The sequence below is a fragment of the Drosophila elegans genome, unplaced genomic scaffold, assembly GCF_018152505.1.
Source record: "Drosophila elegans isolate 14027-0461.03 unplaced genomic scaffold, ASM1815250v1 contig_814, whole genome shotgun sequence".
Taxonomy (NCBI): domain Eukaryota; kingdom Metazoa; phylum Arthropoda; class Insecta; order Diptera; family Drosophilidae; genus Drosophila; species Drosophila elegans.
In genome coordinates, this window is record NW_024546167.1 from 2,171,290 (window position 1) to 2,454,547 (window position 283,258).

The 283,258-nt window shown below is 39.2% G+C and overlaps 29 protein-coding genes and 1 long non-coding RNA gene across 39 annotated transcripts; 19 read left to right on the forward strand and 11 right to left on the reverse strand.

The window, feature by feature from the left end:
* The first annotated feature begins 2,309 nt into the window (after positions 1-2,309).
* Positions 2,310-2,869, forward strand: LOC108141754. Its single transcript, XM_017265250.2, has one exon. The coding sequence runs from the start codon at positions 2,399-2,401 to the stop codon at positions 2,795-2,797; it is 399 nt and encodes a 132-aa protein (XP_017120739.1). The 5' UTR covers positions 2,310-2,398; the 3' UTR covers positions 2,798-2,869.
* A 1,132-nt stretch (positions 2,870-4,001) lies between these two features.
* LOC108141761 (isoinhibitor K) lies at positions 4,002-4,811 on the reverse strand. Of its 2 annotated transcripts, XM_017265257.2 has the most exons (3): positions 4,715-4,811; positions 4,327-4,657; positions 4,002-4,264 (listed from the first exon to the last, which is right to left on the reverse strand). In XM_017265257.2, exons 2-3 carry the CDS (start codon positions 4,394-4,396, stop codon positions 4,095-4,097), a joined length of 240 nt encoding a protein of 79 aa, XP_017120746.1. In that variant the 5' UTR covers positions 4,397-4,657; positions 4,715-4,811; the 3' UTR covers positions 4,002-4,094. The 2 variants fall into 2 exon arrangements, with proteins under 2 accessions (XP_017120746.1, XP_017120745.1); XM_017265256.1 differs by lacking the exon at positions 4,002-4,264 and having other exon boundaries at positions 4,417-4,657; positions 4,715-4,805.
* Positions 4,812-5,911: 1,100 nt separating this feature from the next.
* Positions 5,912-6,305, reverse strand: LOC108141771 (kunitz-type serine protease inhibitor HNTX-03141017-like). Its single transcript, XM_017265269.1, has 2 exons — positions 6,199-6,305; positions 5,912-6,143 (listed from the first exon to the last, which is right to left on the reverse strand). Exons 1-2 carry the CDS (start codon positions 6,269-6,271, stop codon positions 5,932-5,934), a joined length of 285 nt encoding a protein of 94 aa, XP_017120758.1. The 5' UTR covers positions 6,272-6,305; the 3' UTR covers positions 5,912-5,931.
* An 18,607-nt stretch (positions 6,306-24,912) lies between these two features.
* LOC108141745 lies at positions 24,913-25,696 on the forward strand. Its single transcript, XM_017265239.2, has one exon. It carries the CDS (start codon positions 25,010-25,012, stop codon positions 25,622-25,624), a length of 615 nt encoding a protein of 204 aa, XP_017120728.1. The 5' UTR covers positions 24,913-25,009; the 3' UTR covers positions 25,625-25,696.
* Positions 25,697-27,735: 2,039 nt separating this feature from the next.
* On the reverse strand, positions 27,736-30,084 carry LOC108141757. Its single transcript, XM_017265253.2, has 4 exons — positions 29,490-30,084; positions 28,691-28,812; positions 28,575-28,634; positions 27,736-28,497 (listed from the first exon to the last, which is right to left on the reverse strand). Exons 1-4 carry the CDS (start codon positions 29,566-29,568, stop codon positions 28,360-28,362), a joined length of 399 nt encoding a protein of 132 aa, XP_017120742.1. The 5' UTR covers positions 29,569-30,084; the 3' UTR covers positions 27,736-28,359.
* Positions 30,085-31,744: 1,660 nt separating this feature from the next.
* On the reverse strand, positions 31,745-77,376 carry LOC108141908. Its single transcript, XM_017265521.2, is given in 13 exon segments — positions 31,745-34,500; positions 35,655-35,759; positions 39,313-39,600; positions 41,325-41,571; positions 41,641-41,850; positions 42,251-42,547; positions 43,334-43,564; positions 43,566-43,844; positions 44,316-44,495; positions 44,569-44,701; positions 48,233-48,382; positions 67,258-67,701; positions 77,030-77,376. Coding segments are annotated over 12 exon segments (2,805 nt in total). The 5' UTR covers positions 67,302-67,701; positions 77,030-77,376; the 3' UTR covers positions 31,745-33,859.
* Positions 51,264-55,668, forward strand: LOC108141909 (aldehyde dehydrogenase, mitochondrial). The gene is made up of 4 exons (XM_017265527.2): positions 51,264-51,496; positions 53,347-53,495; positions 53,555-53,651; positions 54,242-55,668. The coding sequence occupies exons 1-4, from the start codon at positions 51,374-51,376 to the stop codon at positions 55,433-55,435; spliced, it is 1,563 nt and encodes a 520-aa protein (XP_017121016.1). The 5' UTR covers positions 51,264-51,373; the 3' UTR covers positions 55,436-55,668.
* A 1,636-nt stretch (positions 77,377-79,012) lies between the features above and the next one.
* On the forward strand, positions 79,013-89,584 carry LOC108141898 (L-ascorbate oxidase). Of its 2 annotated transcripts, none has more exons than XM_017265508.2 (5): positions 79,013-79,403; positions 83,305-83,652; positions 86,146-86,327; positions 86,394-88,481; positions 88,926-89,584. In XM_017265508.2, exons 2-5 carry the CDS (start codon positions 83,448-83,450, stop codon positions 89,328-89,330), a joined length of 2,880 nt encoding a protein of 959 aa, XP_017120997.1. In that variant the 5' UTR covers positions 79,013-79,403; positions 83,305-83,447; the 3' UTR covers positions 89,331-89,584. The 2 variants fall into 2 exon arrangements, with proteins under 2 accessions (XP_017120997.1, XP_017120998.1); XM_017265509.2 differs by having other exon boundaries at positions 79,013-79,151.
* A 703-nt stretch (positions 89,585-90,287) lies between these two features.
* On the forward strand, positions 90,288-91,262 carry LOC108141735 (fat body protein 2). Its single transcript, XM_017265228.2, has 2 exons — positions 90,288-90,693; positions 90,763-91,262. Exons 1-2 carry the CDS (start codon positions 90,370-90,372, stop codon positions 91,207-91,209), a joined length of 771 nt encoding a protein of 256 aa, XP_017120717.1. The 5' UTR covers positions 90,288-90,369; the 3' UTR covers positions 91,210-91,262.
* Positions 91,263-91,540: 278 nt separating this feature from the next.
* LOC108142094 lies at positions 91,541-92,637 on the forward strand. The gene is made up of 2 exons (XM_017265789.2): positions 91,541-92,119; positions 92,193-92,637. The coding sequence occupies exons 1-2, from the start codon at positions 91,672-91,674 to the stop codon at positions 92,228-92,230; spliced, it is 486 nt and encodes a 161-aa protein (XP_017121278.1). The 5' UTR covers positions 91,541-91,671; the 3' UTR covers positions 92,231-92,637.
* Positions 92,638-92,781: 144 nt separating this feature from the next.
* On the reverse strand, positions 92,782-95,759 carry LOC108142093 (alpha-(1,3)-fucosyltransferase B). Its single transcript, XM_017265788.2, has 4 exons — positions 95,408-95,759; positions 94,060-94,466; positions 93,423-93,600; positions 92,782-93,362 (listed from the first exon to the last, which is right to left on the reverse strand). Exons 1-4 carry the CDS (start codon positions 95,642-95,644, stop codon positions 92,862-92,864), a joined length of 1,323 nt encoding a protein of 440 aa, XP_017121277.1. The 5' UTR covers positions 95,645-95,759; the 3' UTR covers positions 92,782-92,861.
* Positions 95,760-96,519: 760 nt separating this feature from the next.
* LOC108141969 (vacuolar protein sorting-associated protein 54) lies at positions 96,520-100,952 on the forward strand. The gene is made up of 2 exons (XM_017265619.2): positions 96,520-96,996; positions 98,034-100,952. Exons 1-2 carry the CDS (start codon positions 96,806-96,808, stop codon positions 100,660-100,662), a joined length of 2,820 nt encoding a protein of 939 aa, XP_017121108.1. The 5' UTR covers positions 96,520-96,805; the 3' UTR covers positions 100,663-100,952.
* Positions 100,953-101,150: 198 nt separating this feature from the next.
* On the forward strand, positions 101,151-103,069 carry LOC108141709 (cytoplasmic dynein 2 light intermediate chain 1). The gene is made up of 2 exons (XM_017265192.2): positions 101,151-101,541; positions 102,074-103,069. The coding sequence occupies exons 1-2, from the start codon at positions 101,338-101,340 to the stop codon at positions 102,977-102,979; spliced, it is 1,110 nt and encodes a 369-aa protein (XP_017120681.1). The 5' UTR covers positions 101,151-101,337; the 3' UTR covers positions 102,980-103,069.
* Positions 103,070-103,075: 6 nt separating this feature from the next.
* LOC108141710 (40S ribosomal protein S28) lies at positions 103,076-103,560 on the forward strand. Its single transcript, XM_017265193.2, has one exon. The coding sequence runs from the start codon at positions 103,151-103,153 to the stop codon at positions 103,382-103,384; it is 234 nt and encodes a 77-aa protein (XP_017120682.1). The 5' UTR covers positions 103,076-103,150; the 3' UTR covers positions 103,385-103,560.
* A 264-nt stretch (positions 103,561-103,824) lies between these two features.
* Positions 103,825-133,642, forward strand: LOC108141839 (protein numb). Of its 2 annotated transcripts, none has more exons than XM_017265425.2 (4): positions 103,825-104,292; positions 115,361-115,390; positions 129,965-130,213; positions 131,209-133,642. In XM_017265425.2, exons 3-4 carry the CDS (start codon positions 130,007-130,009, stop codon positions 132,592-132,594), a joined length of 1,593 nt encoding a protein of 530 aa, XP_017120914.1. In that variant the 5' UTR covers positions 103,825-104,292; positions 115,361-115,390; positions 129,965-130,006; the 3' UTR covers positions 132,595-133,642. The 2 variants fall into 2 exon arrangements, with proteins under 2 accessions (XP_017120914.1, XP_017120913.1); XM_017265424.2 differs by lacking the exons at positions 103,825-104,292; positions 115,361-115,390 and adding exons at positions 118,591-119,173; positions 129,484-129,790.
* On the reverse strand, positions 107,103-107,813 carry LOC108141650. Its single transcript, XM_017265119.2, has 4 exons — positions 107,754-107,813; positions 107,542-107,697; positions 107,320-107,487; positions 107,103-107,258 (listed from the first exon to the last, which is right to left on the reverse strand). Exons 1-4 carry the CDS (start codon positions 107,805-107,807, stop codon positions 107,103-107,105), a joined length of 534 nt encoding a protein of 177 aa, XP_017120608.1. The 5' UTR covers positions 107,808-107,813.
* Positions 133,643-141,833: 8,191 nt separating the features above from the next.
* Positions 141,834-142,708, forward strand: LOC121467871. The gene is made up of 3 exons (XR_005977891.1): positions 141,834-142,224; positions 142,302-142,439; positions 142,507-142,708. It is a non-coding gene; the product is annotated as an uncharacterized LOC121467871 (long non-coding RNA).
* A 22,327-nt stretch (positions 142,709-165,035) lies between these two features.
* LOC108141957 (rab GDP dissociation inhibitor alpha) lies at positions 165,036-169,574 on the reverse strand. The gene is made up of 3 exons (XM_017265599.2): positions 168,946-169,574; positions 167,098-167,573; positions 165,036-165,659 (listed from the first exon to the last, which is right to left on the reverse strand). The coding sequence occupies exons 1-3, from the start codon at positions 169,337-169,339 to the stop codon at positions 165,198-165,200; spliced, it is 1,332 nt and encodes a 443-aa protein (XP_017121088.1). The 5' UTR covers positions 169,340-169,574; the 3' UTR covers positions 165,036-165,197.
* A 734-nt stretch (positions 169,575-170,308) lies between these two features.
* Positions 170,309-197,029, forward strand: LOC108141880 (phospholipid-transporting ATPase VB). The gene is given in 16 exon segments (XM_017265486.2): positions 170,309-170,850; positions 178,362-179,132; positions 179,135-179,606; positions 191,158-191,338; positions 191,415-191,594; positions 191,669-191,793; positions 191,932-193,005; positions 193,071-193,402; positions 193,467-193,839; positions 193,961-194,128; positions 194,192-194,531; positions 194,682-194,867; positions 195,030-195,230; positions 195,411-195,598; positions 195,661-195,801; positions 196,004-197,029. Coding segments are annotated over 15 exon segments (4,557 nt in total). The 5' UTR covers positions 170,309-170,850; positions 178,362-178,585; the 3' UTR covers positions 196,053-197,029.
* An 892-nt stretch (positions 197,030-197,921) lies between these two features.
* LOC108141831 (solute carrier organic anion transporter family member 5A1) lies at positions 197,922-223,750 on the forward strand. 3 transcript variants are annotated; one of them, XM_017265414.2, is made up of 9 exons: positions 197,922-198,153; positions 200,536-200,717; positions 215,240-215,491; positions 217,001-218,025; positions 219,051-219,899; positions 220,612-221,026; positions 221,092-221,243; positions 221,556-221,685; positions 221,749-223,750. In XM_017265414.2, the coding sequence occupies exons 3-9, from the start codon at positions 215,316-215,318 to the stop codon at positions 222,608-222,610; spliced, it is 3,609 nt and encodes a 1,202-aa protein (XP_017120903.2). In that variant the 5' UTR covers positions 197,922-198,153; positions 200,536-200,717; positions 215,240-215,315; the 3' UTR covers positions 222,611-223,750. The 3 variants fall into 3 exon arrangements, with proteins under 3 accessions (XP_017120903.2, XP_017120901.2, XP_017120902.2); XM_017265412.2 differs by having other exon boundaries at positions 197,922-198,125; XM_017265413.2 differs by having other exon boundaries at positions 197,922-198,120.
* On the forward strand, positions 205,214-209,765 carry LOC121467897 (uncharacterized transmembrane protein DDB_G0289901-like). 3 transcript variants are annotated; one of them, XM_041710660.1, is made up of 2 exons: positions 205,214-209,025; positions 209,254-209,765. In XM_041710660.1, the coding sequence occupies exons 1-2, from the start codon at positions 206,754-206,756 to the stop codon at positions 209,511-209,513; spliced, it is 2,532 nt and encodes an 843-aa protein (XP_041566594.1). In that variant the 5' UTR covers positions 205,214-206,753; the 3' UTR covers positions 209,514-209,765. The 3 variants fall into 3 exon arrangements, with proteins under 3 accessions (XP_041566594.1, XP_041566595.1, XP_041566592.1); XM_041710661.1 differs by having other exon boundaries at positions 205,215-208,503; positions 208,768-209,765; XM_041710658.1 differs by having other exon boundaries at positions 205,585-209,765.
* Positions 223,751-224,871: 1,121 nt separating the features above from the next.
* On the forward strand, positions 224,872-226,130 carry LOC108141712. Its single transcript, XM_017265197.2, has 5 exons — positions 224,872-225,010; positions 225,065-225,370; positions 225,427-225,572; positions 225,627-225,884; positions 225,943-226,130. The coding sequence occupies exons 1-5, from the start codon at positions 224,956-224,958 to the stop codon at positions 226,054-226,056; spliced, it is 879 nt and encodes a 292-aa protein (XP_017120686.1). The 5' UTR covers positions 224,872-224,955; the 3' UTR covers positions 226,057-226,130.
* A 1,158-nt stretch (positions 226,131-227,288) lies between these two features.
* LOC108141670 (cuticle protein 7) lies at positions 227,289-228,036 on the forward strand. The gene is made up of 2 exons (XM_017265143.2): positions 227,289-227,354; positions 227,424-228,036. The coding sequence occupies exons 1-2, from the start codon at positions 227,343-227,345 to the stop codon at positions 227,871-227,873; spliced, it is 462 nt and encodes a 153-aa protein (XP_017120632.1). The 5' UTR covers positions 227,289-227,342; the 3' UTR covers positions 227,874-228,036.
* Positions 228,037-228,796: 760 nt separating this feature from the next.
* On the forward strand, positions 228,797-229,820 carry LOC108141651. Its single transcript, XM_017265120.1, has 2 exons — positions 228,797-228,812; positions 228,996-229,820. The coding sequence occupies exons 1-2, from the start codon at positions 228,797-228,799 to the stop codon at positions 229,607-229,609; spliced, it is 630 nt and encodes a 209-aa protein (XP_017120609.1). The 3' UTR covers positions 229,610-229,820.
* Positions 229,821-231,069: 1,249 nt separating this feature from the next.
* Positions 231,070-232,576, forward strand: LOC108141669 (nascent polypeptide-associated complex subunit alpha, muscle-specific form). The gene is made up of 2 exons (XM_017265142.1): positions 231,070-231,182; positions 231,259-232,576. Exon 2 carries the CDS (start codon positions 231,259-231,261, stop codon positions 232,486-232,488), a length of 1,230 nt encoding a protein of 409 aa, XP_017120631.1. The 5' UTR covers positions 231,070-231,182; the 3' UTR covers positions 232,489-232,576.
* A 1,107-nt stretch (positions 232,577-233,683) lies between these two features.
* Positions 233,684-258,930, reverse strand: LOC108141842 (junctophilin-1). Of its 2 annotated transcripts, XM_041710151.1 has the most exons (10): positions 258,497-258,930; positions 247,046-247,820; positions 243,173-243,387; positions 241,906-242,174; positions 241,692-241,828; positions 240,927-241,067; positions 239,805-240,868; positions 238,352-239,154; positions 236,050-236,250; positions 233,684-235,064 (listed from the first exon to the last, which is right to left on the reverse strand). In XM_041710151.1, exons 2-10 carry the CDS (start codon positions 247,354-247,356, stop codon positions 234,978-234,980), a joined length of 3,228 nt encoding a protein of 1,075 aa, XP_041566085.1. In that variant the 5' UTR covers positions 247,357-247,820; positions 258,497-258,930; the 3' UTR covers positions 233,684-234,977. The 2 variants fall into 2 exon arrangements, with proteins under 2 accessions (XP_041566085.1, XP_041566086.1); XM_041710152.1 differs by lacking the exons at positions 238,352-239,154; positions 239,805-240,868; positions 240,927-241,067; ... (3 more) ...; positions 247,046-247,820; positions 258,497-258,930 and adding an exon at positions 236,331-236,873.
* A 4,150-nt stretch (positions 258,931-263,080) lies between these two features.
* LOC108141885 (putative uncharacterized protein DDB_G0287457) lies at positions 263,081-269,197 on the forward strand. 2 transcript variants are annotated; one of them, XM_017265494.2, is made up of 4 exons: positions 263,081-263,431; positions 266,047-266,351; positions 267,380-267,432; positions 267,500-269,197. In XM_017265494.2, the coding sequence occupies exons 2-4, from the start codon at positions 266,080-266,082 to the stop codon at positions 268,519-268,521; spliced, it is 1,347 nt and encodes a 448-aa protein (XP_017120983.1). In that variant the 5' UTR covers positions 263,081-263,431; positions 266,047-266,079; the 3' UTR covers positions 268,522-269,197. The 2 variants fall into 2 exon arrangements, with proteins under 2 accessions (XP_017120983.1, XP_017120984.1); XM_017265495.2 differs by lacking the exon at positions 263,081-263,431 and adding an exon at positions 265,755-265,956.
* On the reverse strand, positions 269,171-272,735 carry LOC108141884 (trifunctional enzyme subunit alpha, mitochondrial). The gene is made up of 5 exons (XM_017265493.2): positions 272,501-272,735; positions 271,464-272,191; positions 270,921-271,061; positions 270,091-270,860; positions 269,171-270,029 (listed from the first exon to the last, which is right to left on the reverse strand). The coding sequence occupies exons 1-5, from the start codon at positions 272,574-272,576 to the stop codon at positions 269,393-269,395; spliced, it is 2,352 nt and encodes a 783-aa protein (XP_017120982.1). The 5' UTR covers positions 272,577-272,735; the 3' UTR covers positions 269,171-269,392.
* A 2,983-nt stretch (positions 272,736-275,718) lies between these two features.
* LOC108141740 lies at positions 275,719-276,941 on the reverse strand. Its single transcript, XM_017265233.2, has 3 exons — positions 276,775-276,941; positions 276,360-276,714; positions 275,719-276,296 (listed from the first exon to the last, which is right to left on the reverse strand). Exons 1-3 carry the CDS (start codon positions 276,838-276,840, stop codon positions 276,055-276,057), a joined length of 663 nt encoding a protein of 220 aa, XP_017120722.1. The 5' UTR covers positions 276,841-276,941; the 3' UTR covers positions 275,719-276,054.
* A 95-nt stretch (positions 276,942-277,036) lies between these two features.
* On the reverse strand, positions 277,037-279,086 carry LOC108141696 (transcription factor glial cells missing). Its single transcript, XM_017265179.2, has 2 exons — positions 278,530-279,086; positions 277,037-278,459 (listed from the first exon to the last, which is right to left on the reverse strand). The coding sequence occupies exons 1-2, from the start codon at positions 279,084-279,086 to the stop codon at positions 277,322-277,324; spliced, it is 1,695 nt and encodes a 564-aa protein (XP_017120668.1). The 3' UTR covers positions 277,037-277,321.
* Between the last annotated feature and the right edge of the window lie 4,172 nt (positions 279,087-283,258).

Below are 283,258 nucleotides of genomic sequence, written 5' to 3' on the forward strand. Positions count from 1 at the left end.
TTACATGGAATATTAAACCCGTCTACAGGCCCGCAGGAACCAATGCTTTCGTTTTCTTATTTTTTGATGCAAATGTCAACAATTAATTTGGAGGCAAAATATGCGCAGTCTCAGAGAAAAATAAATAAACGAGAATAAACAGAGCTTCAGTATAAAAGTTGGCGAAGAAAATTCTTAGCGGCAAAGTAAACAACAGGGGAAAAGGTGGAAAAATGTAGGAGCAGTCTCGGCAATTAAAGTTGAGATTGCAGAGGCGGATCCCAATCCAGATGAGCAGGTGGCGACCGGGAGACGGCGGAATCTAAGGCCTCCACTCTGAGGGAGCAGGTGGCATAATGAAGTCGATTGGAAGTTGAGTTCACTTGAGCTGGAATAATTTGTTTTAATGTTTATGTTGGCGCCCCAGGCACTTGCAAAGTAGCTAGAAAATTAACGATGGCATTATTATGTTTGCTAGTAAATATGAAATTCAAAAGCTAAAATGCATGCCTCGTTACACATGGCGAATAAACATAATTTAAAATATTATTGTTCCGTATGAAAAGAGCTTTAAGAGCAGGGAGATAATGGAGAGTCCTTTGGGCCCCTTCATGTTTGGGGTTCGACTTAAGGTCCGGAGCTGAATAATTTATGAGTCCTTCATCTTTACAACTTTAAACTTTGATCGAAGCCTAAGTAATTGAACTGCATCATTGGCCGTCATGTCCGTTCATCGGTGTTGTCTGCTCCATTCAACAAGCCGCTTTAATGGCAGTCCGGAGCATTTCTTTTTCATCTCGCTTTCATTTACATGTCCTGTGAAGCATTCCGAACTTTTCCTCGACTCCTCTAGTATCTGTCAGATGTCTTTGATTGATTTGTTGGGCAATTTGCCACCGTCTGTTGTTCGTTGGATTGTGCACAAAGTTGTGTATGCTAGTGTCTTCGCTCCCAGTCCACTGAAATCACTTTTCTTCCACATTCATGCATGATTTATGTTTGAGCATATAAAGCTGCCACTGACGTAGTTGGGGGAATAAACTTGGGCAACAAGCTGGGGAAGCAATCTCGAACCTGCTTTTCCATTAAGACGCCCTTTTGAACTGGGTCTCTGGCTGGAGTGTCTGACGCGAATCTAGGGTTAAATCAATCAATGACTTAATGGCTTATTGTGAATATATTCTCACATTTCCATATATTTTTTCTTACGGCCAATTTATCAAGTGTCAGTCCTCGCGTTAATTAGATTAATAAATTACTCACTAACTATATAAATATGTAAAGGCCTGATAATTATTTAATTCTGACATAGGAAAACATAAAGAGAGAAATGATTTGCAAGGTAGGGAAAAAAAATGTAAAGACCATTTAGTACTTTACTTTGTAATATTGATTTAATAACCTCAATTTTTAAATGTTTTAAAGTTTGCCCTTTTTTTATAATCAGTAAAGACATGGAAAACCAAAAAGTTGTAAAAGTTTGATGATCAGTCCACCTGTTCCAAGGAAACAGGATATGTATCTGCAAATAGATGGTTCGTTATTATGGCCATCTGCACCATGAGTCGTATGCGCAATAAAAGTACTAATTAATTCTGGCTGGCAGTCTCGGCCTCTGCAGTTTATGGCAGACAATTGACTGAACACAGCCCAGCTAATTGATGGCAGGCGACATTTTCCCCTAACCCCTAAGCCTTCTTGCCTGGCTAGCATTGTTTTACTTTTCCCACTTTGCTTATGTGTGGACAAACAAAGTCAAGGCAACCGAGTACTGATTGATTGCGTTTCTGCTTCTGTGGCTAAAAGGCTTTCACTTAATGGATCAATAGGCTTCTCTTTAGTTGGCTGACATGCTCGTGTACACTCACTCATCGCATTTTTCTCCCATTTGTTATAAGGTAAATACGGTTAATAGAATTAAATTGGTTTCTCACATTGCATCTAATGCACTTCCCCTTTTCCGTTATGTGGTTGAGGCCCACGTCTAAATGCATTGGCTTGCATACAAGTCAATACGTAGTAAATTTAAATCAACTGTAGTGGCTTGCCATTTTTGGGGAAAGAAAGAAGAAACGCTTTATTCGAGTGCTCCTACTCTTAGATGCATCTTTACCATCTTTAGAATTGGATTAAGATAAACGATGTTTTTCCAAGCGACTGCAGCTATGCAGCTTTTTTCTTTTAAGTGATTAAAGACAGCGGAAGCGAAATAAAAATCGGAAATCACTACGTAGTATGAAGTAAAATTGTTAATTGCTGTTGGCTTAAGTAGGCTGTGGCTCAGGGGAAAATAACGTCATTTGACTTTTGCCAGCACAAAGCCCATTCAGCTACACGATAAAACACGATAAACATCAAATACAATTTCTTTAAAAAGTTCTCGTTTTTAAAGTGATATTCAGCCAGTCGGGGAATTAAGATGCTCATCCCAGAAGTGGACATGTGGAATGTGTCCAAGAGTAGTCGTATACACCGTCTGACAATCTTTAAATGCGACAAACCTGGTCTAAAAGTTCTGGACTACGCCTCAGTGCGGGGAGTTGATGCTTTTTACTTGGACTGCCAGGACTACAGGGATCACTTCAAAGACCCTTATAACAGGGTACACAAGCCAGCGAGATTCAGGTCGTTTGGCAATTGCGGCAAGAACTTGGATCCCGACGTTCATCTCCTTGCCATGCCGCCCTTGTGGGGTGTCGATCGCCAGCCCATCGTCTACCCGATCGACTACCAATCCGATATGGCACTAGGTAGAAGGGACTGCGATCACATCAAGGCATATTGCTCTCCAACCGAGAGCCTGAGCTTCAAGCGATAGTGTTTGTCCAACCTCTGAATTTTCACTGTTACTATATGGTTTAAATACAGTGTTCAGCATTGCAAAACGTAAGGTAAAGTTTTTCTAAAAATAAAGATGGGGTGTTTATATGTTTTTTTTATTTTTAATTGCATAAATGAGGGAATCTCCTCTGAAGTTAATTTTCAAAATACAATTTTAAATTTTATCGATGCTGCTGAGTCATAAAACTACCACAGAAATTATAAGGTTCGGGGCAACAAAATAGGAAAGTATACCATTGCAGTTTTCCTACTTTCTCTATAAAAAAAAACCTAATTTTATAAATGCTCAATTTGGAAAACGAATGTTAAGTATTTTACAGTGCCATCATTTTGTTGCATACGTATATAAAGACTGTGTATGGCGGCTATTCAAAATTGCTTTTATTGTTCTACGAACGCCTGCCAGTCTGAGCCTGTCAATCTGTCACCATCTCCCTGGCTTTGGCTCTGTTGTTTTCCGTCAGTTGGGATGCACTCTTCACCCGCTTGCTGGCGTGCAAATTGCTAATGAATTTTATTCCCCTGCACACACACACATTCGCACACAACGCCGGGCAAAACGGGAAACGGAAAGGAAAAGCGGGCAAAGCGGGAAAAAGGAAAACATGGCGACAGCTCTGGTAACATGTGATGTAAGCGACAAGTGAACTTTGTCTGTTGTCGGAAAATCTAATAACCGACAGCCAGCAAACACACAATAACACAGTTTGCAGCTTCTGTTTTGCCTGGTTTTAATTTGTGTTGGGCCCTGCATACTAAGTGGGGTCAACCGCAGCGGTATTGAAGGCTAGCAGCTTCGAACTGATTGAATTGCGAGGGCGGGTCTGGGCGTGGTGGTTTCAGTTGATCCGACACGACCATGGCGAAATGGCCGCCCATCCCGCTCATCTGATTAAGCATACGCCATGTGTGCGAGCCCATGAAAAATACACCGAATGCATTTTAGTGGCAAATCGCCGGGTGCCAGATTTGCAGCCTATTATCACACTCCCCTTCCAGTGGCAAGGCCAACTATATATAATGTTATTTTTGCCAACTCAATTTCCATCAGCATAAATCAAAACCCGTCTGCAGTTCATTTGCATAGCGCTCGTCTCCCCGAAAATAGCCACGAAAAATTGTTGAAAAATCTATTTCAACTTTGCAGACAAATAATATTTTCGGCCAGAGTGCAAAGCGTCAGAAACTTTACGGCAGCTGAAAACTTTTATTTTGTGAAATTCATCAGACGACCGACCCCAGTGGGCATTAAATGTTATTATTAAATTTGATCCCTAGCTCAGGCACTGCTCTCTGCAGTCCGACTCCAGTTCGAATATATTCTTTGTGCCCAGACAACCGCCGTAGGTAAAGGACTCGCACTCCTGCCGCTCCTTGATGAAGCGCCACATTTGGAACGAGGCCTTGCAGGGTCCAGTTTGACTTGGTTCATCATTGCATTTCTCTGGGAAATGGATGTGGATGTTAACCGACGTTAATCTGACTTTTTACCACACACCAACTTACGCGCATTGAAGGACCAGACCACTACCACACACAAAATCAGACCAATAATAGTCCCACACTTAAATTTCATTTTAGATTCTTTTCGAATTTTCCCTAAGTTTTTGATTATTTCGGCAGGGCAAAGGTGGGGATTCCGGTTAGACAGCACTCTTTACCTCACCTAGACCCATGCACTGAGCCTCGCAATCCTCCCCGTTATCAAAAATATTCTCCGTGTGGTTGCAGCCGCCCCAGTGGAACATAATGCACTCCTTAAGGCTGCTGGAGTAAAACCATTTAATTTTGTAGTTCTTACATGATCCAGTCACCGTAGGCCTCTTCTCACACTTTTCTTGGGTTATGCTTGTGAATTAGAAATGCATTTGAGTTGAGCTTAGATTTTTCTCACCCCTTTGAGCGCTCGAAAGTACCATATACAGCATTACGATCATAATGGAAAGCCAAACAACTTGTTGAACCATTTTGCTCTGACCAATGGGTATTGGATACTGGTTTGCCAAAATGTCATTACTGTAAAGTTGCCAAATACTCCCTATTTGGGCGAAACTAAATGCAAATAATCTGTAATTTCAAGGCTAATATTAAATTGAAGAGGCAGAAATAGGATGGAATACTCTTACGCCACTTTTAATGTATCGTTACAGGGGAAAAACACGAATAAGCTTATTACATTACTTTAGGAAGTTTTATATATTAGAATTGGATATTTTCTTTTTATCTTTAAGTATAACAAATTTTAAAATACGAATTTTGACAAGCCGTAAATAAAATTAAATAAATACAAACATCAGATACTTAAAGAGGAGGACTGCAAATATATAATTTCACTTGATGTGCCAGACTAATTTATTTTATTCCATGATAATAGTGCTAGATGTCACAAGAACGTAAAGAAATTAAATGTATTGAGAATGATATACCGTTTTTCAGAATTAATGCAGTGTTATTTAGGGTCTTATGTTAAACAATTAAATTAAAATCGTTTGAGAAACCCCTTAGATTTTATCATTTTCTTTATACGGAAATTGTTTTAATCAATGCATGCTGCCTCGCAGTCATGAATATTACGAAAATAGTTTTCTGTTGGAAAGCATCCACCGAAAATAATCTTTTCACATTGCTCGTTCCTAAAGACCCACCTGCGAAAACGGGCCGTACAAACGCCGCGTTTGGTTGGAGGAGCGTCACATTTCTCTAAAAAATAACAAACTTGATTTCAGCCCTAACACTAAAATGATGTATTCAATTTCATACCCTTCTCGTAGGCAATGGTAAGAGTGCAAAATAACACGAGCGCTAAAGGTGTAAGTGTTAATTTTAAATTCATGTTATATAGTCTTATTCTGAATGTTGCCAAGCACTGAGAATCACTACAGTTTTGTTCATGGTAAATAAACATTATTAATAAATCAGATGATCGAATCGAAGTGTGACTAAACTTATTGTCATTTCCATGCAGTATTGTAATTTTTCAGATCTTTGTGAATAAAAATTAAACATTAATCAAAAAATTAAAAATTAAATTAATCAGGTAGAAAAAAATTTGTGGTATCTGATGACGATTCTGTTACCATATGCAATTCCGTTTTAATGTCCTACAAGACTTTATGTTACATTTTTATTTTGATTAATGACTTTTGGTTTAACATTTTTTGGCTTTTTGCAAGCTGCTACGCATTCTTCTCTTGATTCAAATAAGTTGGCTGTGGCATCACACCCGCCATATAACAATCTCTGACATATTTTTCCTTTAAAGACCCACTTGCGAAACAAGGCCCTGCATCGTCCTGGCACGCTTGGAGGAGCATCGCACCTTACTGCAAATAACAAATATTACCGAAAAATATGATTTTTTTAAAGTTGTAAAAGTACCTTCATCGTAGGCCATGGTCGTGGTGGAAAGTGTCACGAGAGCCAAGAAAATTAAAACGATTTTGGGATCCATTTTTTACCGTCTATTTCTTATAATTAGTTTAGAGCTTCTGAGAACTTCAAATGTCTATTTAGGGCTTCAGTTTGAATAATCGAGTTGATATGGTACAATAAAAACATTAATGAACAATTCGAGGGATGATTTCGTAGAATTAAAGTATAACTAAACCAATGCTATGCCTTGATAGGGCATTATACAATTTGTATTAGATTATTGGGAATAATTGACTTTTAATTTAATGCATTTTTAAGAGTAACAGTCTAGGTAGATGATTAATAGTATAAAAAGATCAAAGCGCTGAACTATCGTCGAATTGAAATGACACGTAAACAATTTTTATGCCCTGGCAGGAGGCTATAAAATTTGCATCGTAAAGCATTAGCATTCTATTAAAATAATCAAATTGTAATATTGTCGCTTAAAAAGGCATTGTGGAATTTTATAGGGTTCTAGGGTATTAGTCAATCTACCAGTTTAACCAGCTCCTAAAACATCTATTGAATTTGTATGTATATGAACGCATAAATATATAAATGTCAATATTATAACGTCTTATTGAACTCTGAGCTTCTGAGTATCTATACTTATCTATTTCAGAAGTCACTTCAAGAATCAATACATTTTGTTTTCAATTTTAAACAAACGAAAAACTTGAAAGGCATTAAAGCTTGTGGGAAAAAGAACTTAGCTTACAATATAAATAAATATGACATATTGTATTGAGTACATCATTTTGGATTGGTACACAGGAATTATGTTTTTATAGAATGAAAATATATTTAAAATACCAAAAGCTGCAGGGACAGACGAAATTGCGCTTGGTCCTTTTGGCACTGGAAAATTCACTGGCATTTAACCACCAACACTCGGCACCTAACCACATTCACCGAAACGTTGACCCAACAGCAGGCCTACCCAATTCCACTTAACTGGGGCTTTATTGATTCGCTATTATGTTTTTTTCATTTCGGCGGCCGAAACTGATTTTTAATGCCCTCAAAAATCCATTTTGTTTGGCCTTAATGGCCAACCAGCGGGGCATATTCGCAATTTGTATGTCCATGTTCATTAGGCGCGACTCCATTTTCACTGGTCACTGCGGTCAGCTTGGATTGGACTGTACTTTGGCGGGGTAACACTGAGTTCGGTTGGCACATACTAAATTTAGCGTACTGAACATTTTTGTATATCTTTTTTCTGCTTTATAAAATCGACAGCATGTAATTAAAGAATATTTCCCAAGTTGCAGAATTGTGTTTTAGTCATTAGCTTACAAATAACTCCTTACTTGTATTTTGTTAATACAAAGTATACAAATTTCAAATGAATATGAAATGAATATTGTCAGTTAACAATTTATACTGGTATTGTTATTGATTTATTTCACAGGTTGACGGCTCCCGAATCACAACAGGCGCTGCAAAATTGGGGCTTCGATAAGCTTGCCAATGGCATTGGATTTCAATTCGAACACGTACTCAAACCCGAAAAAAACGAACGATGGGGACATTTTGGAGTGGGAGAGAGTTATTTATATGGGGATGTAGTCGAGTTGGCTGTTCTTCCAATAAGCCATTGATACGTTAATGTGTGTCCTGGCCCCTCGCCACTCCCTGCTTTATGTGTATGTGTGGTTTCGTGTGCATGTGCAAGTGTGTTTGTGTCAGCTTAAGTTGGCTTTTTGAAGGATTTGTAGGAGTGAGCGCTGCGCCATGTTTATTTCCCGGTGAGAGTAGCAGGATTGCATTTATGAGTGTATTACGTATACGCCCAGTTGGCTGGAGGGGTTTTTTCTTGTTTTATGGCAGTGACAAAGCCAAAAACAGTTATTTATTCATTTGTTATGGAAATCAATAGCAGTCCATATATCTTAACAATTAGCAGGACAAGAATGGGGTAGTCACTGGAGGCCATTAAATTAGGAATTTCCAAAATTAATGTTTAACATTATTTGTAATTATCTCAATACCGAAAGACCCCTTTCAATTCAATTTCACAACTACACTGAGCTCATTAATTAAACAGTCAGAGTTCATATAATTTCCAAATAATCAGAAACTATAAAGCGAAAACTTTAACCGCAAAAACCATTGTTGTGCCTTTTGTAATACGATATGCTTGTCAAGACCAAGACCAAGACCCCTATCAATAACCATACCCCTAGAAATACATTTAGTTCATTAAGTTGACAAAGACGTACGCATACATGTATGCGTCCCACCCAAATTCAAATCTATTGACAATGTAATTAATGGAACCCCAAAACATTTCGGGGCCAAAGTGCAAACATCAGCAACAGGAGCATCTATTTCGGCTGTCGATAAACAAGGCAATGTGTGTTGTGTACTCTCGGCCTGTTGTCTCTATGTAAATAGGCAATCGTGACACGCCCCCAGCTCCTCGATTCACCGTCGCAATTTCTACTTGCTTTCTAAGCGCAATGTTTATTAGGAATGCTAAAACGGAACACAAACAAGAACCAAACAAATATTTGTATTTGACATTTTAGACAAATGCGCGACACAGCTGGGGCAAACCTGCTACCCCCTCCCTTTTCGATTTTACCCCGAGCCAAATCCCCAGAGAGGTGTCACCAGTTGGATCAATCAAATCAGCCAATGAGCCATATGGAACCCGGCGCCCACATTTGTGCGGCATCGGATTTCAGCAAAACTGTCAGAGTAAAATCCACATGAAAAGGACCTTTGTTCCCTGTGGTGCCAGCATCCTGACGTGTTTCTGTGTGCATAATGAGTGAAGCCCCAGCCACATGCAAATGTGATTAATTACAGGTGCCGGCAATGAGAGAGGTAAACCCAACGGTATACCAGGAATATGATATTGGCACTGCTATTGGCGTAAATCAATATATTGCTATACATATTGAGCAAAACCCTACCACAACGTAAACAAGAAGCGACAGGGTAACCACAACAAATCGACATCAACTTTTTAGTCCAAAGAAAACTCTTCAAGTCTTATACTTTTCTGTCTTGCAGCCAGGCAAAATCAAAAGACAAAAGTTTTTCAAAAACCGCGGCGCTCGAAACTTCTTCAACTTTGGCCGCAGAATGAAAAACAGCAGCAACCACAACAAGGAGCCACATTAACGGCAGCCAAGCGAAATGACAACAGCAATCGACGCTCATAAAGTTCAGAAAGTTATGTTGTTATATTATACTGATATCGGTTGTTGGTTAAGGCTCCCCCTCCACTTTCGAACCACTTCGGCCATCCTCATTCATAGGAAAAAGTTTTATGTTTCGTTTCGAGAATTGATGTTGAGGGCTGTCAGCCGGGGGCGAAGGCCATTGACTGCGGTTTTTAAAGTCAAAGCCAGCGAAAGGGAAAATGCTTCCCAAGTTGACAATGGAAATGGGATAAGAATCGAAAAGGAACGCTGAGTTACACAGGTGTTTCCATTGTAAAATAATGTCATTACCGCTTCTTGGAAATTATTGCGGATAAAAAGTTAACAGGAAAAGGTGGAAAAGATAGGAGAAAGGGACAACAGGTGAAATATGCACAATTTATCTCTAAGTTATGCAGAAAGTTAAAATAATCTTCTCCGGAAGATAAGTAATTCAACATTACAAAATTGTATACAACAATTAATGCTCTCCGATTAAAATTGACTAATTGAACTTCAAACTCAAATGGTTTGTTAAAATGTCTGATTAATTGTAAGGATTTCCTTTATTCCTCTCATTTTTGGAATGTTTTCTCATTGCCAAGTTAAATAATTCTCAACTTATATTGTAAGCTATAAAAGTCTGAACGACAATAAGAAATGATAAATGGGAAATGTATTGAGCAGTTAATACCATAATACGGGCAACTCAAAAATATTTCAATATTGGGTAATACGAAAAGCTTGGATATTGCCATTCCTGTTCAGTTTTCATTAACCACAACTAACACTCGGAACTAGGGCCATAAATATTTCACATATCGTTGCTGTTCGCCAGCAATTATATTGCCGCACTGCAAATATCGAGGCAAGTGAAGCGTGAGCAAAAACGAAAGCGAAAACGAAAAATTGAACGGAACCCTGGAAGACGGGAAAATCATTTTCAATTTCATTTATGAAAGCAAATAAATTTTTCAATTGGTTTTATTTTGCCATTTTTACCCTAACCCTCTCGCTTTCAACCGCCCAATCTCCTTTCACTTTCGTTTTGAGCCTGGCAAACAAATAGAAATTCCGAAAGGCCGAAAGCAGACAAAATCAACTTCTTATAAAGCTGCTTTCGTCGAGGGAATCCTTTTTACTTTCCGTATGCTCCCCCCTCGCCATTGCCCCAAAATAAAAGCCTGCTCAGTGTTCGGCCCACGTAAAGGCCGTAAAACGGGGCGTGGCCAAGGTGTTTACTTGCCCGCCCACCTTATTCCTGCCAGAGACATTTAATAAGCAGCCTAAGCGAAGGCTCAACGCCGAGACTTTCGCTAGGAACATCGACTTGTGGCCTGTGCATATTTCATACCTCAACGCCCACTTATACCCGAAAACTACGGTTTAGGTCTGTCGTTTTTTGGGACAGAATTTAAAGACACGCACGACTTGGCCTGGTCGAAAGTAGCCACTGCTGTTCTGGCCGTGGTAAGAGAGAGCAACAAGCTAACAGCTTTCTGCACATAGCTTTCAAAGGTATGTTTCCGGTTCAATTCTTGCAGTACATTTTTTCAGACACTAAACTAAATAAATTCCTGAAATTATAGAAATTTTAAAGTTTATTTAAAATTATTTATTTTTTGTATTCACTTCATAAACATGCTTTATTCAACTTAATCACTTGTTCACAGGGTAAGAACAAAGTTATTTTTATTAATTTGTTTTCAATTCAGTGTTTGTTTTCATTGATTATATTAACAAGAAATATTTAGATATAATTAAATATCACAATGAAGAAAAATTGCTTAGAAGGGGTATCTTTTAGCCGCATATTGCTAATATAACTCTAACCGTGTGTGCTGAATTCGAAATTAGTTTCGCTCGGATGCGAAATTATGGCGCCTCACCATTCATTTTCCCCCACTAAGTTTTATCGACAAACGAATTTCCTTCTGCGAACTGCTTGGCTCAATCTTTCTTTCTGCCGTTCCTTTGCGTTTGATGCGCGCGGGCTTTCAATATAAAATAAAAATATTTCATTTTGTATTAGCTCGACAGAGTGAAGAAGACAATGAGTCAACGGAGAAAACGAAGAAAACGTAGAAAATCGAAGCCGAACTCCGGGCGCTTGCAGGTTAAATAAGGCACAAAGAATGTGTGCACAAATTGGCTGTCCATTTGCGTTTCCTTTGTTCATAATTAGATTTCCGTTTCTCTAACTCTAAACAATTTCCCATTTTCGCAACTTTTTCATTGCTGCCCAAGGCGATCCCCATTTAATTGGCTGTCTAATGCTCGTGTTGTTTCTCGTTCTGTTTGCTCGAAAGTTCGCCAATGGAATTTCGAGTAATAATTTACCAACAATTTAAATGCGTCCTAAGGGCGCCAGCAGGCAGGACCCTTGACTTTTGCCATTTTAAGGTGGACACGAAAATGTTGCTTGAGCTCTTCATTGTGTTTTACGTTAAAGGGATATATTTCAATCCGCTAAACCCGTGATGTGATCATTAAAACCAAATGAAATTCATGAGACGGCCTCAACATTGAAATTATTGCCCAAGATTAATTTTTTCTTGGGACTGCAGCCTGATGTCAAAACTTTTTCAGAAAGAAAAAGAAAGCAAATAGCAAAAGACCGCCAAACATTTTCTAATTGCCCTCCAAGGAGTCTCTGGTGTCCCCAAGGATCTGGTGATTAACATAAAAAATGATTTGCAACAAATTAAAAATTGCCCAGCCGGGAGGCGTTCACATCGAAAGTCGCTACAGACAAATGAAAAATGGTAGAAAATCTCTAAGCGTTTAATTAGGAACATTTTTCAGTGCATTGATAGAGGAAAAACAAATGGAGACACAGGATGCAACTGGAAACTGGCGCCAGCGGAAAACGGAATACAAATGCCCAGTTTATGTCCATTCCAAGTTGGCTTCACTGTAGCCAGAACTTTACAATCTTGGCAGGACTTTCCTAATTGTTCCTCCGAGCAGCTCGGCCACTTCACTTCACCCCTCCTCGACCACCTCCTGCTGCTGTCAATAATTAGAGCTGGGAATTTTCTCCGTTTCCTTGGGTTTTCCCAAATAGATTCCGGTCTCCAGGCTGGCACGCGGATTACTCGGAACGTGGCCGCTAAGCGCCTCTAATGCCACTCTGCCGTCTGGAATGGGCAAAAAGGAAGCAGGCTCACTTCCGGCTGGTTGGAGTGTTGGTTGGTCCTTTGTTCTGCAGTCCAGCCACTCCACCAGTTAGCAGTTGCTGGCCATTTCTTTTCATTATTTGCCGGCATTAGTGTTGACTTATGTTGCTGCCCATTGACTTCGCACACGCCAGCCATCTTTCCTCCTAGATAAATAATGGAAATCTCAAAACATATTTATTGAATTAAATTGTTTTCGCGTACCTTAACTATTTGGGCCATCAGAGTCATAGGTCATATTGATTGCTAACCATTTCGAATTTATTTATATTTTTATTTAATAAGCTTGAAATGAATTCATTGTTTTGCAAAAATCCAATTAGTGCCCATTTTCATTGAACTTTGTAAAGCAGGAAATACTAATGCCAAACCAGTTCGGTTGAAGTGAACTCCTTTTAATTATATGACCCATTATCATACTAATTGCATTTCCAACATCATAAATAATAATTAAATTCAAGGTATAATTTATTGAAAAATCTCTTGACTGTAAATCGCATAAATTAAAGCATAACAATTGACAGCCAGAGCAAAACGTGAAACAATAGCAAGATTCCATAAATTACCTTTCAGATGGCAATCTATTCCGGAACTCTCGATTCGAGTTAATTAAAATTAATGGAAAGGTAAAATCAAGGTTATGAATTAAGGATACAAAATCCTTTAATTTACAGTACAATTAATGAGACGTGTTGAAAAATAAATAAAGCCATTTTCATTAGAAGCCATTATATATAAGTGGAAAAAAATTAACTAATAATATGGTAATGTTTTCAAACAATAAGAACAAAAGAAGAAACCAAATTATGTGTGAGTAAAGAGCAATTCTAATAAGTTTATGTATGCCACACACTCGCTCACGCAATAATTGCGCCAACTTAAATGGATGTGGCAGAAAAATCTTGGAAATTGCCACACATAATTATGTAAATGAGTTTTCCACCCCAACTCCGTCCGATTGGCGGCACCGAATGGGGTTGGGTGCTGTAAAGACACATTTTAATTACCAAGAAAATGTAAATTAACCAACAAGAGACAGCAAACAGACAAACAGGAAGCAGCGACATGCCGCGGCTAACAGCAAAAGGCCATAAAACCCAAATCTCATACGCAGGATACGTGTGTGTGTGTGTGTGTGTGTGTCTGTTTTCGTGTCCCTGTGTGTGAAAGTTTGTCGCTCCCTGCAAATGGCTGCGCATCTGTGATAACTTTACCCCCAAAACCCCCTCCCCGTACCGAACTCCACCCACGGCATATCCCAACCATGAAAGGGACACAAAAAAAAGCATTTATGATAATAAAAATGAAATTTAAAGCGTATTTAGGGATGTACGGTCACGGCCCGAACTAAGCAGCTTTAATGCATCTGTTCCCCGTCACTCGACTGCCATAATTATGGAAAAATATATGGGTGTTTCATGGGAGTGTGTGGTGTGAGCTGGAAGCCGACACACTCACAGCTTTACACGCCCCATTAGAACTTTGACAGTTTGACAATTTCAGATATCCAAACTTTTTCCTTATATCTTTTTTGCCTACCCAATCGATTGACTTTCAACTTTTTTCATGTGTCATGTGAGAGTGAATTGAAGTTTAATTGAATGTTTTAATTGACATTAAGGTATGAGGTTTGCACATTCTATCTATTGCCTTATAGTAAAAATAACTTTAGGATGTTATGGTAAATTATTATATTAATAAAACAAAACATTTTAATATATTTTTTTAATTTGGTGGTATTTAAAATTATTGAAGCAATAAACTTAATCCTTAAATAAAATCAACTATAAAAGCAATTATAAAGTTATTACATTTAAAATTTAATAAAACATTTGGTGCCAAATTAACTTGTTAGACAAGCCACACGAATATTTTTCTGAACATATTTATTTCCAATTGCTGTAGTTTTATTTATCTGAAACCATTGTTTCCGATTCCAATTGCAAATAGTTAAGTGCTTCCTCTGTTCCGTTCGCCAAAGAATAAACCACTAGCCGCTAAATAATTGAATTCAATTCAATTAACAGTGCAACTTCGGTGGCAGAAGCGGAGCTTAACAGAAACAATTAAATAATATAAACTAAAACCGTTTAAGTCATTAAATCAGTTCACAGCAATGCAGGGTGAAAGGGGGCAACAACTACTGGCCAACGAACGAACAAAGTGGGCCAACGAAGCACTTTTATCAGCGTGAAAATTGTAAAAATATGCAAAATAGTCAGCTGAAAAAACTGCATCGTACTTAGGGGAAAAGTTTAGGGAAAAAGGAGAAAAAAGAACGCTTGCACTAGGGAAATTTGTTTTGCGTACAATATCATGGCAGCTGTATAGATATTTGTGTCACACCACGCTTGACTAATGAGTGGAAAATTAGTTAAACATAAAACTTAATTGGTCAGCTGGGTGGAGGGCAAAATGCCATCCAATTTGGCCGGCTCAAGGGTCAAGCTGTCAAGTGAAAAGCGAACCCAAATCCTTAGCCATACGTTTCGTTCGATGTCAAAGGACCGACCCCCAAACCCTTTCACCAGCCAGCCAACAGCTGTGGGAACATCCTGTGTGGGACTCGACATAACAATAACCATTTTCGGCTCACACAACCAAAAGCACAGAGAGTCGGGACTTTGTACGCTTATGCTGCATGCCGGGGCATAGATAATGTATACGCAGTGTGGTACGGAAGACAGAGGGATTGGGACTCGTACTCAGTACCACTGGTATGTCAATCAACAACTGTGCAACTTGTTCGGTTCTGTTGTCCTTGCGCTGCCCGAACTTCGAGGTGTGCTGAGCGGCAAACGGGAAATTGAGTTTGCAGTCAAAAAAAAAAAAAAAAATGGAGAAGGAAAGAAAAGCGTTATGCCTTGGGCGCCCTTAAAGTTGTATCACTGGGCAAGAGCACCATCCCAATTCGCTTTCCTCCGAATTATTTTGTTGTTTTATTTTTCCCCTGCGTCACGCATCTCTGGCAATTGGCAGGCACACAAAAATCAATTGATAACAGGTGGCGTTGGCACAGGAAACGACCTGGCTTTCCCCTTTTCCCTTTCCCCTTTGCAAGGAAAGAGTCAACGGCCAACCTGAGACAGGCATAAAAATCGTTATGAAAACACATAAAAATTTAAAAACTCTCCCGGTCCTTCAGCCCGTGCGTGTGTGTGTGTGTATATGTTGCTTTCGTATGGAAATGCTCGGCGCGGCGTCACTTGTGTGTTGATATTAAGCTAAAAGGGCCATTAGCTATAAAAATACTTAAGATGGAAATATGCGCAATGCCGCGGGGCATTCGAGTGGCAGAAAGAACATAACACGGAAAGCAAAAGTCGCATCCAGAAGAGGAAAAAAGGGAGAGAAGCGGAAGGGGAAAGGGAAGGGAAGCCAAACGACTCGGCAAACTGTCACCGAAGTTGTCAACAGCAGAGGCTGTGAGATTGGATTGCCAGTGTCTGCAACACCGCCAGGTAAATACAGCCAAAGGAAAGTGAAATATGCATATATCTTAGCTAAAGAACATGCCCATTTCTATCTGGAAATGGCGTTAAGATCCTGCTAACACTGCGTATGCGTAATATATGGGAAAAGGCTTATTAACGGCCCTGTCAAAGCAAGATGCAATGGGTCACAATTTACCAGTTAAGGACCGAGGTTTCCCATCACATCAATTAGATGTCAAAAGCATTTATTTTCCTCCCCATTACTTGAAAGTAGTGTCTGTGGTCAGGCCAAATACGTAATTGCAACTTCGTGGCAAACCAAACACTTATGAACGACTGGCAAGGACGAAAACAATTTAAATGTTAAATACATTTATGCTAATTTGAGCGCAGTCCAAAATCGCTAAATTGCCTTCAATTGCGCGTATTTAAGGACGTTCAATTTACTTTCCCAGCCCCGACTCTGTTTTGCCCAAAAATGGTATAGTCAGCCTTAGCGAATCCGCGGGTTCCGCGGCAGCGTTTTCATTTAAACTTTTCACATAGCCTTTAATAACTTCGCATAGTTTAAAAGCCGGGTCATTTCAACATTCTGGCTGTTGGTGCAGGTTCTGTTTGTGAGGGTCCCACATGTTTGCATTACCCCAGCCCAATTCAGTCTGTCCAGAACAAGGAAGCTTTTTCCGAATGCAGCTTCTGAGTGAAAAGTGACTTTTCCGAGGTGAGCATGCGCCTTGGGTAAAGGAAAAATAAATTTAAAGAGCTGCTGAGCAGCAGGAGTTGGACTAACTCCAATTTTTGTTTCCTGCTTACACTGCCAAACAAATTTGTATTTATTTTGACATAAATTCACATTTTATCTGATCGGTTGCAAGACAAGTTCGGTCATAACTTTGTATGTTTATGTTAACGATGAGACAAAATATTAAAACCGCACAAGCAGATATCCACTTTAAATCTTCTTCAAAATTTTAAATTTGTGGCCCACTCTTCTTGTCTAAAAATGTTATATTGTTTGTATTGAGAATAGCTAGTAACCAGTGATTATGTTTTATTGGTATTATATTTCCGAGTTAGATAAAAGTGGTTTATTACTTTACTTAAATGATCAAATAGCGATTTTACACATGGCTTAAGAGATAGTCTTATTAACTTCAAACGAATTAAATATTTTAGTTGCGTTTGTAATTACCTATTACCAATTACCTTAACAAATGACACTATCGACTCCCTTAACACAATTTGTTCTTCTAAATCACTTGATTGACCATTAGACCCATCAAACCAGCATTAAGGTAAAACTCACTGAAAGCGCCAGCAAACTGGCAATCAATTTGGAAATTCCGGGGCATTAAATGCTGGCTAGATAAGCTCCGATGCACTTCCCAAGTCTCCTCCTGACCACAAACACACTGTGATGTCCGCAATTAACAGAGTTTAATCAGGGTAAGCCCGTTTACCTGGGGCACAAATGATTCACTAATTGTCATTACCTGGCCAACGGCTCCCGAGACTGGATGCAGTGTGGTCCCGTCCGGACCAGTCATTTCTGTTTTGTTTTGTTTTGTTCAGTTCAGGTGAGTCATTAAAAGGAAAAGCAAACTTAATGCCTGACTAATGCCCGAGCAGGAAAGTCGGAGGAGAAACAGGAATAAGAGCAGTCACGGTGGCTGTGTCGAGCAAATAACCAACAAGCGGCGTCATAATGATAACAACGTGGAGTGCGTCCACAGCTGCAGGTGCTCTTTCAGTTACACTTAAAAAAAATACTATACTCACTGTGCTGAGGGAATAATATAAACCCAATGTGTTTATCTGCCAGCCAAGTATTCCTAAACCTAATCAGTTATTATCGGCTTGTTCACAATTTTAACAGCATGTTGTTATGCTAGTTTTTACTGAGGCAATAAGTAGCAGTCGAATAGGACTTAAGCAACTTATAAAACCATTAATAATGGCAGAAATTGCATCGCAGCCGGCATTTTAAGGGGGCAAATCGGATTTACGCACGCGATGCTGCAGGAAGCGAGTGTCCTGTCCGGCGATGTCCTGCCGGCACCTCTACTGCACGTCAGGTGCCCTCAAGCATGCGACTTGCTGCGTGCCGAAGTGTGCTCGTGTGTGGGGGGCTTGTTATCCTGGGCATTAAATTGTTTGTACATGCAACAGACAGGACAAGAAAACACGACACAAAGGAACAGGAGGCGGGATATAAGTCAGCCTATTTGCCTGATAACAATAACAAAAGCTCTAACAAGCCATGTGAATTCAGCAGGAGGAGGTGCTGCAAACTTGGTCTGGTGGATGATGGAGCTTCGATACTGAGTCTGGAGTTGCGCCAGAGCATTAAAGTAGCATTTGTGCATGGGGGATTATGAAGTTGTCGTATTTCCAAATCAATTCTTCTCTCACATTCAATACAAACTTTTGTTTTTCTTAGAAGCTAACAAATTTTAATCAGAGAATTAATATTAGTAGTCTTTAAGCTTCAGTGGATTTTTCCTTTCGTTCAGATTGTTCCAAGAAGGATTGGATTAATATCAACCAGAAGCTTTTAAAAGCATTTGTCAGCATTGTCAGTTCCCTAACACCTCAGCCAAACTTCTTCAATTAGCCACATCTAAAAGTGACACTTATAACACGCCCATTAACAATTTTTTCGTCTTATCCGGAGCTTTAAGTGTCCGCCACAGGAATTTGTATTGGCATGACAAATTATCTGCACTCCTTTGATGAAGCCACATCCCCGAGAACATTCCTCAAAAACGAAACAAGTTAGGGGGAGTTAACTCCGAAATCCAGGGTCTGCCAGGTACTAACACTACCATTTATGGAGGTGTGCTCTTAGTTGAGATTCGTCGGAGCGTGAAATATTTTATTGCCGATATAAATCTTGTTTATGCTCGGAAAGAATGAGAATAAAACTTGGCCAGAGGCAAGGATGCCAGACCATGCCTCGCCCATTTCTTCACCCATTGCGCTCACTCACTTGGCTGATGTTTTTATCGGCAAAACCGAAACCAAAAAATTCGATTTAACTTAATCGAATTTGAGGCCCCGTAGAGTGTGATTCAATTCTTGGCTTGCCTAGACACTTTTTCCCAATATGTCGCCATTGTCAGACAAGTAGGTCGGCGGACCAGGGAAAAGGGCAAAATGCGGGGACGAACTCAACTGGTAGGGAGCAGTATGGCAGAGGCAATAACAGTGCAAAATTGAAAAGTAAATGTGAAAATCGTGTTTTAAATGCTTTCAACGTCGGGCCACTGAGACGGCAAAACACTTTCGACACTTTGGCATTTATCAAGCTTGGATCCAGCTGACAAAACAATTTTAAATTTGTTGCCTCGGCAAAGTCAAACTAATTGAAATGTTTGCCTAGGTCAAAGTAACACATTGGGACAGGATATCTCAGAAGTCCGTAAGTGAAAGTTTTGTTTGTCATTAAGAACGGATAAGAGGACTCAAAAGCCGTAGAAAGTTGAAAATTCTCAAGAACTCTTTTTATTTACTTTATTGTGGAGTGCAATCAAGATATGATTCTTCTAAATTAAGAATAAAATAATAAGGAAAATAATGAAAAATATATTGAGCGTGGTTTGTGGTTTACATGTAGTTAAAAAGTGGTTACTAGAAATAAAAATGTAAACCTTTTTTTTAATTATAAAATAAATAATATCTTAGCTTTAAGTTAACAAAATCTTTGTTTAGTTGGACAAATAAACAGATAGTAAGGCGGATCGAGCTAAAAGTATACTTATCCTAATAAATTGGTGAAAATTACTAATCCTGAACATAAGCTACCCTGCATCTGTTGCGTGAATTAATTTCGCTAATGCTTTAAATTAAGTCAGCTAAAGACCGCGACTAGCCAGCTTGAGCTGCGCTCATTAGGAGTCGCTCGACCGCAGGACAGATGGAAATGAAGTCCTTTTCCCTTCGTTGCTTTTTCCTGCCCTTTCCGCGGTGTCATTTGCTGCTCATGAGCGTGTTGAAACTGCGTTGAAATGCAAATGTCGCAGGCCATGAGGCAGCCCGCTTTTTCCGCTTCTACGCTTTTCCTCCTCTAATCCAGTGCCAGTGCTTGCAGCAAATGGAAATGCTTATAAATTATGCAAGGTGTTTTTTGTTTGTGGGAGGGAGGACATCTGGCGGACAGCAGACACTGCCATTGTGTTCATCCTTCATTTGGCAGGACTTGCTGCACTTCTGGGGAAATTGGGGGCTTGGAGGGGGCTGGGCTTGTCGTGTTGATTCTGGCAGTGTTGTTGTTCTCCTAATAGCTGCGAGCATTGACTTTTGTTTGTGCTTGTGTTTGTGTTTGTGGCTCGTCACCAAACAGGACTAAGGCTGGCTTTGGCAGGGACTCAAAAGTCGGGAGGTGGCGGGGCAGCTGACAAAGAGTTGTCAGATTTGCATCACAAAGCAAGTATCCTGCGGCTGGGTTTTGGCAGCTGGCCGTTAACAGTGCTTAAAGCTATAGTGACCCATTTTAAAGCATATTGCATATTAAGTAAACCCTAGCGGGCGTTACTTTCCCAAATTCTTAAACCCCATTGACTTTCAGCATTTCAATTAATGCAAATGTCAGCGTCCTAAAAGATTGTTGTTCACTTGCGCGAACAGCTGCATTGCGCCTAAGTGCACTCCGAGAAAAGGTTTTTAATCTTCATGATTTTAAAGTGCGGTTGCATTTGTTAACGTCGGACAAATCGTAATAACTTTAATCTTTCACTCAAAAAGCTATGGTAATAACTTTTTAATATTTTATGTAAAACCACACCTTTAAAATCTACAGAATAATAAATCCATGCCTGTTTTAAATTCTTAAAAGCGGGTTACAAAAACAGGTGTGTTTTTCATCTCGAAATGTGTTTTTTCCCTGCGTGCAGTGCCTGCGACAATTAGCGTGATTTTCAACGGCTGATGGAGCCAGGATAGGGTTTCGTTGTGAAATGCAAATCAAGCGAGGCCTGCGCCAAAACGACATACAAACAAACCGCCAACTGCCGCAGTGCCAGTCGCAGTCTGTCCGCATTTCGAATGCCATAGAGTTTCAACGAATTCAATTTGCCTCCTGGGAGATGAAAAGGGGGGTGAAGGAGCGGAGATCACGGCGGTCTGGAAGCGGAACTGATGGCACTGCTCTTGACAAGTCGCTCCGCCAGCGTCACGTAAAAAGGCCCGGACTGAGCTCCTCTTCCTGGTTCCTTTTTGGCGCCTGACACGTGTGCAACATGCAACTTATGACAGATAACTTTGTTGCTGCCGCTGCGTATTTTCAAAGGGTATGTGGAGGATATAAGACCAAGGCAATAGGCCAAATTATACATCTTCAATAAGAGTCCAATACAAACAATCAACAAATATTTGAAGAATTTCAAATCAAGAATAGATTTCAATGGACCTTTTGTTCTTATAAGAGAGTTTCGTTAAGCATTTGTATAATTTCATATACAAAATTTGACTGTGATCTGATCGAACAATTAAAGTAGTTTGCATTTTTAAGCTAAATAAATCCTTTTAAAGGGCATCTACACTATTTTATTCGAACGCGTTGTCGGTAAAAACGGCGGGAATGCATGAAGTCTGAAAATGATACGTTTCAGGTAGCTGTAGAAAACTTTTCATGGCTAAAACTTTTACGCGCACGATTTGACAAGTCAAGCTAGTTGTTGCTGCTGGCTTCTTCATCCGAAGTTGGTTGCCACACGCTTTCCACCTCACGTGCACTTCCACACCCACTTCCCCTGTCAGGCTCACACAATGCATTTGGTTATCAAGGTAGACCTAAAAACCAATAGTTTCGGGGTTCGCCAAGCTTCCTATTTGCCACACATTAAACACTTTTAAGAGCTTTCGTGATTGTTCAGTGGCTAGGGTAAAATGATCAAAGGGTTTTAAACATAAGTTAAGCAATATATATATAAACGTATTATAACTTAAAAAAAAACTGTATTTTTATCCACAAAATAACCATTTAACATCTAATCTACCCCTGTTATTTACTATGCCAGGTTTTCGGTAATTTACACGTAAATCTGGATAAAAAGTTTTTATTTTAATTTTATCACTTAAATTTATCCGAAACTAACCTCTTTTGTTGACTCAGCTGATCTTCGAAAAGCTTAGAGACGTGAGAATTTGAAAAATTAAAAGTTTAAGCGTTAGCCAAACTTTTGTGCATCCACTTTGGATTAAGGAATCATGGCTAAAATGTATAGAATGCTTCTGTGCTTCCTATGCGGCATTTTAATGTCAGAGCCACGTTAAATCTGCTTGCCCCCTGTCTTAATTAGCCTGCGTGTGGGTAGTGAGTGTGAAAAGTGCATTAAAGATTCACGTGCGAAGTTGTATAAAATTTTAAGTGCATGACTTGGCCGCATGTCTGCTCCCAACTGCTCCTGGCTTCCTGCCGCAAACCAAGGGATAGATGGAGCGGACAGGGCGCGGAAGTGCAAATTATTTTCCGCAGACATTTTGCAGTTGCTCACGCTTAATTACCGCCACTGTTGCAGTCATTACATCTTCCTGAACTGATTTATAATTTAATTGAAAAATAAGTGCTTCCTTTGTGGCCATTTTTTTCGGGGATACACCAGCAATGCTGCTGGAATCGTTCAGAACGAATGCAAATTTTAATTAATTATTCATTTGCGTTAATCACCAGCAGGTACCCAGCCCATAGCTAAAATTGTTGGCATTTTGGAATGACTAGTGTAAATATTTATGCAAATACCACTCCGTGTGGGCGAATTAAAAACTGTTTGCTTTCCGAAGTCCCTGAGTCCCTGAGGAAGTGGCACCCAACCCGATCAAATGCCAAGCGCACAGTTCTGATTGATTTTTCTACACGACTGCTTTCAATTACTGTCCCCTATCTGCCCTTTTCACACTTCCATCTTCATCACTATCCCTCTAAATGAACATATCCTTGAATTTCAGCCCCAAATACAATAACCAAAGTCATGCTGTGACACCTACAGTCATGCTGGATCCTGACCCAGGCCAAACTTGTTGCATTTCAAATCAACTGTGATTCCAACACAAAAATTGCGAACAGCATCCGTCTCGCGCTTTCTCTCGATTTCTGTGCCCCAAAAACTGTCAGTGACACTTACAAATTGGATTTTCGACACCGATAACAAGACCTAAAGGACACATCATTACCGCGTGCTGGCATAAAATCGCTTAAAAAGATATCCCAAATAAATAATGTCGCATGTAAATAACAACAAATCAATTTTTAAATAGACAAGATGAACCCAAACACACACCAGCGAGCACAGGACCCAATTCCTGACAACAGCGAACCCTCTTCATTTGTGGGCTTAATGTGTGTGAATGCTTTCGAACAGTGGTATTACGACTACATAGATCTAATTTATTTTGACAATTTCAAAAATATTACTTGTAACAAATATGTTGAAAATAAATATATTTTCGGCAGATAGCGCCATTAATTTCATTTTTGAAAGAAACAATATAACATAGTTGAAAGCATAATCTATTGAGCCAAAAACATACATAAAGACATATCTGATCAAATATGTTTCACTTTATTTTTTTAATTTCCTTATAAGGTTTAGCAATAAAATGATTTGTAAAGTACGATCCAATGCCACAACATTTTTAAGGCATAGGTTATCTCCATGAAAAATAAATAGCCACAAATGTGACAAATATCATACCTAAAGCTTAATTATAGCCATCTAACTGCGGTTGCACCACTGTGCCTCAGTCTGCGGCCAAAAGGTCTTTGTCCCTGTCAGATCCAGGCACTTTCACTTAGCCGATGCCAATGGCTTTGATAGATTCAAGTTCACAGTGGGCCGCCAGGTAGCCATTCATCTGCCACCCGCCCCCGAAACCACTCCCCCAAAGTCGGAGACGGAGGATGCCAGCTGACTTCTGGGACGAAGGCGATGGGGAGCTGTGTAGCTGGGCTGTTCATGCGGTTCATTGACATCGGAGCCACGAGGGGAGCTGGGCGATGTTGCCTATTTAATTTTGATTAATTGCGGTAAATGTTATGTTAATTTGCTGGCACTTTTTTGGCTGACTGCCCGGGCTGTCTGTCGACCGATTTTAGATAAGCGGGTAACGTGAGACTATTAGTGGGCGGGTCGGTAAACTAATTTTCGACCTAAGCCTGTCACACATTGTGTTTGATTGGGCCTGCGTGCATGTGCGCCGATTTGTATGGGCTGACAAACACTAATTAATTGCAATGAGCTGCGCTGTGAAGGGGTTTCCCTTGTTGATTGAAGTATGCTAATTACCCAGAGACTGTCAATCATATTGGAGCAAGTGGGTAAATCTCCACATAAAAGTAATTAAACATTTCGTAAGCTTAACGTTTTGCACTTAAGTTGATTAAAAGTTTTTAATAAAAACTAGATAGAGTGGTTATCAATAGCAGGAGTTTTATATTGTTATGGTGGTACTATCCTGTACTCCACAGATCTATTTTAATGTTCTATAAATTTGTGTTGGACACATTAGAACAACTTTAAGAGTGAGAAATAAAAGTATATTACTTCAAAGATGTCAAAAACGAATAAATTGCTAACCAAACTAATACCAAGTCCAAAGTTAGTTTTTAGACAAGACCATTAGGTTTCTTACCTTAATATCTAAATATATTGTTTTTAAAGCATGTTAATATTGTATATACATAATACACACTATATAATATTTTGCATGGTTCTTATGTTGTTTAGAGAATATTATAATAAGGGTCTTGTATGGTAAAGTGAATGCTAATTTGAAAGGTCCGATATACCAATAAATTAAATTTATATGTGAAGTTCTTCTCTATACAGTAAGAAATAAAAAAAAAAGCATATAACAAATGTTCGTGTACTTTTCTGGTTGCCAAATCATTGGGGTTTCTATAAATTACTATAAAAAACACGTTGTAAACTGAAATGTAGGTCCAAGCCATAATAATATTTGACAAGTATACTTTTTTCTACAAATCACTGGATAAACTGTAAGCTGGAAAATGGAAAAACTGGCAGTGGGACTGGCGGGCTTTCTTCAACTAATGGGCTGCTTCTTGTTCTTGGCCCAGCCGGAGGATCGATGCTCGCCGGCTCCTGATCTGGCCAGCTACCTCTTCCTGGGGGCCACGTTGTGCTTCCTGTGGGATGTCTCCATCTACCCTCTCCGGTTCACGCACATGGCCCACTTTTGGCAGCTCCTGGTGGAGAGTGTGGCCGCCATTTTCCTGGCGGAAGTGGGCACCGTCATCATTTGGTGCAGCCTTGAAAGATTACTATTCAACCTTACGGATTTGCTCCTGACCTCCATTTACGCCAGCTGCGGTCCCTCGCCTCATCAATATTGGCTTTCGGGACTAATCACCAGCTTGGCCAGCGGCTCGGTGTTGTGGTACGTCCTTGAGGCCACCGACGGCAGATACTACTTGAAGACGTCTATCCGAAATCTGAGTAAATCCATACGGGGCTGCTGGCGAATGTTGCGCTGCTATTTCAGCATGAATCTAAGAGACCAACGTCGAGCATTGAAGGTATGCCAATTGGCTAGGAAAACGGCTTGTCGAAAGCAGCCAACTCGCAGATGTCGAGCGAAAGAAAATGAAGACTGCCTGACCTAGTAAACATTGCTAGTCCAGTTTTTTCCTTTGTCAATTTTGTCTGTCCAGTAAATATTCCTCATGTCCTCTTTAGGAAACATTTCTCTGCTGTGTGGTAATCTACAGCAATAACTCATTTTGTGGGCAAGGACACGAAAGCAAAAGAAATGGTATTTCTCTAGTTTTTGGCCATTTTAAATGTCAAAGTGGGTCACCAATGTGTCTGAGAGCTTAAGAATAGTAGACATCTGGTGAAGATCCAAAATATCCAAAATTTAAGAATGGGCTCATATACCTTTGTAGTTATAGGCCAACTTGGCTAGTGGTATTTTTCCAAAATAGTCAACTGTTTTTTATAAGATTAATTTTAAAAAATTTAAAAACAAAAAACCCAAATGGAACCAGTAATGCACAAACGAAATAAATGCATTATATTCTAAAAAGCTAACATTTATTTTCCTTTTATATTGAAATCGCAAAATTATACTTACATTTGCGGCAGGCGAAAGACCTATTAACAAGAATCTTTTGCCAAAATACTATCATACTTCACAAAAATGCCGTCTTTCAAAATCTTCATAATAATAAATGAAATCCATTAAATTTGAAGCTATAACACTTGTAATGCGAACATTGTGTTGATGAAAAGTTCAAGAACAAAAAAAAAAAAACAGAATAAGATGTCCCGATTACTCATCGAAAGAAACATTTCTCATACGCCCCGTCGGCCACACCCACTAGCCATAACAAACAGTCGCACAATTCGAAAACACACCCAAATACACACAAAAAGGCAGCTGAAAATGAATAAAAATGGGCGTGTCAGACGAGTTGCAGACAATCAGAGAACACATTTGAGGATTGCCATGCATTTCTAGGCAGCAATCGCCGCCATATGCTTGCTTTGATTACTTCTTCTGGCTTTTATCGCAGCTCTCCATCCTCCCCATCCTCAAATGTTCCTGCCATTTCCCCGAAAAAGAGGAAAAGCAGACAGGGTAGGCGAAGAAATTGTATTTCATTTCCAAGAGCCTGAGAGCAAAGACGGAACCGGATATGCGACATTTTATCAAGTCAGGCATAAATCAGCAGCTTATGCTGGATTCCAGCGCTGGAAGTTGTGAGTGGGTGAGCCCATATACTCGCTTTAACTCGTGGTTTCACTTACTTCTGTTGCTCCTGCATGTTTCAAACTGACAAATAATTTATTTTGCATAAATTTGCCAGCACTTAACGATGGGGATCTACGGCCACACCTATGAGAAGGGCCAAGGAACAAGCGCACGGAATGTGTTCCGTGTGCGGGTCACGCTGAATTATGCCATCTAATTTGTCTGCAGGCAGGTGGTGCTCATTAATCTTTCCTCGCTTATGAGCGGCTCTGCTGTCTCCGTCTGTTTTTCTTGCCCTGCCGCACCGCTGTAGCACACTCCTGGGATTCTGGGCTTCAGATAAGCTCATCGCCTTTGCAGTGGGCTCACGTAGCTGGTTTTGTGATTTCCTTTGGCCGTCGTGGGGTATAACATGATACCCTTCTTCTCGGACAAAGTATAGTAGTTTTAGTGGCAACAATAGAACACAAACTTTGAGGTAGTTCTGTGTTACAACATTTTCAAAAATGCTATTATTATTAATTTCTTATTAATTTCTTCAATCAATACTTTTGTAGGTAGTCCAACTTTTCCTCTTATAAGGGCCAATTTCACAATGTCATGTTAGATTTTAACATTAGGTTAAGTTGCTGCTTCGGAGAAATTTACTTTCTGTACACTCATAGAAAAAATCAAGAATTTCGATGTCAATTCAAGAACGAACGATGTCAAAAGTAGGGTAAATTCGAATTTTTTTGATTCAAGAACGAAAGACTATATTCAAGAACGAATTATTGAATCCCGAATTTCTACATTTAAGAACGAACGTCATCAGTCCAAGTACTCAAAAGTGCTTGAAGAAAGTGCGAAAGATATTGGTTTGAGAACGAAAAATTCTTTATTCAAGTATTAAAGTGTCTTAGTTTAAACTGTGCAAGTGAACAAATTAAGTATAAAAAACGTTCGTTTAAGCATGAACAGTTCTTAATTTAAGTACGAATAGTTTTAATTTAAGTCAGAAAAATTCGTAGTTAAAGAATGATACTCTTATATTCAAGAACGAAGTATTTTTCATGTAAGAAACAAATATTCTTATTTGGAGAGTAAACCATTCTTCTTTTAAGAACCAAACCCTCTTTAATAAAGAATGAATATTTTTAATTTAAGAACAAATCATGTTTTATTCAAGAAATAAATATTTATTTGAAGAATAAACAATTCTTTTCTTAAGTATAAAACGTTTTTAACTTAAGAATATAATTTCATAATGAAAAGTATTTGAGTATCTGATTCACTTCTTAATATTTTAAAGTACAACTTTTGTATTGTATATTTTGACATATATAAGAACAATTTGTCTTAAGAAGCTTATACATATTTAATACGAACAAGAGTTTTATTATTATTTACAGGATATAAATGCAAAGGAGCAGTATCGAATTCACTTAACTTTCTAATACAATATTCTTTAGCAGAGCCAATTACGTATGCGCGAAAATGTTTATCAATGTTTGTAATTTTAATTGGTTGGCATATAGAAATTAATTTTAAATAACTCAAAATCACTTAATATTACACCTAAGTAGTAATTGATTTTGTACCGAGTTCCTTTAAAAATTAATATATCATACAAATGGAATTCGTTGCAGTCCGAAAACTTTTCCTTTAACAAATTATTAAATTGTTGTTGATGGCTTCCTCAACTATTGCGCTGATCAGCCAGATTCTATCCACCTGAACAAGATTCCTTTTATTAATTAACGTTTTTCCATGCTCCTTCGCCTCTATAATCGAACGAATGCTCTGCAACAAAAATAAATTGTTCACTTTATATATAAAAAATTAAAAAAAAAAAATTATAATTTATAAAAAATAATTACCTTGTGGAGCACAAAAGTGGTCTCGTTTTCGTTTTGGCCTGCGCTGACCTTGGTAATTTTCTAAATAAAATATTGCGTTAAAAACTACTCTAAAAAATGTCTATTATTAAACTTACATTTTTTTCTCTCCAAATTGTAAGCTTCCGCTTGAATAGCATACGCAGTCCCAATTGGAGAACTGCTTCCTTTAGCTCCTCCTCTGTCACACTTTCTAATAGTGACAAAGTCACTCCAGCTTCTGTATGAAATTAATATAAAAACAATTAAAATGATTTTTCTAAGAAGCAAATACCAATACACGAACTAAAAAAACAGCAACAAGCAGCAAACGTATGCATGTACATGTGTGCACACGAATTTACTCCTTCTTTTTTTACTAAGAAAAAAAAAAGCAACTGTACCGCACTGAGTTCCGAAAAAGAGGAATAGAAAACAAAAAGGAACGGTAAAGCGCTCGTTCACATATGTATATACATACATATGTATGTAAATGTGCCCTTGTAAAAAATTCCGTCAGCCTTTTTATTTATTTTTTATAAACTCTGATTTAACACCAATTCTTATTTTTACTAGTTTTTATTGGAAAAAGTCGCGATAACTGGCACAAGAATGTTTTGCATTGTTATGTGTGCGTGCGAACGTTTTACCGTTGCTTTTTTCTTTCCATTTTACTTTGTCTTTTTCGGAATCAGGAAAGAGGCACATAAACACATTAACAAAAATGTAATTCGCGCGAAATTTAATTTTATTAACGACTACTCCGTTTTGTTATATTAAAGTATTAGTTTGTTTTACTTTAATTCGTAAGTTAACTTAATTCACGCGAATTTTAATTTTATTGACGACATCGCTTCTCTTTTATGTTACCACATTTGCTAATAGTTTACTGTTTCACATTAATGCACAATTACTTACCCTGCAGGTACGGCAGCACACCCTGCATTCCCATTTCTTCCAACGCGTCCTCTAGCTTTTTGGGCGATTCTCTTTCCATTTTTTTACGCTGCGACTCGGATCTCTTACTTGCGCACTTCTCGTTTTAAAGTAAGGCAGCTTTTCGATCGACTAGCCGAAAAGAAGATATCGATCGATACACATCGATATACACAAATGTGCTCGAATGTACAAAATTAACGTATAATCGTATGACTGCTAGTGAAAAAATGCTTAATTTATAGATTTAAATGCTTTTTTTATAATTCTGTTATTATTTATAGATATTATAATCAGAATTAAAGCTATAAAATATATTTTCTCTGTGTGTTAAAAAAAAAAATTGTAAATACTATTATCAAGTATGACCCGTACTTATTCTGTACACGTTCGTCCTAAAAATTTTAAGAATTATTCGGCCGATTTTCAAGAACGTTCGTGCTAAAATTATTCGTTCTACTTTTTTCTGGGTGTACTTCTATGTTGAAACTTCTGTGCCTAAAACTGTTAACTGCAAAAAAATTAGTAACAAGACATTGTAAAATCAGTCCCTGCTCTGTAAAAATTATACATATAAAATTGCACAATAATAAAATTGTTTTAATAAAATTGTAAAATAATTTAGATAGGATTTCTTAAAAGACAAATTGTTAAAAAATTTGGTTGATGACAAAATTAATTTATTTTAATGGTGCAAGTAAAACATATCGTTTAAAAGACGATTAAGAATTCTTAGACTTTTAAAAGCATGTGCCAAAACAATCATTATTTGATTTGCATTTAAAATAAATTAAAATTTAAAGAAGTCAAGAAATTAAAAAACACAGTGTTGATATTAAATAAACATTTATATTTCTATTACATACACATACAAAGTTTAAGTTAATTAAATATTATCATGAATAAAATGCAAATAAATATTAATATAAGATAGATTAATAAATTTTAGACAAATAGTTTATTTGTATTTTTGTTTAAGAAAACTTACTGTAACCTTACTGGTTACCAAATATTAACGCAGAGTATCCGGACATCCAATATAAATAGGATTTCTGTGGCTCCGCCCGCATAGTTCCGCACCTGACTCCCGTTTATTGCCTAATGGATTTGCGCTTTGATGTGCCAACTGCGTGTACGTGTATCAAAATCGTACTGCGGCGTGTGTGTTTTTCGGCCTGGTTGTAAGTGGTTAAGTGTCTATATTAGACGCCATCACTTGCAGTTTCCCATTTCTAAGGGACCGATGGTATTTTTTGGCCGTGTTTTTTGGTCCATTTTACTGCAGAGGTGGCAGGCATAAATTTCCCTCTAAATGGCCTTATGAGAACGGCCTCGAAGCTGATCCTCTGTTTATGGCCTGGCCAAATGAAATGTGAGTAGGAGCCAGAATCGCAGTTGGCTTGGTTGTGTGTATGTGCGGGTGGGAGTGCCTCGTGCTGGCCCTTTTAAATTAAAAATCCTATCCTGTGGCTTCTGGTTGGGCGGCCCTGAAATTGAATTCTCTTCCCGTCCCGGTTTGATTAGCATAAAATGCGGTACGTGTCTTGGTTTGGCCGAAAAACGTGTGGTTGGGATGATGATGTGTCTGTGTAGAAATCATGAAAATATTGAATGCTTTTCCAAAGAATTTTTATTTCTGTTAAAATTTAAATTTTTTGCACACCACATTTTGTTGTTTGTTTATTTTTTCCTTTTTGGGGACATTTTTTTTAACATTTAAAAATTCGCTTTGTTTGTAAACAGTTTTCGTATTTCTTCTGATCTTGTCACTTTACTTACAATAAATATTGTAGAAATGTTTTTTTTTACTGCTTTCCACATTTAACTAATGCAATTTAGGTTGTTTTTGAGATTATCTATGTACACAGAGATTATAGTTCCGAAAATCTTGTTATTTACGTTCAGCCGGGTTCTTGTTTCCTGTCTGTGGTGGGTGATTTCTTCAAAGGATTTATTTCTTGTATCGATTTCAGTATGCAATGAATGTTTCTGCATTTACCGGCCTAAACTTAGTTATTTGCTAGGCAAAAGTTTAATATTAGTTTAGTATCTCACTTGTGTTTTTTAAACTAACTATAATCCTATTGAAACAATATTTTTTCCATGAGCACTGGCTTGCTACAGCATGTCTTATATCAAAAGATTCATTTCCGTCTTCATTTAAGATTATGTAAAATTATTTATATGTCACCTTTAGTTAAAATTTGTTTTTACGAATTAACAATACATATTTATTTACTTTTTAATATTATTTATGGTTTCGAATTTTGGTTTTTTTTAATATGGGAAAACATGTGTTTTTTATAAATTGAACAGTATTTAAAGCAACATTTTCCTTACACATTTAAAAGTAAAGATTCCAATTTAAACGAGAAAAATCGTAGCAACCGGCAAGCCGATTTTAGGGTACCCTTACACAACAATTAGGCAATTATTTAACATTTTAATCAGATATTGGCAAAGTAATAAAGAGAAAATTTAGAACGACGCACATTCAGACCAACGGATTTGATTATACTGACTAATTGGAAACATTTCCCTCATGATATATATTTAAATCTATGCGCTCAACTATTTCTCAAAATCACTTACAACAAGCTTTTATTTAGAAAAGCCATTCATTTCTTAGACTTTTCTTACATATCTGAATCAAAATTGTTCGGCTTTTTGTTAATCATTTTTAGCACATCAAAAACTATAAATATTGGACCAAAAATTACCATTGAACCTTATTTAAAGTCAAATATGTCTTCTACTGTCTTTCTTTGTGTTCAGTTTTATTTCTTTTGGTTAGTCCTTGACCGTCATACTCAAATATTTACAGTTCCATGCTTTTTAGTTTTCTCTTTTTCAGCTGCTGTGAATAAATCAATTAACATTTATGGGAATAAATGTCGAAGAATGAAAACTTAACACAGCGACCCCAAAAGACTATTCACGAGGTCAACCACACAAGTCGCCGGAATGAAGAAAAGTGGGTGGAAGTGGGGGACTAGATGGCGAAGAAGGACTCCAGGACACCAAGGCCACGAATGTTGTCGCCGTTTTAGTTTTTGGCTGTCGTCGCCCTTTGTGTGCGTCTTGTCGACACAGTTTTTGCTCACAGCTCATTGAAATGGTGGCATTCAATGTGTCAGATAAACAAGCCCAGAGACACTTTTGGCCATGATTCGGGGTCTGATCCGAGAAACGGAGCGTGAGTGTCAAGTGTGGGAATTTATAGTTGTCCCCGCAATTTTTGTCCCAAGATTTGCACAATAAGCACCTTGGCGTGTCGGGAAGTGAGAGTTCTATGGTGCTAGAACTCTGGCTGGCTGCACACAAGTGGTCACATTTATATGGACGATATGTTTGCTCCCCTTTTGAAACCCGTCCCTCGGCGACTCTCTTTGTTTGTCCGGGCGACTTTGTCAGGACGTGCTCGCCTGCATGGAAACACCGCCACTCCACACGCTTCACACACTTCACACACTGGTAAGCAATCCTACATGCACGCTGCCAATGACAGTTGTCAACATGACAGTTATAGGGACACTGATACAAATGTTACGAATGTTTGACTTGGCCGGCCAAGAAATGTCGTTTGTCGTAGAGAGCAAAGATTGATTAAAACTTCTGATAAATGATTCCGGCATGTGGAAAAACCCCGTCTTAAAATTAATGGAAAACAACCGCAGTGCGTTCGAGCTCGAATTTGGAAAGTTTTCGGATGAAAAGGCAGTGATCTAGGGACTATAAATATTTGTAACCTTAATAATAGCCCATCTTGCCCTGGAAGCTTCCCCATTAATATGGGGAATGCATTAAATTCATTGTTTATGCTAAGCATTCGAGCACATGACAGTGATAATCGGTTTGGTTTACTGAAAGTTTAGGAACACTTAGCTTATTCCGTTTCTCTGCAGTTAGTTTTAAGTATTTACTTGGACTAAAACATTTAAACATCACTGCTAGTCCTTACATTTTATTTACACATTCATATGATTTGTATGCGAAAATTGGAAAATTAAAATTTAATAAAATTTTTCAACAATTTGGATTGACTTAAAGTAGTAGTAAAGCCTGTAAATTGAGTTATTTAAACGACAAAATGGTTGTAGAACTGAGCAAAAGTTTGAGTATGATTGACCTTGGTTTTAAAACTCCTTAGGATGCAATTCTCATTTAAGACTTCGCGTGGCACAGCTTGCTCTAGAGAAAGCATTTAGGTTGGTGTAGCACTTCATTCACCTGACACATGATCTTAAATTCTTAACACCTTTATCCATCTATTTACTTTCACCGCGTTGCAGTTTGGAGCTGTGATAGGCAGTAAAGTCAGAAGTGTGTAAGTCCGCTTTGATGTCTGACAATCAATGCCTGGGACCGATGTAGATTCCGCCAAGACTATCGCCACTGTCCCCACCCACACCGCTTCCCTCGCCGTCGTCCTCCTCCCCGTCCTCGTCGAGAAGGGCGTCATCCAGTCCAATGGCCTCCGCGCCGTTCGCCTGGCCACCCTGACCATTGTTGATGGTGGCACCCTCGTAGGTATCACTGTCCTCCACCAGACAGCAGTCCCCGCACTCGTCCGTCGAGGAGTTCACCTCGTCACTGAGATCGTCCAGCAGTGTGACCTTGGGGGCCCTAAACTCCTCCTGGCATCCCACGGGCACTGCGGCGGAGGCCACCGAGATCTTGATGTTGCAATTGGCGGATCCTTGGCAGGCATGGCCATGCGGAATGGGCTGCTGAATGGTGGCCACCTGCGAGTGAGAGGTTCCTCCGTGGGAGGCTCGGAAACTGAGATTGGGGGTTCGCTGACCCATGCTGGCCATTCCAGGCGGCATTTGTGTGTGCGACACACTCAGGGTGGGCGGCACACTCAGCACCGCTGCCCCAGCGCCAGCCGCCTTGTGGGCGTGGGGGTGGGCGTGGCCCGTGTACATCAGCTGGTGCGTGTCCGAGGCCAAATTGTGGGCGGTCAGCTGCAGCGGATGCTGATCCTTGCGTTCTATCGAGTAGAGAACAAAAAAAGGAGGTTAAAAAGCAGAAGAGATGGCTGCTATAAACACTTCAGTTTGCAAAGTTTCTGAAGGATGCGGACACGGACACGGAAGCGGAAGTGCATTCGAGGACATGTCGGCGATTGGTTTATCGCCTCCACATTGTGCAGTCATCTGTAAGGGCTTCAAGTGAATGAGCCATCACTTCGCGTATCCCAGCACTTCCGCCTCCCACTGGGTCCTGTGTACTGTGAATGGGAAAAATGGGGAGGTGAAAGCACTCAGTACCCTGTCCTCAATGGAAACTGTGCTTCTAGGGGCGCTATACGATCAGAACGTAAAATCAAAATATTTAAATTGAAAGGAATGCTATGTAAATCAAGTATCAAATGGTTTTTGTTTCGTCTACAGATCTTCTGTGTAAGTTAAACTGAACGGTAAGGTTGGTGCAATTTAACATTATAAGTTTGCAGTTGAATTTAATCCTTTGACCTATTTTATTATTTCTTAAGACAATACAAATAATAAACTATATAAAAAAATATATTTTAATCTAGAAGATTGTGGCTTAAAGTCGGTTTTGAATTTGTCAATAGCGTTTTTAAAAAGTGTTCCAATTTTAGAATATATACATATATGTTAAGTGAATGTCTCAACAAACTGTCATACACAATAGATTTAGTAATAACTATTGACCATTTATATGTAAACTTTTAGAATTATATTAATATATTCTGAGCTTCGATTTTGCTATCCAATTTTTGTGAATTTCCTTACGCAAGTTGTACTAAAAAGTGATACTTATAAAGGATTGATAGTTAATTGAAATAAATTACATAATAGAAAACCAACAAGTAAGGGGTGAAAGCTTCGCGTATTTTAAATTTGCAGTGCTCTGCAGGTGTGTGAAAACTTTCCGGGAGCATCCTGTCCTCGTCCTGACGGGAAATAAGGAACCATTGTCCTGACCGTAGAATGGCTATTAAACTATGTGTGTGGCTACAAGTGGGTTCAACTGCGTTGGCCTCACCTTTTCCCCCGCCCCCGCCCCTGGACGCAATTATCTGTCCATAAAACTTTCAACCGACGCGTCGGGGTCTGAAGGGGAAAAACGCCGGCTGGCGGAGGGGGGAAACGAAGGAAACCCGTCACATCAACTCACCCAGGGGGCCAAGAAGTTTCGGCTGGAGCGGCAGCATGAAGTCGTGGCCAGTCGTCGCCGCCCGCGGCTGAAGGCTCTGCACCGCCGGCACACTCAAGTAGTCCGCTGCAAAGTCAGAGGAGGCGTCCCGGAAGAGCCGGTGAAATGCGTTAGAGCCGTCGGAGCAAACAATGTAGCGGTGGCCGGGCCAAGGCAAAAGTTTCCCCCAAAACAACCGAAAAGAAAACAAACACGAAAGAGGGAGAAAACCAAGGAGGAGGAGGAAAACCCAAAGGGGGCATGGGATTCGTTTACAAAACTTTAAAAAGGCACGCAGCTAACATTTCTTCTACATAGCATTATGATAAAAAAGTTGGCGGCAAGACACACAAAAAAAGTGAAAAGTTGCGAAATCAATTTTAATATATCTTTACATAAATACACTCACATAAAATATATTTCTTTATCATTTCAATAAAAGGCCACTTCACGAGCGGATGTAAAGAACTTTTAACTGGAAATACTTGTCGAGATAAAATCTATTTGCAAAACGCTTTAAGCAAACGAAGTTGAAACGAGGCTTACAAAAAAGCAGCTAAAGAAATCAAAGTTTAGCCATTTACAACAGCCAGATTTAAAATAACATGGTTAAAGAAATTAAATAAATAGATGTTCATCAGGAAATAACTATTTTAAAAACATTAAAATAGAGGTATACAAAAAAAAATATAGATAAATATTTCAAAACGGCATAAATAAATCAAGTTTTAGAATGAAATAAAAAATGTATTTATAATGTATAATGTCTACCTATTATCTCTATGCTGTCAAGTGGCAACCTCAATTTGATGTAGTTATTAAGTAAACTAAAAAAAAGTTTTCAATGGGAACTCCTTCACTTAACAAGGCAATCCATCAAAGGTCCTTCTTTTTTAACTTTAACTTTTTAACTTAAATTGACAGTCGTTGAGAAGTTGTTTCCGTGAAAATTGGTTTACTTTAGCAGTTTGTATTTGAGCTAGAGCAACAACTTTAAATATTAAAATTAATTTTCGCGAACTCCCTGAGCTCTTGGCGGTGCAAAGAGCAAAATTTTAATTGCAGCCAGAAAAAACTCGTTGAGGAATGCGTTGGTTTTTTTTCCCAGATGCACATGCCTTTAGGTGGCTGAGCATCGGCACCCACTGCCGACCTTAATTGAAATTCCTGGCCGTTGGCAGGCAGTCTTGACCCACTGTGGCCATAAATTGTTCGGGGCCGTTTGGTTAATGACCACTACAAGAACCCAGAAGTAACCCTTTAGCGCCACTTGGCCTGCTAATGATTTAGTTGTTATTTTTATGCTCACAATTTGCATTCGAAAGTAGGTAGCAAAAGCATTTTCGCTCGACCTTCCACACCTTCACATAATGCAAAGCTGCTTAAAATGCGAAAAGGGGTGGTAAACAGGACCTGTGCCAAATGTCACCGCTCCTGCATTTCCGGCGAACAGAGAAATGTCATTTGCCCCAGCTCAGTAGCTCAGTACGTGCCAAAGTATGCAACACTTTTTCTTGTTGCCTCTTTTTTAGCCAGGAAATGGGGCCAGTTGTGACTTCTAAGCGGCTTATAAAAAGTTTCACTACGTGTGACCCGCTCTTAAAATAAAAACAACGCGACAAAAAAAAAGCATTTAATAATTACATTTCTCTGAGCCGCTTATGAAAATTTCAAAACTCTTGACTGGCACCAGAAATCTTTATAAATGAAGCAAAATGTCAAATTTAGACGTAATTATTGATAGTAGTCTTAACTCTTAGAAATTTCTCATTTTTGATATTTTTTTAATTTAACGCACGACTAAAGTGGCATTGAAGCTTTTTGGCAATCTTACCTGAATAAACGAAAAAACACCTTAGATGTATTATATTATATATTATGAATGATTGCCTCAAATAAATCTAATCCTTTTCGTTATCGAAAAATTAACAAAACAAAATTAATAAGAAAAGTAGTATCTTAACAACTTAATCGGCAATATTAAAACCTAAAACCCCTGGGAGTTTTCATGTAAAACTAGAGCTCAAAACTTTCATCAGCTTTTCGAATTAGCATTTATGGTTACTTTTCTTTTTACACTTTCTCTTCAAGACCCACAGTATAAAACAGCAGAGTAAGTTCAGCTGAGCAACTTTCAACTTCCGACCGGAATTTTTTTTGTACTTTTCACAAGCTCACAAGTGGCTCAAGAAATTAATCGCCTTGAGAGCCGCAAAATGCCTTCCGTTTTCCCCTTTTTTTCATTTTGCCTAGACAAAAGAAAAAACAAAAGTCGAGATTTGAGCTCGCACACTTGAGCTTTTGTGGCTTTAATTAAAATGCACATCATGCAGAAATTATTCTGACCAGGTTCTTCTCATTATACTTTTTTCGACAGGTTTTTCTTTCTCATATTTTTATACTATTCATTCAATTTTTTTTTTTGTGAGCTGGGCTATTTTCCAGCTCTTTGGTGGACGGGCGAGCAAATGGAAAAAGTTTTTCAATTTGTTTGACGATAAATGAACTTTATTTCTATATATGTTTGAGTGCTTCAGTGTAGGAGAGCGAAAGCGCATAGAACGTTTGCGCTCGTGTGGCCTTTGTGAAATATGACATAAAAAGGATTTTCGGATAGCATAATAAAATTGTAATTAAAGTTAAATGACGAAAATAAAAAGAAGTTGCAGAAAAGCTTTTAATATGCAAATAAACATAAAAAGTTTCCCATTTTTCGCTTTGTGTTTGTTGCAAGCTCTTTTATTGACTGACTCTCGGAGTGGCAAAGTTATATCATTCGGGGAGAATTTATAGCATGCGATAAATTTTAACAAGCTCAGAAGAATGACAACAGGGTTTGGGAAAGTATTGCCCCACCCGTTAGACTAATTGTTGCAAGGCCATAAGAAGATCTTACCCGGGCATTAAATATAAATCTACACAGAGAGCTAAGCTTAAAAGTTTACTTTGGAATATAAAAAAAAAAAACTATATTTTTCAATCAATGGCTTATTTCAATTTTGAAGTCTCATATCAATAAAATAGTAAAATAGTAACTTAAGAGTTTGATTAACTATAAGCAAATTTGTTTGCTATTTGTTGAGAGTTTTAGGCACAAAGAAATAAATATTTTTTAACATTTGTTGAGTCATTTAGTATAATTTTTTTTTTGAGCTCCAGTTAAAGTATAAGAACACCGTCTTGAGTGAATATAACTGAATTCAACTTGTTAATGAGAGTTTTTGAATAATCTATAATAAATTTATTTACTTGCTTGAAATAGTACCTCAAACAAGAGTTACAAAAACGCAAATGAATCTACATCTAAAAAATATTTCTTTAATGAATTCAATTTTTAAAGGCTTAAATAAACTTTATGGAATATATTTAGCGAATTTTAAAATTATAAAATTTAACAAGTTTATTTAATCATAAGTTAATATCTACATGAGGGAGGACACAAAATACAAGTGTTTATTTTCTCAGTACTTTCACAGGCATAAAAGAAATTCTCTGTAAATGGTTAGCAAACATTTGTACACGTGCAGCATGCCAAGATAGAGGCAGACGGCGAAGAGAAAGGGGTGGTGAAAGGAGAGAGTAGAGAGTAGAAAGTAGAAGGGCGGATAGACGGATAGACACAAGACAAGACAACACTTACAACTGATGAAGGAGGGACCGGCGGCTGTGGCAACGGCTGCCGAAGCAGCTGAGCCTGTAAGCGATACCGGTGACGTCATCGCCGTCGACGCGGGGCCAAGGCCGTGGGCGTGGGCGTGACCATGGGAGTGGCCATGACTGTGGGCGGGTGGGGCGTGGAGCATAGGCACTTGGTAGGTCATTGCCGACATCGGCGTCGGATCTGCCACATTCGTCGTCGTCGTCGACGTCGTCGTCCTTTGCGCAGGATGCAGGCCAATGACATTGACGCCGTTCACGTTCACGGTGCCTGGATTACCAACCGACGGACGGATACGGATGCATTTACATTCGGATACACATTTACAACACACGCATTCGTTTACATGTTGTCACACCAACAACACACACAAAGTAACAATTACAAATGCCATATACCAACATTAAGGAACAAAAAAACGTAATTCAATTTAAGAACAATATGAAGCAACATCAAATTTAGTGAATTATATGAATAATGGGCGGGAAAGATTGTTTTAATTTCAAATTCTGTAAAGCCTTAATAAAGGAATTCATTAAGTATTAACAAACAGGTCGCATGGGTTAATACATAAAAAAAGCTTTCAAAATTAAATAATTATAAGTAAAGTCAATTGGATTCCATTCAATAAACAGTAATAAATTCCTTAAAGTCAGCGGAAAAGTATCAGCATTGAAAGTTTAAATAATCATAAATACTTTTGCAGAAGTCTATGCTTATAAGCCCACAAACAATTGGAATGGTTGATTAAATTGGTCTTTCATTACATGTCAAATGTAAAACTATTATTTGCTACTTCCCAAGGCTTGCCTCTTTAAAGATCATAAACATTCAGGACTATATCCAGTCAACATTAATGGACACCGCAGCCCGGACAAGTCAATGTCGCAAGCCAGGATTGAGAGCATTAGGCAAAACCGAAACCGAAACGATTATAAATCCTCGTACGACATTGAATTTATAACCCTTGGTGACTCCGAAATTGCTTCGCAATTGCAGCTGCTGCGAGCTGGGGATAGTGGGAAATCTTGTCTACGGTTGAGTGCATATATCCACTTAAGCCCTGCTGCCCCCGGGGCATGCAGCCTCATCAGCATCCGAACCACTCACATGTGGTTAAAGTGCTGCCTTCAATGCTTCTGAATAATCAGTAAAATGGAAATTTACCACAAGCAACTCCCCGGTGGGCGGGGCAAATCTCTGTGGGGGGCGGCAGCACCTCGGGGAATACCAAATGCTAAATAACAGCTGACTCGCCCAGTGAAGGGTGCATAAATAATAAAATAATTAAACAAGAAATTGAATGAAATTAATTCAGCCCCAAGAGCGAACCAAAAAGCAAAAGCAACGGCGAGCATCTGTGTGTGTGTGTGAGTGTCTGTGTAATGTATGCTGCATGTGTCAGTGTATTAGTCTGTATCACTGAGACTGCTCTAAAAATATGCAGGCCGAAAATGCAACAAAAAAGACAATTTAAATTAAACACAATTTTCAAGTGACAGACAGTGAAGTAAGGTCGTAAAATTGTGTCCTTTTTGATACCTTGTACTCGAATTTTTAAAAATGCCCTAATTGTGCACAACACCTTGCCTATACGCAATAAGAAAATGATTATTGATTTTAAATATTGTTACTAAAAGAACATGATATATAATAATAATTTTAATAGACATTATTTAATTTCTGTACAATTATTTCTTTAAATTTGTTTCCAAAAACTAAATATTTGATACTTTGAATTTAATTTATCGATTAAACTTTTGTAATCAACTTACTAAACTGGAAATAGTGGTCATTTAAATTAAAAAAAAATTTTAAAATTGTATAAAAAGGAAGAATTGCTATTCCAAGTCCATTTCCATTTAACTAAAATTTGTTCAAGATGATTGTTAAAAAGCTAATTAAGTTGCCATAGTATCAACGTTTTTTTATTTTCTGACAGATTAGGGTGTTTTCGAGTACCGGGTATACCAAAAGCCAACCACAGGACTCACCAATCTTGGCACCGCCGAATGCATCCTTGAACATGGGCGCCCCTGCAGCGGGGTGGCCCGCACCGAGTCCTCCCCCTCCTGCTCCCGCCGGACCACCGACGCCCCCGGCCACCAATCCCGGCCCAGTGGGTGGCGTCTGCTTAATGGCATTCGTCCTTCCGCGGTGCGGAGCAGTCGGTTCCCTCTTGCGCCGCGGCTGCTCCACGGGCAGGACACGTCGTCGTTTCTTGGGCAGCTTGGAGCGAGCCTGGGAATACAGAAACGCAAAGCGGGTAAACAACGGGGACAAACAGGGACTTCCGAATGGCCCACCCACCTGAGTGTGGGAGTAGAACATGGAGAAGTTGCTAACGATGACCGGAACGGGCAGGGCAATGGTCAACACACCGGCCAGTGCACACAGGGCGCCAACGAACATGCCCGGATAGGTTTTGGGCGCCACATCGCCATATCCCACGGTGGTCATGGTCACAATGGCCCACCAGAGTCCCAAGGGGATACTCTTGAACTGGTTGTCCGGATTGTCCTGCGGAGAAAATAAATAGTTCATAAATATGTAATTCGAAATATACCCAAACTAAAATTTTTGTAAAGCCAAACCTTGTCTCAAAATTGGTGTATAGGGGCTAGCATATGGGTAACAACTTTACACATTCAAAATAAGTGTGAAAAATTAGGTTTTTTCATTTTATAATTTTTGTTTAGAATAACTCCTAATCATCATCAGCTAAATATATCCAGTAACTTGTTGGATTTAAAAGAAACACATGAACTTCAAACGCGACAAAAATGGAACAGCAATTTATACTCATGCTGAAAATGGTATCTTGCTAATAATGTTTAATTTTTTATCATAAGCAATATACCATTTTCTTACGCTTACAAGAAGATTTATTAGCAATAAAGATGCCTTAAAAAAACCTCACCTGCAACTTTTCCGCATAGTACGCAAGACTGGCGAAGAAGACGATGCCCAGGACGAGGAAGAATACCAGTAGAGTTAGTTCCTTGGCAGAGGCCTTGAACGTGTGGATGAGAATCCTCAATCCCGGGGAATGACGTGTCAGCTTAAACAGCCGCATTATCCTGACGATGGAGAAGGCCTCCAGGAGACCCGTATATTCCCCCATTCGTTGCATTACGTCCGTGTAGAAGCTCAGGGTGGCCGTAAAGTCAATGATATTTACGGGCGACTTGATGAACTGCCACAGATTGGGGGAGACCTAATAAAAAAGAGAACAGGCTTTTTGTGCATTCTATCCAAAAAAAAAATTTATACCCTTGGCTATTGTACTTTCGACGCATATATTCCAAGACTTGGAAATTAATAAAAGAATAAACTACTTTCGCTGTTTTTTTTACCAAAATGCATAAAACTCAAGACAAAGCTATTTATGCGATTCAAAAGTCCTTTTCAATTTTGTAAAAACCGAACGACTAAATTATTATGCTTTCAATAGGAACAAACGAATATATATATTGAAAAATCCACATATTTTAAACATATAAGCTCAATTGAGATGAATTTTTTAAACTATGTATCGTACATAGTGCTGATTATTTAATTTAATAGAACAATAAGACATTTTTTTATACCTGCATATTATTTGTAAAATTTGTCAATATAATACTGCATATAATAGATTTTAATAACAAACAGACAAACTTTATAACATTCTTTTGCTATTAATAAATCTAATTCAATATAAAACTACAAATAGTAAATTTATTGTTATTAATAAATCTAATGCCGTTGGTAATGACTTTCCAATATCCACAATTTTCAAACCAACAGATATAACAGAAATAAATTAAATTTAATGATGTAGAAGACCAGATATAATAGAAATAAATTAAACTTAATGTTGTTGAAATATAATTGTCATTGAATTTACCCATTAATTTTAATAGCAATAAATTAGGTTAAGTCTTCCGCAAACCATTGGTTGAACAAGTAAACTAACATTTCGTGTTTGACTTAAAACTCAATGTGATTTGTCGCTACTCACAATCAGCCTGATGATGACCTCGATGAAGAACCACACGTTGCACACCAGTTCCACGTAGAAGAAGGCCTCGTGGGGCTGGCCGTAGGTCTCGATCCAGCCGTGCTTTCTTTTCCCACTGTGGCCCAGTAGCTGCTCCTCGATGAACTCGTTCAGACTGCTTCCGTTGGTATTCCGTTTCAGTCGCTGCCGCTGGCCGCCCTTGATGGTGGCGATGGGCGTGGCCTGGCCGGGGGGCGGTGAAGTTGCCGCTGCCGTAGCTCGTGTAGTTCGTGACACGAAAGGTGGGTCCGATGCTGCCACTGGGCGGCGTGATGCTGTGCTGGTGATACTGATGATGGGTCTGCGGTGGTTCGCCCATGGGATCGTGCCCGTGGGGAGGTACGCCCGCCCCTGGACCGTGGGCGTGGTCATCGGGGCCGGAGGGCAGGTCCACGCGAAAGCCGGGGTGGGTTTTCAGGCAGAATGATATCACAGAAACAAATATAAAGAAAACCGACATGCCAGCAACGATCTGTGGAAAGAAAATTATCCAAGAAAATTCAATAAAGTAAGCGCAACTTGTTGAACAAAGGGTATTATGATATTCGATTTTTAGTTTGTTGTATGCAAAATTGACCATTGACTTTTGAGATATGAAATCAAAAGAAGTATGTCCAGAAATTAGCTGTAATTAAACACAAACAATATATAATCTTGGGTAAAGAACATTTTAAGCAGGTTCTTCCAAAGATGACAAGAAAAATTTAAAGCATAATCTTTCGAAAAATAATATACAACGTGATATTAAATAAAGCTTTATATACTGTAGAATAAATGTTTACTTAAATATCTGCCAAATGAATATCTATATCAATAGATATCAACTAGATTAAGAAATAACATAGTTATAATTGTTTTGTTACACATTGTGAAAATTTAATGACTAGGTTGTAAGTATAACATGCTGATAAAGAAAAAATAGAAAATAAAAATAACAACCCACCTTGGCACCCGTAGAGCTGGAGGGCTCATCGAACATGGCCCAGATCTTGGGTTTCAGACGCTGCCAGCAGTTAAGCTCGCCGTTGCTCAATGCCTCCTCAAAGCCAAATAGACGAGCTATCTGCTCCTCAGTGGGCTTCTCATTTTCAATATCTAGCTTATCTAATATGGCTAAGGTGTTCTATGGTATGGAAGATAAAGCGATTAATTTTGCAATATTATAAATCAAAGGATTGAAAAGTTGAATAACTTACTTGCGTATCGCGATGTATGCTATAGGTTGACCAACAGCAAGGTTCTACCTGGTTAGAGTCGAGTCCCCAGAATTCCAGCTCCTCCTCGAAAAGCGGGCCACACACATCAGTTGGATAGTGCAGTTTTCCAGTTCTACGAGAGATAGATAATCAGAATAACCAGGAAACATTTTGCTTCTTTTCCTTACAGAAAATATATTATTTACTGTTTAACCATTCATTATTGTGCTGTATTTCACCAAAGTGGAATTAGTCACATAATCTCTTTTGCCTTCCATCCATTGTGCATATTAGAGAAAGAGTCAAGTCAAGACATTCTCTCAGCCATACCCAACCAGTCTTTGTTTTCAAATTATTCAAACTCGAGGTGCCTTGCTTGCATAGAATGCCATTAAGACAGCAATTATGGCATAAGTAACCTTTGACTAAATGCCCTCTCTATCAAGCGTTCCCCTCTCTGACTCCATGAACCAATCTTAACAAATTCATGGACTTGACCAAGTGTGCAGAGGACTTAGACATCAGCAGACCGAATAATATTATGGTCAAAACGGCACGTCTGAAAATGTGGCTGCAAATTGCGCAACTGAAAGTGTGGGAGAATGGAAAGATATCACTTGCATATGCATGGCGGACAAATGTGTGGATATGCATGCACCTGGTAAAAAAAGAACAGATATGGTCATTCCACACCCACCTCTTGACCCCCATTCTCCAGCTCTTGGCATATTCATAATGCTGCCTTGGCCATTGTTCCACTCTCTTGGCCAACAACAATTTGTGATGCTTTCGCCTCTCTGTGTGTCAGTGTGTGAGCTCAAATTGCAGTAAATGGCTTCGGGGGAGTTCCAAAAACGGGATGGGGCGAGAGGGGCGGGATCGTCCTTGTCCACAGTTGTTGGCCAACTTGTAATGCCATATCAGCTGCCGGACAGTCACCGAGTGCGGGGGTGAGTCCCTTACACGCTTTTATTTTCCGATGGTATCTTCACTCTCCACCTTTTATACCCTTTGTACCCTTTTCACCCCCCAACACACACACACGCAAGTGTGTTTTTTTTGTGTGTGCACCACGTGTGCGCATGCTGCATGTCCGATTTTGTGCCGGTTTCCAACATACATATTTGGTGCAACTTTTTGGCTCTCTTGTGCTACCTGGGCTTTTGTGCTTGTTAAAAATCCATTCGTACCAAGAATTCTTTTAAAAAATATTATTATAAAAAATAAAATAAAAAGAATGAAAATGGCAGGGCGCATTCTCCTTGATTGTGGACTTGCAAATTGCCGCTTATATTTCGCGTTCCTGATCCAGCTCCATTGCTGACTTTAGCTGCCGTAACAGACTTTCACATGTCCGACAGACTGTTGCACTAATCGAGCTTTTTTTCATTCGAAACAACCTATTCGGGTTCTAAAGAATGTTTAGAAGCTAGTAAAAATAAAACTTTTAAACACTTATAGAAAAACCAAGAAAGGAAGCAAAGGAAGTTTATATACCCTTACAGCTATTGAAAACATTAAAATTATGATTTAATTGCGTATATATTTAAAAAAAATTGAAGCTATGATGATTTGCAGCTTAATTATTCGATAGTTATTATGTGATATATATGATATCGTTTTCCGATTTCAATCAAATAAAAAGCATAGTTCTAAACTGTCAAATTCTTAATAAGTCAAAAAGAATTAAAAAAAAAAACATAAAAATCATTCAACAACTAATTTTATTTTAATTGTCTTTAAAATTTTTGAATACTTTTAACATGAAATTATTCTAGGTGCTGTAATATTTGTTTTTCAACCAATACATACGGTATTATGCTTTCGGTAATATTTACTTTATAGCACTCCCCCTACTTTTAATCTTTGGTAGCACACTGCAGTCATTGTCATGGCTTTTTGATATAACTCTCGTCGCACAATCACGTGGATCGTTAATTGGTTTTCTCCATAAAACCCGCAATTCGGCCAACTTTTTATGCCGATTTTTTCACCATTTAAATATTTTCCGTGTGCTTAAATTACATTTCGGTGAAATCACTTCCATAATCCTCCACCTCTGCATTTTTTCGCCTTTTCCTTCATAAAGAGTGCATACCAAATATTACGCATACGCAGCGTGCAGCCGATGCAATCAATATTAATAGCTGACCTCAACGAGGACTCGAGTCGATCAGACGTATTAAGACTTTCCACGTTTAAATGTGCATAAATAATGGTATTGATTGGCTCTGACACACTCGGTTGGAGGAATGTGCATTAAAAAAAAAAAATGGCGACGTAAATGTCTTACGGATACTAAACGGTTTTCGTTGATGGATATAAATTATTAAAGTACATCCTTTAAAATAACACTTGATAACAATTTTATTGAGTTCAAATGGCACTTTTTTGGGTAATTAAAATAAATATGTTTTGCTGGATTTTCTAAGAAAAAATTGTAATACCCAAAGGCAATACTTTGTCACTTATTAATGATACATGTTCGATTTCATAAAAGTAAATTGAAATTAAGTTAATAAGACAGTCATAAGCAAATAAAGTTTGCGGGGGAGACAAGCTATTGCATTTACTTTCATAATTTATTATAATTTTAAAAATTGGTTAAAAATTTGTTTGGACAAAGTATATATGAAATATAAATGAATCAACGAAAATATCAAATAATTAACTAAACTCAAAATCTCTGCATAATCGATAACGAACAGAAGCACAGCATATTTTGCTTTGTTATTTTACTGCACTTTTGTATATGGAATCCTTTCAAACAAATTGTATGAAGCATGTGGTGCGTGCATAATTTGATTATATATCCCCTAGAGAGGGGATGGGTTTCCGAAGGACGCATAGCATCAGCTACACCCCCTGGCGAACTCGGTTTCATTTCCAATCAACGAGGGATGATGCAGTGTTTTTTTCTGCCGATGCCCTTCTTTGACACCATTTTCCTGGCCGTTGGTGCCTGGTTAATTGAGTTGGAAAACTGTTTGGCCAAAGCCCCTGGAGCCATGGGTGTTCAGGAAAATAGGGTTATGGACGCTCCTGTCTAATCAATGAAGATGAAGGACTATGCTGACAGCGTTGTTTCATCCGAAAACAACTCCATCTGCAGCTGCAGCTTCAGGTGCGGATGGAGACGCAAAAGGCTGATGGGCAAAACAAACTTTCATTAATTTTAAACAACTTAAGTCATCGCAACAGGGCGGACAACACCTCCACTCAGTTTACGCCAAAGATAAATGAGCCCGCTAATGACCCCGAAAAACGTTGGATAAACTTTTGCAGCTCAAAAACTTTAGATTAATGGCCGAGGCGAGTTCGTTCTGCTCCTGGGGCAGCAATTAAAATATTAGTTTGTTTATTCATCACGCAATCTATAACGAAAACTGACTCTTGATATGTTTGCCCCGACTGCCATTAATCAGAGCAATCATTTCACCGGGGAGAGCACAAATTGAAATGCCAAAAGGCATCTAAAATAAAATAAGCTCAAGGAAGAGAGCTCAGGTGGAATTTACCAAGTCTTTTCCCCCCGCCTTTGCTGTCTGAACTAAATGATGTAATTACCATGCTTAAGACCCCTCCAAGCCAACATTTACAGTCATTGCACGTATAAACAGCTTTCAGCAGCTTAATTAGCTCGGCTCAGCCGTTGGACACTCACCTGTAATAGTTGAGGATTTGGGTGAATACACCGGGGTGGCGATCAAAGAAGTATTCATTGAGTACCGGATCGTAGTTGGCCAGGGCTTCAGTCAGTCGGGAGAGACGTGTTGCGGGGATTTTCTTGAGCGTGGCCTTGTAGGTTTCATATCTGCAATGAAAACAAGCGAAGTATGGCCATAAATTAGGGGAATTTGCATTTCAACTACTAGTACGCATTGCGCATACGCCATGTGTGCCGGTTAATAACTTAACAAATTACTGGAGCCATAACATCCCGCCAACCGATTGACCCTTCTCCGGCAAGCGCCATTAAATCGAGCCATGAAACTCGAGTCTCTGAAAAAGTGAGCGATAAAAAAAGGTGGAGCCTTGCAAAGGAAGAAAATAATACGGGGAGGGTCAAGCAAATGTAAGCAAAACCAAACCGTAAGCCATTTGCATATATTTTGCTGTATTTTTTCCCATGGCTCCACGCGGCTTTTCCTTTTTCACTCTCCCTTTTCAATGTGCCAAAAGCATAAAGCATTAGGGTTTTTGGTTGTGGTTTCGGGCCAAGGTCCAAAGTGGGTCACGTAGATTTTGGTCTAGAATTTCTTTTGTTTGATTTGGCTTTGACAGAGATCATTACCGCACAAAATTGATGGAATTTCCATTCACTAAGTTTGGCGTTTGTTAATATATTTGCTGACCAAACAAAAGTCAATTTGGGACATTTCTGACATTCTCTCATGATTTGAATATGCAAATATGTAGTTCATTGTGAGTCATAGCGAATAAATATGATGCAATGGTGTTAGAGTCGAAATTTACTAAGCAGATATATAACAAATAACTGCTAACCAGTTTTAGTCTTATGAAACATATGTATATTCTCAAATCCAAATCAAATCCAGATTAAGCACATATTTGCAAATTATAACAGTATTGATTCTTGTTCCATTGGGAAGTTCAATTTCATTCCCAGGAAATACAAACAATACACATGTTAATTATATTCCAACCTTTACTTCACCTGGAATACTCTACACACACGAGTATCACGCCACCACACACAAACAAAACTTCATTTACGTAATCAGCCATAAAATTATACTAGCACCTTGGAATGACAACGACTCCCACCAGGCGTAATTAAATTCAATTGAAAGTAATTTCCAACAAATTGTTGTAAATTTCATTTTCGCATTTATAACCCACCCAGTCCCTGCCTGATCCAGCAATCAACGACATTTAAGTGCGTGTCCTGGCGAACGGAGCTGAGCTGGGCTGTCCATATGCAATTTATTTTTTACGCCAAACTGTTTGCTTTCGGTTATTAAATATTTCATGCAGCTGAGGACAGCAACCGCATCGACAGCAGAATCATCAATAACAGGGACCGCCGCATAACAATAGCCATTAAAGTTTATTCGGGCGGTTTGACGATGGTAATTGGCCCCGGCAGAGGACCCACTGGTAAGGCAATGAAGCCCAAAACAAGTGTTTACTCAGCCTCCGTTTCAATTGCATACGGATTTTGGTGGGGGTATTGTATTGAATTAGTTTTCCGTCTGTGATTGGTTTTGTGTGCTTTTTCTTTATGCCCTGATTTTGAGCAACGATGCGAATGCGTGACTCACTTGACAGCTGTGCCGAGCTTTCAATTTACGACTGAAATAAATTTTGACAAATTGGCCTAAATCGTATTTAATGAATTATGTTGAATAAATTTCTTCCTCTTTTCGCCCATCAATTTTTCGGTTGTAATATGGCTGACAGCCGAAAAGTATGCTAAAACAATTTGTTTTATGTGAGTTGTAAGAGAAGGGATGAAAATTGTTGAAGAGTCAGCCAAAATTATGGAGTGTAAAAGCGGCCAAATAAACATCCAAGTAACGATCAATAAAATACGCATAAGCTGAAACCTGACATTTCACTAATGTTTAATGATTTCATTCGATTGCTTTTATAAAGGCCTTTATTGAATTTTAAATGCCTCAGAATTAACAACAAACTAGAGAACTTAAACTTGTAATCAGTCAAGCCAGTTTATGGTAACATTATTTTTATCTGCTTGTACCTTTCAGCTAGTGTTTACTTGAAATAATTTGTTTGTTATTTGTTTTCATTAAATTTGTCCGTGTAACAGTAAACAGTCAGTGAAATCTTGTTACATAATTACAATTGTAAACAAAGACAAATGTACACATTCATTTATATTGATTGATTAGCCCGGAGTAAAGGTGATAACGCTTGTAGGTGTTTTTTTTAAAGAATACAAAGCAAATTTAAGAAAAGCAAGTCATCGTCCACGAAAAACATAAAAATTTCAAAAAGTTGTATCTGTTATGCGAAATCGTATTATAATTTATAGCGTTGTGGCTTGCCAAGTTCATACCATGGCGATTTGATAAGCAATATAAAAATAATCCCTCTCTCGCATAAAAAACAAGCGCCACATGCAAATGCAATTTATATTAAGTATTTTAGGTTTCAATTTTTAATACTGTTTTTTATTGTTTTCTCTCTTTTTCTGGTTCTGCTTAGTTAAGAGAATGTTCGGTAGCTATCTATATTTCCATCTCGCTCAGACATTTTTAGCGGCTATCAGTGTTGGAAACTTAGCCTTTTAAAAGTTCGACATGGCTACTATTATGCGATTCATGAATATTATTTATGGATATTGAGGCGACAAATAAGCAATGAAGTTTAAGAGAGTAGTTTAATAGGTTCAAAATATTTTCATGTGGCCGATATCAAAAAAATGGTTTATAATATTTTGTTGCTTAAAAGTGGTGATAACTATTAATTTATATTTATTTATTTATACTTACTCCTTTAATCATTTATTCTATTAGGTTTTGTCCGACCTTTCCATATACATTTTTTTGTTATATAAAAAAAATGTTTTCCTTGGATTTGTTGTCCCTTCAGGGAAATTCACTTGAACAGATCAATTTGGCTTTGCTGCTTTTTATGCCCCACATCCGACATCACTGTTGAGACTCTTGAAAAGTGCCTCCGTAGCTTTCGCGAGCGGCAACGCTACGACTTCTACTCAGTTGCCCGACGACCGCTGAGCAATTATCACGCAGTTCTAGTTTTGCGTTCTCTACATTTTGCTTCCCTTTTTTATCCGGAAAAGAAAGAACTGATCAAAATGCTGCGCGTTTTGAAGACCGGCGCTTTGCTGCGAACCCAAAGCAAGAACTTTGCGGCAGCTGTGGCGAACTATTCCGCTCTCCCACAACCCCAGACCTCGCCCGAAGTCCTCTACACCGGGGTAAGTCCAGTCCAAAATCGAAATCAAAAAACAAATGTGAAGACAATTAAAAATAATTGTTATCGCTAACGCAATCGGAAGAACAAAATCAACAAAAAAGAAAGCGTGAAACATGTTTTTGAGTTGACCTTGGGCGAGCGACTGCAGCTGTTATCGCTCAGCGCCCCTCCTCAAATGCCCTACATCCTGTACATACATACATATGCGAAATCAAGTTTTAAGGTTTTCCAGTTTAGGTTTCCCCATCTGTGCTTAACAAAAAAAAATGGGCAAATCAAAAATATGCGAACCTAACGACATTCAGATCACGTACACCAAATTTTTATCGGCAGCTGTAGGGGATTGCAGGGGATTAGGCTGCCTAAGCGAATCGAAAGACCGGCGACCAAAAAACTATATATATGGAGAGAGCAAAAACAACATGTTCGCCGGCTATATTTGTTTTTGCCGCACGCCTTTGTTGTTATTTTCTGCTTCTGATTTTTGCTGTTTGCCAATCTCCCATTTCTTTGTTACGTCAGTGCAGCTCGCACAAAACAAATTTGTTTGCCGCGAATTCTGGTTCTTTAATTCTTCTCTGCCTCTTCTTTTTGTTTTTCTTTTTGCCTCTAGGGAAATTTGCATATACTCTTCGAACTTGCTATCTTTATTTGTTATTTTTAGTGTCACAATTAGTGCTAGCGTTCGTTATATTTAATTGAGAGAGTTTTGCCGTTAGCCAGCGAGCCAAATGAGATTTTTTGGGTCCAGATGGGCCAGGGGATTCCATGAAATTGGAACTTTGGGGATTGAGTTCAATATGCTGAAGGAAATTTACTTAAAAGCTTTTAATGGTTATTATTAAGACAGCCATTTTTGCTATATCATGCTCAGATAGATACCAACCCTCAACAAAACAAATATTTTACTGTGAGCTGTTCATTAAAAATTTTTTTTTTTATTAAAAATGCTAATAAATTAATTTTTTTAAGCTTAGACAAAAATCAAAATAGTATAAAATCAATATATTTATTGATTTGCTTTTAAAGAAAATTATAACCTATTAGCAAATTGAAATAGAGTTCAAACTAGATATATATGTACATTAAAGTTAATTTATACCAAACTTAATTTGGTTGGGTATTACACACTTTGCAGGCTTTGAAAGATTTTAAAGTCAGCGTATAATCTTTTTTATACAAACAAAATCTTACGATCGATCTTATACTCTTAAAAACCTTTCTTATTTTTTGATTCATCTAATTGTATTTGTTGCTAAATTGACCGTTTCCACTCCTTATCGCCAGTAGCCTGATTATTTTTGTGGGTCTATGCTATGAAGATAACATGGCACACTTTAATAAGACGGGATTTTTTAGGGAACCAGTTTAATCGTGTAGCCAGACCCCCGAAATAATATACATATATAAAAATGTACACGTGCCTTAGTCGCTGTATTTATGTTTGGCCATGTCTGACGGAAAGTTTTAATTTGCAAGAACATTGTGAAATACTAAAGTGGATGTTTGCAAAATAAAATAAAAGAAATTAAACATAAGTATAAACAGAATCGACTTGGGGTGACGTGAGGGGTTGAGAGCTCACTTCATTTCAATTCTAATCAGTTAGCCGGTAAACGTTTCAAATTACTCGGGTTGGGGGATTGTCAGGTACACATACTAAACTGAACAATCAGCCAATTGCGATAGAGAAAAAAACACGCACTTGCGTAGCAAAAAAAAAAAAAACAGTCAAGGGCTTATCACATAAAGGAGCGGATGTTTTGACTCTTCAATAAAAACGATGTAAAATTAAACAAAATGCAATATGAAAGATATGGAAATGATATGGCAATAAACTCTTTATTGCAGCTGTTTATCAACAACGAATGGCACAAGAGCAAGTCGGGCCAAACGTTTGCCACCATTAACCCAACCACAGAGCAAACCATCGCTGAAATTCAGGCCGGCGATAAGGAGGATATCGATATTGCCGTGAAAGCTGCCCGCAGTGCATTCAAGTGAGTACCAAGCTGAGACTTAATTAACTTTTTATTTATGACTATTCCGCTATTTGTAGGTTGGGCTCTCCATGGCGTCGTATGGATGCTTCGGAACGTGGACGTTTAATCTACCGCCTGGCTGATCTCATGGAGCGCGATCAGGTCTACCTGGCCGTAAGTATCAAGTAATATAGTTTTATATATATTCAGATAGTCAGATATGAGACGGCACGCCATTAACCAATGGAAGAGTCTATATTAATTTAAATCTTTTGCGTGCTGACACGCCTAGTTGGCATATAGCGTGGCTTAAGACTCTTTGCTTACGTTTTTGAAATTATTTTTAAAACGATTGCAATTATTTAATTCTAAGTGCAAAGCCTAGCCTTTGAGTTTTGTTGTTCATATAAAAGTTGTACTTAAGTTTAAACTTTTTGCTTCCAGCATAAATAGTTTTAAAATATTTGAAATAGATGCTAGCTTAGTAATGAAAACTAGTTTTAAAATAAATATTGATAATAATATTTGAAAGGGTTGCAACTAAATTTTGAATAACCCTGCCATTTAAATTGTTATTCTGACTCATTTGAATTTGAAACCAAAGGTTACCCTATAATAGGAATAACGCTGCTTGAATACATCAACTCTTGGAATGCTATCTATATTTATTTAAATTTTGTAACGATTCCAGCTGTAGATAAATGGATTTCCTTTTTCTTACATTTTAGATATAGAAGCTCTTATTAATTCTATATTATTTGCAGAGTTTGGAGACCCTGGACAATGGCAAGCCCTACAGCATGTCCTATAACGTGGATCTGCCGTTTTCAATCAAGAACCTGCGCTACTTCGCTGGATGGGCGGATAAGAACCATGGCAAGACCATTCCCATGGACGGAGATTTCTTCACATACACCCGTCACGAGCCCGTGGGAGTGTGCGGTCAGATCATTCCCTGGAACTTCCCCATCCTAATGATGGCCTGGAAACTGGGTCCTGCCCTGGCCACTGGCAACACTATTGTGCTGAAGCCGGCCGAGCAGACCAGCTTGACTGCCCTGTACATTGCGCAGTTGGTGAAGGAGGCTGGCTTCCCGGAGGGCGTGGTCAATGTGGTTCCTGGATTCGGAGGAGCTGGCGCTGCTCTGGCCAACCACAGTGATGTGGACAAGGTGGCCTTCACCGGATCCACCGATGTGGGCAAGCTCATCCAACTGGCTTCGGGTAACACGAACTTGAAGCGGGTGACTCTGGAGCTGGGTGGCAAGTCGCCCAACATTATCCTGGCCGATTCCGACCTGGATTACGCCGTGGAGACGGCTCACTTTGGACTGTTCTTCAACATGGGCCAGTGCTGCTGTGCAGGATCTCGTACCTTTGTGGAGGACAAGATCTACGATGAGTTCGTGGAGCGCAGCGCGGAGCGGGCCAAGAAGCGCACCGTGGGCAATCCCTTTGACCTGAACACCGAGCAGGGTCCCCAGGTGAACGAGGAGCAGATGGAGAAGATCTTGGGCTTGATCCAGACCGGCAAACAGCAGGGAGCCAAGCTGGTCGCCGGTGGCAGCCGTCCCGAGGGTCTGCCCGGCTACTTTGTTCAGCCCACGGTGTTTGCCGATGTCCAGGACAACATGACCATTGCCAAGGAGGAGATCTTTGGACCCGTTCAGCAGCTGATCCGCTTTAAGAAGCTGGACGAGGTGATCGAGCGGGCCAACAACTCGGACTACGGCCTGGCCGCCGCCGTTTTCACCAAGGATCTGGACAAGGCCAACTACATTGTGGGTGGTCTGCGCGCCGGAACCGTTTGGGTGAACACCTACAATGCCCTCGCTGCTCAGGCTCCGTTCGGTGGATACAAGATGTCCGGACATGGACGCGAGAACGGCGAGTACGCATTGTCCAACTACACGGAGGTCAAGAGCGTCATCGTCAAGGTGCCCCAGAAGAACTCCTAAGAAGGATTCACGCTTTCCTCCAAGAGGAAAACCTAAAATGATTCGCCCCGTTTAGATGATCTAAACTCCGGTGGAATCGCTTGCTTTACGATCTACATCTCTATATACACGTATGTATAGGTTGGATATGCTTGTCTCCGGTCAGTTTCTGTATTCTTTCCACTCGGTTAGTTCTGTTTAAGTGTACATTTCTAGTTTGAAATAAAGTTTTTGAGAACATTTTAGTTTTTAAATAAAACGTTTTATATTTTGGATTCGCTGTCAAATTGATAGCTCGTTTTCCTTCCATTTGTTTTATGTTGCCTTTTGTACAAGAGTGTTCTTATGTGTGATCCCAATGTTTGCCGATAGATTTCTGGATTTGTTTATGGCACACTCTGAACTGAATGTCATTATTTTGCTTATCCGACAACACCAAGATAAAGCAAACACACTTCCTCACACAGCTTACACTGCACAAAACATTTATTTTTTTTAGCATGGAGCCAAAAGCAATGGGAAAAAGTGAGCAGCAAGCACACGGAGCTCGGGGAACTAGCTCGTCCATCTAGGAGAAATAAGCTTACATTTATTTGCATTTATTGGCATTTTCCATCGTTTTGTTTAAGCCCAGCATGCCTGTGTGTTGTTCTGTTTCCAAGTGTGCATAGCTGGGGGACTAGGACACACATCAGGACACACCAGCACTTTCACAGACACAGCAGGTCGTCTTTCATCCAACATCATCGCAAAAAGGAAAAGTTGTCCATTAGATTGGACAGCAGCTGAGCGTGTCAAGTGCTTTGCGGTTAGTGCAAACTTTTTCCCTTATTTTTCACTTTCTTGTTTTCGAAATTGAATAACCGCATTTGTATGCAATTTATTTAAAATTTGTATTTCAATTTTTACGTTGACCAAAGGCCAAAGTGCAAATGGTTTTATCTTTTGTTTACTGGGACTGAGGTTGGCAATCAATATTTAAATAGCTTTTTGCACTGAATCGATCGATATATTGAGAACAGTTCCATGAGTGTTGAACTTATGACCTTATTTACTTAACTATATTTTTCAAGTTTACTTTATTCCAATAAAAAATAAATGTTGTAGGCCATGTGCATGCCATTCACACTTAATTCGACTTCTGCTATGTATGAATGTTTGTTTTAAAGCAAAGTAAACGGTAGACATTACATAAAATTCAGCTGGCAGTTTGTAGGTATTTAGATTTAGAAACTATAGAACATTATTTATCGTGTCTGATTAATTATATCATATTCCCTTGTATTTATCTGAAATTAACCGCAACACATATAACACATTCGAATTGCATCCTTTTCCATACTAAGCCATTTTTTTGTACTTCCTGTATTCAGGAATTTAGAACCAATTTTTGGGACCAGTTATTTTAAATTGGTTTTTGCTTTATACATATTCAAGAACGAAAGCCAAAAAAATAAAAAAATCCAAGCGAGCAAAAAGCACAAGGGAAAGAGTCTGGAAAAACTGTTAAAATTGCAAATGATCCATGGGCAATTTTAATACCCCAAATGGCAGGTGGCCAACTCAAAAAAAGGCGACTAACAGGGCCAGCAAAGGACTTCAGCTAGGAGGGGTATTATGGGGGAATGGAATGATGATTGCCAAAAGCGCAGCCGTGCGCATTGAGGCGCGTGCACAGGTGCGCTCGAGCGTTGTAGTTCTTAGTTCAGGCTCGAATGCGAGGGCATAATTGAAAATCATTTTTCAACGGACTTAATGTTCAGCCACCAATGTTATAAACTGCCAACCGTACTTTAATTATCCTGCCAGACCAAAACTATAATTCAGCATTTGCACACCGTTGCGAAAGCCGCCAAAAGAGAGAGACCCAAAAAGCAAGTATACTCTACGTTGGCCAATTTGCAGTCACTTTTTTTCAGCCCGGCAATTTAAGTTTATCTCTGTGTCTACACTCGATTACATTGTTATGTTCAGCGACTAAAGGGACTGCCAAAAACGGAATCAAGGCGAGAAAATTCAGAAGAAAAGTAACTGTTCCCACTGGGACATCGCAGAGATGCCAGCACTTTGATCATTAGCCGGAAAATGGCCATGGACACGGTGCAGATAAGCCAATAGGGCAAATAAAAAATAAGGCAAGAGTAACAAAAAGAGGGTACACAATCAGTAGGCGGGTAAACAAAAGGCTTAACAAGTATCACCAGTGTAACCCAGATCAAGAATGCTTCCAGCCCAAAATTATGCAACGATGATTTCACCATACATAAATGAGTTAAAATCGCTCGGGAAACGCGAGAAAACCGCCAGTGAACCGCCATAAGTGAAAAATCAAATTGGGTTCAACACACTCACTCACGCAACTGCAACGCACTTAACCCAAATAAAGTGCCTACGATCCAGTTTCATACCAGATGTGTCAGCATATTGGCCCTCCCAATCTCCCTCAGCCAGTCCTTCAATTTCCCTTCGTCGTTGGCCTATTACCTCCGTTAAGCAGGCTAAATGCTCTCACAGACACATTTCCATTTTATGGCCGTAATGCGATTTTCTCACAGTGGTATAAATGGGATAAGAAGTGGAGAAATTGGTAAAGTGACCCCATTAATATAATAATAGTCGGACGAGCGATTTTTATCTTTTAGAATTTAAGACCAAGTATGGTTTATATAAATTATCACTAAAATAAATGATAATAATTTATTCATTTATCTCCCCTTTAATTCTAATTGACAGATATTTTGATTTAAAGGTCAAATGGATTGCCAAATTTTAAGAAATTAAAGAAATTAAAACTTTAGAGCAATAAAACAGGACGGTTTTTAAAAATAACCGATCCACGCCTGCAACAATATCGATTGATTATTCTATTTTAAACTCTTTAATTGACCTTACCTCTACCAAAATCAACCCAGTAATTAAAAATTCAACATATACCGCATTTGTTGGCTTTGGTCGCCGCAAATGCCATCGATTTTCACGCCATCAACGTCAATAGCATAAAAATGCGCAAAAATGCTGTTGCAGTCAATAAGGTGGAACTTTGCAGTCCTGCAACACCAGCCGCATTCTGTTGCAACGGGGACAGCAGCAACAACTGCTGCAGCAAAAGTGAAAACGATGATGGCTTTGATGCCACTTCAAATGGAAATGCCCCCATGCATCATCCTCCCGTTCGGCAACTGGTTCGTCTGGCTCTAAGAACCCGCCGACTATTGCGGGCCTTTTGTTGTTTGCCGAATGCAATGGCATTTCCGAGTCCGCCCCCGGCCACGCCTTCAGTTACACATGTCGCACACGAACGCGGCAACATCAGAGTACCCTGTATCCGCAAATTGACGATGCTCATTGACTCGATACGCTTATTGACAATATGTTTAAAAGTAAAATTTTCACAAAAATACAATTTTAGCAAGTTGTAATGACTTAAATTTTTAAATTATTAAACGCAAATCGTTGGAGACATTTAAGTTTACTAATAAAGCTTAAAGAAATCAGATGACTTAAAAAATCTAACTAAGTTAAGGAAATCGCTGGAACAAATTAAACTTTAATTAAATTCATTCATTCGAAAGAAATATATCCAATGCGCTAGCAGCATAAATTTAAAATAAACTAAGCTCTTATAGTAACAGACAAAAGTTCTTTATAACTGCAAAATAAATATTCATGTCAAATATTTATGTCAAAAGAAAAGTTTTTTTCCTCACTTTGTCCCATTTTAACCATCAAGCTATTTTTGTTTAAATGATTGCAATGATTTCAACGACAGATTTGCCTTATTTTGAACTATGTCAGGATAGTTCAAATGCTTATTATAAGGATAAGCAAATATCTTACTACCAGGTATCTGGTTGTCGGCAAAGGGATTAATGCCTTCTATCTTGTTCGCTCTGCCTGTGGCCCCCGTCAATCATTTTTTGTTTGCCGCGCTAGTTCGGAAATGTGCATAAAGTGGAAGTGTATGGCGCATTGGCGTGAGAAGAGTCATTGATGGGATGGTATACCTATACCCCTACCACTTCTGAACCCCCTCACAATCTTCTGGGCATGCCAGAGGCGCCACAAAAGCCAGACGCAGACGCTGGCGAGGTTGATGAGTTGCCTGGCATTGCATCGCCATCGCCATCGCTTTTGGCTATTAACTTGCTCAAATATTTGCTTTGGCAGCCGCGATGCACTAGACGCTAAAAACAGCAAACATGGCCAACACAAAGCAAACAACGGTCGGGCTTTTAGAGGAGGCAAAAATGAGCGATAACGTGGAAGGAAAATGTCCTTTTGTAGCAACAGTGGGCCAACAACATAGCCACATCACAGCTTCAAAGGAACACAACATTTTTGTTGCTGAGCACAAGCCGAAACCACTTAGAATCTGCAACAGTGTTTATGGCTTGCATTAAAGTTTAACAAAAATTACCCAGCACCATTTGCATTTTATTTTATGTAGTTTTATAATTTGGCTACAAAATTTGGCCATGATAAAGTACTTATGGCAGCCACTTGGGAAACTTTTGCTATAGAATGTTATATAAGCACAGTTCTTGTTCAATTTGTAGAGATTGCTTACTATACTCATACATTTAACACTTTATCAAGAAATCATTTTTGAGTAAGAATGTATATATACATAGGAATGCTGTACATATTATTTATTCGGTTCTTTTGTCAAGCCCCGTTTAAGTAAAGTAACAAAATAGCATTAAAATGTCTTATTTCACTCCAGTACATTAAAATATTTTTAAAAAGCTTAAAGAGGCTCTTACGCACAATTGAAAATAAAGCAACGCCCAAGTTTTCTTTATTAGGGACTGCCGACGAAACAAATTTAGTCATAACTCCTAATGCCTCCCATCACCTAGACGAAACAACATTGAAATATATGAAGACTTTCTCCTTTAGCAACAGGACGTCAGCCCCCGGGGAGACCTTTGTGCGCTGATTGTAAAACCCTTTTTAATTAACTCGCACAAACTCGCGAACAAAACGCGTTTGCGAGTCACAAAGTAACACCAGCGTCCCGAGCCAAAACGCGTTTGCCAACCATTTTTATTTGGCGTTACCATTTTCCAGAGGCTGGAAAAGTCCTGGCTCGAACAGATATTTCCTGCGCACCCCCCTCATCCACTATGCTGTACATTTCTGGGTTTGTTTTTCCTCCCCCCGCTTCGGCAAAACCCCGCGTCCACTTCCTTATCCACAGCCCCTCAGCTTTACAAATTGTATTTCAACGGTTTCGCGCTTCATTAAAATTGCTGTTAAAATAACACACGCACACGCGGCGCGGGAAAGGAAGCGGAAGTCCTTGCACAAGGACGCATAGAAATAGCAAGAGATACTCGTGTGTGTGCACAGAGAAAAAATGTTGCATTATCCGCTTTGTTTGGTTCTTAAAACCATTTTTTTTTCAATTTACGTCGTATTGGCACAACATTTTTAATCTACTTAAAAGTTTGAAAAATTGTATTTGCATATGTTATAAGCATTTTATTCAACAATTTAAATATGTACTTTGATATATTAAGCCTTTTTGGAATGTCAAAGTAAGCTCCGTTTTAAAGGAAACAATCTCATAATTTATGATATTGTTTTTTGTTTTTTTTTTTCTCTGCAGGACTGTGTTTGTAACATAAGCGTGTGCCAGCTGACAAGGCTTACAATATGATTTTGTGGTTCTGTTCATTTTTTGTGAGCTTGGTCTTGCTTGTTGCTGTTGTTCGGCTTTGAGTTAAAAAAAATTGTTCCTCGCATATAAACGAACCATTCAACGCACTCGAGCACACACACAGACACACGAGTACTCATGAGCGGCAAAGTTAACCCATGAGTTGAGATGGTTCCTTTTTTCTTTGTTAGTTTTTGAATTGAGGCACTGAATTCACTTTCATAAAGCTAGTTTATACAGTTTATTCAACTATGGAACGAGCATATGCCGCAACTTTTAGAAGTTCGAGATATCTGAATCTCTCAAAGAGAATTAGACAAATTAAATGGGAGCAGTTAGACTGAGCTCTATATATTTCGTCTGATGTTAAACTGTCGAATGGCAAGGATATTCCAAATTTATTAGTTAGATTCAACAGAGTCAATTTACTAAGAGTTATTGGTAAACAAAGTTATTAGTATATGTATTCAAAACTTTAACCTTATATTCAAACAAAGAGATGTGTGCAAGTGTTGATGAATAGGAAGTGTTAAAATATGTTTTTTACATAAAAACCAGTGCCCTTAAAGAATATTACCATTAAGACGTTTTTGAAAGGTTTCAAATAACATATTTTATGCAAATTTATTACAATTTGTGGCAACGTAAAAAAAGGAATATATCAACAACAGTTTCTGTCATAAATAAGTTATTAGCTGCGTAATTAAAAACTAATTTTAAAAACGTTTAATACATACTTTTTATTAACAAAAATAAAAGAGAAACAGAAAGAAATATTGATTTAAAAACTATATACAGTGGATTTAAAATTTTCCGGCATAAAAATATTAGCCAATTTAAGCATTTATGACCCAGCCAGCCTTAGCATTCTTTTAATGCGCCTGGGCGTCAAAAGATACCCGCCAGCCAAAGTGTCACTAAATCTCACACCTCGACACCCAGAAGGGTTAAAGAGGGCAATTTTTTAGCGGTTTTTTTAGGCCATAGGCGGTATTCGTTTTCGTTTCGTTTTCAGTGTTTATTTATTTTATGGCCCTTTTTTTTGCTGAAGTTTCAAAAAAGAAAGAACACCGAAACAAACAAAAAAAACTAAAAATGTTTTCCAATTTTGTGGCACCAGCAGACAGAGGAGACCTCGATGAACGCCTGACTGAGTGACAACAACAGTGGGGGAAAGTATTTGGGGCTTAAGGGGCGGCAGATGATTGGACGGAAGACGGAAATTCGGGTCTGACCGAGTATATTAAAAGCCAAAAAGTTAATGAAGCGTTAGGCGCTGCAGACGAAGCCGCAATAAAGCGGTCCAAACACATAAAACAGCAAAAGAGCAGGAAATTTATTTATTACTTTGCTATTTCCGCCCCGGCCACGTTCCTTAACTTGGCTATTTAAACAAAAACAAAACACAATCCGAGAAGCATTTCAAGTCGCTACTTCAACTTTTTTCGTGCTTCTGCTTCTGTTAAGACACGCGCAGCTGTTGATTTTAAATTGTGGTTGGCTCCTTGTTGGCTGTGGTTTTGTCAGCTTTTCCAGCGTTTCCCGCTTTTCTTGCACCGTCGCTGGCGAGTCCTTTGTTTCCCTGTGTGTGTATGCGACGCGAAAGGACTCGCTTTGGGCCATTGTCTTTGGCACTTGGCTCTAAGCGGCTACTTGAGCAGTGAAACCGGCACGAGCATTTGCATTTCACTTCTACTTTCATGTATTCTCTTTTTACTTTTTATTTTTGTTCGGGTGTTGGTTTTCTTTGTTTGTGCTGCAGCAAATGCCGCAGAATGCTTGTCAGCAATTTGTCATCCTCCAAAGCGTCCTCCCACTTATTTGTTCCGCTTTGCAGCAGCACGCCAGTAAGTCATTTTTATAGGTGTCCTGGGGTAAAGTTGAATTGCAATTAAAAAGCAGTTCATCCGATTCAATATCGAAGCTTATTTGCAAATTAAACGATGTGATTATAGGAAGCTAATTTGCCAATTAAAAGTAAAAGGATGTGCTTATAAGAACATTTTTGTGGGACTTATTGTAAAAAATCCCGGTATTATTCACTATTTATTTATTATTTAATTTTGTTATTATATATTCTTACAAAAAACACGACAAAATAATTCCTTCTTTCAATAGAAATACCCAATTAATAACTGTCAGTTACTCTGGACAACTAGCAATTGGTAGCTAGGAAATTTATTACATTTTTTAGGTGCCCGGAGATGAATAGTTTTACAAAGACAAACATATTTTTCAAAATATTTTACATAAAGAAGATTAATTAGTGCATTTCAAGTAATATTGATTGTAGTGTTTAAATTTTTTTACCAAAATACCATTACTGTAATAGAAAGCGAACAACCAAAAACACTTAGCTTAAGCCAATAAACAAATTAAAGCTTTGAAGATAAAATAAATGAGAGGAAATCAGCATTCATCTTCTATTGTGAGGACAAGAGCAAAACCCTGTGATGGTTGACGTTGCAGCCCGCTTTATTTATTGACTGTTAAACTTTTCATTAGCCATTTCGTTTAATTCGCACACAATGGCATGAGATTGAAGAGGGCACCAAGGGTAGAGAATGCTGGGCAAATCCCAACAATGGCGAGGAGAAAATGGCAGCGGAAATACGCAGCATCACAAACAAACAACCAGCGGCACTAAGTATAATGTATTTGTGTTGAAAGGCAACCACAGTGGCAGCTTTATTGCCTGTGTGTGTGTCTGTGTGTGTGCTTGCCAATGTGTGCGTGAATCAAAGATACAATCAGTGCGCAATTGTCTGCGTTGATGAGCAGCAGGATCCGGGAGTCGCCCATCCTTAAACCGACCAATTCCCAAGCCATTGCCCATACAATATTTGCTCTGCTCAGCTCCCTGCTCACTTTTTATGTCAAAAAATGCCGCGTAATCACAATGATAATCATCACACATCCAAATACCAAGGGGAACTTGACGAAATACATATAATTTATATTATTATTGTGCAAAATAAAAAGCTTTTCATGCTCGCCATGATTGAGAATTTAGTTGAAAGACTTTGAGGAAAGCGAGGAACCAAATTAAATAATAATCGAAATTTTTCCATTTTAAAAACAGTTTAAATTAATCCTTTAAAAAAGCGCTCGTCTGATTTAATTTAAATGTAATACACAACAAATTTATACATTTATTGTCGAAGTAAAATTGCAAAATAATTAATTTTGCATTTGAGGAAATGCAATTTATCAATCGGAATTTTTTCATTTTAAAAACAGTTTAAATTAATCCTTTAAAAAAGCGCTCGTCTGATTTAATTTAAATGTAATACACAATAAATTTATACATTTATTGTCGAAGTAAAATTGCAAAAAAATAATTAATTTTGCATTTTAGGTAATGCAATTTATCAACATTTTTATGCATAACACACCCATATATTAATACAATTTTAGAATTGTTTATATATGCGGTAAATAACAAATAAACATTGTTTGAAAGAGGATAAGGAGCTAGATTTGGCAAGCCGAAGTTTACATACCCTTGCAACTATTCCAAAAATTAAACATTAGTTAAAACATCTGTATTATTATTTGATCGTTCCTATGACAGCTATATAACATCGTTGTCCGATTTTAATAAAATTAAAGCCGCAATTCTGTAATGGAATGCTAGCCATTTTTAAGCCATAATTAACTATTCAATTGATGTGTAAAATTGGTAAAGCTATTGATTAGCAAGCTGAAGGAGAATCAGTCGAATATCTACGCTAATTGGATTTCGTATCCAATGTGTTTATTTATGTAAATTCTGCGCACATAGCATTCAATATGGACAGTACATAATAGGGGTCATACACTATTCTGGTTGCAAAATTCTGAATGATTTTTACTCGGATTTTCTTGTTTTGTACAACCTAATAGAACTTAACCTGCTTTCGTGGCCCTCAAGTATTTTAAGCGCATTTTCTTGGCGTTACGTTAAGGGCGACAACTTTTGGCTTGAAAGAGAAGCTTGGGAAAAAAAGCAAACAACTTACAGCAAAATACACTCGCACTGCAATGTATTCTATTTAACGCTAACACGAACAATGCTTGTATGTCTGTGCGTGTATTATTTGTGCTAAAAACGTCGGCGAACTGACAGCGTGATGCCAGTCAGCCAGCAATGGCCCGCATAAGTATGATACAGCAGTATCTGTAGTCTAGAAGGATACTAACGCATACACACAAACACACACCAACGGAGAGCAGACAGGACTTAAACAACCATTCGAGTAGTGTTACATATTACAGCACTCCCTCCCGACCCATTTTGGGTGCCTTTAAGCGAAACTGAGCCGAAGCTTTCATCCATTTAAATGCGAAATGTCGGTAAAACATTTATACGTACTTTTGTACAGGAATAGCGGTCGATTTTGGTAGCTAGCAACTGGAGCAAAAATTAAATCAAAACTTAGTTTTTAAAATACACTTCACTATGTATATATGAAAACACATAGCTTGACGTTGCTATAAATTTAACCTGCATTTTCCATTCTTGTTGTAATTTGTATCTTAGCATAAAGATAATATTGGTTTTGTTAAACATGCATACATGTACCATAGTCTTTCTCCCTTTTCGCTTTTACCAGAAATTTGCATATTTTTGAATTTTTTAGCTACATATTAATTGTTTACACAAGTACAATATTTCTTTTAACTGGTCTTCCCACAAACCGCCTGATGAAACCCCATACAAGCGATTCCTTGTATTCCATTTTTTAGGAATTGTGTCAAATTATTGTTCTTGCTTTATATGCGTGGTGGTTTTGAAACTGGTTGGCCCACCCACGCAAGAATGTATTTAGCCACAATTTTCTACTCTCTGCTGATATTTCATTCTCTTTTTTGTGGTCACTGCTGCGGTTTGTGGAAAAAAAAACAAACAGCAAGATAGAATTTATACCATAATGATGGAAGTGCAATTGCATTGTTAATTTAGCAAAGTGCGGTTAACCGAGCGTACAAAATATGTTGGCAGCAATAAAATTAACCCGTTTTGATCGGGTCAAAGTGGTTTCAAAAACATGGTTCAGCGACTGACAAAAAAATGGCTTAAAATTTTTTTCAATTGTAATTGAAAATTAAACGAAAGAAATCTTCCATTCTGGTAGACTTGTGTTTTTCACTTTTGTACACTATGACCAAAACAGAAATACCGAGAAGAGTAACCGAAAAATGTTGTGGGACTTTTTGCTTAATCGTCGCTCTCACATTGCCCATTAACGGAATCATAAATTATTAACTAGGCACGAAAATCTGCAGCTGGATAAATGCTCTCAGCCAGAAAAGTGCGCTCAAGCAAACAAGGACCCAAGCCGAGGGAGGTTTTCATGAATCCCCAAAAAAGCACAGCCACACACGACGATGAAGATGACGATGATGATGATGATTATGATGATGATGGGCCCGATGACGATGCTGATAATGGAGCTTACAACTCAAAGCCAGAGTACAGTTATTTACATTAAAGTACATACGGAAACACAAGCCGAAACTGAACCACACACACAGACGAGAGTCAACATTTCCGGTTGTAACGCAAATCGTGAACTATTTTACTTGTTCTATTCTGTTTTTCTTATTTTTTCCCTTTCATATTGTTGGCTAGGATAACAGACTCCGTATCGCTTCCATTGTTTTGCCAAGCGTAATCACAACAATGCTCAAATAATGACGGAAATACATGGAACTATCCTGGCCAAATATCCTGTCCAACAATAACACAGTGTCGATGGCCGAAATGAGCAAAATGGGATTGAAAGGGAGTGTGTTTCTATGGCCACACAAATATGGCGAATATATTAAATCAACAGGATGTGCTACGTGATTTGGCAAAAGCACAAACAAAGGCCCCGCAGAAGCATGAAAACTTAGCAAACTAGCTATAAATGAAATATAAATACATTTTAAGCACAAGAAAGATACAATTTTGGTTTATAATTAAATTTATTTTCAATGGGTTATTAATTTAAAACAACATTCCCGTTTTCAAATTTAACTGAAATGATTTGCACCTAAAGGCAAAGTCAAAAACAATATTCCGTTTTTTAAACGCACAAAAGCTTTATAAATAAACTCGTTCCAACTTTTCGTTTTTAATTGATGTCTTAAATTTAGTTTTACTTTTTCAACAGTTTTTTGTATAATCAGACTAACATTACTTTTAAAAACTTACCTTATTCCGCCCACATTGAGTATAATCCGATTTTCGCCATCCATGTTGCAGGCAACAGTTGTGGCAACAGCAGCCGCATGCCAAACTAATTCTTTGACGGCTCGCCAGAAAATCGAACAAAATCTCCGACTCCACTCGATTGACTTTCACGAGCTGTAAACTTTAGATTCGTACCAAAAGCTGGCACACACATATACGAACACCCGGGCACTCGCGCTCCACACGGCGTATGAGCAATCTGCAGCCTGAGGCGAGACTTTTTAATTAGACTTGGGCGCAGGTTGCACTTTCTCTTCCTTCCTTCTTGGTTCTTCAGCACTCGAAGCTGAGTTTGTTCTGCACTTGCATTTGGTGGCTTTGGGTTTGTGGATTTAGCTTTGCCTACCTTCCCCTTCCATCGTCCTTTTCCCACTTCTGGCCCTCGGCGCCTCGTTTGTCCTTTGGCTGAAAATAAAATGGAAACAAAATATATTCCAAGGACTTTAGAAGAGTAATATGCAAACCGAGATTGGGTTAATATCTGTGCAGTAATGCGTTGTATGTCCTTAAGATACATGTTAATGTATATGAACAGAAAAGACTGCACATGTGTATACAAATACTTGAAGAAATCCCAGTTGCGCAAAAGTTTCCTTTGACAAACTCAAATTTAATTAGATATTTTAAGTGGAACGCATTTCTCAAGTATTTCCTCAAGGCAAGTGCCATCATAGTTAAACTTTAATTGGGATTTCAGTTGCAAAGAAAATGTTGCTATCTTAATAAGTATATGTCGACAGAACTTGACTAAATAGTTGCAAGGGTCTTATCAGTCGTCAAGGATCTTATAAAATTAAACTTAATCAAAACGAAAATTAATTGCACTCAGGTTACTGAGGTAAATTTAAAATTACAATATAAATATTGTAAATAGCTCGAAAAAACAAAAAATACTATTACAAATCATAGGTCCCAAATAATTAAACAATACAAGAAACCTTTAGATTTTTAAAATGGTATAAGCAAAAATCCTTCTTATAATAAAAGTTACAACTCATTGTTTCACTTTGTAAAATCAAACAGGGAGTAGAGGCCCCTGAAAAGACTGGCGGAAATAACGCATACGCCACGTAAGCCCCAGCAGGCAAAAAACGGAATGAATTTGAGGAAATTTTCAAAAGTACGAATGAAGCGAAAACACAATACAAAGAGAAAAGCGAAAGTCTAGGTTCAAGGAAAGCGTTGTGCCTCATCACTGCGGCAGTTTTATGACCCAATGATGTGGCCAGATATGGAGACAGACCTGCATTGGGAATTCCTATATATATATACGCTTCTACGCTTCCCTTTTTGTCTCTCGGTCGCTTTGGCTGAGTATGCAAATTTTTTACTTGGCCGCACTTTAGCAGCATTTGGACCAGGACTCGGGAGGAGTAAGCCGGGGCCATGTGTTCGCTGTCAAAATGACAAAATGTTGGTTAAACGGAAGCGGGAGACGAGGCAACAGAGCAGAGGTAGCGACAAGACCACTCCACCGATCAACTGACTGAGTGACTGACTATATAAAAAGGACACTCGGCAGAAAAGGAAATACGGCTTGCAGTCAGAATGAGATTCCGAGTGAGCAGCTGGGCCAGCATCAAGTGCGTCATCAATCTCTGTGGCGTTTAGAGAGACTTTCCATTCATTAAGTGGCTGCCTCCGCCGAGGATTGACAGGAGCAGGTCCTCGTCGCTGAGTGCTTTCAGTTCGCGCTTTGTCTTTGGGCTTTTAGCCCCCTTCGCTCGTCCACTTCCACTTCACGGCTGCACCGCCTGCTAGTGGCACTTCTCAGTCTTCAGCCAACTCCCCCGAAATCAATCACTTGCTCAGTGAGGCTCAGCATGTTCGAGGATGGGCCCTATCAAGTCCTTCGGTCGATTCCCTTGGAGTCTCATGCGCCAATGTGTGCAAAAGTGAATAATAAGTTTTTGCCAATTTTGTGCTGTGATGGAAGCGATTTGTTTAAATGCCTCCGGGGATGTCAACTCTTGTTCAGTCGCGGCTTTGGCAAGCAAGCAGCAACTGAGAAATCTGAGCTTCATTTTAAAGACAACGTTTTAAGTTTATCTTCTTGAATTTTTCATTTTTAAAAATTGGTATATTTATACATATATTGTACTTAAATGTCTGATAATATGTTTATTACAAAGCGATTTTTACTCTAAACTATTGTTATTCTAATAGCAGAATAGATTTCGATAGATCTTAACAAAAACAAATTAAAATATTATATTAATTCAATTTATTAGCTAGTAATAAATGCTCTAAGTTATACATTTCATTACATAATTTACATATTACACATAAAAACACATTGAATAAATGCATATTTTTATTTAAAATCTTTTGCATTTTCAATTATCTGTGTGTAATTTAACTTCGCTCATGCAGACATTATTTATGAGGACAGTATAAATAAATGGCCGGAATAAATTGAAAGTTTGCAATACACGAAATACCCATTTTAATTGCATAAACGCAACGTCACTCATACGCCACATTAACCCAACTGGGAAAGGAACCGCCTTGAAAAAACACAATAAAAACACACTGAAAATGGACGCAGATAACGCTGACTTGGATTCGGAATTCGAATCAGATTCCTGGTGTGGGCTTGTGCCAGCGAAAAAAAAGGAAAATCCGAAACAATGCTGCCCACAGTCCAATAGAAAAATGCAGCAAAGTCACTTCGAAATGGGAAGGGGAAAAGGAAAACTTTTCTGAAAACAAAACTACGACGAAACTAAATAGAAAAAGTTTTGGGTCAAACAAAACGTTTCCCTTTCGCTGCAGCGAAATAATGTGCAAATGAAGAGTGCAGCAAATGGCAACACACAGACCCATAAATCGAGTTGCGTTTTCCTTGTAAATTAGAGATGCAAGCGGCCAACGATGCTGGTGATGATGGCGAAAATCAATGGCCAGGAAGCGAGCTCCTCCGGCGTCGCGGGAAAAGCACTGCGAACAAGGTCAGCCCGGCCATTGTCCAATTGTCCAGAGCGGAAACAACCAGAGCCAAGAGCCAACCAAGAGCTGAAGGCGAGATGGCGGGCACAAAGTTCTGCGAAAGACAGAGCACCTCCTTTTCCTGCCCGATATCGAAAAAAAAACTTAAAGACTTAAAGGATCATGTCTGGATTACCCTTACAATTGGAAAAGGTATGTTCCAATTACAAATCAGCATTCTAAAACTTTGAATATTATAAAGTAAATGTAAATATTATAATGTTCACATAAAATTTGAAATTAATAAGCCAATGTTGAATTAAATCGGGAAAAATATATGTTATTAAATTAAGAACCATGTTTTAAGCTTCACATTTCAGAAATATTGACAAGATTGTAACATTGTAAACATTTTTTTATAAAACTGTACAAATTCAAATAAATTATGGCGATTTTTCTAACATTTTTATATTTGAATACGAGTCTAAGATATTCAAACTCAATTTACATACTTTATTTACTTTTGTTGGTTAAAAAACACCTTGCAAAAAATGAGAAGGAAAACTCTATCTGACTTTTTTGCTTCCAGGCAAAATTTATCCAAATGACAAGCAATCTAGCTTCACTTTATTGTTTGTGTCTGTCTGCCGTGAAATGCATTATTTATCAGCATCAAAGAAAAGTTCTTGAAGTAAAAATCTTTTGTGAACTAAAATAGAAATGTTTGAAAATCAAACAAGACATTTAGGTCAATCAGGATAGGTGATTTCTATTTTATTCTTAAAGTTTATTTAAATTTGCAGAACATGTATATCTAAAACAGACAATATATCTATTTGGTTTTGGAACATTACTGTATGAAAATATCACAAATAATGCCATCTGCAACTGTAGAGGAAAAGTTTCTGGTATTTGGCATACTTCAGCTAATCTTCAGAAAGTCGTTTTTTTTATCTGATTTCGACCTGTTCAGAATAACAAAAGGGAGCCGCAATAATCCGACATCGGAGCAAAAAGAGCATTGGCCCATGATAATAGAAAGAAATCCATAATTCGTTTGTCTGACCAACTCCACAACATCCTGGAGAACAAAGGGAAGGACACACGTAATCGCAAAAACATTGGCCAGGGCAAAAAGCAACTCAGCAAATGGGGCGCCTAAGTAGATAAACAAGGGGCAACGGGGAAAATTGTGAAAAATCGAATTATGAATACGCCGAGATCAGGCGGAGAAAAGAGGATGGCGGCCACCCACCGTCATGCGGCGCATTTGAAATCATTGGCCTGGACCGAATGGGATTATCCGCAGCGTGCTTGTGGTACTGCCTGCTTTTAGCCCGAAAATATGATTACTATTTGGCAGCAGCTCCAACTTTATGGCTCTCAGGACGACGCCCCAAAACGGGAAAAGTAGCGGGGGCGTGGCGGCTTCCTGAAAGTCCTCCCCCTGTCAGGCATTAAATAATAGACCATAAGAAATTGAATTGTAATTTATGCCATTTATTATTCCACCCAGCCAAGCCGATTCTTATGCATATGAAGTATATGTTTGACAGATGCATAAATAATTAAGAAAGAAAAGCAGAGAGAAAAGCCTTTTGCAAAGTTAGGATCCGCAATTAATATATATAAATGTATTAAATTAATAGAAAACATTATGAACTTTATAAAGAGTGTTTATTTGTAATTTAATTTTATTGTTTATTGTTTGAAAGATATTTCCAGTACGCTATTCCACAATGTAAAGAAAATGTATGTTTATCAAATAAACTTAATTCTTTGATAAGCAAAAAATTATAGATAAAAGTGTTCGTTATAGAAACTAATTTAATAGCAAGAAAGGAAGCAAGCTTCAAGTTTGAACTTTGTATATCCTTGCAGCTATTGTAAAAATAAAATATTCCTTAAACCAACTAAATTGAGAGACTTCTTGAACTGATTAAACTAGTAAACTTTTGTTCCTTATCAAGAATATATATACATGATAGGGACAACACTTCTACCTGTTCCATACAACAAATAACAAAACAATTTATCTTTTTACTTATAAATACCTGAATCACTCTTTCAAATACCCGCAATGACAAATGTATCAATTGAAGAAAGCTTTTTGCAGCAATTTCTCTCCTGAAAATTCAGTTGTAAAACGTTTTCGTCTAGATCAGACATCGATAAACACTTTAAAAAGAAACTAGAAATGCGAAATCATAGCATAAAGATTTATTATCGACATCCGCAGCAGCTGTCATCACAGAGTGCAATTTATGTTTTCCTTTTGATTTCCCTCCCGTTCTCCAACGTTATTCGCTAGTTTTTGTGGAAAACCATCGCATCAGTCAACTCTCATTGGCAGTTATGGCCCGGCTCCACTTGGCAGTGTTTTCATTTTTGCGTAACTTTTGAAAATCTCTTCAACTGCCTCTGAGCTCTTCAACCGGATGGCCCACATTCATACATTCATACGTACATAACTTATTCTAGTGCTTGCTTTTCTCTGAAACCCCACCCCATTACTTTTACTCAGTGGTTCCTGGTTAAACGCAATTTTTTTTCCCTTTTTTGATGTTTGACATGTAAAAATATTTGAACTAAGCCAGACAAAGTAGAAGGGCGAGCGGCATTGGCAGGCTGTCTGAGGAACTATTTTCTTTTTATTCTCCATAGCCGACACAGCACTTATGACATATAATAGAACATGGATTTCACATAAATAATGTTAGTTGAAATAGTTGCACAGATGCGCGCCCTCATCGTCAGCCCGTTCGCACTGGAATATTGAAAAATATTTTATTTCATTCCCATCGGATATCGGAATTTGCTCGGCTGGCAAAAGCTTGCTTAGTTTCTGGTTCTGTTTCTGGTTCGGCAAATGTCCCTGCCGGCCTTTAATTAAAAGCAAACATATTTGCCTGCAAACCCAAGGCAAACACACCGACTCACCCTTGGCAGTACATTTTATTTGCCATAAAGTAAATGTTTTACAGACTTAAATTACATTTTGCCAGGCACTTTTCATGCCCATTCCCCCACCTGATTCAACGTGTGTTTGCATCACGTGTCGAGATTTTAGGTTAAATAATTTGTTTTCAGCCGAAACTCATGTATTGGATTTTGTCAAATTGTTAACGCAAGTGTTTGCTTTTATGTAAAACAGATTTTATGGGTTAGACAAACATATAAATCAAAAACAATCCACAATCGTTGATCGAAGGCTTTCAAGGTTCAATGGCTCATTATATCAAAAAAATAAGTTTAGCTATTAAAGTTTTTAGTTTAAACAAACGTAGTTCACAAAAATTCACCAGTTCTTGCTCACAATATTTTCACAATTGCATAACACGATTTTTACGAAAGTCCCCCAGAAATGATCTAAGAAATGATTGCTGCTTGTCAGTTGCTATCAACCGTATCATTTGCTAACATATTTTCTCTAACTACTCGTGCAAATAGCAGTCGAAACTGGGAAATTCTTATCGGGTCGACATTAAGTCACGCGGAATGGCAATCAGGCCACAAAAGACATCGATGAGATCACGAGAGCATTTGACAAATGGCGTTCAGTGGGATGCGTGGAAACGCATTCCTCCAGGCGACAAGGCATCCACATACTTAAGATGAACTCGGTTATGTGGTGACGTCAATGGCGGGCTGTTTAATTAAATTTTCAAAGTATTTTTCATGCTCTTAATTGTGTCAACGTCAGTGCCAGAGAATTCTAAGGGGGGGGTGTGGGGTATGGGGCGGAGAAATGCAGCAAGGCCGGCGCTGTCATTAAGCGCAGCTTCCGCAGGAGCGTGCAAGTGGAGTGGGTGGAGCGCCGGAAAGTAGGCTACACAAGTCAGTAGGTCACAGACATGAAAGCAGCAGCTGTTGTCGATGACAGGCCCCCGCTCCTTTTTCGATGCTCGAGGGGTCCGAGGTGACATTCCCAGCTACCGCCCACGACCACCCCCATTTGCCACCCATATTCGCACCCCCCTCCCCAAAGGGAAGTCCCCGTTGATGGCCGCCTGTCCCCGCGGGCAGCCAAAGGAAACATTTTTCTAGCCACTCTTCCTTAGCATTTTCTTGGAATTTCATTGCAAATGCTTTTGGGCGCATTTTGCGCTAACCACTTTCCATCAGGGAAACTTTACCTTTAGTGGCATTTTTCAAAACCTGTTGTCCAATATCTCGAGTTTATGCTGTCGGTAAAAAAGCAAGGCCCATGGAACTTTTTCATTTAGGTAACTTTATCCGGTTTTTATCAATAAAGGTCTTGAAAGTTTTTGCGGCTTTGACTTACTACTTTGCTTTTAGCATAAATTAATTGGACAAAACTTAAGCTTTTGAGACAAAGTTACTTTTCAAACTGCTAATATGTAAATAAATGTGTAACTTTCTTAAGGTAAGTATATTAGTATTAGTATTTGAATTTATAGTCTATTGCTAAATTCTTGTCAAAAATCATCAAACAAAAAGTTTGATTTATGAACGCAAAATTAAAATCGATGTGATCGAATTTTCAACAGTTTTCATTAAGGTACCGATTTATTTAGCAATTTTTCGGCTCAAAAAGGATAATTTATTACCTTCGCTTTATGCACAGAACTTAATGAATAAAATGAATGACATCGACGACGACGTGAGCGGAAAAGTAAATGGAGTTTGTCAATAACCATTAAATATAATCGCCATTGATTTCTGTACATTTTGAAATCGAATTATAAAAAAATAAACAGGAAACTTAAACGTATAGAATCAATTTGCTTAATTGGTTAAAAAAAACATATTTTAATTTAAAATTTTTTCTCTGCTCTTTTAAGGTCAAAAACCTCAGCTAACGACTTTACTTGAACTCAAAACCTATGCAACCCCTTTCAGCTAGTGCCTTCAGTGCAATTAGGATTTTATTTGTTTGCGGGCCATTTTCCAATTTAAACATAAATTATTCATATTGTGTATACGCCCCGTTTGCCGTAGACCACCACTTCAGCTGGCACACAAAAGGAGAAAAAGAGAGAGAGAAACAAAGGCAAACGGCAGTTCGATAAAGCAAAATTACATGCCAGTGACGACAATGACAATTGCGAAATTATAAAGCAGGCGAAAAGCCATTAAAGGACATCCCATTCCCAGTCCTTGCCGTTGGCGAAACGAGTCCTCAAATCCTCATTGTCCGCTGCATTAAGCTCACGACGTGCAATAATCTGAACAATTGTAGTTTATGCCTCAATTTTTGTTTGCGTACATGTTTTATGGCCAATCCGTCCTGCTTTCCTTGGTGCTCCTTCTGTCGCCTTAATTACATTTCTCGTGTCTGCTTCACTCTTTCATGGTTGCTCCTGCTTTGTTTTATATCCTTTTTCAGTAATATACTCTCCCGGTTTGAATGTCTGTGACGTCTGTCTTACACAGCAAAAAGTTGAGTTGTTTAATTGTTTTTTGGTAATTTTGAATTCTTTTGCCTTTTTTTCAGACAATTATTTCTCGGGCAAATACTCTTAATTGGACTTATTTATAAATTGCAAATATATGTTTATTTTATAAAATAGATAAAATAAATTATAAATAATAAAATAAATAAATTAAAGAATTTTACATTTGTTAAAATTCAAATATATCGAGGCAATCTTAAAGAGGTAACAATTTTGAATATTTATTTTATCACGAGTTGAAAATAAAATATTTAATTTGCCTTACGTATAGAATCATGTTTTTTTATTTCAATTTGCTATTGGCTAAATCACCTTCAATATAAATCTTTACTTTGCGATGTTCCTCTTAAGGAACATTACATTTTTTTTTGGGTGTGTAAGTACAACCTTTAGACAGCCTGTTAGATTATCCCCAAGTGTGAGTAGGTTGGTTGTTAAGTATTCCAGGCTATTTCATCCTTGTTCTTGGTAGCGCCTCATAACTCAATTACGAAGCATAAAGGATTTTCATTGCTCGCACGCAACGCGCATAAAGACGAAAACTTTGATGAATGTGAGGAAAGTTAACTGGCATTTCTTGGCGGCTTTTTACAGCTTCTTTGTTCGGCACTAGCGACTATTTTGTGTTTATGTTTATTGCACTTGGTGCCTGCCTGCGTGGTCCACATAAAATGTCACCAAAGTTGACAGTAAACAAAAAAGTTTTCGACACTGAAAAAGTGTCTCGCAAATGTATCGTGGGCATTGGGCCAATCTGAAAAGGCCATAAATAAAACCTTTTTGCCGCTGGCCAACACCAAAAACTACATTAAAATAAAAAGGAAAAAAAAGCGAAACAGAAAAAGGTAGAAAATGCCAACAGTGACGTTAAAATAAGCATTTTTAAGCCCACAAAATATATAAGAGTTTCTTAAATATTGTTTTAATATCCGCATACCATAGCTTTATATATTTTGCTTTAACTATTTTAAATTCTTTGTAAACCTTTTTTAATCTTTTTATCAATACCCTAATAAATTTATTTAATCGCTTAGTTCCCAGTAATAAAGGGGTTACGTATGTATTTTCATAAATATGCTGCTAATTTCATACTACACATAACTGGAACACCACACATGCCATTACTATAGATTATCTCCGCATGAAAATTTGGGCTCATCGGAGACCAAAATAAATTGAAGTCGGCACAAAAGGCCACCTACATTTTTGGCTGATTTATTTTATGGCTCCCAGGGTAGTGGGCAACAACAGAAACAGCCGCAACTAAAAGAATTCCAGGGGATGACATTAAAGGTCGGGACCGGAAAACAAAGGCGACAGTTCTAAAAAACAAAAAGGGCATCAAAGCCCTCTAAAAAAAAAAACCCAAAACAAACCAGACAACTTACCTATTAAAAGTCCAAGTGGCTGTTTTAATCCTTTAGGCAAACTTTCGACTTAAATCAGAGGCGGCACCAGATTTTTTTTACTTTTTGTCGTATTTTTGTTGAAAATACTTTTGGCCGCACTTTAACACTTGTTAAGACGGCGAACCTGTTAGTCCGCCCAAGGAAATTCACTCACACTAACACTGACATATTGACACAGTCTATCCGTTCGTCCATCCGGGCGATAGCCGTTCGATTTGAGCCACGCTAACCAGTAACCAGTGACCATTAACCAGGTCCGATCCGGTACGATTCTCTACCAGCAGGTTCTTGCCGCACGCACGTCCACAAGCGAACTGAAACCGAAACCAATGCGGAAAACTGAACGCAGCGCGCAGCCTGTGAAAAGGACATGCCATAGTACTATCCGTAGTATGCAGCGTGGGCTCCTTGCCTTCGGGCCTCGAGTCGCATGAGTTCGGGGAGCCTTCGCGAGGACCATTGACAGGATGCTGCCGGATGAAGTTGCCGAAAGACTGAGAGCGGAGCTTTTACCTCTCAATCTCTTTGAAATGTGTGGTGAATACGGCTTGGCGGTACACTGAGCATAAATATTTTATAAAGCTTAGTTTATAAAATTATGTTTCTGTATTTATTTATTATTTTTACCTAAAACATAACAACACAGAATGTAAAACCAAAAATAATAAGAATTTATTGTCTTTTCAAATAGTTATATTCCTTATTTTAAGAATGCTAGCTGTGTTACCCAAATTGTGCATTAAATTGTAGGGTCACAATAATCTTGACATCCCTAAATCATGTTAAACATAAAAAAGTGTATTAACCTTTAAAAATAGTTTATACAAACATTTACAGCATTACGCACCGAAGGTCTTTTAAAACAAATCCAATAATTTTCTTAATGAATAAGTCTTACTTTTTCAGGTTGACAAAGAAACCCCTTTAGTTGAAATTCGGTTGAAATTTGAGTGAACATCATAGGTAATTTCTAACCGAATTTAAATCGAAAAGAATTCTGTGTTTCAAGAGTTTTTAAAAAGTTATCTAAAAAAATTAAATAGTTAACAGCATTTAAGAGTTTAAAACTTTTTATTGCTTGAAAATATCTCTATTAAGTGGTTTTTTTTTTTTTAATTTAGGAAAAGAATTTATAAATGCGATTTTTATTAAAATTTAGATAATAAACTGTTGCCTTAAACGGTTGCGCTGATAAGCTTTAATTTCTTCTTGATATAAATCTGATTTTATCTTATTAATATCTTACTTACTAAACACAATAATTTAATCTATAAAATGATAAACAAGTTTTTTAAATCAATCAACAAATATTTTTATCGCATACCCGGTTTCTTAGAAATGTATACACCAAGATCAATATACTGTGCAAAATCATGATACCCATTCGGTTGACACCCACCAATTAATTAATATTCTATTTAATGGCGGTGGCAATATCAAGTAGCAATCAATTCGATTTCAAGAATCCAGTTTCCCCATCATGGCAACTACATTCCAATAATAGTTGGGACTCATATTGAAAAATAAAAAAAAGCAATCAAAACGAACAAGCGCAGAGCAGCGTAGACATTGGTTAAAATTAAAATATCAATGCAAATATGCTGGGACAATGTTTAATAAATGCAAAGATCGACAGAAGCTCAGTGACTGTGGAGTAGCACCGAGTGACACAGCTGTGAAAAGGTGAAGAATTCTAATCAAGACACGGAAACCAGACGCGTCGGCAGCTTCTGAGGGGAGCTCTTAACATTCGACCAATCAATGGAGATAACCACCCAAGATCTCTGTTAACCGCGTACCGTGTGTTAACATGGCCAACAAGTGCGGGTAAATTACGGTGGCAACAGGCCGCTCTCTTACGATCGCTGGCTCTCTTAGCCGATCGTTTCGGCCCCGTTATCAGCTGCCGAAGCGGTCGAAGCAGTCGAAGCAGGCGAAGCGAACGGGCCAAAAGGGTCGAGACTCCGTCATGAACTGGGCTGAAATCACACTCAGTTTTAGCGCGTTTTCTTTGGCGCGTCGTTGGCTATCTTCAAAAGCGCCCAAGTTGCATTCGGCGCGAGTTAGTTGCGGTTTAAGCGGCGAGCGGTGCGCATCTATGGTAGTTGATAAACGGCACGAAAGTATCCCTAATTTGTAAGGACTTTGCACCGCCAATCCTCGTGTGATTGAGTTTCGAACGAATTTAAAACCAGACCTTTATCTGAACGTAATAAAATTCGGTCGCGTCTGTGTTAAGCAAATAGTATTTGGTGATATCATAATGCCCAGAGTCGTGTGATAAGTGAATTAACTCGCTGGGATAAAGCCAACAGAGCGGGAACTTCAGCGCACACTGACTAACACAATTCACGTAGGCCATAAATGTTTTAATTGTGTTCCATAAACATTTCATAAACAGAAACTTTGATATAACACTTAAGTCACAGTAATGTCACTTGTGGCGAAATTTTGCTTAACAAATATGAAATAAAATCATTTTTGTACTGTTGTGCCTTCAAAATAAAGGCTTTTAAAAGAAATTTAGTTGACAAGTTAAAACAATCTGATTGAAACCAAATTTAACAAATATTTTATTGGACTCTTTTATTTATCGTGATATTCTAAAAAGTTAGTTATTCCATAGAAAAATACTTCCAATCAAATAATGGAAACCTAAATGTAAAAAATTAAATATTTTAAAAATTACACAATAAGTTATTTAATATCTTTGATGGGAACTTTCCATTCGACGCTTGGGCAGTTTATTCTCCCATCTCCTAATCATTTACAAACGGCCGTGACATTGAGAAAAATCCCATAAATTGTTTTTTGACTGGCCAAGAATAGCAGCACAAAAAATAATTGCTTCATTCATTTACCCGTAGAGATTATAATCAACAACAAGAAAAGGCCCTCAAGATTAATCTTTCAAATACATGATTCACAATTCATAAATTACAGCCGAATTTTTTAAATGAACATAAGCAAATACAAAAGGTTTTGGGTTTTTGTTCTTCACTTTGTTTCTTTTTCACGTCGGCACGTAACTCGGTTCGAGCATGACCCAAAGTTTGTTTTGATTTTGGTTTTTTTTGTTTTGGTCGCGGCTTGTAAGTAAAAATAGCTCAGAGAAGACTGGTTCGTTGAGAAAACCGGCTGACCATGGCTAGCAATAGGTGTATTGGTCAGAACCTTGCTTAAAATTCGTGGTGGGTGATGTGTCAGGGATTTCCCAGGGAGAAAACGGGAACCCCAATTGGCCATCGTAACGCCGGATCTGCGATAAGCCGCTTAAAAACCTTCCACTCCATCTCCGCTTTTGCCATGTTTTTATCGCATTTTTCTCTTTCGCTGCCTACCCCAACATATGGCCAACAAAGAGATCGGAAATGCGGTCAAGCAGCAGCCGCAGCAGCCACAGCATCGGCTAATTGTTGTCAAAATAAGTGGACAGCCAGGGAAGATACTCGTTAAAAAAGGTCTTAAGTAAATCAAATTATAATAAACAAGCCTAATATTTATATGTAAAAACGTGAAATGGAAAGCACTTTGGTCATTATGTAACCTTTTTACGAACGTGTGATTTGGTAGTACCTACCATACGGAAAAATACACAAAATTCCGAGGCAAAAAATTATAAAAGCAAACTTTGCATAACAACCTTTTCTGATTGATTGCCAGAGACATTTAGTGTTGGTAGAAAGAAATTGGCCGTTAAACAAACAAACAATTAAAGTAATCTGATTAAATTCAATCAATGACGGGTTAAAAGGCCCACCAGAATGCGCTTAAAATTGAAATGCTTGGTTAAATAACTTTGTGTTGGACAAGCTGTGAAAACTTGTCAAGTGCAAACGTTAAATCCTCTTAAATATGTGGTATTAAATTCGGTGTTTGATAAGTAAATGCCTTTATGTAACCCTTGCTGTTTAGTTATTAATTTACGTTAGTATAATATATATAAAATAATTATTAAAAAATTACCATTATTAAGTTAATTCGAATTAAGGCTCGATCATCTAAAACCTCCATTGTTCTAGTTTCTCAAGATTTAAAATGTAAATTGTATGGGTATCTCCAGTCACCGTACTCATTCAAGAGGAATCGAAAGCCTACCCAAGTTGAGATCAATTTTGAAGAAATAAAAAATAAATATTCATTAGGTCACCGCAAAAGAAAATCGTTAAAATACACTTCGCTCCAGGTGCTAATTTTCAGGGAATACCCTCGTGGGATTTTGATGACAGCTCACATCAAAACCCAGATCTTAGCCTCCACATACACAATGAATAAGCGGTCAATGTCCACGTGACTTTTCTAATTCAGAATCAATGAGGCATGTTAATTAAAGTGATTGTCTGTCAAAATGTATTACTACCAAACAGTTTACTCATGTCGGCAAAAAAGTACCGGTCCAAACCACTTAAGATATGTGAAAGATGATCAGACTTAATTGAGCTAAAAGTCACCTAAGGGAAACATCGAACATCAAACAAATATTTGAACTTTGATTGATTACTCATTTGTCCGTTAATTAATATTTTAGTTCCGGCTGGCAGCAAAGCTTATTCCAAATTTGTATATAGCTTATTAAGCGATTACAAATATCTTTTAATAGGTTTTAAATTTTTTGTGTTTTTATGTTGTTTTTTCAAGACTTAAATTGAGTGCCAGGCAGGCGGGTACTTAGGTCCCAATTAACGGAAGTGCGTTAGGTCCATTGGCCCTTAAGGTACTCACAGTACATAAATCTTTAAGATTCTTTAAGTGCTGCCAAGTAAAAGCGAAAGTCGTGAGGGAAGACAAAGAAAGCTGTTTGCTAAAAAATAAAAGCGAAGTCTGAATACTCTATGATATGTAGCAAAATGTTTCAAAATATTTAAAGTTATTTAAATGTTCCAATTTTATTTTAATTTTATGTTTTTCCTTTATAAAAAAATTAGATATATTTTAATGCCACATTTTAATGTAACTTGAGACCCATATTATTTTGCAGACTTTTTCAAACTTGTTGATTTTTGTTATCAATTTTATTTTTCAAAGGACGTATCTTATATTGAGTTCTCTGCCAAGAAAATTGAAGCATAAACACAGCTTGATGTGTATGAAAAATGTCTTGAGCCATTTGTTTCGAATTTTCCTTCCTTCTTTTCATAATTTATGCGCAGTTTTCTTCATGTGTGGGGCTCCAATGGACTTTGGCTTATGGACAGTGGACCCATTGGCGGACGTGAGCTTGTGCCGCTGTGTGCGTGTGTGTTTAAGGAACAGCGTGCTAATTAATTAAATTCGTACGTGCCTTGTATGTGTGAGTGTGTGTGTGTGTGTGTGTGAATGTGAATGTGCCACTGTCTTGAGTTAAACCGGCGATTCAACTTGCTGGCCATGTGCTGATAGGACCAAAAGCAAAAACAACGGCACTACGGAGCGTATGCGTGATATTTACAGTCAGGCCGTAAATCATACTTAACTTAATATACAATATATAGCCTCATATGTTTGCCCTTTTCGGCCATGTGCGTGCTCCTTTCTTTTGGGCGACGAGGTCAATACAGGATGCCAGGCTAATATGGTTATAGGGTTATAGGATATTTCCATTGATTGAGTTTGGCAATAACAAGAGAAAAACAATTTGGGTAATTGTTATTGTTTATTAGAAGAAAACTGATTAGGAAAAAGAGTTTTGGGTGGAGATAGGAAAAACAACAAGCAGCATAGAACAAAGAAAAGAATTAGAACATGAGCTAACTACTTGGAAAAACATGCAAGAATGAACAACTCATTAAATGAATGGTTAAGCTTTAAGGATGCACGCTATACTTTCATATCAAAAGAAGTATTTTTTTAAACTATTGCTTATCAAGAGTTAATATTAAGCCCAATAATAATTTGAACTTATTTTATTTTAAGCATTTTATAAAATCCAAACCAAATGTTTAAATTCGCGTACTAAGGTGTAAAATGGCCTTGAACGAGGGCAAAGAATTTCTTCTCGGCTCCGACACAAGTACATATATCAGAATTGACTTCAATTAAAAGTATTATAACATCTTTAATGCCAGAGCAACTCGTTTTATTAACAGTCAACAAGACCATCTGCCAAGCAAGTCAAATATAATTGGTACAACAAGAGAAATATTCCAATAAGCTTTGAAATTAAATGCCACAATCAGCAGCTGAATAAATACATATAATAACAATATTAAGTGTAATTGAAGCCCACAACTTGTACTAATAATAGTCGATGTTCATTTTATGTGTCTCATTTGCAGGCAGTTTGTGGCTAAAGTCAACAACAACTTCCGCATAACCATACACCATAGCTTCCAAAATATTCAATAAGAGACAATCATAGCCGAAAAAAAGCCAACCAGCAACAATTGGGATAAAAACCAAAACAATAACCTCAAATTGAATGAGCGTAAGCCATAATTATGACCAAATGAGCCAGCCTCCAGCAACAAAAACAAAAGAAACAAAGAGGCCAAGCGGAACCAACAACAAAATGAGGGTTGTCAACAGCAGACTAACAGAATTACCTCGCTTAACAGTCGTCCTAACAGCGCTGCTGCAGTTTGTGAGTCACGCCAGTGGCTTGCAAACTGTAAACGAATCAGCAGGTGAGTGCACAAAAAACCAATTATTAGCAAAAGGATTACACTTTATAATGTTTTAAAATTTAAATTACTATTTTTAAGAGCATTTTATTATTGTTATTTAAATTGTTTGTTAGAAACAAAAACATTTTTCTTAATTATTTTTTTTTTTACATATTTTTTAAGACAAAATGCTTGGGTTAAACATTTCATTCTACTCAAGATGAGGCTGATCATTTTAGTTTTTAACGTACAATAAATCTCTAATTATAATTATAAAAATTATTCAAAATAATATAATAATAATAAAAAATGTCAATTTATAACTTTTAATTTTTACGGAAAAAACATTTTATTTTCCTGTGCCGAAGAATCACACGTTAATCACACGTGGCAATTAACAGCAAACAACCTTGACCAATTTTAATGCCGTCATAAGCATTAGCGCCTTGTAAAATATACTCATTTATATTTTCTTTAGACAATGTTAACAGCGATTGCCACTGACATGCGAAAAATAAGTATCTGCCCACCTGGCATGTGAATTTGCGTAAGTCCGGCAAATAATCAAGCGAGTGCTTGATGGTTAAAACAAACGTCGGGTTGGCAAGCAATCATAATAATGGCCATAACGAGCCAATAAACGATGCAGCCCAGCGCTGAAATCCCCTCACACTCACACTCACACTCACCGAAAAACAGTCAATAAATGCGGCCTTAATGCTTAACTGACAGACATCCGCCTAACGGAGCTGGCGATATGTACGAGGTACGTGCATTACTCGCATACGGTATAATTTATATGCCAAACAGCTGCTGACATCGCCCAGTCTCCCTTAAAAAAGGAAAAAATAAAAGAAATCCCAACCAGGATGAGCCTGAGTCCCATATGTCTCAAGCCCATATTTCACTTCACAGCAAAACTGTTGATTCATTCATGAATAATGTGTTTTGCTATTGAAGAAGTTTTAAAAGCCTTTCTTGGCATAAAATGGGTTACCATCAAAAATCGAATAAACTTCTTTTCTGAGTTTAGCCTCGTCAAAAATAGGTCTATTATTTAAGACTATAAATCATTAAACAAAACATCTAAAATCGGGTAGTATAATAAAATTGTGTTAACTTCAGAAAGTAATAAATTACAAAAATGTAAAGGTGGGCTGTGAAACTGAACAAAAACCATAAAAGCTAAGCAAATATTTAAAAAATAATAAGATAACACTTTGTGTTGCAGTTGTATCTTAACAATAGTCCAATATATGCCACAAATATTACAGAAACCTGTTTCTTGGAAGCGTAACAAGAACTTCTTATCAGCTTATCTGATTCTTAAAGGTAATTGCTTTTTAATGTGTGAGTATTTTTAACAGTGATTTTCCGATTACCAATGGTTATTGTTTCCAATGGGTGTTGATTAGAACTGCGAAATATTAAATTTTCGTTCGGCCTGGCTAAGCCGTTTTCCTGATCAGAAATGTTTATGGGCCTATGGCGGGGCTTATGAAGATAAGTCGGGCACTTGAAATTTCCCATAGATCCGCCACCAATATCCGATTACAAGCAAAAACTTACTCATGCGACATTGACAAAGGGCAACTACTAAACTAGAACTACCCGCAAAAATTATAAATTTGTAACCAGCGCGTCAGCATACCTAACTTGATCCGGATCTTGATGACACTTTAATTTATATTCAAACTTCTTCTTGAATGTGTGTGCACTAATTTACATACGAGTGTCGACACTTGACGCAATCTATACAAGCAATCAAAGTGGCCATCCAGATAAAATGTCTAAAGAATGTGAATCCAATTACTGTTTCACTGTTGAAAAGAGATTTATGGGCGGCTTTGCGTCACTCTTAATTATTTTTTAAATATTACCTTTTATTTATAAACGAATAGAACTTTGGATATTGAATTGTATGACTTTCACAAAACATCAATTCATATTTAAATATAAGTATAGAACTGGTTTTCATTTTTATTGTGAGAACTAAGTCATTATACACATAGTAGTAATTCTCACTTTCATATAAATTCACACCTGTCTACTCGTCTGTGACTCAGAGTTCAAGGCACCTGAGGCCGAACAATTAGCACGTGTAATGAACATTTATGAACTAATAATAGCACTCGGGCATCCAAGACATATGTAGGAAATGCCCAAGTGTGAAACTAAGCCATGCATTCAATTAAATGAGCTATAAATTGCGAATCTCAGGCGCGTGATACTCCGACAAAAAGCCAACGAAAATTGTTTTGGTCTCAAATTGCTTATTTGACTTTTCTTTCCGGCTGTTTTTTTTTTATGATCCAGTGAATTATATTTACCAGAGGCTTAGTGTCACTAAACGATTGTTTGCCAGGCCAAACAAGAACAAAGCCGAATAATTGCACGATTAAAATTTTCCTTGAGATGTTTGTTTTTCTTTGCAACTCAAGAATATAGATTATATAGACATATTTACGAAGATTACCATAACTTACATGCTTAAGAAATAATTTTATTTTTTAGCTGAAAGTACTATATGTCTGTACCAAGAACACAACACGACTTATCGCAAGGAGATCGGAGCCGTGTGGTTTGCCTCTAGAGATCCCTGTGTGGTGTACTCTTGTGCTGCTGGTGTGGCCAAGGATCCACTGGCTCATATTGTGGTGACCCAAGTGGATTGCAATGAGTTCTACTGTGAAGTGGTAAGTGGGATAAATAATCATATTCGTAGAGGATTGTTTTCTCATCAATGTTTTCGCATATAACAGGGTTCGGAACTGCGCAGTGTCGAGGGCAGTTGTTGTGGCGAGTGCGTAAGGACCCACTGTCAGCACAATCACACCCTGTATGCAGTGGGTGAGTCCTGGCACAACGACGCTGATTGCACTCTTCTCGAATGCGGACGTCTGGATAATGGACAAATCGTCATGAACACGTATAGAAGAAGCTGTCCGGAATTGACCGAAGATTGTCCAGCCTCAAGGTTAGAGGAGCGGAATTGCTGTCCCTACTGCAGACCACTCCAAACGGCAAGGATGGAGGAGCTCCAGGATCCCGATGAAGAAACCACTGATGACATTTGGACAGCCGAATGGTATCGCAAGCATCCCTGTAACCGGGACTGTCAAGTCGGTGCTGAACCCATGACCTGTCGCTATACTTTTGTGGTCGAGTGGTATCAGACCTTTTCGAAAGCCTGCTACGATTGCCCTCGAAACTTAACGGATTGCTCTCGACCTCACTGTGTCATGGGTGATGGTCTCGAACGAAGCATCACTGTGGTAAATCGCATGATGCCGGGACCAGCGATTGAAGTTTGCGAGGGCGATGAGATAGTGGTGGACGTGAAGAATCATCTGCTGGGCGAGAGTACCTCTATACACTGGCATGGTCTGCACCAGAAGAAGACACCCTATATGGATGGTGTGCCCCACATCACCCAGTGCCCAATTACCCCGCATGCGACCTTCCGATACACCTTCCCCGCTGATCTCTCGGGCACACATTTCTGGCACTCGCACACTGGAATGCAGAGGGGCGATGGTGTCTTCGGTGCACTGATCATCCGGAAGCCCAAGACAGCCGAACCTCATGGAGGACTCTACGACTTTGACCTAAGCGAACACGTGATGGTTGTCCAGGATTGGATACACGATACGGGGGCCAGCATATTTTCCTATCATCATCATTCCAGGGGAGACAACAAACCGCACAACCTGCTTGTTAATGGAAGAGGACGTTACTACAACCGCATTTGGGCGGAGGCCAAGCAAACCCATCGCAGGTCGGGAGAGGAGAGGACCTCGCAACCACTGGATCCACTGCCCAAATCTCAGGTGGATTTCGTGCAAACTCTACCGCGACAGGCTCGTTTGGCCAAGACCAATACCACAAAACTCTTTCCTGTGAATTCCCGCCAAAAGAGGGGTAATCTCAACAAGATACCCTTGGAACTAGTACCCCACCAGGTGTATACGGTGAGAAGAGGTTTTCGCTACCGCTTCAGGATTATAAACGCCGAGTACCTTAACTGTCCGATCGTGGTTTCCATAGATGGTCATAATCTGACAGCAATTAACTCCGATGGCTTTGACATCGAGGCCATGGATGTGGGTTCCATCGTGACCTATTCCGGCGAGCGATTTGATTTTGTGCTAAATGCCAATCTTGAGGTGGGAAACTATTGGATTCGACTAAAAGGACTGATGGACTGCAGCGAAGTCTTCACCTCCGCATTTCAAGTGGCCATCCTGCGCTATGAAGGTGCTCCGGACGAGGAGCCCACCGCAGAATTAAGTTACGGCCACAAGGCAGAGGGCATTGAACTGAATGTGATGAACCGGGGTCCTGGATATCCGGACACCAAAACCGTGGCGGAGATGAGGGCCCTGCCCATTTACGATCATGTGTCTGGCATCGATCACGATACCCTTAAGCCGGAAGCGGACTACAAATTCTTCATCTACTACGACTTTTACACCAAAAACAATCCCGACTTCCACGACAAGGATCTCTATGCCATGGACATGGAGATGACACAGCAGAACCGACTTTATACCCCTCAACTGAATCACATTACGCTGAAGTTTCCCTCGCTGGCACTGCTTCCTTCAAGGAGTCAGCTGAAGGATTCTGATTTTTGTAACGAAACGAGTCTGGCGGATAAGGGCATCGATTGCCGCAAGGAGTTCTGCAAGTGCCATCACGTTCTCCAGGTGCCCTTGGGTGCAGTGGTCGAGCTGATCATCGTGGACGAGGGATTCCAGTACTACGCCAACCATCCCTTCCACTTGCACGGGAACGCCTTTAGAGTGATGGGATTGGAGCGATTGGGCGACAATGTCACAGTTGAAATGGTGAGTTACCAAAACTAACTAACTAACTAAACACTGGTAAAAGAAACGTAGTAGATCTTTTACGCTATAATTTCATCCTAAATGGCTAAGTTATTTTAAATATTGTTAAATATTTTTATTTAAATATTTTCGGAATAGATTTTAAAAGCTGAAAATGTATTTAAAATTTTAACCTTATTTAACTTAAAAATACTAATTTTAAAGCTAATTAAAAATCATATATTTTTCACGTTAAATCAATTATATTAACATATAATTTTGCAATATTATACAACCTGTTTTTGTCCTACTGATAAAGCCATCATTATATTTTATATATCATAAAAAAAAAATTGATTAGTAAAAATAATAACCTGATATTAACGTTAAATATGAAATCATAATATCAAATACAATGTATATTAATCTATATGATTTAATATTAAAAATTGAATTTTCTTTTAGATCAAACAACTCGACCAATTTAATTTACTCAAACGGAATCTTGACAATCCACCTGTTAAGGACACAGTCACCATTCCTGACGGAGGCTACACCATCATCAGATTCGAGGCCTCCAATCCCGGCTATTGGCTCTTCCACTGTCACATCGAGTTCCATGCGGAGATTGGCATGGCATTGGTCTTCAAAGTGGGTGACGATGATCAAATGGTCCCGGTGCCGGGGAACTTCCCCACCTGCGGCGATTATAATCCCGACTTAAAGTCTGATGGTGGCAGTGCAGAAGACTCGGAATCTAGCAAGCCAACAACAGTGAAACCACCAAATACTGGAGGCGGGGGATCACGATTGGCACCCACTTTGATTGCTCTGCTCAGTAGTTTTGTGCTGGCAAAACTCTATCAATAGGAAGAGGGCTTAGAAAAAGAGCAGCATTCCCAAACTTGCCAATCGAAATTCAGAGATTATTTATTGATGACGGAGGAGGAAATGATGAAATGAAATGATTTTGATTGATTAAAAAAAATAATTGTTCTCTAGCATTTGTATATATTCCATACCACGCATCGTTGTAGCCCAAACATCTGTGATTGTCTAAGAAAATGTTTAAATAAGTGTTTTAAAATTTAAATAAAAATATTTAAAAATGTTTTCATAAGAAATAATGGTGTTTTTAGTGCATTACGTTTTATATGAATGCTTATTGTTTTTTAAATAATATGTTTTATATTTAAATATTGCAAAGTATTACTTGCCACATATAATGATGAACCAGAATATACAAGGGAATACCATGTTTCCTAAAACAAGTATATATTTACTGAAGTTCAAGCCAAAGATGCAATACTTGCTATAAATAAAATATGTCTTAGATCACTTAGATTGGTTAAATATTGCAAATGAATCGTTGGCAGTTCAACGATGAATCAGAAAATGTTAATGATGCTTATCTGAAATGATGTACTGTATTTATAAAAGGGAATACCTTATATCCTAAATCAAATGTGATGCAACATTTCCTAATTATTGCAACATTGTCTTTATCAAACTCTATATTAGAATCAGTTATATTGATGTGTCGTCAGGTGGTGAAAGATCGGCTAAACCAGCCAACGCCCTCGACGTCGACGGCAGTCTTATCTGGTCCCCACCGGCAACAGCTGGCGAGAGACTTGTTGTCGTCTTTTCCAACTCAAAGTATCAACAAGTGCAGGGAGCTGATCTTCAACCCGCTGACCTCCCGGAAGATAGCCGAAATTATGGCGTTGTTATTGCATTGTGAGACAGCGATATCGGAGCAGATGCGCTGGACATCTGGGCTCGGTGCATCTGGGATATTATATAAGTGCAGTCACCTGCTGGAATCAAATCAGACGGAGACAGTCAGTCATCCCATCGCAAACCAGCCTTAGTCAGTCCAAATCCCAGCACCCAATCTCAAGCCAAAATGTTCGACTGGACCGGTAAGAATGTTGTCTACGTTGGCAGCTTCAGCGGAATTGGCTGGCAGATGATGATGCAGCTCATGGAAAAGGACATCAAGATGATGGGCATCATGCATCGCATGGAGAACGTCGAGATGATGAAGAAGCTGCAGGCCATCAATCCCGCCGTTAAGGTGGTTTTCATGCAAATGAACCTTATGGACAGGATGTCCATTGATCAGGCGATGAGGAAAATGGGCCAGATGATGGGCCACATCGATGTCATGATCCACGGCGAGGGTGTCCTGCTCGACAAGGATGTGGAGACGACGATGGGCATGAACCTGGTAAGGAAGCTTACACCTTTCATTGCATTACTTATTTTTCAACCCCTTTCTTGGAAATTTCTCTTTCAGACTGGCATGATCCATTCCACCATGATGGCCATGCCGTACATGGACAAGACCCAAATGGGCATGGGCGGCATGGTGGTCAACATGTCCTCCGTTTATGGCCTGGAGCCAGCACCCGCCTTTGCCGTCTATGCAGCCGCCATGCATGGCATCCTCGGCTTCACCCGCTCAATGGGTGACAAGACAATCTACCAGAAGACCGGCGTCATGTTCATGGCCATGTGCCCAGGACTGACCAACAGCGAGATGATGGCCAACCTGCGCGACAACGTCACCTGGCACCATTCCGAGTCCATGGTGGAGGCCATCGAGAGTGCCAAGCGCCAGATGCCCGCGGAGGCTGCCATCCAAATGATCCACGCGATGGAAATGATGAAGAACGGCAGCATGTGGATCGTCAATATGGGCCAGCTCAAGGAAGTCATGCCCACGATGCACTGGCAGATGTGAAAAGCGAGATGGTTAATAAAGAGTGCCAGGATTGAGAGATTATAATATCTAAATATAATTTTTTAGTAAATCCTTGGGTGGTTAACTGGTTATTTGATAGTTGCAACTAGATTATCAAACGATAAATCAAATAACAATACCTGTCTTATAAAACTCTATCTTACCTTACTCTAAACTTAAATCATACCTCACAAAAAATTTTGTTTTTACAGAAACTACTTAAGGAACACGATTAAGGCTTGCAATATTACTTTTATTTTACTTTAATTTAATCGCTGCACATTTTTATTAATCAGCTTTTGAATTTTTTTGAAACATAGAAACCAATTTCAAATACGTTTTTCTAATCAAAAAATTTCCTAAGCACTTACAGTCAAGAAAGTTAAACTAAAATCTCACAAAATTGTCGTAAAGATCAACAACTGCAAAAATTATTATTTACATAACTTTGGCTTAATACACATGTATCTAGCAATGTCGAATTATTCGAGTCCATTCCAAAGTAGCTGCATTCACTGTGGCGTTGCAGTGTCGGTATGCTCCTTCCTGGGTCGCCAGGTCAGAATTCCCGCGAGCAAGACAAGTGTCAGTCCAATTTTTGGTGATTTAGAAGAGAAAAGAACCAGTCCCCGTCAACGGGCACGTCAATTGGCCAAGAGCAAAACCGTTCCCCAAAAAAGGTCTTCGAAGAGAATCAAAAAACGTCCAAATCCAATAATGAAGGGCTTGGCACAGAAACTAAAGAGTGCTGGGAAACAACCACAGGGATCTTCAGTGCCTCTATTTAAGTCGGTTATTTTAAGAGAGATGATGAGATTGAGAAGACGACCAAATGCAAAGTTTATGAAGGCCGCAACGAGCGTTAACTATTGTGTTCCAAAACGCTGCCGTAGAATCCTTTTGGTCAGGCGTAAGTACAAGCTCAAGTTAATTAAAATATTTTATTGGAATATTTTCTTAAGCCAATCTTGAATAATTTTTAGACAAGAGCAGCCTGGAAGAGAATTCGAATCTGACATAATGGAGGTGAACGTGACGCCAAGGACCACTTCTTCTTCCTTCGAGACCGAAGTGCAACTTTGCGATTCGCATGAAATAGAGACATCGAAGGAATTTGAATCTGACATTATAGAGATGATTGAGGCGCCAAGAACAACTTCTTCCAAGCCCGAAATGGAAATTTATGATCAAAACCATGCGCATCAATTGGAAAACTTTGATTTTCCTGAAGTGGAGACAACTGAGACACCTCATCAAATTTTGGACAAAGTCGATTCATTTTCAAACGATGAGGCTGTAGAAACAGATTTATTATCAGTATAATGCAGATTATATGAAACCGTTTATAATTTTAGACTTGCTTTTGGAGACTCTAAAACAAAAAGTCATTGAAATCATTGACAAAATAAAAATACAAAATATATATAATAAGAAAACTACATATTTATTAGGTTGACTAATACAATACTTAGGCACTTGATTTGGTAAACTTCATTTATGAAGTGTTTATTATTATTATCTCAGGTTCAGATTCTGTAGCAAATATTTAAATGTTAAGGCATAAATGTAATATTTAATATCACATGGTAACCTGAGAGTAGATAAGGCACTCTTTAATCACTAATTATTGGAATGTTTAGGATGATATCAGTCTATTTGCATTGATTTCTCTCCATCCTCCGGGTGAGTTCAGCCTCGAAGTCAGCTTCATGGAAGCTGTAGTTTCGCTGAAAAAACTCGTCCAGTATCTTAGCTTGGCACTGGCCTACTTCCATCATAGATCGCCAGTCGGCGACATTCTGCGGCATCTCCTGATTCTCCAGATGGGCATACACCGGCTCCACGGGGCAGTTGTAATGGCGCGAGTTGGCCCTCACGTTCCTGGCGGTGTTGATCACATAGTTGCACACGGCACACTCAAACTTGTCAAACAGTGATCCTCCCGGAGACGAATCGCCTATGTGATATTGACGCGTGACCAGATTGTGGAGCAGTATCTTGTTGGAAATGGGGTTGCGCCAGTTGAGTTTGTGCTGGCGATAGGAGTCGTATTCCGTTTGGTTATCGGCCAACTCGACTAAATATTGTGCCAACGCCCGCGGGTGGGGAAAGTCGTTAACAAAAATCGCAGATTTCTTGTTCGGTTGCCAAGTCTAAAATGTTTATGTATCATAATTAACAGTGACACAATAAAGTGTAAAAAATCAACTTACTTTTATGGTGGGTGAACCAAAGTAAATTGGAATCACTCCCATTACCAATGGACGCCAGAACTTCTCTGTTATGTAATCGGGACAGGCCGCATTCTCAATGGCAATCATGAACTTGTAGTCGGATAGAAATCGCAGCAACTCCGGTGAATAGAGATTGTTCAGGTAATCGTTCTGCAGGCTGCAACAAAGCGAACGAGAATGTTGTTATATGATTGGTATTTAAGGCGTTTTTTTTTTCTTTGTAAACTAGTTTTAGTATTTCTATAGCTTTTTTTCGTGAAAGAAGTTTTTACACTTCTCGACTATCATTTGAGTCAATTGAAGTCGTATCAAAGTCTTGTTCTTCATCATGGTCGGTAAAAAAGGACTCTTGATTTTTGTGAGTTTCCTTTTGACAACAGCAGTTCTTAAATACATTTCTTTGACTATTAAACGTTTTTTCCATTTGAGGATTGCAATGAGGACATGGCAATGATCCGTACAATTGCACCCAGCACTCTACACAGCAGATCTTTGGAAGCTCTGTGGATCTAGGTGATGTCATGATTGTCTATGAATTTCTATCTAAGTTTATTGTGTGCTATGCTGAATTAAATGTGTTCACTTGAATGGGCCACAAAATGCGTAGCCTACTTGCCTTTGTGGAAGATCTTTGTTACGCAAACAGCTGCCATACGAATCGACATGGACATACTTCATCAGCTCCTTGACGTAATCCTCCCTTCCGGACATCGTGTCACAGTCGCTTTGCAGGAATGCCACCGAAACGGACGGACGGAATGCCCACTTCGACTTCCCGGCAAAAGAAACATGGTAATCCTTCGAGGTGAGTGCCTGGCCACTGGGCAAGTACTGCGTGGTCAGGGGCAAGTTGCTGAAGCGGCTGAACGTGGAGGTGAAGTGAAAGTGACGCAGGAACTCTTCATGGGCGACGAACGGAGTGTTCCTTGGTGACTCCTCGTGCAGCAGAGCCCACACATGATGCTCGGCTCGCGGCAGCGGAAAGTCGCCAGTCTTTATGTTGGAGCCGTAGAACAGAACGCCCTGCCAAATGTATAGCAATTGTAAATTATTTTTTAATTTTTTGATTACTTTACAATTACATAAGATGTAATTTTATCAATTGTGATAAGGGTCAAAGAAGGTTTATTCTTACTAAGAGTATTTTCAAACTTCTTAGCGTTGAAAAATATTGTATTCATTAATATTACTTTCTATCTGATAAAAGAAAACGCATTAAAATCGGTATTCAAGGCAGATTAGTAATATAAATTTAAATCTGATGTTTTTTTCCTCTATTTTATTTTTTTTCCTTAAAAAATTGTTATTATTTTTTATGTTAAATATTTAGAATTATTTGTACTTATACAGCTTTAGCAGCTGCAGCTGCGAAAACTATTTCTCGACGGTTTACGTTTTTAAAATTTAATTTCAGATTATTAAAGAAATCCCCATTTATCCCCAGGTTAAAAATTTAATGTTTTAAGCTTTGAATTAAGCGCAGTAAGCTCAGTTTTTAAAAGTATGTTTTAATTTTTTTTTTGAGAGTTTAATTCTAAATGTTTTTACTTTTCCCTTTTAAACAGACTTTAACTAAATCAATTTCTATAGAAAAACATAAACTAATATAGAAGACCAAACTACAATTAATAACTTAGGTCCCTTCTAGTGTAACTATCTAATAATTGAAATAACAAATGTAAATATAATTCTATAACCCATAACATTATTATTAATTTTTTTGTCTTGAAAGATATTAGTTTTATCTATGAAAGTATGATAGTAATTCAATCTTTAAATTTTATAGATTTAATGAAAGAAGGGTTTACAAAGCACCATCCTGATCAAGAGTTTGAGTACTACGTAAACAGCCTCCCAGATAATCTGAGCAACATTTGTACATATTATTATTATTCTTATCAAGAGCCCGGCCGGATGTGGGACATAGAAATTGAGACTTATGTATTTTGGCATTATTCACGAACCCGGGACATCGGAAGGCGGTGGCGCTGGTTGGTGATGCGGCATGTGTTGATGCCACAGTGGCGCACCTCGTCGTATTTCCAGGTTTCCATGTCCCTTGACCACCAGAGCACCTCGACGAGCTCGCTGGACTTGGCATTGCTGTCGTTTATGATTTTGTCCGAAAATTTAACCAGAACTACCAGACAAATGGCCACCAGCACAGTCAGTGCAATGCAGTAGCGCCATCCCAGCCGCATTGCTGTCCTGGGAGTCCTTACTTTCCGGATATTGTGTGTGCTTCCGGTGCCCACCGTTCGGATTCAAAAAGCCGGTGCGTCGCAATTTCGCTCAAACTGAATTTCGACTAACAGCAAACCAGCTGATTTTAGCCAATAGCCAGTGTTGGAAAACGTAAGTTCGTTTAAGTGACACTCTACACGATGCAATTAGGTAGACACACCTATTGCATGATGGCAGTTACTTAGTTTTTTTAATAATAACCTTTATTTGATCCAAAAAAATTGGTTTTAAAATTTAAAAAATATTTCACAGATCTTAGAATAACGCTACAAAATAGTATTGAAAGTATAAAAAACTTAAAGTTTGTAGGTCGTGAAACGCATTATCGGTTATTTAAAATAGTTTTATTAATAGCAAGAAACAGTCCACTGTATGGTAAAAAAATATTATTTGGTAAAATTTCACAGAACCAGACATTTATAAAATTTCCTTAAGACAAATTATACCTTATAGGCAAATGTGACTAATGGAGAAAATAATATATGAATTTTCATTTTAAAATTTTGGCTAGGGAAACTCTGGCTGTGATATTTGTACTGCAGTAACATACATTAATTGTAAGCTTAGGATCCATAATATGGGCACTATCGAATATTGATAAACCTTTTAATAATAATATTTTAAATTAAAAAATGTTATTTAAAAAATACTGAATAAATAAATCTTAATATATTTGCTTATTTTTAAATATACTTCTACTTATATTATAAATGTAAATTTTTGGAATTAAGCAAGACTGGTATTTAAATTTTTAAAATCATACGCTTTTAGCATCATGCACGCTTGACCGTGTACAACCGCCATCAGCTGTCATTCAGCCCGTTGGCGCTTCGCAACACTGCAGTTCGTCATAATATTGTTCCACTTACAATTGCTCAATTAAGCGACCGAAGCAACAGAAACACACAGAAATCGGACGAAATGCGACCATTCCAGCAACAATAAATAGCCAACGAGTGTGGAGTCATCGCAGGGCGACCAAAATGAAACATCTGCCGAAAACGGTCGTCGAGCGAAGGTAGAAAACAAACATTGACATAACACGTCAACGATTGGGAGCAGGCAAACCACCAAGGGGAAACCATACGGCGCGGGACTTTAGCCGCAGAGCATGTGTTATGGCCACGACAAGGTCCGCCGGAGATGCCGCCACGTCCGTTAGTTCGGCATTGGGATTGGGATCGGGATCGGGAAATCCCGGGCTCCGGAAGCTGTCCACGGCCAGTGGCGGTGGAGGAACGGCGCCCAGCTGGCAAAGCTGCTACTACTGCACCAGGGAGCATTTTAAGACCATCAGCGACTTTGTCAAGTGAGTGCCGTCTGCGAATCCCATCAGCATTATTCCATTTCTAGGCTGATTTGGCCAGGTTTTTATCTTACCCACATATGTACAAGTGTATGTGTTCAAGTGATAAATATTCAGGTAAAATTAAACAGGCAGCAGTTACAACCAATTTTCTTTTTAAAACTGCAGTCGACATCCATAAATCAAAGCCTTTTTTCTGGACTGTCTGAAATATATCTTCTAACCCAATTTTAACAGAATATAAACTACTCATTTATTAAGACAAACCAACAAGTGATCTTTTTTATCTTTTCCAAGTACGTATGTACGAGTTCAAGTGATAAATATTCAGGTAAAATTAAACAGGCAGCCGTTACAACCAATTTGCTTTTTATAACTGCAGTCGAACATCCATAAATCAAAGCCTTTATTTCGACTGTCTGAAATATATCTTCTAACAGAATATAACCTAATCAATTAGCAAGACAAACCAACAAGTGATCTTTTTTATCTTTTCCAAGTACGTATGAACGAGTTCAAGTGATAAATAAATCAGGTAAAATTAAACAGGCAGCAGGTACAAGCAATTAACTTTGTATGACTACAGTCGAGCATCCATAAACTTGAAGTCTTTATCTGTTCTGTCTCAGATGAATTTTCTGAATTTGTTCAGAAGGTAAAATAACGTTCAGTAAAATCAATGTCAAATTATAATAACAATTTTAAGATCAACGATCCGAAAGTTATTGAAGAACCCAAACTTTCCTAGAAAGCCTCGTAAAGGTACAATATCTATTAATTCTATAACATTAATTTGAATAATAAACTTTAATAATCAATAAATCGAAAATATTAATTTAATAAACTTTAATAAATTTGCTTACGTTTAATCATTTTGTAACATACTTTAGCGGAATGAACAAGTTCGATTTGTATTTAAATAACCAATAAATTAGGGAAAAACATAAATTGACCAATAAAATAAGTAATTAAAGGTAGCAACAGGGAAAGTACGTAGAATTGATAACAATTAAAACCAATTTGTTTGTTACCCATTTCAGTCACCTACGAAATCGCCACTGCACCCGGGAGGGCGGCTCCTTCGTCTGTCGCTATGGCTTCAACGGAGTATGTGCCTCTCTGCCACTGGACGGAGTCTCGGATCGCGACTATGACGCCCATGTGGCCAAGTACCATGTCAACCAGCACACGCGCGAGATGCCTCCCGAATGGGGAGTCTACTCGGCCGCCCAGAACCTGCCAGCCGTGCTCAACGATCCCTCGCGCGGCAAGCAGAGCAATCTCTTCACCAAGAAATGGGGCGAGCATTTTGTGGAGCGGAGTCATGTGCCGCCATCTCCCCGTTTGCCGGATATAACGCATGCCGACTTTGCCGTGTATTTGGGGAGCATTGGGAAGCGATATCGGTGGCATGAGCGCCGCCAGCAGCAACTGGAGCGAGACAAACCGCTGGAGAATGGAGCACAAGGGGCAACTGGACCGCAGACACCCAGCCACTTGAGTGCGGTGCCCGAGATCTTTCTGAAATCGCAGCTACAGCTGCATCATCCGGCCACCTTCAAGCAAGTGTTTCCCAATTACATGCAAACAACGGCTTCCAGTCCGGATGCACACCAGCAGACAGGCCGCCAGCTGCAGGAACAGCTGAGTCTCTACCTGGACATGGTGGAGGTGAAGATAGCGCAGCAGGTCTCACAGAAATCGGCTGCCTTCTTTCACGCCATGACCACGCAGCATGCCATTCTGGCCGAAATGGAACAGGCGGCGGACCAAGTGCGTCAGTTGCGGTCAGCACTGGCGCAACTCCACAGCCACTCGGTTGTGGACAGCTTTAGGGTGCTGCGTTTTGCCCAACGACGACAGCACTACAACCTCACGCTGGACAAACTCCGACTGATGGCCACCGTGCACAAGACCCAGCCGATGCTGCAACTTCTCCTGGGCACCCAGGATTATGTGGCTGCACTGGACTTGATAGGAACCACCCAGGAAATCCTTTCGGCCGAATTACTCGGCATTCACTGTTTCAAGCACCTGCCCATGCAGCTAAGCGAAATGGAGAAGCTAATCGATAAGATGCTCACCACAGAATTCGAACGCTATGCTGCCGCGGATCTCAATCGACCACTGTCGGATGTCCCCGGAGGGGAAACGGATAGCGTTTGCGCCGAGGAGGACAAACTGGTGGCCATTGTGATGGGTCTGCTGCGCAAGCAGAACTTCTCCTTCGTCCAGTGCTACCAGCAAGAGGCCATTGCCACCATACGGGCTATCATCAAACAGCTGCTGATCGAGGTGTTGGCGCGCAGTGACAGCGATCAGGAGATCAGTTTGACGGGTCACGGGGAGCAGGCCCTGGAGCTCACCCTGCCGGAATGGATTGCCCTGCTGCTGCGATCCAGTCAGGCTCTCGTTTCCATTCTCGAACGCATCAAAACCGTTGTGGGTATTATGCAACAAACAGCGGACGCTGCTGTGGGTGCCCAGGATGCAGTGAATCTGATCGATTCGGAAGCTTTTCTGAGTCCCGGACACCATGAGCAATTGCATTGCCAGTTGCAGCAGCTCCTGCAAGCCGTCTGCCATTACTGCCATGAGCGTTGTGCCAATATTGTGTCCCCTCAGAGCCTCGAAAAGAGTTCGGCGAGTGAGCCGGAGCTCTGCCAGCTCTCGGAGATTGTGGATCAGTTTGGCGAGACAACGCGCAGCATATGCGGAGTGGCCAGTGTGCCTCTCCAGCTGGCTTTGAAAGTCCAAGCCTCGCGTTACGCCCAAAGGTTCCATTCTGAACGGAAGCAAAAGTTGTCGCTGCTTTTGGACCAGGAGCGCTGGCGTCAGGTGGACATTCCGCACGAGTTTCAGAGGATCATCGAGCGCATGGCCGCTGGGGACTACGCCAAGCCAGAGATCTCAGGTAATCTCATAAGCAATGGCGCCGGCAATCCCGTGCTCCTGGTGGAAGGCAAACAGCCATACACTTTGGTCAGTGCTTCGCTCATGCTTATCCGTATGTTGTACGAATATGGAGGTAGTGCCCATCGGCTGCCATTGCTGGCCAGCTATCATGCGAGGAATGTGGTTGATCTGCTGCGATGTTTCAACTCACGAAGCTGCCAACTGATCATCGGAGCCGGAGCAATGCGAGTGGCTGGGCTAAAGACCATTACAAGCACCAATTTGGCGCTAGTTTCACGAGCACTGCAACTGGTTCTTTGGCTGCTGCCTAAACTGAAGGAGCACTTCCAGGCGATGAGTGGATACGAGGCCATCGAACGCGACTACCAGGGTCACATCAAGGAGATCGAAAACAAAATCCATGGCATAGTGTCGGAGAGGCTGGCAGCCCAACTGGACGCCTGGGAGGCACGACCGCCCATTCCTTCACAGACTTTCCGCCACATCTCCAGGCATCTGGTGAAACTGCACGAGGCAATCGCCGGAGTGCTGCCGGAGGCACAGATCCACGAGATCTATGGCGTAGTGCATCGAAACTTCAAGGACAAGCTGCGGGAACAGTTGCTCAAGTTGAATGTGAACAACAATGGGGGTCCGCAGCATGGTGTGGTCACATCGGAGCTGACCTTCTACATGGAGACGCTGCGCACACTGAAAGCCCTGCCCGCCGAGCAGCTGGACAACGGGATTCTGGAGGAGATCTGGCTCTACTGAGCATTCCCGAGTATTCCAATCTGGCCGAAGCGGTGCTCCTTCGCCGCCTCCCAGCCAAGTTCCTTGTCTTCATTGTTTGTTATCCTTGTTTTATTTTGTAGAATTTCAATTTTCGCGTCCATTCGGTCTGTGTTTTGTTGGCTCCACTGTACATTGCTTGTACTTTTATGTTCCGCCCCATAGAAACGAAAATCGAAAATGTGTTTCTTTGTTGCGCACTTTTTATAACACTTAAGCGTAAAGTCAACGGAAAGGCTTATGATAAAAGAATAGTTAATAAACAAAACATATTAAATGCGTTTCAATCAAAGGCGGTGGAATACGTTAAATAGTGGTTGTGATACAAAAGAAATATTTGAATTTTCAGTGCTTAAGTTTTTGAAATATTCGATTAGAGGTATTTTGTGATAAAAATTTGTTTACTATTATTCGTATTTTAATTTAAATGCCTATTTGCAAATTAACTTAAATAATAATAGCTGCAAGTTTTCTCTTCTCTCAAAAAGTTGCTAATTTTTATAAAAACTAAATTTTAAAATAGACACTCACTCTAAATGTAACGGTTTCTTTGCTATCCATAGGCATTGGCGTTGCCAGACTGTCTCAGTCGTCAATGGCAACCGTTAAAAATGACAAACACAACGCATTAGTTTAATTTTTTTCACTTTCTGTGCAATGCGCTTGCCGCAGATTTTTCACAGCCTGCACAAGCGTCTTCAAAAAATGTTTGAGAAAAGTAACGAGGGTGGCGAAAGTGCCACGCCCAGCATTCAGGACATTGCCGGTCGGCTGGCGGAGGAGCAACAGCGGCTCCGTCAACTGGAGGCCACCACGATGCCCAAGGAACGAACCCTTCTTTTCCTGGGCAGCAAATGTGTGGTGAGCAATCAAGAAGTTGATTAAATCAATTTTATATAGAGATCTCAATGATACCTGTCAAAAATTAAAGTAGCTGTGTAGTATCTCTACAGTTAGGTATTTTTTAGACTATTTAAAGTCGAAATTGTGTTTTTTATAATAGCTTAACTTGTATGTATAAATGTCTGTAATGGTAAATACTAGGTAAAAATTATATAACTTTATTGTTTTTAAATATTTTTACGTAGAAGTTTCACTTTATTAGCTTCAATTACTGACACGATATGTTAGCACGATAGATTTCTATAATGAAACTACCCATAAAAACCAAAATTTATTTCCTAAAGAAAAGAAAAAATCGTTTAGCTTTAAAAAAAAAAACCGTTGAGAGAAATCCCTACCCATAAAAAGCAAACAAGAAAAATATTTACAAAATTCTAGGACTTCAAATGATAATTTATTCTTATTAAAAAAACGTTATTTTGGGTGTTTTTAGTTTAAAAAACCTTCTTTTGGGTGAATTATATTTGTATCCAATGTTTCCTCCTTTCAGGGTAAGACGACGGCTATCAATAAGTTTTTCGATCGCGAGGAACACGCAACGCGTCCAACTCTTGCACTGGAATATAGTTTTGGTCGGCGAATTGGGAGTGGCAAGTCGCCTCAAGTGATGAATGTCTGGGAACTGGGATCCCTGGACAATGCCGAGCAATTGCTGGAGGTTCCCATGAGGACACATGGTCTGCAGCAACTAGCCGTCTTTATAATGCTGGATCTGTCGCAGCCACAGCGATTTTGGACTGACTTGGAGTGTGCCTACAAGGGATTGAGAGATACGGCGCAACAATTGATGCAGAACTCTACAGCGGATCTCAGAGAAATCCTTGAACAACGAGCCATGGAGCGAGTGGGTCAACATAACCAGGAGGATCTGGGAAACCTCGAACCGTTGCCCTTTCCAGTGGTAATTGTTGGTGGGAAGTACGATGTATTTGCTGGTCTTGATCCAACTATCAGAAAACACACCTGTCGCTGCCTGCGATCCATGGCCCATCTCATTGGTGGCGCCTTGCTGTTCTACTCCCAGCGGATGCCCAAACTGGCCAAGGTCCTAAGAGACACCATCAGCCACCTGGGTTTCGGCAGTCCAGCCCATCCATTCCGCTCCCATGTGACGGATTTCAATGAACCACTTTGCATTTGGTTCGGAACGGACAGTTGGTCGAAAATTGGAGAAACAGGAGCTCCAAGTGTGGAGCACATTGGAGCCACCTTCGGGGTGGAAGTGCCACAGCTGCAGTTGGAGAAACAGCAGCTACAGGAAACCCCAGATCCGTCCAAGGATCCCGGCTTCAAGGAGTCCCTCATCGATGAGATGCGTTCGCAAAAGAACGAGGAACTCGCTGGTATAATGAGGGACGTTCTTCTCCGCGGAAAGTTTGAGAGTATTAAAAATTAAGAAAATAATGGGATAAATATTGTGTACCTCAAAGTATTAAATAATATGAAAAATAAAACTAAAAGCAGTCATTGTTGAAGCAATATAAAACTGTGTCTTACAAGCATTGTGTAAATTGTCATTGGTAAAATTCAAGACCTTTTCAAATAGCTTTGTTGTCAGTTTCCAAAAATGTCGCAACCGGTCGCATCCAAGGCTCGTGTTATCAAGATCCTGAATCGCATTGGAGCCCATGGAATTTTAACCGAAGTACGGGTGCAGCTGGTGGATCAGCCCAGGATGCAATTTATGCGCACTGTCAAGGAACCCGTGCGTCTGGGAGATATAGTCGATTTTGAGGATACCGAATTGACATGGCAGTCCTCGAGCAGCAGCAACAGCAACTTTGGAGATAACAAACTATAACAAGTTATGAATAATTAATAACTTATTTGCTGTGCCTTGACTTAAATAAAGTATAATACAGGGGGAAATTTAATTTGCCCTATAGGTTATCCTGGCGAGCTTAATAAATTATATGTTGTGAATCAAAATAACAACTATAACTTTGATAAATAAAAATGTTTTAGTTATTAACCTAATAATTGAATTTTTATATTTTCTATCAATTACACAATACTGGCAACGCCAATCCAGGGTTGTAACAAAACGTCTTTGCCAGTCACAAGTTGCCTTTGAATCTACCGTTATAAAAAGCGAGACACAACTCTCAGCTGAGCGCAAAACGCACCCCACAGGCCTATATCGCTCTCGCTCGCTCTTTGGGGGAGCTCGAGCTCCACACGACGTCGACTGCGCTGCCGACGTTTCGGTTGGGATTCGGTTGGGATTCGCTTGGCGTTTCAGTTGGGTTTTCAGTTGGATTTCCAGCTCAGGTCGCATTGAACGGCTCTCGCGTGGCGGAGCTCTCTCTCTACATCGCGTTCGTGTGTGTGCGTGCACGCGCGGTTGTGTGTGGTGTGGGCCATTTGTTTGGTGCGAATTATTTGGCAAAAACTCCGGTGCGCGAATTGTACGGAAATTATGAATAGCTGAACCAACAGAAACATGAGAAGTGACGCGGCCCTGAAACATTGTAATTAAAACCAGCTCGATACGAGGCCCATGCCCCAATAAAGTCTCCAACTTCGCGAACGTAAAGTTTCTCGGCGTTGTGTAATCAGTCCGAAACGGAGTTTCTCGCTTTGTTTGTTTTTCTCGGCTTTATTTTCGGCACCAGCAAGAGTATTTTTAAATTGCTTTAAGCTTGCGTAGATTTGTGGAAAAAGCTCCCCCCCCAGAAACTTCAAAACCTGACAAATAAATCAACACAGGTGAGTTGTAATAATACATTTCTCAGGCAAATATACACATATAACACACGAGAGCCGAGCAAAATTACTCTGCTCCAATTTTTCGTGCTCCACAACTTTTTTTTTCGTTGGTCACAACAAAAACAACTAGCAAACCCCAAAACACCAAATTATCGATTTTCTTTTGGGCTCCTTCGTTTCTGGCGCTCTTTTTATATTGTACTTTCCTGCGATTTTATTTCTCCACGTGAGCGTGTGCAAATGTGCGTGTTTCTGTTGTAAACGTGTGTGTGTGTGTGTGTATTTAATCAAGAACAGAAACAGTTTTCCTGCAGCTTACCGTTAGCCGCATTTGCATTTTGTCACATTGCCAAGGCAACGCGACCCAAACGCCATATGGTCGCGATCTGTTACCCTATACCGATTTACTCGGGGCATAACCGCATTCCCGTGGTCTTTGCGACTTACTTAACAAAGCTTTTTTACTGCTAAGATTCTGTTACTTATGTGCGAGAAAATCTCTGAAGATTGAATATGTATATAAAAACGGCAATTAGCGATAAAAAAATCCGCATAACTCAGGTTTTCACCGGTTATGATGGTAATACATTCTGATTGCTCTTAAGTTGATTTTAAGTACTCCAGTTGTAATATCTTTTGCGAATTTTCCGATATCTGGTCGTTTCTTTGGCAGCTTTACTTGAGCACAAAGACACTATGGCAACATTATAAAACGCTTTGCAAGGGCCATAAACAAATATCTTTTGAAAAAAGTTAAATTTATAACAAAATTTAAGATGTAAAAAGATACAGAAGAATTTTTAAAAGGATTTTATTTAATAAGGGTGACCTTTTCTACAAACAAAACCCACGCTCTAAAAAAAACCTATACTGATGTTCCTTAAAAAGTTAACTTTTTCTATTTTTAAAACATCTGTTTTTTCCCTTATTCTTGTGCCTTTGAGCTAATAACTTTTGAATTAGAGACGAGGCTACTTTTTTTTTTTTTAATTTTACCTAACATGAGCAGGCTATTTTCTTTCATAAAAGATTTATGATTAAATTCATTTGCATTTTGAATAACGCAAATCGTTAGGGTATTCAATTGCTGCCATTTAATTTTGGTGTTTTGGTTTCGTATTTCCTTTTTTTTTGTTTTATTTTTGTATACGCTGGACTTGCGACGCTTGCATTATTGGAAATTCTTCGCTGGCAGCCTGTTTATTGTTGTTGTTTTATTTGGTGTTTTCATAACTGGCACGCTTTTCGGTTTCCTCGTTCTTTATTACATCCTTTGACCCCAATCGCAGTTTTGCTTTGTTTTGATCGCCAAAACAAACAAATAAGTGTATTGGATGTGAACACAAATATTTATCTTATCGCATTAGACTCGTTTGTTAATAAATTATTAAAGTTATGACTTCAAAAACTCGAGTTTACTTGCCTTACTTGGATATGCCTACGCTTAGAATTTGAATTCAAAGAATACGTCTATTAATTGCCCCGTAGCTCTTTTTTATTTCGGCTTGAAAAGAACAAAGCAAACAAAATGCTTGAACATTTAACATTTTTTTTTCACCTCAGCCCACGGTTTTGACCTGAGGGCGTGGAAACCAAAACGTATATATGTACGTAACTTAGTCGCTTGCCTGTATTCGTGTGTGATGATTAATCATAATAATTTGTATTAAGACCCCTTAAACCATGCTGTCGGCACTGGCGGTTGGTAACAGTAAAGCTCCTTTGACTCACTCAGTAACTTGGCTATGTTCATTTTGGCATTGGTTACTTTCGAAAAGCCTTTCGGAAAATACAACGACCTTACTTCATATAAATATACATATACATATTCATAAATACAGAAAAAGCATGGCCAATGACTTGCACTCGAAAATGTTAATTGAACCATGAAAGAGCGTGTAAATTAGAACTTTGCACATACATACACACGAAAAAAGACGATAAAAAGAAATCTGTTAATTAAAGCTCCGAAAAACTTGAATTTTAAACAAAAAGATATAATAAACAGAGAATGACAAATGGCCCCCCAAAAAAAAGTGTGAGGAGAAGATCAAGCAATCAAGTTTATGGAGCAGCCAAATATGAAATAACAAGTGGGGGTGCGATCAGTTCACAGCGCAATCAACATTTATTATTAAATGTCAAATATAATTTAAGATGGCAATTAGTCGCGAAACGAATTATTTCCCCTTTGACTGCCTGGCAACTGAGATGCGATTGCGGTTGGGAAGGGTACGAAGCGGAAAACATCCACAATGAGAAAGATACAATTTGCATAAAGGTTTATCTTATGATTTCAATTGAGGCAGTGGGAAGATAAGTGAATTTTTAGAGGGTATATAAAAGTGAAATGATCATTAATAGCTATTATGAAAGCAAAGCAAACTAATACACATTTAAAATAACATGTCTAAATAGAAGAAAATGGAAATATTGTTATCAAATCTAATAAAATGAGACCCGTAATGATTGTTATACAACATTTAATCTATATTGTAAGTGATACGGTTATCAAACGTATAAATTACCTTAGGGGCGGACAATAACTTACTAGTATGCTGATATTCAGAAATATCCGGCTAACTGGTCGCTTTATTTCTTAAACGATACATAATTATAGTTCGCATATTATTTTTAAATTAACTATAAATTTCAATTTAATTATTTATTAATGGCGGTCGTTTCTGGCTTTGGACACCGACTACATAATAATTTATACGCATTAACATATTTATTTGCTTAAAAATCCACAGAATAAAAACAGTATTTCATTTAACAAGTGTGGATATATATATATAGTTGATTGCCATTCAGAAAAGAGACAAGTATAATTGGACTACTGCAGAAGGAATCTCATTAAGAATCCAATGAGACTCCAACAGGTAGTCGCCTTCCGGGTAGGAAAGTGTTTTCGTGAGGTGGTAATTCATGGACTCCGTGGAAAGTTTGTCAACTATAATATCATGCTAAAAACATAATTCAATCATTGTAAAAATTTACTGTTGCAACAATTTGTTTGTTACATACATCATATGGACAGGAATGGTTTAAGTTCGAGACTCCCTTAACAAAATCGTAGAAGTACTTGGCGACAGGGTTGGACTTTTGATGTTTGAAAAAATAACATGCATCTACCGTTTTATTGTATAGAAAGGGCTTATATCCATTTAACCGTTTGTATAGTCCAAAATTAACCTGAAATGTTGATATTCATTGCGTTAAGTTTCAACAAATTGTAAATACTTTTACCTTGGCTTTTGTAATTGGAATTTTATACAGATTAACTTTTCCAGAGACGTATTTGTAGGTACGGTTAATCGACTTTAAAGTGCAATATTCAAATTCCAAAATGTCCTTATGCATGGTCTTACACTTCAAATTAGTAAACTCCACCCGAGAAATAATCTTTATTTTAAAAGCTTTAAAAAAATTATGGGACATTATGTTTTTTTTACACTGACCTCTTTTATTATTAACGACAGCACAAGTAAATGGAATACTGGCTTTGCGTACATCTTTGTGTTTCGACGGACCCGGGAAAACTGAAATCAATTAACTTATATTCATTATTTAATATTATTTTTGAAATTTTGAAATAATTATTGGTTGAGGAGATTATCACTTTCAACGACTGCCCACATGTTGTAATCGACTTATAATAATAACAATAATGGGACCCAAATTATTGAGAGTATTTAGCATTAGATTCTACAAAATTGTAAACAAACCTTATAATGGAGTTTTTTTTTAGCTTTGTGTCAAACAATCTGAAGTTGACTTTAATTTTTTTTTTACAATTTCTTTTTATAAAATTTTATACTTTAATTTACTTTTACACAGACATTTAATACACCATATACATTCAATAACACTTCTATGAAAACCGAGTTGAAACACTTAAGAATTAGAATTAAGGAAAAACTTGGGGAATGTAGTTTTCTCTTGGTTCGGTATTTGATTAATTATTGCCAAAGAATAAATCATATAGTGGGTGACCGAATGGCACGCTTGTGCCTCCTAAGCCGCGACTGTTTGTCTACAAATTTATCAAGATTTCGTCGACGTGGCTGCCATTGGAAGCACAAGCAAACAGCTAGACAGACAGACAGGAACAAGCTTCTTTGTCATGCGGCATGCTCGTAAATCTAATGGCATCTGCGATGCACAAAGATACATTTGCAGTGCGCGCATTATGTGCATAAATATTGCAGATGCGTCTTCGCACCACTAAGAAATGCCATCTGTCATTGGAAATGCAGAAAGACGCGATGGCATGATGGCAAATGTCAGCCAACGATAATGTTGCATAATCGATATGCAAATCTTGGCTTGTTAGCCCGCCGAAGTATCAAACTAACCAAGTAATACGTTGTTGAAATACGATAAGACCCTTAAGTTTATAAAATAAGTATAATTTATTAGTTTATTTTGTAATAAATCAATATTAACATTTTTTAGTTTAATTGGCATAGTTATTAAATATAATGAAAATAAAAATATTCAGCGGCCCAATCATTTCGGCTAACCTTTCATAATATTTAAAAACGATTTAACTCTATTAACCCTTAAAAAATTGGTTGCCCGCATAGTTTTACATGTAAACTGCAATAGCAAAACCAGGTGAGATTTAATATAACTTTAAACTTCTCAAAAACACATAAAATAGCGGAATAATACCCACCGTTTTACCCCAAAACTTTTCAAATGTACGATTGCATCAACTTTTAAAAGCGGAAACTTAAAGTTAGCTTTACATTAATTAACTTCTCCCCGAGCATGACCGGACTGACCCTTCCTTAACCATGTTCAGAGTACAGAACAGAATAAAATCAGTGCCCTGTCCCAGTGAAAAGGTAACCCAGTTGCATGGAGCATGGAGCACAATGAACTGCAATCCCCGCGAGCGAAGGAAATGGGTTGAAAAGGGAAGGGAAGGGAAGGGACTGCAGTCGCAGCTCACTGAAGCATCAAACGACCAGAAGGTGACTTAAAGCTGCTATCCGGAGCCTTGAATCAACAACTTCCGATACCACTCCATTCCGTACCGCAATTGCATTCTGTGTGCGTGCCGAGTACGAGTACGAGAACGTGTACGAGTACAAGTACGAGTGCGAGTATCTGGCAGATACGTTCTGGCAGTGCTCCATGGTCATAAATGAGCAACCAAGCACGACAGCAGCGCGGCATCGACTGACATCCCACTTAGAGACTGGATGTGGCTCCACCCGTAAATCGCGTCCATAGCGCTCCTCTCCTCCCTTAAAAATATCACCCACGAACACCGCCCAGCCAGCGTTGGTTGACAAACGCAAAGTGTGCATAACTTTTAGTAGAGCATGAAAAATTAACTTTAATTCGATTGTAGGCAGTTCCCAGATGGCTCTTCGTTCATTACATCCACCGGTGACTGGGAGTACTGGGTGCAGTTTCGTTCTTCAGCCAATTAATGTGTGATAATTAAATTGTGATATCAGCTGAACAATTTACCAATTAATGCTGCAAAGGGTGGCTGATGATGATGGGCTTGAAGAACTCGTGGGTTGTAGGTGGGGATGTGCCAGATAACTGGAGTAAAAACAGTTAAGAAGTTTACTTTGCAGAGGGTCTTCTTCGTTTTACAACATTTAGAAAGTCTACCAGTATTTTATTTAAATATAAAATTTTGTTTGTACAATTTTATCATAGAAAATGTTATATCATAAACTAATTTATTGAAATACTTTTTATATTTTTAAAGTGTTGTGGTAAGGATCTCTCCTTTAGTTAGTTATACGAATTTTGTACCATTTTACCGGGTTACTTTGTACCTGACCTAAGTCAAAACAATTTTCTTTGTTCCCACGACCTTCTCCCTCTCTAAAAGTAACTCGAACTCAAATAGCTATCCTATTTTCCCACTACTCTAGTTCATGATCCAGCTAATGAGCAATTTAGCAGGAGCGCTCACATCCTCGAGACACAATTCCTTCGCTCCAAAAAGGGCAGCGATGCGTTAAGGCAACTGTCTGGCGGGCGAAGGATAATGCCACAGACACTTGAGCCAGGATGTGCTTAGGTCAAAAGCCAGTTCATGCGGAGAAAATGTTCCCAGCCTATAAAATTTGCATGTTTTGCACAATTGTTAGCAACCCCCGGCGCCCAATCAGGGGGATTACATTTTTGGTGGTGACTGCCTTATGCCTTATGAGCAATTAATATGTCAGTTAGCGGCTTTGGCCAGATTGATGGGGTTGTTGCCTCGGACCGAGCCGAAAACGAAAGCAAACCAGAGAAATTAGATGGGGAACTGTCACTGCCAGGCACCAATTGCCAGTAACTTGGAAAGTTTTCCTTCATTTTCCTCAACGGCTCGTGCTCGGCACGTTTTTGCATGATTTCCGGCGCACCCTCGCGGATTTTCCCTGCCGGACTGCCGGGGTTAACAAGGACACTCCCTGGCATTTGTGGGCCGCACCGAGCGTGCGGCACATTATCCTTAAGCGTCGCCGCGGCAGGCGTTTGTCTTTATGTTTCAGCTACAAGTGTAAATGCTGAGAACAGCTTTTTCTCTGGCCCGGTTGTTTCTCTGGAGAAAGAGAAAAGGAGAAAAGGACTTGAAACTGGGTTGAGCAATGGCCGTGGCGCGTGTTCTGCCCACAGTTCCCGTGGGAATAACCAAGAATCTCATATCGTGGGCGTGCGAACAAATTTGTGGCATGACTCCTTAAGCTGGTGAAAATGTCAACCGTTCCTTACAGGGTTGATTTGCTTTAATCTGAAGGTATTTTCCGATTGTGAATTGCAATTTATTACAATAGAGACTTGCTTTGAAACCTTACTGTTTTAAGTCCCTACCTTTTTTTCACCACCTCATACAGTGTCCGAAAGTATGCACTAAAAAATTATCTTATCACTTAAAATTACAACAGACTTCTAGATTTTTGTATATATGTTTCTTACTTTTATATACCTTTTTAGCCAGTTGCAAACTAGTTGATTTCTGTGGCACACCCATTTAATTGTTTTTTTTCCAATATTCTCAGTTTTTAGGCCTAAATACCAAATGATTTAACAATAAACATTAAAATTACCAGAAAATCTCGTTCCTGATTTCCCCCTTTTAAAATAATTTCGCCCCAGGAATAAGAAAAATTTTCTCAACTTTATCCATGAAATCGATTTCAATCAATTTCACCTTACTCGTTACCTCCAGTCCTTGTGGCAAATTAGACTTCTCGGTCGAACCACAAGTTTTTCATTTCACGATAACCAATTCCAAAGATGAGAGGAAGCAAATTTAAAAGCAAACACCCACATACTATGTGGGTGCATGAAAGCATTATATGCTCCAGTCCAATCAACCCACAGGCAATAAGAAAAAATATAGAATTTCAGCAGAGAAAAACATTAATGGACATCCGGCTTTTATTATGCTTAGTCTTCTTGTTATTGTTTTCCACCTCGAAGGTGTGTGCTGATGACGAAGAGGAAGAAGCACCTCAAGTGCAATTGAAAAAGCTGAAACCACAACAACAACAACAACAGTAACAACAACGACAATAATAAAAGCAATAACCACAACAAAAGCAACTACGAAAGTACACGATGTTGATATTTGCGTTGGCAAATGGAAACGTCTTTGGCAGATGGAAAAACGAGAGGTAAACTCCAGAAGAAGACAGTAGATATGGCTTTAAGAATATATAGGATGGGGATACGGGGAGAGTGTGTCGAGCACTCTGCCTCATTAAGTGTCTGACGGCCTTTGGTTTATGGTCTCCGAACGACTAGATGGAGGATTAGCAGTTGCACAACTACACTATGTTGGTGTGTGGGGGTGCTGGCACTTTTGTGGGGGTGTCGATTTTGGCGTGGTCTTAAACAAGTTTAGGCGCCTTTGCGGCCATCATTAATCTTGTGGCATGCCCCAGCAGAACGGCGACCACGAAAACCTAGAACACCAATCAACTGAGCCACGCCTTAAGGTATCATTTCCTTTATTGATTCACGTGAGGGGGCTCGAAATTTACCACCATCCGTTTTACAACTGTCGAGTGTTAATCTAGCGAATACATGTTTCCTTCTTCAGCCGGATCAAGTGATAAGCTAATTATTTTTATTTTCAATTAAACAACATCGCCAATGCGGTTCAGGATATGTAATGAAACACTTAAAGAACAATTTAGTATAATAGGAACTCAGGTTATATAAAAAATACATAACTATTTATTTTTTGATATTAACAAAAATCTGTTTGCTTAAATTTGATCTTAATAATCTTAATTATTACTTTGTTCTGAATGCGCTCTTTAAAATGTCAGTATTTAAAAATTACTACTTTTATCTTTCAATTTTTAGATCATCATATCAATATTTAAAAAATTTGTTTGTTAAACGTTAAAACATTTAATATTGGGGAGCAAAAAAATGATTTTTTAATAGATATTTTTCAAATACAACACAGATCCCATAGACCTATGAAGTAAAAATCTTTTATAATGATAATTCTCAATCTTGTTTTAAACATATAAAAATGTAAAGTGTTTTTTAGGGATTGAAATTTAAATTTGGTAATACCTTTTGGGAAAAAAACATATTTAAAATTTGGTTGGTTTTCAAATTTAGTAAAATTAAATAAAGGAAATATTACCCCATTAACATTCATCTTATAATTTAAAATACAAATATATTTGTTAAGAAATTAAAGCATTAGTTTTTCTCAGAATTCAACTCTCCTGTCTTAAAATACACACACAATTCGACATTCGCTTGGCACTTTTCTCCCCCCCAAAGGAAATGAACAGAATGAAGGGAGTGTCAGCCAGAAAAACGAATTGCATTAATGCAATTTAAGCATCTGAAACTGTGCTGAGGAAAAACTAAACGAGCACGTTCCAATTGGTGTCCGCGGTCGTTGTCAGCACACTGTGTCTGCATCTGCATCTGGATCTGAATCTGCATCTACATCTAGTCAGCTCTGAGCCCTGAGCCCTGGACTAACTGACGTCGGACATGGGAGCCCAGAGTCCACTGGAACCGTTCCAAATTGCCGGCGCATGACTCCGGCTATTGCAGAAAATAAAAGGAAAAAAGAATCGGAGGAGAATCTGATGAAGAAATGCTGTAAAATGGAATTGCATTACACACACTTTAGGTGCCATTTGTATCTCGGCGGGAGTGGGCAAATGGTAGGAGAAGCCATGAAGTTGATGATGCGCCAACAAATTGGATGCGTAATGGTTAAGCGAGAGCTGAGCCACAATTGAGATATTTATAGTTATGGCCAATGGGGAACCCTAAGCTGGAATATCACTATCTACCAACCTAATGGGCGAAAGTTGGCTTGCTTAATATTTCTCAAAGTCATTAAACTAAGCTGCAAAATGTTTATTGGATTTCTTACCTTAATCTTTAACGTCCTAATGAGATGACATTGTTACCTGAGCGGCTTAGGGGAGTTGGTAAACAATGTATTGAGAAATGTAATTACTAGCTATGGAAATTTTCTAGAAAATTGATTAGAATTTATATCTGCACAGCAAAAGCTTGAAATATTTTCACTGGCATTTTCAACTGGTTTTGCCCTAGTTGCACAAGCTCTATTAAATTAAATTCCAATAAAATCGTGCTTGGTTCACACGCTGCTCACCCCTTCAAGGTTTCTGTGTCCTTTAATGCTGGTATTTATTTTTATTTTTTTCATTGCCCCTAATCCGTTAAATGCTTTTTAATTGCATCTGCAACCTTATCCCAGGGACACTTGAAAATTCTGTTTGCATCGTAAGGGAAGTGGGCGGGTTGGCAGGCAGAAAATGTAGTTGGAAAGAGGGTGGCAAGAGGGTTAGGTAGGCGTGAGCAATCCCAGGCTAATTTGTTGGGCGTGAAATGTGTGAGTTTAATTTAAAGAACTCGGGAAATTGTCAACCACTAAAAAAACGGACCCCTACATTTGAACCCCTGTGGGAGACGAAATTGATAAAGAATGGAGATGCAATCAGCCAAAGTAAACCACTTTTTATCGGATTACATAAATAGTGAAAAATCTGCTAAAATAACTAATGGAAAGCAAACCGCTTACTAAGACAAAACAGCCTAAAATAACGTAACGTTTGTAAGGATATAAAGAATATTAGTTATTCCGAAACCCTTAAGTCTTTAAGAAGTTTAAAATAAGTTAATTTTGCAGAAATGATTTATATGTCACAATGTTATTTAATTATTTTAAATTTTCTTAAGTACCAAATATGGAAGTAATACGGTAAAAATACAATATTGCTTATTGTGTTGTGAGTATGAAGAAGTTTCATAAAGTTACGTACTTAACAAAAACTAAATGTTAAAAACATCTGGTTTTCAGATTACCTTTATAAATCGTGTTGAAAATATTACAAACATTTTTGTTTATTTGTAAATTTATATTTTTATCTTGCACTTGATTTCCTCAGTGCAATATCTTTAAATCACTTTAAGCTTGAGTTCATTCAACCGCAAGCCAAGCTTAAACTTCAAAAAGCTCTTTCACCTGCCCGGCTAAGCTTTTAAGCCCTCCAGCCACTCAAGTTTTGCGGCTCAGCTCGGCGACGTCTCAAGAACCCACTCAAGAAATGCTCAAAGGCTCAAAGCTGAAACATACATGCTTACATTAACGCGACCATTTGCAACAGCTCGTAAATCTGAGGGTCATATGTATGCATATCCAAACATAGATATGTATATGCACATGCAGTTTTAATTTAAAAACAAATTGTGAGCACGAGACCAAATAGTTAGAGACATCATGACCCTAATGAGTGTGGGAACTTTTTTTTTGTAAACGTCAATGACATTGTCAGCTGAGTGTTCGTATAGACATTTGCGAGTGTGTGTGTTCTTTTGTGCGTATGAGCAGGCTCTTAAGTGCTTTTTAAGAGCGGCTTCAGTACAAGCATTGCCATGTTAAAAAAAAGTTTTAAAATTCTTTAACGGTAACTGAATCTAGAAGATGTTTTACAAGATGCTAAATTTGTATCTTATGTTATCTAAATTAAAAGACTGCCAACCGTTTAAAGATTATTTTTCTAATCCCATATTTTTCTGTTTTACATTTCAGCTTTCGGAAATAAACTCTTACAACTAAAAGGTAAGTTATTAAAAATAAATTAGACAGAGAAAGAGAGAACAAACAAGTGCAATAACATTTAAAAAAATATTATTTTTTTCTGGAAACTCTAGAGCAAAAATATATAAATCTTAAAATAAAATACTAAACCTTAAATTAAAATTCAAAAAACCAATCAAAAACAATAAGCAGTCCCTCTCTACATTCTATTATTTATCGTCGCCAAATTATTTCAATTATTGTCTAACAATTGATTTGCTTTTAATCTTCTTGTCTCGAAATGGAAATCCAAAACAATTGACCCAACAATTTGTAATAGTAATTGGCTTCTTAATCGTAATTACCGACCGGATTGAGTTCAAATCGAGTGATTTGGTTTGCATTACTCATGCTAACCCATTAGTGTGTGTTTGAGCGTATATTTGTTGCCTTTTGTGAGCCTTTCAGTGCAGCATTTTGCGCATTTTGATTGAAATTTTGATTGGGTTGCACATGTGGCTTTTGTCTGCCCCCTGAACTCCATTGACTGACATTGATTTCTTAGCTTGTGGCCATTTCCCTACATCCCCAAGCCTCTTTTCCGATTTACCTTTCCCATTGTCTGGCATTATCTTTTGTCTGTTCATTCCAGTTGGTGATGGAGTTGTTTGTTAGCGTTGGGCGGCGGGAGGTGGGTGGGCGTGTCCGGGATCCGGGGTACCCACATGAAGTGCTAGTTGTTTTCATTATGGTTTATCTAAAAGTGTCGAGCATTTGTTGTTATGGCTTTAACACACTTAACACATAGAGAAATTTGCGTATCATCAACGGTGGTCAACATTTCCTTAAATTTTCGAGTTAAAAGTGTTAGAGAATTAGAAATGAACCATTTTTTAATATTGAAATGGCTCCCAAAATACAAATTTGTAAATTTATTGGAGAATAACTATTACTTTTTGTAGTACTCACAAATATGTGAATTAATTTGTATTTGTTTGAAATTATAAATCTTAAGAAACTTCAATGAGAAATATGTAAAATCAATCTAAAAATGACACAGAATCATGTGGACTTTTCTTTTTTTAAATAATGAACAAATTCAACATGGAATAGTTAATATACTTTTTTTTCTTAAGTGCATTTCTGTTTTATTTTCTCTTTGCACCCATTGCACCAATTTGTTTTTTTCTGCATTTAAGCTGCGATAATGTTGTCGTGATTGGGGGCCATGTGTAGGTTGTAAAGGTTTGCTCCAAATAGTCTTGGTACCATTTTTATTACCACCTGATTTGTATGTGGCTACCTGGATTAAAGTCGCTGCTGCATTGCAATTTTTCGCACGTTTCAGTGCTGAAAATTATTTATTCTTTATTTACTTCTCTCTCTCACTTGGTAATTTATTTATCTTGGCTCGGCATTATCTTGTTTTCTCTTAGGCGTTGATTTTCTCTTAGTGAGCAAACAACGACCTTGCCTCTCGCTCTTTTTCTCCGGATTCCGCTCTCGCATTTTGATCGATCAGTTTGCCATTGTTGTCACGGAATTTAGGTTGGGCAACTAATTCAAATCGATAGGTTCAATACTTTGATTACCGAACCCTGATTACTGTTCAGTTAATCAGCTTTTATTCTTTTTGTTTGATTTCTTTGTCCGTTGACATTTCATAACCACTTGGCCAGAATAAGCGTTGAGTCACTCTCCGTTTAAGTAACTCTCTTTAATGACTCTCTTGAGTGCCATAATCACTTCCACTCGTTTACCATTCTCCACCGTCCATGTGAAAAAACTGGCAGCTGCAGAACCAACGACACCAACAACGGGTTTTGAGTGCCCTTCTACCGTTCCGTTAAGGTATTTGAAATATATATAAACCCTTGGCAAAAATATGTTTACCACGCATTATGCTTCATTTTGAAATTGAAATTCTGATCAAATGATAAAATTAAACTCGTAAAACTGGGATATCAAAATTTCAATTCTATCAAACGTTGTAACTGTAACAAGTTGCAATTTTATGAGTTTTTTATTTTGTTTATCTCCGCACCTAAAATATCTCTTCCCGAAATTCTTTTTTAGTCTTGGCAAAAATCTTTTTAACTTGGTTTACTTAAATTAAATTCAGAGTTTTCAAGGCATCACATCTGGACATTTCTTAAGGACTAATCTGATTTTTAAAGTTATTACAAAATAATTTTAAATACTTTCTAAGCAGTCGGCTTAGTAATTATCTCTTAGCCCTGCCTTTTTGGGAAATTCCCAGACTTATAGAATGTAAGTGAGCTCGTGTTTTCCCGGAATTTCCTCTCACTAAGCCTGACCGCAAATCTTTTAAGCCACGGTCAGCAAATCGCGATCTTCAAATGCAGCGCATTTGGGATTGTACCTAGCCTAGATAAAGACAAACCTCTTGCTGTCTCCCTTCCACTCTTTAAAACCTACAAGCTGCAGGAACGCTTCGCATTTTTATCATTATCACAACAAATACAAACACATCTGAGCGGAGGTGAGATGGAGGAACTTTCGTCGTCGTTGTTGGTAATAAATAAACACAATGAAACTTAGCAAATCCACAATCATACTGCCACACTGGAAAAAACCGAATGTGTTTAAAAACTTTTTTTTTAATGAAGTACGCCGCTTTAACTGGTCTAGAAATAAACAAAAGTTACGTAAATTATAGCTATTATTAATAAACCAGGTAAAAATATGAGACTCAAACACTAAATTATTTTAAATTAAAATTAGCTTAATAGATTGCTAAATTAAACAAAAAATGGTTTATTAAAGAATCTCAGCTATGTATGTACCATTAATACATCTTAATGCATATTTGTATAAATTAAAAAACCACAAAGTAATAAATGGTTTTTTATTTCATACCTGCAATGGAAGAAAGTCTTTTGATAACTATTCTTTAGTTTACGAAGGCAAACGGATATGGCTAAATCGATTTTCCTTGATGCTGATCGAGATTATATAGTTTTCTTTAAGGCTTAAACGTTTGACTGATATTATAATACCATTTGCTTAGGCTTCTAAGTTGCTAGAACCATCACATCTTAAATATTAATTTAAACTCTTAAAGATTTTTTCCCTGTGCATACACACACACACACCAACCAACACCAACATCCCTGTAACAGCTGTCGCTCTCTTCCGCTCTTGGCACGCTCACTCTTTCCACTCAAACAAGGTTGAGCGAATGAGCCGCGAGTCAATCCAGTACCCAGCACCAGTACCACAGTACAGTAGACCAATTTGAGCCGCCGTATCGAGCTAACCGCTTACCGCTTGCCGGACAAACGCGTTCCGTTTTCCCTCCGCTTCCATTCGATATTTGCCGCCGTCGTCGTCGGTTGTCCAGATGTCCGCGTGACGATAGACAAACCATTTCCGATACCGGGGGGGGTCATAGTAACGTTTATCTAAGTAGTCCTTTCGGCCAAATCAAACCGAAACGATCCGAACCGAGTTCAACCATCCAAACGTCCATCCATTTACTCCGGGGTCTTTTTGGGGATCGTTTCGCATTTTTATCGGTGTGTCGCGCTGTCGCTTTTTCGGTTTCTGCGCGATTTTCCCCACATTCCGTGTGCTGTGCTGTGAAGAGGTGTTCTTGGAATCAAGCAAATAGTTAAAATATCGAAACGTTGGCAAAAATCCACTGAATGAGCAAGAAAGTTATATTATATAAGGCCCGAACCGGATTTATTTATTAATTATACATACAAATGTGACCAAAACAAAAACAGACTGACATCAAAACTCGGCTTGGGATATACCGAAAACAACACTCAAATACCAACCGATCCCGATATATAAATGGTAAATGTTTAAACACAACAAAAAAAAAAACAGTAACAACAGCCGAAGTTGAGCTTGACTTAAGCTTTGGAGCTCAAGCCAAGTCAAACGAGTTTTGTGTTGTGCAAAATCTGATTTGCATATAATTCTTCCACGGCTATGTTGTTGTTGTTGCTGCTTTGACATTTGTAAAAACATGAAGTACATTTTTGTAAAACTTTCAGTTTTTGACGTCTTCAATATGCAAGAGAGTAAACAGAGTTTAAAGATTTACACAAAAACATTCAACAGCTGTATAAATTGACATAGATAAAGCAACTACTAATACAGTTTTCTTGTTTCTTTTGTTAATAGGAAATTTGTACGAAAAACCTTTCCTAGCAATTGATTATAATGTCCAAGGGGTATTTCAATTAACACTTGAGGTACAAGCATTTTGGAAAAAATTTATCAGCTAAATACTCAATAAATCTTTGCAGTTTGCACTCGAACATGGCAATTCAGAGGGGGTCTAACAAAGGAAATAAATAGACACAATTTGCAATTAGCTGGTTTTGGCTACAGTACATAAACTTATAGTATCTAAAAAGTTACGACTGACTGGACTTGACTCGTCTCCAGTCTCTCACGTCGGTGGCGATGAATCATTTTTCATGACTAAAGCTGTTTGAACATTTGGTAATGATCGTATTAACATATAAACGTATTGACGGTATTGAAACTTTTTGCAATATATACAATAACCTCTCACAGTTTAAAAAGAGATTTAAAAAACACTGAGTTTCTGTTTAAGTTATAATTTCGCCCACAAACGTTTTCACAGGCCTTTTGTCAAGTTAATTTATTTTAATGTATACTGTGTGCCAAATTATTTGACTGTCAACTGCATAAATTAGTACTATAACCACAACAAAAAAAAGAAGAATGGAAACGGAGAAATGCAAAATGGAAAATGGAAAAAGGGAAAAATTTCCCATTGAAATGGGTAATGAATTGGTTTGGGGCGGGTGAGAACGAAACCAACTGAGAGTGGGTGAAAATATATTATAATAACAATCTAATTAAGTGCCAACTTGGCCCCGGCGAAAGCCACAAACTTTGCCACAAACTATGGGATACTTTTGCTTTGCATAATAATGTCGATGTGTTTGCAATGTTCTTCAAGATCTTGAGGTTTTGGCTACCAAAGGGCTCCCGCTCCCTGATTTATGCTGCATTTTTTGCTACCTCAGCCTCAGCCTCAGCCTGGGCAGATTATAAATCTCAGCAGTTCATAAAAACTTCAGGCAAAAGCTCCAGCACAAAACCATTCAGAAACATTCCGAGAAAAGCCAGCAAAACGAACCAAAAAAAAAAACTGGTAACAAGCCAAGGCAAAAAGTAAGAACATAATGCTACCTGGGTGCAGTTGGACTCGAAGTTAAGCCAACTTGAGGACGGAGGAGCCGAGTCGAACGGAAGAACCGGTTTGGACTTGCTGCCAGCCGAGTTCAACTTTTCTCACATGCCTTTCGATTATGCCAAGCCGACTGCATTCTTCGAGACGCGGCTTTCGCTAAACGTTTGCCTAAGACCCGCAACTGAGACGAGCTCCATGCTCCCCATCCTTGTGCTTCAGCTTCAGCTCCATCTCCATCAAACCATCGCACAAGTTCAACACACACACACAGCCGAAGAAAGACCTCAACTTCAACTTCAACTTCAAGTTGATCGTCGCTGTGGCTGCATAAAACTTTAATTTCATGGAATTTCCTTTCTATTTTTATGCAGCAACGCAGCAGATGATTAACAACAGCCACAAAGAGAGACGTTGGAGAACGTCAAGAACACGGGAACAAGTCCAAGACCAAGTGGAAGTCATGGTTGCCAGCTAGTTGCAACTTCTGGGCCATTAACTTGGCACTGGGCACTCGGGACTCGGGATAAAACGACCATCTATCCCTCAACTGGGGGCCCTGGCATTCTGCATCTAAGGCAGGAAATTAAAAATGCAAAAAATTGGATAATTATGCATGTAAACGTTTTGTCATTAAGTTGATACTTAAATGCGGCTGCGATTACCGGGCATATTTTTAAAGAACATTTTGTAATTAATGCGCCTGAAAAGACGCGGGAGACTTTTTTTTTACGTCTCTCTCTCTCTCTCTCTCTTTTCATTTCTTCCTCTAGAAATCCATTTGCAATTGGCCCAACTGTTGGCAACAAATTACAATTATGAACTTCAAAAGGTCTGAGAGAGTTGTGTAACTTTGTATTTATTCTTGACATTTTCCTGGGCTGCCAATAGCTAACTAGCCGTGAACTGCACAGCAAAAATTTCGCACTAGTGCCAAAAAGTTTTCTCGCTTCTTGAGTGCCCTAGACTAAATCGACACGCAAACTTGGTAATAACTTGGCCTTGGCTAAGGCTTCTGTAAGTTGGCCAAAACCGCAGAGCCTTCAGAATGTCAAAGGGCATGACTGAATATGATTATGAGAAGTCGAATCCTTATTTTACCTTCAACGAATATGTTCAATTTGTGGTCTTTTAGTTGGTTAAGCTTTGATGGGGGATTAACCTAATATGGGAGACAATTTAATTTAATTCAATTAAATCAATTATGAACTGTAGGTGTTGTAAACTTCAATTAAAAAATAAACTTTTCAAAATAAGCTGCAAATTTACTTTGTAGAAGAATTTATAACATTTATATTTTATGCACTGCATTATTATTTATCATAATATTCGGTATTTGCAGATTTAAAGTCAATAGAAGTACTTATTGATTGTATTTTCATGAAAGCTATGTTGTTCTTCATTAGTTTAATTACTTTTGCTTTGATTTACTTAGCTGTCGTCATAGTACTACGTAAATAGAACGTTTATTTACCTATGCCAAATTCTTTGATGTCCCCAAACACAGTTGGCACACCTGTTCACCTGCCTTAATAGGAAAATAGGGGAACACTCGCCCCAAATGTGAGTTACTTCGCCCACGCAGCATTTGGATGGCTTCTTTTGACGAGTATATTGGGTTGTTTGTTTAGTTTCCTATCGATTATTTTCATGATGGGCTTGCACTGCCTACTTTTGGGCGCTGGCACCCGGAAATTGCCAAAGCAGTTGGCCAACAGCTGTTCGGATGTCTATTTGCCCCGAATCAACAGAAAAGCGTTGACAAATGGAACAGAGAAAACTAACGTGGTTACACTACTGTGCGCCATAAAATTGATTTGCCTCCGTCACTGCCAACCAGCTAACAACAATGACAATCAGAGCAGGGAAAGCCACTAGAAAATAGTCAGAAAGAGCCGTTTGGAAAATCGTCAGGCTTGGTTGACTTTCGGCGTTTCGAGTGTGTGGACCACGTAGCCTCCTCGGCGACCTTTACTGCCACAAATCTGTTGGATAATCACCTAAACTAAGCGATTATCTAAAAACATAGTTGCTGGTGATGTCACGTAGCTTTCCACGGAATTTGTAAGTCAACAAAGTCTCCTCTTTCTGGCCTGTCGCAAAGTCACATTTTATGAAATCCCTTTCCCGTTTTAAATCTGTCAGATAAAGTAGCACTTCAACTAGTGTTTCGTTTGCTTCTGTCTGGGAAAGAAAAATATTACATCTTGTGTACTTTGATTCCACGAAGTTTATTAGAAATCACTTCTAGAAATAGTGCTTCTAAACAAGGCTCCAAATCTGTTTGTTATATAATATTTTTCCATCACATTTAAACATCTATATTCGTTTAAAGTGTAGATGTTTTAAATTCAGTACCAGCAGTTGTTTTCAACGCATTACAAATTCTTGTGCATATGAAAGTGGTTCTTGGAATTTCCGAGTGATTTTCCTCTCTTGTTTTTCCTCGCTTTATAAGTTATGAATGCGTAATGATAAATGTGCTTTGGATAAATGATTGGTTGTTGAAAATTTCTTTTGATTTCTTTTTATCTTTGCCTTTGGCTATATTCAATTGCATATTTTAATGGCATTAACGTGCTGCTCGGCTCACAAACAGGTTCCTCTGAAAAATTTCGGATAACTTTTGTTAACTATGTCAAAGTGAGTTGAGTCATCGTTAAATTTATTTGCATAATGAATGTAAGCAAAACTCTTAAGAGTTGTTCGCAGAAAAATATCTTACGACAAAGATCGAATGTAATTTGGTTCGCATCTGCCAGCTGGCAAACATACAAAGGATAACAAGGATAACAATCTGTAAGATACGAACCAAAATGATCTCTCTACCTGAAAATCGTGGCAAATCGAAGTCAGAATGTCGAGAACAGAGACGGTCGCATATGTGAGACCGATTCCCCACTTAACTAGGCAGGACTCGGGAGAATCGAGAATTCTTCGAGAATCCTTAGCCACGTGCACTGAACATATGTCAGGATCCTGGGCAAAGAAAGAGACAGGAAACCGAATACAACAACTGCTGGTCTCAAACGACAGATGCAAACAATTTCGAAGTTTTTCGAACTGCTACCCGCTGGAAATGTTTTCACCGTTTGCATGTCTCGTGTTCACCAGGACGGTATACTTCTTATTAAGTATATTGGTATACCTCCACTCGAAATACGCACATGTGTATGGGTTGCAGGCGTGCCTATTGTTTTTATTTTTTTTTTGTGCCTGCATTTTTACTTCCGTTCGTCGGGTTTTTGAGGTTTCTCTCAAGTGTTTTCTGCTGGAAATACTCGCATTTTGAGTTTGTTTTGTTAAAGGATGTGGTGGGACAGTTGAAACTCTGTGAGTACTGGGGACATTTTACGTATTGATTGCTTGCATGTTTGCCTTTGGGATGCAATTGAAAACCTTTCTTGCGCATGATATAAACAATTTTGAAAATGTACTTTCAAAGCACTTTTTTATAGACTAATAATTTATAAATACAAATAATTATTAGAAAAACAAAACCTAAGGGATATTTAATTAAATAACTTAAATTTATTGTTTAGTAGAATCAAATTTAAGAAAAACAAAAAAATTTATTACATTAAAAAGCACATATTTTTAAATAGTCTGCTTAAAAAGATTTTACAATTAATCTTAGAATATGATAAACGAATTTTCTTAGACTTAACTTTTGGCGTCTGTTTCCCACATTTCTCCTTTTTAATTTTTTCAAAATCCCTAAAATAGTGCTATGTATCGAAAGACCCTTTCTAAACTGCATTTCATTTGATACATCTTTCAAATGCAATTTCCTTTTACTTTTTTTCTGCATCTTCCCAGCTTACCTAGTCATTTTTTTTCTCACACCTAGCTTTTCCCACATCCCCTTTCAATTCTTTGGGTATTCCCATATAGAACCAGGTATAGCTGGGCACATAATGGTCAGATCAACGCCCAATTGACAGCTAATAATTATGCGCACTTTCAACAATAAGCACTCGCATAATGCATTCGCTGAATGACAAAACCCCCTGTGAGCGGCGTCCCTGTGCAATTAGGACGCTGCCTGCATAGGACATCATGGGTGCGCAGGAATTCCCTCCCCCCAACCCTCGATTTTAGGCGGTTTAGGGGTGCATTTGGGTCAGCGTGTGAAATAGCTAAGCATCCGTGCATGAAGTAAACCAAGCAAGCGATTCAGGATTCTCAAGATCGAAGGATCCCTTACGCCAAATCCCATCGAGTTCGAGAACCTTAAGAATTATTTTCTACCCTTTCTTGGCTTCGATTCTTGTTGTCATTGTTTTGGATTTACTACCACAAAAAGTAGATGAGTTTGTACAGTTAAATTGCGTCATCGGAAAAAAAATCGCATACTTCCCTTAAAATTCCAAAAGTCTCTGCCAGATGCTGTGAGATTTTTTTTTTGCTGTCTCATTATTTACGTTAAACCTTTTTCGGTTGCGAATTCTTTGCGCACTTCCTTAAAAGTAATCAACCGAACCTGGGAAAAGCAAAGCGTAGCGGGAGTTAGTTGTTTTCTCTGAAGATTTATTACACATAGAACTTTTTGGCTTGCCCAGTTGCTTTTCTCTACAGTTGGTTAGCTTTGGGCCTTAGATACTATTTAGAAAAGCTCATCGGAATTAACTTATGTTACTCCAGGGGGGCTAAGCTGAAATTTATGGGCGTTGATGCGACAAACTGTATTGTTTAATGTTCAAAGGTCTATGCCGCTCTTTAAACTTGAAAAATCAAACATTCAAATAATTTAGATTTATATAACTTAAATAGAAATGTTTAAAAATAAACATTTGTATAGACAAAATATTGGTAAATTTAATTTTAAGCACCAACTTAATCACAATGGTTATAAATTAATTGCACAAATCGTAAATATTTTCAAAATCCTTTCAAAATCTCCCTTGACTCAAATTATGCATCACTTCCGCTTTCAAAATCCTTGGGGTCATGCTTCATTGCACCTTATTGTGGTGCCTAATTGAAGTCATTATCGTTGGGCTCCCACTAGCCATAAAAAAATGTAAAATACCCAAACTCACGCATACAACCTTTAATTGCTTCACTAAATTTTCACACAAAATGTACGCTGATATATTTCAAACTTAACACAGAAAAAAAACGAAAAGTTCCCACGACCACCGACACAAGGAAGAGCATTAAAAATTATAAATTCCAGCAGTAGAGGGCAACCCTCGCAGGACGAGGATGCGGAGAGAGGATCAGGAGGCAGAGGAACTCGATGTTGGTGGTGTGGTGGTTGATAAGACCCCTAGCCCAGTCAAAAAAAAAAAAAACGGAAGGACAGCAGACAGACAGTAGCGTATGGCGGGAATAATTATAATTTTATATCAAGTACTAGCAAAAAAAAAAAAAATAAAAATAAAAGAGGAAGCCATAAAATGTGTATCCTTTTCTGACCATCCATCGTGTGAAACTTTACGAAATGCATTTTGTAATGTTAGTTTTGACATTGGTGCTCTCAGTTGAGGGTAATCATTGAATGAATACCTAAAAGTGAGCATAACTAATGGGAATACATTGGGAACTTTAAAGAAATGGAAATTTTTGAAACGGAATGATAAAATAGTCTCAGAGAATGCCATTAACATGGTTAGTAAGTATTTATGTTACCGCAAAACTAGGAAATATTGACAGATTTGAATCGTTTTTGTATACCAGTTTTTGCCATTTGCGAGAGAAACGCCTGCTACGATGGAAAAAATCCAATTACAAGTCTAAGGCAAGCTTGTCCCTTTCCTCGCCCTGATTTCTATTCAATCCATCTGCATATTGCCTCCATCAACCATATCCAACATCTGTCTGCCTCTCGTCATATCCTGAAAGCTCAATCCATAACAGTGATGGAAATGCAAGTCTAGCCCACATTTCGGCATAGAAACCTGCAACTATGGGGATTGGGGGTTGTTGTTTCATCGGATGAAAGGATAAAAGTTTCGCAATGGGATTTCCGAGGTGTCACACACACACTGAAAGGCTGGCTTAGATTGTTGTAAAAGTCATCGGCTTTCTGCCCAGAATGCAACAAGTGTCGATGGCCTTTTGAGGGCAGAGTAAAACTTAATTACTGTGCTCACCCACTCTCCACATCGAAGCTTGATTGTGGTTATGCAATACAAATTACTATGTGCTCGCCTGTACAGATGTACAGCGATATATAAAAAAGTCATTGACTGCGCTTGTTTTGTCATTCCAGGGTTAATTGTTTAATGCTAAATTAAAACCGAACTGGAAAAAATCGCCATGTTCTAGCACGGCATTTATTTCATCACCATGTGAGAATGGTCAGCCATGTGGTGTATGATTTATAGTGGTCTCTGTGGTCCACTGGGCAGCTGTGAAAGAGTTTAATGAATTAATTATGGTGGGTGTCGCACCACCAGACCACCAGATGAGTGATCGGTCAGAGGTCAACGATGTGCCAGACGAAATTTAATTAACTGTTCGGATAATTATTTACCAGCCCATCCAACTAAGCCCTGTGCAAAGTCGGTTACTTTTCAAAAGCGTAATCTTTCATCGATTTGAGTACTCCCATGTTTGCCTTAGTCATGGAAAAAAACCCCGACTTAGCTCCCCATATTAATTACCATATCACAAAGAGAGAATAAATATGTTCGTATCTGGCAAACATTGATAAAGAGGTAATATATCTAGCCCCCCCTCCCCGCCCCCATATTTTATATTATTTTTTCCCCTTTATCAAAGCAAACTGCAGTCGGATCTGATTCTCTGGCGCAACCACGTACACAGATTTTACGGCTGGAACCTGTTTCGTGCCTCGGTTATTGGTTGAATGAACCCTTCCGGATGGAGCCAGCCCCACACCCCGGTTCCAAAACCCTTCTTTGATTTGCCATAACCAGTCAGTCGATTGTTGTCATTTCTGAAATCATGTTTACATTTAGTGCGTGATTTGGTGTTTATTTAGGTGATTTCTGATCTTCTCTCTATGACATGCGTAAGCCATGAATCATCTATATAAACCGTTGGAGCAAGTTTAGTTCTTTTTTATGAGGCTTAAAGTGGTTAGTAAGCGAATTTCAAGAGGCTAGTGGCGAAATTAATGGGCTAATATTTCCATTAATAGGCATTCCTTAGAACTAATGATATTTTGGACTTCGACTTCAACCTAAACCTGTTTATTGAAGGTCCATAAAATAAATCTTAACCATTGCCAATTTAAGTCCACTCAACCGGAAATTTCATAAAAAAAAAGTTTGAAAAAAAGATGTCCTTCAGTCCAGCAGCCAAGTTGACGGCTTTGGACTTTAGAATTTATTCCATTTTATTGTTATTATTATTGCCCTTTCAGTAAATGCAAGAACTCTGGAAACTTTTAAGCCAAATGCCAAGAGCTTTTGTAAATCATTTTTACCCCCACCACCATAAATTTTCCTAATAAACCTCTGACCCACTTTAAAAAATGCTTAGATGCTTTTCATGTTCACAATTCGATTAGCTTGGATGGGAAAAATGCAGTCAAACAGCATCCCAGCAGAGTTAACGCCCTTCTTTGAACGCCTTCTAATGAAGCCAGAAACCAAAAGCCCAAAAGCCCAAAATCCCACAAACCAAAACCAAAGCCAAAGCAAAGCAACAAATTGTGGGATGGTCGCCCTTGTCTGCTGCTGTGGTCACCAAGTAACCAAGAACCGAACTTCTGGCCTTCGGAGGTAAATCAAATGTTCAAACTGGTTTCGTAACATTTACGGTTAGCGGCTTAAGTGGCCAAGAAGAAAGTCAAGTTGCAACGGAATTCCGAATTGAACTTTAAGTTTTGTGTTCAACTCGTATATACCTATGTAACTCGACAACCGAATCACAAATAACTTGAACAAATAAGCCCAATTAGCTTAAGTCGCTTGACACTGTTTGAGTTGGTCAATTAACATGGCCAGGCTAATGGTTGAAGAACGTGAGATATTTGCTTGAAACGTGGAAAAGCCGTTGGAAAACGCAGTGGTGGGAACACAGCAACTCTGTTCGTTTTTATATGGCGACTTTGGCTTGCAGGTTCTGGGAAATCTTGACATGCAAACAGGCAACGGACAGCCCACAGATTACCCCTATTTAGAACGCTTAAATATTAGATAATATTTCAAAGAGTTAAAAGCAAAAAGTTGGGTCACGTTATTTGAGTGGGCTTATCTGGTGCCCACTTCGAGTACATTTATGAAAAATAAAATATAATATAACTGCTAGACACCCAAAAATATCGCCTGGACAATCTATATTTGCGGATCTTCGGCCAAGTCAAACGACTTTAAATTGGACACATTGTTTTCTGTGAAAGCCATAGGAAAATGTACAAAGTTTTTGTTATGATTTTGCGATTATTACGGACGTTTAGTTTATCAACAGTTTGCCGCAATACGCGAGGCATGTGATAAAGTCACAAAAATGTCAGCCTGTGTCGCCGCAGCGCTGGGAAAACAAAAGCCTCCGAGGCGAAGTCAAGGCAAATAAATGCTAAAAAAAAAAAAAAATGAAATATTAAATATGTGTGTAAACAATTACGTGAGACACCCGACTGGCCACGCCCCCACGCCCCCCTTTGCCGCCCACGAGGCGATAAGCGATTGGAGGCCGTTGGCATTAATTGTTCCTCTTGACTTCAGTTCTAGTTCGGGCCAAGCCGTGTAGGTTGGTTGTATCTTGTCGCAAAAAAAGCTTTTAACGGATCTTTGCTCGTAGGGGGGACCATTACCATCAGAGGGCATTTTTTTGATCTCTCTACTTAATGACAGTCGAGGGGGCGTTGAATCAAATTCGAAGCCGATAAACCAAAGTGCTTTCATATGTCGATAGCGATAAAGAATTGTGACTCATGCATATTGGAGACGTCAGAAAGTGATAACGAACAGCGTGTCCCCCCAAACTATAACCACAACACTCTTTAAACATTTTCCAGATTGCCCATCAATTTAATTTAATCAATAGCCGTAACTCAAATTCAATGAACAAATAAATTTGCGCAGTCCAACGAGCCAATAAACGGATCAATAAACCGAAATACGATCGAAATTTCGCTCGTTCAAAAACCAACAGCCATCTGGCAACGCTGTTTGGTGGCCGCTTGTAACGGTTATTCACGACAATTTACTCACGCCCTTGATCGAGTTTAGAAGTGCGGAAGCATGGGAAACTCCTCGTCACACACACACGAACCACTCGAGCGCGGCTTCACACGCGGAAAATTCGGTGACGTTAAAAATGGGGTAGGTTTCTTGTTGTACATAACTCCATTTCGATATGATCCCCAGTTCCACAGTATCGCAGAGGGTTGAAACTGCCACAACTCGCACTTGTTGTGATCTCTCGTTCTCAGCTTCTAATTAAATACTTTTAATTTAAGTAATGCTGATAATGTATCCTTATCCTGTGCTCCATAGAAATCCGCCTCCTTCCGGTTTAGCAAGAAATCGCCGAAGAAAATGGATCGTCTGCGTCGCTCCTTTCGCGACTCCTTTAGGCGTCGCAAGGATCGTGTTCCGGAGTCCTCGAAGCCGCACCAGTGGCAAGCGGATGAGGAGGCCGTGCGTTCGGCCACCTGCTCCTTCTCCGTAAAGTATTTGGGATGCGTCGAGGTCTTCGAGTCGCGCGGCATGCAGGTCTGCGAGGAGGCACTAAAGGTCTTGAGGGTAAGTAATCAGGACCTATAGAAGGACAAGGAGATGTACATATGTGATGGAAAACTATAAGGGTTAGGTTAAATTGGTAGAGCTAATGACCTTTCTCTGATTTTGTTTTGCAGTGACAAACATTTTAGTGAGGTGGATAACCAGAAACAGAAAATGCCAATCAATTAAGTTATATAAAACTATTAACAAGTCTTTTTCCGAGGGAATTATAGGGGTATGATTTTTGACAAAATGAATGACAACCAAAATGATGTATTAGATTTTTACTAGCAGAAAATCAACATTTTTTTAAAAACTTCTTTTTGATGTATGTATTTAGCCAATTTTTAGAATGATGGGTCCAATAGTTTTCAAGTTATTTTTGTAACCGCGTTTAAAATTGCCAATTAAAAAAAAACAATTATTTAAAAACTACAAAATTTTGTGAAATTTCAATGTTTTTATATCTGCAGTTCGATTTTCTTTGACTATTTAGTTGAATACTGTCTGAAGTGAAGAATATCTTTGACGTGTAATTTTCTTATTCTACTTATTTATTTATTCACGTTAGTAAAATTACTTTTTAAATAAAGATCAATGTAAAATAAAATCAATTGTCATTTAAAATAATTGAATCAATTGTTAATCAAATTAGCTTTATTTTCTTTTCAAATGATTTTCCTTAAGTGCAAAGTTGTGTATATTTTGTATAGCTTACTGCCATTTAAATTCAGATGTATTTATTGAGGACTTGATTTGTCTGATCACTGAATCAGAGATAAGATTGCGTGTAACTTTATCTAGACATTGAATAAATGGGCAAAACGTTGAGGACAATAATATAATCATAGCTAACATAAAGGAACTAACTGATGTTTAGTTCTTAACCACATAATAGTCTTTAGCTTATCAGTACATTTAAATCCCCTGTGTGTGTTTTCATTGCCTCCATGTCCTTCTGAAACTTATTCTTACTGAAATCAAATCATTTGCTAATCGATCTCTCCCACATTTAGCAATCCCGACGTCGTCCTGTCCGCGGACTACTCCATGTCAGTGGAGATGGCCTGCGTGTGGTGGACGACGAGACCAAGGGCCTGATTGTGGACCAGACCATCGAGAAGGTCAGCTTCTGTGCGCCGGATCGCAACCACGAGCGCGGCTTCAGCTACATCTGCCGCGATGGCACCACTCGGCGCTGGATGTGTCACGGCTTCCTGGCGTGCAAGGATTCCGGCGAACGGCTGTCACATGCGGTGGGCTGCGCCTTTGCCGTTTGTCTGGAGCGGAAGCAGCGACGCGACAAGGAGTGCGGCGTGACGATGACCTTCGACACGAAGAACTCGACCTTCACGCGGACCGGTTCGTTCCGCCAGCAGACGCTGACGGAGCGCCTGGCCATGGCCACCGTGGGCACAAACGAGCGGAGCGTGGATGGGCCGGGATCAGCAGCAATGCCGGGTCCGCCGGCGGCCACCGTCAAGCCTTACAATCCGTTCGCCATCGAGCGGCCCCATGCCACGCCCAACATGCTGGAGCGGCAGAGCTCCTTCCGTTTGAGCACGATCGGCAGCCAGTCGCCGTTCAAGCGCCAGATGTCACTGCGCGTCAACGATCTTCCGTCCAACGCCGATCGTCAGCGGGCCTTTCTGGCCGCCGCCGCCGGAAATCCTCTGCAGACACCGCTGCGTAGTGTTTCGCCCATTGCCGAGGTCTCGCCGGCCAAGTCTGCCGGAGCGGATCAGTCATCGGACGCCGCCAGTGCGGCCGCCGATTCCGTGAGCCAGCTGTGCCAGGAGCTCAGCCAGGGTCTCTCCCTGTTGACCCAGACGGACGCACTGCTGGCCGCCGGCGAGGATCTGAACTTTAACAACAATCGCAGCATTAATCAAAACATTATTGCCGCCGAGAAGGCGCAGGTGCAGCATGTAATCGCGTACAGCGCCACGCCCACGGCTCAGGTGACGCCCCGGGTGGCCAGCATCAGCACCACGCCCACCTATCAGACACTGCACTCGCAGTCGCCCACACGATCGGAGCATCAGAGCCATCTCGACACCTCGACGGAGCTGCCAAATGCCGACCAGTGGTTGGGTCATGTGGTGCGCAGTACTTCTCCGGCGGCACCGAAGCGGCCCACTTACCTGGCCAATGTTGGCCGAGCTCAAACTCTAGCCAGTGGATCGGGGTCAGCAGCTGGAACAGGAACAGGCACAGGAGGAGGAGGTGGCCCCGATGACCCATTCGATGCCGAGTGGGTGGCCAATGTGGCGGCGGCCAAGCAATTGTCACCGGATCTGCCGATTTCCAGCACATCGCGTTCACCGCTGGCCAGGCACAGCACCAATCCGTTCATCTCACCGCCCAAGGCGCCGGCGCAGACATTCCAGGTGCAGCTCTAGGCATCAAATCCAGGGTCACCAGGGGGACAAAGTGTGGTTCGCTTGAAAAAAACGTAACTTAGTTTAAACTTCAGGGGCAGGATCAGGCCAAACACAGAAGTTGCAAAGAAATGGATGGATGGATGGCTGGGTGGATGGCTGAATGGATGGATGGCTGGATGGCTGAATGGATGGATGGCTGGATGGAATGGATAGAGATACTTAACGCAAACATAAATAATGTTGAATTATGCATATAGAACATATAGAGAACCTAAAATACAGTTACTTACACGAGATATCAATCCATTAATGGCGCTTAGCACTAGGCCAAAACTTAAACTGCTTCAAGTGAAATGACATCATTAAATCGTAAGAGATCTTTTACCGAATCAGTCTTTGAGATGGTCTTAAATCTAAAACAAACTTTAAACTTGGTACTTTTATGAAACTTGAATAATATAAAGACCGTTTTTAGTGACTAGACTGATAAGGGTTAAGATCCCTTAGTCACCAAACAATTGACCAAGCTACCAAGTTACCCACGAAAGTCCACCACCATAAAGCAAACAAAAAACAAAACCAATGGCACTCTTTTTGTCTTGAATGCTAAAACTGTATTATACTTTGGTAATGCCCTTCCACTACTTGTTAATTGATCCCGCTAAGAATAATAATGATAAAATACAGTTTTATGTGTGTTGATATGTAGGAAACTCTATGTCCTAGGGCCAATTATTATTTTGTCTGTGTCAGTGTTCGGTACACCGTTTTATATCAAATCTTTTATTATTTAATTTAATTTTTAATTGTGTACAAAATGTATTATACTTAAATTATAAATATAATTTAAAAACAAGCAACAAACAAAAAAAAAATGAAACAAAAAACATAAACGAACTTCAAGTTAATTTAACGTATAAATAAAGCAGCTAAATACAATGCAACTAATGAAAAACGATATAGAAATATTGAAATAATTCAAGTTATATATAAACCTATTACATATATTGTGAAAGACAGAGCCTAATTCGGCAGAGAAGAGAAATACATTCGATTTGTGTGCTTATTTGATTTGTTTGTTTTATTTTAGTTTACCGTGATCTACATTCAGTTGGTTTGAAACGTTTGAAAAAAGCATATTACAAATTAAAGTTCATATTGGATAAATTAAACGCCAATGCACCAATTGTTGATAAAACCCTTCAATCGAAACCTAGCTAGAATCAACTACAAAAGTAAACAAAATCATTGTTCCTAAAACAAAATGTAGGAGTCAGTGAATCGCACTCATCAGCATTTACTTAACGCATACGGATTCAAATCGACTTTAAAAAGAAACACCCTCATTCAGAACTAGGAAAAGGTTTTTGTATATATAAAACACAAGTCGTTGAATGAAAATTAGTTTGATTTGCCTTGCAAAACAACACCTGGCTTTTTTCGGACATGTTACTGCTTTTAATATAGGGAACCAGAACTTTTCTACATATTTACACCGGCACTAATGTAACCTAAGGACTACTCTTTAAAAGTTATCAATTTGAAAGGATCTTCTGCAACATTGTTTTGTGACAAATTTAGTCTCTAAATTAAAATTAAAATCGGTATGCAACCATTAAGACGAAATATATATATATTTAATATTAGCTCATATACACGAAATACAACATTAAACAAAAAAAATCTAAATAAATATACATAACATATATGTTATCATACTTATAAAGAAAACGCATATCGTTTCGTTTGACGTTTAGTAAAATTGACATGCACACATATGCCTAACGAGTAAATGACATATTAATGATGCCACATATTATCTGAGATATTATGTTTATTCATTTTCTATGACAAAAGTATCGATCAAAGAGTGGATATTGGATATTCAAATATTGTGAAGTATTGATCATTTATTTGAGAGTTAAATAAACGGTATGAAAACAAACATAATAAGTCAATGCAAATTAGTGGTGTCTTACACTGTTTTTCTTGGTGTTTCTATTGATTTTCTTACATTTTTTAGTTCCAAAACTTGTAAGTGATTAAAAAATGGGCATTTTGTTTTGCTTTTAGGCTACTTTCTGCAGTCATTTTTTGAAATATGTCAATCCATTCAATATTACAAACCAACACTAAAAAGCAGATTTTTAAAAGTTCAATCCACAAACATTTAAAGTTATGTCCTTTTGAAATCGGATTTCTGTGGGAAATTATTTCTGTACTTTTTAGCACATATATGAATGCAAATTGGTTGACATTTAAGCGCAAACAAAAAAGTGGTATATCCTTTCATATTCGGATTTCTGGGAGGTATGTAATAGCCCTTGAAGTTCTCGTTTAAAGGCACTTTTCTGCAAGTAATTTTTTTTAAAGGAAACCAAAATTTGAATGCGTATTTGTTGGCATTTAAAAGACAAAAGTCCTTTCATAATCAAAATTTTAAAAGAAATGTTATAGCAATTCCATTTGTTTAGGTTTTTTTTTAGGTTTTTGGGGACTTGTCCAAAAAAAAATCCGGAAGAGTCCTTTCGGTGTAACTTGGACAAAATTAGACGTAAAGCCATAAGAGTGTTTTTTTTATAGTTGGCGACCTATACTACCCATCCACAATCGGTTTAGAAAAATTCATTTTGTTTTGATGTAAAAACAGATTTTTAAAAGTCGATTTTTTAAAGAAATTCATTGTATGACACATTTTTGCAACATTTAACTGATTGCCATTTGATTGGCAATTTAATGACGAATTCAGCAATGTATGACATTCCATCTTTTGACTATTACTTCTCATCGTTTTGATAGAAAAACTGATTTTTTAGGTGTTTTTTTAGGTTTTTGGAGACTTGGATGCCCAAAAGCCCAAAAACCAAAAAACGCAAAAGCATAAAAGCCCAAAAAGCGCAAAAGCCCAAAAGGTCAATAGCCCAAAAGCCTAAATGCGTAAGGGTAAAAAAGCACAGAAGCCGAAAATCTCAAAAACTTAACAGCGCAAAAGCCCAAAAGAGCAAAAGCCCAAAAACCGAAAAGCGTAAAAGCCCAACGTCGAAAAATAGCATTTTTTCGCAGACAATAAAATCCGTATAAAATCGGTTTATCGGCGGATTGTTGAAGCTAACAGCTTTTTAGATTCCTAAATGTCCCATCTTTAAGATAAAGTAATACAATTATTTTCGGTTTTCAGGAGTGTGCTTTTTAAGAATTAATTAATGCTGTCGAAACTATATATTCAAACTTTGTCGAGCCCTAGCATCTATAAAACCCGACACGCATGGGAAAAAATAATGATATATTTTTATTGAAATGGCCTACCGATGACCGAAATCGGCTAAGCAGAACTGGAGATAAAAAATAAAATTGCACTTAAAAAAATGGTACCATACAAAAATTAGAGAGTCCATCTGCACCGAAAAATCAAAGTTTTATCTCTGGTGAGTTTCATCATCATAGCTTCAATGTTTTTAAACATTTATCCATATATTTCGAAATTTAGATCTTTTAAATATTATTTAATTTTTTCGTTAAAGTGCTTTGATAACATATATTAATAAAAAGGGGTTACATCATTAAAAAACCAAAAACAATGGTAAGAAAATCCACTCAAAAAAAATCAACGTTTAAATGCAGATTTGTTTAAATGTAAGCGACAAACTTGAATCCACAATCGGAGTTCTGGAAGAAATTCTGATTAAAAGTTACTTTATTTCAGAGCCATTAAAACAAAAATGGAAATTACAAACTAACATGCAAGCACAGATTTTTAGAAACTTTTAAAGTCAAAATCCTTTAGTCTACTGGTTTTGGTCTTCTACAAATATTTTACATTTGCGACATCTATCGAGAAATTTATTATTTTTAATTTCTATGTTTTCATTTTTTCGATGTGGACAACGATTTTTCTACGTTTTATGCTATGTCTATTGGTTTTCTACGTTTTGTACTATGTGGATGGGTTTTCTACGTTTTGTGCTATGTTAACGAAATATCTACGTTTTGTGCTACATCTATGAAATTTCTACATTGCATGCCATGTCGATGAGTTCTCTACGTTCTCTGCGATGTCATTCAATTCCACATCGGCAGCGTGCATAAAATGTTTGCAATAATCTTGTTTATTTAGGGCTTTATACATTTGAGGTACCTATTTTGTCACGATTATTTTTTAAACGTTTAGGAGCAATATCGGATGTTTAGGAGCAATACATTTTTTTTTTCTTATTATCCTTTATTTATATTTATTCACGGCAGTACAGCAAATCATTTAATTGTTATTCAGCCAAAGCAGGTGGTTCTGTCGGCCAGCTATAATTTAATTTGTTCGAGTCATTATTAATATTTTTACACCAAACGATACATAACTGTATCCAAAAATAAGGAATTGAATATTTCAAAGCTTAAATATAACATAAAAAATAACAACAATTACATTGATCGTGTTTGGCAGTCTTAAATTTATTCCATTTTGACAATTTGGCTTTTTAAAATGTCAGTAAGTCATATCGTTTGCTAATAACAATTTTTGAAAAAAGCACTAAAAATATATTATGATAATAATTTTCTTAATTAACTATTAGCCCAAAAACTGGTTTTCTTTGTAAATAACTTGTAAAAAACCAATTTCACTAAAAAAAGGTTTGATTTACATCTTGTCCAAAAAATATATTAAGAACTCAAACGCTATGATTTATACAAAAAAGAAAAGAAAAATAAAAAATAAATGTAGTCTAATAAAACTGTTGGAAAGAGTATTGAAATCAAATTGTCTGCATTAACACTTCGGCTTACTTAAATAAATTTCAGTGTTGGTTGTATATTTTTTGAATAGCAATATGATTCAAAATCAAACTATTAACAAGAATAACGACTGCAGCTACTTACTGTTACCGCCTGCAGCTATTATAAAAATGAAATACTGTTTAAAACGACTAAATTTCGAATTTTAATAATGTTTAAAACAAAGTATAATTACATTTTTCGATCGGCATTATAACAGCCTTATAATATTGCCTCTATTTTGAAATAGTAAAAAATTACTATGCCTTGGAGATTACTCGTATGCGTGCAAGGAGAAAATAGTTATAGATTTTTTTTAAATTTATAATTGAACATAGTTAAAGAGATAATCAAACAACTCCCGTTGAGAATCTCAATTACAAATGCAATTATATGACAAATTAAACACAATTAACTTGATTCTGATAGCCAACGATAAGCCAACAAATTAAGCAATCCAAACTATCAACTGATTGCGAAGTTCGTCCTATAACTTTTGCCAAAATAGATGGCCAAGCCATTTAACATTTGCATTATAATCTTGGCGCTCCTCCTGCTGACTTTCTTTATGCTCCATCGCCTTATTGCCTTTTACCCAGATCCAGATAGAAAACGAAGGAGTGGATGAGTGGGCTGGGGGATAGATACAGACAGAGGGAGGAAGAGCAAGCAACCGTCAGGTCATCAAACATAATTACTTGCCCAAAAGGTATGCGCCAGTTGACATTTCAGTGGCGACCCGCGTTACTTCTGCCCCTCCCCCCACATTCCCCCTTAGACGTTTATTAGCCGAGGTTGGAAACTTTAAGGTGGGCATCAGCAACCTTTTTGCGCCCGCACCCACTTTAGCCATCGTTCCTGGCCAGCTGCCTCGAGCCATTTTTGATAATGAATTTCGTTTGGCTGGCGCGACCGGGGCCCTTTTAAGTAGACTACAGTTTTTAAACAAACTGGAAGCAAGGACAAAAATGGCATGTGGCTTCCAGCCATATGATCGAGACAAACATTACCACACAGAACAAAAAAAAATTATAGCAGAAAACTTTGTCATTTTTTTTGTTTTGCAACGATGAAGGCACCTTGAATGCTGATTGAAAAGAGCTCTCTAAAAAGTTTCAGAGGTGACTTTTCGCTAAAAGGTTTTCAAAGAGAAAAGTTAAATAATACAAAATTTAAAAGAGCTTAGAAGTTTTATATAATAAATGAGTATCAATGATGGAAGTCACCATTTATTATACACGATTTTCCATTTAGTCGTGGCCAATTGAAGCAACATTTTATCAGTGGAGTCCGGAAAACGGAAACTTGCACTTGCATCGCAATCAACTGTCAATGAACTCGGAGCAATTTTGTTAACAAGTTTCTGGTTTCCGCCCAAACGCTTCTCAGCTGGACCTCCTTGGTGTATTTGTTCTTCTCGCTTTTTAGCTGCTTTATAGTCTGCAGTTGAAATTTATGTTTATTTTTTTGTGCCATGCAATTTGCTTTTTGATTATGTGGACGCGGTCAGTCAGCGTTTCTTTGCCACGCGGCTGGCATAGCAGAGCAGTAAGGAATTTCAGTGTTTTTCTCTTCTTTATGCATTCAGGATGATGGATCTAACAAATAACTCATTTCTATGATAACTTGGCCAATTGCCCGGACCTGACCCCCTCCTCCGCCACCACTTGGCCACTTTCCCCGCTTTCACTGATGCTGCATTGTGCTTAAGTTACTTAGCTTTATGGCTCAAATGGAGATGATGGCCTCTACAGAGGCAAGTTTTAAAACGCTTGAGCCAGCATTGAGCTCTGCTTATTGACACACATCTGCCACGGAGCGTAAATAGTCGAACAAAGTGAAGACAAACTCGGGGGAAATGATTTTCCCGGATAAAGTTTAAGCTTGTTAACATCCCCTTAAAGAACGTAAACGGCATTCAGCAGGCCACACCCGATTATCATTTACGGTCTGTTCTTTTAATGGTATTTGCCTTGGATGTTAATCGGAGTTCTGGTCAATGATGTCAAAATTTAATTACAGTTTAAGCGCTTTCAAAATCATTTTGTGGCCACTCAAATTAAGCGCAGCAGGCCACAGCGCTCACACTCAGACGACGTCCCTGCAGACAGACAATTATAATTAGCCAGGAGAGCATTGAGTTTGAGCCCTTAATCCAAAAGGGTTCGGCTCCTTGCTCTGCTTCTCATCGCATCGCATCGCATCGCCTCGCCTCGCCTCAAATGCAAATTACATTTAAGATGCGTACCGGCAAAGAGCAACTACGATTGCTTGAGCCCAGATTTCTCTACCACCTGGACGATGACTATGTCCCAGGGATATTTTGAATTAATTTGTGTTGTCTTAGGAAGCTCGTTTGGGATGGCGTGTGTGCCAATGCAAATATTTATAAACCGAAATAGCATGTTTTTATTAGTTTCATCTATTTTTTAATGGTTGCTTAAGTAAGAGAAGTAAGAGTTAGAAAATTTCTTTTATAAAATCCAAATTACATTTACAGTTTGCACACAAATCTCAAAATACAAATATTTATATACTGAAAAAGCATATTTTAATTATTTTCTTCACTCCCAAAAACTAGTTTTTAAAATGTGAAAATATTTTCAAAGGGTTGCCTTTGAACTCTACACATTTCTTTCAAAGCTAAATAGCTTTCCGCGTTATTTAATTTTAATTAAAAATTCGAGCTACAGAGACTTTTAATTAAACGAAAAATATTTTTGTTTTTATTGATTGATATATAGTTTTTAATAAGTTTATCATTGTTTAAAACAGTTGCCTCATTGTCAATCAATTGAACATTAAGATGTCTTCACCAAAATTCAAACTGGAAAATTCTCAAGAAAAAATCGTTTCATTAAGCAAATCGATTTTTTCAAAAGTAAAAAATATTTTAAAATTCATAAAAAAGTAAAAATTAAACATTTTTGGCAGGCAAATCAAATTTTTGCCATGTTAGCCAGACTTATTTGAACACTTTCCCAAACATTTAAAACCCAAAAATTAATTTATTATGATTCGCAGCTCAAAACCAAAAACTAAGCCTTCCAGGGTTAAGTGCTTCCATAAATGTTTGCAACTTAATAACTATTCACTCTGGCTTGGGAGCATTAGTTGGTATTTGACTTTTTGAACTGAGCTTATTTCAATTATGATAATCAATGCCCTCTCATATGATTTCGAAACTTTCTCCCTCAAGACGGGCGCTTTTCACAGTGATTCTTTGCATTGGAAAAACTTTTAGCGCGACATGTCACGCCCGAGTGAGGCCAACTTGCTGCCTCGGCGAATGTTTGTGTTGATTTTGCAGCGCACATTTTTCAACACTGTCAGGACCCTTTCCGCCGCACTCCAAACTCCCTGTTTTCCTTTCCGGGAAACTATGCACGAGCGCTGACATCATTTGTCATGTCTACGCTATGCGGGAGAAACGCGTGAGGAAAAACAAATAAAAAAAAACAAAAACAAACAGAAAGAATGGTAGAAAAACAATAGCTCGTAGAAAAGTTGGCATGTGGAAAAAGTCAAAAATGGAAAAATTGCTGACAATGCAATCTGAATTGTGCATAAGCTAAAGTTTGTCAGCTCTGTGGTTTTCTGCCTTCTCTTTGGCTCCCAAATAAAAACACAGAGACGACTTCTTGGATAAACACTTGCGGTTCAAGATACGCCCAACATATAATGTGATATGGTGTGACATATCAGCGAGGTGTGATGATATGCGAGATAAGCCGGAAAGAGGAATATAAATCCCTAAGGTTGTGATTTCTGCTCAAGACGTGTTGCTGCTGTAGAAGCAATTTAAAAAATAAATGGTTATATTCCATATGCTAGTTATAATTTACTAATCTTGGAAATTGAATAACTTTAAACATGTAAGCATTCGGTTTAATAATAGGACTTTGAGCTATGTTTCACGTTAGGTATTTGTAAACCATTTTGACATCTTTAATTAAATTTAAAGATAGTATTGGAAAAATATTAAACATAGGAATTTGCTTAAATTTTAATTTTTAATTTTTCTCTTTAACTTTTAATTTAATTTAAAAAGTTTAATATTTCCATATGAGCATTTCCAGAAAAAAGTCAACTAAGCCCCAAAAACTAAACCTACACGCAGAAAAATGGTTAGAAAGAGCATCCAATTTTTATTGGGTGAGAAAAAATTGGATGTTGTACCTATTTAAAATGAAAGATCAAATAACGGTGATGGTTATTTTAGCAATTTAAAAATGATACCTCCGATTGGTTTTTATATGCTTTGAATTGGATAAGACTGCCAACTTTGTTGGAAATGATGACTTATACTGGAATTCGAATTTCGATTAATGAGTCAACTTTTTTGAAAGGCAGAAAAGAACTCGATTAATCTTAGTTGAAAATCGTATTCGACTGACTTTATTCAATCCTCGAAAATTCTTTTGAATTTATAGGTTAAGAGTTAAATTTTTATGAAAATAAATTTTTTCAATTCGAGAAAATTCATCATCAATACTTAAATATACCAAAATAATATCACAAAAGTACATACAAACGATTATTTAACACGTATACGTGAAAATAAAAACAAACGGCAATTAATCATTCAAATAAAGTGTTCAATTTTTGTCAATTTTTAAGCCTACAAAAATCGATAACATCGATTATTTTACAATAATCGACAATCAACTCTCGACTATCATTGGCTTTGCATTTTTCATCCCTACTCTTTTCTGTTCTTTTCGGCTGCTCGCCACGCTCGCTTCGCTCGTTCCGGTATTGCGCGTTTTTTTGTGTTTAGTTCCTAGAAAATTCTACAAAAAGAGATGGATGAAAAAAGTTTGGAGTTTTTGGAAAATGTGGATCCCGAGAACGCAGAATTTTTGATTGTTCTTTTTAAAGGTAAGTTCTCTCATGCTCATTAATTGATGCCTGAATTTATAAAACAACAATTTTCTAATAACTATTTTGTTTTCTAGGCAACGTACTACGTACCAAGGCAGCCGAAAACTTATTTGGTAGGCGCGAAGCAGCCCAGGGGTAAATTATATGATAAATATACCTGTATAATAAAAGATTTGCGTGCTTCAGGATTACGGTCGAAAGAGTCCGAACAGGTATGTCATGAGAAATGTCCCTTTCCATTTCTATAAAGTTTCTTTTTTAACTTTTTTCTCTTAACAGCCAACAACTGTTCATGACGATGGAGTAAAGAGAGATGAACAGGGTGAAGTGAAGGAAGACCTGGAGTGGTTAAGACGATACCTCGAACCCGAGGTTGATGCTACTGAGCGGTGGAGTAGGACTTCCGATTATCGCCTCCATTCCTTAAGAGTTACTCCTACTAGAAAAAAGGCTATTTGTCGTCAAATGCATTCAATTACAATTTATTTGAAAATAAAGAACTTATTGAAAATTTTTTTAAAGCAATTAAAATAGATATAATATCACTGGTAGATGGTTTTATGAACCAACTAAATAGCAACCATATACAAAAAAGTTGGATCAAGCAAACAAGCGCTTGTTTTGTCGAACTCTCTCAGTTGGTGAATATATCCAATTCCTGTGGATCCAAGAAAACTAGATAATCCAACCAACAAATTGGATCGCTCCCCAGCACCTATTTAAAATAGTTGTATTATCCAATTCACAGGTGTATATTTCCAACTATTTTTCTGCGTGTAGAGAAACAATTGCTTTTGTTAAATAAAATATTTAAGAATCACTCAAATTTTGATAAACGATTACATCAGAGTCCGTTTCTTACTGTTCCACTAAGATATACGACTTTGAAACAGAAGCAACACTAACTATTTGTCTTTGCAACGTTTTGTTATATATTCTAAGATAATTAATGTTTTGTATGCTCAGTATCAATGGAGTAGTATTTGACGGCAATCTTATATTTAGTATTTTTTATTATTCAATTTGTTTACTTTGAATTAGTTAGATTTTGGTATCACTTCATAGCTCCAGTTAACAGTTTTTTTTTTAATTTTGCAAGTTCTATCGGTGATGCGGTGTCTTCACTAATTATAATGTATTCGCTCACAAATATGTAAGAGACGGAAGAAAGCGATTGATTGATTCTTTATTACCATCTTTAAACTAGACCTATTCACAAGCTACAAGTGATTCTGACCAAGTTTATTTATTTAATTACTTTAATACAATTTTTATAATTTAACGAATCTTATAAATTGTATTAAAGTTCTAAGCTTATTTTTTTTTGCAAACAGGTTGTGTTGTTGGAGTAGCCGGCATACGTGAGTAGAGTGTTCCATCATCTTTAGAGTTTACTTTGACGGAATACATTATTTTTAAACGACCATTATATCTCAGCAGCTGAATACCGTCATTTAAATCCATTCTCGTCTCCGGTAAATCCCCTCATAAATCACTGTTTGACCTTGCCCTCACGTTAACAGCCTTGAACCATCCGCGGTCTTACGTGGTCTAAGCGTAACCCGCATGTCAGGACGGCCTCTCAAGGACCATGATTGATGGGTCCTCACGCTGTCGCTGTCACTGTCGCTGTCACAGTGACTTCCAGTAGGTGCCAAAAATTGTCAGGGCCAGGGCAAATACTGGTTAACACGTTGTTGCTCACACTGACACAGTTACCATCAGGAGCTTCATGGCTCCTTGGAGGAAATGTCAGCAGTAGTCAAGTAGTCAAGTTGCAGCTCAAGTTGTGTGCCTTCATTCGCCTCCACTGTCAAACTACGTAGTAGTTTGTGGAAATTATCGAAATTGTATTATGGTAATTTTATGCAAACCAAGTTTTTCCCTTCACAGATGCTTTTTGCTTTGATTTTGTTGTTGAAAATTAGTTTTTCAATTTTCCTTTGCGGAGGCGGCACAACAAAAAACCTGACAAAGTGCAAGGGCCGTGACCAAAACTTTCGCAGAGAGAAACGACAGGAACAGGCTGGGCAGGCTACTGCCTAAGTTATGTACATATTTATCGGTATTGGAGACGTAGACGTAGACGGAGATGGAGATGGAGATGGAGATGTGCACTTTTGTTAATATGCAGATTGATTTGGCAATAGGAATCGATTTTTGCGAATATGTATATCCGCCTATTTATTTTCCTTTTCAATTTGCCTTTTTTTTTTTGCCAGGGCAAAAAAATACTTGGCTGCATTTTTTAATTAAAAACTTTGTAGACCCGCAGACGCAGCAGGGTCGTAGATAACCGACACGTCTCCGGTGCTGTGGCTGTGGCTATGGCTCCTAGTTCCACCTGAATTTATGCCCAGTCAGAGAGTAGTCCAAGGTGGAAAACACGTAGTTAGGAGGTGCAGCCAGTGCTGACTAGGACCTCGATTCAACCCTTCCGGCGCCCAGACAATCAACATGTTGCGGCCCAGTAATGCTCTGGGGCAAGTGGCCGGCACGTAATTGCAATTTAACCCGTTTTGAGCTACACTTAGCCAGCGTTTTATGGCACCGAGATACCATGACCTCGTCCCCCTTTTTTTTTTTTTACCCTTCCGCCCCCCTCCTCAGCCAGCGGCATTCCCCTTCCCTCTTGTATCTTGGGCACTCTTATGACAACCGGCTTGTGAAATTTATACGCGCCAAGCTGGAACTGAAGCTGATGCTGCTGCTGCTGCTGCTGCTGCTGATGCTCCTAAGGCCAAAAATTCATAAGCCGTGAGTTGTGGATCCCAGCGTGTGGAGTGCGCAGTCCGGAGTCCGGAGTACGGAGTGGAGTGCGAACTTTAGCCGGCGGCGTGCAAATACGCAAGGAGCGAATCGGGAACAATGACAGGACTCCACAATGGCACGAATATTTTAGCCAGTTGACATCGCCATGAATTCACTCTTGATGTGATGTCGAAAAGTACTGTGGTAAATATTTAAGAGTCTTTTAAGGCAGAACACTTTGTCCATGGTTGAATATTTACGGTTGAGTGGAACACCATAAATTAGTTAATAAACATGCAAGCTTTTGAAATAGTTTGGACTAATATTGCCAAAGAATATTAAATACAAGCATGGTGGAATAGAGCCACAGAGTTCAAGTTCGGAACCACAAATTAAAAATGTGTTTTTTGTTTACTTAGACGATAAGTTTTCCCGATTTTATACCCCCAGTTTGGAATACCCGAGCTCTGACATAGTTTAGTTAAGCCAAAAACAGGAATAAGTTATACAATCAAGAGGTTTTAAGGCAGTTATAAAGCTTTAAATTAAATATTAATTTTATAAATAAAAATTTAAATTAACGTAGAGCTTTATAACACGCAAATGTAAAAGCAACACAAACTATAAATAGCAGTCTGAACTATTCCTTTCTAAAAGGCTTACATTTTGTATTTCCATACATGAGAAGAAGCGTGTGTGTTTTAAAACATGAAAATCTGTTAGAAACAAAAACTAAAAGTAACTGCCTAAACTGTCTGTCCCTTTGTATAGAGTTTATAGAGTTTAGATTTATATATATATTTCCATACATGCTGAGAAACATTGCAAAGTGCTTTTTACTCTTTGATCGATGATTGCCAAAGATTTCAGTTGATTACCCAGAAACCAAACAAGAATCAATTTATCCATGTATGTAGTTTATTGTGTTTGGAAAATTCGTGTGCCCGACGAACCGAGTTCAATAAATAATTTATTTTCCCCAGGCTCACGCAAGGCAAACGAAAGAGAGCAGCTAGCATCGTTCGGTTTCCTAGCTGCTAGCCGCAAACTGGAGAGCGGGGAAAACTCAAGGAAAAACTAGGAGACCACACACGCACATGCAATGCTACAAATGAGACAACACCTGTCCAGGAGTCGGAGATGATATGGAATGGGGATGGGGGTAAAAGCAAAGGCAAAAGCAAAGGGAAAGGCAACCAGAGACTCTGTTGGCAAGACTCAAGTGGTTGGAGGAGCTTGGCTCAGAGTTTGGCCCACATTGACGTGCCGACTGAGCCAACGAAGAAGCGACTGACTGACTGACTGACATTTGAATTACAAGCGGTGAAAGCTGTGGAAATGGGGATATGGCTTTCGGAATGGAATGGAAGGAGAGATCGGTGAGAGTCGGTAACTCAACGAACTCTCAACACAAACTCAACAAAATGACACGACTTGAATTGGCTGCCAAGCATGAACGCATACAAGTTAGTCGAGCAGGACTCGGCCAAGAAATGGCAAAAATTACCGGCTCAAAAAAAACAAAAAAAAAAGAATAGTGACAGAGGGAGAGGGGAAGCGGGGGGCGCAGAGTCCTGAAAGAAAACCAAGACGAAATAAAGAAAGCAAGTGGAGCAAAGGAGCCGCCCGAGAGGCCAGGGAAACTAGTCAACTTCAAGTTTCTTTTCAACTGTTTTGTTTATTTATTTTTCAGGCCGGGCCAAGCTAAACTAGCTGGGTAACTTTCCCGGAGGGGACCTGGCTTGATCTCCAATCAAATTGCAGGCAAACAGACGACTCTAAGCATAATTTAGATGTCACATTGGTGCCGCTTTAAGTTGCCGACTTAACTCGAAAATCATTCGACGGCAAAAAGCGATTCATCAAGCGAATTTTTCAACTTGCCCGGCAAGTTGGCGGCGGCCAGCAAAATGCGTCGACCAATGCACGACAATGCTGGACAGGATGGGGAACGATCCTGCCAGCATGACTGGTAATTGCAGATTTATGACCCCAAAACATGTGGACAGCTCCAGACTGGCGCACAAAAACAAATCTAAACCCAAAGAGATGATTGTCGTTGTTTTTTTTTTTTTTTAGCAGAAAACTTTGGCGGCAAATTTTTGAACGTTTCTGCATAATAAATTTTGAAAAGTGGATTAAAATGGCTAGGCAAAAAAAGTATTTTTCCACATTTTCCTTTTCTCTTTTGTTTGGCAAACGAACATATGTGTGCGTGTGTGGCACTTTTCCTTTTATTTTTTTTTTTTTATTTGGACAGCAGCAAACGTTTATGGTATAGCATATTTTTGGGAGCTCGCACGAATCGCTGAGAATGTGTGAAATGCAAATAAAACAAATTGTTTGCCTACACTTTTTTTTTACGTATATTCCCAGTGATTTGGCATTCTGACATTTGTCGCTGTCAGACATAACAATCGACCGACCCAATGCCAATGGCAACAGTATTGGCCCACATTCGCCGCCTCGCCAGCGTGACAATGAAATTAGCCTGGCAAATGTGGAAAATTTAAATAAATGACAAATGAATCAAATTCCCCAATTTGGCACTTGATTTTGTGTCTACAAATATACCAACTTGTCACATTTTATGGGCCCCAAATTGCCGGTTAAGGTCGTTGCAGGCCATTCCCTAGCGAGTTGTGTAATTGGCAAAATCATGCTTAAATCAAATTTGTTTCAGAAAGTTAAGTCTTTGCTGAATTTCAGTTTCCGATAACGGATCAAATTTCAATTTATGTTCCTTGCTGTTTTCCTTGCTGTGTGTTTATCAAGTTTAAAGATGTAACAGCACAAGTATTTGCCGTAATGAAAAACCTTTTCATTTCCTCAAGGGAGCCAAAACCAATTTTGTGAGTAAATATTAAATTAGTTACAAAGTCACAGGACTTAACAATGGAAAGGTATTAAATGACCGCAACAAATGCAGGTTAATATTGTACATACATATATATAACATTGTGTATAAAGTATATAATTGCTTCAATTTGCGCTTGTCGATATTAATGTTTGCAGCTGTATACTGAGACTCATTTAAAAAACGGCATTATAACGGATCGGTAACATTTCATAACATTCATAATTGTAGCGAAGAATTTTGTTAATTAATATTTACTTTAAAATTAATTTTATTGATATTTGCATCATGGCAGGTAGCGGACGTACACGAACACTATAAAACCGCAGTCGGCACACACACACACACACTTACAGGTGCAAACAACCCACTGCACTATGGGAAATTTGGCCTGTTTTATTGGCATAAATGTGCTTTTTACAAGTATGCAATTTTTCGATTTTTAAATTAATAATTTTCCGAAGAAACAACCTATCAATTTGGAATGGAAATTCAGCATACAGGTTTGTTCTAAATGTGGTTAACTATAGGTTTTTTAATTTGTGCGTGTATTTCTTATAATTTGTAAATTTAGCACGAAGTAATAAAAATTCAACTTTAAAATTAGTTTTAAAAAAATGTTGAGGTTTGTTCAGTAAGTGGGTATGTCCATGCTGTAGAACCATCAATTCCTGATTTAAAACACCAAATCTCAATGGTGTTAGTTTAGTTTGCGAAACTAATTTTTTAAGGAAGCAATCTCGATTTGCAATGTAGTTCTTCTGGATGTATGGCGTAAACAAACAAGCAGTCGCGACAAGCAAAATGCAGTCTATGCTTGTAAAGGTGAGCAAATTGATGCCAGCACTCGTGAAGTTAATGAAACGGTTTAAAGGAAGAAAGCACGAACGCAGTAGAAAAATGAAGAAGGATGAAAGAAAATCCGGGTTTATTTGAGACAAATGTTAGAGCAAACAGTTTCTTCAGTCTGCTATTTTAATAAAGAGGCAGCTGAGTTAAGAAATAAGATTTATAAATCCGACAGATTACACCACGGTCGACTTATTAACTTTACTGATATTTTTTCAGAGGGCAATCGACATTTTGGATGGCTCTAATTAGGAATGGAACCTCGGTTTTGAGTTTTGTTTAATATTGAAATCGAAAATAATGAATTTATAGATTAAAATTGAAAAAAAATGTCATTACAACTCTGGACCGGGGGTGAGGACACGCCCATTATTCCAAAATAATAGTAAGAGTATGTATAACACTAGAAAAAAAAATTCATCAAACTATCTTGCCTAGTCTGAGAGTTATTAATTTATGCCAAAAAATCCGGTCAACTTTCCCATAGCGCACTGTATGTAGTGTATTTTTATACTTCCGCTCAGCGTTCAGAAATACGGTTTAAATTGCATCAAAATCGGTTGAATTTATCATAAAGCTTCCATGGAAACAATAAAATTAAAAAAAAAAAATGTTGAAAAAATTTAACTTATCTATTTTGTAATTTTTTTTTTTTTAATTTTTTTGACTTATTAAGAATTTTATTAAAATCGGAAAACGATATCAAAAGTTGCCATAGAAACATCATCATCACAGCTTTAATGTTTTTAAACATATATGCAAGTAAATCATAATTTTAATGTTTTCAAGAATATTTAATTCTTGGAATAGCTGCTAGGGTATATGAACTTCAGCTTGCCGAAGTTAGCTTCCTTTCTTGTTATTTTTAATTTTAGCTCGGCTTAACTTTCTTCTTCAACGCATTCAACGCCTTCTCGATGGCAGCAAGGGTTATTGGATCAGGAGTGCCCACAGTGGCTGGTATTGCAACCACTGTCACTGCCACATTCTTTCCCTTGCCTTCCTTTCCCTTCTTGATCACCCAGTTCGGGCAATAAAGTCCGCCTTGGCGCCCTTTGAGTCCGGACATTCCTGGGGATGGAAAAGGCCAGGGGTTACGTAAGGGGAATCGGGTATTGTGAAACAGGAATCTGGTAATGTTGGAAAGGGCAGAAGGGTGTATATTAATAAGGGCCGGGATATTGGGGGTAAACGAGGGGAGGGTACTGTGAAGGTGCGTACTGGAGAGGTTATGGGAGTTTGTAGCTCCAGAATAATATGGATTCATCTAATAATACAAATTACCTAATAACTTAACAAAAATGCAAAAACTTTACTTACATTTCGTTTAAAGTGACCAGCTAACCATTTCCGACATTATAAAGTATATATATTCTTGATCAGCATCAATAGGAGAGTCGATCTAGCTATGTCCGTCTGCCCATCTGTCCGTCCGTCAGTTTTAAATCTATCTGCATGAAACTTTCCAAAAAGTTGTCTTTCTAAAACGGCACTCAAAAAAAACCGTCATATAATTCAGAATATCGCCAGTGATTTTAAAAAGCCATAGAATCAATTACTTTTTTTTAGTTTTTAGGAAAATTTGCCGTCAAAAGCATGATTTATTTCTAAGACTAAAGACGATTTTTTCTTGATTTTATTACCCTTGCAGTGGGTATTTTTCTTAAAATTTGTCGACTTTTTTTAATGCAAAGCATTTTTTTTAAAAGACCCGTTTTTAAATAGTTTTGAAAAAAGTGATCAAAATAAAATAATTCTAAAATTAGTGAAATAAAATTAGTAAAATTTAGACCAATGATGCCCACACAAGTACAATAACATGTTTAACAAGTCACACGATCATTCAATTAGACCAATTATGTTATGCTAGCATTTGACAATGGACTAAAATGAATTAATTAATGCGTAATGTATCATAAGCGTTCAGCAGAACAACATGATCACTGATCACAGATGGTTTATTAGATTAATTTTTTTTATGCACCATACATCCAAAATTTTGTTTTTGTCAAAAACCCTTTTTTAAAAGTGGTTATAATAAGGACAGTAATACTCAAGTAAATTAACTGTAACAATAACTTATTTCTTTTGATCAACTTTCTTTTTTTAATTTGGTCACAGATCAACCAGTTGAGTTTTTACTTATTAAACATAAAAATCCAGCTTTTCATCCCAAACCGCATCAATCTCCGTCCATGTTTAGGACTTGTTGTAGTTATCTTTCATTTTATTTCTATTCGGAATAACAAATTGCAATAATTTAGTTAATTCATTGTACGTGTCGTTTGGCCAAAAGGATTACCCAACTTCGGTCGCAAATTATAGGGGTTGTTGTTAAAGGTTGTGGACTCCGTCTGGGACCCAACCATGACCCCATCTACAACAAGTTATATTGTCCATTGATATACTATCTCCATTTGTCTTTGCATTAATTTAATCTGACAGCAATTAAAGGCGGTCGTGTCAGGTCTGTGTTCGCTTTGACTTTGGGGATTCAGATTCACGTACATATATATCAGCGGGAATATATCTGGCATAAATGTTGTTATAATTTGTGTGCGCCTAATTAGTTGAATTTCAGTGTTAGCCGACCCGATCCAATTAGTTAGATAATTTAATTCAAATAATAGAAAGCCAAACAAAGATGGACTGCCCTGGTCAAAAGTATTTGCTTTTCCACTGCATTCGACGGGTGGCTAACAAAAGTGAAGCGATGAGCCCTCTATACACTAAAAAGCTGTGTTGACAGAGGCACACAAAGTTGTCTAAATCACTTCACCTGTTTACTACAAAAAATTGATTTAAAAGAAGCTAAAACGAAAGGAATGACATGTGTCAATGCAAGCTGATGCCAATTTCTCTTGATCAAGATTTAGGAATGGTAGCAAGGAACGTAAACATTTATATATGATATATGCCTGACTGAATTCTCTGGTTTAAACTGTTTGCTTGAATGTTTTTATACCATCCAGCAGCTCTAAACTACTGGCTTACAATTACCAGTTTAACGCCTAAGGGTATCTGAGTTTCAGCCAGCCAAAGGGCAGAATTTCCTTTGGTTTTTATTGGTTTTTGTTTTTTTGACTTGGACTTTCGGGTTTTTGGTGCTTGTTAGCCAGATCTCCCCCATTTCTTTGGCAGCACCCTCTAGCCAAAAGCCAGGACCAACTAATTTACTGAACCGCCAGCAAGCAGCTCCTGTTTCCCTCTCCACAAAAGTCCTTTGGATCCATTCGCAGCCGGATGCAGATGCAGCTGGTGAAGGCGTTGGATGAGCGGTGAGAGGGTGAGAGGGTGGCACAAGTAACAAATCAAACGAGTGCTTTTGTAAATTACATTTGAATTATCCGCTCTGTGTGACCCCTTTGCAGCCCCCCCGTCCCCCTTCTCTGCTGCATTCATTCATTCACTCGCTGGCTCGTTCATTTGGTGCTTTTGTAGGACCATTTGTATGCAGCACTTTTTGTGTTTTGTGTATGGCTGCTGCCACCACATGGGCAACATCCTTGGAGCAGGCAACAGACAACAGACAACAGAGAACGGACAACGGATAGCAGAAAACAGCAACTGCCAGCCAAAGTGGATCAAACAGCCAAAGTTAATAAACACTTTGCTCGTTTGCCAGCCAGAATCTGCCGCCCCAGAATCCCGCTAGTCTTTGTCCATTTTTAGTGTCCATGGCAATTTGGAGTGTGTGTTAGTTGCAAAGTGAAATTGAATGCAAATAGAAAAACAAACATTGTTGCCAACACAGCATGGGCACATACACATATAAGCATTTCACTTAAATTTACGCGTTTTTCATTTCAATTAAAACAATTCGCACACCGCAACGGCGAACCATTTAACGAACATTTGGCGCCATTAAGTAGGCTACATGTTTGCCCCCATATATATTCTGAGTGAATGTATGTTCACTGTGTGTATGTGTGTGTGTGTGTGTGTGAGTATGTTTACTACGCCCCTTTTTTCGTTGCATGCAAATGGCCTGTTAAGTGTGCCACAGCCAAACGACTAATTATTTATGGCCAAAAGGTACAACCAGCCACCAAATTAAGGTCGCCGCTGCCAGCGCCGTTGTCTCTCAGTCATTTGTCTGATTAACAACAACAAATTCGCCTGCCGAATCGGGTCGCTGAATTTGTTGAAATTCATTTCTGGCATCGTCGCAGCACCAAACTAAGCACCGAATTTTTCCCAATTTTATGCCTTATCATGGCGAATGTCTTTAGGCAAAACTGCCACCGCAAGTGGATGAATGACTTGTGACCCACTTTGCGGTCGACATTTTTTAAGATTCTCCTGCTGCACAGAAATGTTCATACATTTAATATAATGTGTGGACACAAGAAGGTTTACAGAACATTAATTTATAAATCTAAGCTACTAAAATTCGGGATATTAAAAATTAATACATCTCACGCTCGGCATACATTTTAAAATTTCAGTTACTCCGCAGTAATGTTTTATTAAGAGGCGTAACCGCTCTTTACCAATTATAATTAACAATTTCTGGGGACTATAAAGTAAATATTTACTACATTACGCCTAATTTAATGAAACTGAAGACAGTTGGCTTTAAAACAGTCGTACATAAAAAAACACTCTGCATGTCTTTAAAAAGTGTTTTGTGCGTTTTTGAATAAAGTCGTTTGACAGTTAAAAGAAAGGGTTTGTACATCTCATAATATATAACCTTCTCATAAAAAAAAGTTACTACACATAAATTTTTGATAAGCAAGTCCTAAATGGGTTATAAGTTTCTAACTTTTGTATATAACAAAATTTTTTTTAACAAAACAATGCATAGACCTTTCTTTTCTCCCTAATTCGTTTACTAACCATTTAGTTATAAATTTAATATTTATTAAAACCTCTCGTTTTCCATTGTTACACAACTAGGCAGCCGTTTGGCACAATATGACCATTTTTGAACTCATGTTGTACCATGTTAAACACACATAAATCTCTGCTGGTTTAAACAAGGTTCTCAGCAGAGTAATTGCATAAATTCTGACTCCCATTCAAATCCTATGAAAATAGAAAATATTTACCTACTTTTATTTACCGACTTCCATTCATGGTGTGGCTGCTGCAGAAAAACAAACTTGTCATGTGTCAATGGCTAGAGGAAATCACTCGACCGAACCCAGAAAGTAGAAAGACCAAACCAGGAAAGAGTCTGCAACCCGAAGTCGAATAAAATGTCGCACTTTAAACGGAAATATTGAATTTTCGCCATACGATATGTGGGTGGGGTTGTTGTGATGTTGTGATGTTCTGATGTTCTGATGTTCTGATATTGTGATTGTAATGAAGTTGTGGTGAAAATCGGAGACCCAAAGAAAACCATCCATGACCCGGTCCAAACGTTTGGCTATGATTCAGGTTCAGGTTCAACTTCAGCTTCAACTTCAGGTCGGGTGACAAGTGAGCGACGTGGAAATGTGGCGGAAATGAATTTTATACTCAGTTGGGAGCCAGTGGAAAAACCAATAAAATCTATCTATGAGCAAATATGTATTGGTATACAAAGTTCGGGGATGCAATCAAATGTTGGGTATACAGTGGCCAAGGGGGGTTAGCAAAACGCTACCTAAACGTTACGAAAACAACAAAATGTTTGTGCATTATTTACGCGTTGCTGGCATTTTATGCTAATAAATTACCAATATGCAAGGCAAAACTTTTGTTGCCACACGCAGGTGGAACGATGGGACGGATGCAGCAACCATGTGCATATATATATATAAAGCCAAGAAGTTGTAGTAAAACTGACAAACTGCACTCACACACACCCAAACCGATTTCATATGGGGCAACGCATTTATTATTTTTGGATATTTTTTTTACCCTGCACCGCATCACACTAACCTGAAAAATCGAACTATAAAAAAAAGTTAGAGTCACAACGCGAAAAGTCAGCGCCACCAACTAAAACCCAGAGATTTCTCTTTTTTTTTTTTTGCTCCTTGTCCTTGCCACTGTCTGTGTGTGTGTGTGTGTGTGTGTGTAGGTGTGGGTGGGTGGGTGTGAGGTCCTGGGCACTGGTTGACGCCAAAGAAATTTGGCGTCAGTTTTATGCGAAGAGTAAGGCAAAAAAGAAGGTGAAGCTCTCGGCGGAACGGATAGGTCGGGCGGGGTTAGATCAGGATGGTAATGGGGCGGGGATGGAGCAGGGAATGGAGCAGGGAATGGAGGCAGCAACAATGGCAAACAAAAGTCCGGAAAAAATAGAAAATCGTATAAAAATAGCTGAAACAGACACGCAGACAAACGCTGGAAACTCCGAATGCTTCAGAAAAGTGAAGAAAGGGGCCAGATGAAAAGGGTACACCACAAAAAAGTTTTTGCCAGCAACCATACCAGCCCTGAAAAACTTGAACAGACAAGCTATATTCTCAAATAAAGAATTTTCACAATGATTCATAATAAAAGGTAATTTCTTAAATAAGATATTTAATAAACATGACAGGTTTTTAGTTGGGGTTTAATGTTTTGATACCTAATAATCACACATTTCTTAGGACTTAAATTTGAACAGGAACTTACACAGACTTAAGCTTTAAGTTTAGTCAATATTTTTGGGAAATCTTTTCTTCAGTGTAGCCAAAATGGAGTACGTTTAGGTTGAGTATGCCGACAGGGACAAGGATACGAATCGCAACAACGAAGGCATCAGCTAATGTGGCATTTCGGCAGGAAGCGGCAAATGCAGCCAAACAGCCAACAGGCTCAACTTATGGACCACCAAGGGAGGAGGGGGCTAAGGGAAAAAGGTGTCGCATTTGGGTGGCAAAACAGCAGCAAAACAGCACCAATCTGTAAGCAAAAGCCGATAATTGGAAGACCATTCAATTTGGCTTACAGACTAACCTCGGGACAGAGATCAAAGTTGCGTTTGTTAGATTTGGCAGACTGCTTTGAGAAGTCCTTTGGATTTTGGTTGGATAAGATCTCTCAAACATTGCATTAAATATTAAACCCAAATACATTACTTTCAATCTGTTGGGACCTAAAGTTTAGCAATCTGTAAACATTAAGTTTCCTGCCAAAAAAGAGAGAAAATAATAACAAATATTTTTTTGTTGGCAGTTGAAATAAGTGCTGTCATGGTCTGCTTGAGAAGCTAGAAAAACTTTCGTTGGAGCTGGAGCTGGAAATGAAGGTGAAGTTTTTGGTTGGTCGTTCTTAAATATATAATTAATGCTGAATACTAGATGAACTCTTAAAAATTTAAATTTCTTACAAAAAATCTTAGAATTTCAGCAATACTTTGAGATAATTTAAGTCTAGAGAAGTTGATTTTCCCAATTTCCCTAACAAAATAGAGCATTTTCCGTTCGCTTCCTTTTTTCGATTACCCCGCACTTTTGAAGTGGCATAAAGGTGAATTTTTGGTTGGAGACCCGCACACACGAACAATCTAAACACAGACAAACACAGACAAACAGAGCCAAAATAAATGCAAGAAATTTTCCCGTTGAACTCAAGTAGCTATCATACCCACATATATACATTTTTTTCAGGTTGGCAGGTAAATATGGCTGTCGCTGCACAGATAACGCTAACGCCGCTGAACTTTCACCTTTCCCCCCTATCCGCAGGGCCTCGATTTTCTTTTCCCTTCTCTGGCTTGCCTTTTCCCTTTTCCGCTGCGTAACCACATTTATGCATTTGCTATTTTTGCAAAAGACATGTAGACTAGTAGACACACGCGCACACACACACACACACACGCACACACACACTCACAAAAGCCGAAGCCAAATATTATTGAAAACCAAAATTTCAAGGTAAACACAGCTGCAGTTTGGCAACAGGAACGAGGAAAGCCAGGGGCGATTGAAGAGCTCTCACTAAACAATGGCTATCTATCTGCATGGCAAAAAATAGTTCCCTTTGTAGTCTCGATTTAGGAATTTAATTTCATAATTTAACAGGTATTGAACAAAATAATATTGTTGTGATTTTATTTACAAATATAATAAAACAAACACAATTATTAGGACAGTTCAGGCTGAAATCAAAAACCCACTTAGTACAAGAGAGTTGTGAGGCGACTTTTTTGACCCATGATCAAAACCCATTAATTTTATATCCTTTTTCTATGTCATTAAATGGTTACCAACAAAACATAAAAATGATTGATGATAACAGGTTCTCGAATTGACCATATTTTTTCTCAATGGAATGGGAGTAATACTATTTTGTAACGATATCTCAAGCTGAAGTTTGGAAAAAAAAAAAAAAACCTTTAAGCCATGTTCTTGGCCAACCTACTTGGCTTCGATTGCTTGCAGACAACGAAGTTTTTCCGGTCATTTTTGTGTCTTATCGGTGTAATGGCATCAGGACAGCAATTAAGCGGCCATTGACTCTGGTTCCGCTAGCAGGATAATTTACAGAGTGTCGCAGAGTCCGTCTGTCGCCGCAACATAACTCAACGCAAGGAGCAACAATTGCCAGGAGTCGCCTGCCTAAGCCAAGCGGAAATTATTGCATACTTATGGGGACGAACAGGAGGGCAGGATGCGTGTAAGCCCTCTTAAATGCATTCGCAGCGGAAATGCCAGAGAAACTGCATAAAAACTAGGTGAAAAGCTGCCTCTGTGTGTGGGGAAAATGAATTTATATGGCACTTAAATGGCAAGTCGAGTCCAAGGAGCTGAGGTGTGCGTTTTCTCTGAGTTTGTGTGACAGTTGTGCAAGGACAAAAGTGTAAACAAGCTCGGGGAACACGAATGAGAACAAACAATGAAAATTGGGTAAAGTAAGACAAATACTTCATAAAGTGTCAGTTGGTACACCAATCTGTTAGATGAAGAAATGCAAGCGGTCTAAGAATTCTTTATCAAAATTTAATTCACTTTACAAGTGTGACAAAAATCATTTATATGCTTTTATCCAGCTTTAAAGCAATATGTAAGGATTTTTATGAGTTGTTTTGCATGTTTGATATGCTGTTAGTTCTTTGGACTTGTAAGGTTTACTAAATGCTATTCCATATACAAATAGTTATTTTTGTACCACTTCTTACGAGTATGTAAATTTTAAATATTCTATAATTTGTTTTTCTGGCTGTAAGATTTGAAGTCAAATAACTTTTTTGGATATAAACGCTTAGTATTATTTTAAAAAAGTATCAGTTATATACTTAAAACCCTCTTCTTATTGTAATTCAAATTATTTCGGAATGCCAAGTTAATGCATATATTCGCCTTTCTTTTAATAAAACTTATACAACTTCAAGGCTTTAAAGTCTTGTTCTTTTGGAATTTTAACCATCTTTGCCATTGCCGCACCTTTTTTTTTACTTGAAGGCATTGTTGGTCATACGAAAAGTTGGCCAAGACTTTTTATTGTTAAAGGCAACCTTTGCAGGCACCGCCTTTTGGAAACTATGAATGGCAAATTGCTTCTTCAAGTGAATACATTTAATTGCTAAAATATGGCAAAGGGCGAAAAGAACGGGCGCCACTGGCTCTAGATTTACATGTGAGGGAATTGCACATGATAAGGCAATTTGCTTGACGATTTTATAGCCTATTATTATCCTGTTATAATTTAAAGTCATGCACTAATTGGCAGATAAAAATCATACGAAGTTTTGTCGTTAAAGCAAACTTTACCGTAAGCGCACAAAGTTGACGCAATAAAGTTAGCTTATGTTAAATGTACTCTTATTGGCTGTTATGCTTACAGCTAGCTGTTATCCTTGCTGTTGGTAGCATATGTTAAGATTTAACATTTAATTCTCTTAAACTGTAAGTGAAAATGCTCGGGAAATTTCCCCTTAGCAAACATTTATGTTACATTACAGAATTTCCTAGGGAAAACTCCCCTTTCTGTTTGATAGCATTAAAAGCTTGATTCTGTTATGAAGATTAAAATCTGTTGTTTGCATGTTAAATGTTAGCTTTAACATAGTTTTAACATTGACTTAAAAAAATGGCTTGGTAAAAGTTAAAGTTAATTGTTTTTCAGTTATAATTAAACAACGTATAAAATATAACGTTAAATAAAAAACAACATGTTAAACTAACAATTAAACAACATTTGTTGAGAAATCGTTCCAGATTTTGACATTAACCAAGAATATTTACACTCATCTTACTGTAAGATATATTCATTCTCGAAATAAAGCCAAAAGAACTTAGTACTAAAATTTAACTGTAGCACATAAAACTAAACAGTTATTTAACTATTTAAAGTTATTGGTTCTTATATCAAAATTTAAATTTGCTCCAAACTCTTTAAATGTTATATTGCATCTACTTCTTTGCAAACATACAAAGAAGGCTTTAACTTAAACAGTTTTTTAATATTTTATTACCTAATGAGCCACAATTACTTACAACCCTTTTCTGAGTTCATTCAAGACAAAACAAACTTCCTGCCATGCTTCTCTTTTTAACTAATTGCGGAAACTGAACTTTTCTTAAAATGTCAGAGGGGGCGGGGTAGGCAAAAGTGTTTGTTAGTTTTCTTCTGCATGAATTATTAAAAAAAAGAAACATTTAATAATGCACTTCAATCTCTGAGCACAGTTGCCGAAAGAGCTTCCTGTCCCCCCATCCCCCCGGCACTTATTTTCGCCCCTCGCCATCGTCTCTGGTTACCGGGCTTCATGCCAGCAATTTAATTAATCTGCACAAAATATGCAACACAGCAAAAGTTTGCCAGCCAGCAACAAACACAGACACAAACAGACACATAAACACACATAAAGCCAGACGTTCACGCATGTGAAGAAATGGCCACAGTTATAATGCTTGACATACAAAAAGTGGGGGCGTGTGTTAATGTTTTTGTCTGTCCATGCACATGAAAAAAATATATGTAAGTTATTCTTTTGTGCCCAACAGAAGCAGGATTTTTAAAGTTTTCGTGCAGCACGAATGGAAATCAGGATTTGAGCACAAACCTTTATATTCATTTGGTTGTAGCAGACAAATAACATTTGTGTATGACATAAATAGTAATTTCACTTTTTCTCTTTAAAATGCTTTTGTATATTTATATCAAGCGCTCTTTATAAACTAAATAAAATATATTTTTAATAAATGTACAATTTTCGGTGTACGTACAAGTAGTGCCTAAAAGCAGACAACGGCAAAGTGGCAAAAGGCAGAGCGCATCTTCAGAGGAGCAACACAGCATCACAGCAACACGAGGAGCAAAAGCAGCAGTGGCAATAAGATTACTTAATTGATTTAAATTTGCTTCTCGAGTAAAGAGATCGCGGGTGAGGGGCAAAGGGGGTTCGGTTGTGCTGCTGTGGGATGATGTTGCACAGTGTCGCAAGCGATAATGAAGTTGTTGACAAGCTCGTGGGCCAAAGGCAAAGGCAGCAAAATGCAAAGCAACAATAACAATGACAATGAGAATAGGAAATGCAAGTAATTGAAAAGCAGTCAAATAGAGCAATTCACTGGGAGAAATAAGCAGAGATTAAGTTGCAGGAAACACACAGATTTTAAGAGGATTAGTGGGAGCCATAATTATTATGCCCCAAAGCTATTAAAGTACGACATTCCAAATAGTTTTAAAGTTTTAGTAAGAAAAATGTTTTAAAAATGTAGAATTTAATTTATTGCACATTGAGCTACAATTCACCTATGTCTAGGATATCGAAATGGATTTAAATCTGTTTCGCCCAGTGTGGTCATGCCCTCTACTTTCTGATGTTGCCACGAGATTTTCAGGCAAGATGTCGTTGCGGATAATGATGAGACAGCTGACGATGATGGCTACGGAGGAGACAACGTGTCGGCTGCATTATAATCATAACGTGTGTAATTAATCACATTAAGTTGTAAGGAAAGCCCAAGAATTATATTCAATTTGACCTATCTGTGTGCGAGATTTGGCCTAACTATGTCTGTCCACTGCGTCAATTTAGCTCGATGCTCGATGCCCGATGCACGTTGCCAACGTCCTTAAGCCGCCAAATCATTGCTCCAACACCGTCAACTGACCCCAAAGGCATCATTTTGTTGCTTTGTTTTCGGGGCGTGTGTGTTTGTAACTGTGTGTGGCCTTTTGCGGTTGGCTATTATTACGAGCCCAACGCGGTGCCACTTTTGCCACCCATTTATAACCCACTGCACTGGCAGAAATGTTTGCAGCTATTTATATAACAGAATATTTTTCTAATTTTCCTTCGGAAATCATTGATTTGTTTTTTTTTTTTGTTTTTTAATTTGGAAAACAATTGCCAATTACAATAATAAATAATTTATATGATATTATTATATAGGGATTACTCCTAATAACATTTTTCTGTAATGGTAATAAAATGGTATTGTGTCATGCAGCTTTAGTTGAAATTTTAATTTTAATGCTTAATGTTAAAAAAACCATATTTAAATTCAAGTTTTTGTGTATCATAGAGTTTTAAATTGTATGTATTGTACAAACGTGCAAAATTATGTACATTATAAATAAAAAAACAGCGAGTTTAAATTAGTTTTAAATGTTAGTATGTTTAATAGTATTTTAGTCTTGACAAATATTAAAATGAAAGGTTACATTTTCTAAATATATTTCAAAGCAACGTATTGTTATTATTTAAAATATTTTTACATTCATAATAATTTTCAGGGCCCCATAACTCAGTCATACGACAGTTGCTTAGGTTATTACCATAAGATTTGATACACTTATTGTTAATATTCACAGAGGAAAGTATTAAAAAATAAAATAGCAAAGCAACTAAAAAAATATATATATATTAATGTGATGCAACAGCCTCATGTTCTATTTTAGGGTCCAATGTATCATATTTCTTTCTGTGTTAAAGCTGGGCTCGTTAGCCTGACCATGGCCGACGGAGCAGTAACAACAAGGACGCGAATATAGATGCAGACAGGGACAGGGGCTGGCAGCTTAGTCATGCCTGCCAGTGCTGCGTCGACATCATAGCTCCATCGCCTCATCCCTCCCCCTCCCACCCGCCACGCCCATTATCCTGGCAATCCCCATACCCGCCTCAGTCCTGCTGTTGTATGTGACTTGCATGCGGCGCTGAGCGCCAAAGTTTTGACTTCAATTTGCCCCGTTACAAATTTTGGTCTTCTCTGGCGGTTTTTCTTCGTTATTTTGTTTGTGTTTTTTTTTTTTTTTTTTTTGGTTCGACCCGTCTTGCAAAAAAAAAAAGAAAAATAAACCACATTCAAGACGGAAGGAAGAGGAGCAAAAATGTGGTGAAAGACTTGACCAGCATGGGGCGACGTGTTTTGGCCACATCAGCGGCATTGCCATCATCATCATCACCAGTGACAACAACCAAAATAGAGGGGGCTAAATGGGGGGGGGGAGGGGAAGGATGGTAGTTAAGCCCATTCCTCAGAGCCATGCCAAATCAGACGCAATGAGAGAGTTGCAGATGTTAAATGTGACAGGAATTCGGAGAACATACTGAGGTATTGCGAAGAAAATGTAATGTAAGATCTTGCTGATAAGATTCTAGATTACATATTATATACCTATGTATTTTTAGATAATTATTAATATTAATAATAAGATGATTTATTATAAAAAATTAATAAATTTGTTCACAAAATGGTTTAAAAATCTGCATAATTATTCAATGTTTTTATAAATAATAGTAAAATTCATTAATAAAAATCCAAATATTCTTGAGAACTGAAACTATTTATTGCCAAAAATTTAAAACTACTTCAAGAATGTAGGAACACTTGTGGCCCCAGACGAGTTCAATGCTCAGCCATTGGGCAAGAGCGAAATAATGCGAAACGTCTTTGCACTTTTGCCTTTTCTTGATAGCGGAAATTGGAAAAATACTGGCGGCATTTTGTTGGACAGGTCGCAAAGGCAATGAAAATAAAACCAAGGCAAAGTGGAGTGGAGTACGGAAAAAAAAACACAAACTGTCAGTGACAGCATTAAAACTAACAGCAGTCTAAAGCGGCATTCTCGGCATTCTCGGCATTTTGCACATTCCCGGGGCATCGACAGGATTCAGGATTCAGGATCCAGGACGAGGAACGCCCGAAAGTGAGCGAGCTAGTAGCCCCAGTCTCGTGTGGCATGCCACATGCAATTCAATAAGAATTTCCCACTTACCACTGATGTAAGGGGTGATTTGTGCGGGGGGTGGGGGATTGATGGGGGGAAGGGGGCAAGTATTTCAAATGCATGCCAAACACTTGCTGCGGAATTCGTAATTGTGTCACATAAAGGCAACGAGGAGTCCTGACCATAACTATAACCTTATGGTTACGTGATTCAAATCCGACGGCACAAGCTAACAAATGCAGCAACGACTAAAGTGATATTTATGAGGGGGGAAAGAATTGCTGGACTCTTTTTCATTTACAACTGATTTAAGGTTCATTAAGTCAACAAGAGTTAAGACCCTTTCGAAAAGCTACCAGCCAAAATAATTTGTGAAATATAAATAAATAAACAATTAAAGGAGTATTTGCCAGTCAAAAGATTAATAGAACAAATCGACCATGATCGATATTAGTTGGGTGTGATATAGAATGGATGCCGGCACTTAAGGGGGTATTCTAGTCTAGAGGCTCGAATTTCGAGTCATTTTTGACCATAAATAAAAAAACACAAAATATTTTAACTATCCGTTTTTTCAATTTTGTCGAATATTTTAAAAATATTTTTTTTTGGCTAATTTATAGAGAGATGTTATTTAAAGAATATTTATGCCTAATTTCAAGTAAATCGGCTGATTAAAACTTAAGATATTGTGGCTAGCGCATCAAAAACAAGTAGTTTTTTAAAGTTTTGCAATCACAAAATCGGCGTAGCTCTTAAAATAATTCGAATTTTGAAAAGGATCATATTTTCGTAAGTCTAAAATTTCAAAATATGAAAAAAATCAATTTTTTAAAATTTTCAGACTAGAATACTCCCTTAAATAAATACTTTTTGTATGGCTTACGTTAACTTTATTACCCTTTCCCGATAAAGTAATTAATTTTTAGTGATTTATACTCTGCACTAGGTGTATAAACGAGCTAATAGACAAATGAAAATGTCTAGGTCCACTTGCGTGGATATGCTTCCAAAATATGTTAATGCTAAAAATTATCTTCGAATTTCATTAAAACATACTGTGGACATACTGTGGTCTATGTTAAATTTTTCTTATCTCTGAAATAAAGGATATTTTTACTATTTTTTCACGTTTTGAGTTTTAAACCTTTTTTAAATATGCCGCCTTTGCTGTGTTGCAAAAGCTAATGACGTTAAAACTCGGTTCACATTTGACCGGAACCATGAACCTTAGAATTGAAATTAAATGAGCCAGTTTGGCAGGCTAAAAGCTCCAGGACTACGTTCCCAGTTCTTCATGACTGACTGACCAAACTGGTTGAGATATAAACGTATTTCCATTTTTTAAATGTGGCAAAGAAACCAACTCGATAGAAAATTACGTGGGCATCTGCATTTAGAAAAAAATTAATTAAACATGTAAATTCTAGATTTCGTATTCCCGATTTATAAAAGCTCTTAAGGCTGATTAATCAGGTGTTTAAAAATACAACTACCGCATTCTCTTTTGCACCTCCAAACAGAGAAAACATAAGATTCTTTTAAATTCGCCAAGTAAATAAAAATTTCGCAAATATTTTTTTTATTTTTATTAAAAATGTAAATTCTGAAAATGCGGAATACCATAGTTCTCTATACCATTGACAATCTATCTGTTTGGGTTTTGTTTAATTTTTGTTGTCTGCCGCGCTTCGATCAATTGCAATATATTGGGTAAGCTGCGATGAACTATTCGACTGTTTACATTTTCAATACCATCGATGTCTTCCTGTTTTTTTTTTTTGGATTACAATTACAATTATAATGCTGCATTATGCATGTGTGAGAGTGTGTCATGTTTATAGGTATGTATTATGCATGTCTGCGGCCTTGCGAGGCTCACAAATCGTGTTCGATCACAAAAGAAAAAAAAAACCAAGCAAAAGGGCAATATACATAGACAATATATATATACGATGTCATATATTATATATATACTTTATTATATACTCGTACAACTAAAGTCCAAGCATTATAGCGTGACCGTAGAGCCATTCACCCTTTCTCAAGTCACAACAAGCTGAAACTGTGTGATTGTGATTTGATTTAGTTGCCTAACACTCACTTAGTTATACATTTATATAGACGTACATATATATACGCGACTGCATGTTGTGTTATTTATGTATTTATATTGGTGTGTATATATATATATATATATATTTTCTAGGCATATCCAATATTGCGCGAAGCAAGCAATTCGTTTCACATCTAAAACTTCATCTCTCGATGGAAAAGCATTTTCGTAATACAATTTATGGTTTTTTCGTTTTTCTTTAGATTTTTTGGGCTTTTATTTTCTTGGGTTTTTTTTTTTTTATCTTGGGTATTTCTTAAAGGTTTGGCCACGACGCTGGGGCGATCTCCGATGTTTGTGGCTGATGTTGAGCTGTCCAAATGCACCATAACCAGATGAGGCCTCGCATTCCGCTTACTGCTCCTCGTCGCCCAGCTCGTGCTTGATCTTGGAAAAGTCGAACGTCTCGCCAGTGCCGCGCTTGAATATGTTCAACACATCCAGGCAAGTGGTCTCAAAGTGCGTGGTCGCATCATAAGACTCCGAAATGAAGATCTGCGACTCGGCTCCATCATCGATCGGCTCCAAGTAGTCCGAAATGGTCACGAACTTTTGTGCGATCGGTTCGAGCAAGTCCAGGCCAGGCTTGATCTCCACCTCCGGGTTCTCGGTCTCAACGGTGGTCGAGACCATGCCCACGAACCAGCCCTTGGCGGCCACCTGGTGGGTGGAGCTCACAAGCGACACGTAGATGTCCGACTTGCGGCCCACCTGCTTTTGTGGAATGATAATCTGCGTGGAGAGACCATCCTTGGTGCTGGCCACCGGATGATCTAGAATGCAAATGCAGCGAATAACCTTGCCACGCTTGCGCACCTGCAAGCCAAATCGAAAGAAAATTAGTTGTATTAATATTTGGTTGACAACTTTTAGTACGCTTATCGCAATAAGAAAGTGCCATGTCCAAAATGCAAAAGACTAAATCTAAAAACAGATTCTAAAAAATTTATTAAAACTATTTTATAAACTATTTATGGTATTGTATAACACAAATAGCTGGTATTTTATATCATAAGTGTAGTGACCAATTTTGAGAACGAATCAAATGCGATTAATTATGAGCTGGGTTATAATGTACGATAACGATGTCATAAATTAAAGACGCAAAAACAAATTGCCAAAAGATTAACATTTTGCCTAAATTCTTCCGATAAGTATTCAGTATAAAAGTCCAATCCTTCTCAATAACCTAAGCAGTCTAGCAAAAATGTTCTCGAAGCTCACTCTTTTGATTTTCCTGGGATTATTCACCCAATTTTTGACGTACGAAATAACGCCAATAATTACTGAGGGTAAGGCGTATCTCAAGGACAACGAATTTTCTTATACTAGTTCTTATATGCTTTAGGTGTGCCCGACTTTTTCAACATAAGCACAGAACCGTTTGTTAAGATCGGTGAAGGATACTATTACTTTGAAACGAATCTGACAAAAAATTGGTTTGATGCTTTTGAATCCTGTCGGCGAATGGACGCCCAATTAATTGCATTTGAGACCATGGAGGAATGGGATCTGGTCAATATTTATCTTAGGACCGCGAAAATTGAAGGCATATACTGGACCTCTGGAACAGATTTGGCTCATCATGGGATACACGATTGGTTTTCAACCGGCCAGCGATTGACCTTGGATATTTCGATGAAAGGGGAACCAAATAATTCGGGAGGAAATGAACACTGTGACATTTTGGGATACAGAAGGACGGAAACAAATTATAATGATCTAAATGATCTCGAGTGCGAGTTGGAAAAACTCTATATCTGTGAAGCGCCGCTACCGAGGACAGCCTCTTTTGTTATCTGGTAACTTTATTTTTTATCTTATTTTCGGAGGATATTTTCGAATTACTTCGAGCTCCAAAAAAAATCGTTTTATAAATTAATTAAAACTTATCTTCTGCTAATTAAATAAATATCTTAAGTCAATACACTCCATTTTTATAATTTTACAACAATTTGTTGTTGTTTGATGACATAAACGGGGAGCAGAAAGTAAAAACCTGACATTAAATGTCAATACAAAATATTTGTAATCAAATGTTGAGTTTTAGAAATCCCTATTTCTGTTTAAATTGATTATATTAAATTTACAGCATCATTAGAACATTTCTCATTTCGTTTACTTAAAAAACTACAAAAATAACATGGTAGTTAAGCTGTTCTGTTTTCTTCAGATATATGCTTTAGATTTTAAGTATTTTCAGGGAAACATGTATTTCCAGCCATGGTAATCTTTACAGAATATGTAGTCTTACCTTCTCGGGCACGTAGCTGGGATCGCAGTAGACCTGCTTGCATTTGGCGACCTCGTCGCCGGAGCGCACGCCCACCACCTTGCCGCCCTCGCCAAGGACGATCTCGTCGATGGGCTTGTCCAGCATGTAGGTGCCGCCGTAGATGGCCGACAGGCGGGCGAATCCCTGGGGGAGCTCGCCCAATCCGTACATGGGATAGAGGTAGGGCGACTTGCCGTACCGCGCCAGCGAATCGGAGTAGAGCTTAATGCGCCGGATAGTGTTCACGGCCGGCTCGTTCAGATACTCGTCGTCGCGGAACAGGGCCAGGGCGTGGCCGGTGAAGTCCTGCGTGTTCTTGTCCAGACCGAACTTGTCGTACAGGCCCTGCATGTTGGCCTTGGTGGGGTCAAAGTCCTTCCAGGTCTTGGGGTCATCTTCCCGGAAGTCCTGCACGTAGATGAGGAAGTTCCGGAAGCGACGCTTCTCGAACATACCTGCGAATGCATTTACATTTAGGTATCGCTTACCATATTGGCCAGTTCTGGGAACAGGATCTGTCTAAGGGAGTGCGCGAGTTCAGAGTTTTAAGTTTCCCATTTCTTTTCCATTTCATTTGCATGCAAACAAAAACACACACAAACACAAGCACGCAACTATAATTTGAAACCCAGAGTTTAAGGGGGCGGGAGAACCACCACCAACAATCAAAAAACACTTGGCCACCCTATGACGTCATTCTGAGCATACGTGTAATGCCGACAACAGTGGAGAATGGACAAGAAATTATGTTTTAATACCAAACTAGACTCTTAATAATCTTATTTTAAAAACGAGTACTTAAAGTATAAAATTAGTTAGGTTCGTTATTCGTTAGGTCTATGCCTATTTTTTTTATTATAACTTATTATAACTCCAAATTGTAAAAATAATTGATACTAAAGAATTTAAGTACTGATTTATAACAAATTGTCTGAAAACTACAATCTGCTTAGAATCAGACAGACTTTTTTTTTCAATGCAATTAAAAAGTATTTATTTATAACAAAATACAATTAACAATAAAATAGAAATGATAGAAATAGAAATTTTTTTTGGACCAATATTTATTTATTATTTACTTTTAAATTTGCTCAAGCATAGAGTAACCAACTAAAAATAAAACATTACGACTCGAAGAAATTCAGTTAATCTCAACTGAAAAACGATATTCGATTGAAAAGTGTAGTTCAAGGTTGAAATAACATTTAGTGTGCAGAGCCTTTGGCTGGCAAGCTTCACTGTGAAGTGAAGGGGTTCAATGCGCCTCACCGAAAAATTGGTTGCAAAAACACGTAAAAAAAAAAAATGGAAACAATTCAAGACCCAATCATAAATAAATAGAGCGTGAGTTGACTAATTGCATTCTGTTGCTGCCACGAAGAGAAAAACTAAAAAAGTTCCAGCCAAAGCGAATATCAGGTGTAAAATAGACGCGAGTAATTAGCGTCAGGTGTATGAATCAGCTTGGAGCAATTACATTCAAGCCACCCCAGTAGGAATTGAAATCTTAATAGGGTGATAATGGTTATACAAATAAACAAGCTTGGGAAATGTTCAAAGAAATTTTAGAATTTCTCTGCTAAGCCAAGAAACAACTGTTTTTTCGGCGCACACATACGTGTCAGTCAAAAACAACAACAACGAGCGAGTGAAAAAGCCGAGACAAAGAAGAACAGAGAAAGAGAGCGAGAGAGGGGGGCAGATAAGAGTCGAGTACATACATACACACACACACACATGCACAGCTGGTAATTTGCACAACTTTTGGGAAGGTAAAAAAAAAAGAAATCACACTATTACTAAAGTAAAAAAAAAAGGGAAACGAACCCATGAGATCAGATGCCAGGGCTTCCTTCTGGTCCACCGGCACCTTGGCAATCTTGCCGCCCTTGTAGACGTAGCTGCCCTCGATGGACTTGAATTCCAGATATCGGGTAACGCCCGTATGGATCAGCAGCTTAACCAGCTGGCCATTGGCCATCAGGAACTTTGGGATCAGGTCCACGTTCCAGTCGCGACCACGCCCGAACCGCTCACCGGGCGGCTCCAACCCATAGCGCTGGAAGAGCTCCTCCAGCGGCGTTATCGAGGCCGATTCGCCGCCGTAGTACTTGTTCCGATCAATATGCAGCACCTTTTTGCCGGATACGGACAGCATTCCGCTGAGGATGCACTCCTTGAGCCCCGTTCCGAGCACAATCGCGTCGTATTCCTCATTCATTTTGGCTGCTGCGGCTCGCTTGTATCTCAATCACAATAATCTCTGGTTATTATCCGGTTTTTATTTGCCTTTTTCACTTGCTGCGACGTTCGATTTGGTGGACTTTTCTGCGCTCAATATTTTTTCTCTACTCGTTCGGCTCTCGCTCGTCCGCTTTGCGTTGCCCCTTCGCCGTCACGTCACGTCATTTGCTGGTCACGTCACGTTACGTTCTTAGCGAGCGCAGGGCTGCATTGCTGCGAGTGGTTATCGCGGTGTTGTAATCGCCGGTTCTTTGAACATGGAACAAATAAAACGGCGGCACACAAACTAATTTTGACAGAAAACATGAATGGAACTGATAATCGGAAAATTTTATTTCTACAGATTAGACTTCCAAAAAATTTCTCAGTTAGTCCACCGTTAAAAGTTTACTGGCTTTGACGGACTAATTTATGCGATAGCTTACCGATGTTTTTTCGGTGCCACCCTCTGCATCCCTGAAAAACCGTCCAACAGCAATGCATTGTAATTCTGCGACCAGGATTTGCTGTGTGTTTGCTTTCAGCAATTTTTATGCAAAATAGATTTTATATTCGAAAAAAATTAAAAATTGCGCCATCTTTGTATATAGAAACCAAGTGCTGTAGTGGTGGCACTAACAAGGTCCGGCTATAGGGGTGGAAAAACAATAGTTCCTGCCGAACATCGATAAGACCGATGTTTTGAAAACATCGATAAGCCGATAGTTTGAAAACATCGATATTAACCATGCTTTGAAACATCGCTCTATCACCATCTCTATAGAGTTTTTTGTTGGTAAATTTTGGACGTTAAGGACGGACGCGAGTTTTGTATTGGGAATTTATTTTGGTTGTTACGTTTCCCCGCGGCCGATTCTTGTTTCTTTGTTTCGTCGGATTTTCGCGTGTGCAGCGAGGAGACGAAACTAATCATACATAATAATACGGCAATGTAAGTGTTTGATTATTTTCACTTAAAACGGAGCCAAGTGTTTGTGTGCTTATGTGTTGGCCTGCATGTTTATGTGGAAAAGTGAAAATGCTATTTGGGCCAAAATTGTATTGAAATTCTTAGCAACAACCAACGGCAAAAAAATAAAAGACAAGAAAAACCAAACAAAACAGAAAAACCAAACTAGGTTCAGGCAAAGAAGTGGAAAAAAGTGAGCGGTGCTGTTATGTGGCGGCCAAGTGAAAAAACCATAATTAAATAAATATTAATCTTAATCGGAATTCTGTTTCGCGGAATAATAAAAAATTCATTTATAAATTTGGCTTATTTTGCCTCGCTCGCACTTTCTGCCTGACCTCTCTTATCATATGTTTCTTCTTTATTCTTGTTATTGTTGCCATGCTGAAATTTTTTTTCATCCCCGCGTAAAAATAGTTTGAAATATATAAAAAAAAAACACCGGAAGGCAAACAAAAAGTTCACCAAACAAATCAATTGAACGAAAAAGGAGCAAATAAATCCACGTCTACGCTTTGATTGCTATTGTTTTTTATTGGGTAAGTTTTTCGTTTAAATCAAGTTACCATATTAAAAATTGCAAAGGCAGAAGTCAGGGGAAAAAACATAATAAACCACAGACGGCGGCAATCTACAGAAAAAACAAGTTGGTTGCCAAGAACCAGTTAAGCGTTGCAGACCAACAGCCCCGCCCCCCACCCTTTGCCACCAAAAAAAAACGTTGACGGGTTTTTACCTGCCCTCTGGCTCTCTCGCTCTCGCTCGCACACACAGCCTCCGATCGTTCTGTTTCTCCCTCCCTCTCTCTATCTTTGTCTCAGCAACATTTAATAAAAGCTAAACAGATTCTTCTTTTCTGCGGCTGCGGATTTGTTTGCACGAGTATTGCAGTTGGGTGCGTTGCTCCACGGTGCACAGTGGGGTGTGAATTTAATTGGTAACATTTGTAGATTTATCCCTAGTTTCCTTAACAAAGTCGTTGTTTGCTTTAGTTTTCGTATAAGTATGGCTGAATGGCTGAGCTACATAAATACAGATGAAAAACTTGAAAAAATATAAATTTCAGAAAAGAAATTTAAAAAAATTTAAAAAATTAAAAAATTATCAGTCGAAACAAATAGCAGCTGCCATAAAAGTCCGTTACCTCAGGTATATTTTACTTTCGAAGCGGGAAAACAAAGTGAAGTCCTATTACCTGTGACATGATTAAAATTCCAACGGTGCATACTTTTTATTGCTCTATTTTCAAAAATAGTAAAGGGCAAAGAGGGTAACTCAAGCATGGATATTTTGAGACCTTTTCTCGTTGTATTATCTTGCCAACCACTGTGCGATGTCTTTGAGTATTTTTCCATCTATCCCCCCCTAAATCCCCCTTTCATCTTTTACTCAATTGAGTTCAACGGTAGTTGACGTTACTCGTTTGCTAATTGCAGTTGAGTTAGAGGGAGAGAGAAAGAAAGAGAGCAAACAACAACTTTTAACTGTTACTTGATGCGTTGTTTGCTTGTTTGTCTCTGTTTCATGCAACCTATTAGTCGCTCTCCATCTCACGCCCCCACTCTCTCCCTCTTTTACTCGCTCTCGTTTGCTCCACGTACCGTTAAGACAGAGCTTGAGGCAATTGACTCCGATTCGCAATCCGCAAATTCGCGATGCAAAAGACAAATCAGAGGCAGAAAAAAAAGCAAAAGAAACGGAAGCAGCCGACTTATCTCAGTTTTTTACAGTTTAACGCCGCTGATTATGGTTGGCTTAGTGCTTATTTAATGTTTATAGCCAAAATATACCCACTGTTTGCGACGTGTCTCATAAACATTTGACACTAACCGTCAGTGTAATAGAACTACCCTTTTGAACAGATATTAACATTTATTTGATTTGCACAAACAGGACAGTTAGATTGCAACAAAAGACAAAATATAAGACTTTTTTTGTTCTTAAATCTGTAAATATAATTATCACCTAAAAATACTCATTTTTAAATTGTACTCATTTTAAATATCGTGAAATATCTAAGTTTTTAAATATTTTTTTTTTTGAAGTTTACTTATATATGCTGCGTTGAACTGCATATCCAGACTATTTCACAAACAGTATATATTATGGCTTTATCAACTAACTAATGGTTGTTTAAGCTGGTTACTATAAACTATCAAAGACATCAATTCATTTACTATTACCCAGATTATATTTTTGCTTAATCTTGATTTCAATATGTGTCTGATTATTCCGTTTACATGCAAATTGTACATATGTACATATACGAGTCTGGGAAATTTATTCTGTTTACTTTGATGTGGGTAGCTTATCACCCGATTCCCAGTTTCCCGGGTAATTCCACATGATTTTTCGGGAAAACTAAAAAAAAGTAATTTGAAAATTAGGCTGTCAAAACACGTAAAATCTTTTACGGTTTTTCCATACGCGTTTAATTTGATAAGCGAATACCCCCTTGTAGCTGAGCGTACAAGTACGTGGCTTTTAGCTACTTGATCTTATCACTACGTAAGCTCTCAGAATGCGAGCTGTATATGTGCAGCTAATCATTGTCTTCAGAATTCTATATACCACGCGTTCAAGTGGCGCTGTCACACATTTTGTTTATTTGTAGCAATCGCTGGCACTCCAGCGAAAATGATTTCCATTTATTCCTGGCCTAACTTAATTGATCTTATATTGCGTTCTCATGGTTGTACTGCTATTTGGGGGTTCGTTTTTTGTTTATGGTATGATAAAATATGCGATAATGGATAGGCGAATCGCATGGATAGGGCTCATAAAACTCCCTGCTGTCATTATGATTTGTGCTCTAAGTTTTGCTATCGCTCAATTTATAAGGGCTTTTCTTTATCTATTTTCTGTGACAAGTAAAGCTCGTTTATTTTTTCGGTTCTCTAGAAATGTTAAGGTATGTATATAATTGTACAAATAAGTTGCAATACTTTGTTATGTAAACATATAATACATTTGTGTTGGTTTTTTGCGCAACACCATATGCTGACAAGTTCTAAAAATACTAAAAGGGAAATCACATGTGTTTACAGAAGAAGATCAAAGTAAGATGCCACACACACATCTACGTCTATGCATTTCTGCTGACCACAAACAATGAATCTCTAGCAACTTTAATTTGATTCAATTTGGATTTTTTTTTTGTTTTTCAGCTTTGCTTGCCTTATCGCTTCCTGTGTGCAGTTTGTTGAGTTATTTTCTGGGTTTCTGATTTATGATCACTTGAGTACTTTTTTTGGTGCATTCTTGTGTTTTAATTTAAATTTATGGATTATAGCAACGTCAAGATAGTATAAATACTTTACTTTAAAATACAATCGTGATTGCTACGTTCTAATTTTGTGTGTTTTTGTTGTGCTGAACTTTCTGGTTCATAGAAAACGAAATACTTTTGCTTGTTTTCTTGTTACACTACCTTCCGTACCTCCCTTTTAACCCACCATTTGAGCCATTAACTTTAATCACTTGCGATTGAGCAGGTGTAAAGCGAAGGGCAAGTGGCAACAAGCAAAAGATGCCTATTGTTTTATTACTTACTTAGTTCGTATCGAAAGCCAATCGATCTCTGGCACCGTTGCAAATTAAGAAGGAATGCGAATAATTGAATACATTAGTATGTTAATTTAGGTTCGAGCGCTTTGCTTAGGTCAAAGCTTCAATCAGTCGTAAATTAAGTGTAGGTGCACCAGCTGTCGACTAGTTGGCGATGAGTGCGGGCTGCTTCGTGAGTCGTGAAGAGGTCTACTTAGCTAACATTTTTATAAGCAAAAATAAGCGTTAAAATGTTTAATATCAATTCTTTTTTTTGTAAGTCCGTATCTGATTGACTCAATATTGACAGCAATTTATTTTCACAATATAAATTTAAAACATTTATGAGAACTCTATTTTAGGTATTCGCTAGGGTGTGTGCTAATAAATTATTCCAAATAAAAAAAAAAATACTCAATACCAGTCATTAACTCCTCGACACGAGCCTAGCTCCATCACAAAATGGAGCTCTGCCAGTCAACTGTGGTGACGATGTAATTGAATAGATAGCAGCAGCAAGTGGAGGCGCCCCCGTCAACAGTTTCTAATTAGTTGCGAAACTCGGTTGCCCCTTCTCCGCCCATTGTGTTTTCTTTTTTGCCAGCCTGAAATTTGTCTTGTTGGCGCAAATATTCTCAGAGTGTCGGAAGTTTTCCCATGTCAAATGCCAAAGCATCGTAAATTTCGAACTCCATTGTTCGAGCTCACAGACATTCCTTAATTAAGCAGTCCACAGAATTTGCATAGAAGCGATTTTATGGCCAATATTGTATTTAGAGATTTGTATGCTATTTGTCGTGGTCGTTGACTTAATTTATAGATCTAGCGCAAGTTATCTCACAGAAGCTTACAATATAATTATTGGCCTAAAGTTTAAAGGGAAATTCCGAGTTTGAGGTGGGCAATTACATTAATTTGCTGCTATTTTTATTCGTATCGGCGAAAATAATTATTCATCGCTCAAAATGCAATATCAATTATACGCCCCGCTGTACGGACATTAATCTCTCGACTGGCAAAATAGCACAACAGCTGACACCGAAGTGCTTTTGAACCCGATAAATGACTTTTCAGCTCGAGTTATCACAGGAAGTAGCGAAAAATATGAAATTTGTACGAAAACGTACTATAATTTAAATAAATTTATTATTTGGAATCTTTTTGCAAAATTGTTTATCACTTAAGGCTCTCAAATAGATCAATCGTTCCTAAAACAAATACATTTTTGAAATTCTGCACATTCTATTTGTAAACAATTGGTACGAATTTACCTTTTGACCAAATGGCCGAATGCGAAACAAAGTTCAAGATTTGATTGATTTGGTAAACAAATCCATATTGCGCGTTAAAATTATATTTAAATTGCAACACAATTAAAAACAGGGTTGTAGTTAAAGTATTTTAATCATTAAACTTTTGATTACCAAAAATTAATTGTTTTGATTGGATTTTGTAATCTAAGATAGTCATCATTAAATATTTGAAAGGTTTTAAACATAAGCATTGTTTTCAAAAAAGATATGCGCTTCAAATTATAATAATTGCTAAACATATTGTTTGTGTTTATTTGCCTGCTTTATGTGTATATATAATTAATTTATAATTGGCCTGACCATAAATGCGTTTTCAATGCAAGGTCTAGCATTGGTGATTGAACTAAAGTGAGCAGCTCATAGCGATAAAATGCTGTCCAAGCCATTTGAAATATTAAAGCTAAGTGGTTTCTTATGTGAGTTTTTCACCTCGTCAATTGCGTTTTCAATCGCTTTTCTCCGAGTTCAATAACAATGACAAATGAGCATCTGATGAACGGGAACATTTAAGCCATCTGGCGTCTGTGTTTTGCTGCTATTGAAAATGCAATGAACTTTACAGCGCAATCGCCATTTATTTTTATCTTTGGTCCGCTCCCGTTTCTCTTTGGCTTTTCAACTTATTTCGATACTTATTCTGGTAATCGCACCCGGTTTTGGGCTTGGCCTGACGGAATTGTTTATCTCCTCGGTTTATTTCGCATGTGCGTGGCTAAAAATAATTTTTTTTAATTTTGTTTGCCGCTGCTGTTGTGTCGACAAAGTATCGAAGTATCGACAACCGCAAAAGCTAAAAGCCACTTTGAAGTTGGCCATGGAAGGGGCTACTACTAATTAGCCGGGGCAGAAGCGAACTTATCAGTCTGGCCGCCTTCTTGAGGTCGTTTAACCCATCGGGCAAGTAAATAAATCAAGTTTTGGCACTCGAAAGTTTTAGTCTTGGTAGAGCTCGTAAAACGGAAAGAAAGGAAAATTAAAAGTCGCAGACAGACTTGGTAAAAGTTTCGTTCTTTTCTCTATTGCAGTTTTCTTTTTTATTTCATTCTTGTCTGAGATGTCTGTTTATGGTTTTCAACCCTGGCAAAGTCAAGAATTCAATGAAAGCTTTATGACCAACAAATTTATTACTAAAAGAAATACGACAAACGCGAGCGAATTTAATCTAAAAATGTTTGCAAAAAAATCACTGATTTATGATTTGCCTAAAATGAATTTACTAATTTAAATCATATAAAAGAAAGGAAATGAGAAAGAAAATGTATAGCTAAACTCGGTCGTGTGCCAAATTCATTTTTAGCTTTCTTATGCCCACTGAAGATTCTTCGAGTATTCGTTAATATAACGCACATATAAAGAAACCGCAATCGGATGTACATATATGTATGCACATGTATATATTCGACAGTTGTATTACGCCATTGGCGTAAGTTTGCTCTTTGGAATGGCTTCCCAAATTAGTTCATCACTTATTGAAAAATTAGACTCAATACGAATTGAATGTTATTAATTTGTATTTCATTGAGAAAAAAGGCAAAATGTGCAAATTGGTTTAAATTAAAAGAATGGAATCCAGGGGAAAGAAACTTGTATTATAAAAATGTAAAGCCTTATAAGGTAAACTTTAAATTTATTCAAATGTGGCTTTCCATGCGAAGCATGAAAAATTGAAAACAAATAATTGATTGTTATGAATTTATTTTGCTCGACCATGAGAGCAGAAAAATATGCACATAACAATAAAATGTTTAAATGGAGAAAATGTGAAATATGATGTGTGGTCTTGTCTATAAAGTAAAGAAATTAGATGTAAACATTTTCCAAATCAAATTGGTGGATATATCCCAGCATATGCATTTAAATTTCTTATTGTATATTAGTTTCTGGAGTCTTCCTGCGATTTATATTGCATATGAATAATAGGAAACCTGTCTTTATGTGGCATCTGTTTAAAGAGTTGAACGTTCTGAGTAAACACAATAGTTTTAAATAGAACATCTACATTTTTTCCATAACATGCATTCTAAGTTGAGGAATTATTTTATTTTAATAGCTTTTTCAGGTTGGAAGTCATTTAAAATACAGGAAGTAACACGCAAAGTTCACAATCATTCGCAAATTTGAAAGACGGTTTCATTTATAGTTGGCCTTGCTTCTGACACTTTTGACAGCTCAAAAATCATAGTTTAAGCCCAATGTGAAAATGTTTTTTTTTTTTTACGACACCTTGAACTTTTTTCTGTCATTGTGGCAATCGATTGAGTTGAAAAATCTTGAAAAGCGGCTGTGCCAACAACTAAAACAAAGGGCAACCCACATGCAGGTTTTGGAGTAGCAAACGCCCCCATTACCTGCACCCGAGTTACGCTTGACCTTGTGGGTCTTTGTGTTCGCTACTGCTCTTTTCGTGATGATTTTGGGTCGACTCTTAGGCTTATCGGAAGCCCCAAGTCTCGAATCAAGGGCAAACTTAAAGTGTGCGTTTTTATTGTTATGATTATTATTATTTTTTTTTCGTTTTTTATATTTTTGGTGGTTGAGTGCCTCGGACGGGTTCGATAAACTTTTGGGCAGCAATTAACCAGCAGACTCTTCATATTTTTATTGCTCCGAAAGTAATTTGTAATTGGATTGCTCGCTCTCCATCTTCCAATATTTTTCTATTTAATCCTACCATAAATTATTAAATTGTTCAATCCGTAGAGTTTTTTAACTTGATATGCCTTTCGTAAAATATTTATGTTAATATCATTCTAAATAAGCAATAATCAAAAAAAAAAATTGCTCTGGTGATAATAACTTATACTTGAGTTGTGATTATTTTATGAAGGAAACGCAGTTCAATAGCTTAGTCACAGAATAAGCTTAGAAGATGATGTCATAAAAGAAAGGATTTTTTTGGGAATTATGACTTTTATTAAATTTTATTTTAAGGTTAACCTTGTGCTTTAAAATTCGGTCATATTTAAATAAATCTGTAAATACCCAGCAAAAACCCATAGGAATCAAACCAGAATGTGACACTGCCATGTATGTTAAATTTAAAGAAGCTTTTGAAGTAGCACCAATTCCTAATAGTTTTATTCATTTAATAATTTCGTTGGGAGGTACATGTTCAATATGAGGGTCGTTCTTTAATATATATATTTTTACTTCTTTTATTTAATTGCATTCTCCATTTGTTTCGCTTTCAGATGGTCATGACCTTTGCTTCTACGGTGTCAGTGATGGCACCCACAACTTTTGTGTCCAGGTGCTAGGATCAGTTTTTGGATAGCTTGGTAGATCGCAAGTGTAGCCATCTCAATCTGCATACAAACGTTACGGACACTGAGAAAAACTGCTGACAATCCACACATATCCGAGGTAGATCGTGGCCAGGCCGAAGAAGGTAATCTGATGGTTGTGGCTTGCGAAGATGCCTTCAGCGAACACGGAAGACTTGCGGCGAAAGTTTCTAGTAGTGCAGCAGCAGCGCTCCGCACCGCCCAATCTGGCTGGCGACACCCTGCCATCGGCGATCCCCAATGCCGGAGCCAGCTCTGCCACCACCAGCCTGATGATGACGACGTCCACGGGTCTGGGTGGAGTGGGTGCACTGGGAGCCGGAGAGCCCGAGCGAACCTATGTCTTTCCAGGCGGCAATCCGGTAGTAGGTAGCGCACCTGGTGGAGGACAGGGCATTCCCGGAGTGGCGATGGCGGCTCCCTCGCGCGGACATGCCCGCTCAATTAGCCATGGCGGAGGCGCGATCGTTGGCGCCAATGGACGACCCATTAAGTCGGCCATGAAAGGCCATCAGCGGGCATTTTCGCAGGGTCAAATCACAGACTCACCGCCCGGAAGTGCGGCGCCAGCGGGTAGAGGTCACAGTCGGGTGGGATCCAAAACGGATTTCATTCTGCCGCCGGGTCACAAGGAGGAACCGGCGAGGGAACCCTCGGCGCCCACTTCAGCGGTCGGGGGTGTGGCCATTCGCGACAAGCGTCGCGATCCGAATCGATATACACACTGCGGCGAACAGAAGCACCGCCCTGGTGGAAACGCCTCAGTCTGTGCAATTACAACACCAGCGATAAGTTCGAGGAGCGGAGCTACCGGATGGTGGTGCCCAATCACACAGTGCCACCGAAGACGCCCAAGCGGGATCACCCCAACGGACAGTTTGTGGGCAACAAGATACGGACGACAAAGTACACGCTGCTCTCGTTCATCCCGAAGAACCTGTTGGAGCAGTTCCATCGAGTGGCCAATTTGTACTTCATCTTCATCGTCCTGCTCAACTGGGTGCCCGAAATTAGCGCCTTTGGCAAGGAGGTGGCCATGATTCCAGTGCTTTTCGTCCTGGGAGTGACGGCAGTAAAGGATCTCTTCGAGGATCGGAGACGAAGGGCGTCCGATAAGAGGATAAACAATACCACCTGTCGGGTGTATGATGGGTAAGTAAAATGTAGTTTAACAAAAATTAAATACAATTAAATAATAAATTTAGCTTTTAAAATTAGACCGAATTAAGTCCTACAATTAAAAATTTGATTAATAGGAATGCAAAACCAAAATGTAAACAAATATCGATTCTGATTCATTGTGTTCATATGATTTTTCATAGATATAAACAAAGGCTCTACCACAATTTGATAAAAAGATAATGGAATATTAAAATCCCCAAGTTGATTAAAAATTGTTTTATGTACAATATTACCCAGAATGTATATAAAGTAGGAAAAGATAAAGAAACTCTTGTTATACTGGTACATAAACGGCCTTAATAAACAAATAATGCACTTTCCGCAGAAGACTTAATTCACACAACAAGTTTAAACCAACGTTAAATTTAAATAATTGAATTATGCGTCCAATTCGTACACCAAACCAGTTTAAACCCACAAATAATTGTGTCAATAATGGGGCAAGTGTCACACACAAACACACACACGACACTTGCCTATTATTATGCTCACAATCTCTTCGGCAATTTGTCAATTTCCCGTTAGGAAAACTTTCCAGAAGTTTTTGTCAAAAGTAAACCAAAGCAAAAACTCGTCTCCCCTGTTGCCAGATTTTGAACCCTCGGGCAAGACAGATTTTAACAAGCCACTTGGCTTTGGTTTTATGCCTGACTTCGGTGGCTCCTTTCCCACCCCATCGACCACTGGTTGCTGATGGAAATGGGTTGCCCCGTCTGCGATTTGTTTGTTGGTATACATATTTTAAAACGTGATCTAGAAATCGATAAACTGCCAGGAGAGCAGAAGCAACCACGACAACAATAACGCCGGGTAAACTTTCCCTCACTGTTTGAACTAAACTTTTCCCCGGTCCCCCTTTCTTTTTATTTAGCTTTGGCTGCCTTTTTCTGTTGTTTCTTGGGGTTTGGGCTTTTGTCCCACATTTGCGCGTGGTTGACGCATACTTTTTACCTGCCCTCACCTTTCGTTGGCCAGACTTTCCAACCGAGTGACAATTAACTTGCATTGCACGTGTACTCACAGAGAAGAAACATCAAATGTGTAGTTTGGTTTTACTAGAATGATAACAAAAAAGCATGCATTTTCTAGTGATAAATTCCAAATTCATATCTTAAAAAAACAAGCACAAAAAATAAATTGTATAAAATAGCTGTATTTGCTTATGGTAATGTTTATAATAGTTTTATGATATAATTTAAAATTTGGGGTAAAACAATGATAAATGTGGTACATCCAGGTATAGTACATTGTTGACTATGCAGTCCATTTTTAAAATGAATAATAACAAATTTATTTTTACAATTATTTGAGTAGGGCTTCATCCTCGATTGTTTTCTTTGACATTTCTTTCCGGGTTTCATCTTTATCTCAGCTTGCTATTCAATTTTTGAGTTGGCTTCCCTTTGTTCAAGTTGCTAGCCAAAACAAACCCAAAATAAACAAACTGTGTTTTTTTTTTTTCATTTTATGTAAAAATCTTTTTTCTTTCGTGTATGCTGACCAATGAACTTACACATTGTTGTTGCTAATTATATTTGCATTTCCCTATTCTCTCTTTGACGCTTTTTGCACAATTGTCATAAACCAAAGCGATTTTGTTGTTTGTCGCTGTTGTTCGCAAAACGTGTCTTGCACAGTGGTAAAAATCGGGTAGACAAATAGTTGTTGAATGTTGGGGAATGCACAAAAATGTATTTTAATAAAGGCTATATAGTGAAAATGATTAGAATCACTTTCATGGTAAGGCTGATCAGAATCAGGCTCACAATAAAAAATGTATTTCCTAAAATGTTTTCTATAATTTTTTCTCACTATAAGTGATGTATAAATTCGTTAACTGCTTTCCCAAATAATTTCAAAATATTGCAAGTCCGAAAACAAAACATAAACTACTTAAAGCTTAAAGTTTCCAATCACTCGAGCCCACCATCCGTCCTTTCCCCAGTTGCCGTTCACAAAAGCCGCACGTTACATGCAAACGACACGCATACGGGGCAAACTAAATATGGCAGTTGGAGCCAACCAACTGGACAACCAACTGACTCACAGCCACTCGGGGCTGAAGACCTCGGCACAGTAGTGAGGCAGTGGGGACTGAATAAAACAGGCCTACCAAGATCGCTTACCAGTGGGGGCAGCCTTTCCAGTTTAACGGCCCTGACCATCTCACGCTTGTCCGATTTTTGTCCACGAATCGAATTCAAGACCATGTGCAGTGCTCTCCGAATGAATCATAATTGCGAACTCGAATGGGAGTGTGAACTACTCGAGGTTTCTCTGCTACATCTTTCGCTATCATTGTGATTACGAATGAATAAAATATTGGATCAAGGTGAACTCAAAATACTTCACTTTGGGAAATGTATTTTTTGTTTGTTTGCAACAATTTCTCTTTAAATGGTGTGTTAATTGCAACCCAATCGAATCGTTTTTTGTATGCTAACCGGGTGATTAAACCCAAATTGAAGTGTGAAAAGTCTGCGAATTTAATTAAATCGAAAATCAATTCACACAAATAAATCCAAACTGAATCAGTCACAAAGACGCAATCAGGAAACGAAGGAAATAATTAAATGTATTGTTTAAAAAAAGAATTATTTTCTGTTTGCTAAAGAAAATATATACATATATGGGAGACACAGCAAGTCTTGGTCCGGTGAATCATGCATTACTATAAATGTATAAATCCTATGTATGTAAAAATATATCTTAAATGAGTCAAACAAAAATTAATCCGATCACTCTAGTCCCGGCTTTCAAGGGGCTTCACTTCATTGGGTTGACTTGATATGCTCAGCAAACAATCATCGCTGAAAGCAGTGCAATAAATTCGCAATCCAATGGCGTTCTGTCTGTTCTCTGCAATCGAAAGATTCAGCAAAAAATTTCTGAACGTTAATCAAAGTGAAGACGAGGTCACCTCATCACATTTTCTGCTATATGGTTGCTTTTCCGCTTACAGAACACAACAAAGTAAAGAGTTTCGCTGCGCTGTTACCTTATGTAAGGCATTATGCAACACATTATGCTGGCGCATCTGGCGATCCGAACGATACAAGATTTTTTCTGGAATTAAGCGGAAACAGTAAACAAGAATTCCCAATCGCTGCACTTAAACGTCAATATATGGAAAACATTTTTTCTCTGCATGGTTTATTTTCGCTCTTTGCAAAAACTGAAACCCAAGATTTGCGAAATTGCAATTGCATTTTGAGCAGTGGTATTTCAATGGAATTAGCAATAAAATCCAAAATTATTATTGAGAATCGGGCACTATATAGTAAGCGTTTTTATGATAATTGTAAAATTAACTGAATGCAATGTATTATATTATGCTAATTGATGCTATTGATATTCAAAGTCGTAGGAGATCTAGTTATATTAAATTTTTATACTTAGTGACTAAAAGATTTAAAGGTTAAGTGTTAGGTTTGAGCTCTTAGATTTTGGAATGAACGAACAAGTTTTAAACCAAGTATAAAAAAGATTTCTTTGACTTCTTGAACTTGAACTTGACTTTCCTTAACTAAGTAAGTCCTTAACTTAGTGACATAAATAATCGATACCCTCATTTAGAATTCCAGACCGATTCCGCACTATTGGTTAAGTTATTAAAAGTTGACTGCCTGCAATGTGGGAATAACCTTATTTAAGTGTCAATTCGAACTGGGCGTGAATCAGCTGCTAATTCTCCCAGGTGTCAAGTGTGCACTTTCACTGAAACTGCATTAATATATTCAAAGTGACGACGGGTCAACACCACAGTCGGTGGTATACGATTCTGGTTCAGGTTTTGAGGTCTCTGCATTAAATATAAAACACGGCCATCAAGGTTATGGGAAGAAATTGTGTGGGGCACGTTGCGGGTTCGAAAAAGAGAGAACGCTAACCTTGAAAAGCAATAGCGATATGACCGCAGAACTGTATAACCGAATGTATCTGGCGGATGTGGTTCTAAAGCCATTTAGATAGTGGCGAGATCATCGGAATGAAAATATGACAGACCCCTGATAGTTCGTATGCTCTACTGGGTCGTATCATCTGTTCTTGTGCCATTGCTATGATCTCCTCAGCGCTTAAATTGTTTTGTTTGGCCGCTGGTTTATTGTTTGCCCGTTTGGTAAAAGGCTTAAGCTTTTTTTTGCCTGCCACACGCAAACAAAATGTAAGCCCGAACTCATGACATTGAAAATGCTAAAATACAGCAACAGACAAACGGGTTTTTCATTCCCCATTCAAGCAAACCGGTTGGCAATCATCGCTTACTGCCTCAGACTCAGACTCGGTCTCAATCTCGAATCTCGAATCTTGAATCTCAGTCCCAGCCTGGGAGACTCATACTACACAGTTTCGTTTGTCTAGCAAGAACCACCGTCCCGGCATCTCGTCGGATTCCCAATCTCGGTGGCCGCCGATGGTGGAGGCTAAACCCGATGCCACTGCAAACCCGGCCATCTAATGGCCATGTTAACAAACCCCAGAGACCATTAACACCATGCTGCAATTGTCAGTGGTCTTTGTCGTTGCTGTTGGTCAAGTTTTCCGATTTGTTTTCTTCATATATCTGTTGCCTTTTCTGGTTTTCTTGCAGTGTCACTGATCCGGTGGCTTGTTTCCAACTGTGCTGGGTTCATATAAAGCCAAAGCTCAGGGCGGAGTTGAGCTCAGGGACAAGTTAAGGTGAAAATATGGTTAGCCAGGTAATGACTTTGGAGTTCAGACATATAGACAGGTGCAAAGAGATTTTGTTGCCAATTTTTTAAACAATATAAAATAAATGGCGATGCTGTCTGTATTTTTGTTTTACAATTCAGATATTAATATAATATAAAAGTATGAAATGGTAAATGTCAAACAAATACATTATTAGTTATTAGTTATAGTTATTTTGGTACTCAAATTTAATAAACAACTCAGAACAAGTCATATCTTTAATAAGTTTTTTTCTTTATACCACTTGTGCTTAACTGGAATTTTCGCCTTTCTTCTGCGTATGCTAACCTTCAATAGACCATTTCAAGCTCACTTTGTGCAGACATGTCGAAACACTTGAGATAATATTTGATCAGTTCTAGTGACATAAATACCTAGAGAGGAAATCAAATAAGCCTACGCTGAATTTAAGATATATCACGTAGAAGAACTAAAAAAGTGATGAAGAACTAGAAAAGTTATTTAGTTTTTGAAACACTAATATTTAAATAGCATTGCAAACAGTCTTTTGATTGGTGTGCAAATAGCAACACTGTATGTTTCCGGGAACGCCCTTGACAAACTCATATAAATGGAATGAGTTGTTCGTTAAGATCAAGCCGACAGAGAATGTGATTGTTTGAACCCAACTCGACTTTGTTTGCCTGGTGTTTTTTACACAATATGCAATCAGCAAGGGATAATGCCAATTACAGCTGTTTCCTCCACTTGATTTCAACCTTTTAACAATATCTTCCATGCTATAATTTCCGCATTTATTCTAGTGCTTCTTTGCCACACCATAAAGCAATTGCAAAGTGCAAAATGTTGTTGAGATACGAGGAATCTCAGAGATAAATTTGCCCGGCCAGATATCAAATAACTGTGTGAATAGTCCACTAGAAGTGGGGAAACATTAACATTTAGCAGCCAAGGGAACTCGACAAATGCCAATAGGTTGGATGAAATATGAGAATGAGACACTGGGCATTCATTTGCCGTCAGTTCAGTTGGCGGCTAGATTGCTGGACAAATAAACTGACTTTTGTTTGGCCTTTTCCAATAATTGACCTTACTTGCGCTGCACTGGCCGATAATTGTCATATGAGTTTTGCCCGCCTGCGTCAACATTCCATCGCCTGGGGAAAAAGAGCTTTATTAATAATTAATTTAGGCGGGCAATTGAGCGATGGCCACTCAAGGGGCAGACAGAGTACTCATGATGAGGTCCGTCGGTGGTTTGGTTAAGCCAAGCCAACTTCCCACAACCCCAAGTCCACTGTTGCGTGCAACGGGCTAATTACATGACCAAACTGTCTTTTCATTTCTTGGCAACGGTATGGGCCAAAGGTACGCTAAGTACACGCCCGTCTAGCGGCAGTTTTGGCTCCATTGGACCGCTTTACGTACCGCCCAATGACCAACGACCAACGACCACCACCCACCGCCTACCCACTTGTGCTTTAATAATGTTTACATGATTGATTCATGCGCGATGGCTCTTAGTCAATTTAATGAGGTACTGTTTTTTGTTTGATTGTCAGTGTGGGCAGTGGGTGGTGGGTGGTGGGCGGTGGGCGGTCGCCTGGTGGTTGTATCGCTCCTACCCCCCCTTGAACTTTAAAAATGTATTATAAAAATCACTTGCGTGCTCTGTTTACTTGGCTTTCATTTTTCGTTCTCAGTGGAGGAAATGGGTTCGTCGCGTCGTCTTTTTGGGTGCGCCTCAAATGCATTAGCTCAAACCAATAAAGCTCGGAAAAACCAAGCACAGCATGACGGACATTGCAAGGACGACCTTCAGCGTGGTCGGAATTTACGACCTGGGCAGTGGCAGTTGTGGCTAAAGTTTTCATTAATGAAAACAATTAAAACAAACTTTGTAGTGAGTAGTGTTGATGTCATTTAAAGGAAGAATAAGTTACTTAAAGAGTTATAAGTAAAAAATGTTCGAAAACAAATACAAAACTCTTACAACATTTTTTCTTGTTCGAATATCATAATTTCAAAAATATAATATATACTAAATTTTTTAAGGCTTTTTTTCTTTGCTTACCGAACTTTTCCCTATTGTACATAGAGTAGTTCAAATACAAGATATCGATCAGTCCAATATAATGAATGCAACAATGGGCCTATCAAATATGAGTAAATATGTGTTAATTTACCTAGTCCCAAGTTCACCTTCATCATCATCAGCTAGTAGGGTACATAGTCCGTTGTCGGGCCAACTTTATCTGCTGGGGGCACATTAGAATGGGATTGGGAAAGGGATTTCCGGGGGATATGGACTTATTAAATGCTGAATTATTTATGGCAGAACAGTCCGGGGGGATGTTCCCCCGGCCGGTGGAGTCCTTCAGGTTATGTTTACACAATCTGGCTTATGCTTCGTTGGCTTTCGCCTAATTTGCCTTTCTGTTCAGGTTGCTGGTCGGTGTTTTTGTTTCCCCGGCTTTAGCTGTCTAATCGGGCCAGTGTAAGTTGTCTAATCGTAGTCCCACGCATGTTTACTTTGGGTCTACGGAAAATGCCTTTTAAATAACAGCTTTATCGCTATATGAACTTACATATTAGCGGAAAGCAGTCTGCCCATTTCCCCTCCCCTCTTTCTCTTTCTGCTCAAGGCCTTTTATTGACTCCGCTTCGGCTGACCACGTTATGCGAAGTTAAGGAAAATTACGCTACTATTCCCAGGTCCATAACTACCTCAAACGAACATGCATGACCCACTTTTGCCACATAAATTTCCATGTATACGATGGCAAGGAGGAGCACAGTTGGGCCATTTGGTGGGGGGCACTAAATAAGCAAATGCATGGTTCAATACACTGAGCACAATTCTCTCAATGACCAAGATCTCCTCGCCTGCGTAATATCGCAACCCATGACGCAATTGGCCTACATAAAGTGAAGAACGTACATGTGTACTGATTCATTGTAGAAATATGATTGCATGAGATCGCTCTTGCACTATCTTATCTGTATTTTAGCATTGACTATTTATGTAAAGCAAATCTGTTAGTTATTACAAATATTCTTGGTAATTGTTGATTAAGGCTAACAGGCTATTTTCATAATAAATGGGTTATTAGAGGGGGAAATACCCCTAAAAACAAATGTCTCTTCCAATAAATTTAGCAAAGTAATAGTTTTTTTAATGCCTATTTGGAGTTTTGTGAGTGGTAGAGTACATAGTGTACATTACTTATTTAGAAACTATTAAAAATAATCATTTCTTTTAAGTCATAAATTCTATTCTTTTTGTTGTTGCGCTGTATGCTTCTTACGAAACTATATAGATTATAAGGTCCGAAAACATTAACTTTCCTCTTATATACTTTGTAGCGAGCTTGTTACATTCCACGATTACCGAGTATTAAAACTTTATTAATTAAATGAAACACAGAAAGGGTCGTGGATCAACAAACAAATATACGGGTACAATGGTGTTAAAATGACTCAGCTGAAATGAACATGCAATCTTCGTGGACATCATAGACTTCAATTTTGAAAAGACCCATGTAGTTGAAGTCGATTTAGAGTTAGATCGATACCATCACCATCACCAATTTAATTGACAGACTGGAGGAAGGGAGAAAACACGTGCTTATCAACTGTATAAAAGGGGCGTAAAATAAGTAAAAGGGGCGTGTTACCCACTCGACACACATTCTCGCCTTCCAAATCGAAATCGAAAACACCACTTGGATGTGGATTGCGAAGTTTCGTGAGTTTCACTTTTATTCCGAGTGGCATCTTTTTTTTTTGTCTGTTGGGCAAATAATTCAGCAATCAACGTGCTCATCGTCGAGTTAAGTTCGCATTAATTTTGCATTTCTCGAAAACGCCTAATAAATCGAGTCAGGCCCGGTAATTGCGCTTCGCCAAAACGCCATTAAAGATTCAGCAGCTCGAGACGCCCGCAGGGTAAATATGAATCCGCGACTAAAGTGAAAAGGGAGGGCCCCCAATTAGGTGACATGCGATAAAGCAAGACTGACACATAAAAAAGTTTTACCAAGTGAAACCGCCTTCCTTCTGGCTGCATGTCGTCCTCCCCAAAGGGATATAATATACCAACGCGGGTGCACTACTTGGTGGATTGGTGGATTGGTGGCTTGTTAATGGACTTGACACTTGGCCAACAGTTGGTCACGCGCCACAAGACGACGCCCATAATGATGATAATTACAAGACCAACAGCTGTCACCTTCTCGCAACAACTTGCACTTGTTGTTCTGCTCGATCCGGCTATTGAAGTTTTGTTGTTTTTTGTTTTGTATCCAAGGGAATATGATTAATGACGTGGGCTCTTCAGCGGTCAGCGGGTGAGTAACGCTTGACCTAAAAACATCGTCAGTGAAAGTGAACACATAAAAGTATGGCAAATTTGGAGTTGCAATGAAAGTGAGCGGGAAAGCACCACATAAACAAATAAATATGAGTATAAAAAGAACATAAAAAAAATTATAAATAACATATCAAGATCCGGTTGTAAAATTGGGTTGGTCCCGACCTAAATTTATTGTTTTCAAGTTGGGAATGAGGTGTTGCTAAAAGTAAAATATTTATGCGATAAAAGTGATGAATACTGTTTTGAAAAAACTGTTTGTAGCTGTCAATTACCACGTTAAATCCAAAAGAAGTTGTCGATTCAGAAGGGAAACGCTCCTTATCTCCCATTATTGATTATAACACGTAATTTAATTAACTCTAAATTGAAAATCCAAGAAATCAAAAGTAATTTCAGGGAATTCAAGGTTTGGTTGTTGGAAACAACTAATAAACTTAAGCAATAAAGGTTTATTTTACCATTGTCGTCATGTACTGGAATAAGCCACTCTATAGTGAGCAAATCAATATCTTATCAGAGAAAACGGTCAACAAAAAGGTGATTACATTCTAAGAACCATGTCGAAATGGTGTGTGGTGTGTGGTGTGCTCTTGAACGTGATATGGTAACGTTTAGCTTGCAGAACGCAGGCAGCTGTCAATTAGAGAATTGCATTTACCAGGCCACAAACAAAAGTTGTAGGGGGAAATATGGTAACAGAACACACAACGACCAAATATATATAAATATAATTATATGGTTAGAAAGGGTCGCAAATTGCGTTAGAGTGTGTGTGTGTGTGTATGTGTGCAATTTTGCTAATGACCCAATTAGAACGATGGCCAAGGCTTTCCACCGAACTGCGACCTGTTTTCCTTTATTTGATTTTGCTATAACTGTCGGACAGGCAGGCAGGCAGGCTGACAGGACATGTCACTAGCACAATCTGGATGCAAGCACTGCAAGGACACTGGCCACACAATGCCAGAAAGTTCAGGGCAAGAGACCAGGAGGTTTACTGTGGACGAGGGTCGTCGAGCACGCGACTGTTAAAAATTACATTCCCCACCAACCATAACAATTTCGCGTCGCAGCGAGTGAACTTGAATGAAATGGAATTGTCCATGTCCTTGCACTTCCTGCTCCCCCTTCGCACTGGCAAACTCTTTCATAAATATCTAAGCAGGGCAAAGATGACGCCATGCAACCCACGAAATTTTACAAAAACCATGAAAATAAAATGGGAATACTTTCACATGCTTACGCAGGGGAAACTTCAGCGCCCACTCACTTCCTCATCGTTATCGTCATCATCATCATCATCATCATCATCATCTTTTGGCCAAGGTCGAGGCCAAGTGGTGGTAAATTATTTTGCAATTTACTTGTTACTTTAATAACCGACCCACATGCGAGCCCTGACCGCCAACCCACAGCTCTACACTTGTCACATCCCCCTCCATTAACTCAGCACTTATCCCAATCCCAATCCCTGACCTTAGCCCGCCCTAAACAACCAAACCACTAACCAAATAACCCAGCCAAAGCAAACCCAGCCAAACCAAACCAAAACATTCCAACTTAACTCGCATGTAAATTGTCTTGCGTGGCGGACCATCAATGTGTTCATTTGACAATAATTGAGTTTCAGTTATGACGAGCATTTCATGAATACTGCATGGATTATATATCTGTATGGGCATGACGACTTGAGCGACATTTCGTGATCCAGGGGCTGACATTTTGGAAGCCACTAGAAGGTTTGGTTCCTTGGCATTTTCAGATATTATATTAAAAGAGATGCAGGGAAATGCAGAAACAGAGTTTCGATTAGATATAACCCATTTTTAGTTACAATCTTTATAAAATAAATACAACAATAAATAAATCCCAGATATCTATATAAAGGACAGTTGGCTTGAAAAACAAACGGATTTTCTTTTATTATCAAAGTAAACTCGCTGAATCTTTAGATTTACTTTTATGACTTTGTCTTTCAACTGGAATACCGTTAAAAATATTTATAGAGCGATTAGATCGTGGAATCAGATTCCCAATAACATCAAAAATATTAGCAATGTCACGCAAGAACAACTCTCACATCTTAAAGTAATTCACAAAGTAAGTACTTAAATTAAAAAGCAACTAAGGACTACGAAATAAACTGTCAACAGTTTGACTAAACAGTCAAATATGAGAAATAATGAAAATTGTTTAGGTTTAAATAATAAGTGATATAATATATTACCCACAGTGACCAGCGCAATAACTTATAAGTTTAAGGATAACTTTATAAGTTTAAGGGAATAAATTGTTCTATTTAGAAAGGATTCTTAGATTGTTAAGCTAAGGTATTATACATATATAATATTAGATTTCCTACCGCCAGCTGTCATTTCTCCCGAATGACTTGGATAAATTGCAAATTATTTAATTCAAAAATTATTACAGTTAAATTACAACAATTTGTGCGTTTTTTTTTTTTGGTTACAGAGAGACGGAGCGGTACAAGAAGGTGAAATGGCAGGAATTGCGTGTTGGGGACATTGTCCACCTGTCCAACAACGAGACGGTGCCGGCGGACATTCTGCTATTGCGGACAAGCGACACCCAAGGGGTCTGCTACATAGACACCTGCGATTTGGACGGGGAAACGAATCTGAAGCGTCGCGAAGTGAGTTCCCAACAATTAGCCAACCCAAACCAATCCAAGCTACGTGATACTACAAATATTTGGCATTTCTTTGCAGGTTGTACGTGGCTTTGAGGAGATGCAGAGCATTTTTGTGCCCAGCAAGTTTGTGAGTCGCGTGGAAGCGGATGCGCCGACAACGAAGCTATATAGATTCCATGGGGCCTTAATACATCCAACTGGGGAGCGTGTGCCCATATCGACCGAGTGCCTTTTGCTTAGAGAGAGCAGACTGAAGGTGGGTAAACTGTGTGATGTTCTTTGTGAAGTTTACACATCTGAACCTTATCATTCTCTTTGTTTTTCTTGCAGAATACGGACTATATCGAGGGTATCGTGGTCTATGCGGGACATGAAACGAAGTCAATGCTGAACAACAGCGGTCCAAGGTACAAGCGCTCCCAGGTGGAACAGCAAATGAATATTGATGTGATATGGTAAGTGTCTTGATTGATTTATTTTCAACTGATAAAAGTAAACAAAGGAGAGAAATTTGTTTCACAGAGTTAATTAATAGTGTTCTTAAGGGATATATATACAAATATATAATTAATATTTGCTTCGTTTACTTTTAGGTGTGTGATAATATTGTTGATACTGTGCGTGGTTGGCGCCATCGGCTGCAGAATGTGGCTGAGCTCGTTTACCAACTTCCCAGTGCCCTATCTGCCGGTGGATAAGCTTAATCCCAATCTCGATAGCTTGTGGATATTCTGGACGTATATCGTTATACTGCAGGTGATGATACCACTGTCGCTGTACGTGACCATCGAGCTGTGCAAGATCCTCCAGGTCTTTCACATCCACAACAATGTTGATCTGTACGATCAGGAGACCAATAAGCAGACGGAATGTCGGGCGATGAACATCACCGAGGAGTTGGGACAGATTCAGCATATATTTACGGATAAAACTGGTACTCTCACCGAGAACAAGATGATCTTTCGTCGCTGCGTTGTCAACGGCTCGGACTACAATCATCCGCCTTCGGAGCTGGAGAAGATGTACTCTAAGCCCGGAGCACCCGCTCCGCCGCTGATTCCGAACGACAACTTAAGCAATGACATGACACAACTCACACAAGCAGCGTATCTCACACCGCATGCGCAACGCATCCAGGAGTTCCTAGTGGTGCTGGCCATCTGCAATACGGTCATCGTGGGCGCCGCTCCGCATCGGGATCTTATGAATGCCAGTGGGATTATCGAGGTGCAGCAAATGGGCAGCAGTCCGGCGAATCTGAAGCACGGCAAGCAGCGACAAAAGCTGCTGCTGGCCACCAGCACTGCGACCACAACGACAAATGCTGCGATACAACAGCAGCAGCAGCAGCAGCAGCAGCCCGTGTCCATTCCAGCAGATCGTTACATCCGGTTGGCAGAGTCACGATCAGTGACCCCCTCTCCGCCGCCCAATCTGCTGTTTGCGCTGCCAGCCCAGAGCCACCAGCCCACTCTGTCGCCCATCAGCAGTTCGGCGGAATCTTCGCCGAATTCCGAGTCTGAATCACCATCGCCGCCGATGAAGAACAAGGCTCTGTCCAACAGTATTTCGCCCACGGGCAGGGCCAAGGCAGTGATCAACTCCAAGATAACCAGTATAGCAACCTTTCTGAACACCAAAACTCAGGGAAAGCGTTTAAAGTTGCCGTGAGTCATAGTCATCTTGAAATTTAAAATATATCTTACTAAATACTAACTTCTTCAATTGCCAGTTCATCGAAAACGGAGACCATTTACAGAACCGCCGATGGACGACCTCTTTACGAAGCCGAGAGTCCCGACGAGTTGGCCCTGGTGAATGCTGCCTACAGCTATGATTGTTGCCTGTTAAATCGTAGTGTCAATCAAATCTTGGTCAGCATGCCCATGGCGGGAGCCACGAAGGAGTATGAGATACTCAAAGTATTGCCCTTCGACTCCAGTCGCAAGTGCATGTCCATTGTGGTGCGGCAGATTGGCAGCCAGGAGATTGTGCTGTACACCAAGGGTGCGGATACTTCCATCATGCCTGTCCTAGTGCCCTGCTCGCACAACAGTCCCGAGGGTAAGTGGAAATATATATATTTGCCTAACACCAAAATTAACTTATTTGTTATTGATCCTGTCAGGGATCCTGCGAGAACAGACGCAGCAAGAGCTGGATCGCTATGCCCGCGAGGGTCTGCGCATCTTGGTGATGGCCAAGAGGACCCTCAACTCGGCCGACTATACGGATTGGTGGGCACGCCATCAGGAGATCGAGATGTCGCTAGAGAACCGCGAGCGAAGACTACGCGACTCTTTCGCCAAGCTGGAAAGCAATCTCACCCTGCTGGGGGCAACAGGAATCGAGGATCGCCTGCAGGAGGGAGTGCCAGAGACGATAGCATCGCTACTCTCTGCGGGCATCTCAGTTTGGGTTTTGACTGGCGATAAACCCGAAACGGCCATAAATATTGCCTACTCTGCAAAACTCTTTACTCAGCAAATGGAGCTCATCAGGCAAGTAAAACGGTCTTATTAACTTGAAACTTGGAACACAAATACATTATTTAAAATATGTTTTAAATTTTAACTAGTTTTTGAGTTGCTCTCTAACCAGATTTTCGCTTTTTTGATTTAGGTTGACTGCGCGATCCCGCGATGCAGCTGAAACAGCTATAAATTTCTATCTGACTGACATGGAGAACGATAAGACAACATCAACTTTGTGCTATGGCCAGACGTTGAGAAGGAAACAGCGTGCATTGGTAGTGGATGGCAAGACGCTAACCTTTATTCTAGATCCAAAGTGAGTTTAAAAATAGGCTTAGTGTTACGTCAACATTTTATAACTAACCTTACCTTCTATCAGATCCAAATTGATTTTGCCTTTTCTGCGATTGGCCAAGAGATGCGCTTCTGTGCTCTGTTGCCGCTCTACGCCCCTGCAGAAGGCTTACCTAGTCAAAGTGGTCAAGGAGGAGCTCAATCTGCGCACCCTGGCCATCGGGGATGGCGCCAACGATGTGTCCATGATCCAGATGGCCGACGTGGGCGTCGGAATCTCTGGTCAAGAGGGCATGCAGGCTGTGATGGCCGCCGATTTCACACTGCCCCGCTTTCGTTACCTGGAGCGGTTGCTCCTGGCGCATGGCTATTGGTGCTACGATCGATTGTCCCGCATGATTTTGTATTTTTTCTATAAGAATGCTGTAAGTCTTCAAGTTTTCAAGGATCTACATTTTATGTTTAACTTAAAATGGAGTTAATTTTTTATAGCGCTTAGTCAAACGCTACTTAAACTTACTAAAAAATTATAGTAAAGAGATACAAACCATATAAACAACCTCCCATTCTTCCAGGCCTTTGTCTTTCTGATATTCTGGTACCAGTTGTATTGCGGATTCTCCGGCTCCGTGATGATGGATCAGATGTACTTGATGCTGTATAATTTGATATTCACCTCGCTGCCGCCCTTGGCCATTGGAGTGTACGACAAGCGTGTGCCCGAAGATCTCCTCCTGAAAAACCCATATCTCTATAAAAATGTGAGTTCCCAAACAAGTTCTAATAATTGAATTCAGTCCAGAGTCATTATAGTTATGGTATTGAAACTTGTTCACTGCCTCATTGCATTCATTAAACCGGCTATATATTAACTATTTTAAATTTTAATTGATTAACTTTTGGCATCTCTCTACTTTCCACAGGGTCGACTAAGCGAAGCTTATAGACCGCACGACTTCTGGCTGATATTACTGGATGCCCTCTATCAAAGTCTGGTCATATTTTTCGTGGCGCTGTGCGCCTATGCGGAGAGCGATGTGGGGATCTGGGAGTTTGGCACAACGATAACGGCTTCCTGTCTGTTCGCCAATCTTGTGCACTGTGCCATAGAAATACGTTCCTGGGTGAGTTATTTAGATATTACTTCATCATTACTACAGTAAACTCCATCAGAAGGAGGATTTGTAAAGAATATTTTATATTTTAATGGCACATTTCAAAAGTAAAAACTGAATGCTGCATGTACAATACTAACTTTGTTTATATATTTATTTAATTTATATTTTCTGTTTTCCCGTTTTCAGACTGTACTGCATGTCTTGTCCATAGTGGTTAGCTTAGGTTCCTTCTACCTCTTCTCGATTGTGTACAATTCAGTGTGCGTGAATTGCTTCGGAGTGCTCTCCACGTACTGGGTGATCTTCGTATGCTTCAGCTCTGCTGTCCACTGGTTGGTGATACTTCTCTCCACAGTGGTGGCTGTTCTGCCACGGTAAGTTTGGGGATTGGGGAATTGTTTTTTTGAAGCTGATTAAACTTTTGTTATTGTTACAGCCTGCTCCTGACCACAGTGCGAATCTCGCTGTGTCCCGACGACAGCACCAAAGTTATTCTGCAGAGCAAGCGTGAGCGCAGCAGAGGTGAGGGTTTGTTAGTTACTTGGTCGCGCTCCACGTCAGCCTCATCAATTTATAGGTAAAAAGGCACAAAATTCTTGACTTGACAGCAAGCTGCAACTGTTTTCTTTGCACGATTTGAGTAAACACCGTTCTGTGCATGTGACTTTTCCAATATATGAGTTTTATTATGATTTTGTGTCTTTTTATTTGTACATTGCTTTGCCTATCCACACCTAAACTCCGCTGCCTTACCTAATTAAATGCATATCATTTTACAGAATCACCGATTATGGGTCTAAGAATCAGATTATAACAACGATTACCTGATCGAGCGCCAATATGCAATTCCTCGGCTATCTCAGCAGCAACTAGGATAAGGAAACACAACTAGCAACACCGCAAACATGTACGCATGTGCTTTCACTCTAATTAATGTGGCCTTCGACACCGATTATTATAATATTGCGTTAGCTTAGTTCATCCACTTTGTTTCGTGGTTCCGAGAGTAATTAGCCTAAATGTACTTAGTGACCAATTGAAATAATTTGTTTAGCGAATGATTTGTTAAAAACGCGCCTAGGGATCCGATTTAACTATCTGAGTTTAAGTTAAAATGTTTGCCCTAACGCTTAGATGGAAAGCAATTGAGGTTGCACAATTGCACTTATGTCAGTTAGTTTACATATTTATTTGTATATAAGTAGAGAGTTAGTGCACTAGAACCGAACCCAATCTAACCGACTATTGTTAAACAGAACCGAAAATACAATGCTAATTCATGTGGGTACAATACCTTGTACGAATATTAAAACTAGCGACTAATATATGTATCACCCTATCAGAAATACTTGACAATTCAAACACAACAGAACTCCAATGAGAGTTCTATGAAAAGGCTGTGATTCTACACTCATGAAGGATATACCTAAGCATAAGATATACACATAGCTATAGACCTAGACTTGTACGTTAGTTGCATTGATTCAAGTATTGACAGAATTGTTTCTCACCCTCTGTTTCTTAGTTTATTGTGTAAACAAGTGAATTTTTTACTTTTTTATTGAGACCATGCAATGACAAGTGGTAATAATCGATTGTTGTAATCCATTAGTTGTACTAAACCATTTACTCTACTTGTAGTCCTCTTCAAAAAGAATACATTAAGAAAAACTCTAAATGCAATTCGAAATTAATTTGGTACGTTAAAATGATAGATACCAGAGAGCAAAAATCGTTAGCTGAATATTTACATTGTTGAAAAGCAAGAAATCATTAAATGAAATAAATGTATATTTACCTAAAAAGTTCATTGTGTGTTTGGAAATCCGATTTGGATCTGGGAAAATGAAAGCGAGATACATGCAAAATCTTGAAAAATAATTAGTTTGTCTATATTGACTTGAAGAAGAATAAAAATACATTCACGAGTGGGAGAATTTTTTCTTTTTGCGTTTTAAACACCTGTTAAAAAATGTAATACCCTCTCAAATTTTTCAATTATCCTCAAGGATCACACTAAGCCGGAGCAGACATTTGTTACACAAAGGTTATTGTGATGCACATTAGCATAATAATCTTAAAATAATCTCCAGATAGCTGTAAACGAACATGATCGGCTATATTGTACACTACACTGTTTAATGAAATTATTTTTTTTCTAGAAAAAAACCAATGATTATATTTGTCTGTGCGCTGTGTGTACAAAGGAAAGGTCCTTTACAAAATGGAGCAGACTGACAGTCTATGCGTTTCGTTTGAGTCTCCCACTTCCGCGTTATCAAAATCAGAGTTATAAAAAGGGTTTTCAAATATGTTACAGTGGAATCCACCTATCATTCGGCATAGTTCGTGTACACGCTAAATACCCAGCACACTCACCCTGGTTTAAGTCTAAAATTACTTCCATTGGCTGAGATAGTGATGTAAGTTGAAGGGGTATGATATATTGTGTCGTGATAAACATCGAATATATTTGAATCGAAAAAATGTTTTGTTACTGATGAAAACTTTGTTATGATATTATTATAAACTAATTTTAAATACTTCTTTGTATTTCTAAAACAATGCGTTGCATTGCAAAACTATACATTGTTTAAATATGAATGTAAATATCGCAGTATGCTTCTACAGCCGATATATCGGTGTTTCTCCCATCCCTAGACTGAGAGCGAGTTCTCTCCGTCTGTTTAGCATTCGCTTTATCACGCATTCGTCTTTTGAAATCCCCATTCGACGGATGGTAAAAATTTGACGGATGGTCAAGATTTAGCTGAACGGATTCGCGTCGGAGTAATTGAGCCACCTTTTTGCTTTTTGAGGCGGCCAAACGAAGAAGTGTCGAATTGATTTTGTGCTATTTGCGTGAAAAGCATCGCTCCGTCGGGCCTGTGTGTGTGTATGGTAAAACATAAATAAAGTGCAATTACGGGTCAGTAACCCAAACAAAGAAGTGATAAGAGTGCAAAGGGTCCTTGAAAGCGAGTGTAAAGAGTGATAAGTCTGCTTGGAACAATGTGCTCGAAAATCTCTTATTTGCCTGTGTACGAATGTGTGGGTGTTTAACTCACCTGTGTGTGTGCGGACATCTGTTCTGTCTCGTCTTCTTATGCTTCCATCCGTCCGTCTCACTGTCCCCCACCGTCCACCCCTGTCCCTTACCGACCTCCTGCGGTCCAGTCTCCTCGTCTCGCTCTACATGCCCACCAGGTAAAGGTGTGTGAGTGGGGTCTTACAGGCTGGCTCTCTCTCGCTCTCTCTCTCTCTGTGTGTGGTAAACTATTTATTGTTCTTTCATAATGCAAAAAGCAAACTATTTCAAATGGATAACTTGATATAAAAACTATGTAAGCAGTTGTAATTATTTCGTATTGTTATTCATTTGCTCTGTTAGGAAATTTGACAAACCTCGACCTTAAAGGTGTTGATTTTGTTTTGAAGGAAGAAATATTTTTAAATGTTTTTTTTTTTCTCAGAGCTAATTTTGTGAGCTAATTGCTTTACCCTAATTGCTTGAAATTTTACAATTTTTTAATGAAACAAACGAATTTCTCAAATTAACAGAGAGCATTTCAATGGCAATAAACATGAGTGTGAAAATTTTCAAGGTGCGAGATTAGTTTCCTTGATGTTGAGCCACCCTGATTTTTCTTTGAAGGCACTTGTTACAGATTCCTTTTTTCCTCTTTCACTCTCTTTTCTCTCGCTCCCCCACTGAGTTTTTCTTTGTGACGTTTTATGGCGTTTTCTTCGTTGTTGCTTTCCAATTGATTTATTTTTGCATAATCGTTCAGTGCCAGACCAAAGCAACTCATAAGCAAAAGAAAAAATAAACGCATGCTAAGTACAATTGACATGTGTATATGTATGTAGTACTCTCACATGTTTACATGTCCACTATATCTAAAGGTTTTGTGATTTTTGACAAAAGGCGAATGATTTGCAGTCCCGTGCTAATGGCAAAATCATATTTCCGTTGCCGAGAAATGATCAATGGAATTCTATACGTTTTTGCACTTCGAGTTTTCGAGCAATGATTTTAGTCGCGTTCAAAATGTTCAAACTGTTCCACCACGAAAGATACATAAGTAAGAACTGGTTTTCCTATCCCAACTCACAGAATTTATCACAGCTATTCTAAAATGAGTGTGACAAATTTGAGATCAAAATTAGTTCAACAATGAAATTAAGCTTTCTATTGGAGGTGTATGTGATTTCAAAAGAAACACTATAAGGAAAAGGTATACAAATACACAACTGTTTTGATACGAATAACGTTTTGATTACGACAACTGTAAATATCGGTTTGCGGGAAAGGCACATTTTCAATCCATTAAAAAATAATGGTCAGTAGAAATAAAGATTCACTTCCTGTTAACTTGAAACTTAGCGGAATAACTAAATTCATTCAGAATTTATTACCTACATTACCACTATATGTACGCATATTGGTCGGTAAAGATTGATAGTACTTGGATTTATTGTGTTGGCTAATCAGTTTTGAAATCGAACTCTTAAAATTATACCTATAACGGCATTCAAATAAATGAATTTATTATTTTCTTACCATTAAAAAATTGTTTGTCCATTTTTTAGTTTTTCAACAAAACAACAACAAACAACAACAAAAAGTAAATTTTAATATTTCACGAAAAAAAAGCTTAGCATTAAATTTAAAAAAACACTTAAATGTACGTCTAATACGCAATTAATTCGGATGTATTTAAAGTAAACTTGATAATTTACCTGAGAAAAGTTTATTTATATAGAGAACAAACTTGTCTTGCCCACAATTTAAGAAAATTGGTTAGTTTTAACCAATTCAAGCAAAACAACCGTACTTTTTTATTTACGTTAACCATTGTTAACCGATTTTCCTGCATTTACACCTTGATGTGTAATTCCAATATTCGTATAGCTTGTTCCATTTCTTGCGCTTGACAGACGCTCTCTCTCGGCCCTGCTCCCCATACCCTCTCTTTCGTTTCCTTTTGGTGTTTGTAGCCCCAATTAGCTGGGTTTTCTTGCCAAATCTCGGCACGTAACAAAATGAGCGAGGTAAAAACACTAACAACATTAAGGCATAAACATAATCGCGCGATCGCGTTGTGCTCTCTTTCTAACGGTATTTGTGCTGGCGCTGTCCTCTCTCGCTCGGTTAACAAAACACAAAAACCGGTTTAACGCAGATCTTAGCTCTCCATTCGTCCCGCTCGACTTGCTCCGAAAAACTCACTCTCTCCCAGAAGAGAAAGACAAATATACGCGATTGTTATTGTTCAATAAATCAAATAATTCATTCAATTATTTTCAGCGAAACAAAAATGTGCAATTTGAATGCCAAGTAACTTGAGGAATCTCTTTTCTATTTTGTGTGTTTACAAATAAATTCCCCCAAATTAATGTGCGAAAGAATCTCACTGAACAATAAAATTGAATGAAAAGTCGCAGTGAAAATCGAAAGCAAGGAGGAAACGCAAGGAAAGCAAGTTGAAGGTAAGTCCTTACAATTTTATTTGCTTTTATTTATCGATTGGCGTCGTTTGAAAACTTGTCAACGGTTTTATCAGCTGCTCTGCAAACTTCCCACTCATGGCCCCAATATATCGAGTTGTTAACATTGCAACGGACCAGTTGGGATATTACGTGACTTCTTTTTTCACCGAAAACCCCTTGAACATAACAGCTATGGTGACGAAAATTGAAATCAAATCGCCGAGTGTGTCACACAATATCAATCAAAGTCGCAGAAACAATGCTTCAACAGCTGAAACTGCAATTCAATTTAACGGAACACGGTGGAGGGATAACTTTTCCGACTGGCGGAAAATCGATTGCAACGTCAGCAATTGGTACGACTTTAGGACTTCCTAGTAGTCAAACTTTGCCCACGAGGTTATTCAATCTTAGCCGAAAATCAGGACCCTCAATTTGTGACACGGATTATATGCCATTCCTTTGTGAGGTTCCTTTTTGGCAGTATGGTTTGCTGTGACTCTTAATGTAACATTGTTTTTAATAACATCAAGTGGATTGCGCAACGTTATAATAGCAAATAGAGCTTCAGAGAGCTAGTAGTAAATCAACAAAAAGATGTGTACTTTACGTTAGGAATAAAAACAACAACAAGATGTGTACTTCACGTTTAAAATAAAAACAACCTTAAAACTTTAAGTAAAACGCAGGCTGGTTAAAAAATGACCTGTCTAATTTATTAACTTTTAGGTGTCACATTAAATGATTATAGTTCAATCTTTTTTGCTTTAAAAAAATGTTAAACTAAATATACATTTTGTAGGACAAGTTGTTAAATTTACAGTTTAACGTAATAAATACAATTTGAACGATCTATGATCTATTTCATATTTTTGACGACATTTTTTCAGCTGCAGTCTTGTGTTTTGTTTTCCGCAGCAGTTAAAACTTTTCATTTAAATTCGAAATCCCTGTCTATATTTTTTTTCTTTTTCGCCTCTGATCAATTCGCCATGCAGTTGATTTTGTGTCTATATTTCTTTTATACTTCCCAAGTGAACTGTTTTCTCCTTTGGCTTTTGCTTTACCTTTTGTGCAATCGCTGAATAAGTTTTCACATATTGTCCAATTATGCCTTTAAACGATCATTGAATTTAATTTCATTTTAAAGTCATGGGCAGAAATGTTTTCATAATCTGGGAGTCGCGTTGTTACATCATTAACGTACTTGAAAAGTTATTAATTTTGTGTGGAATGGTACAGAAGAAGGGAATGCGAAGTTCTTTAATCAAAGGAAAAGATAATTTTAATTAAAATTTTTCCACAATGTCAGCGGAAAACTTGAAGAAGAAGTTTAAGTTTGCTAATAGCCACAACTATTTCATAAGTTGAGGGGGTATTTATGTTTATTTGGGCAGGCTTTGCAAGGCGTAAATTTTCCCCCGTTTGCTGGAAATACTTAAAATTTTCGCCTTAAAGTGGCAATTAAAAAAGCATAAAAACAAGCACAGAAAGTACTCAAGAAATAATATGGCATAATGTTTACTTTTTAGCTTGTTCGTTGGAAGGAACAAATTTGTTCAGATGTGTTAAATTACTATAAAATACAATTTTTATTTAGAAACTGTTCCAATTTAAAAAAAAAGAGTCACGGCAACTGATTCCAGCTTTAGGGTTACTAGTCAAAAATCGCACGAAATTTCTCAAATTCGTCATTGACTTTTGTTTTCGTTTCTCATTCTCAGGCGTAGAAAGCGTGGTTTTAAAACAAAGCCAACAACAACGGCGATCAGAAATTATACAAATTTCGGTTGTGTGGCAACGAGCACAATAACAACAATGATAACCATTTTAGTAAATTCACCAAATACCAGTAAGAGAAAAAATAGGCTTTTTTGTTTACATTCGTTTTTTCCTCCTCGACTGCACACGAATTGCGTTGAACAGAGATTTAGGGCCACACATTCATTCATTCATTCACTCACTCTTTCGTTCACTTGTTTCACGTTCACTCATTCACCTATTTATTTAATTTTTCGTGTATATTTTTCAACTTTTCCTGTTGTAATTTTTTGATTGCTCCGACTGTGTCGCATGTTGGCGTTTTTAGGTCAGTTCCAATCTGTGTTTTTGCCCTGCCTGCACACGCAAATTAAAGTTTACCCCAAAAAGCCGCCTCTAAACTTTTCCTGATTTTCATTTCTAAACAATGGTATTTTAAGTTTGGATTTTTGTTGGGCAGTTTTTTAGGGTTTCTCCCTATGCGAGTTGAATTTTAATTTCGGTTAAGCTCTGATTACTTTCTTTTTTATTTATTTATAAATTCAAAAACTGACTTGATGTCTTCTTAGCCCAAAATTAATATGCTACTCTTTGGATTCAAGCATATACCACAACAGTTTTACATATTTAAAGATCAAAAGCTATGCTGTTCCGAATTCTTTGTTGGACTTCTCTATAGAATTCCCTCTCCCCAGATTTTCGTGGGTCGGATGTTCGCCTCTAGCTAATCCCGCCCCCTAGATTAACTCCCGTCGAGAAGAACTTAAACAAACAAGCGGGAAACACAAACAAACTGAACGTAAAGCTCTTTTGGGGCAAGTGATGATGCTGGGAATGGGCATAATCCGATCTATCCAATCTGCATTTGGGTCCGATCTGAGGGGTGTATGCTCTGTTGATTTGTCTTCATTATCAGCTCGTTGACTGTTTGCTATTTGCCTCTGATTCTCGGGTAAACATAGAGCCAGACGACGTGGCCGTGATTGTTTGTAGTGTTTGCTTTTTGTGGTAAAACTTATTTTTAATCTTCGAGCACACAGCGCGTTGCCAAGTCGCTCCTCCCACGGCATTTTTTTTGGCCGCCCCTAAGTTTCACCCCCGGAAACCGCCATGGCGTATGAGTTATTTTCGTTTGTTCGATGGGTTCAAGTCGATCGGACGCTTTGCAAATTTTATGAATGCTTCTGACAGCCCCACAACCGCCTCCTTTCCAATAAACTATGGATACACCAACACGCTTTTATCATTTTTTGACAGCAATGCACAGTGGTTGCAGATTTTGTTGCTCAACTAAAGGAAGCAAATCAATATTTTGGTATCTGATTTTAATAGGATTACTTTTTCACACTTATATTATCCCTTAACTTTAATTACAAAACATTTATTTAGGCTTAGATTTATCAATGCGTCTTAAGATTACTGTATTTGTCCTTTGTTTAATATATACCATATTTTTAAAGTGCTTCAATTTGACATTCTTTCTTTTTTCTAACTCTCAGTAACTTTATTTAATCAACAAGTCTCAGCCAGCTAACTGCCGAAATATTTTAGCTTCCAATAGTTTTTTTCTCCAATACTTTTAACTTTGTGAATATTAAAATAAATATATCATAAATCACTGTAGCTAGTGCTACTTTCTGTCCGTCTAGGTATATATAGATGAGATGGGCATATTTTATTCAGGCAATGCAGCTTGTTTATCTCTGATATATTGACGCATGGCTCCTGTTGTGGCTTCCATTGTTTCTATTTTAATTATTCCGCATCTTTATAATTCCCAAACATGCGTCAAATGCCCCCGAGATGCAAACACAAGCAGATATACGGCTATAAAGGAATATGGCCAAGCTTTGGGAACTGGTACGTGAAATGATTTCAGCCAAATGTTGGCTTAATAACTGTTTTTGTTTGCTTCTGGCTTCCCAGAGCCATATATTCATTTCCTTTTTGCCTCCACCCCCTTTCCCCTTTCCCCATCACAGTTTCCCGTTTCCCAGGCAAGTGTCTTTTGTTTTATCAGCTGCAAAAAGTTTTGTTGAATAAACAAGTGAACCTTTTTCTGGCTCGTATATTGTGTTTTGTAGCGAATTTGAATTATTATCCAAGAGCCTGTGACGTCAAACTGCAGTGGAAAGCAATGGGATGAGGTAAAAAGCTTCTGTGTTTTTAACTGGCCTTTAAATTTCAAGGCGATTACCGTGATTGATCTTAAGTTAGACAGCAAGAAAATCGGATTCGATTTTATCTACCCCAAGGTTAAGGCATTTTGACTACTGTAATGTCAGCAAACGGTTACAAAACATTCTTATCTGCCTAAGTTAATTCTCAGGATTTATGTGTGTCACTCCGTTTGAGTTTGTGCCACTCTTGGCCTGGCCTTCGCAGCCGGTCAAACGAGTACCAATGACCAATGCGACATAGCTATAGATGCAGATCTATATGTACTCAAAGATTCAGATACCGGTTTGCAGAAACACACCCACTTGAAATGCTGTCATCCACATCTGCAATGTCCAAGACAAGAAGCAAACAGTAAAAAATCATTACCTTGTTGTTTGCATCTAGCAATAAATCATTTTAAGTATTTTAACATACTTGTTGAGAATTTTAAAGCGTTTTCAATAAAGCGGTTAACATTAAAGTTAACAAAATTAAAAACTATTTAAAAATTATATTGTTAAGGTGAAGCTGTAGGTAACGATCAGCATATCTTTTTTAGGATATGTTGTAAGTTTAGTCTATAAATAATTGATTTTTAATATATGCACAATGAAATAAACCTTTGGAAATATAATTGATCATAACTTATGCCCTCATTTTTTCTCAATGCAATAAATGGCCGGAACGTAATTATGAAATAAATTAATCGGTCTTTGTTGGAGTCTGAGTCTGGGTCTTGACCGGATCGTGAATCGATCAATTACTGTGAGAGAGGCCAAACTGTACTCTGGCTAATAATCGAGGTCAGCACTCTCCATATGGAGACAAAGCAGCAAGATCAGCGAACTTTCCGGGCTATGTGGTGGGGGAGGTGGAGGTGCTATGATTCAGCTGGGGGCCACCTTATGAGACACCCGCGATGGGATGAGATCTTGGGCAATGAATTAATGCACAGTTTCCCGCCACTCTTGGCACATCTCGCTCGGTGACATGTGACTTTTGGCGACTTGTGCAATTAAGAGCTGCAGCAACAAACACAAAAGTGTCGCAGTCGCAGCGGTAGTTACAGATACAAATACAGATACAGATACAGATCCAGTGCCCTGTTCCATTGAAACTCACTCTCCGTGCCAAAACTCAACTGAATGGAGCTGACGCTGACTAAGAGGATTATTTTCCACTCCGTTGCTGTTGAATCTTGGTGTTGCTGCACTGTAATCCGATCCACTTCATCTAACTCACACCGATTTGGGTGTTTTGTTGTGCACGGCGAGTCATCTGGGTGGGTGGTTTGAATACTTCACGGAAGCCCCTCTTTTTCGAACCAAACCTTACCCAAACAGCAGCAAACCGATCCAAGCCAAACCAAACCCAACCCAACCCAAAGTAATTTAAAACAAAAAGCTTAAAACGAGTTTTTGTCGAATTGCAATGGCCAAATAATTGCACGAAACGCATTCGAGTTGCACCACCGAGTGCACAAAAGGGGGGAATGGAAGCTAAGCCTGTGGGTCTTAGGAAACTTGAGAGCTGCAGTCGAGTTGGCCAAAAGAATGCCTTTATAGCGTTTGGGATAACAGTCGGGAACAAAGAAACATTTGGAAAAACGGTACGCTCTAAAGAAGACTTAGTAAAGATTAAGTATACCTTTACTAATACGATATATAATAACAGTGGGTAAAAACGACTTGACAACCAAAACTGGAAGCATATAAATCAAAATATATGGGAAAGAATTTGTGAATTTATGAATTTCAAAAATCATAAATAATATTTTTAAAGTCTTGTCAAGAAGCTTGTTTTACACAAATATGAATTAATTTCGGTGCATATTGCTGAAAAGCTAAGTCCTAAAATATTAAAATAAGTAAAAGTAATTCGAGTTAAATACCATTTATAGGTGTACTTAACGATTTTAGTTTTATACATAAATCGAAGTGAAAAGAAGTTGTATATAATTTGCGAACATCCAAGTATCACTTTTTGCATGACATTTAAATCTATAGCAAATTACTGTTCGGAACCGAAAACTAATGGAATTATTTCACTTAATATAGCATATAAAGTCTTGTAAATCCCAAAACAGCTCAGTCGTAATTAAAATCGAGTGATATCATGAATATCGTACCGTTAGATGCTTTTGAAACTCTTCCGATTTCCGCCAACCTTAGAACTCCTATGATTTGTCCGCCACTCTTTTCGTGGCACTCTGTGGCGAAGATGTGTATCCCTAATGGTGACATAGACATAGACAAATTGTATCCACCTGATGGAGGGTATGGAGAAATTCCTGGAGGAATCCCTGGAGGAATACCAGGAGGCATACCTGGAGGAAAAAATGATGGAAAACCTGGAGGAACTTCTGGGGGAAAACCTGGAGGACCTTCTGGGGGAAAACCTGGAGGAACTTCTGGGGGAAAACCTGGAGGATCTTCTGGGGGAAAACCTGGAGGAAATAGTGGAGGAATACCAGGAGGCATACCTGGAAGAAATAATGGAAGAATACCAGGAGGAAATAATGGAGGAATACCAGGAGGAATACCTGCAGGAAATAATGGAGGAATACCAGGAGGAAATAATGGAGGAATACCAGGAGGAATACCTGGAGGAAATAATGGAGGAACTTCTGGTGGAAAACCTGTAGGACCTTCTGGGGGAAAACCTGGAGGAACTTCTGGGGGAAAACCTGGAGGAAATAGTGGAGGAATACCAGGAGGCATACCTGGAAGAAATAATGGAAGAATACCAGGAGGAAATAATGGAGGAATACCAGGAGGAATACCTGCAGGAAATAATGGAGGAATACCAGGAGGAAATAATGGAGGAATACCAGGAGGAATACCTGGAGGAAATAGTGGAGGAACTTCTGGGGGAAAACCTGGAGGAAATAGTGGAGGAATACCAGGAGGCATACCTGGAGGAAATAGTGGAGGAACTTCTGGTGGAAAACCTGTAGGACCTTCTGGGGGAAAACCTGGAGAATCTTCTGGTGGAAAACCTGGAGGAATACCAGGAGGAAATAATGGAGGAATACCAGGAGGAATACCTGGAGGAAATAGTGGAGGAACTTCTGGGGGAAAACCTGGAGGAACTTCTGGGGGAAAACCTGGAGGAAATAGTGGAGGAATACCAGGAGGAATACCTGGAGGAAATAGTGGAGGAACTTCTGGGGGAAAACCTGGAGGAACTTCTGGGGGAAAACCTGGAGGAACTTCTGGTGGAAAACCTGGAGGAACTTCTGGTGGAAAACCTGGAGGAATACCTGGAGGAAATAATGGAGGAATACCAGGAGGAATACCTGGAGGAAATAGTGGAGGAATACCAGGAGGCATACCTGGAGGAAATAATGGAGGAACTTCTGGGGGAAAACCTGGAGGAAATAGTGGAGGAATACCAGGAGGAATACCTGGAGGAAATGATGGAGGAATACCAGGAGGCATACCTGGAGGAAATAATGGAGGAACTTCTGGGGGAAAACCTGGAGGAACTTCTGGGGGAAAACCTGGAGGAAATAATGGAGGAATACCAGGAGGAATACCTGGAGGAAATGATGGAGGAATACCAGGAGGAATACCTGGAGGAAATAGTGGAGGAACTTCTGGGGGAAAACCTGGAGGAAATAGTGGAGGAATACCAGGAGGCATACCTGGAGGAAATAATGGAGAAACTTCTGGTGGAAAACCTGTAGGACCTTCTGGGGGAAAACCTGGAGGAATACCTGGAGGAAATAATGGAGGAACTTCTGGTGGAAAACCTGGAGGAACTTCTGGTGGAAAACCTGGAGGAATACCTGGAGGAAATAATGGAGGAACTTCTGGTGGAAAACCTGGAGGAACTTCTGGGGGAAAACCTGGAGGAACTTCTGGTGGAAAACCTGGAGGAATACCTGGAGGAAATAATGGAGGAACTTCTGGGGGAAAACCTGTAGGACCTTCTGGCGGAAAACCTGGAGAATCTTCTGGTGGAAAACCTGGAGGAATACCTGGAGGAAATAATGGAGGAATACCAGGAGCCATACCTGGAGGAAATAGTGGAGGAGCTTCTGGGGGAAAACCTGGAGGAACTTCTGGTGGGAAACCTGGAGGTATACCTGGAGGACCTTCTGGGGGAAAACCTGGAGAATCTTCTGGTGGAAAACCTGGAGGAATACCTGGAGGAAATAATGGAGGAACTTCTGGGGGAAAACCTGGAGGAATTTCTGGGGGAAAACCTGGTGGAACTTCTGGGGGAAAACTTGGAGAATCTTCTGGTGGAAAACCTGGAGGAATACCTGGAGGAAATAATGGAGGAACTTCTGGGGGAAAACCTGTAGGACCTTCTGGCGGAAAACCTGGAGAATCTTCTGGTGGAAAACCTGGAGGAATACCTGGAGGAAATAATGGAGGAACTTCTGGGGGAAAACCTGTAGGACCTTCTGGCGGAAAACCTGGAGAATCTTCTGGTGGAAAACCTGGAGGAATACCTGGAGGAAATAATGGAGGAATACCAGGAGGCATACCTGGAGGAAATAGTGGAGGAACTTCTGGGGGAAAACCTGTAGGACCTTCTGGGGGAAAACTTGGAGAATCTTCTGGTGGAAAACCTGGAGGAATACCTGGAGGAAATAATGGAGAAATACCAGGAGGCATACCTGGAGGAAATAGTGGAGGAACTTCTGGGGGAAAACCTGTAGGACCTTCTGGGGGAAAACTTGGAGAATCTTCTGGTGGAAAACCTGGAGGAATACCTGGAGGAAATAATGGAGAAATACCAGGAGGCATACCTGGAGGAAATAATGGAGGAACTTTTGGGGGAAAACCTGGAGGAACTTCTGGGGGAAAACCTGAGGGAACTAAAAACATAAATATCAACGATATTAAATTGAAAACTGGCTGATTGAAGTTGTTCTTAACTTTAAATATTACGACCTCGGAATAAGAAAATTATTACTAAATTTGCCTTGAAATTAGTCAACCTTGCTAATTAAACCAATTTAAAATAAAAAGATGTAAAAAAAAATGTTTTTTTCTTAAAGAGCCTTATGTTTTCTTTATTTATTGAATACATTTTTTACTGATTTCATAATATGTTTGCTACAATATACATGTATATTAAAAAAGAAAAGGTATTAATAAAGGTATTAATATATTTAAGTGCGCAGTAGTTTTAAACTATTAACTCAATATTAGGTTCATGGAACGAAAATTAGAAAAGGGAATGGGAAATACCCAATTATTGGGAACCGAAATTTTCAATTTACAAATGACGTACTTATCAATAATAATAACAGAAAACAATAATATATTACATAATGTGTATGAATGTAGGTCGGAGGGTCAAGCCAATGCATAATCTCGGATTCACAACATTTGAATTCTATATTGCAAATGAAATACTCCTTATCTCTTTGAGCCCCTAGTCTAGGCACAGGGCATTAGTTACGTATTCGGAACTGTTATCTCCTCCACAGTGGACCCCTAATTAGTTATTTGAAAATTCAAATTGATTTCCAAAATGGGCATGGAAAGGAATCTAACATTTTTGTACAAAAATTAGCTGGAACCATTTGTTTGAACTTTTGTGTATACGAAACAATTTTTCAGATATGTATAAAAAAAAAGAATTAATCTTAAAAAAATCTTTAAAAAAAAAAGTTTATATTGTCTATGTCCTATTTAAATTATATAGTGTTTAACAACAAGATTCCATTAAATACGCGAATATTTTTAAGTTTAAAAATAATAATTATAGGAGGTTTTTTTTGTGTAGAAAGTGTGCTTATGAAAATATTCGGTTAAGTAGAAAATTTCATATTTCGGTTTTGATTTCAAACAAGAAAGAAAGCAAACTTCGGCAAGCCGAAGTTCATATACCCTTGCAGCTATTGCATGAATTAAATACTTTAGAAAATATTTAAATTATAATTTACTTGAGTATATGCTGAAAAACATTGAAACTATGATGATTTGCAGCTCAATTATAAGATAGTTATTTTATATATTTTTATTATTTCTATGGGAGCTATATGATATAGACGTCCGATTTTGATAAAATTTAAACCATAATTCTGAAATAATTAAACATTGCTATATGTCGAAGAACTAAACAAAAAATTATAAAACAGAAAAGTTATAATTTTTTTTCATTTATTTTTCCTATTGTTCCTATGGGAGCTATATGCTATAGTCGTCCGATTTTGATGAAAATTAAAACATAATTCTGAAATACTTAACCATTACTATATCTCGAAGAGCTAAACAAAAAATTAAAAAACAGCAAAATTATAATTTTTTTTCATTTATTTTTCCGATTGTTCCTATGGGAGCTATATGCTATAGTCGTCCGATTTTAATGAAATTTAAACCGTAAATCGGAAATATTTAACCATTACTAAATGTCGAAGAACTAAACAAAAAATTAAAAAACAGCAAAGTTATAATTTTTTTCATTTATTTTTCCGATTGTTCCTATGGGAGCTATATGCTATAGTCGTCCGATCCGGCTCGTTCCGACTTATATACTACCTGCAATAGAAAGACAACTTTTGGGAAAGTTTCATGCAGATAGCTTTAAAACTGAGAGACTAGTTTGCATATAAACGGACGGACAGACGGACAGACGGACAGACGGACAGACGGACAGACGGACATGGCTAGATCGACTCGCCTAGTGATGCTGATCAAGAATATATATACTTTATAGGGTCGGAGATGTCTCCTTCACTGCGTTGCAAACTTCTGACTGAAATTATAATACCCTCTGCAAGGGTATAAAAACGTTGAGTTGTCGGTTGAAATTCCATTGAGACTTAGTGAGCTCTAGAAGTGCTTCGCCTTGAAATTAATCTAAATTAAATTAGACCAGAAACGGCTGCGTAAATAAACTGAAGCCTTTATAAGATCACTATGCCATTTTTTTTTTATCAAGTTTAAGAAGTTTTTGTGGTGGTGAGCATGAGAACTTTAACTGTTTGTTCCGAGATAGATGTTTTCAGTCTTATCGCACTGTTGTTATAGTGTTTCTTCATAATTACTTCAACTGCTGTTGCCCTGAAACGAAAAAAGGGAAAATGCCCATTTGTGCTTCTCTTTTGCCTTTTGTCTTTGTTCCATTTCTGTACAAACACACTCTTATCGGGGAATATATAACAAGTCTGAACATCATCTGCCTGCTTTCGTATCAGCAAAGAAATAATTTTTCCGCAATTAGTTAGTAACGATTGTAGTATTTTTGTATCTTCTAAACTAAGGAGATGTTCACACTCCACCTGAAAGTGTCTTGGTATCTTATTTTTATCTACTAACACAGAAATCGGAGCGACAAAAAAACAGCAGAAAAACATAAAAACAAAGCAAAGCAAAACAAAACAAAACCAGAGAAGAAACCGCGCAGAAAAACTTGTTTTGTAAACTTAACTTCCTGTATGCGAATCGCATAAGATCGCTTATGTATCCGTATCTGTATCTGTGACTGGATTGTGGATATTGCGGCCTGACTTTGTTGCATACAGACATGCAGTTCGGGAATCGTATATGGCAATGCAATTGTATTCACTTTCCATTTACTTTTGATTGTTCTTCGAAAAATGCCATTAAGATTCTAAAAATGAACTCGACGGCCCGACAAATGAATGAACTGAACGAACAATAAAAGTGCAAAACAACGAGAAAGACGGCAGTGGATGACTCACACAGAGCCGAAATCTCCCCGGCTCGAACAAGTTTCTTTATTTGGCTATGACAGGCTTTCTGGCTAAAACTCGGCCCGACTGACCTTTACCATTTTGGCCAAGAATCGCACGAAATAAATCTTGTTTTCAATTTTGTTTGCACTTGCTCGATCTTTCACTTCCACGCACTTGTTTGAATGTCGTCGCACTTACTTATTGTCTTATTTAATTACATCAGCCATCTCACCGCAATCTTCGGGGGTTCAATGTCCCAATGTCCAGACACAAAGATATAGAAAAGACTGTGAGAGTGAGGGTGTACATAGAAACTTGTGCGTGATTCGCATCTTCATGGACGGCTGAATAGTCGGTGGAATAACCCGCAAAGGGCGTCAGCACGGAACTAATGCCAAATGATCAAGATCAGGCCACAAATGATTTAAAATCAGAGACGCACTCTGAATAAAAATGAGCTTGTTTGCCTTGTTTTATGAAAATTCAATTAGCTGCGAATTTCGTGAGGAAAGTTTTCCATTAAACGAGGTCTTAAAAGCTTCTTCCATAATCCAACTCTCCATTTATCCCTTTCCACTTGGTGTTACCTTATGCAACAATCCACCTGTCAGTCCTGCATTATTTTTAATATTCCAAAAATGCGAATTCAACTCAATTTGAAGGGTTTCGGTGGCCGCTTTCACCGTTCAGACTCTGGACAGCCCCTTCTGTCGCAGACGAGAAACATTTCATAAATAATGTACATTTTTGGGACAAACTCAATTTATGTTATACCCAGGGAGTTAACTTTGCCATGTCGCCCTTTAATTAACTCACATTGTGCAATTCATTCGAGAGTTGAGATAATCATACGCTTGTTCGCCACAAAGAGGAAATATTTTCCTAGCTGTTTTGTATTTCCCGTGATAGATCCGATTAATGAAAACATTTCCGATTGTGCCCCAATTAGATGTGCAATTCAGCAATGGAATTATTAAAGCATGTTTAGTTTGCTGATCTCCAGAGTAAACATTTCCTGCTACATTCGGAGACTACCTCAACTAGAACAGGGTAAAATTTGTGTTTTGGCAATTGGCCAGAGCAGGGAAATAAATTGAGGTAGACAAAAAATGTAGCTCTTTCATCATACTTTTATCCTGGGACAACTGCAGCAGCATCTGTGACACCGAAACCTCGCTGGTCAAAAGAAAAAAGAGATGAAGCTAAAAAGAAAAAACAAATTTGAAAATGTGGAACATGGAAGCAATACGAGGCGGCATTTGTGGGTCACTGGGAGGGAAATTCAATAGTGGGATGAGGATAATTGATTAACTGGTCAGTGGGCAAAGTGGTGGTGCAGCCAGAAGTGTGCACCACCTAGTACTAATGGAAGCCCCTAAATCACACTTAAGCGGTCATCCATCCGACCATAAGAGTAAGCTCCCAAGTAAATCCTCAATTAGTTGCCATTTGCATGGAATCTCAGCTTGGCGACTGGAGGAAAACCGGAAAGCAGAAGCGCACAATCACCAGCATTAGCTTTTTGCTGATTTTCATATTCCTTTTGAGCCTCGAGACAATCGATAAATGGGTCCTTCCTCCTCCTTCTCTGGATGCGTGCGAGGAGGAGGAGGCGTGTTCAAGTGGCGTCGCCCCTTTTGTTGTTATAGCTGCTGGTCTTTGCCAGCGTCGCATATTAATGAAAGCAAAATCGTTCGGCGAAGTGAGCAACTGTTGGCTCTCACCCTGATGGTTATTGCAATGACGATGCCGATGGCGATGCCATTGGAATCTGTTTTGTATCTAGAGGATGGCAAAGCAGTTTCATTAGTCCTTCCTTGAACGGGTGGATTGTATGGTCTTGTCACGCATTTATCTTAAAAAAACGATGGGTAATAAATTGTAAAAAAAAACTATACGGACATCTGTTGTTCTCAAAACACAGTATCGTGTCACGAACTGAATTTCGCTGATACACAGCCAAAAAATATAATCTTTTAATTATACAATAATTTGAATTTAAATAAATTCAACTAGAGTATACGAAATTTAAAACCAAACTTAATCGGTTTACATATTTTATATATTTTATAATTAATTTGATTATGTTGTGTTCCGATTTGAATAATAACACGATCAAATGATAATACGATGATGTCAAATGACGAACTACCTTTATTCTGCGTAGTGGGCATCTTTTTATACATACTTTGAGTGTGATTATTAAGAGATTATGCAATAATGGCATAGTTTGCATAGGAATACTGAATTCAGAAAAGAACTTTAAAGTAAGGATGTTGCAATAGATTTTACAATACATATCAGTTTATGTTAACAAAAATTATAGTATTTTATAAGTTTACATATGAAAATGTGTGTGATTCTTAGCCTGAGACCAATTTTCTTGAGATTTAAAGTGTGATCCTTTGAATAGAGCCAGTTTTCTTGAGCTTTAAAGTGTGAGGATTGTGACATGATTGCATTTCGAATAAGGACATCCCCCTAACTAAGCCATGCAGTCATCACGCTTACATGCACAAGTGGCTGAGTGTAGAGCAAGCTTTTAATAGAAGACGGCGTCAGAAAGCATCCTTCTCAGCTGGCGGATGTCTGGACGGGTGGCAGTCAAAGCGGGTGGGTAATGGAAATGGAGGTACTAGGTGGGTGGGCGGTTGGGTTACCGCCTCTCGTAATTATCTTTTTCGCCCTTTTTCGCTCCATCTCGGTCGCATGTTGCAGCGACTCTTCTGTTTGAGCTCAATTAATGTGGCAATGGGGCGAGCATTTCAGGAAGTAATTGTCGGCGTCATCAACTGGGGACTAGTGCTCCATGGGGGATGGTGTGTGTGTGTGTGTTTGTGTGTGTGTAAAAGTCCCTAATGACACTTCCGTGGAACTGAACTCTGAACTCTGAAAGTCAACTCCAATGCTAAGCCATTTCTCCCGCTTTTTATTCCAGGATATGCCTCAAAGCTGATCGATTGACCGAGTGAACGATTGCGCCGCCAGTTGGTTAAATGCTAACATAATACATAATGTCGGCGAAGCACATCGAGCAGTATACGAATCCCTCCTTCGAGCAGGAGTCCGACCCGCCGCCTCCCCCAGGGGGCGTGGCAGATGTGGGAACGAGTAACACCACGAACAGCAGCAGCAGCACCAGTGGCAACAAAGCCAACGATGCCGGCACCGAAAATCGCAAAGGTCACAGGTGAGGAAATCGCTGCAGTTGCTAGTTTCCAGTTGCCAATTGCCAGTTTCCATGTATATAGTTATAATTATATATGTATTATTTTGGAGACATATTAGGGACCACCCCCTCGGTGCAAAGAAAGTGAAATATGTACTATTTACCTAAATTGACACTTGCCTTGGGTAAACAAACACAAAATGTACTTCCCTATATACTCCGCCCCATATCAATAATTAGCTCTGGGAATGGGGGGCACGTTTAGCGGCACGTGGGTGAGCCGGATGGGGCACTAATAATTCATAAGACTGCAGCGCCTTCGCGCCCCGTCAAAACCAATCGATAGCAGTCGATTACGATGAGTCGGTCAAGTTTGAAATATTCAAAGGCAGGAAAAGGAAAGCGTGACAAACAAGTCCAGGGTGAGCACGTGAACTTAAAGGCTCGTCGACGAGCCCGAATCGCATCGATTCGATACGGCAGTCATCCGCGTGCACTGCCAGTCGAAGGAACTCCGGAAGAGTTGTCGAACGGAGAACGGGAAGTCCTGTAGTCCTGAAGTCCTGAGAAAAAGGCCAAAGGGAGAGTAGCCAGTAGAGCATTTGTGGTTGCAGCTGTGCCAAGTCAAGTAAGCGGTGTGGCAAGGAGAGATAGAATGTGGCCTAAAGGCAGAGGCATTGGCAGTGGCAGAGGCAGAGGCAGTGTGTTGGCCAACAGCCCAAAGAGCTTGACATTGAGTGGGCCTGGCGTCCTCGCCCTCGGGCGTCCTTGGACCGTCCATCGCCAAGTTCTAGGCCGTCTTTAGACAGGCTGACAAAAAAGACACAAAATGCTAGAGCAAGGCTGAAACATTGAATACCCTGGGCAAAGGCGAACTAGGTCCCAATTTTACATAACATTGAAAGAAAATTTCTACCAAAAACGAAAAAATTAACTACTTAAATAGTGTTTAAAACATAAGTTTAATTCGCCATATATTACCTAACTGGCTTGATTTAAAAGCTTTTTCTTAAATACAAATAATCCAAAAATATTTTAAAATTTAGTAGATTATAAACCTTTTAATTAAAAATAAAAAATTTTGCAGACATTTTACTTAGTTTTATTTCTAATCAATTTTTGTGACTCAGCTTTGAGAAACACATTTATAAAATACCTTTTTAGTTAATTCTTTTATAACTTGACATATGACAAAATGTTTTATCTTATACAACAAATAGTAAAAAGTTAAATAAAAGTTTAAATCTAGTTTTTGATACAAAGAGCGCACGTGTGGTGTTGAAAACGCAATCTACCAGCTTTATTTATAGTCGCTTGAGATAAAGATAAACGAGCTAATCGAATATTTCCATACAACAAAATTGCCATACAAAGCTTGTCACAAAATGTTTGGAAATTAGGCTAAAATTGAACGTTTCTTATAAGTTTTTGGCTTGGGGTATGGCATAAACCCAGAAAAAATGCAAAAAATCAGAGCTTATTGTCAAATTTTCCTTGTTGATCTGACCACGGAAATAATCTCACTTGCAGGCGGCAGGAATCGATGTACCAGATGACCGGCCTCTACTCGGAGACGAATAGCGGCGACGACAGCAGTATAGATGCGGCCCTTGACCTGGATAATCAGCCCCATGCCACATCCCACCTGGCCGGTGATCATATGCCGCCGGCAGGTGCGTCAGTGGGATTGGGAGTGGGAGTTGGAGTTGGAGTGGACAGCGTGACAGTGAAATGCCACAGTCGACAGGCGTCGGCGGGGGGCAAGTGTCCGGTGGATCAGGAGGAGGACTTCGACGAGGAGCAGTTCCGATCGGGCGATTGCGGCATCCTCAACTGTCGTCCGTACGGCATCCAGCGTTTCGCTCGCATCAAAATCTTTGTCCTGCTGCTCTCGCTGCTGGTGATGATGCAGCAGGCCCTGTGCTCGGGCTACTTCAACTCGGTGATCACCACGATCGAGAAGCGCTTCGAGATCCCCTCCAGCTACTCCGGCCTGATAGCCTCCAGCTACGAGATAGGCAACGTAATCACCGTGATCTTCGTCAGCTACCTGGGCAGCCGGCGGCACATCCCCGTCTGGATTGGAATCGGAGCGGTGATCATGGGCATCGGCTCGCTGGTGTTCATGGTGCCGCACTTTACGGGCGAGCCGAATCCTGGCATTGCGATTGTGAACAAAACCAGCGATAACATTTGCCGCAGTGCATTGGTGAGGGAACAGGACATGGACCTGGGTCGCCTATCCAGCGGACTATCCAACCAACCGCTGGCACCGCACACGCTGCGCGAGGACAACTGCCTGGAGGGCAAGGCCTCCACCACGGGACCCGTGCTGCTCTTCGTGCTCGCCCAGCTGCTCCTCGGCTGCGGTGGCAGTCCGCTCTTCACCCTGGGGACCACCTACGTGGACGATCACGTGCGCACGGAGAGCTCGTCGATGTATATCGGCTGCATGTACAGCATGGGCGCATTTGGACCCGTCGTCGGCTTCCTGCTCGGCGCCTACCTGCTCTCCTTTCACATGGACTCGCTCTCCTCCACCATCATATCAATAAGTGAGTAATGTAACCTTTTTCTTATTTGCATGATATGCTTTAAGTAGATTTTAAACTAAGAATCCATATGGAGTCTTACAATTTAAAACCTTTTTTTTAGTTTAGTATTAAGATTTGACCACTAAAAACAGACAAAAATCTAGATAACTGTAAAATGATAAATTTGTTGGTGCTTTTCACAAGTTTGTCACAGTTTGTGAAACGTCACTGGGAAATATATATATTATTATAAATTTATAAATCCAAAACAGCTTAGAGAATGGTGAGAAATGTCTCAAATGAACAAAACACAACTGTCCTAAAAAATCTATGGAAGTAAATATTTTTATTTAATTTAAGATTACAAATTAAGATTTTTAAATTTATATTAAAATGTGCATATATTCGATTCAGCTTTAGTTAAAAAGGCACATCAAAGACGACCTTATAAAAGACTAAAAAAAACTTATTCTCTAAAATCGTACTAAAATGTGTTTACCATAATATGTATAACCAAACAAACGAAACAAATTTTAAATTAAAGATAGCGCAAATACTATGCCCAGAAAAGCCTAATTTATTATAAATATATACGGTTGGGCCTGCAGAAAACTTCTGTAAAAGAGTAAACCATTTTATAGTGATTTTTATTCTAAATTAAGAATCCAACAAAATATAAATACAAAAACACATTATAAATGTATTGATGCCCCATCAGTTTGAATATATAAACTTATTTTAATAGTCCACGAAACAAAACTATTTTTTCTACATATTAACTACAAATATATTGAAAAATAAAAAACTAATTCATATAAATCAAAATTTATGTTTATAACTAAATAGTGAGTGAGTCAGAACAAATCTTTTTAAAAGAAATATAAAGGCAGGCACTTAAATCTTATTGACTATAGGTACTTAACCTTTAGTTTAGACAGCTTCTTAGGAACCGGAAACATTTCGGTTTCTTGAAGTGATTTTATTGCTACCATACTTGCAGGCTGCATAACAACTTGAACTTCATTGAACGTATTGATTTCTTGCAGGTCCCGGCGACAGACGTTGGGTGGGAATGTGGTGGGGCGGTTTCCTGCTGTGCGGAGTCATTCTGCTGGTGGTGGCCGTGCCCTTCTTCTCTTTCCCCAAGGTGCTGGCCCGCGAAAAGAAGAAGATCCGGAAGAGCAGCGTGGTGCAGCCGGCATTGCCAAACAACTCGGCGGCCACCGTGGCGACCGATGAAATGGGCAAGGTGAAGAAGCTCGAGATTGTGGCCGTGACCAGCAAGGAGGACGAATCGCAGCCGCCGCCCAAAGTGGACACTGGCTACGGCAAGGACATCAAGGACATACCGCAGTCGATGCTGCGCCTCGTGAAGAACCCCGTTTACATTGTGACCTGCCTGGGCGCCTGCATGGAGCTGATGATCGTCTCCGGCTTCGTGGTCTTCCTGCCCAAGTACCTGGAGACGCAGTTCAGCCTGGGCAAGAGTCAGGCCAACATCTTTACCGGTTCGATCGCCGTGCCTGGGGCGTGCATCGGCATCTTCCTCGGCGGCTGCATCCTGAAACGGTTCCAACTGAAGCCCAAGGGCGCCGTCCAATTCGTCCTGATCACCAACGTCATCTGCCTGGCCTGCTATGCGATGCTGTTCTTCCTCGGCTGCGACAACCTCAAGATGGCCGGCACCACAATCCCCTACTACACCAGCAACAAACAGGGCTCCACGCTGGAGCAGCCCTTCCAGGTCAACCTGACGGCCGCCTGCAACTTTGGCTGCGAGTGCCTCACCAGCGAGGTGGAGCCGGTGTGTGGCAACAACGGGCTCACCTACTTCAGTCCCTGCCACGCTGGCTGCACGGCCTTCTCATCCAGCTCCAACTACACCAACTGCGCATGTAAGTGAAGTCTTTGCTAGCTACAATTCCCAATATTTTAATTTCCAAAGTTTATTAGTGACAATTCATTTTAATTGCTATACTATTTTTTAGTTAATTGCTATACCATAATTTAGTGTAGCTGTACATAAAGTTGACTAAATACAGTTTTATTCTAGTTGTAAACAAATGAATTAGCAATAGCGTAATAATAGATTTTTTAATAGATTCTTTAATAGATTTTTTAATAGATTTTTCAATATATTTTTTAATAGATTTTTACGTTGATTATACAGTAACCGATTACTACAGTACACACTTGAATTAACCATAGCTTAAGAAAACATTTTTTAATATAATTTTACGTTGATTACTATCCATAATGTCAATTTATAAAATATTTATTAAACGGTATTTGCATTAAGCAAAACATCTTATAGTTAAAATTATAACAAATACAGTTCACACTTGAATTAACCATAGGTTAATAATACATTTTTTAATATAATTTTACTTTGAATACTTTCCATTATTGTTTGAATTACTTAATGTCAATGTTTAAAGTATTTATTAAACAGTTTTTGTTTTGAATAAAAACATTTTATAGCTGACGTAGTGACGTAATCGAAAAATTATCTAGACATAAATTTAATTTTATTTTCCTTTTTTAATTGTTGTCTACACTTAATTAGTATTTAAAAAATTTATATATTTTATTTATTATATTTTCCAGGTGTTCACGCCAACATCTCGAGCAGCATTTATCGGGGGGCTGGTGGCAGCCAGGCCCAGGCGCTTAGTGCCAACGAGAACTTCGCCGAGGTGACGGTGGTGCCGGTGGCCACCGCTGGACCATGTGCCACGCCCTGTCGCACCATCTACCCGTTCCTCATACTGCTGTTCTTCATGACCTTCTTGGTGGCCTCCACTCAGATGCCGCTGCTCATGATCGTGCTGCGATCGGTGTCCGAGGAGGAGCGCTCCTTTGCCCTGGGCATGCAGTTTGTGATCTTTCGACTCTTCGGTTACATTCCGGCGCCCATCCTCTTTGGTAATCTCATTGACTCCACCTGCTTGCTTTGGAAGTCGTCCTGCGGCGAGAAGGGAGGTCGCTGTCTCATCTACGACATTGAGAAGTTTCGATACAAGTATGAATAAATCATGTGGATGTGTAGCTTATTTATTATATCTCTCTTTTATAAATAATTTCCAGATATGTTGGTCTCTGTGCGTCTGTAAAGCTGGTTGCTTTGTTTATCTTTATGGTGGATTGGTGGTTGGTGCGAAGGCGCAAGCAGCTGGAAAAAATGAAGCCCCTTAACGCAAGCGATCCCATCATCGGTTCCATCATAAGTCTAGACAAGCGTAAGTTTAATATTCAATTAATGCTTTCAGGTTTGTTTGTAGGGTGATTTAACTGCATAATTGCATTCCAATTTAGTTAAGTTATATTCGAATTTGCTTAACACTAAAAAGCGATAATCAAAAAGAAAAGCAAGTCCAGAAATTATTGAACATTTATAATTTATTAAATAATTCAATTATTAAACCTAAAACAAGAGACAATCGGTTTTATGTTAAAAATATTTTCTAAAACGAATGGGGCTTTAACTTGTTGAATTTTGATTGACTCCGGATAAAATAATTTGTTTAATTAATTACTTTACCATTTTTCAGTATTTGAAGAAAAGCTTTCTGGCGCCGAGCCGCCCACTGCATTTGTTGGAGGCGGCGGAGAGCTGATCATACCCACAGAGATACTTCGTCATTCGCGCAACGATTCGCGCACCATGCAAATGGACTACTGGTAAGTATTTTTTAATATTTAAGTTTAAGAACTTTTTACTTAGATAAATTACATTTTCTGCAGCTACGACAAGTGCGGTCATGTGGTGACGCCGGCGAACACGTGCAACCAGCCACAGACCAAGTCAAAGAAGCACTTCCGAAGCGCCTCGTGTGATGTGAAGATGATCAAGAGCTTTGCACGGGACCACAACTCGTCCACAACGGGGCCGGCGGACGCGGCTGGTCAGGATGCAGGTGGTGCAAGCAGTAAATACAAGAATCTCAAGAAATTCCAGGCGCACACACGCAACCACTCGACGGATATGCACGATCCCAGTCAACCAATCCGATACATTCAGAACCAGCTCCGGCCGCAGGACTGTGCCGAGGAGGATGATGACGACGAGCTGACCACCGGCTGTGGTCACTTTGTCAAAAAGCACTCGCGGAACCACAGCTACGATCAGATCTACATGCCCAACAACATACGCTTTGATGCGGACTTCCTGCGTCATCCCCATGCACACCACAATCCGAAGAAAAATGTAAATGTACTGAAGAACGTGGTGACTGATATGGGCAAGCTGAAGAACTCAAATGAAATGGAGGCCGGTGGAGCTGGATCCCGTGGTCATTCCCGCAACAACTCCAAGGACTTGAACACCAAAATTCCCAGTGGAACACCAGTGAACAGTGGCTCTGGGCCGGGGGCATCCGAATCCAGCACAACGGGTCTGAGTGTGCTGCGGCATCGTCGCACCAACTCCAAGGATCTGAATTACCAAGTGCTGCCCGAAACTGCTCCCGCTAGCTCCTTGGCAGGGCATCCGCATCCACAGCACACGCGGAACACGTCGCACCACAAGATTCAGATCGATGACGATCGCAACGAGCTCATCAATGACATCGATGACGAGGAGGAGGAGCGCTCCAATTGTGCTTAGTCTGATGCCAAGTAGTTTAAGCTAGGATTATTATCGGTTTGTGGCAGCAGCATTCCTGGCGGCAAACGCCTCTTCGTGTTATCTGTGTGTGTTGCCCTACGTTTCCTCACGACTCAGTGACTCAACTCTCAGCTGCTCATTGTACTTACGACCGAGTGTTCAAATCTATTTTCCCCCTAAAAAGGCACCTGAAAATAGAAAACTTTTGATATATGCAACATTCAGCCAGAGTTCGAATCCGAATCCGAAACCGATACGAATACGAATACTTGCAGCTAATAGTGGTTACGTAACCAGGCGATAGAATAGAAATCCTAGCAGGCAACTAGCATATTTTAGAATAGGCGTAGATCGTTGTGATAGGAATATTTTGTATTGTATTTTTAGTGGAGCGTAGGATCCGTGAAAAGTCGATTAGGCGTTCAAACTGCAAACTCTATATGTTTCGCTTTACACCCACTATGTGCAATCTCGGTTTCGAAGTGAGACGATTGACTGAGAAACAGAGAAAGAGACAGAGAAGGGAACGAGAAACGAATAGCAAATTACAATGTTTTAATAATCCGAACATGTAAACAATTGTCAATGGAAATTGTGCTGTGAAACAATGTGTGAGTATAGAAAACAAAAAAATTAACAAAGTCGTTGGATAGGAAGGAATAAAGTGGAAACACGCTGAATGTAACTCTTATGCAATACATTATTTAGAGAATCTTTGTGGACAAACACGCCCACACATTGTGCATCCAATAGAAGGGTTCGAATGAGGAATAGATCTAGACTTGTTTTACTACAAAATCCTAAATCCTAAATCCTAAATTCCCTGTTTTAATCGTAGCGAGAAGTGCAAGCCTAACATAGATTTTAAAACCGAATGATGTACTTTAAATGCGATAATGCCTTAAAAATATCAATTAATTATACACGCAGATAGAATCAGTATCTCAACTGAAATGGAAATCGATTTCCTGCGCACTGTCCGAGTGCAAGACCCCAGTAGCCGTAAGTGATGCAATCTAGGTTAATTAGTACCAACTAATTCTATGTTTACACCAGCCAGCCACATACAGTAGGAACGGAGGCAGAGCGCTCGCCGAGCACTAAATAGATACATCCATATAAATAAATATATGTATACAATTCTACATTGATAAGTACCTACGCGTAGCTAAGAATTCGTATCGGGATATGTGTTTGTACAACATAACTTATACATTATGGAAGAGCGATTTTAATACAGACCACAAGAGAGAATGTGAGTCTTAGGTGCAAAAGATCATATATATCATATATGTGTATATGCGAAAAGTATGTTTAAGGAATACATATTTTTACTTAGAGAAAATATTGCAAATAAACTAAATAAGGACATGTATGAAATGAAAACAATGAGACTCCTGAAAACAAAAAAACAAAATAAACAATTATTGTAATAGACAAATGAAAAGTTGCTTTTATTTGAAATACGAATTATTTGTTTAAAATAAACTGAATTGGCGCCAATGCAAGTGAGTATTTGATTTCGGAACTACATTAATGGTGTGACCTTATCAGTTTCTCGTTTCTTGTAGCCATGACTCAAACCTAAAGTAGCTGCACTTAAAAAAAATGTTTGACTAAATATACTTATAAATATTTAATATACAAATTAAAATAGTAAATTAATAATATAAATCTAAAATTTAAAAATATTAATCAGTAAAATTCATTCTACCACCTACCAAAAAAAAAAAATGAAGTTTACTGACATGAGCTGGAAAAAATGTGTTACATTTGTTGTTTTTTTTAGCTTTTATACATTTAAAAAGTTGTACTTTTTCGGCAAAGAGTTTACATAGCTTCCTTAATTTATAGCACGATTTAAAAACAATTTCAAGATCAATTTTGACGATTTTAAGGAGTTACAAAATAATTGTTTAGAATTGTTCAACAGGTATATTTAAAACTGTGAAGGGAAAAAATGGTTAAGAGAAAACAAATTTTTATACAGGTTATTAACAATTAAAAACCATTAAATAAATTTAAATAAAATTTATTGCAAAGAAACTGCTGAAATTTACTCGTTAAAATATATACAAGTATATATTGATATTTTTCATGCTGGCGACAATTTGAGTAAACTAATTAACTAAACTATAATGTTATTTATTATTGCAAATATAAATGATCGAATTCGGTGTTAATAATTAATCGAATAATAAAGCATTTAACAAGGTAACTCTGACAGCCTTACCATTACAAACCTGCGCGCTGATAGCTTATCTTTACTGTTTTCAGCAACAAAAGGTTTCGCAGAAGCTGAGTAATTTGTCCACTTGAAAACTAAAGTTGTAGGAAAAGAACTAATGGAAAAGCGTTCCACGTCCACCATGCAGGTGCTCTATGCAGAGCTGGCAGCCGGTGCGTATAAGCAATATTATTGCGTATACGCAATGTACTGATTACCTTTTACAGCAAAGGCTAAAAGTGCCCAGTTGGAAGAGGAAATCATATTACTACGCCATCGTCTGAATCGTGCGTCCTCCAGCCACGGCACCAATGCGGCCATGCATGTGGAGGCCAAGATCATGGCCTTTCAACTGGAGGAGGAGCGCGATCGTCTGCTCGACACGTTGCAGCAGCACAAGAAGAAGTACAACAAACTACACGACGCCTATCTGGAGAAGGTGAAACGCTGCCGTGCCCTGGAGGAGATGTTCAAGCGGCAGAAGACACTCACAGGCTTGGTGATGAAATCCTCACTAGATCAGCGACATGCAGGTGGGTTGAAGATCAGCTTACTGCTTTAGAATTAAACAAAATGTAAACCTCTCTAGAGCAACAAATGATGTTAGAGAAGCGACAGTCAGCGCAAAGTGATCTCAATGAAGTGCAAGAACTGAAGGCCAAAGTGGAGAAGCTGCAAAGAGCCCTGGACGAGTCATATGATATAATCGATGAAATGGATTTCGAACTGGAAAGCGTAAGTGCACCAAAAAACTCAAGTTTGCTTAGATAATACTGTCCCGTTTTTAAGGTGGAGCTACTGGAAATGCAAAACCAAAGTTTGCGCGATGAGCTGTCTGCCTTAAAATCGAGTTCAGAGACAGGAGCCACCAGCTTTGCAGCTTCAGTTCCAAACGATGATGATCCTCCGCCCAAATACGATGACGATTATCCCGGGGCTCATCACAAAGCAATGCTTGCAAGTCGCAACTCTTCCAGCAGTGAATCCGGACCAAAGGATGACGATGCCGATGCAGAAACCATGGAGAGAGCAGCTCTAACCCATAGCGTATGTTGAAACTGGGATCTTAATGAGTTTATAAAGCCCTACGAATTCTGATTTTCAGTTAATCCAAACTGCTGAAACGGAGAGCAATGCCCTGAGACGAGAACTGTTGAGATCCCGCTGCCAAAGAACTATACGTAAAAAGTTGGAAGATGGAAGTGAAGATGCCGATTAGGCAAAGTTACAGGTCTCAAGCCACTCAATTAAATCCGAACTCAAGCACAAATAAAATTTCAACCAATAGATCATAATGAGCAGTACCCAAGCTTAGGCTGATGAAACCTATCACTAGTCATATGTCTGCTTATTCCGCTGAACTAACCCAGATTCGTAGCCAGCTACGCCTAACAAGTGCACATACCAGAGATTGCTTTTAAGGTTCGACAAACACGCTCTGCGGCTGCATTAAATCAAAACTTTTGAGATAGAGTAACCTGGTTTTTCGGGCTGCGCGCCAAAGGAAACTCGTCTAATGGCGGCGATTAATTAAAAAATATGCGTTAATGGCATCGAACGGGTTGTGGCCAGATGGTAAGCCAAAGGATTTGGCCTCTGAGCCATATGAAGGTTCCAACCCCCCAACACTTGCCCCTATTCCATCTGCCATCCGAGTGGCGCGTTATCCATTAAAACATGACAATTATTTTTATGACTTAATGCAATCCGGAGGCCTTGTTGCCCAATGCCTAATGTTGCAAATTATTGACAAAGTAAATTAATCTACACATTTGTTGGTCAGACCAGACAAACTAGCGCGACACCTCTATGATCACTAAGTTCTCTCACTTGAGGCACATTCATTTGGGTGCATATTGCAGTTGAGCAGTGAGAAAAAATGTATATCTTTATTGAGACCCCTATGAAGCTAAGCCTACATGTTTATTACATGAAAAAAATTAATAAAATAAATAAAATAAAATTTTTTATATAATATATATTCGAAGCTTTTTAATATCGAAAAAAGAAAGTATGTTGAATCTGCTTCATAACTTCGCAGTTTAAAGTTATATTAAAAGGTATTTATCCAGATTTAAGACATTGAAATTAAACTTTAAGCAATTTCGAATTCAATTTAAAGGCCTCTTGTTTATAAAACCCAGTTTCTTTCTATAATTAAGAACTAATTTATTTACATTTTTTGGTTTCTGTGTGGGCATATTGCTTGGACTAGTGCGAGCCACTATTTGCATATTTCTTGTTTAATTATAATTATTTCGGGGCTCACTTAATCAGCGCGCTCCACTTGGCGCTCCGGCAATCTTGTTTGGGAGGCGCGTGCCGAAGGCAACACGACACTTTGGGTGGATTGCCACATCTGAGTTGGATTGTGGTAATGAGTGGCCACTCCGCGGTCGTATATAAGCAGGCGAGGACTACCCAGATTAATTACTTCGATTCCCAGCTTCGTCGAGTGCATTTCAATACCCAAAGAGTTCTAAGAGACCCCAAAAAAAAAACAGAATGCTGCGAAAAGTGAGTGGATGAGTGAGGAGTTTGTTTATTGAGATTATTATCTATTCAAGTGGTGTCTCCTTTTTGTAGGCCACCTATCTGTTGTGTCTGTGCCTGGCCAGCGCCGTGTGGTCCATTGAATTGCATCCGGAGCCGGATTACGGCCCGGTGGCCTACGAGTTTCAGTGGGCGGTCAACGATCCACACACCGGCGATGTCAAGAGCCAGAAGGAGTCGCGCAAGGACGACAAGGTCGAGGGCGTCTACGAGCTAATCGACTCCGATGGCTATCGTCGCATTGTCCAATACAAGGCCGACGATCACAACGGCTTCGAGGCGATTGTCCACCGTGAGCCGACGGACATCAAGATTCCGCTGCCTGAGCCGCCCAAGAAACTGCTGGCTGCCAAGATCCTAGCTCCAGTGCTGCCGGTGGCTCCGCTCGTTCACTACGCTGCCCCCAAGGCGATCGTCAAGCATGAGTTGTCCTCCGGAAACTATGTCTCGGTTTCCGGACCCACAGCCCAGTACAAGTACTAAAAGGATCTAGACTTCAGCCTCACAAACCCATCAGGATCCCCGCCTCGACCTGGGAACGCTTCATTGCCATACATCATAATTAAATTATATTAAGGCCATTAATTGTACATACAGACAGCATACATACATTGATAACTAACTATAAAGATGCATCACATTCAATCTGTTCGCAGAGGAACACAAAATGGAAAGAGTTTTTTAAATGGAAATGTTGTAGATGGTGATAAATCGGTGGAGTTGCTAATAGAGTCCTGCTCAAGTGAACTTCTAAGTGAGAACTTTTAAGTTTACTTGAAATGTAAGTGCAAGTTGTATCATTTGCGAAGCCATTTTTCGAGATTAAAAGGGTTAAAACCTAAACACACCTTAACACAAAACCAATGTCATTATATTAATTGCTGAATGCACTTTTAATAATTATTTTAACAAGTAGGAGGCACTCACTTACTTGACTTGAAAACTCTATTGACTTTTTCTCATTTTAACTGTGTACTCTATTACTTGCTTTTTTAAAACAAGTTATTGAACAACAAAGTCAAGAAAAGAAACTTATATGCTTGTAAGGTAGTTGACTTGAACTCTATCACTTTATTTAAAAAAATATTCTTGTTTACTTATTATATTATATTGAAAGAATTTTCAAAGATAAAGCATAATATTTTTAAAAATTAACAATTGTTGTACTGTTTTGTAGAGCAAAATAAAGACGAAAGCGCTGTGCATAATAATTAATAATCGCAGCAGAGATAAGACACATTCTATCACCTCATAGACAGAGCACAAAAAAAGGTATAAAAATATAAAGATAAAAAATTTTGAATGAAAGCTAAATGTGAAATGCTTAATTCTACTTAAATTTTTTTTTAGAATGGCTTTCGGCAGTAGTTGCACATTAATTTCACCGATTGATGTCTCATAACAAGATGCGTCACGGCTCAGGTGGCTGCGAATTTTGGATAAGCAGAAACTAATGCTATCGCCGCCAGACGAGACCTGATCCCCAAGACTCTAGATGACTATAATCTCACGTACCTGCTGTCACTTGGGGGCGTCCAATTACCAGTCGCAGTCGACGTCGCCGATGGCGGTTCTATTGGATTTTGGCTAATGCTCGGACCAAAGATCAATGGAGCATCAGTGCGAAAATGGTCGGCTCACTGGAGACACGAAAACTTCTGGCCGTTTGGCTGGTGACCCTTGGCTTTTGCCTGGGAGGCTCGAAGGATGCTGATGCTGATACGGATGCCAAGTGGATGGCCCCGCTCAAACAGTATGGATACACGGCCAAGCATTTGAAGAACAAGGTGGAACACGGCGATTTCACCACCTTCGAGCTGGGCACGCCCAACTACCAGATCCTGAACCCCCAGGACGAACCGGAGTACATCACTGCGGATCAGCCGCACTACCAGGAAATGCTGAAACGACTGACCAGTGCCCAAAGTGGCACGGATACCATCGATGTGGAAATGGCAGGGCGTACGGACACCGTTCGAGTGGCTCCCGATCAGCCGCAATCGGAAAAGCCTTCTGGCATCCAAGAAGTTGAGAAATCACAGGATGAACTGGCACCTAATCGCAGTGATAAACTTAAGAAACGCAGCTCTATTCAAATCGGACTTAAGCGAAAGAAAATCATGGATTATCAAACAGCGGATCAACAAGTTTATTTCCCGGACATTCAGGTTTACTCCGGAGCCAGACCCTTCCAAAGTCGTGTGGCCAATCTTCATTAAACATGGGTTCGGGCAAGTGCTGAGACTCGCGTTGCTTGATTTGACCTTTATTTATTGTTTTGTTTTTAGTGAAAGCACACTTAAATGAATAAATAGCTGCCGGTAGTTTGAACGATTATAATTATATATGTTTTTGGGTTCAGAATAAGATTTGGGCTTAGTTTGTAGAATTTTAAGCTTAAAAAAAGCAATATATATCTTTTTGGCAAACAACTTTGAAAACTAATTTCCCATTTTTAGTTAACTAATTATTTGTAAATTCAAAATTTAAATTCAAACCAATTGTACTATTTTAAATATAGTAATTAAATATTTAATATTAAATTAATATTTAAATGTTTTTTTATTTCGCACCTTATTTGAATACCAATTATTTTCTAGCTGTTGATTACTTCTGAGCTTTCGTTTTCTTTTTTTTTAGTTATGTAAACAATTTTAAATTTTGTAAAAATAAGCCATTCTCTTTATTTTATCAAGCGAAATTTAATAATTATGAAAAATTATTATTTTAAAAAATGTATTTATCAATAAAAACCGGTAAGCGTTCAACTCTCGAGATGTATAATAATGATCTACATTGCATTATCGCATGTCAAAAATGTGCTTATCCGTAACGTACGTGTAGACCTACAGTGCCACGAAATTACAGCCAAAAATTGATAAGTTTATCGACCACAGACAATGATATCTGATCTAGGCCAAGACCCAGAAATTATAAATCCCCAAACTGTTGGCTAAGCTTGTGCAGAACCTAAAAAAAGCCCATCGAGTGCGGAATGGGCACAGCTTGATTTTTAATTCCGTTGTGGAATTTTGGCTAAAAGTACTGCAAGGATTTATAAAATGTAAAACCATTGCAGTAATGTAGATCCCAAATTTTGAATAAAGGTACTGCAAGGATTTCCATAATTAAAACCATTGCAATAATGTAGTTCCGGAAAATCTTATTGATATTTAAGAATATACTATTATTAAAGAATATATAATATAATAATATAATACAGAATTTATAATATTAAGCAGGTTGTCCTCTATTATTGTGGGTGAGCATGAGTTCTTCCGATTGAGACTCAAAGGTTAATGTCATGAAGCCATGAACCAGAGGTCATAAGAAGATATGTTTGTTAGCCATGTTCGCGACTCGATCGACTGTTGTCGAGCACTTGATGCTATCGACGAGTGCGGGCAGAAATGTCTGAATGTGTATTACGGAAGCACCGGAATCTGGTGATTGTGATTGTGTGGCAGTGGCCCATTTTCATTCCCATTCCCCGGGCCCATTCCGGAGCACCGCTCCGCACCGCACCGATCCATGGGGCTTTCCATTTGGAACGTGACGCGGTCAACGCTTCCGCGACCCATTTGTTCGGCGTTGTAAATAAGTGCCGCGGTGGATGAAGAAGCAGTTCTCGGCCAGCGCAGCGTATTTAAGAGCTATTCAGCGAATTGCATGAAAGAGTTTCGCACGCGACCGACCAACAGCCAACAAGTGCCATCCGACGGCGATCCGGGACAGAAATTCCAGTAATTGTGGGCAAATTGATAGCGATCGAGGGAGAAATTCAGTGGAAAGGTAAGAACTGGGTCAATTGATTGGTAGCGATTGCCAATAAATACAGTTCTGACCCATTTATTGTGCCCCCTTTCAGATGTTCGAACGCAGCAGTTTGTTGTTTGTGGCCGTGCTGATGTCTTCGACTCTGTTCACACAAGCCCATTTTCCGGAGTATTGTGCGGAATGTGAGCAGGAGGTGTGGGAGCAGGTGCCGTGCAGCGAAGTGTCCACCACTATCTCGCCGCCGATCACTGACCCCGCCAGCAGCAGCACTACAAGCACACCTCCCACCACCGTGGTGCCCACTACGGTGCCCATCTTTCCAACCACCACCACCCTGGCACCAGACACCCCCACCACCCAGCCATCCAGCTACAAGAAGTGCTACTGCGAGTGCAAACTGGGCTGCAAGGAGTTCTGCCGCAAGGTGATCTCGTCCGGGCCCAAGCAGCCGCTGACCCAAATCTCCGCCATCGGAGAGTTTGCACCCGGTGGCCAGGTGGAGTACACGCATGTGCATCAGCGCAAGTACTTCCCCAAGTACGGCGGCGAGGGCTACGGACCCGTGGGCGGACCCAAGGTCTATAAGCCATATCCCTTGGTCTACGAACAGGCAGCTGCTGCCTCATCGTCGTCCAATCCCGCGGTGGCCAACATAGCTGCGCCCAATTACACGCTGGAAGAGTTGGCCCAACTGCTGAGCTCTGCCTACGGCAGTAAGAAGGGCTATCCGGCCGGTGTGCCATCTCAGCCACGCCCCCAAATTCAACTGCAGCCAGCGCCCTACTACTCCCCAGTTCCAGTCTACACGAAGCAGTCGGTACCGCTCGTGAGCAAAGTGGCGCCGGCACCCAGCATTAGTTATGCCGCGTCGGCGGTTTCATCCTCGTCGGGTGGTTCGGTGGCCAAGATAAAAACTCCCTACGAGGAGAAGATTGTGGTGGCCACACCGTCTACAATTTACGACAGAACCACCTCGTATCCCATTATTGAGGAGCCCAAGGCCTATGCAGCGCCCCAAACGGAGAACTATCCCGTGGTGCAGAGCCAAACGGAGTTGCCCGTCTATCCGAGTCCCACGGAATCGTATCCCAGCCACAAGGAGTCGTACCCCAGCATCACGGAGGCATATCCCAGCCAAACGGAGGCCTATCAGCCCCGCACGGAGAACTATCCCGTGCCAGTGCCTCAGCCGGAGGTGAAGCCATATGGTGGCCCCGAATCCGGCCCTGACAAGCCATCCTCGACCTTTGACCTGGCCATCGATAACTACCTGAAGGACTTTGGTTATGGCAACCAGGGAAGGGGCTATGTGGACTACTGAGTTCCACTCGTTGTTGTTGTTAGGTTAAGACTTATTCCTAGGGATCCTTTTATTTATTTATATAAAGTAAAGCTGTTGACTTAATGATTATTAAAATATTTAAAAATGTTATATTTGGAAGTTTGACTGGTAAAAGATGCAATCAATAATGGCTAAAATCGTAGTTTATTGACATTGTAGGGTTTTAAAAAGCTAAGCATACTTTTGGGGCTTGGTAATGCAGAATTGTTAACCAATTGTAGTCAGCTGTGAAAACAAGTTAACAATCTAAACAAATATTTTGGATATCGTTATATTATGTTTCCCAATTATATGATTTTTAGATACGTTTTTATATTTACAAAAATCGGACAACTTTATCTTATAGCTGCCATACACCAAGCTTATACGGCCGTTTTATGTGCTATATTGCCTTATTTTGAATACGGAACCTGAGATCAAGATATAGATTTAACCACCATTAGCTCATTTGCTATAGAATTATATTCCCTTAAAGACTTCAAAGCTCCTACAAAGGTTTTAAAATATCTAAACTATCGGACTTTTAGACAAAAAAGCAACCTATTATTAATTAAGGAATTAAACTCCATGTATAATTCATATATAATGTTCCCAAGCTTATTTAAGTTCCATCTTACCGACCAATTAAATTCTATCAGTCAAAGATTTCATTGTTCGGCTTTGTCGCATTTTATTATTTGTATTTAAAAAGTTTTTTTTTCATTTGCATTCATTGTTGATATACTTTCTTGTTGTTGATAACATTGAATAAGATTTTATCTTACGTTTTTCGCCAGCTTGCTTCTTGGTTTTATGCTTGCCAATCTGATAAACATGGTATATACACAAATAAGATTTATGAAATTTCGTATGCAAATATATATTTGTATGCATTATGAAAATTTTCAAACAACGCGTATATATAAGCGTTGATCAAGGCGAATGCAAATCGTTTCTATTTCAAGTTTTCTTTCATTTCTCGCAGCAGCCAACGATTTTCAGTTTAAGTCTTTCATTTTGTAACGTTCTAAATATGTCCGATTTACGTTTTCCATATTTTGAATAATCGATAATGCCTCTTGCCCCAATCGGTACACACGAAATAGCCGAAAAAAGCAGTAAGTTTAATAGTTCACTATAATTGCACTTGATAGTATATATTTAACAAATGGAGTAATTAGAACAAATTGCAGAGTACACTTGCAAAGATGCGAATGTGCGGTTTTATTTCTTTTCAATAATGTATGCATATAAAATAACAAATAAAAAATTAAATAATAATATTTAGAACATATTCGTACATTGTATATGAAGTGAAACTAAAAACGATAAATTGCAACACGTTGAAATAATGACGTCGTCCCAGCTATGAATTTAAACGTAAATTATCGAGAAGAAAATAATTATAGTTATACGATATTTTAAAATGTATATATACAGCTTCATTCATTAACAATCTCGATCCGTTGTTTTAAAGTACAATATATAATTTCCAGATTCTGTAAATCCGCCCATACCTTCTCGAATTCAGTTTAGTTTCGAAAATGTTCAACTGGTAAACCAAAAACAGAGCTCAAGATATCTTGTAGCTATACTGCTGCTGCTCCTTTTGTTGTTGGTGCTGTTTTCGGTCCCACAAAATTTTGCTAATTTTACAAATATAGGTGTCGTCACATCGTTACACTTTTAATATATAAATATGAGTACTTGAATTATTCAGTTGCCTTTTGTTTTGATTAAGTTGCTGACTAATGCATTTTCAATTGCAAATAGGAAAAGTTTCTTTGTTTTTGTTTTTTGGTTGCCTTGCATTTGCCTAGGTTCGCTTTCGCTTTCGTATTATGTATTACATTGAGTAGCCAGAGTTTCAATAAATTACGCGTTTATTTATCATGATTAAACATTGATTTGGTTAAGGTATTGTTTGTTTGTTTTGTTGTTTTTTTTTTTTTTTTGTTGCCTTTATCTTTACATTAAATGTGTAGAAAAATTCGTTAAATTGATTTGCATAAAGTTATTCGATCTCCTCTCCAGCTCCCGGTTAGCCACAAATACAAAGTTTAATTGGCTCGACAAATTAAATGACTGGCTGCACAGCCACGCGGTTTAAGTATTAAGTTTGCTACGATTTGTGCATTGCAGTTCTGCGCTATGAGTTAATTTATTCATTAATTATCCATTATTTGGCTGCAGTCTAGAATTGTAATTCGATTTCTTTTTCCCATCTTTAGCGTGTTTCCTCATGTTATACATATGATATACATTTATGGTACGTTGGATACTTAAGTTGGTTTATAAACTGTTTGCTGCAAATGCTAAAAACTTATTAGCTCTCCCACCCGACGAGGGACGCCAAGTGTCCCCGAATCTCGGCCCATCCCGAACTATCGGTGGCTGCCAAAACCACAGTGGCTCAAAGCCAGCCGCTGCCCCGAGTCGCCCATCCCAAATCCGCCACTGTCCCGCGTCGTCCTGTGCATCCTCCGGCGCTAGGTGAGCATGTAGACAAACAGCAGCGCCAACGCGACATTGAAAATCAGGACGAGCAGCATCAGCTGCTGGCGCACAAACCAGTCCTGGATGAAAAGTAACCAAAAACAATATAAATTAAAGTGATTTAAAGAGGTTTTTCTTATAATATAATCGATTTTGTAAACCAATTGAAGTGATTTTAATAATTTATATTGACAAAAGTAGAGATAGTTTTAAAATTTTTTGTGGACAATTGTGTTAAATTATATTTTCAAAATCCTTGATGACATTTTGAAATATAAGCATCAACTAATTCTTATTTACAATCCTTAACTTTTAGTTTAGTAAGAAATTTGAAAATGTAAAACCTTTAAAGAAACAGTTAGTGCTCCTTTCGAACTCATCGCCTAATTAGAAAAGTAACGAATATCAAAAAAGATTTAAGTGATGCCGGTTTTTGGAAAAAAAACAAATATGACAACATTATTATTTTTCCTGATTTATGAGGTTTTTCATATAATATAATCATATATCTTTTCTAAAGATCTATTTTTATAAATTTTGTATAGCAATTTAGCTGACTTTTATGAATTTTATAAACCAAAGTAAAGATAGTTATATCGGAGAAAATTAAGTTAAATTTTATGTTCAAAATCACTGTTTCCTTTTTGAAATATATGCATAAACTAATTCTTGTTTACCATTATTTACGGTCCTTAATTTGTAATCAAGCAAATAATTAAAAAATGTAGAACCTTTAAATAAACTGTTATTGTTGAAATCGAACTCATTACCAATTTAGCTAAATTCTGTTGTGAAATAAATATAATTCATCTTCAAGAGCATAACGTGCATACTTATATCAACTTGAAAACAATATGCTTATTAGTTGTATTTAAAAAACTTGAAAACCTCATTAATTAGTGCTGAATGCGCCATTAGCGTTAACATTTTGAGCATACAATGCCAGCACAAAAGGTGGTTTATGTTAGGTGCACTAATAGTAAAACAATTTCAGCGAATTCAAGTCAACCGAGGCATTTGGCCAAGCGAACTATACTATGTAAGTGTCGGTGTTCTGTCACTCACCTTAACCTGTGGACTGACCAAATACAGCAAGGGATTCGCCTTGAGGCGCTCGTTGACCTCGATCTGGCGACGCACTGCCTCCCGACGGGCAGATCCCAGGGCGGACACCTCCTCCCGGCTCATCGCCTCCGTGGCTCGCGGCAGCTCCTGGAAATCGGGCATGGACTTCTTCCGCTGCAGCGTCACATTGATGGGCACCGACTGCAAAATGGTTAAGCAAGTGTTCCGCGAATTAGTTGAGCATCATGGTAGTAGTCGACGGTAAACAAGGGATGCTCCACCTCAACGGGCGGCTCAACGATCCAGCTCTCACTGGCTCGCCGCGCCAACAGTGCCGGCGAGAACATGAGATCCTCCTCATCCTCCTCCGGATACCAGTCCATTTCTCGTTCGGCCTCTTCACTTTTGTCTTGGGGCAATAAGTTCTACGGCAGCGGCAGCTAAATGGCTGCTTGCATAACGTTGGACAATCTGTGTAATCTTTCCTCTACAGGCGGTTCCAACTTGTAAACGAGTTGGACATGGCTGATCCGCCTTTACTGAGGGGGAGCCAAAAATAGTCGTCCCTACTACCACAACCCGCAACCCACAACGAACAACCCGCTAACGAAGACGGCAATGAGCCAAAACAACAACAACAACAACGGATATATTGTCGCTGACTCTTCGCACAAAAATTGCTTTTCGCTTTTTGCTTTCAGAATTCCTATGTATTTTTTTTTTGTTTTGAATGCCGCACATATAAATATATAATTATATTGCCACTCGTCGTTGTTCTCGGAATCGAATTGGTAGGTAATCCGTTGAGGCCGACGCGTCGTTTGCTACTACCCGAAAATCGTCGCCATTTGGGGGGGCCACAAAAACCAATGGCGAGCGACACTTCCCGAGAGGATTTATTTATTGCCATGTCGCCGGCCTTCCAACGGCCACTTGTGGAGCATTCATTTCGCCGGAGAGTCATTCCGAGATTCAGATTCAGAGACTCTGAGATTCAGAGACTGTGAGATTCAGCGGCACGCATGCATTCCAACTTGGCCGACGGCTGGCTGATCCGGCTAACGTGCATTCGTGAACCGCTATAAATAGTCCAGAATGGGCACATGTTCGCCCCGCGATGGCCGAGAAATATGTTTTTAAAATGAACACTAAGTCTCCGGCTCTCACTAGCTCCCACTGCCATCACCATCACTTTCTCCCCCGCACAGAAAACAAATGGCCGACGAATTAAGTTAATTGTGCGGATTAACTGTGTTATGAAATATTTCAGGCAGCCGGCCCGGGAATTCAAGTGATCTCACGAACTCTAGAGTCTCTCAAAACAAACTAACCGAAAATTGACAAGCATGCTTTTTGGGAAATGTATATTTTACCTTGACTTTACATTAATCGAATTTTCGATTATTTTTACTAATAGAGTGGAAATTTAATTTAATTTAAATTTCAGATCATTTTTTGAAAGGTCCCGACTAAAAAAGGTATCCAAACTTGTAGGTTTGAATTTGAAAAAAGCTAATGGAAATTAACTTATAGGCGCAATCCCAATCAATTCCTCTGTTTGGATTGATTCGGTTATTTAGCCGTTTAAAAAATACCTAATCTGTTTTTATTTTATAGATAGAAAACTAGTAATGGACAAAAGAAGAATTAAGTGCAGTTTTGAACATATTTGCTAAATTTTGATAGGAATAATCAAATATTAAGCTCATTTTTGGACTATATAGTAACGCATACAAAATTTTACTATTTACAAATACATTATCCCGTCAAACATGTGTAAAAATCATACCATTTACATTAATTGTAGAGATAAAAAACATGTATACATCAAATTAAAGTTTGCCTTGAATACTCGACGATGGAGTTCGTTAAATACACAAGAGTTCAGTTGCAATATCTTAAATCGCCTCTAAAAAAACATTAAAAATCAGTTTTGATTATTGGTAATAAAATATCGTGAAGCCTTGCGAACAAACCCCTTATTTATTAAACTCATTCGATCTCGGCCGTGGCATAAGCTAGAAACGCTATCTAACCCAATGTTGTAAATGTTATAAAGATTCAACATCGATCAACATAATTATGTGAAACTATCAAAACTAGCTCTACTGTTTAAGGCAAAATTCAAATCGACCTTTAGTCTAACTTCCAAACGTTTTCTTTTTAAAATAATAGTAATAGTAAATAATGGTGGTTGTCTTGTTTAAAAAAAATAATAACAAATTTGCTTTTATTTTTTTAAGCAAGATGATCACCATTACTTCCAATGCCAAGAGCTTGGGAGCACCCAATGCCGACTTACCTTCATTTTCTTGCCACCACCACCGCCTCCGCCGCCCCCCTTACCGCCCATGGCCATGCCCACCGGCGTGGCCGGTTTGGCCGGCAGATAGAGGCTCTCCGTGCGCTTCGGCTGCGAGGGCGACGGAATGATGTCCTGGCCGAGCGTCCGCTGGCGCAGCAGCACGTCCTCAAACGGCTGGTTGGGCGAGGAGAAGAGCGGCTCCACCTTGCCTTGGCTGGGCGCTCGTCCGCCCGATCCCGATCCCAGACTGGGAGTGCCGGCGCGCGACAATCGGCCGCCTGCCGTGCCCGAGGGCAGCGATCCGTTGCCAGTCATGGTCGATGTTCCGGCTCCAGGTTGCGGGGTGGATCCGCGGAATACTGAGCCCGCCCGTGGGCGTCCATCGGGAGTGCTGGTCCCGCCGCCGCCGCCGCCGTTGGTCAGCGGATCAGCCAGGCCGGAGCGGTCCAGCGACGTTTGCCGCGATCCGGAGAAGGCTCCGCTGGCCCGACTGGCCGCCCGGGCGTACCGATCGATGGAGGAGTCGCGACTCGGCGGCCGTTTGTAGTGGTCGAAGTGGTCGATGGACGACTGCTGGCCCATCTGGCCCAGCATGGGCGGTCGGCCGCTACGCTGTTGCTGCTGGGCGGCGGCCATGGCGGCAGCATTGGCGGCCATGGCGGCGGCACTGGCCGCCTCCTGGAGTTGCTGTTGCTGCATCTGGGAGGCGCGACGCAACAGATTCGAGGCATTGTGGGTGGGCGAGGCATGCAGCGAGGGTTGCTGTTGGAGGGGCTGATGTTGCTGCTGGTGACCCATTCCTACAAGTAAAATAATTGAAAATGATTAAATGAAATTCATTTGTGTTGATAGTATAACTTTGTAAACTGATCTGTTTCCCAGTTAAACAGGCTTTGAGGTTAATAAATATTTAATTAAATATTGAATATGGATGCCTTTCAACGGTCATTTAAAAAAAAACGTTCAAGCTATTGGGTCAGTCCTTTTCGAAAGATTATTCTCTGAAACTCAATACAAATTTTGGACCTTTTGAGGGAAGGAAAAAAAATTTTCTCTGTTGTCAAACAGCTGACCCGTAAACTGAATTATTTTAAAATTTAAAACGTATTTATACATACTGTTTTAATCTATGAGTACACTACAAACAAGTTAATTGATCTTCCCAAATTTAAAATAAAAGTAAATAAAGCGTGTTACCGGGGATACCTAAATTATGTTGCTCTATATTTTTTTTTACCAAAAACATCGACTTCGAAGGGGGTTGGTAACGTTTGCAAAGACCTTTAAAATATTTTGTTTCCTTTTTAACGAAAAGGCTTACAGATAAAAAAGTTTGAAAAAATAAACAAAACATTTTTCTTTTCTACAGGAACTCCAAAATCTTGGTAATGTCTTCATCAATAGATCAATAAATTTTACCGAGATGCAGTAAACTAATTTTTAAACCTACCCATTTGGTGTTCCAGACTATTCTGTTGCTGGGATAACTGCTGCTGTTGCTGCAGGAGCTGTTGCTGTTGCTGCTGCTGCTGCAGTAGTTGCTGTTGCTGTGGCGACACGCCCACTTGGTTGGTGCCGGCGCCAAAAGGCAGCTGGTTCTGATTCGATGCCTGGTTCTGCTTGAGATTGGCGTTCGCGTTCGCATTGAGATTGGGATTGATTTTGGCCTGACCGGGTGGCTGCTGTTGCTGGAACTGATATGCAGGATTCATTTGCGGGTTGCTCTGTTGCTGGTTGACCTGTTGCTGGTGCTGCTGCTGGTGCTGCTGCTGGTGGTACATCTGCTGGATGGCACTGATCACCTGGGCGTGGCTGGGCTGGCCCTGGCTCACCATGCCGGACAGATCCGTCTGTGGGGAGACGGGCAGCTGTTGCGAGTACATCGAAGGCGGTACGGGACATTCCGACTCATGTTTCTGCTGCGACATACGACGCTGCTGCTGCTGTTGCTGCTGCATATTCAGATATTGCTGCTGCCGCTGGGCCTGGGTAGCGTACGCATCCGATCCGCTGCTGCTCGCGGGTGAAAACTGACCCTGCTGCTGCTGCTGCTGCTGCTGGATTCCCGTTCCCATTTTCACGGCTGCATCGGAGGCAGCCGCTGGTCCCGGCCGGAAACGCTCCCGTTCCCGGAAGCGCAGCTTCTCGAATCGCTCCAGCACCGAGGGTTTGAAATCGGGTGCGAATTCGCGAGCCATCCGTACCGCATTCTCACAATCCATGCGAGCCTGCTCGGCGGCCGCGTCCGCATTCTGGGCCTTGGCCGCGGCCGTGGCCATCCGGGAGATGGCCATGTCGGAGCGCTGCATGGCCATTTTGAGGGCACGTTGGGCCGCATTTACCGCCGCCGTGATGCGGTCGCGGAACTTGCGTGAACGTGCCAGGAACAAATGCTTCTTCTTCTGGCTGGTGATCAGGATGTTGTTCTTGTACTTGCCCTCCTCGACGGTGCCATCGCGAAAGGTTGTCACGCCGTAGCCGTGCTTCCTGTTGTTGTACCACTCACCCTCGTATCTAGAGTGGACCATAATTGTTAATAATGTATTGGACATACTATGCCTGAACTACTCACTTGAGCCCATCGCTGCGCTCTGCCACGCCGTGACCACAGCGCTTGTCCTTCTTCCACTCGCCCATGTAGGTCTCCACCACCGTGGGGTCCAACTGCTCGTCCTCCATGGTGAAGCTGGCATTGGACTCTGTGTGGTTGGACCTGGGAGAAGATTCTTTGATTAGGTTGTGTTTTTTAACTCCTACTTGCGATACTAATGCTAGTTAGTTATTTAGTAAACTAGCTAAAAGCACCTGCGTAAAAATGCTATCTCATTCTGTGAATTTTAATTTCTATTTTTTTTTAGAGATTATATGTAAGAATTCTATAAAATATGTTTACTTTTATTTAAGAAAGCTTCAAACTACGCCCAGAGAAAAAAAGAAGGTAAATTAAAATAAATATTTGAATTAAATATTTTCAGTACAGATTTATCCCCAGGCGTGTTTTAGGTTTAAATTAAAAAAATGCAAATCTACAATTTTCTATTGGATAAACTCCTTAAATATGTTAACAATTGCATTATCATGTTTTTAGTTTATTTCAAGTAAGTTTATATTTAAAAAAAAAACAATGTTACATTTAAATAAACCATTATAATATTATTACCTATTTAAGACCTTAATAGTTTTTGACTTATTTTTATCAGTTTTTAGCAATTTTATATGAAGTTATTTTGGTCATCAAAAGAATAAAAAAAAGAAAACACACATAATAATGAAAACTAACTGCATCAGCCCAAAAATCTATATTTGATTAACCTTCTAACATTTTAGAGTCTCTTACTTTGTGGTCAGGTTGGACTGCTCGGATCCGGTGCTGATCCAGGAGGCCGAGGACATGGTGGATCGTATGCTGCCGGATGCAATGGTGCCCCTCTTCTCCAGATCGCCCGTGCTGCGCTGTTTTCGCATCTTGAGGCCCTGTTAGGGGATGATACCGATACATTTACAGGAATAGGAATTCGCCACTAAGAGATCAAAGCCCTGCCAAAACTCACCATTAGGAATCCCTTCTTTCCGGTCTTGTCCGTCAGACTGTTGCGCCGCACCGGCAGCTTATCGGACTTGGCCGTCAGGACGAATCCGCCGCGGATCTCCTCCGCTTTCTCCACCATCTTGGCCGCATTTCCATTCTCACCGCTCCGTAGGGAACTCAAGGAGGCGTGCAGATTCTTGCGCCGGTGGTGGGAGGCCAATCCGAAGGGCGCCGAGGTGCGGATGCCATATCCATGCCTCTTTCCCTCCTGCCACTGACCCTGGTACTTGCCTGCAACAAAAAAGTGTGCATCAAATGACTGCAGTCCACTTCCTAAACTTGTTATGCTAATGGAACTCCCCATTCCACTTTCTCCTACAACACGAGTTGGCCTAACTGTCAACTATTCGCCCTTTTCTTCGAGTTTCTATTAATGGCTCCACGTGCCATTTCCCTTTTGCCCAATGGCAAATGGTCTTAAGTAATACAGCGCATTTATAAACAGGAAAAAAATTAAATCAACTATTGATTTTAGCTGGTTTTATATGCATATATATATATGTATAAGAAACATGAAAGAAGTGATTTATTTTATACGATGGTCACAATGGTTACAAATTGTATGATAACATCATAACACTTATACGTTTCTTTTTTTCAGTGTTTCCTTCTATGGGACCCAGGTAAATGGTGGAATTAGAAGCTACGTTAGTTGATTAGGAAATGCTACTTAGCCGTCGGCTAATGCTAATTGATAGTTATGCGCCAATTTGTTTGCGTAAAGGTCGACATTTACATTTGCACTTTGGCCGCAGGAAAACAATTCCCTAATGGTGGCAATGTCGGATCTTGGCCAGCTCTCGCAGGCGGCACTTGGCCGTGTTTTGGCCATGTGTTTTTTTCCCTGACTGCGAATTTCCCCAGAAAAAGCCGCACTCATGCAGCAAATATGTACATACAAAGCGAAAATCGAGGCGGGAAAGCCAAATATCATTGAACCGCGCGAGCGGTGAAATAAAAGATGACGTCAGGCTGGGTTGTCGGTTGGTGGACGTAAACGTGGCTAAGGATGTGTGTGCGCGCGGTGGCACAGACACACACACACACACACATTAACACATCCGTGGGCTCCCAGAAATGATTACAGAAACGTCAAAAAGTAAAACAACGGCAAGAGACCGAACTCATGTTCGCCGTTTTGAAAGTGAGCCAAAAACCAAACGCAAAATGATCTCATGCATATTACGTATACGCAGCGTATGGCGCCCAGGGCCCCGCCCATCACTTACCGCCATCCGCGTAGGTCTCGCATCCGGACCCGTCCTGGTAGCCCTCGTTCCAGGTGCCCTCGTACTTGGCCGTCGACACAGTGCTCTCGCGGACTCCGTAGCGCCCCTTGTGCCCGTCCTTTGACCACTCTCCTCGGTAGATCTGCCGCCCGATCTGCTCCACGCCCAACCCATGGCGGCGTCCATTCTGCCACTGACCCTCGTAGTGTGAGCCGCTGTAAGTAAGAGGAAAGGAATTTAATATCCGGAAGCATTACCATCTTCCAACAACTTTTTAAATTAAAAACAATAAAGAAAGCAAACTTCGGCAAGCCGAAGTTCATATACCCTTGCAGCTATTGCATGAATTAAATACTTTTGAAAACATTTAAATTATGATTTACTTGAGTATATGCTGAAAAACATTGAAACTATGATGATTTGCAGCTCAATTATTAGATAGTTATTTTATATATTTTTATTATTTCTATGGGAGCTATATGCTATAGACGTCCGATTTTGATAAAATTTAAAACATAATTCTGAAATAATTAAACATTGCTATATGTCGAAGAACTAAACAAAAAATTAAAAAACATAAAAGTTATAATTTTTTTTCATTTATTTTTCCGATTGTTCCTATGGGAGCTATATGCTATAGTCGTCCGATTTTGATGAAATTTAAAACATAATTCTGAAATATTTAACCATTACTATATCTCGAAGAACGAAACAAAAAATTAAAAAACAGCAAAGTTATAATTTTTATACCCTTGCAGAGGGTATTATAATTTCAGTCAGAAGTTTGCAACGCAGTGAAGGAGACATCTCCGACCCTATAAAGTATATATATTCTTGATCAGCATCACTAGGCGAGTCGATCTAGCCATGTCCGTCTGTCCGTCCGTCTGTCCGTCCGTCTGTCCGTCTGTCCGTCCGTTTATATGCAAACTAGTCTCTCAGTTTTAAAGCTATCTGCATGAAACTTTCCCAAAAGTTGTCTTTCTATTGCAGGTAGTATATAAGTCGGAACGAGCCGGATCGGACGACTATAGCATATAGCTCCCATAGGAACAATCGGAAAAATAAATGAAAAAAAATTATAACTTTGCTGTTTTTTAATTTTTTGTTTAGTTCTTCCACATATAGCAATGGTTAAATATTTCAGAATTATGGTTTAAATTTCATCAAAATCGGACGACTATAGCATATAGCTCCCATAGGAACAATCGGAAAAATAATTGAAAAAAAATTATAACTTTGCTGTTTTTTAATTTTTTGTTTTGTTCTTCGGCATAAAGCAATGGTTAAATATTTCAGAATTATGGTAAAAATTTCATCAAAATCGGACGACTATAGCATATAGCTCCCATAGGAACAATCGGAAAAATAAATGAAAAAAAATTATAACTTTTCTGTTTTTTAATTTTTTGTTTAGTTCTTCGACATTTAGTAATGGTTAAATATTTTCGATTTACGGTTTAAATTTCATCAAAGTCGGACGACTATATCATATAGCTCCCATAGGAACAATAAAAATATATAAAATAACTATCAAATAATTGAGCTGCAAATCATCATAGCTTCAATGTTTTTAAACTTATACGCAAGTAAATTATAATTTTAATGTTTTCAAAAATGTTTAATTCTTGCAATAGCTGCAAGGGTATATGAACTTCGGCTTGCCGAAGTTTGCTTTCTTTCTTGTTTTCATTTATTTTTCCGATTGTTCCTATGGGAGCTATATGCTATAGTCGACCGATTTTGATGAAATTTAAATCGTAAATCGGAAATATTTAACCATTACTATATGTCGAAGAACTAAACAAAAAATTAAAAAACAGCAAAGTTATAATTTTTTTTCATTTATTTTTCCGGTTGTTCCTATGGGAGCTGTATGCTATAGTCGTCCGATCCGGCTCGTTCCGACTTATATACTACCTGCAATAGAAAGACAACTTTTGGGAAAGTTTCATGCAGATAGCTTTAAAACTGAGAGACTAGTTTGCATATAAACGGACGGACAGACGGACAGACGGACGGACAGACGGACGGACAGACGGACGGACAGACGGACATGGCTAGATCGACTCTACTAGTGATGCTGATCAAGAATATATATACTTTATAGGGTCGGAAACGTCTCCTTCACTGCGTTGCAAACTTCTGACTGAAATTATAATACCCTCTGCAAGGGTATAAAAATATAAGTGCAAAATAACAAATTCGTTCTATGCTAATATAGGCTAACATAAATGAAACATTTGTAAATCGTTTATTACTTTTCAAAACAAAGATTCAAATCTTACATCAAAGTTATTAGTTTATTAAAAAAAAATAAAATATTTTACAATTTAAATGTGGCTGAATTGTTTAATTTCGATGAGAAATGTTCAGTGTTCACTTCCTATTATTTATTATTTAGTAAATAAGTCAGATTCCATGATTTCTTCCTAAGAACCATTGTGTCCTATTCTTAATAAGTCAAGTTCAAGTTAATTTAAATTCTTAATGCAAAAATTTTTATGGCTACCATGTGCGTTTAAGAAAATTAATTTTTTTGCATATTCGTATAGATAAAATTTACTTTCGAAATTTTAACTCTAAGTCTGTCAAATCACAAAAGTTATCCCTTAACATTTTGACGGTATGAGCAATTGTCAGGAAATTTTGGACAGTTGTGTAGCATGCTTATGGCTGATACCAGAATTATCAAAAACTACTTACAACTTTTCACTTAACATAACAATTTGAAACAAATAAAGCTAACACATTGGGTTTTTGTTTAAAATTGGCTAAACTATTTAATTTTTGAATGTGTGGTCACAATTTTATTAGGCGCCATAGACAAAAGTACATTAAAGAGAAGTGCGTTTTAGTTTTATTTTTATACCCTTGCAGAGGGTATTATAATTTCAGTCAGAAGTTTGCAACGCAGTGAAGGAAACGTTTCCGACCCTATAAAGTATATATATTCTTGATCAGCATCACTAGTAGAGTCGATCTAGCCATGTCCGTCTGTCCGTCTGTCCGTCCGTCTGTCCGTCTGTCCGTCTGTCCGTCCGTTTATATGCAAACTAGTCTCTCAGTTTTAAAGCTATCTGCATGAAACTTTCCCAAAAATTGTCTTTCTATTGCAGGTAGTATATAAGTCGGAACGAGCCGGATCGGACGACTATAGCATATAGCTCCCATAGGAACAATCGGAAAAATAATTGAAAAAAAATTATAACTTTGCTGTTTTTTAATTTTTTGTTTTGTTCTTCGACATAAAGCAATGGTTAAATATTTCAGAATTATGGTTTAAATTTCATCAAAATCGGACGACTATATCATATAGCTCCCATACAAATAATAAAAATATATAAAAGAACAATCAAATAATTAAGCTGCAAATCGTCATAGCTTCAATGTTTTTAAACATATACGCAAGTAAATCATAATTTTAATGTTTTCAAAAATATTTAATTCTTGCGATAGCTGCAAGGGTATATGAACTTCGGTTTGCCGAAGTTTGCTTTCTTTCTTGTTGAATAATAATAATAATAATAATTTCCCTCTTTCCTCCTTTGCATTGGGAATGTACCTTATATCATATACTAATCAAATAAATTTATACACATTACTGAAAAAAATGTCAAGTCTTTACCTAAAATACTTAATCCAAAAAAAAAAAACAAATACTGAAAAAGCGCATATTCTGTTACACAAGGCAGAAACCCCTCCTAAGAAATCGCAGTTCTTCTTTAGCTAAAGAATTTAACCAAAAAAAAAGAGACTATTTCTGAAAAAAAAATACTTGCGATACATTTTAAAATTACTTCAAAGAATGGTGTCGTTTTTTTTCGATAATTTTCTGCTTCAACGTTTGGAACTAATGACTCCAGCACTCACCTGGGCCAAATGTACGATCCGGACACCTCGAAGCCGTAGTTCCAGGCTCCGGCGTAGGCGCCCTGGTGCTTGGGACCCGTACAGACGCCGTGGCCATGGGCTTTGCCCTCGTCCCAGCCGCCGCAGTAGGTGCCGCCGTCCTCGAAATCGAAGCGACCGCCGCTTATGGGGCCACGCCTACCGCCGGCCGCCTGGGAGGCGGCATAGGCGGCAAGGTCGCCGCCATTCTGCTGCTGTTGCTGCAGTAGCTGCTGCTGCTGCTGCTGCTGTTGCTGTTGCTGCTGCGGCGTCAGTTGGCCAGCCTGTTGCATGCTCGAGCCTCGAATTTTAAAGTTTAGGGCGGTTTAAAATTGTGAATGCTGCTGATTTTGCCTTGGGCTTTTTGTGCCGCCGCCTGCTGCTCATTGATTTTCCGCTCGATTGCTGCACTGGCTGCTGCCTCATCTGATCCCGGTTGTGAAATAGTGTCTATAGTTCGTTTCGCTTGGTTTCGTTTGCTCTGCTTAACCTAGTGGTGCTGGTGCTGTTTCTGGTGCTGATTCTGGTGCTTTAGGGCTAGTTAATATATGTTGCGTGGTTAAATTGTTGGGTTTTTTTTTCACTGAAACGCGAAAGTTGCAATTTGTTGTCCTCCTTCGTTTTGTCGGCTGGACTTTTAAAGTTGCATAAACCGAGTGTCGGATGTCAATGTCCTGTGACAGTTGCGTTTATGATTCTCTATGCTAATGTCGTAGGCCATCCTTGGTCATTTACCAAAAAAAAGTCGCCGAGTGATCTGCAAGAAGAGGGGAGATATATTGCTCATAAATTTGATTCGTATTTCTAGAGAAGCACAGGTTGTTTTCCAGGAAATAAAACGAATTATGCAATTGACTTTACGTAAAACTTAAGCGCATATTTGTGGGCCATTAAAATCTATCTCTGCTGCAAGCAAAATACATAAAGATTAACTGGATTTTTCTAAATAAATCAGCGGAACTATGCAAGTGGGGAAATTGCGCATATTGTGGTTGATTTATACGGCGCGTTTAATTGATTTTTATCTGCTTTAAAGACTTTCCTTTAAAGTTCCCCCAAGTTGCCACGCGCGAAACGCGATTTTTATGGTCTGAAATGGACGGGATGAATGCAGGGCGCTTTATTTCGAATGGGGGGATGGGGTTGGAAAATACCTTAGAGAAAAACGAGGGCGAGAGGATGACGATGTGAGGTGACGATGCATTATGGATTCGATGTAATTGCATTCGATTGCGGTTGCAACGGCCGCTTTCAGCGATTTTTTTTTCGACTTTTTCGTATTTATTTTGCCTGGCACTGGCAGCAACCGAATCTATCATCGCATGTATACTGTATCTAGGTATATCTATATCTGCCCGATGTGCATGTGTGTACTCGTACTCGAAAATGTGGATTTTGGTGTGTGCACGAGCCACGTCAAAGGCCGAAATTCTCAATGGCAGACCACCTCTCGAGTGGGTGGTGGTTTGCTCTGCTCTGCTCCGCTCAGCTGTTTCCCTGGCACATATATGTAGATATATACACGTATGCATATATCAGTTCAGAAGTATGCCCGATAGCAGTAGTAGAAAATTATGAAAAGTGCATAGTAGCAGGCGAACGCCACGAAAAGTACTTTTAGTGTCTTCATGGTTTTGCTTTCTTTCTTGTTCTTCTTGGGTTTTCCCAATTTCAGACAGGGCCATGTGTTTTTCAACTGGAGCCGAGGGAAATTTTTGATGAGTAATCTATGACTCTTTATTATTTTTCAACTGGAGGAATGGAAATAAAGAATTTTGCTTAAATTTTTCAGAATTGAATTTCACTTGCCAAGCTTTTTTTCAAGTTAATTTGAGCTTTTTGCTACAAAGTCTGACAAAAGCAACTGACGGAGTAAAACACGTATGCGCCATGTTGCCACTATGGATGCAGCATTTCTCAAAAACTGCCACATTGTTTGGGTTGTGGCAAAAAACTTGAAAATACCTTCCATCCAATCGGGAATTCAGACGAATTGCAATTCTCTGGAATGGCAAGTGCTCCATCACCGATGTTTGAACTATTGGACTCCCAGATCTTGTTTACTTTAATCATCTTGCAACACAACGTACTCCGCAAACATTCAGCTTCTTTTCGGCTTTAGTCTGTGTGTCGGCATTAGCTTCTGACTGCTGCTCGCTTTTATTGTTCTTTTGCGGTCGACGCCAAAACGATTTGGGTTTTTCGAAACGAGATAAGTCGAGACAAGACGCCAGGAGAGGCGAATTCTTCAGAAGCTTTGTTATTAATAGACAGCGTACACACACCGAGCGGAATCGAGAAAAGTTCGGGGAAAGGGGCAGAACAAAGAAGGGTGCTCCTTGTCTCTCTCTTTCTCCCTCCTCCCCGAGTAGTCTGACTATGTTGTTTTGTTTAAACATTAATGATGATGAAAACACACGCAACCAGGAGCAAGTTCTCCTCCTTCTTGGGCAACATTTTCCCCTTCTCCCGGGCCTTGTTTTAAACAAAATTGATGTTGAGCTGGAGAGATTTGGCCAAAGTATTGCAGCAACAGGCGAAGCGTGTTTATGGCCAAGTGAGATATGTTTGCACACCTGCTCGAAATGCACAGTGATGGGATAGCCTCAACTTTTCTTCCTTACACCATAATGTACAAAATAAACAAAATTCTTTCTCTTATTAGGTTACTTCGTAAATTAAAGTGTTCTTGATCAGAACTAATTGCTAAATAAATTCATATTTTTCAAATGCTTTTGTCGATATTAAGTTTGTTGCAGGTTAAAATCTTGACATTAAGGTCTGTACTTAAAGTTTTTATTGTAAATTGTGTATATGAAAAATACAGATTATTGTTTTTAATAATATTCGTATTATTACCATGTTTAAAAAAATATCAATTATATAAGTTAATAAAATATATACTTTTTTTTAAAGCATTAATAAGATTAAGCTAAAATTTCTGCATTAGTAACTTCAAAACTGTGACAGCGTTGAAACATTTATATGTTATTTCAATTAATATATATATCAATTCCTAGATAAATTCAAAGACTTAAACAATTTATTCTATGCCTCAAATGGTATGAAAAAGAAATCCAGTTTTTAAAAATTAAAATTTAATACCAAAGATATACGCAAAAACATTTAATGGATCACTGATGGAAGTTCAGGTGCTAGATTTTGATGGAAATGAGAAATCACAGGCGGTGGGAGACTGCGATGCTTGGCGTACCATAAATTAAAGCTTTATCGCTCAGACAACAAATAGAGCAATCGATCTCGAGCAGCCTTAGTAAATATTTCCCAGGCCACATTATCACTCTCTGATAAAGAACATTTACGTATGAGCATTTATTTATACCCAGGCCAGCGGCCAGAAAACACATTGCAAACGACGGGTCGGCATGTATCATTGTTATTTTAAAAGATTTTCGAACAAAGCTAAAGCGAAAGCAAAAGCAAAAGGCAAACAAAATGGGATACAGCCGAGAACAACTGAATTGAAATGAACTGAACTGAACTGAGCAACTGAAATTCGCTCGCCGAATTCGAGCAGCAAAAATATTCGTAATATTGTTCAACCGTATTTTAGTGCTTGCCAAAGTCTATTTCATTTTCACTCTGCCTGCCTGTTTTTCATTTCAATTTCTGGCAAAACTGTCCCCGCCCGCGTTTGCGTTTGCGTTTTCGTTTGAGTTTGAATTTTCCTTTGAGTTTTCATTTATTTCTGCCTTGGGCTAGATGGATAGAAAATTAAATAATAGCCCACACTGACTGACGTCGATGTTGTTGATGAGCGGCGGTGTTTGTTGGGTGCGTTTTGCATTTTGAATTTTGCATTTAGCATTTTGCATCTTGTATTGTACTTAGTTTAGACAGTCTGCACTTTAATCAATTCGCACTGCACTCTCTCTCGCACACTTTCGCATGCCCCACACACATACCCACACACACACACAACACAGTCACAAACAGTCACACACAGTGAAAGCGAACACGCAGCGTTCAGTTTTCGGTATTTTTAGCATATTTTTCGTACAACTCGCACTATATTATATAGAAGATGGCCGAGCCAGTCAACAGCAGCACATTCTCTAAATTGAAATTATTTATAGGTTCACATAAATTAAGTATTAACACCCAACAGGCCCGACTACTGTAGTTAGTCTGAAGTACCCATGCACTTTGGGGCTTTTCTCTTGACACGCTTTTGCTGGGCATTGCATTTTCCTTAAAAACGATGGCAAGTGGCAGTTGACATTCTGACTCCTTGGCCTATTGCTTTGGGTTTTGGCTCTGGTCTCTGGGCTTCTACAGAGTAATGACCGTATTCCCAGTGGATGCACAAACTTCAAAATGGCACAATTGTGTTAAACGTAATTTGATTTAAGCACTCTCACTGGTTTATTTGTTATTTGAACCGTAATTTGTGTATTTACTTGTTTTCCCAAACTGCTCTTTTCGTTCGTTAATCTATATTGTTTTATAACTTATTTAACGCAACGAAATTTTCCACTCACACACGCACAAAAGCAGCGAAACTCGGGCAAATTTGTTAAGAAAAAAATATGTGAAATGGGAAAAGTGTGTGTGTGTGTGTGTGTGTTGGTGTTTGTGTGTGCGTTTTGGCCGCACAAACACACACACGTTAAAAATAGCAGAAAGTCAAAGCGCGTTGAAAATGCTAAGGCTCGAGAGTTGGTTTTGAGTTGAAAATCCCGTGCCTTTGAAAATGTTGCTGTTAATTCCAAAAGAACGGTCATCCGGTCAGCTGTTTTTGGAGGAGCGGATTTCGCTCCAGACGCGGATGCGGAGGTGAATGCGGATATGTGCGAATATCAAGAGCGAGCGGAACGCACGAGCGGCGGGCAGCGACTGGCGGTCGGTCGAGATCGTTATCGGTTTTGGGGGATCGGGATCGGGATCGGAATCGCGTAGTAACGACGGCCACACGATGAGACGACGGGAGAAAGAATCTTCCCCGTACCACAGGGCGGATGCGAACCTCTGAATGGGGCCCCGTTGCGTATACGCCCAGTTAAGCTAACTTTCTTGTGCGGATCCGACGCGACATTCGAGCGACACGTCTAAACGCCAAACGCTTGCAAAGCGAAAAGAAATCGCCGCCACCATTGACGGCATATTCAAGCCAATTTACTCGCTCCCTCTCTCCGTTTCTCGCTGAGTTGGGGAATTCATTTCAGGGATCCCTCGCTGAATTCATTCGAGAGACTGGAAAGCGACAAACTAGCGAGAGGCAGAGTGAGAGCGAATATGGGCCACAGAATCTGAATCTGTCGCTTCTGCAGTTTCTCTCTCTCTCTCTCATCCCCAAAACAGCTGTTACATACCACACACACACACACACACACACACGGCTACTTATAGACCAAAATGAGCAATATTTGGGCATAAAGAAATATGAATGAATCTATAGATCGCCAATGTGCTTTGTTTGCCTTCGCTCAGGAAATGGGCTAAATGACTGGCTGACTCACGCCCCCTCCATAGCCATATTTATAGGTGATAATTGACAACGCATTGCGGATTATATCGGCCATGGTTATTCCAGATCGGCTTATAGCAGGGCATGCACTTTATGGCCAGAGTCCAACTAGCCACTAGCAACTAGCTGAAGTGCCCTGGCCAGTGGCCACTTAACATGCAGTCGACCGTCACATGTGCCCCACTTTGCTGTAAATGCAATTACCCCACATCTGGGAGTTTTCCCCTCGGAAAGGAGCTAAGGGAAATCCCCACTGAATCGGGGACATGGAAGTTGCCGAGAACGCAGCCACAAAAGTAGCTTTAGCTCCTCTTTAGCCCCTCACCACCCCATCCCACTCCCTCCACAATCCCTCTACAATCCATCCCCAATCCCGTTTGGAGTACACGTCACGGGCCATTAACTGGAGTACACAGGCACGCACCCTCCTTCGAAGGGAGTGGAGTGATGCCGCTCCAAAGCAAACAGGTTATACAATTTCTAAATTAAAAAACAAACAAGAGAATGGAACATCATGTCCCCTGCAGTTAGCATACTCTATGCAAGCCGGCAAACATACAAATTTAATTAGCTTTGGTCATATAAAGGACACAGAATAAGCCGAGCTCTACCAAATTTTCATCTTGCAAATTGTATATTTTTGTAGACAAGAAGACTAGATAGATAAAAAGCCCATAGTGTATATTTGCCTCGAATTTTGATTTGGCACAACTTTCTTGGCGCATCTTAATCTTTTCCCAACCGATTTTTCTTTACCAAAATAACTTTCTAAGTGTGCTTAGCACTTTTTTGCACTAACCATTGAAGATGACATTTGGAGAATATAACATTCACATTACATGACATTTCATTTTAGCTTTTACATTTATCTAGCTCTGAATGAACATTATGAAAACGTAATGGATCCAAAAAACTACTACCAAAACGATTTTTACACATATCCATACACTTTTCTTATTATATAGGTTTTCTTTCCCTTTTTTATTAGTCATTCGGTCGCCACCGTATACTAAGAATATCAAGTACCCTTCAATATCGCCAAAGGTAAAGATGTCTGACTAAAATAATTAATTTTTAAAGTTAAAAGCTAAAATAATTAATTTTTAAAGTGGCAGTAAAAACCGAGAAATCTGATTTATATGACTTAAGCGGTTGCCATTGAATCTCACTGAAATTTCCAACTAAAAGCAATTCAATTCTATCTTCTCCAACCTCCCGACAGAGCAATCTCAATTTCCTGGCTGGCAGATTATGAATTTAAAATTCTCTTTTTAATTTGATTTTGATTGCCAGGCATATTTGTTCTTTTGTTTTTGAATTCCATTATTTACGATATCTCATCCATTTCGTAGACATTTAATTTGTTTTCATTTTGCGTGTTTTACGAGAAGCCATTGCTCCTCCGTTCTGGATAGAGATCGGATATGGGAAGATGACGGAAATCAGCATCAGAAATACTTGTGTGAGTCACCCACTTTTCTTGACCTCCACTGGAAGTTTGACGAATGACGGAAATCGAAACATGAAAACATTTCCTCAAGCTGAAAACAATTCACAGGCAGTCCAAGTTCGAGACGAAGTCCTGTGGTCACAGAGGAGGTGGTGGCAAATTTTGGGGAAACTCGGACTCTGGTAGGCAAATGATGCACATCACGAGCGGCTTTGATTAATGATATACTCCCCCATGAAAGGAGATTTTAAATGGACCGGAAACTGGCAATGCTAATGGGAAATAAATGAAATAAATGAAAATAAATGAGTGCTTTGCTATCGTTTTACTTATGGTTAATTCGCCATATATTTCGATAAGTTATTATTTAGCATATATATATGATTACCTTAAATGTATCTTTTTTATTAGATTTATTTTAAGAAACCTCATAAAACTAACTACTTTTCTATTACTGCCGAAGGATTTCTTTTAAAATTTATATTTTTAATTCTTTCAGTAATGTTTTCGAGTTCTTACTAAATTCCAATGCAACAAAAGGAACTATCAGAGCCCGAGTTTTCGCATTTTATTGAATATAAATTGTTACGTTCCTCATTTAATTTGTAAGTCGAAAATCTTAAGCATTGCGTGCACAAATCCGATTATATTTTGATATTATTATTATATTTAAATTCTACTTGACTAATTACAGAAAATCGGTTGATGCGTTTCAATAGCAATAGCAATTCCACTTCAAATGAGGCCAAAGTACAGGCACTTCGTAAGGACTTGACGGTTTTTCACAGCTGGCTGACGGCGAAACCGGATCAGAAGAGGTAGGGGGCTTCTAGAAATCCGATATATTTAATGAAATATTCATACACATGTGGCAAGTGTCCCTTTCTCCTCTTTTCCATTCCCATTCCCCTTCTTAACTTTCATTGTTGTGCAAAATACAAAAGGATTGAGAGCCAACACTCATGCACTTGCACACCCATACACGACTATGCACTTACACTTACGCAAATGGCAGTTATGAGGGGGAGGGGGTGGGTGGCTGGCATAATAAGAATAACGAGTACAACGAGCGACAGCAACTTGAAGCTGCTTGAAGTCAACCAACACACGCACTCGAGGAAATTGCTCGCCCGCACTCACACTTGCAAAAATCTACAGCTTCGGTTAACCAAATAGTGGTGGGCTTTTAAAAAAGTGTAACTATTTACAACAAATTGGTGCGGAAAAACTTATCGGTGGGGTATAACCGATCAAGATTGATTGCTCCAAAATACATTTTAAATATTTTTTTGTTGTTTTTGTTTTTAAATACGGTGATGCCGTAATATGTGGACATCCCTTTAAACAACATTTTCGGCCCCGCTCTTTAAACTCAAAATATCGAAACAAAATGCCATTTTGGTCCTTCGCGCCGGATCAGAACATTTAACTTTAAATTTATGCCGTACATGGGTTTTGATTTTGTATGCCATAAATCGACAGACTCACATTTTAAGAGGTTATTGCCTCTTAATCTGATTCTTAAAACAAAACTGTTCTAAGTACATTATGTTTGTAAGTACTTCAATTTTATCCTCAGCTGTGCTGAGAAGGACACTGAGAAGGATATTTAGTGCGACTAGGGCTACCCAAGATCCCGGTGCTTCTGGATTGCCGCGATAAGCCACAAAGTCGTGGGAGACAGCAGCAATCGACATCAGCAGCATCGCATCGACGTTAAGTGTTTATGGGTGTAGCAGTCGCTATTACGCGTTTGTGTGTGCGTTTGAGGATGTAAGGGCCGAAGGATTACAACAGCAACTAGGCATAACAATAACACTAAAACTCGAAGGCATAGGTCGCACTACTGGATCCTGCCAGTTGGGCCCGCAAATTTGGCACAGATACGCGCACTCACGGAATCTTCTCTGGAATCTGGAATTTGAAATCCGGAATGCGGGGAGCGATGGAGTCCTGCTGTGAGACGACACCGATTGGAAAGCTCGCAAGGGGCCAGCGGATGTGCAATGAGAGGCTGAACTGAAATTTGTTTAACCAGCGACAACAACAACAACAACAACGGAAATTAGGTTGCTTCTGGGAGCTGTTACATAAGTGTGCGTGTGGCTGAAAGCAGACATAAATCTTGGCAAATATGCAAGTTGTGCCGCCCAGAAAGAGCAGCTAGGCTCAGCAGGGGAGGACACACGAGCCACCGAGTGGCAAGTTGAGCCGGCAGACAAGATATGCAACAGGAGTGGTCCAGCAACTGAAGGAACAATTCCCTCATTGCGTCCCCTTGATACATGCGGCGCCTAATCCCCCGACAGACTCCTTTGTCTCGATGTGCTGCTTTCTGAATAGAAAATCGGTAGGGTATGAACCCACATTTTAAATTTAGGTCTTAATTATTCTACCAGTTTTTCTTTAATTTGGTTATAAGTTCTTTTTATTGACTGCCACGCTTTTAAATATTTGAAGAGCAAAAAAACATCTCTTTGAAGAACGATGTTATCAATTTGTGACTAAAACTAATACATTCTTTGTGTTAAAAGTATTTTAACTTTATAAAAATGATGCCAGTAACTATGTGTATCTATTATATTTGTGAGGTATATTACACATCCCGAAAAGAAAAATGAATTAAATTATAAAACTACTTGAAGTTATCATAAAAGGCTGACATATCCGGAAAATAAAAACTATAAAATCAAAATTTGTCAAAAATAAAATAAAATTCATTATTCATTTTTAAGGAGTTATAAAACTTCAAAAGACTTTCTGGACTTGAGTAAAATATTTATTTTCAAGCACTTTGGATTGTTTTGGTACATACCTAATCACAATTTATGAATTTCCTCGTAAACAAGGACAAGTAAACAGGTCCTATCTCACTGTTATTATATTTTCTTTTCTATTTCGTCTCCTGTGACTTCTTTGAATCAACAAATCTGACCCAGTGGCAAACAGGATGGAAAATCAGAGGAAAAACAAAGCAAACAACAAGCAAAATCCAAAGAAGTAGCATACAGACAAACGGAGGGCGCACATTCAATTTAAAATTTCCTGTGCAGCAAATGCAAGGACACCAGAAGGAGAGCTGAAGGAGCAACGACGAGTCTGATGAAATGACAAACAGGATACGCGCTTGGCGGCGAAGGCGAACTAGGCAAAGAGCACACGGGATATCCGTTTCCGCCCTACAAGTGCTCCGCCTCTTTTCCCCCCTTTTCCCCCAAACCCAAAGTTGCAATGGAGCGCAGTTTGCGCTGACATCCGCTTCCCCCCGCTTTCCCCGTTTTCTCCGCTTTCTTCGCCAAGCCAAACCCCCGACCACTTAGGACGAAAACAACAATATCGGCACAAAGGACACATCAGCACATTCAAGTTTAGTGGCCGCATGCAAAATTCAAATTGACATAAACACCGAGACGAGCGCTTGATTGTGCGGCTTGTGTGACTGTTGCTGGCTATAAAAAGTGTGCACCACTCATCCATCCACTGGTCGCCATTCCCCATACGCCGTGTGGTACCAGTACCAGCAGTAACAACACGGCAAATGACAAACACAGTGGAACTTGCACTCAGCAAACATTGTCGGCCCATATGGAGAAATTGTTAAACTATTTTGTCTTCTATTATATGTTAATTTAGCCGCTATTGAGTAAATGTTAAATTACTAAAGACAACCCGCCTCACATTGCAAGAAATTATGTAACAACAAAAAATTAAGTGTATTTCTAGAACAAAAAAAAAAGTTATATTTTTACAGCTCTTCAATAAACCGATAAAGTTACTACAAAATTAACTGTCCTTTGCCCAAGTTTAATTGAAATTTGTTTGATATTAGCGCTTTCGTTTTATGGGCTTTTCATTTTGGTTGGGAATCGAAAAAGGTTCATCTTAAGCAGGATTTTTAGAATGTAATCTTAAAGGTCATTTTTAAGATAACAATTTTGAGGACATTAATTATTAATTTGCGGAATAAAAAGAATAATTAAAGAAGTATAAGTAGTCTGCATCAAACTGTTTTTTCATTATAAAGTGTAAATAGCTATTTACAATTCTGTTAGAAACATGAGTTGTCTATAAAAATGAACATTGCTCCCTAACATTATATCCAATTATTTTAAATATATTTTAACTTCTTTTCTTTTTTGATAGAACAATTAGGGATTAAAAATCTTAGTTAAATTTACGTTTTTAAATAAAAAAAAGAATAAATATATATAAGTATTTTAAGACAAAAACATTTTTATTTCGATTTTGGTTATAGGGACAGAGACTTGAGTTAGGGAAGCTTGACTGTAAGTGCGAGGATGGAGAAGGCAAGGGCACATCATGCCACACGACTCTCGTACCGCGGGTCTGGGCACCTGAGTACCTGAGTACCTGAGTATCTGAGTTTCTGAATATCCGAGTGTGTGACGCAGACTGCGATGAGGTGACTGAAGTTTGTTATTTCGATTTTGCAGTTAGGCGATCGGGAGTGGGACGGGGTGTTATTTCTACTCACAGATCCTCGGGGTTCGTCCACTGTGCACCGGTGCCCTGCAATTGTCTCCGCTTATATTTGCGGGTTATTTTTAGAGCCCAGTACCGAGGACTAGCAATTATCTGTGCAGTTATTTATCTTTCCGTATGCCAGCTACTTGTGGATTCTTTGTCAGATTCTCGGTCAGCTTGTGGCGCGGTCGTGCAGTCGGATTAATAAATCGCTCAGGTATTACTCATTCGCTATTAATTTAAATTTCGTTTATTCGATTATTGTTTATACTTGTAGTTAGGATGGTTTAGGGCCCCCCGTCCTCAGCGCTTCGGGTTGTTGTTGTTGTTGTTGTTGTCGTTGTTGTTCGAGGGGAGAGGTTAATTTGTTCTATTCTATTCTAGTTTTTTTATTTCTCGCGCGCGCTCGCGTTCGTTTCGTTTGAGTTGTTGGTTCGTTTCACACTGAGCAAGGGGAATCATTGAAATCGCTGCTCAGGCGAGAAATGAAAATGTTTTTCGGCGAAAGAACCGAAAAATATAAGACAGCCGCCGCTCTCCGCTGCATTTTGGGGCGGGATTTTTTTTTTCGAGAGGTGAGAGGATTATGATGCCACCGCCAGTGGTCAGCGGTGAAGAGCTTTTCCGGGCACCCCTCCACCCCCATTCGCACCTCGAAGTTGCCAGACTGCCGATGTGGCGTATGCGTAATGCGGGTTTTCCACTCTAGAGCGTCAAGTGTTTCAGCCAGAGGTTTATTGTTTAGTTAGCCCTAATTGCCGACGAGTCTCGGGAGAACTAGCAGGCAAATTAAATTACAGCTTGTGTGCGCTCAACTACAAGATGATCCCTGGTTAACTTTCCACTTTATCGGATTACACGAATTCCGAGTAGACCTATCTAACTTGTCCTAGCAACAAACTTGACTGCCGGCGATTCTTGGGAAAAGTTTTGTGCAGCTTCCGCGAAAGTGCCTCAATTACGGCTGCCAATTAAAAAAATCTCACACAAAAACCGCTCCAAAAATCGCCAGTTCGTCATGTTTAACCTTCAGTGGCAGCGCATTGGACCTTGAATTGTAAATTAATTAGAGTCGGAAGCGAGCAGTGAAAGCCAGAGGCAGAGGCATACCATGGACACGGGATACGGATGTGGAAGTGGATGAGGATGTGGAAGTGGATGAGGATGGGAGTGGGAGTGGGCAACCGAAAGCCCCGTTCAAGGACTTGCCAGCCACTCGCACACACAAGCCCAGTCAGTCGCGTATCCGTGTGTTTATGTGGCATCTACAGGTAGCCGCAGCAACGACACCCACAATCCTCGAGTCCTGCCCCGCTTTTATTTCGATTTTCTAACGAAATCGAAACGCTACACGCTCGCAGGGAAAACAATAGAGAGCGAGAGCTGGCAAAGAAGGTAGTGGGAAAATGGGAGGGGGTTTTGCGCTGAAAAGAGAGCGGAACAGAGTCACCTACTGCGCTTCGGAAAATGCATTCCACGTCACTGGTATAAGGAGGCTGCATCCTTGATGTCGCTGCAAATTGCCCGTCCAAAGGCGAAACTTTCCGTTGACTCCAAACCGTTGCTTTGCTTTTCGCACTGTTCAAAACTTTCCAGCTCTCGTTTTGAGTAAATAATTCATGGCGAATATATTTTTAAGCACACACCAACACACACACAGATGTTCACCAACACCGAGGCAGTCGCGTAACCAAAACAATCCTGTCACTCGGAGGCCGAAGGACCGCTTTTCCGGGAGTCCGTTGCGACCAAGGACGAGCACTCGCCTCGACTGTCCTGTGGCAACTGAGCTCGACTGCACTTGGAAGCTCTCTCCTTGCTCCGCGCTGCCTCCCACATTTTCCCACTTTCCCACTTTCCCACATTCCCACTTGCCCCCCGCTTCCCGCTTCCCATTTACCACTTTTCCACCCGGTGACCAACTTTTTGTCGGCTCGCACTCGGCTGTTGAACCGAATGCTCGGCTGGCATGTAGGCCACAACAGAAACGAGCCTCCTTTTTATTGAATTTTTGAGCACACGCAGGACACGACATCCTCTGGCCGCCGAGCAAAGCTTTTCCAGGCGGACGGAAAGGGGTGAAAAGCTGGGCTGGCAGCTCCGTATGCTAGCGGTAAATTGCAGGCCAACAAAGTTGTAAACAAATCATTAAAGGCTGGAAATATCTGGGGTGGTGAAGCTTTTTGGCCTCCCTACCAGAATACAGGGAATATAGGTCCTTTTGCTTTTCGCTAGGAGCTTTGAAGAGCTTGAATAATCCTATTTTAACAAAGATGACCGTTATTGAAAAATTTAATTTAATTCGAAACCGATTGTAAATGCTTATGGATTGTCTAACTTCTTAGTGTAATGCGTAATTGAGAATAATTCAGTTGCGGGCTTGTATTTCGGTAACGTTATATTTTTATTAAAAAAGTAAAATTCTTTAGTTTTACGAATTGCTTTAGATAGCAAAACTTTTGAAATAATCAGGAAATGAAGGTTTCGTTTAATAAACAATTCTATTTTACAGAAAAACGTTGGTTAATCTTTGATTTTAAGAGTAAACATTTAAATGTAACAACTTTAAACTTTTCTTAAGCTGATCCAACTAGTTTTTAAAATTAAAAAAAAAAACATTTTACAATGTACACCCTTAAAACCGTTATGAAGTATGCACCGGAAGTAGCTTGCGCCCTCTAGCGTTCAGCCATGGAATATTGTTTAAATGCTCGTTTTCACCATGTGGCCAAAGCTCCGCCATATGTATATATATATATAAAATCAGCATCGGAGAATTGTATTGAAACGACTGAGCTTTTGGTGCAACAACAAATTATTTTTGTTTGTTCGCTGCTTTGTTGGTTCTGAGAGCGACAGCTGTTGTTGTTACCGCGAGAGCGTGAGTGTGTGTCTGAGTAAGCAACTTTTGTTGTTTCAATGTTTCCTGAGAGTAAGAAGAAGAGCGACCTAGCGTACACTGGAACGAAGATCACCGGGATTTTGCAGGTATGTACATTTCCAGGTAAATCAGTTTGGGTTCATGGTTGTGTTTATTTTGCGTGGATTACAGGGTCAAAAATAATGTTAGAGGTTTGAAAAAGAATGAAGTAGCTAAATTTTAAATTAAGTAAACAATTCAAGTTGCGTTCTGTGGAAAATTAGTTATGCATTTCCTTCAAAAGTTATTCAAAAATGATTTGATCTTAACTGGCACTGTGGAAATTGCAGTAAAATTAAACAAATATTTTATTGGTTGTACAAATCACAATTCTTCTTACATTTTGTTAAATAAAATGGTGTGTATATTAAGTAAGTCCAGATTGTTTGATTGATTGTAAAATGATAGACTTTGATAGAAAGTAACAAACAATATTTAATATTTTTACGATTTTGTCTAAACTAGCTGTGGTTACAGTAAATATGTAACATATGTATGTATGTTTGTAAGAATTATCCTGAAAGATCCGCTGCGATCCTTTCGGGGTGACTTTGCTGCTGACGACAAGCAACATTTCGGGTCACAGTGCAACATTTTTTGTGTGCCTGTGCCGTTTCCCTCCCCCACCCTTTTTGCATCTGAATCTTTGCATTTCGTACCGCGCAGTTGCCGTTTCTCTGGCCCGAAAACACTGGGCGAATGTGTGTGCGCATTGTTTGTATTATTTGTTGTTCGTTGGCAGCAACAACAATAAAAAGTTGCCTGCTGCTCAACGCCAGCTGTGTGTGTTTGTATTGCCGCGCTGGTGTGTGTCCGTGTGAGTATCTGTGTGAGCGGCGGAGAGCGGGGTTTTGTGCGTTGTTCTCTGTTTGCTCGCCGTCCGCTCGTGTCGTGTTGTTGCTTCAATGTTCTACGTAGCCAATAGATACTTGCTACACAGAAAAAAATTTAGCTAAGAATCAAGTCTTTGCCTTTGCTGTTGCATTAAAAATTTTTAAATACCTTTAAGAAATCAAATGGTATAACATTTTTTTTAAATAATATGACAAAGTATAATTGGTAACTGGTGTAAGCTGGTGCATGAATCAACTGCGGATGGCATTCAAACACACTTCCAAATAAACAATTTTATTTTAGTTTTTTACACATTTGTACTTTCTATTTCTAGTAAAACTAGTTCAACTAATTGAGTCTCTAAGTTGAGGAAGTTGTTTTAAAATTTAAGTCCATGGACCTATCATTAAAATATGATATGGAAACATAAACTAATGCAGAAAGTATCTGGTTGAAAATTGAATATTGGTCATCATATACTTTTAGATTGTTAAAAATTGTTTGACATTCTAATGCATTCGTCATCATTGCATTCAAAACTTTTATTATAACATCGAATATTGGACTTGACTCAAAATGATGTCTATACCAACTACATTTCTCTTTTGTGGAAACATTAGTATCAAATCTAGAATTCCGATATTTTAAATAATGAAGTTAATATGTACATTATTTTTGAAACATATAGTCGATCATTATAATATGATCTATAGCATTCCAGTATTTTAAGTTATGAAATTAATACTTTTGTACCATAAGTTTTTCTTTCTGTGCACCGCTCGCTCTCGTATCTGCTGGCTGGCAGTCGCATTTGTGACTGTGTCTGTGCCTGTTTCTCTGTGTGTTTAGTCGCCTTCGTCGCTTGGAACGCGAAACATACGACATCGCCAACAATCCAACAGTCCGCCGCCAATTCCCGAGCACCGTGCACCGCCGACCACGAGTTTCGAATTCAACATTTTTGAACGTTACGTCAGTGTTGCTGCTGTAGCTGTGTTGTTGCTGCTGTCGGTGTCGTTGCAGCAGCAACAAAAATATTTTTGGCGCCGTTTTATTTGTGCGCGGCTGTGTGTCGAGCGTTTTGAAATCGTTGCGAACAAGGAGCGTTTTGAAATCCGCCAATTGCCAGGAGCTTTCGAAATCAACAGTCCTGCTAATTCACAAATCAAAAAAACAAAGAAGAAACCAAAGGTAAAAAAAAAATCTTCTACGCACAACATCAGAAGTTAGAACAACAGCAACAATAATACCCCGATAAGCAGCAGCAAGAAAAAATTCTATATTGCCATATTGTTTCCTTGTATGCGATTGTCTGTGTATTGCTCTGTCTATTGTTGTTGTCTTTACTGCTACTGCTGTTGTTGTTGCTGCTGTTGTTGTTCTTGTTGCTGGTGTTGCTGTTGCTCTATCTAACAAAGTTATTGCTTTTGTTGCTGTTGCTGTCATTGGGCCACGGAGCAATATACAATATATATGTATATCTGTAGGAAGGGGAAACAAAGAGCGCGCCGGGGATTTCTGCAAGTTTTCTGTGTGTTTTGTTAGCTTTAGAAATATATTCTTTTTTGTTTTTATTTTTTGTTTTTGGTTGGGTTTTTTGTGTTTGCTGTTGCTGTTTCTGTTTCTGTCTGTTTCGATTTTCTTCTTGTTTTTGAACGTTGTTCGGGCGGTAGCTGTACTTTTTTTTTGTGCCCCGTTGCTAATATATAAACATGAATATTTCTGAAAGAATAAGTACAAACACATATCGCACCGCTCATGCTGATATGTTTATGTTAAATAGACGTAATACAATAAATATTGCCATAGCCAGGTTAGTTGTTTTTCTGCTGTTTGCTTGGTATCTGCGCCATCCCCGCCCACGTTGTATAGTTCAATCACAATCCAACAATAACATTAACAAAAACAACAACGGCTAGAACCAAAACACGCGAACAACATTCGCCTTGATAATGATGTTCGTTGATTATAATGATGACTGGCCAAACAATACAACAATGCTACGAGCGAACAGTGGGACGAAAAAGTGTCTCAAAAATTATTAATTTACTTTAATTTTTACCCCGCAAGCTACAAGAATATTGTGATTTTGAAATTTGTGTTCACTAGATTATTCCGAATTTAATGGATTCCTAACGCTGCTTACGTTTTTTCCACACAGCTTATCAGGAACTCAAACTTAATCTGATACTGATAACGATTAGCCAGAACTGAATCTAAATCTCAGAAGGGCTTAACTTGTCAATACATAATCTATAAACAATCATACAAAATTATTTTAAATCTGATGTTTAATCTCAACCTTTTAAAATTTGTCCATAACATTTTTTCATAAATCAAAAGTTAATATTCAGAAAAACATTGGTAATGTTTTCAGTTTTAGTTCAGTTCGTAAAAAAAGACTTCATTTCAGTCTATATTAAACAAGTAAACCCTTCTATGAGATCTTAGTTATTTACAATAATAAAAAAAAGATTTATGTTTAAAAGAGTGTTTGTAGCATATGATAAAAAATTTCGGATTTATAAGTGACTTACAAAATTAAACCTTTGACAGTGACTTCAAACCTATAGAAATTTTTTAGAAAAAGTTTTTTTTCCTCCTTCATATAAGATTTTAATCCCCCGAATTCCATTTAGTTTTAGCCCACTGTGCGCACGTTTTTTGATGTGCAAAAGTGGTGGGCTCACCGCAAGGTGCTGAAAGTGGCGGGAAAACTGTAAGTGATTTAAGAGAGGCCCAAAAGTGTCGTTTAAACGGGTGGGTAGGGGAGGGGAGGGTAGGGGGCCCGAGTGAGTGGACAGGTGAGTGAGTTGGTGAGTGGGCTGATTAGAATCGAAACAGGTAGTCGCAGGTGCGAGAGCGATTCGTTTTGCGAGTGAGTGAGTGCAGTGGGTACCCACACTCACAATTGTGACTATTCGATGCATTTGGCCAGCATGTTTTCGGATATTGCAACACAACATTGCATGCTGTTGCAGCGGCTGCTGCTGTGTGTTGCTGCTGCTGCTGCTGCTGCAATGTTGCTGCTGTGTGTTGCTGCTGCTGTTGCTATTTTCGCTGTTGTTGCTGCTATCAGTGAACCAACCAGGCAAAAGCTTTCAGCTTTCAAAGACAACAAAAACAAACAGCCAAATTGCCTGTTATTTTTATGGCCGCCGCTGTCATTGTTGCTGTTGTGACTATAATAATATGAAAAGTAAACAAAGTTGCTGTCGTCGTTCCGCCGTTGTCATCAACGTTTAAACGAACGCCAGCAGTGTCGCCCGTTTTCTCTCGGGTTTTGGCTTTGGCTTTGGCTTTCCAGCTCGCAAAACTGTACTGAAAATAATAGCAACTACAACAATGTCGGCCGCAATGTTTTATTAAGTTTCACGAAATATATATATGAGCGAAAAGCTCTATTCCTCCGTCGTTTGCTGAGACAGCAGCAACAGAACAGAACAGCACAGCAACAGAAACCAACACAAACAAAATACAAATAACACGACAAAACGAAAAGAAACCGAACACAAAACCCCAGAACAAAAAGCGAAAAAGCTGAAGAGAACTTCTCTTTGTTTGTCTTTGCCGCCTGCTCGTAAATAAATAGGAATATGGATAGGAAAGTCTAAAAATCAAATATTGGAGTGGGAGTGCCAAGCGAAACTTTAAGTTTCTATTCCTTGGGCTGTAGTTGTGCAACCTGATAATCATCTAAGTCTGGGAATCGATGGGTAAACTTTATTATGCACTTAAAGCACTCATAAAAATGTACAAGTTTTTAGGAGAAATTAAATAACAACACGGCTACGTTTTTTTTTCAGGTCGTGTGAGGTTCGACCTTCCCACCTACGAATATGACAACCTCAACGCGCAGCAGTAGCAATACAACAACTAGCAACAACAACCCCAACAACGAGCGCGAGGAACGAACCGGAGCAGCCAACAGCACCACCTACAGCCACCACAGTCCCACAGGTTCGGGATCGGGATCTGGAGCCCCAGGAGCCGCCATCGGATCCACGAGTCGAGTGATGCAGGCGGACGAGGACTTCAACATCCGATTTGTCAACCTGGTGCGCACCCACAAGTGTCTCTACGACAAGAAGGTGCCAGAGTACCGCAACAGGTAAGAGCGATATCAAATGGTCAATGGTCAATGGTTAATGGTTAAGATACACAGATTAACAAATTTCAACTAACAAAATCCTTCAGAGATCAATCCTTAATTTTCAGAGATTAATCCTTAATATTCTTTGGCTCAGAAAATTTCAATACAATTTTTTTTTTAATGGTTCTACTTTTTTCACCTGTTTTCTTGCTTGTTTTATTTTTATCTCCAGTTCTAAGCTTAACCGATTTTGGAATTCGATAGCTTGCTATAAATTTTACTACAAATAAAACGTTTTTCAACTTTTCTATACATGTTATAGGAATAGGTTCCTTATATATGTATGTATTATACATATATGCTAGATCGACAAAGTTTGAAAATGATGGTTAAACTTAAGTTCTGACACCATAAATAAATTTTTAAAAAACACACGCTTAAAACTAAGAGTAATTTTATCGCTTTATCTTAGAGATGGAACATTACGAAGTCAACAAGCTATTAAACTAAAACATTTCTCTGGGAATTCGATTTTATACGGATTTTTAGGACTGAAAAAACGTTGATTATTGGGCTTAATGCCATTTCCAAAACAAAGAAAACAGGGCTTAAAACAAAGCATTCGAAAAAAATCTTTTTTTTTTAACACACCGAAAAACTTTCATAAAATCCATTTACCATTTACCATTTACCATTTACCATTTTAGTTTTTTTGGGTGTGTATTTTTTTTAAGAATTATTTTGTGTGTTTTAGACTACTCATAATTCACATACTTATAAAAATAATATTATATTAGTCAGATTCTTAAGTTTTGTTAAAGTTTTTTGAAAATCAAATCTGGAATTTTTTTTAGTAACACCAGTCAAAGGGAAATTCAAAATTTATTTTATATATTTTATACATATATATATATATATATATATATATATACATATATGTATATTTTATATACATTATCTAAAAATTAAAATTAAATTTTAAATAAATTTTATTTTAAAATAAAATTAATTAAAATTTTTTAAAACATCTCATTTTACCTTTACAGGGATAACCAGGAAAAAGCCTGGGTGCTTATCTCCAAGGAGACACGTGAAAGTGGTCAGTTAAAATTGCATTACATTTCTTCAGTAACCATTTTAACTGAATAAACTGTTCTGTATCTTAGTGATCCACTGCAAGGAGCGATGGCGAAACCTACGCGCCTGCCTGTCGCGCTACATAAAGCAACAGTCCGGATCGGAGCCACAGCACAAGCCCTACTACCTGACTGAGCACATGGCCTTCCTGCTGCCGTTCCTCAAGTCCAGCCGCAACTCGCTGGAGGGCAACAACAGCCTGGCCACGCTGTACCAGATGTCCCAGCAGCACCTGCACCACCATCAGCCGCACCTGCTCCACCCGGCGATCCATGCCCACGAGGAGCACATCTACTGCGCCACATCCAACATCAATGGTAACAGTAACAATAACAACAACAACAACAACAACATCAGTAGCAACGGTGTGAATATGGAGGAGGTGCTGGAGATGAAGTACTCGATATCGGAGAAGGACGATGAGGAGACCATCGACGCCTTCGATCCGGCGGTGACCAACACCCTCGGATCGAAGCGTCTTCCGGCCACGCCCACCCACAGAGAGTCGCCTGCCAGGAGCGAAACGGCCAGTGCGGACAGCATGAAGAACTTCATTCCGGATGTGCAGCTGGCCGAGAGTGGGTCACAACTCCTCTATAATGACAGTGGGCGTGGCACACCGCCGCCCCTGCACTATCATCCCCACACTCATCCGCATCCGCATCCGCATCCCATGGCCTTGGCCATGGATCACCATACGGCGTCCTTTGAACCGGGCACCAAAAGGATTAAGACGGAATGCGAGGCCACCAGCACGATGACAAGTGCTGGTGGAGGCTTCTACGGCGGACTGAGTTCCTCGGAACTGGCGGACATGGAGTTCTTCCGCAGCATCCTTCCCGATCTGGCAGCTTTAACGCCGCAGCAGCGTCGCAAGTTCAAGATCGGCATCCTGGAGCTCATCGACGACGTCGTCACACGCTATCCCGCCCAGGAGCACTGCAACGGAGGAGGAGCAGCGCAGGTGGTGAATGGCAGTGGAGGCAGCAGCAATGGGGCATCGGTGAACCATCAGAGGCGCAGCTCTGGACGAGATTGGCGGAAACAATGAAGGCATCGGAGGGGGAGGAGCGAAAAGTCACTAATCCTTAACTAGAAATAGCATAGGTTTAGTTAGAAGCCTAAGGTGGAACTGAAGCTGGATCGGATGCCACTACTAATCGGTGTCTTAGCCAACTTCAGTCAGCTCACTGTTCATGTGTTGTGTGCGCTCAATCAGATGAGTATGTAAATATATGGGCCTCAAATGGTTTCACACTCACGATTATTGTTGGACTTCGATTTGTACAATTCTTTTCTTTAAAAAATGTTAAAGTTTTCATTTTCAATTGAATTGCCGCGACATTTTTAAAGTCTTTACAAAATAAGTATAAGATCGGAATCGGACTTTTCAGTGAACGTGAAATCATGAATGCCTAGTAAGCCATTAAGCTCTAAATGAATTGTGCCAGAAATTTCCTAAAACTTTAGTTGTATTCATAAATCTGAGCAGAGAAAATTCTTCACAGATTTATGTTATATAAACACTGATTTTTTTTTGAGTTTCTTGTAAGTTTCTTTTAGAGCATAACATTAGCATAACTGTATATATGATGCTGCTTAAGCTTAAACTATAGAATCGATGTACAAAGCTGTTCCCGTTTAAGTCAAACAAAAAAAGAAAGAAAAAATTGCTGTATAAAATAATAAACAAGTGAGTGTATGGAAAATTACACGGTAAACTTTAATTTATAAACTCGACAACTTCAACAGAGGATGCTTCACAGGGGGCCTTGCCCCATATTTTATAGGGAGCGGGTGCACCACACAAGTCTCCTTTGTGAGGGAAATGCACAAGGACACTCCTTGTCCCCGTCTTCGCACTAAAAGCTAAATTTCGTTGGCTGCTATATATTGGAGGCTGGGATCGGATTGGATCGGATCTACAGCTTGGAGGAGCCAGTCTTGGGGTAGAACTTCTTCGCGGGGTCCTTGGCCATGTCCAGCAGCGTCTGGGCGGGCTTGAAGGGGGCTCCGTACAGCTCGGCATAGGACTGCATCTTGCTGACCAGTTTGCCTGCTCCGTACTGATCGACCCAGCGGAAGGGTCCGCCCGAGAATGGCGGGAAACCCAGGCCGAAAACGGCGCCCACATCGCCCTCCAGCGGACTGTCCAAGATCTTCTCCTCCAGACAGAGCACAGCCTCGTTGACGAAGCGCGACACCATACGCAGGGTCAGATCCTCGGGCGTGTTGGCTCCCTTCGACACCAGACCGTACTTCTGCTTGACGATCTCCACGGCATCGTTGTTCACCGGACGTGTTCCCCTCTTCTGGCCATCGTACAGGAAGATGCCCTTGCCGGACTTGCGTCCCAGGAAACCGGCCAGCACCAGATCGTTCATCACCTCCAAATTGCCACCGCTGAAGCGATCGCCGAACGCCTTCGCCAGGTCAACGGCAATGTGGGAGCCCACATCGATGCCAACCTCATCGGCAAGGGTGGCAGCGCCCACGGGGAAACCGAACTTCTTTGTGTACTGGTCCAGATCCTTGGGATCCACGCCTTCCTGCAGCAGTCTAAAAAAGGGATACGTTTTACTTTCGCCTTGTCTTCAAACCGGATGAAATCAACTAGTACCTTATGGCCTCCGACAGCATGGTGGAGAGGATGCGGGTGGTGTAGAAGCCGGGTCCGTCTCCCACGGTGATGACAACCTTGCCTTGCTTCAGACCGACGGCCACGGCCTGGGCGACGGTGTCCTTGGAGGTGCCCGGATGGGTGATGATCTCCAGGAGCTGCATCTTGTCCACGGGCGAGAAGTAGTGCATGCCGACCACCTTGTCAGGACGCGAACTACCCGCAGCGATCTTGGTGATGGGAATGGCGCTGGTGTTGGTGGCAATGACGCAGTGCTCGGGCACAACAGCCTCCAGCTCCTTGATCACGCGGTGCTTGACCTTGATGTCCTCGAACACGGCCTCGATAATGATGTCCGCGTTCTTGAAGTCGCTGTAATCCAGTGTGGGTCGCAGATTGGCCAGCGTCTGATCGCGTTCCAGTCCAGAGATCCGCTTGCGCTTCACGGCCGTCTCCAGACCCTTCTGCACCTGACCAATGCCGCGAGCCAGACCCGCATCGGTGGCATCCTTCATCACCACCTGGTAGCCCTTGTCGACGGAGACCTGAACGATCCCGGCGCCCATCAGGCCGGCTCCCAGCACACCAACAGTCTTAACCGGTCGCTGCGGCTTGCCAAATCGGTTCTTCTTGCACTCGGTTTGGCCACGGAAGAGGGCAATCAGACCCTTGGACTCGGGCGTGGCCGACAGATCGCCGAAGCCCTTGCGCTCCGCCTCGTAACCCGCATCGGCTCCCTTATCCACGCCGGCGCGGATCACATCCAGGATCTGTTTGGAGTTGCAAGTGTTAGCGACACAGGTACACGAATAGTTTGTGCCATAGCTTACCTTCAGGGGTGCGGGATAGAGACCATTGGAGGCCTTCAACACCTGCTTCCTGGCAGTGTCGAAGATCTTGTTCTTAACAAAGTCGGTGTCCATGACGAAGGACTGAATCTTGTTGACCAGACCGCCTTTTTCGCGATTCACCTGTGCGAGAAATGCGTAAATTGTTGTAAGTTTAAAAATTCAATTCAAGTTTTAGTCAGGATTTAAGTTAAATAATTCTTACTGTGTTATTGGACGATGTCCAAAAACGTGTTTTGATTATAATCATAATGGGATTTTTATAACTAATTTATGGGAATACTTTAGGTAAAGCAACAATAAAAGGTAAACCTATCCCAGAATGTAAGTGTAATTGAATCTATGCAAAAAATATGTAGTAAATGTGTGTTATGTCCTTTTCTAACCTTTGAATAACTGTCTATCTTCCATAACTTGTAACTTTACAATAAGATTTATCAGATAGTATTTTAAGACTTTTCTTCGCTACTCAAGCTCATAAATACCATTTGATTTGTTTACAGGTCTTAAGAAAGAATATCTTACGCGAAGTTTGCCACTGGCCAGATCGTTGGCCACCTGCACGGCCGTCTTCTCCAGATACTCGATGGTGTTCTGCTCCGCAGGCTGCAGTCCAGGACCGAGCGGTTCCACCAGCAGATCCACGATGCCCAGCCTTTTGGCGCGATCGGCGCGCACCTGTTTGCCGGTCAACTCCAGATCCAGGGCGGTGGGCACAGAGGTGAGCTTGGGCAGACGGACAGTGCCACCGCCGCCGGGCAGGAGGCCCAGCATGACCTCCGGCAGACCCAGCTTCGTCTTGTTGTCCTTGGTGGCGATGCGGTAGTGGCAGGCCAGGGCCAGTTCCAGTCCGCCGCCCAGACAAACGCCACTGATGGCGGCCACAATGGGCTTCTTGCTGCGCTCCATGCGGTCGAACATCACCTGGGCGCCGTGGGAGATCAGAGTGGCCTCCTCGGCGGTCTGGCAGGCCTCCAGCATCCCGATATCGGCGCCGGCCACAAAGCATCCCGGTTTGCCCGAGATCAGCACGGCCGAACTGACGGCGGGATTCGTCTCCAGGTCCTTGATCACTCGCTCGAACTCGTCGCTCACCTCGCTGCCCAGCGAGTTGACCTTGGCATTGGGCGAGTCTATTTTGATGACCAGCACTCCATTGACCACCTTGGTGTGCAGGTGCTTGTTGGCCACCGGCGCTGGATTGCTGGACATTAGGCGGCGACCCTGGAGCAGATGGGCCGAAACGGGCAGGGCTGCGAGTGGTTGAGAGATCGGTTCACGATTAGTGGTCATTATCTCACGGCCCTCGAAATCGGAAAACAGAAATCAGACAGCGAGAGGGAAGACAGAGACTATATACGTCAAGAGAGAGTACAAAGTGCAAAGTCCAGTTATGCGGCATCGGGGGCGACTTGCCAGAGAGAGAGACAGAAACCGATACCGCTAGACCAGAGCGTCACTCATGGGTTCCATGGGGCCAAATTTGACTCTGGAATTACCCTGGAACTTGTACTTTCCCTTTTCGATCCCTCTCGCTGGAATCCGCATTTTATTTTACCCACCTCTCGTGCACTTATTATGCAGCAATTGCTGTCGCGATATTTGGCCAACGGCACTCAGAAATCTCGTTGCCGACATTGCACAGTCGTAGTTCGATTTGATTAGTGTTTCACTTTGTACCTAATTATCTATTAAACGGTTTAACGAACTTTGCTCTTGCACCGTTAGTTATCTTCGCGATTTGCTATAAAAAACGATGCGGCAATTGTTCAACTTGTTGCATTAGCGGTGGAGAAACATCTACGTCATCGATGTTTGGCAGGGCATTATCGGTGTTGTTCCACCTCTAACGTGTATTGAGTACCCACCACCGATTATGGCCCTATGACATCACATTGTTGGTCTCATTCATTAAAGCTTAGATTATACACGTAAGTATACACGGATTCGGTTAGGAGTTGGATACAAAAAGGCAAAAGACTCTGGCAGAGTTTGCAAAATAGTTTTTAATTCTGAAAGCCATCAAAAATTGCTACTTGCTTTCATACAAAAATTAGCTGTTATAGTGAAGACACTGGCGAAATATAGTTAACTGTCGGTATTTTACGGAATTTGTTACAAAAGTCTTTTTACACAGGCGTTACATAAGAGGTACTAGTGCTAGAATGAAATGGATTAGTAGTAAGCTGTAACATCTGTTGAGATTAATTAATTAATTAATTAATTAATGAATCAGGAAGTTTTGGTCAACACAACATCCATCATAGGCAAACATCAGTTAATAAATCATTAGCTGAGAAACACCTTTGACTGGTTAATGTAAAAATTTGAAAAAGTGTCAAGCGGCAAACTACTTACTTGTTATCTACATATAATAACGAAACTTACATTTGCTTTCTTTTACTGAATTAATACCAAAATCAAGGTGAATTTCTAAAACACACCAAATCATACATCACCCAAACAGATGTCGCTAGAAATGTGTTCTCTAGTGCTCGCTAGGTGGCGCTCTACAGTTCCTGGTCGTAAAAATGCATTGACATACTACAAGTATTTAAATTGTTCAGCATTGCCAAAAGAGTAGATATAGCAGCTATCAGTTGTATAAATCCATTGAAACGAATGGTTCAGGATCGGTTGGCTTAATTTGTCCGATTTAAAAATGTCAATCGTGTTATAATGTTTTTATCTTTTCTGGGCTGTATTTTTGCACTTAACTTCCTTTTTCCCATGCAGTAATAAATAATGGTATAATTGTCTACTTTGAAAAACTCACTTACTCTTTAAATGCAAATATGGTTATTTATTAAGTCTATTTTAGTTACAAACTCAATAAAATTTCATTTTTCAATAGATTCCCAATGAAACTTATAGTTGATTTTGTCAAAATCACGAGGCCGAATTTTCGATTCACTGTCATTGTTTGCGGGAATTTGTCACGCTGACCCACCCGTTCGAGGTTGCACTATTAAAAGACCGCACAATTTGCGGGACACGCATGTCACTGGTATTTTTCAGGTCGCTTCCTCGGATCGAGGACCTGGACTCATTGAAGCCGCATTAAGCGCGCCTCATTGGCTGCGATACCATTGTCCTTTCAAGTGGCCACTCCTAAATAGGTTCGGATGAGATTTCGCCACATTGCCATGCGCATTATTGTGACAACACGCCTTTGTGGCCTTTGACGCTGCCGTTTTATGTGGCATGTACGAGTATTATAAAATAAATAGTTAATCGTTTTTCCCCGAAGCTGCAGCTGCGGTTTTGATTTTTCCGCTGATCCGACTGTGATGTGTGAAGAGTCAAAAAAGTCACACTCGAGTTCGTCGGCGTCTGGTCTGTCAACTGCAAAAGTCTATCAGTCAAATGCTGGTAGACGGCTGACTGAAGGACTGACCTGACCTTTTTCAACTAGGGGTCTTATTAAACAAATATAAGGCCAGACTTACATGATATAAGTTCAATTAGAAAATATATAAAAATAATCTAGACGCCTCTTTTGTATTTTGACGTGTCTTAACATTTATTACCAACATATTAACATCTCATAATAGTTAATGTCAAATTCACCTTACACTTTGTTCATTGCAAAAAGTCTGGAAGGAAATTGCCATTGAAATAGCTTAAATGCTTTGATTTATTTTAAAGTATACAAGAATTTAAGAACTAGCTCAATGTAATATAAACTATCGTTTCTTAAATAACATATTTATAACAAACATATTTCCATTCATATATTAGTTAATATATTAATAGCATAAATGCTTTTATTTGCCTAATGTTAGTTTCTCAATACCAACTCACTTTACAATTCTAAAGGGATATAATATTCTTCATCTAACCCTAAATTGAGTTCTCTAACAGCTTCATTTGTGTGCGAAAATCTGCATTAACAAATTGGCACCGAATCGGATTTGCATTTGAAATTAATTTTCGAAATTGCGAACGAGAATTGGCGAAACCTCAGCCTATGAGGACTTAGGCAAAGATTCGCGCATTAATTCACGCGAATATTGAATTACACTCGCAACAATGGGATCAGCAGCAGCAGCAGTAAATTTGCATAATACCTTTGTGATCTCAGTTTCGTCCCCTCTTTCGTCAGCACCCAAGGATAACAAAAAATGAGCATCAGAGTCAGCGACTCCAAAGGGTTCTCATTTGCATGCGAGGGTTTGGGCCAAGGGCTAATCAAACAGCAAGGACAAATGTTGTTGCAGCACGAAGGAGGCTGGCTCGACAGGAAGCACACGGTCGGTTGTGATTTATGGCTGGAAATTAACATAAATGAAATCAAAACATTTTTAAATGTTTTCATTTAGGCAAGGGACCGACGCAGCCGCACTCGAATTATATATGCAAATATCGTTTGAAACAAAGTCATTCCTCATTTCTCTTGCAGCTCGGCGAGTGTGCGAATATCCTTGAAGGTCGCACGCGTCAGCGGCACACTTCCCATGCGACATGACAACTAATGGGCGTTTTGTTTATGGTCGATCTCAAACCCCCATTAGGGTCGAGTACTTCTTGCCAGTACCTGCCTACAACCCCTTCCCTTCAAGCGACCTTTTTTATATTTTTAATTATTTATAATCGGTTTAAAAAAAAAAAAAAACACATACAATATCCAAGTATTTGAGTGGTCCTTGACAGGAGGTAAGCCCTTAATTTGATTGCCGCTTAAAAGGTTTTTTTTAAATTTTTACTTTACAGACGGTTCGTTTAGGAATTGAAGGTTTCATTTTAATTCAACTTATGTGAAAGAAAAACAAGAAATGGATGTAATTAATACATTTTACTTTTTTAAAAATTACGATGGGAAAATACAAATTGTTTACACACAACTCATTGAAAAATAGACTTACAAAATTACAAAGTACAATACACGTGGAACTATCTTCGCAGTTCAAACATGTCTAAATTGACTAGTACTTTAAATCTATACGAATCTAAAATCAATAATTCGTCAATGGTCATGTTTCTTATCGGTATTTTCCCAATTTGGATTCTTGCCGTCCGGGTCCTCCTGATGCAGATTGTGGACACTCCTTACGGAACACTTCTACATAATTTTGGAAGTACAAGCGTTTGACTAGTACTTTTTATGAATAATTTATCAATGGTCTTGATCCTTTTCGTTATCGTCCCGATTTACATTTTTGGTATCGGGCTCTTTCTCTGGCGGATTTTCGTCATTTACATTGGCTTGCTGAACTTGCTGAACTTCCTCAGGCAGATTTTGGTAATTTTCATTGGTTTGCTGAACTTGCTGAACTTGCTGAACTTCCTGAGGCAGATTTTGATCATGGGAAACTTCAACGACGTATGGAGAATCCCCACTCGACAATACATTTCTCACTAATTGAAGTTTGTTAGTACAGACACTTTTTTAAGTTCGGAAATTATGAGATTATGACTTACAGCGCTCCAGACCATTTAGATACCGTGAGTGATCTGGCACAAGGGAGAGTATACACAAATTAACCATAAGTGCCAAATCTGCCATATCATTTTGTCCCAAAAGTGAAAGTTCCGAGAACGACGGGTCTGTCCCGAACGGAAGATTGAGTTCTAATGAGAAATCTTCGGTCTGCGTTGGAGCACGGGATTCACGAGCACGAGAACGAGCACGGGCACGGTTCCTACGTCGACGATTCCTGTTTCGCGTATTTTCCTGCTGTCCGATTTCCCTATTGGAATTCAAGACAGGTTCCACCAGTGCCCTGGCCCGGTTCCTCCTCCTTCGCCTGTTCCTTTGGGTGGCACTCTCGCGAGGCTTTTCAAAAACGAAAGGCATTCTGATCGGCTCAAACATCACTTCATAACCACAACTCACCCTTGTGACTGGGGTCCCTGCAAATCTCGGCGATCCCTTAACTTGTTTAGCTGGACCTCTGCCCATCTTGAAAAACTTTGTGTTCACAAAAATAAATTTTAGTTAATTTTTCCGATTTTTGGGAACAACTATAGGTGTTTTCTCTGACCCCAGAAAAAGTATACTAGCCCATATGGGTTCACCCAGCTGACACAAAGCCAAAAAAGGTTGCTACGATGGAGGTTTTTTCAAAAAATGTTTATTACTACACAAAAGTTCATAAATAGGTGGGAAATGTGGCTTTAAACTCTATACGCTTACACTCTAAGGACATAATTCGTATTCTTACAGCTCTAAAACTTTGGAATAGCTGGGAAACAAGTACAATAGTACAAACTAGAAACGTTCAATACAATATCTCATACACAATAAAGGGACCAACAAGCAATGGGAACACGAATGGGAATCAACTAGGGACTAGAACAACGCTTGAGTGGCTCAGTAATAGTGGTTGCAGTGCGAGATCCAAGGGGCAGCGGCAGCGGCAGCTCATCCCCCACCCGATCCCCTAGCAGTAGACAGGATCCGAGCTGTTAGCCGGGTGCTGGAATGTCGCGTCCATTTGGATGTTCCATCCGTTGTCCACGCCCGTGTTGCTGTAGTAGTAGTCGGCCGACTGCAGCTGATCCTGCGGCTCCTGCTGCTGATAGCTGGCGAGGGGCAGGAATCCAGCCTGCTGGTGATGGTGCTGGTAGGCACTTGCCTCCTCATAGAGCAGATCCCCCCCACCATTCAAAGTGGACTCGAACACACTGAAGATCTCGGAGCTGGTTGTGTAGAAACCGCCATCCTGGCTGCTTGGATTCTGGCCCTGACTGCCGCTGCTCACGTCCAGCGAGTTGGGCAGATATCCGTTGAAGTAGCCGTAGTCCTCGGAGCTGTAGCCCGAGCTGCTGGTCAAACTGGAGGTGTCGTCGCAGCTCTCGTACATGGGCATTCCACTGGGGAAGCTGGCGGGGATCGAGGGCTGATCGCTGAAGTTGCCAGCTGGCACATGTTGCTGCGGGGAGAGTTGCTGTTGCTGCTGTTGCTGTTGCTGCTGCTGTAGTTGCTGCGGAAGATTCTCGTGGTAATAACTGCCCGTGGAACTGTGTGCGGAGAGGGGCGAGTGCAGCATGTCGTAGGCGTACATTCCCGTGGCATAGGACGCACCCTCCGGCTCATAGTATATCTCTCCGTTCCACTGACTACTGGCCACCGATCCATGGCCATAGGATGCCTGTGCTTGTGCCTGTGCCTGTGCCTGGCCAAAGCCTGTGCTGTGCGTGGGCGTGGATGTGGCCAGATAGCCGGCTGTGCCCAGTACATCCTGACTGGCCGGAAGCACCGCTGGCTGGTCAACCATTCTTCTGCGCTTGCCCTCCTGGAGCAACTGCGTCTTGGCCTGTCGTTTGGTGGGTCTAAGGCTACTCAGCTTGTCGCTGAGCGCTGATTCCCTGGCCAACATTACGGCCAAGCTGCGCACACGTCGTCCTCCGGCCAGCAGACGCCTTGCCTCCGTGGATCCTTTGGCCTCGGGTCTGGGATGGTCGTGGGTTCCCTTGGCCTGGAAGTAGATGCCGTTGCCGTCCCTTCGCCAAAAGTGGGTAACTGGATAGCCGCAGTGACCGCGACAGGCCTGGATCTCCAAGCGACCATTGCAATTTCTGTGGAACAAACAAAAGGCAATAGTTAGTTTTCGGTGTTCCATGTACTTTTGTACTTGAGGAAACCCACCTATTGGGACACTGTTTGCCCTGCTGCTTCCGGCGGGCCTTGTCACAAATCGCTGGTCTCAGATGCACACTGGCTCCATTGGGCAGCTTGCACCTGGCACTGCAGAGCAGCACGCCCAGACAGCTCTTCTTCAGGATGTTCACATTGTGGTTGTTGGTGTTGCGCATGGCCCAGCCGCTGGCATGCTTCCGGGCCTCGTCGCTCTGTCCGGAGTAGATGAGCCGGCAGTGGCCGTTGGCCCAGTCACTGAACTCGTCGAACTCCCCCACCGACGGCATCTTGGAGTCGTTGATGTCCCAGTCGATGGCCACACATGACTTGGTGGCCGGAGGACTGGGCACGGGCATGGGCACTGCCACTGGCACTGGCATATTGATGGGCATGCCGTTTAAGACCATTTTTGATGGGTTTGTAATAGATATAATAGATAATTCACACGAGGTCACTTTCAGTTTGGTTTCTTTCTTCCTACTTGTATAGTTATTTCCTATATAGTTTTTCCTGTATATTTTTTTTTTTTTTTTACTTTTCTGTGAAGCGGACGCGTCCGTTCGCATCGACTGCGCAAGGCTGACTAACTGGGCCCGCTCTGCGCAGCGCAGTTAAGTTGCCGCCGGTCGAAGCGCACGAGGGTTGCTCGAGTCGAAGGCGGCCTGCCATTGGTCCGCCGACTTCCAGTTCTGCTGCCTTTGTGTGCGCTTTATCCGCCTTATCCGACACTCGAGTTGGGCAGCGAGGAGAGTTCTCGAGCAGGTTTGATTGGTAGTACCAGCAGCTGGAGATGGAGAATGGAATAGGGAACTGGGAACTGGTAACTGGCAACTGGGAGCTGGAAACTGAGAGCAGGGAGCTGAGAACTGGGAACTGGGAGCTGGGTGCTTGGCATTTGGTTAGAGAAACGAGTGCTGTGCTGCTCTAGCACCTGCGGTTGCAGCACGCGCTCCACTGGGTAATTGTACGATATAAAACCAGGGGTTTGAGGCACTCGCTGGCAAGGAACCCAGGTCCCCCCAACCCCCCCTCTCAATCCCAGTCAAAGCTAATTAAGTTCAGAAAAAAAAAGTTTACATCAGTTGGATGGGGATGTGGATGGGGATGGGGATGACATGAGTTCTGATGGGTACACCTGGCCACAGTTGCTGGCAGATGGGCCTATTTACTCTGCAACCAGAGTTACCTTTCCGAACGGGGAAATGGGGAACAAAGTGAAATGGTTGGAGGGCAAACAAGAGCTCGAAACAAAATGGAGTTGGTTTGAACCAAAAAACTTTTACGGTTTCCAAATGAAAGACAAACTTTATAAAAATTAAGAAGGTCTTAAACATGCTTAAAGAGTTCAGAAAGCAAATAAACATTGACTTGCTTGTAAAATTTTAGAACGCATTTAAATTCATGTGTTAAAATCAATCATTTTATTTGATTGGACATAAAGTGTTTTTTTCATTTCAAATAAAACTATTTGTAGCCTATCCCGTAAAAATCTCATATGAAGCCAATTGATAATGTTTATAAAAGCAAAATGCAATTAACATTTGAATAAACTTTGAAATACAAAAAGTTTATTCTGAAAAAAAAAATGAATTTAAGTTTCAAACATGCAAGCAACAATCAAAATTTTAAAAACTAATATTTTCTCCTGTTTAAAAAAAAATGCATAGTACCATTCTGTACCATACCACACCATTCTGGTGTGTTTTGTTTCTACACAATCATTTCGTTTGGCTAACTACAACTAATTTTTAAAAATATCTTATTGTCAGTATAGTTGAAGTTCAGCTGGAAAAACCATTTCTTGCCACATAAGTTTAAATTATTAAGTATTATTTTAAATATTAAGCTATTGCGAAATTTATTAGATATTGTAACATTCTCATGGGGCAACATATATATAACTAACGGAACTACTTCTCACGATCTCGAAAGTGATAAAAAATTAAACGTTTGCAAAAAAGAAACCGAAATGTCGAGATAGCGATATCGCCAAGCTGAGATCAGGGGAACCGTACCGTAGATCGTAAAACACAATTTAGCACGCAAAAAACGGAAACCTTAAAGAAGAAATCCCGTAAAGGAAAACCAACCCTTAGAAACCCAGAAACAAATGTCATAACTCAGGCATATGAATGAAGCAAAGTTGGCAAACAAATTCTTTTTGGCCCCTCGGCGATCTCAAGTCAGAGATAAAGGAAACAAACATAATCATTAAGATGCCGAAAGGGTGAGAGGAAACTCCATAATTTTCACACTTCCACGTCGGCCCAAAAGCCATGCAATTATGACACGAACTGAGCGAGCAACCCGCGGCGCCTTTCTGCCAAGGAGTCGCCCAAAGATCAGGATCGTAGCACGCGATAGGAACTCAAAGGATTACGGTGGACAATGGCAATGGCAAAGGGTGCGCTGTCGAAGGATCGAGGGGCGTTGACACGGAAGAAAGTCATGACGTTGCATATTATGAGGCTGACGGGACAGGACATCCTATCCTACCTGGTCCCAGATTTCCGACCTCCGGGTGGGTGTGGCCCCTTAATGATGCCCGAAATTAACTGTTCCGTTTCAATTGCGAGCGATCACTTTGCAATCAAATTTATTTGACACTCTCTCCACGGGTGACAGTCGAAAGCCGAACTCTTTTCTTTTCCCATCAAAAGTCGGTCCAATTGCGGCTATAAAATTTAACCAAAAATTACGCATAAATGTCATCGTAAATTCCGCATCTACCCTATCCGTCTGCGGTGTCGTGGGAAGTTACGCCCCTGGCAGACAGATAGCATGGCTGGAGTAGTTGGCTCTGGTCTGAAGGGATTTGGCCATGGATTACAGCGATTGCCAAACATATGGCCACCGACATTCCCAGTATGTGAGTGCTCAAGAGACTTCTTGACAGGGTAAACTTTACAACTTGCCTTTCTTTTGACCCACTGGATCAAAATGTCAATAGACAATTTTAATGATTTCTTATAATTTAATGAACAATCTTTTAAAAGCTGCAAACAGATAATTTTTTACAATAGAGAATTGGTTATGGTTTTGCTCGAAAGGTCTACAACCCTGACTGTAGATTTTTCTTACATCACCTATAGGAGAAGCAGACAAATTGTAATAAAATCATTTTGTCAGAGTGCTTATATTTTGGCATTAATATTTTGAAATATATTCTTATAATAATAATAACAAACAATTCTGTTTCAAACAATTCTAGTGAGGTGTAACAAGACCGTTACTATGCTGCCATTTGATTCGCAATGTATTACGCTAAATTAACTGATTTTGTAAATTATATTTTAAAAACCCCTATGAAGATTTTTATAATATTCCCTGTTAACAAAATAGTAAATTTAATATTGCATATAAATATCAGAGAAGTGTATACATTTCATAGTAGATGTTTACTGTCATTAATGCAAGTCTAAGCATCGAATAAGTGGTTGTTGAATGTTGAATTATTATAATATTTCCAGTAGCTTAAGGGAAACTTACGAATACCCGCCATAAAGACTGGTAGTCTTCGATCTGTCAGATCATTACGCCACTTTATTTCAGTACAACCCCTCTTTCGCCGAAAGCAGAGAAAGTTTTCCGCTTTCCTTTCCTCGTCCGGAAGCTTATCAACGATGGCGCATCTGGGTCTCGCAGTCGAACAACAATTCGCAGCTAATTCAGTGGAACTTCCCTTAGGAAAGTTAGACGATAGGAAAAGTCAACTCTGCCGCAATTAAAACCGCACATAGGAAATCATTCAATTGGCAACTAACGACGGGAAAATCCTAATTCCAGATCCCAGAGATCCGATAAGGCGGCCAATGAGCCAACTTAGAACAACCCTGGGCGAGTACAAGTCCCAGGATCGGATCATGGCAATGTTAAATGGTAAATGGTAAATGATTTAAAGCAAGTCTCATAATTTCTCATTGTTCAACTGGCATTTCCACAAACTGATAAATGAAACTGAAAACATAAACGACAACAACATCGGCGATGGGCGATCGAGTCAATGCGATAATACCTTTCACACTCTGCATGGGGCCCATGGAAACAGGGGAGATCGCAGGCCCTCGATAGCGGACATCGGACAGCGGACAGTGGGCCTGGAAATTGGAAAATGGAAAATTGAAATGTAAAGGCGGCTCAAAACACTCATTGAAATTCGGGACTAAATGCTCGGACAAGTGATCTGCCGATCGCCGGCTAAGTAGCTTGGCACACTAATCTGTCCAAACAAACCGAGGTCGGTTCAAATGAGTTGAGTTGAGTTGAGGTCAGGTGTGTGGATTCTGTTAATGGTATTATATGTAGAAAATATTTATTTTCACACTGCTCCATTGTCTCTGGCTCATTGTCCACTATTTCATTGCATATGAAAAGGATTACAAGCCAAAAATATTTTCATATTTTCCCACGTTTATTTTTTTTGGGATTCTTGCATGAATTTCGCCCAAATTCTTTCTCGTGCATATTATTTGCATTTGTTTTGTGTTTGTGGAAATTAAGGCATTGGATTACATGAAATTTACAAGCATTCTCCCACAATCCATCGAGAGATGATGCCCGCATTACTGCAAATTCCACAAGCCCCCGAATTGTTTTGATTGTTTAGAGGCGCGTGGCATTCGGCGGTGTTCTACAAAAACTATTTCCCAGAATCCAGGACGAATAGATTTCGAATGTGCAATCAAAGTCCCAATAAATTGTGGCCAAGAAAAGAGAACGCTCCCGTAAAAAAATAGAA

What these genes read in the sequence shown, in the direction of transcription:
- LOC108141735 (XM_017265228.2), top strand. Translation starts at nt 90,370, where the DNA reads ATGTTCGACTGGACCGGTAAGAATGTTGTCTACGTTGGCAGCTTCAGC. An exon ending in CGACGATGGGCATGAACCTG is followed by an intron (nt 90,694 to 90,762) that starts GTAAGGAAGCTT and finishes TTTCTCTTTCAG; the next exon opens with ACTGGCATGATCCATTCCAC.
- LOC108141710 (XM_017265193.2), top strand. Translation starts at nt 103,151, where the DNA reads ATGTCGCAACCGGTCGCATCCAAGGCTCGTGTTATCAAGATCCTGAAT.
- LOC108141709 (XM_017265192.2), top strand. Translation starts at nt 101,338, where the DNA reads ATGCGCTTGCCGCAGATTTTTCACAGCCTGCACAAGCGTCTTCAAAAA. An exon ending in TCCTGGGCAGCAAATGTGTG is followed by an intron (nt 101,542 to 102,073) that starts GTGAGCAATCAA and finishes TCCTCCTTTCAG; the next exon opens with GGTAAGACGACGGCTATCAA.
- LOC108141669 (XM_017265142.1), top strand. Translation starts at nt 231,259, where the DNA reads ATGTTCGAACGCAGCAGTTTGTTGTTTGTGGCCGTGCTGATGTCTTCG.
- LOC108141839 (XM_017265424.2), top strand. Translation starts at nt 129,710, where the DNA reads ATGGGAAACTCCTCGTCACACACACACGAACCACTCGAGCGCGGCTTC. An exon ending in TCGGTGACGTTAAAAATGGG is followed by an intron (nt 129,791 to 129,964) that starts GTAGGTTTCTTG and finishes TGTGCTCCATAG; the next exon opens with AAATCCGCCTCCTTCCGGTT. An exon ending in AGGCACTAAAGGTCTTGAGG is followed by an intron (nt 130,214 to 131,208) that starts GTAAGTAATCAG and finishes TCCCACATTTAG; the next exon opens with CAATCCCGACGTCGTCCTGT.
- LOC108141650 (XM_017265119.2), bottom strand. Translation starts at nt 107,807, where the DNA reads ATGTACGCAAAGCCAGTATTCCATTTACTTGTGCTGTCGTTAATAATA. An exon ending in TTCCAATTACAAAAGCCAAG is followed by an intron (nt 107,488 to 107,541) that starts GTAAAAGTATTT and finishes TCAACATTTCAG; the next exon opens with GTTAATTTTGGACTATACAA. An exon ending in ACCATTCCTGTCCATATGAT is followed by an intron (nt 107,259 to 107,319) that starts GTATGTAACAAA and finishes TTATGTTTTTAG; the next exon opens with CATGATATTATAGTTGACAA.
- LOC108141898 (XM_017265508.2), top strand. Translation starts at nt 83,448, where the DNA reads ATGAGCGTAAGCCATAATTATGACCAAATGAGCCAGCCTCCAGCAACA. An exon ending in ATGAGTTCTACTGTGAAGTG is followed by an intron (nt 86,328 to 86,393) that starts GTAAGTGGGATA and finishes CGCATATAACAG; the next exon opens with GGTTCGGAACTGCGCAGTGT. An exon ending in ACAATGTCACAGTTGAAATG is followed by an intron (nt 88,482 to 88,925) that starts GTGAGTTACCAA and finishes ATTTTCTTTTAG; the next exon opens with ATCAAACAACTCGACCAATT.
- LOC108141761 (XM_017265256.1), bottom strand. Translation starts at nt 4,787, where the DNA reads ATGGTTCAACAAGTTGTTTGGCTTTCCATTATGATCGTAATGCTGTAT. An exon ending in ACTTTCGAGCGCTCAAAGGG is followed by an intron (nt 4,658 to 4,714) that starts GTGAGAAAAATC and finishes GCATAACCCAAG; the next exon opens with AAAAGTGTGAGAAGAGGCCT.
- LOC108141842 (XM_041710151.1), bottom strand. Translation starts at nt 247,356, where the DNA reads ATGCAACAGGCTGGCCAACTGACGCCGCAGCAGCAACAGCAACAGCAG. An exon ending in GAAAGAAGGGATTCCTAATG is followed by an intron (nt 241,829 to 241,905) that starts GTGAGTTTTGGC and finishes ATCCCCTAACAG; the next exon opens with GGCCTCAAGATGCGAAAACA. An exon ending in GAGCGCAGCGATGGGCTCAA is followed by an intron (nt 240,869 to 240,926) that starts GTGAGTAGTTCA and finishes GGTCCACTCTAG; the next exon opens with ATACGAGGGTGAGTGGTACA.
- LOC121467897 (XM_041710658.1), top strand. Translation starts at nt 206,754, where the DNA reads ATGAATATCGTACCGTTAGATGCTTTTGAAACTCTTCCGATTTCCGCC.
- LOC108141757 (XM_017265253.2), bottom strand. Translation starts at nt 29,568, where the DNA reads ATGGAAAGAGAATCGCCCAAAAAGCTAGAGGACGCGTTGGAAGAAATG. An exon ending in CAATTTGGAGAGAAAAAAAT is followed by an intron (nt 28,635 to 28,690) that starts GTAAGTTTAATA and finishes TATTTTATTTAG; the next exon opens with AAAATTACCAAGGTCAGCGC. An exon ending in CCACTTTTGTGCTCCACAAG is followed by an intron (nt 28,498 to 28,574) that starts GTAATTATTTTT and finishes TTTTTGTTGCAG; the next exon opens with AGCATTCGTTCGATTATAGA.
- LOC108141909 (XM_017265527.2), top strand. Translation starts at nt 51,374, where the DNA reads ATGCTGCGCGTTTTGAAGACCGGCGCTTTGCTGCGAACCCAAAGCAAG. An exon ending in CCGAAGTCCTCTACACCGGG is followed by an intron (nt 51,497 to 53,346) that starts GTAAGTCCAGTC and finishes TCTTTATTGCAG; the next exon opens with CTGTTTATCAACAACGAATG. An exon ending in GCGATCAGGTCTACCTGGCC is followed by an intron (nt 53,652 to 54,241) that starts GTAAGTATCAAG and finishes TATTATTTGCAG; the next exon opens with AGTTTGGAGACCCTGGACAA.
- LOC108141745 (XM_017265239.2), top strand. Translation starts at nt 25,010, where the DNA reads ATGGAAAAACTGGCAGTGGGACTGGCGGGCTTTCTTCAACTAATGGGC.
- LOC108141831 (XM_017265414.2), top strand. Translation starts at nt 215,316, where the DNA reads ATGTCGGCGAAGCACATCGAGCAGTATACGAATCCCTCCTTCGAGCAG. An exon ending in CTCCACCATCATATCAATAA is followed by an intron (nt 218,026 to 219,050) that starts GTGAGTAATGTA and finishes GATTTCTTGCAG; the next exon opens with GTCCCGGCGACAGACGTTGG. An exon ending in ATTGAGAAGTTTCGATACAA is followed by an intron (nt 221,027 to 221,091) that starts GTATGAATAAAT and finishes AATAATTTCCAG; the next exon opens with ATATGTTGGTCTCTGTGCGT.
- LOC108141885 (XM_017265494.2), top strand. Translation starts at nt 266,080, where the DNA reads ATGACAACCTCAACGCGCAGCAGTAGCAATACAACAACTAGCAACAAC. An exon ending in GTGCCAGAGTACCGCAACAG is followed by an intron (nt 266,352 to 267,379) that starts GTAAGAGCGATA and finishes TTACCTTTACAG; the next exon opens with GGATAACCAGGAAAAAGCCT. An exon ending in CAAGGAGACACGTGAAAGTG is followed by an intron (nt 267,433 to 267,499) that starts GTCAGTTAAAAT and finishes TCTGTATCTTAG; the next exon opens with TGATCCACTGCAAGGAGCGA.
- LOC108142094 (XM_017265789.2), top strand. Translation starts at nt 91,672, where the DNA reads ATGTATCTAGCAATGTCGAATTATTCGAGTCCATTCCAAAGTAGCTGC. An exon ending in TAGAATCCTTTTGGTCAGGC is followed by an intron (nt 92,120 to 92,192) that starts GTAAGTACAAGC and finishes AATAATTTTTAG; the next exon opens with ACAAGAGCAGCCTGGAAGAG.
- LOC108141884 (XM_017265493.2), bottom strand. Translation starts at nt 272,576, where the DNA reads ATGTCGGCAACGAGATTTCTGAGTGCCGTTGGCCAAATATCGCGACAG. An exon ending in TGGCCAGTGGCAAACTTCGC is followed by an intron (nt 271,062 to 271,463) that starts GTAAGATATTCT and finishes TTTCTCGCACAG; the next exon opens with GTGAATCGCGAAAAAGGCGG. An exon ending in ATGCTGTCGGAGGCCATAAG is followed by an intron (nt 270,030 to 270,090) that starts GTACTAGTTGAT and finishes TCCCTTTTTTAG; the next exon opens with ACTGCTGCAGGAAGGCGTGG.
- LOC108141771 (XM_017265269.1), bottom strand. Translation starts at nt 6,271, where the DNA reads ATGGATCCCAAAATCGTTTTAATTTTCTTGGCTCTCGTGACACTTTCC. An exon ending in GACCATGGCCTACGATGAAG is followed by an intron (nt 6,144 to 6,198) that starts GTACTTTTACAA and finishes TGTTATTTGCAG; the next exon opens with TAAGGTGCGATGCTCCTCCA.
- LOC108141696 (XM_017265179.2), bottom strand. Translation starts at nt 279,086, where the DNA reads ATGCGAACGGACGCGTCCGCTTCACAGAAAAGTAAAAAAAAAAAAAAA. An exon ending in GGCAAACAGTGTCCCAATAG is followed by an intron (nt 278,460 to 278,529) that starts GTGGGTTTCCTC and finishes TTTGTTCCACAG; the next exon opens with AAATTGCAATGGTCGCTTGG.
- LOC108141712 (XM_017265197.2), top strand. Translation starts at nt 224,956, where the DNA reads ATGGAAAAGCGTTCCACGTCCACCATGCAGGTGCTCTATGCAGAGCTG. An exon ending in CTATGCAGAGCTGGCAGCCG is followed by an intron (nt 225,011 to 225,064) that starts GTGCGTATAAGC and finishes TACCTTTTACAG; the next exon opens with CAAAGGCTAAAAGTGCCCAG. An exon ending in GAGCAGCTCTAACCCATAGC is followed by an intron (nt 225,885 to 225,942) that starts GTATGTTGAAAC and finishes TCTGATTTTCAG; the next exon opens with TTAATCCAAACTGCTGAAAC.
- LOC108141740 (XM_017265233.2), bottom strand. Translation starts at nt 276,840, where the DNA reads ATGGGCAGAGGTCCAGCTAAACAAGTTAAGGGATCGCCGAGATTTGCA. An exon ending in CAGGGACCCCAGTCACAAGG is followed by an intron (nt 276,715 to 276,774) that starts GTGAGTTGTGGT and finishes GTTTTTGAAAAG; the next exon opens with CCTCGCGAGAGTGCCACCCA. An exon ending in TCTAAATGGTCTGGAGCGCT is followed by an intron (nt 276,297 to 276,359) that starts GTAAGTCATAAT and finishes AACTTCAATTAG; the next exon opens with TGAGAAATGTATTGTCGAGT.
- LOC108141957 (XM_017265599.2), bottom strand. Translation starts at nt 169,339, where the DNA reads ATGAATGAGGAATACGACGCGATTGTGCTCGGAACGGGGCTCAAGGAG. An exon ending in CCTGGCATCTGATCTCATGG is followed by an intron (nt 167,574 to 168,945) that starts GTTCGTTTCCCT and finishes ATGCATTCGCAG; the next exon opens with GTATGTTCGAGAAGCGTCGC. An exon ending in CCAGCTACGTGCCCGAGAAG is followed by an intron (nt 165,660 to 167,097) that starts GTAAGACTACAT and finishes TTTGGCTTGCAG; the next exon opens with GTGCGCAAGCGTGGCAAGGT.
- LOC108141754 (XM_017265250.2), top strand. Translation starts at nt 2,399, where the DNA reads ATGCTCATCCCAGAAGTGGACATGTGGAATGTGTCCAAGAGTAGTCGT.
- LOC108142093 (XM_017265788.2), bottom strand. Translation starts at nt 95,644, where the DNA reads ATGCGGCTGGGATGGCGCTACTGCATTGCACTGACTGTGCTGGTGGCC. An exon ending in AACAAAGATCTTCCACAAAG is followed by an intron (nt 93,601 to 94,059) that starts GCAAGTAGGCTA and finishes GCTTTGTTGCAG; the next exon opens with CCTGCAGAACGATTACCTGA. An exon ending in TTGGTTCACCCACCATAAAA is followed by an intron (nt 93,363 to 93,422) that starts GTAAGTTGATTT and finishes TAAACATTTTAG; the next exon opens with ACTTGGCAACCGAACAAGAA.
- LOC108141969 (XM_017265619.2), top strand. Translation starts at nt 96,806, where the DNA reads ATGGCCACGACAAGGTCCGCCGGAGATGCCGCCACGTCCGTTAGTTCG. An exon ending in ACCATCAGCGACTTTGTCAA is followed by an intron (nt 96,997 to 98,033) that starts GTGAGTGCCGTC and finishes TACCCATTTCAG; the next exon opens with TCACCTACGAAATCGCCACT.